We start from the raw sequence: 288,358 nt of genomic DNA, 5'->3' as shown, positions 1-288,358 counted from the left end.
ATACATCATCTGATCTGTTGATAGTACTAAAAATAATGTCTAATATTTACTTAGAAATTACCATTTTGCCAGACACTATGCTGAACAAGGGCTCATTTAATCTGTGCAACCATATGATGTGTGTATTTATTTTATAGATGGTGCCAGGAGATTAAGTAAATTGTCTGAGGTCATAATACTCTGAAATTGTAGAGTTGACTCAACCTAGCCCATCTGAGTAGGGCCCATATTTTGAACCACTTTATGCATGATGATTGCTTTAAAATTCATTGCTTCTTATAGTAATTCATTTCCAAATGTCTGCATCCCTGTGATGAATCCTTTTTCTATAATTTTGTTTGTCAGATTCTGTTGATCTTGTTTTATGTTTAACCTCTGAATACAAATATGTTTTATCAGAACTATTTACATTCCCCTTTATTGTAAAAGCCATCCTTCTTTGTTATTTTAAAGTTCTTTCAATGTAGCATTCAATGTATTTCTGAGCTGTCATGAATATTTTCTTGCATTTAGTGATTGATTCAATTTAAAGCTACAGAATTAAACTTGCTCTTAAGCAATGTTACTAGAAATATTTTTATTTCAACTCAAACCAATGCATACAGAAAGCAGTGCAGTTCTGCTATATATGAGAATGAAATTACTTTATGAAGCTGAGTGGATATATCTGTATTTTAGTAAACAAAATAACTAAGGACCAATATTTGTTAAAAAGAAGTTTCTAGTATTCATGTAAGATATCTCCACCCTTACTATATGCCACACTGTATTCTGTGAATATTTCTATATAAAATTGTTGAATTAATTCTGGCAGTATTATATTCCTTAAGAAAATTTTACTTATTATATAAAGGGATTCAAGACTTGTACATAAATTGGTATTTTAAAAAGTTTGTGCTAGTCTCTCAGTCATGTCCAATTCTCAAACTCCACAGACTCTAGCTCATCAGGCTCTTCTGTCCATGGAATCCTCCAGGCAAGAATACTGGGGTGGTTAGCCATTCCCTTCTCCAGGAGACAGAGATAGAACCTGGCTTTCCACCACTGCGGGCAGACTCTTTATCATCTGAGCCACTGTGTTTAAAAACATCAACAAGTATCTGTTGAATTAATATTGGCTTTAGACATTTTTGATTTAAAATAATTTTGATGTGTTACTCTTCATCATTTTATGTCACTAGTGACCCTTATTTGTTTTGTTTGTTTGTTTCATTTGGAAAGGAAAGTTTACTCTTTTTGAAAAACAATACACACATTTTATTTTGCAAAATGTGTTTGTAAATTTTTAAAGGATAGTATGATACAAAACACCAGTAAACAAGATGGTCTGATTTTAAATGATTTCATCTTTCTATGGAATAAGTAAGCTTATTTTCAAAAAATCTACTACAGTTGGTGTTAACTAGATGTGTTTGAAGAGAAAATACACATTATCCATATAGAGAAAGTTAATTTACACATTTTTTCAGTTAATAAATTTAAATATGAATATTCAAAACACTAGCCAGGATTTGTCTCCAGATAGGAAATGATATATTTAAATAATTATCATTGAAAAAAAATATATGTATATATTATATCATGCTATTATAACATAAACTCAAAAAGTTAAAAAAACTAAAATTATGGCATCTGGTCCCATTACTTCCTGGCAAAGAAAAGGGGGGAAAGTGGAAGCAGTGACACACTCTATTTTCTTGGGCTCCAAAATCACTGCAGATGGTGACTGCAGCCACAAAATTAAAGATGGTTGCTCCTTGGAAGAAAAGCTATGACAAAACTAGACAGTGTATTAAGAAGCAGAGATGTCACTTTGCCAATGAAGGGTCATATAGTCAAAGCTTCAAAGCTTTGGTTTTTCCCAATAGTCATATACAGGTGTGAGAGTTGGATCATAAAGAAGTCTTTGAGAGCTGAAGTATTGGCACTTTTGAATAATGGTGCTGGAGAAGACTTTTGTGAGTCCCTTGCACAGTAAGGATATCAAACCAGTCAATCCTAAAGGAAATCAGTCCTGAATATTCATTGGAAAGACTGATGCTGAAACTGAAGCCGTAATGCTTTGTCCACCAGATAGGAAGAGCCAACTCATCGAAAAAGATTATGATGCCATGGAAGATTGAAAGCAAAAGAAGAGGGCAGCAGAGGGTGAGATGGTTAGAGAGCATCACTGTCAATGTACATGAACTGAGCAAACTCCAGGAGACAGTGAAGGACAGGGAAGACTGGTACACTGCGTGTAAGGGGTTACAGAGTCAGAAAAGACTTAGGGACTAAACCACAACAACAAATCATGGCATAATTACACATGTAAAAGTTCAAGTGTTCATAAAAACATTGCATCATTTTGTGTTGTTTACAAAGTGAGTGCTATACGTTTCTAAGTAATCCCTGGCAACCTATACTTTATTGAAAAATGGCATTATTATCAAACGAGGTTTTAAAATTAGTTATTATAATATTTGAGCTTATTTAAGGAAATTTAAAGTTATATAATGAAATAAATTTCATCATTTTATAATTATTACAGCTTTATTCTAAAACTTTTTTAAAGGAAGAGCATATTTGTGATCACTAACAGTTTTTAAGTTAACAATTTATATTCAGATTTGTTTATACAAGTTAAACAGACATCTGTAGACTAGGGACTTGTGTTTCTATGTATTTGCTAGAAAACAACAGAGATTTTGTGTCAGGTTTTAAAATTTTTAGAGTTTAAATTACAATAGCAAGTTTTATATTTTCTTGGAAACAACATGAGTTTGGCATTTAAAGGAAAATTGATTTTCTTTCTAACAAATACATAGATTTCTTTTTTGCTAACCACAGGACACCATTCTTTTAGTCACCTTAAACAGCCTAATTTTCCTTGTTTATATGATTATACACATATCACATACCTGTGTGTACACAATGCAATGATAGAAACAATATGTATGCATATTTTATTAAGCTCATAATAAAACTGTCATTAAATATGGTTTTTAAAAGGCCTGTTATACACATTTGTTAGTTTGCTTTTAGAGACAATTTTTACATCAAGACATGGGTATGGGTATGTGTATGTACACCACTTATTTCTTAATAAACAAATGCTATGGTTAAATCAAAAAGTTAAAATTGTATGTTGTAAAACAGAGCCAAACAGATGTTCCAAAATATCCAGATGCTTGGTGTAATTAAAATGAAACATCTGGATTATTAGCAGTTTATTTTTTTTTTGAATTGAAGTGGCTGGAGGCTTTGAAATAATGCCATTACATTTTAAAATGGCATGATTTATCATTAGCAATATGAAAGCCTAAGACTTTTGTCCAGTTACAAGTTAATATGTGTTACAACAGAAGTGATATTCTGTGTACCTAGTACTCCCATATTCACTATCATTGTGCTTGATATCAGATTGCTTTCTTTTCACATTGTTTCTTTAAAATACCTCAATTTAGTCCTTAGATATAATTCAATTTAAGAATTTTTATTTTTTTAAACTAACTGTGCCAATTAAGCTGGGCTTCCCTAGTAGCTCAGCTGGTAAAGAATTCACCTGCAATGCAGGAGACCCTGATTCTATTCGTGGGTTGGGAAGATCTGCTGGAGATGGGATAGGCTACCCACTCCAGTGTTCTTGGACTTTCCTGGTGGCTCAGGTGGTAAAGAATGTGCCTGCAATGCAATAGACCTGGGTTTGATCCCTGGGTTGGGAAGATCCCCTGGAGGAGGGCATAGCAACCCACTCCAGTATTCTTGCCTGGAGAATCCCATGGACAGAGGAGCCTGGAGGCTACAGTCCACGGGGTCGCAGGGTCAGACACGACTGACAACAAAGCACAACAAAGCACATGTCAATTAAGCTACTTTAAAATGAAAACTATTTCTTGTAAATAGTTGAATATAAATCATTGTTTAGTACTGAATAAAAAACTAAAGTAGATACAGTTCATTCCAATACTTTAGAAAATTGATTTATGTTGACTTCTTGATTAAAACAGACAATTATACTTATGTATGTTTTTGGTTCATAATTTTAATGACTGACTCACTTAGTAAAATTTTGACTTTTAAAAAATAATGGTCATGTATAAATATGAGCTTAAAATGCATTAAATGCCTTCAAAAATGTACTTCTAATTACTTTTTGAATAACATTTGCATTCAATTTGATTAACTCTAAACTTCATGTGTTTATATTTGAGTGCCTACCCATGGTGATTAATAAAATGCCTAAATTTACTGAGGAGAATAATTAAAATTCAGAAGAGTAGATTCCTAATATAGAAAATTACAAAGTTCATGGTCTTTCTTTTAAAAGATTCATATTTACTTTCAATGTGCTGTGCAATAGTTATAATTTAAGCATCTCTAATTCTCTCAATGTATACACACACACACACACACACACACACATATATTTCAAAAAACACAATTTCATTTATTGTGTCCTCAGACAGTATATACTTAAATGCAATAAATAGAATAAATTCTGAGATAGATTAAATTACTCCTGATCATAATTCATTCCCACCTCCTGGCTCCTTAAGAAGACACTTGACTTCCGTTTAGCTGGGCTTTGGCTACAAGTTAGGTTGATTATTTGTCCTCCCGCTTGCCTACGGGCTCAGCCATATGACTTACTGTGACAAATGAGATGTGTGTTACATGCAGCTGTTTCTATTGTGCCTCTACCATCATGGAGAAACGGTTTCCCTTAGTAGGGGCTACTGCTCCTTGATCTGGGTGCAGAGTAAACACTGTTGCAATACACTGATACTAGCCTGCAGTGAAGAATCAGACAGGGTCCCTGGCTAGAAGCAGAGTCTCTAAATTGGGCTTCTTATATTAGCTAATCTAAAGTAGATCTCATTAGTAGACTCATTAATGAGTAGACTCATTAATATGAATTGTTATTTTTGAATATTGAATACCATTTAGTTTGGGATATCAGTGGTCCATTATTTTTTCTCCAGTAACTAATTGATACAGGATGACTTAATTGGTTTGCATATCTATAGATATCCATGATCTTGATGTTATTGCTGAATGGTTTTAGATATATGAATTAATGACATGTGAAGTGTGTGTGTGCTCAGTGATGTCTGACTCTTTGTGACCCCTTGGACTGTAGTCTAACAGGCTCCACTGTCCATGGAATTTTTCAGACAAGAATACTGGACTGGGTTGCCATCTCCTCCTGCAGGAGATCTTCCCAACCCAAAGATTGAACCCACATCTCCGGTGTCTTCTGCACTGGCAGGCAGATTCTTTACCATTGAGCCCCCTGGAAGCCCCAATGACAAGTTAGTTTCAGTTATTAATATGAGCCATATATTTACCTCCATATGCCCTGTCTTCTAAATCAATGTGAAACACATTTAACAATGTATGAGACAGAAGAGGAAGGATTTTATCAGCTATTTGTCCAGATGTCCATATAAAGAGAGACCATGATATAATTTGTGTGAAACTTTAAAATTTTGTAAAGCACTGTAGAATTTTTTTTAAAGTCTGTCATTTAATTATATAAAAGAGACCATGATGACCATTCTACATGTCAACATTTGCTTTCTAGTCTTATTAATAAAATATAAAATTTATGAAAACCAAGCCACATCTGCCACTTATTCTTTAAACTTTGGCTAAGTCTTTACCACTTATTCTTTAAACTTTGACTAAGAAAAAAAAAAAAAAAAGAAAACTTTGGCTAAGTATCAAATGGGAGAAGGATCTTGGGTGATAATTCAACTAGCCTATGTTAAAGACCTAACATAATAATCAAAGAGCCACATGATAGGCAGGGACTATGAAGAGTAAACTGGTTAATTGTAATTTGAAAACTTCTGGTCAATTCTTCAGTAGAATATATTAGCTGATAATTAGTCATGTAGTATCTTGTGGACTCTGTCTATACAGAGATTGTAATAGAACAAATTGTTATTGAACAAGTTTATTGACCATAGGAGATGTAGTTGGAAAACCTGTATCTCTATCCTCAAATAATTAAATAACTAAAGGTCTTCCTAAAAAGCAATACCCCAAACAATGCAAAAAGCTATCTCTCTAAGCTAAATAGAAGACATAGCGAAGTGGACAGTGAATTAGAGGAGGAAAATGGAATTGCTTAAACATGAAGGATACATCAAAGCTTCTAATCTCTTCTGATTTATCCTGAAGAGTTGCCCTGGAGCCCTGCTGATATACCCATTGTTTGAAAATATAACTGTTAATAGCAAACAAAGCATTCTTTCACTTTACCGGCAACATAGAAAAAGTAGAAGTAGAATGGTGATGAGAACAGGAGTCAAGTATATGGGCAGTTTTAAATATGAAAGAAAAAGAAGCTATTTTATTTTAGCATATACGTAAATATTAAGGGCTTCCCTCAGGGCTCAGTTAAATCATTCAAAAATGAAAATTAGACAGCTTTGCAATGATTGGTGTTAGGTTACTCCTCATATAATGTGTTTAACACACAGATGCCTTGCAACTAAAAAGCAAGGTAGAGGAATCAGAAGCTACTCTTCTAAAAAATGAATTAGTGTTATGTGGGAAAACATCATTCTTCTAAGACTGTGTCTGTGTATGAGTGTGTATTTATGGAATCTGTCATAATTCCAGGACAGGTGGCTAAGTCTGTTAAACATGAAGATATTGCCTGATTCAAAATTAAATCCTAGATATTTTAGCTTGTGGGGTCAGTATTTCTAGATGGGGCCCAGGATAGGAGCACAGGGGCTAGAAATAAACTCTTCTATAATCAACCCACCCATATTTAGATGTGAGCATGCTTTTATAAGAAGAGGAAACATATTCAAATGGGAATATGTATCCTGCTCTCCCATTTGCATTTCAATATCACTTTGACTTTGGATACAAATTTTAGTTCAGGACTTTATTACCAAGTGTGAAAAGTTCAAAGGTCTGTGTTTCTGTACTGGTTGTTTTTATATAGAGAGAGGCACCATACTGAATTATTCTAAAGAAGGCAGAGGTGAAAAACTGGACCAATGTTTTTTATAAAAAATAACATAAAGGGCATTTCTGTTTATATATATGTCAATTTGAGTATATTATTTTATATTTAGATCAAAATAGCCCTTCCAGCATATGAATAGAGGATTTACTTTCTCTGAGAAGCACTGCTATTCTTTAAGAGTATTGTGCACATGCGTTTTGTGTTTAAACAGGCAAGTGTATATGAACTTTGCACTTATGTATGTCTATGTTTAATTTTAAAATCCCTGCTGAATGACAACAAAGGTTAAGAACTTTTTTATCTTTATCTTACACTACACTCTAAAATAAAAGTCAAATGCCAGACTATGGACTGTCAAAGCCCTATTTTAGATGCACTCTAAAGTTTTCTGGGTTATTACATATGCCTCCTTTCTATTACCTTGGCTCTGTCAGTTCTTAATTTAGTTGGTCTGTCCTTTTGTGAGTAGCACAACAGCACTGTGCTTTTCTTTCTTGATTCCCTATTCCAGCCCACACCACTGTATGGAGATGATTCATTAAGCTTTTCTCAAATTTCCCAAATCAAACACAGAGCCTGAATGAGAAACCTTGGCATTTCCATATGGGTTAAGATCAATTAACAAGATTTTGCTTCTTTTGTTAGTAAAACTCAGAGCCTGATTAAAACCAAAATAAAAATAAAAGAGCATTTGGCAGTATAGATCCCTCAAAAGTATTGAAAGGCTATTTCTTCACTAAGGACAACACTGTTTCTAAATTAGTCATATATATCTTATTTAGGCATTGTGTCATTTCTGACTCTTTGCTACTCCATGGGATGCAGCATGCCAGGCTTCCCTCTGCTTCACCATCTCCCAGAGCTTGCTCAAACTCATGTCCATTGAGTTGGTGATGCCAAATGACTATCTTGTCCTCTGTCCTTCCCTTCTCCTCCTGCCTTCAATCTTTCCCAGCATTAGTGTCTTTTCTAATGAGTCAGCTCTTTGTATCAAGTGACCAAAGTATTGGAGTTTCAGCTTCAGCATCAGTCCTTCCAATGAATACTCAGGACTGATTTCCTTTAGGATTGACTTGTTTGATCTCCTTGCAGTCCAAGGGACTCTCAAGAGTCTTCTCCAACACCACAGCTTAAAAACATCAATTCTTTGACACTCAGCTTTCTTTACGGTCCAACTCTAACATCTATACATGACTACTGGAAAAACCATAGATTTGACTAGACAGACCTTTGTCAGCAAAGTAATGTCTCTGCTTTTTGTTGTGCTAAGTTTGTCATAGTTTTTCTTCCAAGGAGCAAGCATCTTTTAATTTCATGGCTGCAGTTATATATATATATATATAAAGTTATATATAATTCCTTGCTTTCTTTTATTTTTAAATTGAAGTTAAATTGACCTATGACATGATATGCTTCAAGTGTACAGCATTTTAATTCAACATCTGTTTACACTACAAAATGATCACCAACAGTAGTCTAATTACCTTTCACTACCATACAAATTGGAGCAGGAAATGGCAACCCACTCCAGTTTCCTGCCTGGAGGATCCCATGGACAGGGGAGCCTAGTAGGCTATAGTCCTCAGAGTCACCAAGAGTAGGACACAACTGAGTGACCAACAACAGCCATACAACTGGGGCTTCCCTGGTAGCTCAGCTAGTAAAGAATCCACCTGCAGTGTGGGAAGCCTAGGTTCAATCCCTAGGTTAGGAGAGCCTGGAAACCCGCTCTGGTATTCTTGCCTGAAGGATCCTCATGGAGAGAGGAGCCTGGCAGGCTATAGTCCATGGGGTCACAAAGAGTCAGAAACAAAGCACAACACAGCACCATACAATTGATCTGCTTCACCCTTTTCTTCTTAATAATATTTGACAATCTAACCAATGTAGTTTTTTAAATAGTTGAATAAGCCATTTTACTGATTGGATTTTAAAAATTTCCCCAAATCCTCCCATTTCTCATTTTGTAAAAGAAACATATTTATAAAAATCATCAGTATTTTGGATATTACTATGAAAATGCAGTGTGAATAACTCATTTCTGTAAATAATGTACATGTAGGATAACAGATGAAATATGAAAATCTATTGGGTACTACTACTTACCTGGTTCCAGCTCTCCTACCTCCTATTTCTCTTCATTCTGCTTCTCTCTTTATCCTGACCCTCAAATGTTTTGATAAAGAGGACTTCAGGTTTCAGTCACAATTACTTAACTATATTGATTATATTCCAGGAAAAGCAATATTTAAATACATGTGAGTGGCTATGTTTTAATAAGCAATCATTCATCAACCCTGATATTTGAAATTCAAATAATTTCCATGTGCCATTAAAAAGTAAGAACACCCTCTCTGCTGAAAATTTTCTTATTTTGCAGACCGTGCAAATATTGGCAGTGGGCTAGATTCAGCCTTCTCCTAATGGTTTGTTGATCTTCAACCTGGAAAAAAAAAGAAAAAAAAAAAAAACTCACTATGTAAACAGACACTTTCCCACATATGTATGCTTAGTCACTCAGTCCTGTCTGACTATTGTGACCCCAGGGAGTATAGTCTGCCAGGCTCCTCCCTTCATGGGATTCTCTGGGCAAGAATATACAGACACTTTCCCACATCCTCCACTAATTGATTCTTGTAGAGTACCTTGGACTCTCAACAGTGCTTTCCTACAGAATTTTTGGTGATGATGGGAATGTTTTATATCTGTTCTTATGATATGGTAGCCACTAGACATGTAAGTTAGTGGAGAAGATGGGATTCCAGTTGAGCTATTTCAAATCCTAAAAGATGATGCTGTGAAAGTGTTGCACTCAATATGCCAGCAAATTTGGAAAACTCAGCAATGGCCACAGAACTGGAAAAAGTCAGCTTTCATTCCAATCCCTAAGAAAGGCAATGCCAAAGAATGCTCACTACTGCACAATTGCACTCATCTCACACACTAGCAAAGTAATGCTCAAAGTTCTCCAAGCCAGGCTTCAACAGTACCTGAACTGTGAACTTCCAGAGATTCAAGCTGATTTTAGAAAAGGGAGAGGAACCAGAGATCAAATTGCCAACATCCACTGGATCATTAAAAAAGCAAGAGAGTTCCAGAAAAACATCTATTTCTGCTTCATTGACTACACCAAAGCCTTTGACTATGTGGATCACAATAAACTGTGGAAAATTCTGAAAGAGATGAGAATACCAGACCACCTGATCTGCCTCTTGAGAAATGTGTATGCAGGTCAGAAAGCAACAGTTAGAACTGAACATGGAACAACAGACTGGTTCCAAATAAGAAAAGGAGTACATTAAGGCTGTATATTGTCACCCTGCTTATTTAACTTACATGCAGAGGATATCATGAGAAACGCTGGGCTGGGTGAAGCACAAGCTGTAATCAAGATTGCCAGGAGAAATATCAATAACCTCAGATACGCAGATGACACCACCCTTATGGCAGAAAGTGAAGAAGAACTAAAGAGCTTCTTGATGAACGTAAAAGAGGAGAGTGAAAAAGTTGGCTTAAAGCTCAACATTCTGAAAACAATGATCATGGCATCTGGTCCCATCACTTCATGGCAAATTGATGGAGAAACAGTGGAAACAGTGGCAGACTTTATTTTTTTGGGCTCCAAAATCACTGCAGATGGTGACTGCAGCATGAAATTAAAAGATGCTTGCTCCTTGGAAGGAAAGTTATGACCAACCTAGACAGCACATTAAAAAACAGAGACATTACTTTGCTAACAAAGGTCCATCTATTTGAGGCTATGGTTTTCCCAGTAGTCATGTATGGATGTGAGATTTGGACTATAAAGAAAGCTGAGCACTGAAGAAATGATGCTTTTGAACTGTGGTATTGGAGAAGACTCTTGAGGGTCCTTTGGAGATCTCTCAAGGAGATCAAACCGTTCCATCCTAAAGGAAATCAGTCCTGAGTATTCATTGGAAGGAATGACGCTGAAGCTGAAACTCCAATACTTTGGCCAACTGATGGGAAGAACTGACTCATTTGAATGGACCCTGAGGCTGGGAAAGATTGAGGGTGGGAAGAGAAGGGGACAACAGAGGATGAGATGGTTGGATGGCATCACTGACTTGATGGAGGTGAGTTTTAGCAAACCTGGGAGTTGGTAATGGACAGGGAGGCCTGGCGTACTACAGTCCATGGGGTCCCAAGGAGTCAGACATGACTGAGAGACTGAACTGAACTGAGACTTATAAGGCTATTTAGCCCATAGGATGTGGTTAGTATCATAGAAAACTGAAGTTTCAATTTATCTAAAAGCAATTAACAAATTTAAACCATAGAAATAAAATGGGGTGAGGGGGAACTCGTGGCTAGTGATTTCTTTTTCAAACAGCACAGTTCTAACATCTTTCTGATATTCGGTTGTTTTGATCATGAGTACCTGAAAAGTTCTACACTTTCTAACAGTTGATGCTATTGCAGCTCTGTTATAAGTGATTTTTTTTATATTATTAGTAGAATATTAACATTTCATAACCTATTAAAAGTCAACATAGATAATTGTATTGAGTATTAAATATATACATAAATTCTGACATTTACATATATTATATAATTTTCACCAGATTATATGCACAAATAGCTTTTAAATATTTTTTGAATTAAGATATACTTGACACTAGCTTTAGGTATAGAAAATGATGCAAAATACACATATATTACAAAATAATCACCAGGATAACCCTTTGAAGAGCTACACTCTCAGCAACTTTCAAATATACAATGCAGTATTGTTAACTGTATAGTCACCATGCCGTATGCATCACTTCCCCAGGATTGTTTATGTTATAACTGGAAGTTTATATCTTTTGATCATTTCACATATTTTTACCTGCCTCTCTCTGACCTTTGAAAACTAAAAATATAGAAAATATCAATTACTAGTCAATTATTAAGTAAATATTCATTCATAAAAATATACAATGTATATCATAGTATTTTAGTATCTGTGAAATGATGTAGAATTTCACTACACCTTGATAATAAATGCAATAAATGAAAATAAAGCTATCATGTTAAATGAGTATTATGCTTAGAAAATTCCAAAAAGGAATTATTCAATTCATGCATTTATTCACAATTTATTCATTCCTTGATTCATCTAACAGATATCTATTTAGTGTCTACTATTTTTAAGAATGCTGTTAGAAATTGGCAATGTGGGGAAAAAGGACAGTCCTCACTTTAATTCTTAAATTACTCTAAGATAGAATACAGAAATATACAAACATACATACATATGAATATATAATTTAACAATATTATGGAGATTTTATCATACAAGTTATTCACAGAAGGTAATAAAGATATGGTCAGACTATGATAGAATTTTTTTGTTGTTATTGTTTATTTTTATTCAAATATTTTCTCCTTCCTGGATAACAGTGTGCAAAACAGCTTTCCAAATGAATTGGCCCTTTGACTATAACTTGAGAACCCTGTGCTAAATCAATAAATGTATATCTTGCTTAATCCACTGCTATTATTTTTTGATATGTTTATTAGGGGAACCTTAGCATATACTCTGTTAATAACCCATATAGTAAAGATACACATAGAAAAAGAGTAGGAAATGAGGTAAAAGACAGTTAAAAGATTTTAGGGAATAAAAGTAAACATGAGATAATATTTTAATAAGTCCACATAACAAATGCAGTAGGAGCATGTGTGTTAGAAATCTAGGGTTATTAAAAATGGACACACAGGTAGTTATCCCTGATTATGTTATTTGAATGAAAGATTTTCATCATTAAGTCAGTTAGTGTTTTAACAAGATTTATTATAAGACTACAGCTATAAATATTTGAACTTCTATGTAAGAGTTTGAAGTTGAGAAAGTCAAGGAACTGAATAAAATTAATGGTTCAAAACTAATACATAGGGACATTAAATCTTGTCAAGTGATGAAGAACCAAGGATGGAGAGTTAGACACTGAATGACATACCAGTTCTCAGGGATGTCGGAAAAAATTTATGTGACAGCAGGAAAATAGTATTTGTAAAAGCTCACTCCTTCTTCAAAATGTATCGTCTCTCATTTTAATCAAATGGTTCATGAATTGTTTCACAAGAACATTTCTCTGCTGAGGATGGTCTCAGAGGAAGCAGTCCTCCAAGGAACTTTATGTAGCACTCATGATAATTCTAAGGGGCTTCCCAGGTGGCACTAGTGGCAAAGAATCTGCTTGCCATGCTGGAGACAAGAGATGATGATGTGATTCCTATGTGGGGGAGAGCCCCTGGAGTATGAAATGGCAAGCCATTCCTGCCTTCTTGCCTAGATAACTCAAGTTTTTCCCTTTAGCAAAGAGTGGATGGCGCTATTTACAGAGAAAGAAAAGATAAATGGTAAAAATAGAATTGGGATCACTGTGTATCATAGGTTTTTTTGATTAGCCATACTGATTTTGAGATACTTTGGGAGTATTTAAATAAATGGGTCAATCATACAGTTAAACATATGATTTTAAGAAACAAACCAGGAAGCATGCAACTATAGGCAGAATGTGAGAAATTTTCCAAAAAAGAAAACAGAATAAATGATTATATGTTAGATGAAGCTTTAGCTATATCAACCAAATATAAGGTATGAGTTTTCCAGAATTTATTTGGATCTTGATTCAAATAACTCAATTTTTTTAAAGCAATGTCAATATATTTTTCAAAGTTGAAAATCAAATGGGTATTTGATAACATTAAAGAACTATTATCTATTTTGTTGATAATTTATTGTGTTTACATTTTTTAAATGTATGCTAGGAACAAATGTGAAAGTTATTATTTGCAAAAGAATGTGAGGTCTGTAATTTTTCATTTCAGTACTGTGAATAGAGAGAGGAAATGGAGTTGTAGAATATCAATAATTTTTGAAGATGTGTGATGGGTGCTGTAGGCTCATTATATTAGTCCCTCTACCTTTCTGTATATCTAAAATGTTTCTGGGTTTCCCAGGTGGTGCTAGTTGTGAAGACCCCACCTACGCAAGAGAGGTAAGAAATGAGGGTTGCATTCCCGGGTCAGGAAAACCCCTGGGGGAGGGCATGACAGCCCACTCTGTATTCTTGCCTGGAGAATCCCAAGGACAGAGGAGCCTGGTGGGGTACAGTCCATAAGGTTGCAAAGAGTCTGGACACAGCTGAAACAATTTAGCATACAACCACACACATAGTGACTTAGCACTCACACACACAAAATGTTTCTAATAAAATTAGAAATCTGTTAAATGTGTGAACAAATTTTTGAACAAATATTTTTAATAGTATCTTTAAATGGTTTTCAATTTCCCCAAGGTATATTTCTATTTTCTCATAAAATTATGTACCTCATTAACATATGAAATACTTAAAACTATTTAAACATGATACTTCTCTCTATTTAAACAATTTTCTATCACTACTATTGTTCCAGTAGGAATCTAACCACTAAAACTATTTTTCTGGATTTTTTTATTTTGTGATTGCAGGCATACCTCATTTTATTGCTCTTTGCTTTATTGCATTTTTTTCAGAGATTAATTTTTTTTTTTTTTTTTACAAATTGAAGGTTCATGCCAATCTTGCATCAAACAGGTCTATTGCTGTCATTTTTAAATTATATTTATTATGGTAATTTGTGATCTTTGATGTTACTCCTAAGACTCATTAAAGGCTCAGGTGTTTGTTAGCACTTTTAGCAATAAAGTATTTCTTAATTAAAGTATGTACATTATTTAGACATATTGCACACTTAGTAGACTTCAGTAGTGTAAACATTTTTTTTATATACACTAGGAAATAAAAATATTTGTGGGATTTGCTTTATTGTGATATTTGCTTTATTGCAGTCTGGAACCAGACCTACAATGTCTCAGAGGTGTATCTGTATATGATTGATTAAAACAATGTAGGAATAATTCAAAGTTAGATAAATAGCCATTGAACATAAAGGGGCTTTTAAAATTAATCTCTTAATGAGCTCAGATTGATTGTACTTTTCATAATTAAAGTACTTTGATTTGAATAAATTCCACACATTGCTCTAAGACAGTATTTACCATCAATTCTAAGTCACTATTCTGTTTCTATAGATCTAAAAGCTTAATAATTTTCTTCATATAGATAAAGACATGGAGAATAGCATTTAGATATTTGAATTACTTGTGAATTTTAAGCAAACAAACATAGTGTTCTTTTATGGTAAAGAATCTGCCTGCAATCAGGAGACCTGGGCTGGATCCCTGGGTTGCAAAGATCCCTGAGAAGGGAGAAGCTACCCACTCTAGTATTCTGGCCTGGAGAATTCCATGGACTGTATAGTCCATGGGGTAGCAAAGAGTTGGACACGACTGAGCGACTTTCACTTTCATCCTTTCATCATCATCATCACTTTACTACAACTTTTTTTTTGTCTTGTCAGCAGAAAAAGTTTATTCCTTTTAAGGACAACAAAACTATATCCAAGGCCTTAATCTAAAATGAATTATAAGGATCTCTTCATTGGTAATTGCTTTGATTTCCTCTTTAAATACATAGAAAACAAAGAGTTGAAATTTGACTTAAAAGGGCAATTGCTATGAGGTCTTTAGAACTATTTAATATTATATTAATATAAGCAATATCAATTTCAGTATATTTTGCTAAGTATCCTAGGGATGTTTTGGAGGGTTCTCTTTTTTTTATGTTTCCTGAATTCCAGAAACCGCAGGAATGTGACAGTTTCTATGAACAGAAAAGTAGGAATCTGCATCTTCTTAAAAGAACAGTCTCATGCAGATTGATTTTGAGAGAATAATACATACTTGAAGTTGGATATTAAAACTTCAAGTTTTAATAACTTCATGCCACACCCCTGATCTCCTCGAAAAGTTTTTATACAATCCAGGAGTCCTTTCTGTAGTTTGAAAACCACTTCTCTAAAGACAAGCATTCCACTCACTGCACCAGCACTAGAATTCCTTAACTCCAGGTTGTCTATCATCACTTAGATTCTATTCTGCACACTTAATATTCTATCCTAATTCTCTACATTTCCCATTCTCTAAGAATGTCTGTTGAGGACTATCTTTGACAAGTTGTCATTAGCAATGTCTCTTGATAAATCTCATCTGGTCTCTGAAGGGTCCCTTTACTATCTCCCCTAACAATTCCTTAAGGACGTGGTCTCCAGGGCAGGATTCTCAGTGGGAGCTGTTTATATTCTCTCACACTTCACCTGTGTCATGAGCTATGTTAAAGTAAGCTCTCTTTTATAACTACTTTAGCTTTCAAACAATGTCTCACTCTTCTGTTAAAGAGTCTTAACATTTTAAATCTTATAACAGCTGTTCATATCTATATCAACCTGCAATTCATTGCCTTACTTCAAGGTTTTATCTTAGCATGTGGCATACGTCAGGAAAATTGCCTCTGGAGTGAAAGTACTGGCTAGATTTTGCAAAAACCAGAAGCAATGCCATAGACTTTTCTTACAAGCAGCAGAGGTATTGGCACATTCAAATCCAACCTCCAACATGCTTTCTTTACTGAAATTGCCTCTCTGGCTTAAAATGGAATTAGTTACCAGTCATGCAACTTTCAGACTTCGCAGGTAACGCTAGTGATAAGGAACTCACCTGCCAATGCAGGATATGTAAGGGATATGTGTTCTATCCCCGAGTCTGGATTATTTCCTGGAGGAGGGCATGGCAACCCGCTCCAGTATTCTTGCCTGGAGAATCCCATGGACAGAGGAACCTGGCGGGTTATAGGCCATAGGGTCACAAAAAGCTGGACACAACTGAAGCAACTTAGCACGCGTACTTACATGCTACTTTCACAAATCAAGATCCACAGAAGGCTTCCTAGAGCTGATCAAGCTGACTTTGGCCGCCATATTGTTAGCAGTGGTCTTCTTGCTGGGCTGCCTGTAAGATCCACCTCTTAATCCAAAACACTGTTTATCCAAATATGTCTTAAGTCAATTTTGACTTGAGTTGTCTCAAAATTTTGATTTCTCCTCTTGGTGTGTGTGTGTGTGTGTGTGTTAATCACTTGGTCGGGTCCAACTCTTTGTGACCCCATGAACTGTAGCCAGCCAGGCTCCTCTGTCGGTGAGATTCTCCAGGCATTAATACCAGAATGAATTGCCATTCCTTTCTCCAGGTGATCTTCCTCACCCTGGGATTGAACCCAGGTCTTGTGAATTGCAAGCAGATTCTTTACCATCTGAGCCACCAGGGAAGCCCTTCTCCTCTAAATTTTCTTTCAAATATCTATAACCTGGTGTTAGTTACAAACTCTTAGTTATGAAATTTCTCTCACTTGTTTTGCTGTCTAGAATCCCTCCACCACTGAAAAGCTCACATAAAATACTAGTCTTTTATTTCATAGAATTATCTACAGCTGTCTGAGCTATTAACAATGATGATAGATATAACAAAAAAATTTCTTGTTCTTGGAAATATAAATAAATATTCCACCTAAAGAAGACTGCAGTCCATTGGGACAGTCCAAAAATTAAGATGTTACTTCAATTATGGCTTCCCTGGTGGCTCAGAGGGTAAAGCGTCTGCCTGCAATGCAGAAGACCGGGGTTTGATCCCTGGGTCAGGAAGCTCCCCTGGAGAAGGAAATGGTAACTCACTCCAGTGCTCTTGCCTGAAAAATCCCACGGACAGAGGAGCCTGCCAGGCTATAGTCCACGGGGTCACAAAGATTTGGACATGACTGAGCGACTTCACTTTTTTTTTTTTTTTTTCAATTGTGACAGGTTGTACTTACTACACTGGGGAAATATGAAAACATATAGCAAAGGAGTTTTACCTAGTTAAGGAATGAAATAGTACTAAACTCAATGTATAAATTTAGATCCAAAATATGAGTGAGCAAAAGATCAGAGGATGAAAGGGGTTGTTTCTAAGTAAAGAACAATATTATAAAGACTTTCTCAGTTGATTCAAAGTTGACAGCTTGGTTGTTCAGCAACCTCTAAAGAATTCTGTATCTTGGGAAAGCTAGTGGGAGAAATTTGTTTAAGAGATTTGTTTGGGAGATATTAAGTAGCTGCCATATATATAGTATAAAATTATTTCATAGTGTTCTTGAGAAAAAATCAGTTGAAGTAGCTAACAGAGCCATGGTCAAATGATTTCACTAATAATCATTCCTTCCCATGCTTTTAATATATAATCAATTTCATATATGTTATTTTTCCAAAGGAGAAAAATAAGCTATCACATAGAAATCATAGTCCATAATAGGATAATTAGATTAAAATAAGTTCTGAGCCATTCATATTATTCTATTGGGAGTTTTATTTTAATCATTAGCAATTTGGCATTCTTAAAAGATGATATTTTATCTCAAAGTTAAGGACATAGGCATCCAGAGGGGCGTCTATAAATAAAACACTAGGCAACATCAACACACTAATAAATAATTTAAGTATAAACTCTATTGACTACAATGTTAAAATCATTTGTTTTGACCATTATTTTTAAGAGTCTTAGTCTCTATTTGAAGATGAACAAGTAAGCATAATGTTGTAAAGACAAATTACAAAGTTTGAAAATTACTATAGCTCTAACTCTAGAATAGAAAAGCAGAAAATGCATTTAGTGAAGAGAAAATTAAACAAAAGAGACTTATCTTTCAAAACATAGGCAAAATTCAAATGCACAAGTGCAAAGAAATAGTCCTGAGTTATCAGAAACAAGATGAATAGAGAGGAAAAACTTCCATCAAAACACATTTTGAAGTGATATTCCTTTATTTGTAAGAAATTCTACAAAATTGGCAATTAGCAACTCTTGTTTATTGTGCAACTGCAATTCTATTTTAGTCTTGTTTGGAAGAAAGCCCAAAAGTAGAATTGCATAGTTAAGATCCTTTAAAAGAAGAGTAAGATATTTTGATAACCCTGAAAAAGCATATGTTATGCTTCAGATGACTGGATTAAATGGCTTTTTATTTAAAGCATTTATGGAAACAAAAATAAATGTTCCACAAAGTAACAAATAGCCAAAGGGCAGATGGAGGACTTCAGCATCTAGAGAAAGGACAGACAGGATTTATGTGTTGCAATTGGCATGGAACATTACCTTAAATTTTCAGATATAAACTCAATGTTTGCAAATGACTATAAGAGCATATTTAAATGAATAACAAGTAAATTAATGTATTTTACTGGCCTAAATGTATTTTTATCTTCCAGTGCATTTCAACATTTTCCTACGTTGAAAATCTACTAAGGTTATAAAATAAGTTAATATCAAATGTATGTGTTTTAAAGTGTTGAGGAAAAATGTTTTGTAGCTTTTATACATTCAGATAAATAGTCATATTTGTTCCCCAAATCCACCTTATTTATACTGCATTTAAATTTCTTATGTGTATTCACAATAAAAACAACAAAATAACCTGAAACCATAGAGTATTTATGTGACATTTTCTGATACTTTTTAGTTTTTTCCCAGATTCAATTTACCAGTTATCTCATACTTCAGTTAAAAATCATAGGTTTATTTCATGATGGCAATATTATAATATATATGTGGCTTCACTTTGCTTATACCCAAGAGCAAGAGGAAAATTTTTTTTGAGGAAATAGTTTTTAAAGCAACTGCACACATAAATATTTATCTAATATTATTTTGGGATATGTCCAGCTTTATTTCACATGTGGGGATATCTACTTATCAAGATGAGGTCATAAAAGTAGTGAATGTCCCTTTACTTTACAAAATCTATGTCATTCTTACTTCCCTCCTCCAGCAATTTTAATTTCTAATTTTGTATTTTTTTTTTTAGTATAGTATTTTAGTTTCAGCTTAATAGTAATTCATTCCCTTAAACTTTTGAAAAATCCCATAGCCTATGAAAAGTGGCAGCGGGGGCGGACGGGGACAACTAAAAGGAATCCTTTTTTGTCTCTCACTAGAAGAAAATAAATACTGTTAATTTTGGTAGATTTTTTTTTTTTTTTCCAATTTAGAAATACTTTGAACAAATGTTATATGAACAACTCCATGGTACTGTTCCAAGGGGAACTTGCCTCTAACATCACATCTTCATCAAGACATACAGCATTACCAACACCACATCCCTCCCTGATTCCCATTCTGATCATTATCACATCTGAGAATAACCAATATTCTGACTTCTAAACTTAAAAATTTTCTGTTTACTGACTTTATTTAAATGGGATCCTATTCCATGTTCATTTCTGTACCTGATGACTGGCCTATTTCACGATTACCCTTTTTTTTTAGGTTCACCTAGCTATTGTTTGCTATTTCAGGGTTCAGTTTTTTATTTGATTCCATGATATGAATTCACTGCAATTAATAAATATTAAAGTTGATTTTATATTTTCCCTTATGAATGATGTTTCCATTAATACACTTGTACATGTTTTTAGTAAACATGTACATACATATATTATATAAATAGGGAGATGAATCATGAGGTATATGTATATTCAGTTTTTTAGGATACTATCAAGTACAAGACATTTCCAAAATAGTTGTCCCAATTTACACCCTCACCTGCCATGTAAGAAGATTCCAGTTGTTTTATACCTCTACCAATACTGAATATTAAGTGTGTCTTTCAATTAAGAAATTTTGGTAGATCTGAGTATATCTATTTATATTTTAAGTCTATGTTTCCTGTTCTTTTTAAGGACACATTGTATAACTATGATTTATATTGGTATTTGTCCAGCACTATTTATTAAAAATGTCTTCCTTTACTCACTAACGTGTAAATTCATTTTGTCAAATCAAGTGTCCTTAAATATTTAGGTCTGTTATAAGCTTCACATATCATTCCTGTGGTCTGCAATCTTCTCTTATAGCAATATCACATTTTGCTTATTGAGCTTTATAGAAGCTATCCAACCAATGCACGTGAAATACAATATAGTTGGTCAATGTACAATAATTACCGGTGGAAATGATCAAATTTTAGGATTAGTAATTTAGATAAAACATTATAGTCACATCTATATTTTAATAATTACTAATTAGTAAATAAACCAAGAGAATAGTCAATTTTTGACAGAGTAATTCCCTGGAATGTGAGCAGATATACAAAAGTATCAGTTTAAGGATTATTTATGGGAGAGGACAAAAAAAATTTACAAGGTGATTTCCATCATACAACTTTCTTCCCCTTGGGTCTGCTCATCAATTAGTATAAAGAGATATTATTAATCAAGTTGTTCAAACTCATGTCTTCAGGTTTATATAGATTTAATATCTATGTTCCTCATTTTTTAAATTTATTTTTTAAAGATTTTTTGATAAAGACCATTTTTTAAAGGGGGCTTCCCTGGTGGTTCAGACTGTAAAGAATCTGCATGCAATGCAGGAAACCTCAGCTTGATCCCTGGGTCAGGAAGATCCCCTGGAGAAGACATGACAACCATTCCAATACTCATTCCTGGAGAATCCCACGGACAGAGGAGCCTGACAGGCTACAGGCCATAGAGTCGCACAGAGTTGGACAAAACTGAAGCAACTCAGCACAACACATGCATGTTTAAAGTATTTATTGAATTTGTTAAATATTGTTTCTGTTGCTTATGCTCTAGTTTTTTGGCAGTGAAGCAGGTGGAATCTTAGCTTCTAGACCAGGGATTGAGCCTGCATCCCCTGTATTGGAAGGCAAAGTCTTAACCACTACTCCCTAATTTATTTTTGAAATACCTTCCTCTTCTCTCTTACTTCTATCTTCCATGTCATGTTATGCTATTATAAATGAAGAAGAGGAAACTCAAACAGTTATCCAAAGTCAAGCAACGTCGTTGTTGTTCAGTTCCCCAGTTGTTTCCAGTTTTTGTCACCCCGTGGACTCCAGCACTGCGGGCCTCAGTGCCTCCCAAAGTTTGCCCGTTTATGTCCATTGCATTGGTGATGCCATCCAGCCATCTCATCCTTTGTTCCCCTCTTCTCCTTCTGCCCTCAATCTTTCCCAGAATCAGGGACTTTTCCAATGAGTCAGCTGTTTGTATCAGATAACCAAAATACTGGAGTTTCAACTTCAGCATGAGTCCTTCCAGTGAGTATTCAGGGTTGATTTCCTTAAGATTGACTTGTTTGATCTCCTTGCTGTCCAAGAAACTCTCAGGAGCCTTCTCCAGCACCACAGCTCAAAGGCATCAGATTCTTCAGTGCTCAGCCTTCTTTATGGTCCAACTCTCACGACTGCACGTGACCATTGGGAAGGTTATAGAGTGTATTGTGTGCCAAAAATAAAATGTAAATTTAAGCATGACTAACGATGAAAGAAGCAATCTACCTTATATTTCATAAAGGCCTGATTATGTTTATTACTTACTTATTAGATAAATAGTAGCACTATCTTTTAAAGCTTCCCAAGTGGTTCAGTGGTAAAGAATATGCCTACCAATGGAGGAGATGTGGGTTTGATCCCTGGATCATGAAGATCCCCTGGAGAAGAAAATGGCAACCCACTCCAGCATTCTTTCCTGGGAAATTTCATGGAGAGAGAAGCCTGTCAGGCTACAGTCATGGGATGGGAAAAAGTAAGACATGACTGAGTGACTGAGTACAATGAATAAATGAACATTGCATGTAGAACCAAAAATGCATACATTTAATATCTTTAATTCTCATTTTTAGAGGAGATTATGTCACATTTCATTTAACATGTTAGAACCATTGACATGAAATTCCTTTTATAGGGAATCTAACATTTTATAGCACCTGGAATATAAATGATACTTGCTAATAACATTGTACAAGTCATTATATTTATTCATTAAGTAATTTTAAATTGCTTTTCCTTTTATTCCTGTAAAACCAATTTACAAATTCATTTTATAAAAAGTTTCATAACTATAACGTCATTTTGCTCATATAATAAAGGTTAGTCATTGAAACATTATTTTACAATAAGGAAGTTGAGATTCAGAACCCTTGGAAGCAGTGTTCATCACTCTGTCTTGTCCGACTCTTTATGACTGCATGAACTGTAGCCCACCAGGTTCTTCCATCAATGGGATTCTCCAGGCAAGAATACTGGAGTGAGTTGCCATTTCCTTTTTCAGTGATTGAACCCAGGTCTCCCACATTGCAGGCAGATTCTTTACCATCTGAGCCACCAGGAAAACCCTCAGAGCTCTTAAGGTTCCATTTTTAATAACTGTTTCGGCACTAGAATTCCAATCATTAGATGTCCCTTCAGCTTTCTTGCTGCTGCTGCTGCTTCTGCTAAGTCGCTTCAGTCGTGTCCGACTCTGTGCGACCCCATATAGGGCAGCCCACCAGGCTCCCCTGTCTCTAGGCAAGAACACCGAAGTGGATTGCTATTTCCTTCTCCAATGCATGAAAGTGAAAAGTGAAAGTGAAGTCGCTCAGTCGTGCCCGACTCTTAAGGACCCCATGGACTGTAGCCTACCAGGCTTCTCCATCCATGGGATTTTCCAGGCAAGAGTATTGAAGTGGGGTGTCATTGCCTTCTCCGCTTCAGCTTTCTTGTCATCTGTATTTTTCTAGTAAATCCCTGCTACAGCTGATATCAATCAGAACTTAAAAAACTACCCAAGGAAAAGGAGAAAAACATTTCCTCTACCTCCCAGAACGTATACTTCAATATATTATTTCATAGTTTCATTGGTTCATACTTTCCTTTTAACTTCTAAAATGATCCAGGGGCAGTATTATAGGTAGATGTATTTTGAACTTTTTCAGAAACCGAGGGCTTTTTCTTTTCAGTTTTTTGATGATTTATATGGTTGCTTTGTTTTTATGCTATCAAAAATAAGGAAATAAATAAAAGACACCATAGTTATTATACGAAGAGCTGTGAAAGTGAAAGAGGAAAATTGCATTATATCTTTAGGTATGTGAATGCATCCCCTTGGAGTGTTTCTTGTTTTTAGTCAAGCAGGACAGGTCTCTTTTCCACTCTACTAATACTTTTTACCATTAGATTCTGTGGGGCATGAGTCATTACACTAATATCCATTTCCTTAAAAATCAAAAGCATAAGCAAACCTCAAGGGAAGATGCATTCTTATAAATCTAAAAATAATAATAATAAAGCATTTCTAGGATGTTTAACATACCAGAAGAAGGTGATATACCTGTCTAGTTAACTCAATTCTACTCCATATCTTCAGTTAGCATTTTCAAACTGTTGCTAAGTTTACGTTTTGCACCTGGATGTAAATCACACCGTTTTTCACCTGAACAGCTTCTTTTGGATGGCTTCCCAGATTGGAGCCATTTATACACAAAATTGCCTTTTTGGCAGGAGAAGTTCTAAGTGAAGCAAATAGTCTTGATTGGTCGGCGCATAAAACCCACAAATGTACAGTTAGGAAAAGAAGAGTTGGTACTGTAATTGTCCAGAAAGCAGTTTTTGGCACTTGCAAAAGGAAGTATTTTTGATTCTTCTATACTAAGAAGGAGATAAGATTGTAGTTTTCATTTGGTAAATGGAATAAATCCAACCCTTGTAATTTTCCATTCACTTTGAGATTTTTGTTGCCAAGTGCTGAGAGTGATACTCCAAATTGATTTGTATTCCTGCAGCTGAGCCTCACCAGGCTTTAGGAGCAAAACAAGTGCTAGCTGCCTCTATTTTGAATTTATGGATTTTTGAATATGCTGTAGTTTCTGTTTATTTGGGTAAGTGAAAAAGATTGTGCAAATGATTAGGCTACCAGTGAAGAGTGTTCACATATATTACAGATTGTCATTAACAGTAGTCTTCAAATTGCATGCATTTAAATGCTTGCTTGAAAGGTAGAGTCATACGCTCCAGAGCAGTTTGTGTGATCTCAACAGAACTCAGCTTCTTCATCCTTTATAACAAGCCAAAATATAGAAAATGCCTAATATGATATGTATGAGGGACAAATGAGGTGATACATAGAAAGGGTGAATACATTATCAAAAATGTTTGTTTCTGTTGGTGATCATAATAGTATTTGCTTGTTAAGATTAGAATTTTTATATTCACATAAATCTCTTGAAGTTAACATTATGAACATTTTACAGGTTTTATGCTATTTTAAAGACAATAAAAAATAGAATTCAGGAATATTTAGTGACTTCTTCCTTGTCAAGTAGAGGAATGAGACCCAAAATTATAAGTCCTTTTTTATCCATATGTGATTAAGTATAAGGATAAGCATTCAGAATTTCAGTGCTTGCTTTTTTTTTTTAAGGCATTCTTTTAAGACCTCACCATATCTTGATTTATTATTGTGAATATCATCTATCATGCTTTTGTCTTATTACATGACTGAAGATTGTATGCACTTGATACTTTGTATGTTGTACAAGTTTTATGCCATAAATTAGAATATATACTGAATATAATAGATGATATTAACTATTCACTTTTTTGCATAGAGACAAAGTGAGAAATTCACTTCCAAACCAAAAAAGTTGATGTCCTTATTTGAACTTGTTAGAATAATAGATAAAAGTGAGAAATTCTGGACAAATTTAAATTTATTGGTGCATTGGTAGTATGTGATACTGTAAAGAAAGGAAGCCCTCATACAGGAGAACATCAATAATAAGAATATATAATAAATAATAACAATAATACCAAAATTGGCTTTTCTCTATAAGCATATTTGTTACTTTTAATCTTAGAAGCAATTTAATAAGCAGCCTGAAAAGGGAAACATATTATCAGTGGAAAACTTATTTGAATCTATTTGAAAGATAATTTCTAGATACTATTTGTCCCACTAAAAATTTTGCTTGCTGAAAATGAGTTCCTTTTTAATGCTTTCTCGAATTCAATATGTGTCACTGATGACTCAGTTTGCTCTGCTTATTTACTTATTTGAGACATATTCAAGTATAGTCTCTATATATGTCACAATAAACAGAATTCTAGCCTAAATGGACTTGCAGTTTACTTGAGAAGACACCAATCATGATGGTTAATTTGGTGTGCTAATTTGACCAAGCTGAGGGATGCCCAAGTGACTGGTAAAAAATTATTTCTGAATGTATTAGTATGAATGTTTCTGGGAGAAATTAGCATTTGAAACAGTAGACTGATTTAATGCCAGTGGGCATCATCCAGTCTTTTGAGAGCCTGAATAGAATGCAGAAGACCAAATTATCTTCTTTAGTTTAGTATTTAATAAAAAATGGTAATCCATACATTCGAGAGGCTCAACAAACTAAGTAGAATGTATTCAAAGACATTCATTAATAGTCACATCATATTCAAACTGTTGAGAGACTTTCTTGAACCCATCAAGAGAAAAAAATGACTCTCCAGGTTCGACAGAGAAACAATAAGATTAATAGCGGTCCTCAGAAACTCTGAATTATTAAAATTCTTATACTTCTTGCCATCTGGTCTATACTAGATCTACACTTACATCAATGTATATTTATATGTCTATATCTATATCTATGTATATGCTGAGGATGTGTTATTAGTTCATAGTATTCATGCCTGGAGAATCCCCATGGACAGAGGAGCCTGGCAGAATACAGTCTATGGGGTCACAACGAGTCAGACATGAATGAGCGAATAAGCACAGCACAAAGCATGTGGACCATAATACACTGTTACTTAAGGAATTTCAGTCTTGATTTTTTTAGGAAAACCTCTTGATTTAAAATCTGTGTGCTGGGTGCTAATATAGCTAAACCATTCTTCTTTGCTGAATTTTACATGCTATATCATTTTCAGATTCTCTTTTCACCTTGTGTCTTATTTATTTATTTATTTGTATATTTATATTTTAATGTGTGCCCTGTAAACAGCATTGAATTGGGCCTTTTATTTTATCCAGTTTTTAAACTTTGTCTATTAACTGTGTACAGTGCTCACTCAGTCCTTTCTGACTCTTTGAGACCCTTTGGACTGTAACTTGCCAGGCTCCTCTGTCCATAGGATATTTCATGCAAGAATACTAGAATGGGTTGCCATTTCCTTTTTCAGGGGATCTTCCCAACTCAGGGATCAACTGGCCTCTCCCGAGTCTCCTGCATTGCAGGCAGATTCTTTACCCTCTAAACCATCAGTGAAGCCCTGTCTAGTAACTATAGTCTATATTTATTTTGATGCAATTATCATTATAATTCAGTCAGTTTAATTCAGTCACTTGATTGTGTCCAATTCTTTGCAAAGTCATGGACTGCAGCATGCCAGGCTCCCCTGTCCATCAACAGCTCCTGGACCTTGCTCATACTCATGTCCATCAGGTCCGTGATGCCATCCAATGATCTCATCCTCTGTCATCCCCTCTCCTCCTGCATTTAATCTTTCCCAGCATCAGGGTCTTTTCCAGTGAATCAGTTCTTCCCATCAGCTGGCCAAAGTACTGGAGTTTCAGCTTCAACATTAGTCCTTCCAATGAAAATTCAGGACTGATTTCCCTTAGGATTGACTAGTTTGATCTCCTTGCAGTCCAAGGGACTCTCAAGAGTCTTCTCCAACACCACAGTTCAAAACCAACCATTTTTCAGTGCTTATCTTTCTTTATGGGCCAACTCTCACATCCACAAATAACTACTGGGAAAACCATAGCTTTGACTAGATGGACCTTTGTTGGCAAAGTAATGTCTCTGCTTTTTAATAAGCTGTTTAGGTTTGTCATAGCTTTTCTTCCAAGGAGCAAGTGTCTTTTAATTTCATGGCTGCTGTCACCATTGGTAGTGATTTTGGAACCCAAAATAATACAGTCTGTCACTGTTTCCATTATTTCTCCATCTATTTGCCAATAAGTGATGGGACAGGATGCCATGATCTTAGTTTTGAATGTTGAGCTTTAAGCCAACTTTTTCACTCTCTTCTTTCACTTTCATCAAGAGGCTCTTTAGTTCTTCTTCAGTTTCTGCCATAAGGGTGGTGTCATCTGAATATTGAGGTTATTGATATTTCTCCTGGCAATCTTGATTCCAGCTTGTGCTTCACCCAGCCCAGTATTTCTCATGATGTACTCTGCATATTAGTTAAACAGAGTGACATTATACAACCTTAACGTACTCCTTTTCAAACATTATAATTAAAGTTCAACAATTTGCTATTGATTTTTTCCTTGCTGAATCAATAATTTATTAAGTTAATCCATCTGCCCTGACATTTTTGCATTAGTCAACAATTTTAATTTCTTCTTCTACCACTTTATTATCACTTAAGAGAGAAAAATTGCAAGTATATTTTCTCAGATGATAAAATTCATGGAGAGATGAAGTGTCATAAGATGTCCAAGTATATCTTCCAAAGCAGTTTTTGAATTTCTCTATGGTTAAAACACACAGTGATACAGAGTGTCACTTTCTACAAGTTTAATAGTTAGCTATTAGATATAATCTACTTTTCTGTACTACTTGAATTGCTTTATCTCTGTATATGGGAGTCAGAGAAGTGATTAAATAGATCAAATAATGAAGATAAAAATATTTAAAATTATGACTCATAAGAAAGCCATTTGCAATAATAATTATATAATAAGTGCACAAAGATTTTGACATTTGGCATTTTAAATTTTTAAACTGAACTTCACAACTAAGTTCTAATTCTAAATATAACATTGTATTTTACCATTGATGTACATTTTATTAATGTTCTAGTTAAATCCATAACTTTTACAGAAATTTCAGATCATCAAGGGAAATTTTTTTCTTCCCAAGGATACATTCAAGCAAACCTGGGCCTAGATTTCAAGTTGTCTATTGGCCTAAAATACGCTGCCTGTTGTTGTTTAGTTTCTAATTCACGTCAGACTCTCTTGGGACCCCATAGTCTGTAGCCTGCTAGGTTCCTCTACCAGTTTTCTAGAGGCATAAATCATTTATTGCTATAAATACATTGCATTTTCCTGCACATGAAATCTCAGACTCAGGACAAAATGGCTTTTTATTTCAATTCCATGAAGTTTGGGAAATAACTTTCTGGAAAAGCAAAAATTTTAAAATTCTGTTTCATAATTCTTCTTTTGATGAGGCAATTAATGTACATCATTTTTGTCTCTTTTAACAGTATACAAAAATTAGAATACATACTAATTTTAAAAATATGATAAAACAGTACAGCAAAAAAAAGTATGATGATCTGTTCCTCAGTTTTAATTATTAATACAGAACTTGAGGTATAAGTTCAGATTACTTCCTAGAATGTATGGGAAAGAAATTACATCACATCTCTAATAAAAATAAGAGATTATAAGATTCTCTCTCATTTTTTAAACTTAAATTTACTTAAGTAAAATGGAAATAAACTCTTCCAGGAATTCCATGGAGGAGGACATTTTAATTTCACATAATGTGGGCTTCCCTGATATCTCAGCTGGTAAAGAATCCACCTGCAATGCAGGAGACACCAGTTTGATTCCTGGTTTGGTAGGATCCCCTGGAGGAAGGCATGTATTCTTGCCTAGAGAATCCCCATGGAAAGAGGAGCTTGGCAGGCTAAAATCCGTGGGGTCACAAAGAATCAGACATGACATCAACAAAGGACAGCATAGCACAGCAAAATTGAAATGTATATTTGAGATAATATTGCATAAAATTCCATATAAAGTATTAAAATTATTGGTTTGTAATGAATATAATACTAAAATCAATTCATATGGTAGAAACTAGGCAAGAAAATTCACTGTGATTTTCATTGCTTTGGTGATTATACTTGACCAATCAATATCATTTAATTCTGCTGCTATGTCATCCTGAAATCTAGACATATCCATTCATAGTCATTGAACTTTTTATTATTACATATTTTGATACCATTTATACACTTTGATTATATTCTTCTTTCCTCTCTAGGAAAATAATTACATAACATCAGCACACAATTCCCTAAATGATTGCTTCTAAGTCGAAATATCTTTATTATATTTAAGAAAATTTTTACCTTGCGAACTTAAAAATTTCCATGATATATCTATATACAGTCAAATAATACTTCCAAATTTAGAAAAACTTTTTAATTTGATTATTAGATGTTGAATGAACAAATATGGAGTCCTCTATAGCAAAAATTAAAAATGTCATTTAGAAGTCTTCATTAGTTAAATCTGTCAAAAAATGAAATAAAAATTCCAGGCAATAATAAAATATCTATATTTAATTTATTTTATTTATTTTGCTTCTCTCCTCTCTTATTGAATCTGACTAATTTATTCTTCAGTTCTAAGTATACCTGTCTATTCTTTCCACTAATGATATCAAGCTAAATTTATGATGTCCCTTTTTCAAATTAAAGAAGAACAGATCTAAGCTTAATGCAATTATTAAGTTTGTTTTACGTCTACATACCTTCCAATTGCAAACTGTTATATATGGATATAGGCATAAATACAGATGTAAATGTAGACATAGATGGCAGTGTGGACTTCATTAAAAATTCATGCTAGGTAGGGATTTAGTAGTAGAAAAAAATAAAAATATAAATGGAATTTATTGAGCATTTATTTACAGTATCCATGAACTTTCTAAGAACTTTGTCTGCTTTCTTCATTTAATTCTCAAAATATTTCTGAGCTGTGGCTATTATTATTATTATTTTTCATAAGCGGTCTATGAGACTCTGAAGGTTTAAAGTGCCCAGGTTGTTTAGCTAGAAAGTGTTGGATCTAGGATTCAAGCATAATCCTGTTTTCATCATAGTTCTAGAACCCAAATGAAGCTTAAAATTTACCTGAGCCCTGAATCATTGAAAAATTATCACAAATCTCTCAGAATAAAAGTATTAATATATTGAATTTTCCCTATTGTTACCATCTTAAACACTTATTGAATAGATATTGCTTTATTTTTGAGAAGGAAATGCAACCCACTCCAGTATTCTTGCCTGGAGAATTCCATGGACAGAGGAGCCTGATGGGCTAGAGTCCATGGGGTCACAGAGAGTCAGACGTGGCTGAGTGACTAACGTCACCACCACATCATTGCTTTATTTTAAAGACAAGATAAAAAACTTTCTTATATGATTTTCAGACCTCAGAATATCAGAAGAAGCCAGTTAGGATATGAAATCTGTTAATTAAGTCCCAATACACTGAAAACAGGAGTGACTACTGATAACCTATCAGTGTGCGGATTTAGGAAAACTTCTCTAGTATAGTCTTGTATAAGAATTAATATTCATTCATATGAGATGACTTATCATGGGAGAATTAGATTACATTGAGTATATGTGTGTGTGTGTGTGTGTGTGTGTGTGTGTGTGTGCTCAGTTGTGGCTGACACTTTGCAACCCCATGGATCATAGCCTGCCAAGCTCCTCTGTTGATGGAATTTTCCAGACAAGAATACTGGAGTGGGCTTCGGTTTCCTACTCCAGGGGATCTTCCTGACCCAGGTATCAAACCTGCGTCTCTTATGTCTCCTGCATTAGCAGGTGGATTCTTTACCAATGTGTCACCTGGGAAGCCCATACTGAGTATACCTTGCATATAGATGAAGTAGGTAATATGTTTTAGTCTCATTAGAAATAAAGCTTGCATTAGGAAAATGAACATGGAGATACATAAAGGGGTAAGATTCAACTAAGAGCAGAAAAATAACTTATGAAGAACACCATATCCTTAACAAATGATATCAAGCCAATGTGGAATTATTTTTTGTGTGTGTGTTGTGCACAGAACAGGGGGTTAACAGGAGTTGGCAGGGGTTTAAACATTAAGACCTGATTTATATGAATTTTTGTATTCTGTATATATGTGTGTGTGTGTGTGTGTGTGTGTGTATATATGCAAATATATATGTTAAGGGGACTTCCCTGATGGCTCCGCTGGTAAAGAATCTGCCTGCAACGTGGAAGACATGGGTTCAATCCCTGGGTTGGGAAGATCCCCCAGAGAAGGGAATAGCTACCCACTCCAGTAATCTAGCCTGGAGAATTCCATGGACTGTATAGTCCACGGGGTCACAAAGAGTCAGACACGACTGTCTCACTCACTCATATGTTAAGGGCTTTCCAGGTGATACTAGTGGTAAAGAACCCATCTGACAATGCAGGAGACATAAGAGACACAAGTTCAATCCCTGGGTCAGGAAGATTCCCTGGAGGAGGACATAGCAACCCACTCCAGTATTCTTGCCTGGAGTGTCCCATGGACAGAGGAACCTGGTGGCTACAGTCCGTACAGTTGGTTGCTAAGAGTTGGACACAACTGAAGTGACTTAGCATGCACGCACATATGTTAAACCTGAAAACAACACTGTGAAGAATGAAAGGGTAAATATTCTTGTAATATTTGAAGTTTTATGAGAAAGTCATATATATTCATATAAGTTGTAATTTCAGAAGCAAAATTTGGGCTAAGAAGTAGCATAAATAGAATCATATAAGCAGATTTTTTTTTTCTAAAATCAAGCTATCCATCAAAATGGAATAAGGTGTCTCACAAATGAAGAAGCCCTCAAAAGTAGAATTCAAACACAAATTAAATAGACTATTATCAGTGATATTGTACAGAAATTTTAGGTGATCTCCAAAATGTGTATGTAAAGAATTGAATGATCTCTAAAAATGATTCTAGTTGTTTAACCTGTAATATTTTATAATTTATGTTCAGTGTCTTTACTGAGAAAAGAAAAGAAAACCTTTTATTTTACTCTAATAACAGCTTCTTTATTGCAAATACTGTTACATTGTCTATATGTGTATATATATGTGTGTGTATATGTATATATGTGTATATGTGTATATGTATGTGCAGTTTCTTGCCAAATTCTCTAGATATATTATAAGGACATTCAACCAAATAATAGAAAACTTTTAAACTCTGCCTTCTTGATTTTATAGATTTTTTAATATTCTCATCACTGTGATCATCCAAAGCACTTATATCTACTTTCTGTAGCAACAATTAATGTGATACACAGACACACACACACACACACAGGTGGAGCTACATACCTGCCTCATTCTGATGAATGACTTATCAATAGTTCACATTTGACTTTGAGAGAATTACATAAAAGAATTACCTGCTACTTACTGCAGAACATTTTTGTCCTTTCATTTCAAGATTAAACTGAAAACTACTTCACTTTAGGAACAATTTTATATCATGCTTTGGCACAACACCTCTAAGAATATATTACTATGAAGGAGGCAGAGAACTGATTAGCTTGATCCTCCTCGGGTTTCAGGCAAATATTCACATGAATCACTAGAGTTTTCTTGCCAAGAAACTCTTTTTTAGCCTGAATTTTCTAATTCCCTATTAAATATAATTATCTCGTTACTGAACTCAGGTTCACCTGCTCACCTCTCGAAAGCCAATACTCAACAGACAAGTGTTGGTTAGAAAAAAAAAAAAAAGGCTGCTGTATTCAGGAGATAAAAAACCTGGGGTGAAGGCAGACTTGTGTCCAAGAAAACCAACTCCAAAGATTCTGCTAGATAATAAATGTGTTTTTTTTTTTTTATTATTAAAGTATAGTTGGTGCCTCAGATGGTAAAGAATCTTCCTGCAATGTGCGAGACTTGGGTTTTATTTCTGTGTTGGGAAGATTCCCTGGAGAAGAGAATGGCAACCCACTCCAGTATTTTTGCCTGGAGAATTCCATGAACAGAGGAGCCTGGTGGACCACAGTCCGTGGAGTTGCAAAGAGTCAGACATGACTGAGAGACTAACTCTTTCACTTTTTACATTTCTAGTTGGTTTACAATGTTGTGTTGGTTTCAGGCGTATAGCAAAGTGATTTAGTCTATGTATTTATGTGTATATGGGTTTCTCTGGTGACTTAGTGGGTAAAGAATTCTCCTGCAATGCAGGAGACGCTGGTTCAATTCCTGGGTCGAGAAGATACCCTGGAGGAGCGCATGTCAACCCAATCCAATATTCTTGCCTAGAGACTTCCATGGACAGAGGGGCCTGGTTGGCTACAGTCCATAGAGTTGCAAACAGCCAGACACATTGGAGTGAATATTTTATGTATATATATATATAATTTATATATAAAATATATACTTTAATATATAATATAATATACAATTATTATATATAATAATTGTGTACAATTAATAAATATATGTTTAATATATAATAAATATTTTAAATATATATATTGTATTTATTTCTGTGAAATCATGAACCTCTGTAAAGGGAGAAAGGTGAAGTTAATCACAATTAGTCATTTGGGAGGGAATCAGGGTCTTCATTATTTTTCACTGTGTGAAGACTTTCTTGGGATTGGTTGATAGTGAGGTAGGATGGAAATAGTGGACATATTGGAAACAGTGAGAGAGTTTATTTTCTTGGGCTCCAAAATCATTGCAGATGGTGACTGCAGCCATGAAATTAAAAGACCCTTGCTCCTTGGAAGAAAAACTATGACGAACCTAGACAGCATATTAAAAAGCAGAGACATTACTTTGTCAATAAAGGTCCATCTAGTCAAGACTATGGTTTTTAAAGTAGTTGTGTATGGATGTGCAAGTTGGACTATAAAGAAAGCTGAGCACCAAAGAATTGATGCTTTTGAACTGTGGTGTTGGATAAGACTCTTGAGAGTCCCTTGGACTGCAAGGAGATCAAATTAGTCAATCCTGAAGGAAATCAGTCTGAATATTCATTGGAAGGACTCATGCTGAAGCTCAAACTCCAGTACTTTGGCCACCTAATGCAAAGAACTGACTCATTGGAAAAGACCCTGATGCTGGGAAAGATTGAAGGCAGGAGGAGAAGGGGGTGACAGAGGATGAGAAGGTAAGATGGCATCACCGACTCAATGATCATGAGTTTGAGCAGGCTCCGGGAGTTGGTGATGGACAGGGAAGCCTGGCGTGTTGCAGTCCATGGGGTCACAAGGAGTCGGACGTGGCTGAGAGACTGAAGTGAACTGAACTGAGGTAATAAGTTGATGCTCCAGAATTCCTGTGCTCAGCCTGAAGTTTCGATCCTTTAGCTAATTTCTTCAGAAAACTCAAGATATTGTTCTGTATATCCTTTATGAATGAACCAGAACCCTGCTTTCTTTTTCTGCACTACTCTTTTTTTTTTTTTTTTTTGCACTATTATTTCTTAATAGCTCTTCCTTTGTTTTGGCATTCAGTCACTTTTCTGATGAGCAACTGTTTGAATCTCCTTTTTGGTACTCAGCGGATATCAAGAAGCTTCAGACTCTTTCCTGCAAACAAGAAACAGGAAGTTTAGAAAGAATCCAACAATCATCCTCTGGAAGATATGGTGAACATTCCATTTGTTCTATGGTACATGAGTCTATTGGGAATTTACCTGGTATCATTGAATTCTGCTTTTCTCTAGGCATATTTGAGAGTACTTACAGAGAGGGAACATGGGGTTTCTATTTGACTAGAATTTATTTGAAATAGATGTCAGTATTTTTAGTTTTTCAAAACCGTTTATCTAGACTAAACCAGTTAAGCAGCACTCCCTGCCCACGCCCAGTACCATCAATGCCAATCCCAATTTGGGTCCTTGTGTGGTCAGAGGAGAAAACAATTTAATGTATCTCTTAAAGACACTTCAGAACTGTATTTTGAACTCTTATCAAATTGTACCAGGTCCAATCTGAGGTTCTTCTGAATAATATCCTTACCCTCAATTCTTCTTATCTAGGAAGATTCATATATTATGAGCAGCAGAGACTGTCGTGTGAATGAAGATGTTTATTAAGTTTCTCACAGCTGTGCATTTGCTTCTATCTTCCAATTAAAGTAGTGATTCCAAGAAAGGAACATTGCCAACCTGTGAAGAAGGATTCAGATTCAGCCTCAGGTAAAGTGTAGATAATATTTCTAGAGAAATTTTTAAGCTGTAATAAATCACACACATGTACATATGCAATACACAGGCTCAAGAACTATCTGCAATAATAGGTAAAATGTTCCCCCTCTATCTTTTTCCCTTTGGTGACTGATATCTGGAAAGTGAACTTTCCTAAAGCTGAAAGTGGTTAGCTTACAAGGAGGCTCCAAGAAAATCATCATGTCAGGAAACTTCTTTAAGGTATATTCCCACAAAGATCAGCACAGTACAAGTTGAGAGACATTTACAGAAAAAAAAAATTAATCTTATTTCTATTAACTGCCTTGTATTACCTAGGAATACTGATAACATTTGAAAAATAAAAAAGGTCATCATGTAACATAACATGAGCTCTGATTTGCTAAAGAAATACACAGATGTGAATTTTCATATGGACTTTTAAAATAATTTTTTAATGTAATACATTTCAGGCTTTGATCCAGGAATAACCTAGTCCCACATGTGGAACTTGACAATAATTAATATGCAAGCACCTGGAAAATTATCTGTTTTCAAAAAATTAATTTCTAGGCCCTGTAAATGAAAAGGTCTTTTGAAGCAGAAAATAGGGAAAGATTATGAGTGTGTGTCTATGTGTGTGTGTGTGTGTGTGTGTGCTTGCGCGCACACGCATCTCTGTTTAGAGAGGCTAGAAATTAATATATGTAATCATGAGGTACTACTTTATTCTCTAAACAGCTAATACAAGAAGATCTTGAACTAGAGATTGGCCTTTATTGAAAAAATATTTTAAAGACTCCAAACCACAGAATTTGAGTTAGCTCAAAGGAAGTTAAGAAGCAACTTTGAGTAACAAGGGAAAGATACATGGCAAGTTTTTGGAGAATGAGCAGGAAGTTTGCTGAGATGCTCAAGTCAGAGGTAATTAAGATATCTAATGCTTCATATGGGTTTTCCTGGTGGCTCAGACAGTAACAAATGTTTAATACAATTTTAAAATCATGATCTGGGAGCATTTGATTAAAACCTATTTTGTTGAATTCAAGTCTTCAAAATCATATCATAAACTTGACATTGCTCACTAATGTCATATTGTTTTTTCCATATAAATGATATAAGATTCAGATTTCTATACATAGATGGATCTTGTATAAGGAGGAAGCATATTTAACCAAAGGAAGTAGGACTTGAGAAGACTGGTCATTTTGTTTTTACATACAAATTTATAAAATTCTCTAGTTAATGTCTGACTCTATTACTTGTAAGCTCTGGTGTGATTATTGTGTGCTACTGTGTGCTATATCTGTCCAAACTAACTGCCCTCTCTATAAAATTCTGAAGTGTAGCCTTGTAACCTTTCCACCTGAGGGTGAGTGCTGTTCATTTGAATACAATTAGTGGTTTCTCTTCCTGTCCAATTCTCTTTACTATACACAGAATTCTATCAATAACTTTAAGTGATGAAAATGTTTTTTTTTAAATTCAAATCCCTTAAACAAAAAATGAAGATTAAATTCATTACATGTCTAATTTAATTAATATATCTTGAAGAAAGCTACTAACAAGAAAACAAATATCAATTTATTATATTTAAAAATAACTATTACATATGATATTGCTTATTGTACATGGTGACTATAGTGCTAATTCATAAAATTTTCTTTAAGTTGGCAGGATAAAATGCCAGCTGAAAAAATCGTGTGGTTGTCATAACGTGAATATTTTTAAAAAGTGCACACACATATTTATAACAGATCTAATCTATAACAGAAGCTCAATTATTTAAGATAACCTCCTTCTCTAAAAATTATGAATATCAAGTGGTACTCAGATTACCATATTTAAGTGAAACTTACAGATTTATAAGTACTGTTATAGCTTATATACTTATATCCTTTATATTTTCAGCTTATTTATTTAGGTTTCTAATAATGACCTGAAAAGAAATCAAATTTGGTTAGAAGGTGACTGATTTTTCACTAATTGCAGTCTTATTGCTATAATTTCACATTTTTTCTTTTTGTCCAGAAGATGCTGCTGCTGCTGCATAGATGCTGATCCAACTTTGACTAGTGCCGCTCTGTAGTCTCCCTGTCACATTCTCTTTGACTAAAAAAAGAGATTGATGTATTTTTTTTTCTTACTGATTTTGCTGTTCATTCCACCTTCTGATTACTGCAATCATGGGAAACAAGGTATCATAAAATGTGAAGGGTGTTCTAAGAAATCCATTTATGTTATCTGATCCAGGAGAGAAGCAAAAACGAAGATTGGATTAAGATGGGATCAGGCAGTGAAGATTTAGGAGTGGAAGGGTAAAGGTGATAATTGAGCATTTGCAAACACTACCAAAACCCAAAGAAACTATTTTAACTGAAAAGCTAGCACTCTACAGAATACACTGAAATAAAAGAGAATGGCATGTTCTAAGAAGGGGAAAAAAGAAAAGAAAAATAATGATTAGATTAGGAATAAATGAAATCAGATAACCAATTTTCCTATTTTTGTTTATTATGCTAAGGTATGGGAAAATTAAAAATATATATCTTTTTAGAAATCCACATTTTAGCTCAAGGAGCTACTGTGTCTGATGCTGCTCGTGTATATGTTCTGTCCTCCATCTTCCAATTACAAAATTAATTAACAAAAAAAAACTGGAGTGGAATTCTAAGAGTATAGCTCTGCTTTTGCTCTGTAAAGATAAAGGCATCTTTACAGCAATGCACTAGTTCATCTCCTGATCTCCTTGTTTATTTAATTGCTGACTACAGAAGACTGCACACACCCACACATATACATGTGAGGCTAGAATAGTATTTAACACAACATAGGTCAGGTTTTCAGGCTTTTTCTTGTTTTTTTAGATTTCTTTTTTTAATGTGGACCATTTTTTAAACGTCCTCATTGAATTTTTTACAATATTGCTTCTGTTGTTTATGTTCTGTTTTTTTTTTTTGGGGGGGGGAGGGACAGGAGGGCAATGAGGCATGTGGAAATATTGAAGGCAGGAGAAGGGGAAACAGGGGATGAGATGGCTGGGTGATATCACTGACTGGATGGACATGAATTTGAGCAAGCTCTGGGAGTTGGTGAGGGACAGGGAAGCCTGGCGTGCTGCAGTCCATGGGGTCACAAAGAGTTGGACACGACTGGGCAACTGAACTAAACTGAACTGAATGAGGTATGTGAGATGTTAGCTCCCCAACCGGGGATCAAACCCACACCCTCTGCATTGGAAGGTGAATTCTTAACCAATAGGCCACCAGGGAAGTCTCGCCATTCAGTTTTAATGCTGTTTTCCAGTAATGCAACTTTGTGGACCATCACAAAATTTAAGTCATATATTTAAGCTCTTTAGAAGTAGAAATGTTAGTGTGTACATTTTAGAGGTGAAATATTAGTAGTCATTTGTATGTAGACAGAATGATAACAACATTAATGATATAGGCAAGAGACATCTTTAGAACTACAGGTAACTTTGGATTCTAGACTATAAGAAGAGATTAATTCTTGGCAAAAGAATTAAAATTCCTCTTAGAGCAAAATAGTTGAAGAAAAATGGGAGGTTAGCAGGTAGAATTTCATATGGGGAGCTGAGAATATGAATTAAATACACACAAACAGATAACATTTTCTTGACAACGTTTGAGGCAGAATGTTGGCTCAAAACCATGAGAGTTCCAGGGTGAGATTTGAAACTGACTCTGGTAAATGGAGGGCAAGAAGAAACCAAAGAAAGAAACAGGCTGCTCCTGATTGATAGGCAGCAGTTTTAATAAACAAGGGAACTTACTTGAGAGACTTATCTAGGCTGCTGCAAAATGAGTCACTCTCCACTAATGCCCACCAGAATCTTAAGAATTTCTATAAAGGCCTTAACTGAGTTCAGTCACATATAAATGATCTCAAAAATACCTTCCTTTAAGGCTGCATCCTTGAAGTATGGAAACAATGGGCAGAATGTACATTTCAAAGACGAGGGTAATAAAGCTCCCATTGCCCAGGTCCACTTTGTGCTCTCCAACACAAGTTCATCTACTGTATGTGTAGAATGGAGAGAGAAGACCATGTGTGGGAATTGAGGAAAAGGGCAGAGATAAAAGAATCATTGCAGGATTTGACATATCAAATAACAGAAGGAGTAAGCAATACTTAATGTTTATCTGTGGTTTTTGGTCATGAATTTTAAATGAACTTAACATAAAAATAAGATTGTTTTAAACATGTATGAATGGGAGTATATTTCATAGCTGTAGCTAGATTTTTTTCTATATATATCATTACCAATACTTTTTTAAAAGCACACCAGTATCTTATCTATAGCAGACATTTAAAATATGACAATTTTCTATGGAGATATTTACTACTTATAAGTTGAGAAATTATTTTCTTTACCATTTTTAAAAGATGATTTAACTTATTGGACAAACTATGATGGCCTGTTTCAGTGCTTATCATGCAAATCTATATTATGTTTTGCATATAACCACGTGACAAATCTGCTTCCCCGGTGGCTCAGATGGTAAAGAATCTGCCTGCAATGCAGGAGACCCAGGTTCAATCCCTGTGTTGGCAAGATCCCCTGGAGAAGGGAATGGCTACCCACTCTAGCATTCTTGCCTGGATATTTCCATGGATAGAGGTGCCTGAGGACCTATAGTCCACAGGGTCCCAAAGAGTTGGACATGACTGAGCGACTAACACTTTCAGATGCCAAATATTCTTCAAATGCACTAGACATTTTACAAATTGAGGGCGGTTTAAGAATTGGTGTTGATTGAAGAATTCTGATACAGTAGCTTAAGTGAAGACACCACACTCGACACAGTATAAACAAGCAATGTCTTGGAATAGAGAGAAAAGAAAAAAAAAGGTAACCATAGAGAATTTGAAGGTGGCAACTTAAATTTGAAAATAAGATTTGTTGAAGAAAAGAAAATAGAAAGCAAAATTAATCTGAATAGATAGATAATGCTGTGAGCATGAGGAAGCAACATTTTATTGATGCAATGTTGAATTTAAAGAAAGAAGAAAAATGTTTATCTGAAAAATGCACGTACTTATGCTGCATAGATATGCTGTGAAATATACCAGTAGAAAAGAATTACTTGGACATTTTTCTACAAATACTGAGTGGCATTTTCCTAGAATCAAGGCTTTCATTGACTACCTAAAATAGTTCAATTTGTTTTAGTCAGTAATTTCCTGAAACCTAAACTTTAATGAAAATGTTAGTGTAAAACTACTTCAGTTACTTTCCACACAAAGGCAGTGTGTCTTAGCTTACTGTGGTTAAGCTAACAAGGACAGATGGGCTGGAGCTGAAACTAAACTTGAACAAATACATCTGTATAGCCTTATATAAGTTATTCTTCCATACATAAGATATCATTTTTTTTAGATATATGCTTCAGAAATATTTAAAGTTGGAGAAAATGTTCTTCAATAGAATATAGCTATAGTATTACTCAATTTTACCCTCTGCAAAAAAAAAATTAAATTAAAAGGGAGATAATGAATGGGCATCACTTTAATTCTGGTGGAAAGATTTAATGAGCTTAGAATATTGCCTAGCATATAATAAGTGATTAACAGTTAATAGTTATTTCATTTTAATTGTGGGATATTTTCTCTTTATTTGCGCCACATTCTAGCACTAAGTTTTAGTCTTCTATCTTACTTCTGTTGTAACTTTATCATACAAAAAACACTTTAGAGACAGGATGGGAAGATTCTTTGTACTGTAATTAGAAGGTCCTAGGAATTAACATTAACAACAATTAGGATGACTCCAAGTTGAAAAGGAGTAGATGCAATTTCCTAGAAATATAGATTTTGTTGATTTCATTAAACATATATTCCTCTTCTTTAAGAGTTTTTACTGGTTGCTTCATAGTTTTCACTTGATTTATAAAGCAAGATACTTATTTTATAAGATACTTATAAAATTATTTAAAAATATATTGCTTGAGAATTTTCCTGGAAATTCAGTTTTGTTCAAATATTTTATTATGGTTCTACTGGATACAAAATGCAGTTTTATTAATAACTATATATTTTAAATTAGGGAAATTATTAACACAAAATAGATTTTCTCAATTTTGATGATTTAAGGTAGGAAACTGTATTTTTTTTAACTTAAAATTCTGATTTGAACTTAGAAAATCAAGGTTAGATTCTATTATTGTTTATTACCATTATAAGTTCAGAAATGTAAAATAATATACAGACATACCTTTAAATGTGTTTAAATTGTATTATCAAATTATTTTGAATCTATAAAGTATAATTCAGTCTTAATTAATTTGCTATTCATTTAAAATATTTAGGTCCTTTTTATTGGTATTGTTAATTTAATAATGTGCATATGTATATATAAATATGATGCAATTCAGTATTTTAAAGACCACATTTCAGATTCAACAATGTGCAATATGAATCAGTGCAGCTTTAACATTAAACCATATTCTTAAAACTGCTGTGGGCCTAACTAAATAAAAGAAGGATTTTTTGCTATTTATAAACTATCTATCACAGTTGTCTAACTACAATTTACTGTTCAGTTGAATAGTGAAATAATATGATTTAGTATCACTTCTTAAGGGCAATGTGTGTTCCAGGTCGTGCTAGTGATAAAGAACCTACCTGCCAATGCAGGAGATATAAGAGACATGGTTGAATCCCAGGTTTGGGAAAACACCCAATCCAGGAAGACAGCAAGGCAATCCACTCCAGTATTCTTGCTTGGAGAATCCCATGGATAGAAGAGCCTGGCGCAGGCTGAAGTCCATAGGATTGCAAAGAGTTGGACCCAAGTGATGTGACTTAGCACCGTGCATTAGGTGAATGGGTTTTGCTGGCGGCTGAGCCATAAAGAATCCGCCTGCAACGCCGGAGACATAGAAGGCATGGGTTCAGTCCCTGGATAGGGAAGATTTTCTGGAGGAGAGCTTGGCAATCCATTCCAGTATTCTTGCCTGTAAAACTCTATGGACAGAGGAGCTTGGCAGCCGATATATAGTCCATAGATTTCTGAAGAATTGGACACAACTGAAGCAACTGAACATTATTTGCATTAAGGTGACTATTAGGAGTCAGAATGAGACTGTAATTCACATTTAGATTTTGCCAGTCATAAAAAAGGTCAAATACGAGTCTGTATTAGAAAATGAAAATATCCCATATTTGATAGTATAAAGGTTAAATTAACTGAAATAAATGAGTTCTTGTATCAGTTTTAAAGAAATATTTAGAATTTGGTTAAACTGGATGCTAAATAATTAGCATATATTTTGAAAAAATATAACAAAGTGGAAACCAAACATCAAACTGGAAAAAAAAAAAGCAGACATGCAAATTCTGTTAAATGGTGCTAATTTTCATGTATGTAGAATTTTTTTAAATGCTTGAAACACTGCCTGAAATTTAGGTGCATTTTGGTTTTTGTATTTTTCCTATGGGAAATAATTTTAATGTGAGTTAGTATTATGATTAAAATCCATACCCATGAAATGTAGCTGATGCTTTGGAAAGCTGTTCCCTGTATTTTAAGTTTCTATTAAATAGTAGATTAACATGATCAACTTCTGGTTGTAATGGTAAGTGCATAACAAATGTAAGACAAGCCAAAATCGATCTACAGCAACCCAAACAAAAGCACCATTCACCCTCACCATGTTTCATAAAGGACGAATATTTTGGATCCTAAGTTTTAAAAATTATATTATCTCACAGTAAAATACTGACTTTTCCCCAAACATGATATTGCCAACCTTGCAAGATCTACAGTATAAACATATGTAAAAAACAGCAAGGCATAAACAAAACTTATTTCAATATAGTGCATTATGTTGGATTCACTGATGCATTTTTGTTAATTTTGTAGCTATATAATATAGTACACTATAATTGAATTTGATATTAATTTTTAAAAACCCTAATCCAAGTTTGATGTCATATAGGGTTATTGGCAAAAATGGAAGCAGATTCAATGTGTAAAAATTTAATTATTTTGTGAATCAAAAAATTCTGAAAGCTAATATCTTCCTAGACTCTACTATTATCCTCTTTGCCTTGGGTGTTTTTCAGGGAAGTGTATAAACTTTAAAGTTTAATTCACCAACCAACCCCACAGAAAGTATATCATGTCTTTTAAAAAACTGACATTTTAAAAAAAATTTAACTGGGTTACTCTGAATGTGTGAGATTTGGCAGTCTTGCTATATTTAATGAATTACCAATATATAAAATCTGATGTAAAATACATTGAAAATTGTTTAAGAAATGTATACTATATAGAAAATATTTTGATAAATGTAATCAGAGTGTATGTCTTATATTTAGGATAAGAATGCAAATCTGAAAGGAATAATCTTACCTACATTTATCTTTACATTGCATTTTAAATAAATTTACTTAAATAACTTTTATTTCACAGTATCAGATGGAAAATATTTTATGAACTTTCATTTACTTTATTGGTAATATATTCTTATAGGAAAAAGTATTTACCATCTGGATAAATAGATACTCAATGTCTATTTGATTAGAGAGTTGCTGTCTGGATTGTAAAAATATATATTCTCTCTGAATAAGCAAATTCTCAGCATTGAAAATAGAAGAATAATATTCCATTGTAAATTTTATCTTGCTCTTTAGTCTTTCTCTATTCTGTACCTGAAATAATTTTCAAATCTTTGCCTACTTTTCTTGTAGTTCAAATGAGTGATTTCAAAGTATATTATTTGAAACATTTTTTCTTTAGTATGCTAAATAATTTTATTTGAACAAAGTCATCTTATGTTCATTAATTTTATTTTTTGTTGAGTTATAATTAGCAAACAATATTGTATTAGTTTCAGGTATACAGCATAATGATTTGATGTTTCTATACAGTGTATTTTGCATTTTGATCATTTTGAAATAATCACTGCAATAAGACCAATGACCATACAAGTTGTTACAGTATTATTAACTATACGCCCTAAGTGTGTATTACATCCCTGTGACTTACTTAGTTGGAAGTCTGTGCCTCTTAATCCCCTTCACCTATTTTGTTAGTGTCCCATTCTCTCTTCTTTGGCAAGCACCAGCTTGTTTTCTATATTTATGGATCTATTTTAGTTTAGTTTTGTTTGTTTAGTTATTTTAGATAGCACATACAAACAAAATTATATGGTATTTGTTTTTTCCTGACATTTCATTTGGCATAACACCCTACAATATAGTGAAGCCCGTAGGTGATGCCTTGAACTGTAATTTGAACCCCAAAACTGTACAGCAAGTGGCATAGAGAATACTTATAGTAATACAATATATGTTACAAAGTAAATCCACTAATATGTGTCAGTGACTCTTTCTAAACTTTATTACACTTAGGCTTTTTAATAGTTTCTTTTTACATTGAAAATGAAATGTGTGTAGATTGATAGCCGTAAAGAAATGGAGAAAAATAATCAAATGTCAGTAGTACCCCAATTTGGAGAAGGAAATGGCAATCCACTCCAGTATTCTTGCCTGGAGAATCCCATGAACAAAGGAGCCTGGTGGGCTACTGTTCAAGGGGTCACAAAGAGTCGGACACGACTGAGTGACTAAGCAGTGCCCTAATTATAACAACTGCTAGTAGATTTTCTCTTAGTACTACACCGATTATTCATTGTTTCACTTGTTTATATTGTACTTAATTTATAAATTATAGTGTTTGTAAGCATAAAGGAAGTATTATATTAAATGAGAAAATAAGAATTATAATAATTAAGGGAAAGTTAGTTCATGAAAATATATGTTATTCTGTTATGTATAATTAGTTGATTTATTCTATAAAATCAGCTATATAATTCTGCTAGGCAAAAAAAATAATTTAAAAACAAAGTCAGTAGCAATAATCACAATATGCAGTAGATAAAAAATAAATCTGGAGAAGTCCATCTTTTCATGGCATTGGGACTAGGGAATAAAATTCTCTTATAAAATCTAATAAAAATATAGAGAAGACAGTGATATCAATCTGATCTCCAAAATGGATCCCATATTAAATGTCACATAATTTATTTTTATAATTCTCAATATGACCTTATAGTCCAAGAAAAAAGAATACATAGAATATTTGATAGATAGCACAATGTACTTTTTTTCTTATATAATATTTCATTATTGTTCTGGTTCAGTCCAATAATATTATTTTACTAGTTTAAGTGTCAAAAATAGCTAAAAAATACCAAGTTGCATTTTTATGTTTTATTATTTTGACTATACCATACTAATTTCTGCTAATACTCGAGGTATTTAACCTTACTATAGATGTCAAACATGTTAAATATTTCCAAAGTACTTTTAAAAAAATCAGGGAAAAAAAAGGGGTGGGGGAATCAGGAGTGTTTTACCATTATAACTGTTTTTAATTCACATAATGATGCTGTTTGTACCCATACAATGATCTAACCCTTCCATGGGACAAAAACAAACACACAAAAAAACATACCCCTGAAATTCTTTTTTTTTTATTCTAATCTATGACATAAAGAACATAACAGAACCTTGTGACATATTTTACAAAATAAAATTTTAATCATTTCAGTGTTCAGGTGCATAAGGAACACAAAAACAATAAGCTGGAAAAGTGTCCTTCAAATGTATTTCATGGTACTTTTTAATTTTCTGATAGTCCTGTAGTTTTTCACTCAGAATGTTTTGTATTAATAGTAAGACACAACGGCTAGCACTTTTATGTGATATCAACTAAAAATTAATATTAATTTGGCATCAAGAGTAGAGGAATCATGGCTACAGGAGCAGTGACATCCTATATGGAGATCTGTAGTCTCCTGAAGACTTTTACACCAGATCGTGATCAAATGTTGGCATTTTCAAAGGTCATCCAGCTCCTCACTACTAGTCCATTACTGAATAACGGGCACTGCTGACAGTTAAACAGAGCTGCGAAATTAGCTAAGGCCCTAGAGAGACACCAAGCACTTGTGACAGAAATATTCTGCATGTATTTCGGAAAAAAATTCCTGGTACCTCCAGATTAGCTCTACATACCATTTTGGTCTCCTTAAAAGTTTCTTCTATAGGTTGTAGGATCAGTCATTATTTCTGGTTTGAGGAACTGACTTGAAATTTGTCCTTTAATGCTTTCTACAAATAACATTAAAAAAAAATCTCTTTACAAATGAACTGAATCCTGTGATAAGAGTATTAGACAGGGAAATATACTGATTCTTTGGAGAAGGAAATGGCAACCCACTCCAGTATTGCCGGGAAAATCCCATGGACAGAGGAGCCTGGCAGGCTACAGTCCAAAGGGTTGCAAAGAGTCAGATGCAACTGAGCATAACATAGCACTCTATTACATGGTATATGAGGGCAGAAATGTTTGTGTTTAATTCTGTGCTGTATCCCCAAGTGCCTAGAAAAACACCTCATTTAGAGGAAGAACTCACTAAGTATCAGGTGAAACAAATAATGGAAAATGAAAGGAAAAATGTGGTATTGGTTAATTTTTCAATAATAAAGTTACCTAGGAACCACAATAAACTTAGAAACAAATGTGGTTTGAAATAACATAATGAAAAAAAAAATACAAGCTATGGAGTTAGAAACACAGTTTCACATGCTTGTCTGTGACATCCAGCTGGAACATTATATAAATGTGCCACTTGATTAAGATTTTGATCTCTGGAGTAAAACTGTCTTGATCAGGATCCCAATTCCACCTCCTACTTGCTGAACAGTTACGTATAAGGTATTCTATTTCCAGGCTATAGCATTTTCAAATAAAAGATAAAAGTAGAAGAAACACTAATACTCAGCTCCTTGGGTTAATTTAGAAATTCCATGACATAATAGATTGAAAAAAAATTTGGCATCTGTAGTGAGTTGAACCATATCTCTCAAAAAATATGTTGAAGATCTAACTCTGAGTACCTTGTGAACATGACCTTGTTTGAAACAAGATCTTTGCAGACAGCTCGAGTTGAATCCATACTAGTTAGGGCGGGTATGGTCCTGCTTATACTTGGTTTTGGATTTCTGTCCTCCAGAATTCTGAGAAAGTAAATTTTTGTCATTTTAAGCCACTTAGTTTATGGTAACTTATTATGTTAGATCTAATATTTTAAAAACATAATCACTCCATATTTTGATTTCTTCAAGGACAAAAAAAAATGGGGCATAGTAATACCCAGCTTGCTAATATTTCTATCAGATTTTTTTTTTCAAAAGCACTTTAAATAATATATAGAATCAACCTGCAATACAGGAGACCAGGTTCAATTCCTAGGTTGGGAAGATTCCCCTGGAGAAGGGATAAGGTACCCATTCTAGTATTCTTGAGTTTCCCTGGTGGCTCAGATGGAAAGAATATGCCCGCAATGTGGGAGACCTGGGATCGATCTCTGGGTTGGGAAGATTTCCTGGAGGAGGGCATGGCAACCTCCTCTAGCAGTCTTGCCTGGAGAATCCCCATAGACAGAAGAGCCTGGCAGGCTATAGCCCATGGGGTCGCAGAGAGTGAGACATGCCTGAGCAACTAAGCGCAACACAGCCCAGAAAATAGATGATCAAATGTCCCTTCAAATTATTCCTGATAAATCATAAAAATACATTTTAGAAGTAGAGTTTTGGGGAGTATTTATTCATGTAAAATGAAGATAACTGGCTAGTTATAGGCATAGCATTGTGTTTTAATCGATGCTGTTGAATGTGCACTGTTTATTCACAACTCCCTTAATAAGCTTTACCTAATATTTCTCATTGATATCACTGGTACCAACACACTTGCACAAAATATTTCTCTTAACCTTGACATTTTTGAGAGTAATATTAGCATGGTAAATATTTCAGAGGGAAAACAATTTAAAGCAAATCAAAGCATTCAAAATTATGCAGACCACCCAAACTTTAAAGTAAAGCATGTAATTTATTTTCTTCTTTAGTTTTGATATCTAACAGGAAAAAAGCCCGCTGAATTAGAGAAGGCAATCCAGATAGATGGGCGTCCTGTTGGCCTCAGACAGCTCTGACATAAAACTCATCCCTGTTGTTGGCTTCAGGGAGGCATCTAATCACACCAGCATAATTTGTTTTCTGTAATTTTCTTCAGGATGCATGGAGTTGCCGGTGGGGTCACATTGCACAGTACACTAAATATGGCATTTCACTTGAAAAATCCCCTCTGTACTTATTTCTTGTCCAAGTTTGCTTATGGATCTTCTTCCTTCCTTCATATAATACTCAGATCTCTGGCTTTTCTTTCTTCTAGAAAGCTTCCACCTAGTTTTTAATTTCTATTCAATATCTCTTTGATTAACTAGGCCAATTTAGTCTGTTATTCTGTTGTCTCCATAAATGAATATTCACATTTAGCAAGAAAAATGTCTTATCTTTTCATATATTTGGTGAATTCTTTTTTAGAAATCTCTTTCTCTCTCCTATCTCTCCAGTCTCTCTAGTCTCCTCTCTCCTTTCCCTTCTTACCCAGAAAGTTTAGATTATTTTAAGAATGTCTTAACTTCCATGTTTAACCTTCACCTTTCTACATCTATTTAAATCTAAAAAAGTATTTTTACATTCTCTGTGCTCTAAATAAGGTATATTAGAAATGACAACAGGCTTAGATGATAATTTCTTACCACCTCTTTGAAATCAAAGATATATGATGTGTATTATCAGTCCCTTTCTCTGATCCCACATATCTCTACTTGTCCAAGAAATTAATAATTGTCAAGCATACTATAGTAAAAAATGCTAATATGTCTGATTTCTGTCTTGATATATGTATTTCCTACTACCTTAAAATAATTAGAGTTAAAATTCAGCACACATCTATAAAAGATCTGTTGTAATGGGTGTTGTAGAAAGAATCTGGAGATAGAAGGACAAGAGCCATCGGTGAGCTCACAAACTGAGACAGAACAGACACGTATATAGCTAAGCATCATATAAATGATAAATGTGCATTTAGATACATATTATTTAGCATTTTGATAAGGTTTTATATGTGTCAAGAGGGACAGTGAAGAGTCATCAAGAGAACTCAAGCCAAAATGCCATGTATTAAAACACTATTCCTCTACTCACTATTTGGTACTGGGTGACTTTCTTAACATCTTTGTGCTTCACTTTGTTTATTTATAAAAATGGAGTCCTGAATAGTTTTCATTTCATGGGAGGTTGTGAACAGTAAATGCTACCCATAAAACACTTTGATCTCTGTGGTATATTATAGGTATAAAATAAATGTGTGTTTGTTTCGGTTGATGCTGTTATTGTGATGATGATGATGATCATCATCATACTGATTATAATGAATGAAAAAAATACTTGAAATTTTAACCCTTCTAAAGTCTTTATTTTCTTCTTCTTCTTTTTTTTTTTTTTTTTGCTCTTCATGGAGTCCCTTCCCTATTATGAGACTATCAAAGAAGGAAGATGCCAACATTTATTAGAATTCTACCATGAAACAGAAACAGTATTTTTATAGGATATATATGTGTGTGTGCGTGTGTGTGTGTGTATGTATGCATTATTTATATGTATTATATATATCTGGGCTTCTCTGGCAGCTCAGATGGTGAAGAATTCGCCTGCAATGCTGGAGATCCCAGTTCAATTCCTGGGTCAGGAAGTTCCCCTGGAGAAGGGATAGGCTACCCACTCCAGTATTCTTGGGCTTCCCTGGTGGCTCAGATGGTAAAGAATCTGCCTGCAATGAGGGAGACCTGGGTGCAATCCCTGGGTTGGGAAGATCCTCTGGAGGAAGGCATGGCAACCCACTCCAGTATTCTTACCTGTCTATTTGATTAGCGATTTGCTGTCTGGATTGTAAAAATATATATTCTCTCTGAAAAAGCAAAACTCTCAGCATTGAAAATAGAAGAATAATATTCCATAGTAAATTTTATCTTGCTCTTTAGTCTTTCTCTACCTTTCTGTACCTGAAATGATTTTCAAATCTTTGTCTACTTTTCTTGTAGTTTAAATGAGTGATTTCAAAGTATATTATGTGAAACATTTTTCTTTAGTATGTTAAATAATTTTATTTGAACAAAGTAATCTTATGTTCATTAATTTTGTTTTTTGTTGAGTTATAATTAGCATACTATATTACATTATATATTGCAGTCCAAGGGACTCTCAAGAGTCTTCTCCAACACCACAGTTCAAAAGCATAAATTCTTGGGCACTCAGCCTTCTTTATGGTCCAGCTTTCACATCCATACATGACTACTGGAAAAACCATGGCTTTGACTATATGGATCTTTATCAGCAAAATAATGTCTCTGCTTTTTAGTTACATAAAATAAATGTTTCTGCCTGGTCCATCAGAGAGTATGTGATTTCAAAGCATCTGGAGTAAGTTTATTGACATCAATATTAGCATTTATGTAAGGAATTAAATCATTGAGCAGTAATGTGAGTGTACATAAAGACAGGTTTGATGCAATAAATCCTGGCAAGGTGAAGTTATAGCTAGAAAACTACTTAGTACATATTCAATGATGATTATAGTTATCAACCTAATCTGTGAGGACCAATAACAGCATAACTTGGTTTATAATAAATTATAGTTGATAACTGGCTAGATCCTTGGGTAAAATTTGTGGTTAGATAAGGTTCTTGAGCAAGTAAGTGCTTAAGTATGTTTAATTAAACATCATCTTTATTATTAACTTTGTGTCCAGAAATAAGGCTGCCTTTTGATGATGTTACTCACTTCTCTAGATGGTTGTCTTCCTAGATGTTCCTAGGACCATTCTTTATGTGGTCTGTACAAGGTTAACCAAATCCTGAAATATACACATTGAATTATAATGACCCCGGGTTTAGTTTGAGGGCTTTAGGTTTTCTTCCTAATGGTGTTCTAGTTAGTGACTTTCAAACAAGAATAAGGTTTTAAAAGAAGACAGGAATTTGTATATATGAGAGGAAATAATGAAAATGTAATAGTTTCTTACTTTCTTCCAAGTAAAATTGATCTCAATAATTAGATGAAATTCGGTTTGTTAAATCCAAATAAAGTCTTCATCTTTAACATGATTAGTTTAGTATACTTAAAAACATTAGTAAATGTTTTTACTAATTGAAGCTAGGACACCCAAGCTTCAAGCTAAACATTAGATATTTCTGATTAACTTTGCCTAAATAAGTAAATATGATCATTCATTACAAGACATCTATTCGATGTTAAGGTCTGTGGAGTAGATTCAGAAATAAAGCAAAGTAAAACATTTCCTAGGTTCTGTGATGCTTTTTAGCTACATTTTTTTTAAAATGCTGCTATCTGGATAAACATCTTATACAAGATTATATGTGAGATAAGAACTCTACCATGATCACCTCAAAATTAGGTTAGATTCTAGACACTTAAGTGTGAAGGACACTTTCAGGTGATGTTCCTTTCTAGTGAGAGATTCAGTATGGTTAGCAGACAAATTACAAGGAATCTGAATTTACAGTATAACTATTCTTCCATGTACCTTTCAATTCTAATATTTCCTTGTACTAATAATAATTACTTACATACTACTTTCCTCAAAACAGAGAGAAGGGGTAATTCATCACTAGATGTGACTTGGGATGAGCTTGATATAAACCTGTAATCATTCTTAATTTGTGAAATGACCATAATCAATTATCTCTGCTGTTGATATAGCCCCAGTGATCCCTTATTTTAGATTCATAGGACAAGAGCAAGAGGGGAGCATTTGTTTATGAGACTCTTAATGCTCAGGTGCTTCATATAAACTGTAGTACTCTTCCTCTCACTTATTCCTCAAATGATAAGAAAATTATGCCACATATGTTTCTCTTGAAAAATTGTGAGAAGTTGAAAAATACCTTAACACCCACTGCTTTCTGATGAAGATTGGTAGTATGGAATATTTAAATGGAAGGCAGAGATACCACCACCAACAAATTTTTCTCATCAGGATAAAAAATTTGAGGATTGAACACTTTTCTAGGGTTACATACTGGCTTTCAATATAGAAAATAAATCTCTCTGCTTAAAACTGAATGTAAAATGGGGAGGATGCCTGTGAAGGTCCAGGAGTTGGGTGTAAAAATGGATTATTAAATCAGTGAAAATGAAGAAGGACTGCCATCTGGAAATTCAGCTAGGATGACGAGACTGAAAAATGAATATAATTTGAAATTTATGAATACAAGTTATAAATACAATAACCTAGGGGATATTTCATATACCTCCAAATAATATATCTCAATATTAGGAGTAGATTTTCTAAAAGTGGTGATTATACAAACATCCATTAACTCTGGGACTAATCTCTGGCCAATCCTCACCCCCAACACACATCCATCTCCCTTAAAGTTTTCCTTCTTTTGGGTAATTATGTGACTGGAGAGAAAAACTATAATGACCCACTCCTCCAATGTGACTGAACTCAGAGTTTATTTTCCTACCACAAGTAAGTTTTATACTTTCTAAATTACACAGGTTCTTGATATAGTGGAGGCCTTGAAGACTGGATCAAAGTTTCTTCATGTGTGATTAGAAAGTTCATTCATCCAGACCTTGTGAAGGCTAATCTCACTCCTAATAGAACATTTTATTAGATTCTAAAAAAGTTATTCTCACCCCTAAATAACTTCAAAAATCTTGAGGAATCTTCCCCAGCAACAAAAGTGAAAAGTGAAAGTGTTTGTCCCTCAGTCGTGTCCAACTCTTTGTGTCCTCATGGACTGTAGCCCACCAGGCTCCTCTGTCCAAAGAATTCTCCAGGTAAGAATACTGGAGTGAGTAGCCATTTCCTTTCCCAAGGGATTTTCCTGACTCAGGAATCAAACCCAGGTCTCCTGCATTGCAGGCGGATTCATTATCATCTCAGCCATCAGGGAAGGATCTTTCCCAGCAGCAAATTCAGAATAAAATTTGGGGAATCCTAATGGCAACCCACTCCAGTATTCTTGCCTGGAAAATCCCATGGACTGAGGATCCTGGTAGGCTACAGTCCATGGGGTCGCAAAGAGTCGGACACAACTGAGCGACTTCACTTTACTATGTGTATCAATGGATTAATACAAAACCCCAGCACTCACTTATTTTGGATGGGATCAAAAAATGAGACAAATTCATGGCTCATGAATCCCATGTTGCAGGATACCTTTGATCTTTCAGTTCAGATTCTATAATAGAATTAGCACTAAAATTATATACATTATATATATATATATATTTTTTTTTTTTTCAAAAATAGCTAACTTTGTTCATTCCTGTGGATGCCAGATTTCAAGAAGAGGTTCAGTGAACTTAACCTCCTGGTATTCACATACTATACAGCCCTCTCTGAGCTGTATAATCAACACAATATGGAAATGACAGCATACGGTGTTCAAGGCTAGGTTATCAAAGAAATTGTTATTCCACCTTCTTTTTCCTTTAATATCTTGTACCAGATGCCTACTGCCTTTTGAGGACACTCAAGTGGCTGGAGAGGTTCATATGGTCAGGAACTTTGGCTTCTGTCAAGAGCCAGGACCAACTGATTAGACATGAGTGAGGAACCATCTTGGAAATAGGTCCTTCAATCAGAGTTTAGCCTTGTGATGACAGAACGGCAGTTTGAGCCAACTTCTTAACTACAACTTCATGAAAAATCCTGAACCAGGACAATCCAGCTCCTATGGACTGGGTTTTCTGACCCACAGAAACTATGTGAGATCAAATAACTGTGAGAAATAATAAGCGTATTGCATTAAGCCATCATACTCTGAAGTGATTTACTATGTAACAACAGGTTACTAAGAGAACTCTTTCCTTATGTTTCTTTTTTTCTATTTTTTACTTTACTTTTTTATTTGAATCCTAATCTTCCAGAATAAAATATGTTCTTGTAATTATTGATCTGGGTCAAGACACCCATATTAAATAATCCTTACATTTAAATGTGACATACTTAGTGAAATATCCATATTTCAGTCTCCATTAGGAATCTTTTCTTTTGCAGTTACAGTAGGGTTTCAACAGAAAAAAAAAAAAAGCTGAATATTGCATCCTGTGATTAATAGATGTTAGCTGAACAAGTTATCTTTTTGGTTCAGTTAGCTGCTATTCTTTCTTTTTATTTTCTGTTTGAAGCTATGACTCAATAATTTGCTTTTCTGCTTATAATATCAACAATGTTTGTTTTAAAGTAACAGCTATGAAGTATTCAATACATAATTTTACAAATAGCTACTGACTTTTTTCTTTGACTTTTACATTAAGCACTGACATTTCAGTTTTGACAGTTTATTTACCACATAATTAGAAAGAGTAAATTTCTCATTAAGACAAAGTGAAAAGAAAAATGTTGCTGGAAATTTCTCATGGAGAAAGGAATGTGATATAAAATAAACACATATATAACATAAAATTTAGTACATTAAATATTGTTGACATCTGATGTGAAATGTTGAGATCTTTTAAAAAATGAATTCACACTGTTCATTCAAACTCAGTGTTAAATTATTCTAAATCTGTGGTTTGTTTCTTCTTTAACTCTCAGTTCTATTCTAAATTCCAGATTGACATCAAGATATTAATTTTCTTAATAAATATTTTTATAAGTTTAGTTTTATTGCATGACTATTTTTTCAATTCATGCTTGGTATTGCTTTGTTAATATTATTACTATTTTATTATTAATTGTAGTGCTCTGTCACCTCAGTTTCTTGCCTGCTCACACTTTATAAGTAAGGAATTATCTCTACACCTGGTTGCATGTCCATTTCTCTTCCTATAGTGGAAAAGAATTTCAACAAATTGAATCAAAAATTAAATCATAAAACTGTTTTTTCACTTTTAAGTGTTTCCTAAATTTTCATTGCTTGCTTATATTTTCTTTTTCTGTTGAAAAATCTTTTGTGGGCTTTTTTTTTAATAGACTCTAAAGAAATAATTATCTCCCCTGGTGGCTCAGATGGTAAAGCATCTGCCTGCAGTGAGGGAGACCCAGGTTCGATCCCTGGGTTGGGAAGATCCCCTGGAGAAGGAAATGGCAACCCATTCCAATACTCTTGCCTGGAAAATTCCATGGACAGATGAGCCTGGTAGGCTACAGTCCATGGGGTCACAAAGAGTTGGACAAACTGAGCGACTTCACTTTCACTTTCAAAGAAATAATTAAGGGTGACTTTTTGAAGGAATTGTTATGACACAAATTAGCCTATTTTATTAATGCCAGTGTTCTCTATTGTTTTATATATCTCTCTATATGTGTATTCCAAAACTTTTCTGGAAGTAAATATTATATTTTGCTTCCTTAAAAATATATATTTTAATATCTTCTCTGATTATATCATTTTGTCACAGTGCATGTAGGGGTGTGTTTGTTTAACATGTTTGACATTTACCTCATTTGCTGAGTTATATGTTTTGCCAAGGAAAATTTTGTGAGAAAAGAAGCTTGAGAATTTAGATATTTTTTCTGTACTTTGTATCTGGCAAATATATCCGTTTCTTGTTGGATTTAAAGAAATAATTCTGGGGAAAGAAAATGATCAAATCTCCTTTAGACACCAAAATAATTAAAAGGCAAGAAAGTCCTGGAAGGTAGCTGTTACGTACTTTCCTATAAGTACCTTTTTTAGTAACAGTGAAAGCTTAATGATAAAGAAAATCAAGCTCAATTGTATCTAAATAATTTAATTGCAAGAACTTTTGCTTAAAATGAAAAAAAATTGAATTTAACTTGCATTTATGAATAATTAGTAAGGATGTCAGAATCATCAACAATAGTTAAAAGCATTCCATGGTTCCTGAATAATAATCACTGATAAGATGCTATTGTACTATACATTTAAAATTAAAATACATTGTTAGTCTCTCAGTTGCATCAGACTCTGTGACCCCATGGACTGTAGCCCACCAGGCTCCTCTGTCCACGGGAGTTCCCAGGCAAGAATAATGGAGTGGGTTGTCATTTTTGTTATTTCCTTCTCCAGGATATCTTCCCAAACCAGGGATCAAACCAAGGTCTCCTGCATTGCAGGCATATTCTCTACAGATGAGACTTTGTAGATGAAATTGGGGCTTCCCAGTGGTAAAGAATCCTCCTGCCAGTGCAGGAAATGCAGGTTCAGTCCCTGTGTTCAGAATATCCCCTGGAGGAGGAAGTGGCAACCCACTCCGGTACTCTCGTCTGACCTGGTGGGCTACAGTCCACAGGGTCGCAAAGAGTCAGACACGACTGACTATGCAGGGGCAGATGAGATTAATGGTACTGAGATGAGATTCCCCTGGATTTTCCAGGTGAGTAGAGTGTAATCACAAGGCTCCTTATAAAAGGAGCCTTATAAAATGTTAGAGTCAGAAAAGTATATGTGACTGGGGAAGCCAAGAAAGTTTTGAAGGTTGCAATACTGCTGGCTTTGAGAAGGAAGCAGAGTGACTTAAGGGGATCAAGGTAGCCTCTAGAAGCTAGGAAAGAATCTAGGAAAGAAGGCGCAATGCTTACTGCTGGCTTTGAGCAGGAAGCAGAGTGACTTAAGGAATCAAAGTAGCCTGTAGAAGCTAGGAAAGAATGGAAATGATAATCCATTCTTTGTCCCATTCATGTCCACTGATTCGATGGACATGAGTTTGAGCAGGTTCAGGGAGTTGGTAATGGAAAAGGGACAATCCATTTCCTTGTCCCCTAGAGACTAGAAGGAACCAGATCTTCTGACAACATGCTTTTATCCCCATGCTACTGATTCTGTACTTCTGACAACCAAAATTGTAAGATAATAATATCTTTGTGTTGTTTTAAACTATTAAATGTGTGGTGATTTGTTATAGCAGCAATGTTATATATATTATATATATATATGTTATATGTATTATATAGCATGTATAATGTTATATATTCTTGAGGTTTGTTATTTCTTGTTTGTTTTGGACAGTTTCTTTTTTTCTTATCACTATTTTCTCCTTTTATCATTCAATTAAAATATGTATTAATTATCAATTATTACTTTGTGCAAAGAATTGTGCTAATATTTTCTGCACTTCATCACAGTATCTTCTTTTCAATCATGAGATCTTACATATGAATGTGAATTTCCTCTTTTTTCTTTCTCTTACTTTAACCAGCAAAAATTTCTAACAATAGTTACTATATTTTAATCATTTATTAATTAGAAATAAGCATGCATATGTACATGCACTGATACATACTGATGGTTTCAACCGGAATCACCTCATAGTTAGCAAGATTTATCTGTGAAAATTGAGCATAATAATATTTCCTTGGCTCAAATATAATTCCCGACCTCCTTTCTCTGTTTCGCATCATATTCTAGCTTTTTGACCTAAAACCTATCACAGACATAGGGAATATTGCTTAGAAATCAAAATCATGTAGTGCCTTAGATTAACAGATCTGCATTTAAATCAGATTCTAACACCACTTGAAACAGTTGCTCATTGCATCTGATCATCAACTTTCCTATCTGTCTAAACATGGATCTGCAGGTAGATAGACATATGAAATGAATAATTTTCACTACAATAATATAATATAGATTTTAGGTTGTTCATTATACATAAGGCATTTATAATATTATCTATTTATTTAGCAATAAATTGATTGCTATTTTGTGTATGCAAAATAATGAAAAATAGTAGCATAGCACCTAATGAAAGCTGAAAACAAAATGATAGCCAGTAGCAATACTTTCAGTATTTTTACTACAGTGCTATTAAAAGTAATATACATGCATAGATTTGATTACTATTAGCATTCCTTTTAATATTGTCTAATAGAATGGTGATGAGAGTCAGCAGTCACATTCTCTCTTAAACTGTCTTCATTCTAGTAAGAAAACCTTTTTACACTCAGATTTGGATCCCCTGCCTGATATATTTTAAAATGTAAGATGATTCCTGAGTTTTGAAGGTTGACTCAAGGACAAAAGAAGGTCAAGTGTTTTGGGGAGTCCACACTCCAGCTTAGACTGCAAGGGATCAAATCAGTCAATCCTAAAGGAAATCCTAAAGGAATATGTCATATTCACTTACAGACAATGAATATTCAAGATTGATGCTGAAGCTGAAAACGTGACCAATATTTTGGTCACCTGATACAAAGAACTGACTCACTGGAAAAGACCCTGATGATGGGAAAGATTGAAAGCAGGAGAAGAAGGGGACAACAGAGGATGAGATGGTTGAATGGCATCGTGGACTTGATGGACATGAGATTGAGCAAGCTCCAGGAGTTGGTGATGGACAGGGAAGCCTGGCGTGCTTCAGTCCATGGGGTCTCGAGAGTCGGACATGACTGAGCTACGGAACTAACCGACACTCCAGCATTTTTCCAAAGCTTTTCATTATGCAAGACAGTGTCGATAATTCCAAACCACCTTGAAGATGTGTGTCTGTACATGCTAAGTTGCTTCAATCAGGTCCAACACTTTGTGATTCTGTGGACTGTAGTCTACCAGAATACTCTGTCTGTGGGTTTCTCCAGGCAAGAATACTAAAGTGGGTTGCCACGCTTTCCTCCAGGGGATCTTCCTGACCCAGGGATCAAACCCACAATTGTACATCTCCTGCATTAGTAGACACGTTCTTTACCATGAGCACCACCTGGGAAGCCACAGTCTTGAAGATCTTCCAGTGACTGAGAAGTGTTTCTATATTAACTTAAAATAATAATGTTTGGCAGTCATTGTACTTTCACGTGCTAAAGTCGTCAATAATGTCATGGTTTGTTTTTACATTTTGTTTGTTTGCTTTTTTGTTCTTCAAATTCTAAAAGCCAGGGAAGGCTTTTTCCTTCAGTTTTAGGTAACGGTTGAAACAGCTGGCTAGCCATATTTTAGTGAGTCATTGGTTCTCATGATTTGTCCTAAACATAGTAGGACTGTCTAAAAAAATTAAGAAGGAAAAGCTAAACTCAAGTTTATAGTGTAATGAAGCTGTGACGCTGTGAATATCATTTTTTAGAAATCTTGGAAGGCTGTTTAAGAAGTCAATTCCAATTGGGAAATATATCAACATTAGGATGAATATGCCACTTATTTTTGGTTTCACAGAATTACTAAGAGGAAGTTTCAGCTTATTTTTCTAGTTGTGGCAAAAATGTACCACATATCCATGCATATAAACTGCAAGATCATAAACAGTCACAGAATTTTGCAATGGTAGAAAGCAGATACTAGAAAAAATAGATTTTAAAGGTTATTTTAGATTACTTTACCATTCATTAATCAAGGTATAAGATAAAGCTATAAAAATGATAAAGTGTATTGTCATCAAAATCAGATTTATCTTTGTATCTGAATCTTTAGCATGCCTTTCTATAATTGTGTTTTTGTAGAAAGTTATTCTTAGCATTCAGGTAAAACTCAGTCCTAAATATATATGATGTCTTAAATATTAACTCAAATAATGTGGGAAGGTTTCATAAGTGCACAACCCCAAATCATCATGATAACTGAAAATTTCAAGACCTTTTACCTGCTAGGGTAATTTTAGGCTGAAATGATAGAATACTTCACTAAAAGTTTCTGAAAAGTGAATCTTATCCATGTGTTAATTTATTTATCTACTTACTTAACAATACTAATAAATTGAGGGGTAGTGGATTCCAAGGATATCAGTCAATAATTTTGGGAATTTTGTCAGCTTCTGTTATTTTTTGTCCTTTCCTTTAGATGATGAGCATGGCTTTTAATCTTTAGTGCTCCCAAAACAATGTCCACTAGGAGGAAGGCCAAGGCTGGTCACTCCTTTTTTCATCTTTTAGTCTATCAGACTTTTCAGGAGCTCCCAGCCTATTTCACTTCGTCTTTAGTCAGCTGGAAGTAGGCCTCCTGTCTGACTTCTAGCTGTAAGAGAGAAGAAGAATTTGGCCAGTAACTTGCATTTTCAACCTGCAGAGGGATGAGCTAGACACTGGTGCAAGGAAGATTCAGGTGGGAAATGTTGATGCTTAGGTAACCAAGGAAGTCTCCTATATGTTTGACTACAGAGGCCCCAAGAGAAAGATAAATCAGCTCAAGGTCTCAGATGCACACTTACAGAGGCTTATTTGAGGATTTGAGGATTTATAACTATATTATATATATGAAATCAATTATACACATATAAAAGGACACAAAAGAATAATTCTGCAAAAAAATGTAAGAAAATTGTATTGGCAATTTCATGAACAATTTATCAGTAACTTTCAATAGGAAAATGTTAAAAAAGAATATACTTTAAAATGTAGGTTTTTGTGAATCCAGTCAGTTTTAGCTATGCTATCTATTAGCTCTTTGATGTCAAACAAAAATGTCACTCTTTTGAGTTCTAATCTCTTCACATGTGATGAAGTTAATGATACTGTTATTAGAATATTAAAATGAAATAAGGTAAGTGAACACATAACACAGTTACTTTCCCTTAGAAAATCTTCTGGATATTTTGTTACTCCATCCTTCAGCCAGCCAGCTTAATTCTTAAAGAATCTTTATTAACAAGAACTCAGTAATCTGTACCTCACAATAATGTAGTTGATGACTTAAAATTTAGTTTGTTATATAAAAATGTGCTTGTTTAACAAAAAGGAGTCATAAAGTTTGAGGAAAAATATCTGAAGTATAAAATTCTCATTCATGTAAATCAACTGAATTAGTCATTTCCTGAAACATTATTCTTCATCAAAGCACATCTGTCAATATATAGTAAACAATATTCAGAAAATCTTACTTTTCTTGTGAAAAAGGGCAAACAATGAAAAAAAAATACAGTTACACCTTGGAAGGTTTATACTAACATACTAAGGCTATTGACCTACTATATTTTTAACTCAAGTTTGAGTTTTCTTTGGAGTATATAGTCATACTTAGTATGTTTATTGATTTAAATATTGGAAACCATTTAAAGTTTCAAGTGGTTAATTAGCATGAAGTTATTAACCAGAAAAATGACATTTATGGCAAACAAAACAAGGTAAGCAATCTGTAAACACAAGCACAAAGGAAAGAAAACAAAAGAATGCTAAATTTTTCTTGTATAGGAAGGATTATAAAAACCTGGGCAGTACCACAAAGTAGGCATGACTCTTGTTGTGTACTTTATGTTTATCAATGTTATTACTTTTTATTCACTTTGAATAATGATAAATACTTGCCGTCAATTTCCCCTAACTCTCAGGATGTGATGTATGTAATGTGGGTGACATATGGTCTAAGGTCAAATTCTGTTTCATAAATCAAGAGAGTATGCCTTTCAATGATGCTAAAGTTTAGATAAGTGCTTTGTCTTCTAGATTATCAGATCATAACTGCATATTAGGATAATATCTCCAAATAGCACTCCATTTCACTTATTTATTCAAAATAAATAGTATTTGTTTTTCTCCAACTCTCTTGTTCTAGTATGTAGAATATATATTTATAACTACCTGCCTACCTATCTATCTACATATATACATATATATATATATATATATATACACACACACATGTAGGTGGAAAGATGGATAAAAATATATTCCCACAGTAATTAATATCTTTATTTTATTCCATAGTATTTAATCTCTGCAGTAAAATTTTAAGCAAAGTTTAAAATACTTACTTATATTAGTCATCTACATAAGACCTGAACTGGTATGAAATATTTATAGTTTTCATTTATCCCTTTTAATGAATATTCATGTTTCATTGCATACCTATGTTTGGTTAGGGGATAATCAATATAGAGTATATATATCAAGTTAGAATTTTGAAATCTAAAATTTCTAATCTGAAACACATTTGGCCTCATGAGTTCCTAATTGTGTACTATGGATTAGAACCACCTAACATTCATAATACTTATTTTATTTTCAAATATAATTATTACTTTTGAATTTCTTGTGATTGATTATCTCATCTGGAGATGTCAGGGTAATAGGTTAATACCTTATTCTGAAAACAAATTACCCACGTCTTACAAATATAATGAGTGCAAGTATTAACCCTTCTTTGTAAATAGGAGGCTGAGAAATTAAAAGGTAAAATAACTCGTCTGATGTTGTACCACTAGGTCACTCCTGCATCAGTTCAGTACCTTCCCCAGTGATCATAATATTGCTTTCCTCACTGTCATCTCTCATCCTGTAGTATTCTGTTTAGACACAAATTCTTAATCTAAGAAATTAATTCACGCTGAGATGTTTGCAGGTGACAATGGCTTTTGAAAACACAAATTTCTTTTCAGAAGCTATTAGTTGTGTATAATATAGCAACATGACAAGCCTCATTGCCCATATTTTTAAAATGTGACTCCTTTCTTAACACTTACTGACATGAGCCCCAAATCCTATTTTTACACCTAGTGCAAATCTATATTTCAGGATGCTACAATTTCTATTTTAAAAAATAATTTGGGGATTAATTTATCAATTACTAATGAGTAATCTTATCTTTTTATATTTGTGTTAGTTTATTCAGTAATATTTCTAAACAGAAATATTTTCAACAAATTGAAGAACAATTAAGCTAAAAACAGTGGTGCAGCCATTGCAATCAGTGGTAAAAATAATACATGGGGAATATGATTATCACATTATTTATACAAATTTAAGAATCAAAGGGATTTTCTTGCTTACAATATCTCCTACATATTTAACTATGTTTCCTTTAAGTAATAAAAAAGATACTATATTTAAGTGACCTGTCAAATACACATGTATCTTATACACTGAGATCTCATAATTGATTAAAACTTTTTAACCTGAAAGCAAATTGTATAAATACTTCTACATTTATGGTTTATTGTGATGTTTTGCGTCAATAAATTTTTGGATTGCAGTTTATTCTTCTTTATGTTACAAACATAACTAAATAGTGTTTTTTTTATTTCAAATATAACTAAACACAGTTATACTAAATAATTTTAAACAGGTCTTTAAAAGCACATTTAAATAAGTTTTCACCATTACACCAAAAGATATTAAAACTTCAGACTTATAGGAGCCCACAGAGCAAACTAAAAATTAAATGGAAACAGGACTCACAGGGTTTCCCTGGTGGTTCAGATGGTAAAGAATCTGCCAGCCATGCAGGAGACCAGGCTTTATCCTTGGGTTGGGAAGATCCCCTGGAGAAGGGAATGGCTAACCATTCTAGTATTCTCGCCTGGAGAATCCCATGGACAGAGGAGCCTGGGGGGCTACAGTCCATGGAGACCCAAGCAGTCGGATATGACTGAGTGACTAACATTAAATTAATAAGAACTTAGAACCTTCTGGAGCCCACAGAGCAAATTCTGAGCTAAATGTAACTAGAACTCACCAAGAGGATCCAGGCTCACAGAAGCTCCAAGGGTCCACTATGCATCCTTTCTCATCAAGCTTGGCACTTGAAACTGGTTCCCACTGTTACACTGGGCTGTCCTTACTGGCCCCCATAGCCTGGCTGTTCTGACCCCTTCTGAAGCATGGAGGCTGCTGACTATACACTGTTTTGTGTTATTGCCTCTCAGTGTAGTGGGAGCAGAAGCCAAATCCTCCTCCTCATCTTGGACCACGAGCTGGCTCACTGGCATCATGGAAGTGCCAACCCTAGCCCTTTGGCAGCAGATTGTTAGAGAATCTGCATTTGATAAGGTTTATCAATTATCTTTAGCTACATAACAAATCACTCCAAAACTGCTAAAAAAAGTAAACATTTATGATCTTACATCATTTCTGAGGGTCAGGAAGCAGCCTCTCTGGGTGGCTTATCTCAATCCTTCCTAAGACGGCAGTAAGATTTGGCCAAGACTTGCCTGGGTCTGAAGGACCCACTCACAGCCTGGCTAGTTAATACTGCCGTGGCCAGAGGTGTCAGATCTTCATCACGGGGCCTCTTCACCCTATGGGACACCTCGAGTGTCCTTACAACACGGCAGCTGAGGACCCACAGCAAGTGATCCAAGAGAGCCAGGAGGAAGTCCCAGTGCTCCAGAGTCATCTGTGTTATTATACAGGTTGGCCTCACTAGGTCTGGGAGGGACAACCTGGGCCGTGAATACCAAGGGGCAGGCTCACTGGTGTCAACATGAGGCGCTGACCGTGCCCATTACAACTGGAGAAGCAGCAGTTTCTCCACAAGCTCACACTTCCAATGCGTGGAGACTAGGAAGGTTTCTGAGATGTGTTGGAGTTGGGGGCACGGGACCTCCTTTAGGGCAATGGGCTTCTTGCACCAGCCAGTCCTGGAAAGGCTTTGCTCATCCCCAGCGGCAGATGCACACATCGTGACCCACAACCTGCAGACTTGCAGGGCTACTTGAACAGCATGGTGGTTGGTGAGCACCACTGTCTTCCCGAGGAGTTGAGGAAACTTGCTCTCCCATAGGCATCTCATCCCTTCACATCCCTTCAGCCCTATTTCTGTTTGTTTTTTTTTTTACTGCTTTGGTGGGTGTGAAATGGATTTCCTAATTGTCATATGAATTTTCAAGGTTACTAATAAGACTTACTAGCCATTTAGATTTCCTTTCTGTGAAATGCCTATTTTCCTACTGCACTATTTCTTTCTTGACCATTGTCATCCTTTATCTATTTTGGGTATCAATCGTTTGCAGTTACATATGTAACAAACAAACAAACAAACAAAAAAAATGCTGAGTAAAACTATCAAATGCTGGGGGAGATGCAACTAGTAATTAGCTCCTCCACCATGAGCATTCAAATCCTGAAATATGATTATTTGGTCTCACTCAATAGCCATAGTCTTGAAGCAGATTTTTCTCTGTGAAAATTTAGTATTGGAATAAGGTATGACTCCTACTGCATAGCCAAGAACAGTCCCTTGGAGGATATTGCTCTACCATAGACAAAGATTTAAAACACCCTCTAAATTATGAAGATGTAAGGCAAATAGGCAGTTCTTGCCAGTGAAAATTTGTGTGTAGGTATAGGTATGTATATTTATTATTTAACATTTGCCTTTTCACTTTGTGCTGAGATGGTCCCATGGAAGAGGACCAAACCAGGCTCCATAGGGAAGACTTATTCCAGCACCTCAAGAGACTGGGGCTGAGTTCTTCTCCAGCATGGCCCACCTGGCCTGAGCTAAACCTCGGTGTGGGTGGGGGGGATCTCAGTATGTGAGTGTGATCAAAAAGAGAGGTGTCCTCAGAGTTCAGCGGGATGCTGCTGGGGTGATGGGAAGAGAAGAGTTGAATTAATGGGAGTATTGTAGAAACTATGAACAAATTTCCTGAGATCAGGATGTGCCAGACCACCTGTAAATCCATGTGGCAGAGACACAAGCCAAGGCATTAGCAGATTGGCCAGGCCTCTGGGTTTTCTCTCTCTCCCTGACTTCTTGAAGGTGGACCAATCTTCTTTGATCTGAGTTCCTAGCGTTCTTGCCCAAGTAGGGTGGTTAAGGAAGGCTTTTTAAAGTAAGGGAATTTCCTGTCACTGAGAGCAGATAGGTGCTTAAGCAAGAAAATGGATAAATAAAAGTGAGGTAATTGTATTTGTATTCCAGGCTAGTAACATGGATCATTTCAGATACACTATTGACAAAGATTTTTCTACCAACTGGGCCCTTTCCATTATAGCCTTTCTCTAAATTTCTTAAATGTATTCCCACAACACCTGCAGTTAAGCCCAATGTTTCTAAGGATATAAGAACAAGGCACACAGCCAATCTCTGAGGAAAATGGATCCAGAGAGCAATAATGAGAGCTTTGAGAATGAGAAATCTGAAAAAAAAAAAAAGAGGAAACATTGTGGTTTCATAGATTCAGATATTTCAGCAGGTAATCAATGTTCGGTGACTAAACAATTTTCAGAGTTAAATTATATTTTCTATCCTTAAGGATTATCCATAATAGTTAAATAATTGTAAATATATATGTATAAACATCATTAAGAAAATTATGACATTGGTTACACCTGTCCTTCTTTCTAGTAAAATTATTTTCCCATTGCATTATTAATGTATTTCTTATGCATTTCCATCATCTTTGTCATAGTTACTCCCCACTCTTTCAGAAAAAAAAAAAAATAAAACTTCATGTTTACAAATTGACATTTCTTGATAAAAGTATTTGTTTAAAAAGAATTCTGTTTTTTTTTTCCTTAGGCTGCTTTAATTTATAAAATGCACTAAATTTTTAAATAACTTCAAGTCACATGGAATATAAAGCATCATTAAAGAGCATACTTAAATAATTATTTGTTAATGATGATAATACATTTGCTTGTGGTTTTTTTTTTTTTTTTTGCTTGTTTACTTTTTTAACACAAAATGATTAAAGGATCCTGTATATTAAGTTTTAAAAAGTTAAAAAAAAAAAACAGTGTTTCCCTGGAGACTGGTTTTGAGACTTCACAGATTTTCCAGTTTACAAGTGTAGAGGATGTTATAAGTGATTCCCCAAATAAATGATCTAGTGAAGTTGTTATCAGGCAACCCTTCCAAGTCGATCCCTTACAAAGGTCCTCCTGTAGCTGAGCCAATAGAACAAGACTGAGTTTAGTTCAGAAGCAAAGGAAAGCTTCCGTTTTTAACCAGAGGATGAAGAAGTGTGACCTCAGGCTCCAAAGTCCTAACTACACCCAACAGGCTGTAGGGTGGCCCCTTTCCTAGGGCTTAGTCAGTGGAAAGGGAAGTGAGCAGAATTCAGTGGGGCTGGTGCAGCTGTGTTGTTCAGGCTCTGGAGAGCAGTGCCAGGCATAACGTGTCTGCACATGGCCCGCCGCCATCTTGAATTGAGTGTCCCAGAGCTGAGGTGACGGGCACAGCCATTTGGCACTAAGAACTCTGGCCTGAAGTGCCAGGAAAAGACCTCTGTAACCGGCACCCCATGAGCAAGTGAGAATGTTAAACACAAAGGAAAATAAAAAATATTAGGCTTTATTTTACTACCCAGATTCTATTTTTAGCTCCTAATAATTGTTAATGGGTTTGCTTGGGATAATGTTTCAGAGGGAGCAGTTTTCTCACAAAGAAAGTTTGGATTGCTGAAGAAGTTGGGTTGGTGTTAGTAAACCTGAATTTGGTCCACAAAAATACCAAGTAGCCTTTGCCCATTACAGTAACATTCTGAAAAGAGGAACCACATTTCCTGGGGTAGAAAAGGTGTTCCTCTCCACTAACTGAATTGTCTCAGTTGCCATTTAGTGACATTTGCTTTATCTTGAACAAAGGTTCCTCGGGTTTCTCTCCTACCTGCAAGTTACTGAATTTTAACTTCTCCCCAATCTAAGCAAGAACTGAAAGCTCATCTGGGGAACTGACAGACTGCAGAGAGATACTGTTTCCTTCAGGCTCCACTGATTATTTCCCCTTGCTTGCACAACTTTCTGCTATAAGCTTTTACTGATTTTTGTTGCCCGTTTGATAAAGAGTCTGTCTGCAATGCAGGAGACCCTGGGTCAATTCCTGGGTCAGGAAGATCCCCTGGAGAAGGAATAGGCTACCCACTCCAGTATTCTTGGACTTTCCTTGTGGCTCAGCTGGTAAAGAATCCACCTGAAATGCAGAGATCTGGGTTTGATCCCTGGATTGGGAAGATCCCCTGGAAAAAGTAAACGCTACCCACTCCAGTATTTCAGCCTGGACAATTCCATGGACTGTATAGTCCATGGGGTCTATACAAAGAGTTGGAAACGACTGAGTGACTTTCACTTTTCCTCACCACATAAAAGAAAAGTTCTTTTTTCATTTGATTTTGAGATACTTATATATTTCTGAGATCTTTTCTGAGAAAAGCATTTCCATATTTCTGTTCAAATTTATATGTATTTGACACTACTCTGTAACTTGAATTAGAAAACAAAAAGGGGCAGAATAAAAGCAAATGTTTATTCTGAGAAAAAACCCAAGCTCATTTCCACAGACATTTCCCTGTCCCTTATTTATGATACATCCTGCCCTGGGCTTAGAATGCTGGGCCAGGTGGAGAACTGCTTGGATTCCTCTCCATATTAGCAATTGAGTTAGGAACCATTTAACACTGAAAAGTTGTGGATAAGTCTTAGACAAAAATTTGATTTATTTTTCTTTTTGTTATTTTTACTGTGGTCTCCACCGTCTTGGATAAAAAGATAAAAAGCTGTTTCTATCTAACTATTGATCTTCCTAAGCAGAGGCATTGAAGAGGAACAAAAACAACTGCTAAAACAGAATAGTTTGTATCACATCTGAATATATTAATTTGTGAGGAAAGGGAGATTCATATCACTCTGGAGAGGGCTCAGCGGTTCACTCTGTGTCGTGTAGGTGCTTGATTTATGCAAAACATTTATTTGCAAACATGATAGGATCCGCAAAACATTTTTTGATTGGTTGCTAAAAGAAATCTAAAAATTTCTCTTTTGACTGATCATTTTTCATCATGACATTATTTGGGTGGGTATTAAACTGGTGGGTATTAAATAAGGGCTTCCTCTGTGACTCAGCTGGCAAAGAATCCACCTGAAATGTGGGAGACCTGGCTTCAGTCCCTGGGTTGGGAAGATCCCCTGGAGAAGGGAAAGGCTGCCCACTCCAGTATTCTGGCCCAGAGAATTCCATGGACTGTATGGTCCATGGGGTTGCAAAGAGTTGAACACAACTGAGCAACTTTCACACAAACTGGGGATCAATTCTTAACAAGCTGTGGAATGGCTGAAAAATTTTGCAGGCATAAAGACATGTAAAGATTTAAGTAGGGGATTCCTTTATAGAGGTCAACAATATGTTTATTAGATATTAATTTCTAATGCAGGAGGTGACAAATGTATTGGTATTAAATCTCCATCTCATAATGGTAGAATGTATGTTAGGAAAGTGTTATGTTATTAAAGCCCAGGAAACAATCATGTTTCCCGTGAAATCTTAAAAAGAAATGTATGTTTAGGATAGCATAGACCAATGAATAGAAGTCAAACAAACTTGAATTAAGGTCTTAAAGTTTTCCCAGGTCTTAAACTCAAACCCTCATCTTAATATTCAATTAGTTTGTTAAAGATGCTGTAACAAAGTACCACTAACTGGGTTGTTGTTCAGCGGCTAAGTCATGTCCTACTTTTTGTGACCTCACGGACTGCAGATCACCAGGCTTCCCTGTTCTTCACTATCTCCCAGGGCTTGCTCAAACTCATCTCCATTAAGTCAGTGATGCCATACAAACATCTCATTCTCTGTTGCCCCTTTCTCTTCCTGAACTCAATCTTTCCCAGCATCAGGATATTTTCCAATGAATCATCTATTTGCATCAGGTGGCAAAATTATTGGAGCTTCAGCTTCAGCCTGTCTAATAATTATTGAGCTGATTTCCTTCAGGATTGACTGCTTTGATATCCTTGTAGTCCAAGGAAGTCTCAAGAGTCTTTTCCAAAACCACAAGTTGAAAGTACAAATTCTCCAGGGCTTAACCTTCTGTATGGTCCAGCTCTCACATCCGTACATGACTACTGGAAAACCACAGCTTTGACTATATGTACCTTTGTTAGCATAGCAATGTCTCTGCTTTTTTGATATGCTGTCTAGGTTTGTCATAGCTTTTCTTTCAAGGAGCAAGTGTCCTTTAATCCTGTATCTGCAGTAAATGTCCACGATGATTTGGGAGCCCAAGAAAATAAAATCTGCCACTGTTTCCACTTTTACCCCATCTATTTGCCATGAAGTGATGGGACTGGGTATCATGATCTTAGTTTTTTGAATATTGAGTTTCAAGCCAGCTCTTTCATGCTCCTCTTTCACTCACCCTCATCAAGAGGCTCTTTACTTCATCTTTCCTTTCTTCCATTAGTGTGGTATCATCTGCATATCTGAGGTTGTTGATATGACTCCCTGAAAATAACTGGATAGATTAAGCAACAGATATTTACTGTTTCAAATTTGTAGAAGTTAGAATACAAAATCAAAGTGTTGATTTTCCTTTTTCCATATTCATTTCCTCCTGAGGAATGTGAAATACTGGGGGGAAATATAATTAAAAGCAAAATCCTATCCCTCCCCCCCCACAAAAAAAAAACCATATACGTTATTAGACAAAGAAAATATTTTTTATTATTTATTTATTTATTTATTTATTTATTTTTGGCTGTGCTTGGGTCTTGACTGTTCCTCTCTGGGCTTCCTCTAGTCGTAGTGAGTGGGGTCTGCTCTTTGTGTGACCATGCATGCGGACTTCTCACTGCGGTGGCTTCTCTTGTTGGAGAGGACAGACTCTAGAGCTCCAGTAGTTGTGATGCAGGGGCTTCATTGCTCTATCTCATGTGGCGTCTTCCCAGATCACGGATAGAGACCATGTCCCCTGCTAGCAGGTGATTACTATCCACCGCACCACCAGGGAAGTTCCTACTTTTACTACTGAACAAGCACTCCAATGCTTTGGCCACCTGATGGTAAGAGCTGACTCATTGGAAAAGACCCTGATGCTGAGAAAGATTGCAAGCAGGAGGATAAGGGGCCGACAGAGGATGAGATGGTTGGATGGCATCACTGACTCAATGGACATGGGTTTGGGTTGACTCTGGCAGTTGGTGATGGACAGGGAGGCCTGGCGTGCTGTGGTTCATGGGTTCGCAAAGAGTCAGACACGACTGAGAGACTGAACTGATACTGATACTGAAGCATTAAAGCACAATATGATGCTCTAACAGGCAATCCCCTCAGATGTTGCAAAGACAGAATTTTAAAAAAAAATCATTTGATATAATCAAGCAGAAATAACCCATTACATACATGTTCTCAAGGTGAGCAATAATTAGTCCTGAATTAAGAGTATTAACAGCACCATTTTTCACACATAGTTTATTTTAGGCTCATCTGGTACGATCAGGTGTTATCTAACTGGCGTTATGAAGACGAAAAACAAACTTCTCATATTTTTGCAACATGAGACAGCTTTGCAATTTAGAAAAAAGTATCCTTAGAGGTTAAGCTCCTACCTTACCAAAAAATCTGGGATGTTGCAGTACTACCTCTTTAGACGTACAGATTTCAGAGAGATGGCTCCCAGGTTCTAAAAAAGATATTCCTGGGTCATAGAGCTGACAAAAGGCTCATTTAGTTTCTAAAAAATATTTACAACATTTCAAAGAGGCAGTGAAAGAACTTATACTTGCAAGTTTTCTAAAGTAAATCATCTAAAAACAGGACAGTGGAGGAAAAGCCTCCATCCTTATTTATGAAGCAGAATTAAACTCTTATTTTTAATTTCTATTTGTTCTTACAGAGGGAGCATACTGCTCCAAGGCTCTGCCTGCTTTGCAGATGACTGACTATCATTTTTCTGTGTTTCTTCATAATCTTCCTTCATCATTGTCTGTTTTTATTTCCAAATTCCTGTTTTATTTTTTTTAATAAGGACAGCTGTCGTGTTGAATTAGAACCCAAACTAATAACCTTTTTTAAGTCAATCACTTTTGTAAAGATTCCATCTTTAAATAAGGCCACTCACTGAGCTCCTAGTTTAGGACACACACACACATATATATATACACACACACACAAATGTGGCTGCTCTTTAGTCATGAAGTTGTGTCTGACTCTTTTGTGACCCCATGGACTGTAGCCCACCAGCTTCCTCTGTTCCTGGGATTCCCCAGAGAAGAATACTGAAGTGGGTTTCCATTTCTTTCTCCAGGGAATCTTTCCTACCCAGGCAATGAACCTACATCTGCTACACTGGAAAGTGGATTCTTTACTGTCTGAGCCACCTGGGAAGCCTCTTTCTCTCTTATATATATATATACTTTTATATATAAGTATATATATATATATATATATATATATATATATATACTTATTTATTTAAGGAGAGGCAGAGTTAAATGCATAACAGCATCATACAACCACCTGCAAAGATAAGAGACTGAAGAATTAGCATTACACAAAGAGAAAGACACTGGTTGCTGGCTGGAAGTTCTGATCCAGCAGGAAAAGGATAATTCTGTAGCCCATTTCCTCAGCTATAGGAAGTACAGAAAGGTGAAAAGAGAGAGAAGGAAATAATTCCAGTGCTATTTACAGAAGAACTGTCACTTTTTGCATTCCTGCTTCAGGAAACGTGGAAGAAAAGAGGGGTTCTTGATCCTCCAGCTCAATTTTATCAATTAGTAAAAGTAGCTTAAATAGAGATAAAGTTTAGAATTTGCACCAAAAGCCTGGAAAGATCTGCAGCTCTTTCTGTAGTTTGTCTCTAAATTGCAGGCAAAAACATAATTGATGAAATGTAATTAAGAATCAATGCTCTTACCCCAGAGTCCTATGAAAACTATTCTGCCCTGAGGGCAAGTGACCACTTGTTAGGGACAAGTATATTATAATCTTCTAGTATATGTGCTGCCAAAGCGAGCACTATAATCTTCTAAGGAAAGGATATTTACTTATTGCAAGAGTATAAATCTCCTTGTTTGATAAAACATAAACAAGGAAATTTGCCTACTCTTTATCAACCATAAACCAAGAGTTCTGTGTTTTCATATTGATATGTTATGGAGATATGATATGATGTGAAGAAACATGAGAAACATCAATTAAATTTGCTATCCTATCTGCCAGTCCCTGGTGATTAAAAGAGTATCAGAATGGAATATTTTAAATCTATTGGAAGTACGGTTATATCACCTGAATTTTGAGCTAAGCCACGAATCATAGACCATTTGTATTAGATGCAGGGAGTGAGAATGGCGAATGGCCAGGTCTCCATTTCTTGCAGCCAATTCTTGCAAGAACAATGACAAATTGTCGCGTTAATTCCCTTCATATGATATCTGGAGTTTTCAGTAGCCAATGCTTTTATGTTGGCCCAAAATCTTGAGTAAAGTAATTCCCACTCAAGTCCTTATGGGAATGTCAAAATTGTGGATCAAATAAAGCTATGAATGCAAGGGAAAGACAAAGTAAACATAAGTAAAAATGAGGGTCAGGATAACAGATAAATTAGAGGAGAAAGAAGGATATGCAAGCACTACAAGGGTTGAGATATGAAAACCATGGATTAAGAGCAAAAACAAGCAGATGAAGAGCAAACCAAAACCATTCACAATAATTCCTAAAAGAAGTTATTTCAATCAAAGTTCAAATGGAAAGAAATGCATGTGCTTGAGATTTGTATTTATTTATTAAAAAAAACAATATTTCCCAATTACTACATTGTTTATGGACTAAATTTAAATAATCTGGAGTAGAACACTAAATAGCATTTTAGTTTGGATTAAATTAAGTGCATTAACATTATATACTAATTTTAATCATTGAAAAATACTTTTTAATCTAAATTCATCAACTATGAGGTCTCAGATATCTCACAAAAAGAATAGAATTAAAAATATTAATATATGCAATGTACAGTTTGATATGCTGTTGTATAGAATGTAACTCTTATATTAAAACAAACTGGCCTGCTCTGTTTTAGATTCTTTATTCTGGTATGTACTCCAGGTTTAAATGGTACAATATATGAGAAAGACATAAATTCAGAACAAAACAATTGACATCAAAGCATGACACAGTTCATTATATGATTAATTTTAACAAAATGGTGGATCAACAGAACTCAACAATCTGATACATACAGCGTACAAAAAATACATATAGTATACAAAAACATGTTGAATAATAGGTTACCTGATGATAGTGTTTCCAAGCATACAATTAAAACATAAACTCCATATAAATAATAATTAGCTATTTAAAAGAGTAAGTTCTTCATTAATTTCTTTGAATAGGTATCTGTGATTCATTATTACCTAGAGAAAGTGTGTCAGAGGGCAATTTTATTAAACAATACATGCTCTGGCTTTGTAATATGTGTTTGTAGGTAAACACATATATTCATGTATGGACACACATACATATAAATGTGTAATTTATATCTGGGTTGCTACATAAAATTAACTTTTCAAATTAAAAAATTATTTACTTTCTAAATAAATTAATATGTAGAAAGATGCAACATGTTTGAGCTTTAAATAGATGAGATGGTGATTTTTGTTGGCCTTCACTTCCCTGCAGAGAACTTTTTTTAATGGTCTCTGAGGAAAGATAATGATGCAGTATCCCTGAGTGAGTATCTCATCTTGAGAGAGCACAAGATTATAGTTTTTAAATGATAATGTGCTTGAATTAAATTTTGGCACAGTAATGAGTTTACACCATTCCACTCTTTGTCCTTGCTTCAGTCTCTGTTTTGAAAAGGAGGTATAAGGCTGTTAACAGCTAATATTGTCAGAGCAAATAATGGTAATAGAGACATCTTTTCTGAGGGATTTTGACAGAATCTGTACCATGGAAACAATCTCTCAGCAACAAAATCTAAATTGGGAAATAATCCCCAGGTCTACTTACCCTTTTTGCTTCTACTTTTGTGATTTTCTTTAAGCTCTTCTAATTCCCCCCATTAAAGAAACTCCAGGGATAAAAATCTATGACTACATTAATACGGTATTCTATTTGAATTAGAAAATCAAACTGCAGAATCAGGGCTTTGAATGTTCCCTTAGAAATAATCAAGAGTAGCACATTCATCTGAGATATAAGGAAACAAGTTCTAAGATGCCAGTGTGCATTGCCCAAGGCCAAGTAGCTAGTGACTGGCAGAGCTTCCAGGGAAATGCAATTGTCCCTATTCTTTAGGATAGACTATTGTACTTACGCTGTAACAAAAACAGAATAAAAATTGAAGGAGTTATCCATACAATTAGGGATGAAGTATATTTTACAAAACTTCTATTAATTTTTAGAAAGCTTGATTCTTTAAAATATTTCCTTTATGAAATGTTTCCATTAATACTATTTAAAATTCATGTGATTAGAAATGTGATACTTAATTTAATAAACTTTAATGTGTAGTAAATTGAGTTTTCAATATTACATTATATATGTTATTTCTTGTAAACCACAGCAGAATATATACATAAGGAATTATATATATATAAGGAAATTATATATAAGAATTATATATAAGGAAATAATTATCTTGTTCTCTATTGTTAAAGGAACTTGCTTTGAATTAGATGAAGACAATTTGAAAATTGAGCAATGATTTATGAGCAATCATTGGAATAAGTGTTTCCTCTTTAGACAGATATATCATTAACCTAAATATATTTTGTTATTTGATTTTAATTTGCTTTATTTATTTATTTTTATATAACATCTATTTTCTTATATGAGCAGCTGCCATCTGTTCAGACAAACAAAAAGTTTGCAGAATCCTCTTTTAGCTTGTGCAATTTTGCACAATTGATTTCAGAATTGCTTCTGGCACCTTGCTTCTGTAGAGAAAAAGGAAGGGAAAAAAAAAAGCATGTTTTTGTTAGTCTAAAACCGGAATGTTTCTAATAAGTCTATAATGGCTCTGTCTTTGGGAAGTTATTATATATTTTATGGAGCATTATTGCTCTACATAAGTGTAGCTGTGTACTTTTATTTAGCTATCCGCTCAGCACTATTTAATGGACGTTCTATGAGCTCCTTTTGAAGTAGACCCTACTAAAATAGGCTCTTCCCTGCTGGCTCAGACGGTAAAAAGCCTCTGCCTACATGCGGGAGACCCGGGTTCATCCCTGGGTTGGGAAGATCCCCTGGAGAAGGAAATGGCAACCCACTCCAGTCCTCTTGCCTGGAAAATCCCATGGATGGAGGAGCCTGATAGGCTACAGTCCATGGGGTCGCAAAGAGTCGGTCACGACTGAGCGACTTCATTCACTCACTCACACTACTAAAATAATTGTGAACAAAGCACGCAGGGCCTGCTGAAACTTGTGGAGTCCCTGTCTAATGGGATACACAGCAATCAAGCAGATATTCACAAAATACACAAATATATGTAAAAATACCGTAGCTCTGGTGAAACAGTACATGTAACACTGAATCCATATTAAAAAAAAAAAAAAAAAAGGGCTTTGAATGTAGCGCTAATAAAAACCCCGACTGCCAGGGCAGGAGATGTAAGGGACACGGGTTCCATCCCTGGATGGGGAAGATTCCCTGGAGAAGGGCATGGCAACCCACTCCGGTATTCTTGCCTGGAGAATCCCCATGGACAGAGGAGCCTGGTGGGCTACAGTCCGTACGGTCACAAAGAGTCAAACACATATGCAACTTTGAAATGATGCAAGAGGAGCAGTTTTTTCAGAGAGATCGGGGAAATCTTCTCTGGAGATGTGACTTTTATGTTAAATTGGAAAGAAAAATATAATTTGACAAAGTGGAATAATATGTGAGGCAAAGTTATCAGTGTCCCAGGTGATGGAGACAACAGCTAAGTGCCTTTGAACCGAAGCACGTCATATTTGCAAAAATGTAAAAAGGACAAAATGGCTTTTTGTCCTATATTTTTGTCCTAATATTTAGAGAGGATGGGGAGTGTATCTGAGTCAAAACTGGAAAGGCATCTAAGAGTCGGACCTTCTGTGTCATGTTAAATAATTTGAGAACAATGAGAATGCACTGATCTTTATATTTAATTTAATTTTGGGGGATATGGACTAACATAAATAAGATTTAAACTTTGTGTAACTATTCCTATATACAGAATAAATAAAATGGTTTGAAAGAGGCCAAGATACTTGGAGGCAAATTAAAAGGCTGTTGCAGAAATCCAAGCGAGATTGGGCAGTATTTTGGAAAAACAATGCAGTTTTGCATTTGGAAAAAAAAAAGGAGATGCATTTAAACAGTGTTTAAGGGTAAGCAAAATTGAGAGAATTGTGATGATGGATTGATTAAGGAATAATTCAGGAAAACATGATATTGTGGCTTCTGGCTTGTATCATTGTTGGATTCAGTTGTCATTTACTAAGACAGGAAGTGCTGGGAGATAATCATTTTTGATCGTAGAAAGATCGTGACTTATTTTGGTCTTGTTCAGTTTAATTTGTCTTTGAGTCAGCCAGGAAGTGATTCAAGCAGGCATGTGGATTGTAGGTCTATGGCTAAGAGTATTTTATGATAAAGAGTTTTATATATGGAAGCAGATTTAGCTAGAAGTAATTTTTAAAGTAATTTTGGCTGACAATATAGAACAGTTATTAAAACTGTGTTCGTCCCAACTAAATTTAATTCAATCACACTCTAAAATTCACTCTCAAATATGACTGTTATGAGAATGAGTAATATGTCCTCTATTCTGAAATTAGTGCTGATCTTTAAACTATTTAGGAACATATTTAAATTTCAAGTGAAGATCCCAATCTAATGGGGAACAAAACACAAGGTATCTGAATGAAATACTCCTATATACTTACATATTCAAATATAGGCCAAAATAAAGTCCCTCCCCCAAGAGAAGAATGTTTGATTGATTTGCTTTGTTAGTGAAGATTTAGGCTTGGGAAGCACCAAAGACATTTAAGTACTTCAAGTAGATTATTGAAGACACTTCTGCCGAAACCCTAGATATCTGTGACTATGTAAATAGTGCAATTTGGACTATTTCTTAGATATCACGCTGTGGGAACTGTCTGATATTTAAACTTATGATGAAGGCTTCAAATTGTATCTCTTAATCAATACTTCATCATTGTATGAAATATCATTTGTCCCTTTAATGAAACATATATTAAGATAATATTATGTGCAAAGCCCTGGGCATGCCGTGAACTGTAAGACAAGCGCTATAACCTTTGAATAACTTAGTCTATCAGAGTGAGACCAAGATAAAACTAATGTGCCAGAGAGTGTTACAGGAGGAGAGCAAAACTCAGTGTCAAACAACCCGAAAGAAAGGTAACCAAAAACAAAGAGTGGTAAATTCTACCTGGGGTCAATTCTACTCTACCAGTGCTTAGAGTCTTAAAAGGGTAAAATGGAGCGCATGCATGAGTGCGTGCCTGCATGCTAAGTCACTTCAGTCTTGTCCAACTCTTTGTGACCCCATGGACCATAGCCCACCAGGCTCCTCTGTCCATGGGATTCTCCTGGCAAGAATAATGAAGTGGGTTGCCATGCCCTCCTCCAGGGGATCTTCCTGGAGGGAATCCTCCTCCAGGGATTGAACCCACCTCTCCTACTTCTCTTACATTGACCAACAAGCAGGTTCTTTACTACTAGTCCCACCTGGGAAACCCCAAAAGAGAGTAAGTGGTCTTATTTTGGAAAGAATTAATTTAAGTACAGTTTATTGATTTCAGTGATGCGCTCTTAGATACCTATGTCACACCTTCTCTTCTCTCTTTTATCATTTAAGACTTTTGTTTCCTTGTTTCAACATAACTTTAGCTCTCTTCCAATGAAAAAATGGAAGCATTGAAAAGAAAATTTCTACCTGCACTTACTACCAAAACTATCAAATCTATCTGAATCTGTTCTCTGTCTTCCTTCTTATCACAATGGATCACTGTTTTCAGTCTTTCTTAAGGCAAAAATATCCACTTGTGGTTTTTCTCCCTTCCCTTTTTTATCATCACTTCAGAACTTATCTCTGCTTTCTATTTCCTCTATTAGTATGTTTTTGTCCTTTTGAATCATTTTCATCAACAGATGCCTGACTTTAATATCTCCCAACTTCAAGACTCTCCTTTGACTCTGAACCCCTTCCAATTAACATAAACTTTGTTGACTTGTCACTTAGAGTAAATGATTTAAACTTGATTTTTTTTTTAATTTTCTGGTTCAGTTTTCCCTTTCTTTTTCAAAAAACATTCATTCATGCTTCATTCCCCCATGAGTCCACTGACACAGCTCTTGAAATCATGAATAGACCCTGGATGTCAAATTCAATGGGCAATTTGAAAACTTCATCTTTCTCAACCATCAGCAGTGTTTGACAAACTGATCTTTATTTAGATAATCATATTCAGTCTCTACACTATTAAAATGTTCTATACACTGATGAGCTGCAAAGTCATATGTCCAGCCTAAAGTCTACTCCTTAACTCCATGAAAGTATGTCCTTATGTCTTAAAGACTTGTAGTTAGATGCCTAAAAAACACTTCAAGCTTAGTGTGCAAAAATGTAACTTTTCATCATCTCCCAATAAACTGATACCTTCTCTACAGTTTTCCAGTTTCAGGAAAATGACCCTTTTTATTTACTTGCACAGATCAAATCTGGCAAATCATCCTCAAGCCATCTCCATCATATTTCATACCAATACATCAATGGCATTGATGTCCACTGAAATGTGCACCTTGTCTGACCACTTCTTACCACCTTCACTGCAGCCATCCTTGTCTTTAACACCAAACTTGATTCTTTGAAAATACACTGCACAATTTTGTTCAAAATTTTCCAGGGTTTCCTAATGCTACTCAGACTAAAATCTAAATACCATGTGGCACTCTTTCAGCATGTATGGATCTGAGCCACGTCTATGCTTATAACCTTATCTCTTAACTCTTCCTCTTTCTCACTTTCATTTTGCCACACTGGATTTCTTGTTGTTTCAAAGATTCATACAAATTCCTGTCTTGGTGACTTTGCATTTGTTTTTCTCTCTTCCTGGGAAACATTCCTCTGGGATTTTCAAATACTTGTTTCCCTCTCGTTTTTTTTGTCTAGTGTCTGTCTGCTCAAATATTACCACATTAGGGGGACTTTTACTAATACCCTTGTATAAAATAATACACATTTACAAAAAAAAAATATTTTTCTTGCTTAATCTGATTTACATTCCTCATATAACTTAATCAACCTTCCATTACACTCTTTAATATCTATACATTTGTTTTTGTCTATTGATTAGAATAGAAGCTGCATCCACTAGAATATGACTACAGTAAAGTTGTTCATTTTTATTCATAGCTGTATTAATGATGCATAAATCTGAGTGTAGCACATATTAATCCCACACTATTTTCTAAAGAAACAATTGACTGAAAAAACAAATGGATGAATAATAAATGAAAGAAACGTTTCAGAGGTTATAGAAAACCCAAGTATGTCTAGAAATATGCAAACATTAAAATACGATTTCAGAATATAATTAAAATGTGTTTGCACAGGAACAAAGTAGCATGGGTAATCATTGTTTTTCCAGATAAGCAATCAATTACTGTTTTTCTATGTTCATTTATAAAACCTTAAAACTCAATTTTATTCAAGGTTTCTTGATATAAATTAATAGTTCTCAGTGTCTCTCATATGTTTAGCATGACATTGAGTAACTGGTATACAAAAATCAATGAAGACTAGATATCGTTGGCTAGGGAAAACCACCATCATACAAGTTTCTATATAGGAAAATAAGTCCTATGATGGGAGAGAGTAGCTTTAAAGTACACTTAATCATTTCACATGACATTTATTGTAGGCTTTGCAGATTTAGGCATTAGATAAACTATTTACTTAAATCAGCTTAAAAAAAAAAACACACACATTAAAATTTTTGATACCTTAAAGGGCACCCAATAAGTTCTAACACTGCCTCAATGGTCTTGTTTCTTCAAGTGGCATAGATTGCAAAAGTCTTTAGCTACAAATTTCAAAGCATAAGCCTATATCTTTAATCTTATCACCAAAAACTCAGTACAAGAGTCTTTTGTTTAATGCTTGTGACTACCTTTATCTAAAAACTGTGCACTACGGCATGCTGAGACATCTGCCAATGTAGATCTTAGGTTATGCTGGACCATTTAAATCTTCATGGGTGAATCATATAAAGTGAAAAGTAAACGTGTTCTTATTCCATTCCCTCCTTCCCTGAATCTAAGGATGTCTTTGATCTTTCTCAGGAGCTATAATTGGGACAATTTAGAATTAGTTGACCAGAAGTTTCATTGACAGGGGAGTAATTTTGTTTCCTGAAATTCTGATCATCCTTTTGTTATTTTGCAAAGCCTCATTTTTTTTTAATCCAAATATAATGAAAGGAGCCCTAAGGAAAATACATAGTGTTCCTACTGTGCAAAAAGGGATAAAGTAACCACTCCAAAATAAAGTTACAAAAGGATCACAGTACACATGAGAATATCTATTTTGCATTGGTAGTGTTACATGAAGTAAGATGAAGATACAAGAACAAAAGTTCACAATTAGTGACAGAAGCAAAATCTTCAAAGAGCAAAAAGAAAGCATGAAAATGAAAGAGCAAGGGAGATACAGTGTTTATAAATTTTCTCAGTAAGTGAAAGTTTAATGAAACTAATCGGTTTTACACACTGAATCATCTCAGGGAATTCTTTTGCTTACAAAGTATAGAGAAATAAGCAAAAGTCAGTCAAGGAAAGGACTACAATTAGAATGAAGATGGCTTAGAAAGAAGAAAGAAACTTCTAAAAATACGTCTCAAAAGAGAGAGTTTTACAAACTATCCAGGGAATGCCTTGAAAGAAAATCGAATATCTACACTTAGGCTATGATGGTTTTTTTTTTTTTTAATTTATGCAAAATATATAGTATTTAATGTAAAGACTTGATGCATTTGAACATACATTTAGCCTTAAACTAAGTTCTTCATACTACATTCTATATTGGGTAAATAATACAATATATTTTGGTTGACTTAAACTGGGAACTTATGTCAATTAAAATAAGATGAGCAAATAAATTTATGTTGTTATTTTTCTATTGTCCATGATCATCTGCATATCTGAGGTTATTGATATTTATTCTGACAATCTAGATTTAAGGTTGTGCTTCATTCAGCCTAGCGTTTCCCATGATGTACTCTGCATATAAGTTAAATAAGCACGGTGACAATATACAGCTTTGACATACTCCTTTCCCGATTTGGAACCAGTCTGTGGTTCCATGTTCAGTTCTAAATGTTGGTTCCTGACCTGCATACAGATTTCTCAATAGGCAGGTCAGGTGGTCTGGTATTCCCGTCTCTTTCAGAATTTTCCGCAGTTTATTGTGATCCACACAGTCAAAGACTTAGGCATAGTCAATGAAGCAGAAATAGATGTTTTTCTGGAACCCTCTTGTTTTTTCGATGATTCAGCGAATGCCATCAACTCGATCTCTGATTCCTCCATCTTTTCTAAAGCCAGCTTGAACATCTGGAAGTTCACAGGTCACATATTGTTGAAGCCTGACTTGTAGAATTTTGAGCATTGCTTTGCTAGCGTGTGAGATGAGTTGCAATTGTGCGGTAGTCTGAGCATTCTTTGGCATTGCCTTTCTTTGAGATTGGAATGAAAACTGACCTTTACCAGCCCCATGGCCACTGCTGACTTTTCCAAATTTGCTGGCATGTTGAGTGCAGCACTTTCACAGCATCATCTTTTAGGATTTGAAAGCACTCAACTGGCATTCCATCACCTCCACTAGCTTTGTTCCTGGTGATGCTTCCTAAAGCCCACTTGACTTTGATTTCCAGGATGTCTAGCTCTAGGTGAGTAGTGGTCACACCATCGTGGTTATCTGGGTCATGAAGATCTTTTTTGTACAGTCCTTCTATGTATTCTTGCCACCTCTTCTTAATATCTTCTGCTTCTGTTAGGTCCATACCATTTCTGTCCTTTATTGAGCCCATCTTTGCATGAAATGTTGCCTTGGTATCTCTAATTTTCTTGAAGAGTTCTCTAATCTTTCTCATTCTATTATTTTCCTCTATTTCTTTTCACTGATCACTGAGGTAGGGTTTCTTGTCTCTCCTTGCTATTCTTTGGAACTCTGCATTCAGGTGGATGCATCTTTCTTTTTCTCCATTTCTTTTTGCTTCTCTTCTTTTCACAGCTATTTGTAAGGCTGTGAAATGAATAGTTTTGAGTGTGTCTTTGCTTTTTTGAATTTATTTTTCTTGGGGATGGTCTTTCTTCCTGTCTCCTGTACAGTATCATGGGCCTCCACCCATAGTTCATCAGGCACTCTGTCTATCAGATCTAGTCCCTTAAATCTATTTCTTACTTCCACTGTATAATTTGATTTGATTTAGGTCATACCGGAATGGCCTAGTAGTTTTTCCTAATTTCTTCAATTTAAGTCTGAATTTGGCAATGTGGAGTTCATGATCTGAGCCACAGTCAGCTCCCAGTTTTGTTTTTGCTGACTGTATAGAGCTTCTCCATCTTTGACTGCAAAGAATAAAATCAATCTGATTTCAGTGTTGACCACCCAGTGATGTCCATGTGTGAAGTCTTCTCTTGTGTTGTTGGAAGAGGGTGTTTGCTATGACCAGTGCGTTCTCTTGGCAGAACTCTATTAGCCTTTGCCCAGCTTCATTCTGTACTTCAATGCCAAATTTGCCTGTTACTCCAATGCAGATGACACCACCCTTATGGCAGAAAGTGAAGAAGAACTAAAGAGCCTCTTGATGAGAGTGAAAGAGGAGAGTGAAAAAATTGGCTTAAAGCTCAACATTCAGAAAACAAAGAGCATGACATCTGGTCCCATCACTTCATGACAAATAGATGAAGAAACAGTGGAAACAGTGGCAAGCTTTATTTTTGGAGGCTCCAAAATCACTGAAGATGTTGGCTGCAGCCATGAAATTAAAAGATGCTTGCTCCTTGGAAGAAAAGTTATGACCAACCTAGACAGCATATTAAAAAGCAGAGACATTACTTTGCCAACAAAGGTCCTTCTAGTCAAGGCTATGGTTTTTCCAGTAGTCATGTATGGATGTGAGAGTTGGACTATAAAGAAAGCTGAGTGCCGAAGAATTGAAGCTTTTGAACTGTGGTGTTGGAGAAGACTCTTGAGAGTCCCTTGGACTGCAAGGAGATCCAACCAGTCCATCCTAAAGGAGATCAATCCTGGGTGTTCATTGGAAGGACTGGTGCTGAAGCTGAAACTCCAATATTTTGGCCACCTGTTGCAAAGAGCTGACTCATTTGAAAAGACCCTGATGCCGGGAAAATTTGAAGGTGGGAGAAGTAGGGGATGACAGTGGATGAGATGATTGGATGGCATCATTGACTCAATGGGCATGAGTCTGAGTAAACTCTGGGAGTTAGTGATGGACAGGGAGGCCTGGTGTGCTGCAGTCCATGGGCTCTCAAAGAGTCAGACATGAATGAATGACTGAACTGATCTGAACTGAACTGAATCGTCCATGGTTGTCATGGAATAAACCCTTATGATGAAAAACAACTTAGTTTCATTTTGGAGAATTTTTCAGCCCTGGAATTGTTGACTAATTAAATCAAGATGCATTTTCCTACTTTTTCCCATAAATCGTAATTTAGTAATTTTAAATGATTATTTCATGTGCACAGATTGTCAGAGAACCATCTGAAAAAGTGAAAGTGGAATTTTATTGTCAATTTAATGCAAGTGGTTTACTATGAACCTGACTCACATTTATAGTGTTAGTTGATATATCATATTGTCCTAAGAATTCAGAAGAAGAAACTCAGAATTTCAGGTGACAATATCAAAAGAAATATTACAGAGCCCCACATTTACTTCTGAGGCAGATATTGGTCTTAAATGATAATTATATTATGAAAGATGTTAATGGGTTAATGCAAAAAGGCTGATTTTACATGAGACTGGAAATGATTCTATTAAGCTGATAAATGCAGTAACTTCTGCATGCTTTGGGGAAAACTTTCTTTCAATTGAACTTGCAGAATCCTTTTGTCTTCTTAAATGAGTACACTGGAACCCTTCCTTCAATAAATAACCATAAAATCCTGTGAACCTCAAAGGATTATACTTTTGGCCCTCACTCTTTCTCTCTGAAGTGTAATGGGCCAATCATTTTGCCTTGGACTTCTGATAAACTCACCACATGGGAAAAGAGTAAATTTATTTGAATCAGATCTAGGAAAAATATGACTTTGGCTTTTAGTGTTCAGAGGCAAGTACATATCTCTTAGGTGTTGGAAAACAGTCTTGCCCTTACCATAACCTCTATATACTTTTTCTTCCTGTCGTATGATCTGACAGCAAAACTGAAATTGATTCAGTCCACAATCATATGCATATCCATTCAACATGATCATTTAAAGTTGTTTTGTTTGATGGTATATATCTAAAGAGAGAACAAATTGAATGAACATAGTCTGCTTTTTTCTTTATTACTTTAAGAATGTTTTAACAATTACTAGTTCTTGAGAAAATGTATTAGGACTACCCTCTCATGTGACTTATATTGAATTAATAAATTCAACAGTATTTAAATAGATATAGTCAAAGAAAGCCATAGTTTTTTTAATTAGTATATTAAATGTTGGTTGACATGTCCATTCTCAGCACTGAAATCTGGACCCTATAATGTGCTAGCATAGTGTGCATATCTTCATTGAATGTGCAGGTAATTCTTCCTACACTGACCACAGACTATTCATAATGGGTCTATGAATAGATATTTCATGAAATACGAAATGTTTGAGATGTTCTAGAATCAGCTATTTCAAAGTTTCATAATTTTCTCCAAAGTTTCCATTTCAGCACTTCCCATGTTATACTCAGTAGAAAACAGAAGCTGATAATAGATACTCATTCAAGTTCTTCTGAGAAACCGATCAGGATTGCTGAATTTGCATGAATTAGTTTCATTTTCTTTCTTTCTTTCTTTTTAATTAGTTTCATTTTCTCCTACCTTAAGAAACACTTTCAGATATGCTTGGAGCTCCATTGACTCTCATCTTCTCAGAATTCTCTCCCATCTCAGTTCTTTCCTATGTCTTCAGCTCTCAACTCTTACTTTTATTCTTGTTCTCTAAGAGTTTACTCTTCTCTAACATGTTAAACCAGAAATCCTACCAGAGGCATTGTGATATAAATAATGATGTGATATTAACCCCAAGTACAAATTGATAAATTGTCATAATTGTTGCACTAACAGTCCGACATGAGTCTGGATTCACTTGGATAGAAACCTCATGCCAAAACTTATGCAATAAACTTGCAAAGAAAAATTAATAGCAATGATTTTTCTGGAGACAAGTTTGTTGTGTTTTATCCAAAATTTCAGTATGAAAAGGCAAAAAGATAGGACACTAAAGGATGAACTTCCCAGGTTGGTAAGTACCCAATATGCTACTGGAGAACAGCGGCCCATGAAAAAGAAATGCAAAAAGGCAAAATGGTTGTCTGGCGAGGCCTTACAAATAACTGAGAAAAGAAGAGAAGCTAAAAGCAAAGGAGAAAAGGAAAGATATACCCATTTGAATACAGAGTTCCAAAGACTAGCAAGGAGAGATAAGAAAGACTTCCTCAGGGATCAATGCAAAGAAATAGAAGAAAATGATAGAATGGGAAAGACTAGAGATCTCTTCAAGAAAATTAGGGATACCAAGGCAACATTTCATGCAAAGATGGGCTCAATAAAGGACAGAAATGGTATGGACCTAACAGAAGCAGAAGACATTAAGAAGAGGTGGCAAGAATACACAGAAGAACTGTACAAAAAAGATCATCATGACCCAGATATTCACGATGGTGTGATCACTCACCTAGAGCCAAACATCCTGAAATGCAAAGTCAAGTGGGCTTTAGGAAGCATCACCAGGAACAAAGCTAGTGGAGGTGATGGAATTCCATTTGTGCTATTTCAAATCCTAAAAGATGATGCTGTGAAAGTGCTGAACTCAATATGCTATCAAATTTGGAAAACTCAGCAGTGGCCACAGGACTGGAAAAGGTCAATTTTCATTCCAATCCCAAAGAAAGGCAATACCAAAGAATGTTCAAACTACCACACAATTGCACTCATCTCACAGGCTAGTAAAGTAATGCTCAAAATTCTACATGTCAGGCTTCAACAGTATGTGAACTGTGAACTTCCAGATGTTCAAGCTGATTTTAGAAAAGGCAGAGGAACCAGAGATCAAATTACCATATCCGTTGGTTCATCAAAAAAGCAAGAGATTCCAGAAAAAATATCTACTTCCGCTTTATTGACTATGTCAAAGCCTTTGACTGTGTAAATTACAAGAAACTATGGAAAATTCTACAAGATATCGGAATACCACACCATCTTACCTGTCTCCTGAGAAATCTATATGCAGATAAGAAACAACATTTAGAACTGAACATGGAACAACAGACTGGTTCCAATTCAGGAAAGGAGTACATCAAAGCTGTATATTGTCACCGTGCTTATTTAACTTATATGCAGAGTACATCATATGAAATGCTGGGATGGATGAAGCACAAGCTGGAATCGAGATTGCCGGGAAGAAATATCAATAACCTCAGCTATGCAGATGACACCAACCTTATGGCAGAAAGAGAAGAAGAACTAAAAAGCCTCTTGATGAAAGTGAAAGAGGAGAATGAAAAATCTGGCTTAAAACTCAACATTAAGAAAACTAAGGTCATAGTATCTGGTCCCATCACTTCATGGCAAATACATGGGGAAACAATTGAAATAGTGACAGACTATTTTGGGGGGCTCCAAAAACACTGCAGATGGTGACTGCAGCCATGAAATTAAAAGATGCTTGTTCATTAGAAGAAAGGCTATGATCAACCTAAACAGCATATTAAAAAGTAGAGACATCATTTTGCCAACAAAGGTCTGTCTAGTTAAAGCTATGGTTTTTCCAGTAGTCATGTATGGATGTGAGAGTTGGACTATAAAAAAAGTTGAGTGCCAAAGACCTGATGCTTTTGAACTGTGGTGTTGGAAAAGACTCTTGAGAGTGCCTTGGACTGCAAGGAGATCCAACCTGTCAATCCTAAAGGGAATTAGTATTGAGTATTCATTGGATGGACTGATGTTGAAGCTGAAACTCCAATACTTTGGCCACCTGATGCGAAGAGCTGACTCATTGGAAAAGACCCTGATGCTGGTAAATTTGCAGGCAAGATGAGAAGGGGACAACAGATGGTGAGATGGTTGGATGGCATCACTGACTCATTCGACATGAGTTTGAGTAAACTTCGGAGCTGGTGATGGACAGGGAAGCCTGAAGTGCCGCAGTCCATGGGGTCACAAAGAGTTGGACACAGTTAAGTGACTGAACTGAACTAATCCAAAATTTCATCAAAAATATTTAGAAAAGAAGCAGGATGAAAAAGTCTGTTTTACAATGTAGGTCTAGATGGAAGGATTAAGTGAGACCTAAAGAAGAGATTGAGAGGTATCAATGAAGTTTCTTAGACATCGTGGTCTGAACTTTATTCAGAGAATAGCTATTATTTTGGCTACTGATTCACTAAAATCATTTGTCTTTCTCCCTAAGATTATATCTAGATGACAGTTGCCAACTTCCTTTACACGTGGCTGTTTGTTTACATTCTGGGCACTGCAATGTGGACAGGAGTTAGATAAAATACTTTCATGTCTTTCCTCCAAAGTCCGTCCTCTCTCTTTCTCTGTCTATCTCTGCTTCCTGGCCAAGTGCAAAGGCTGTTATAGCTGTAAAATAGAATGGCCTGATTTATTTCATTTAATGGCTGTATGGAAAATCACCTTCAGTATAACCACTTTGAACTGATGAGCATTAAATGAACTTCACTTGTTGAATTAAGCCATTGGGATATGAATGCTCTTTCTTCTTTATTTGTTAACAGGAGTAATTTTTGCCTAAGAATATCAGAGGGTATAAGATTTATCCAGATGAAATACTTTGATAAAGTTGTATTGGGGAAGCCTCCTGTTACATCTGGAAAACAAATATTTGTGGGCAAAGTCCCAAGTGTATGTATGTTTGTTTACATGTACCAGATGTGGACCACACAGAGAAAGAGCTTTTTATAGCAGTCTTCTCACCTCCACTTCTCTTAAGTTTTTATGATCCAGACCTGGAAAGTTTAGGACTACTAGCTACCCAGTGAAGGAGGAAATGAGAGATATGATGGTACTAAACTCTATAACAAATGATCAATTCACAACATCTTGCCTTGACCAGCTGAGAGTATTTGGTATTAAAATGAGTTCATAGTTTCAATAATTGTGAGGAATAGAATATTCTAAAAACCTATAGCTGAATTATTGTTGTTTAGCCATTAAGACATGTACAACTCTTTTGAGACCCCGTGGACTGTAGCCTGCCAGGCTCCTCTGTCCATGGAATTTCACAGGCAAGAATAATGGAGTGTGTTGCTATGCCATTCTCCAGGGGATCTTCCCAACCTAGAGACTGAACCCATGTCTCCCACATTGGCAAGTTAATTCTTTACCACTGAGCCACCAGGGAATTGTCACCATGTTTTCAATGTTTATTAACTTGTGGCAAATTTTTACAAGATAGAAATGGATCTCTTTATCATATAAAGTCTGAACTAGTATATTGATTTGTTATTTACACTTAAACATACATTTCTAATTTTCCTGCATTAAATCCAGTGGAAAAGGCAGAGTACCATTCCAGAAGCTAACCACAGGAATCCTGCTTACATTCTAATGGTTGGCATCAGTAATATGGCTACACTTACTGCAAGAAACACTGAAGTATGATAGTCGTTGTTCATGACCATTTGCTAAGCAAAAGATTACTACTTTGGAGGAAGACAGTAATAGATATTAGACAAAACCAGTAGTTACAACCATATTTCTCTACGTTAATTTTAAAGAAGCAATTGCATTTGTATTACATACCATGGGCCACCTTTCTTTAACATACCAACTAAATAAATAGAATAAAGATCCATTGTTTATCAATTCTCAAAATTTTATATGGAATATTCTGTCTTTTCTTTCTTTATCTTTCACATTTTGAATCATAGTAACATGGTTCTGGAGAAGGCAATGGCAACCCACTCCAGTACTCTTGCCTGGAGAAACCCAGGGACGGAGGAGCCTGGAGGGCTGCCGTCTATGGGGTCGCACAGTCGGACACAACTGAAGCAACTAAGCAGCAGCAGCAACATGGTTCTACTGACACTATTTCACTGATTTGTTGTTGTTGTTCAGTCACTAAGTCCTACTCTTTGTGACATGGACTGCAGTATGCCAGGCTTCCCTGTCTTTCACTATCTCCTGAGATTGCTCAATTTTGTGTCCACTGAATCAGTGATAGCATCCAACCATCTCATCCTCTGTTGCTCTTTTCTCCTCCTGCCTTCAATTTTTCCTAACATCAGGGTCTTTTCCAACGAGTCAATTCTTCATATCAGGTGGCCAAAGTATTGGAGCTTCAGCTTCAGCATCAGTCCTTCCAATGAATATTCATGCTTGATTTCTTTTAGGATTGACTGGTTTGATCTCCTTGCTATTCAAGAGACTCTCAAGAGTCTTCTTCAGCACCACAGTTTGAAAACATCAATTCTTCAGTACTCAGACATTTTTATGGTCCTACTCTCACATTTGTACATGACTACTAGAAAAACCATAGCTTTGACTATGTGGACCTTTGTCAGCAAAGTGATATCTCTGCTTTTTAATACACTGTCTAGGTTTGTCAGAGCTTTTATTCACACTCATAATAACAAAGCGAAATCTCTTGTTTCCAGCTCTTGTTCCTTATAATCTTCCTGTCTTATAGCTATACTGAGTATAGTTGTCAAGGTGACAAAGAGAAAATGAATATAAGCTAGGCATTTGTTCCTTGGTTGGTGTGTGTGTATGTGTGTGTGTCTGCATGTGTGCATGCTAGTGAGAGCGTGTGATGAGTAGGATGCTAAAGCTGGATTTCCAAAAAGAATTTACAAGTATGTGGCATTTCATATAAATTGTATGAGGATTGCAGTGTCACTGAGAATAATATTTAGTAAATGTCTGAAAGTTAAAATTGCTCCTAGTCTATATTTGGAGCATAATAAATAGATACTGTTAATTATACCCTTTTCTACAAACTGCAAAGAATTGAACTAAATTATTTAATAGCTATATTTCTTGGTCATAGTGAAGTGAGGCTATAACAGAGAGATACAACAATAATTTAGTTACTTAAAATATAGCAATATCTTTCTCTTTCATATTATAAATCAAGGTCAGTATTACAGTCAATTGATAGTGCTGCCTCACAAAGGCATGGCTCTTATTCTTTATGATCTCCAGCTCCATGAATTCTGGCTTGTATATGAGGCTAGAATATCTTCATAATATAAATGATAATATTTAACTTATTCAAGAAGGGTTTCCATCTTTAGATTCCATTTTTTTATTTATTCTTAGTGAAGCAGGCTTTGGGGTTGACCACAGCAAGCAGTTTAGAACCTATGCTAGCTAGCTGATAAGCTATCCCTGGGTAATTAAACAGTGGCTACATCTGCAAAATTTAGAGACAAACTTACTGGAGAATAATTCCAGCTTAATTATTTATTAACTGTGAGAACCAAAACAAATTATCTAATCTGTTTCTGCTTACTTTATACCAGAAATGCAGGTCCTAGCTCAATGATAGATTGAATCAATTAATAGATTTAAAACGCTGAGAAGAGTAGCAAAGCCATAATAAATACTCAATAAGTATTATTGACTACTGTCTACTAAAATAATAAGCACCTTGAAGTAGGGTAACAAATAAGGTAAGGTGTCATCTTTTTTGTTTACTATTCTATCTCCAATACCCAAAGTGCCTGGTATGGAGTAAGCATTAAAATATTTCTTGAGTTAGTAAGTTTTCAGGTATTCCACTAAAATATCTTGTATCACTTATACATTTGTGAGCACAAATAATTCAAAACTTAAAATATGATTTAATGTAATTGTTATAGCATAAAATGTATAATCTAACATAGTAGGATGAATTTAATTTGAATGCTGTATCTGCCATTTCTTAAAGTTTTATAATGTGTGAGTCTTATTTATCTTACTGAGAAAATAGGATTAACACAAGCACATCTCTCAAATGTTATCTGTAGGATCATATAATATGATATGCCTAAAGTGCTTAAGATGATGCTTCAAAAATGATGTAAACATTACTAGCAGTATTGTTACTAGTATCATTATTTACCATTGGGATCATCATTAGATGTGTAGGGGTTCTCTTTATGCTATAATTGCTATGTTAACATTCACTCAGCCTACTTTATACTTTTGTTGTTTTGTCTTTCATTAACTTTTAAAATGCTTGTTTCCTCAGTAGACATGTTTCATACCATTTTATATTCCATCTGCTCTCATTGGTATATGACTGCAATGAATGCCAACTGGTGATTCATCCTAGTGATTTAGAGAAACAATGTTCTTTAGATATAAAATCAAGTAAGTGTTTTGTCTGTGATCAATTGCTCATGTCTTACTTCCTTAAAAGTGACATTATTTAACAGGGCTGCCACTCAGTAACCTCTCAGAAATCTGGTCTCCTCCAAATATCCTCTTCATTTAAATGAATTATTTTTGTCATCATGTCTTAGAAGAGCAATACTTCTCTCAGGCTTTTGTTCACTGATCCTGTAAGCACAGTTGTGAGGAAGTTTTCATAGATCATTTTGCAGTTTTTATCTTTTTGTTGATTCTCTTGCTAACAAAGGATAAGTCAGTGAGTTTAACTTTGTTATTATTATTCAGTATATCCTTTTAGTGGAGACAAGCCTTTGGAAAGATCTGTGTCTGCCATCTAAGTTTCTCTCTACAAAATCACTTTGAATACCCTCTTAGTTTTACGAGATAAGGTTTTTCTAGTTTGTTCTACTCTTTGAGAACAAGGAACATTCATACCAAATATTTTCACTCAGGTAACAACAAACATATGTAAACTAATTCCAGGGTGTTGGTATGTACTGTGTGCTAAAGATAAGCAAATAAGGATTTTATCTGTGCTCTCCTGGAACCTCCACAATGTGCAATAGATGGCCATAGAAAAATAAAATGTAGCTGGTACATTCAAAGCTTATATGAAAAGAATTTAATTTATTAAATTTTTAAAACCAAAAGGAAATATATACATCTCACTTGGGATATGAATTCAGTTCAATTTTGAACTTCATGAATGTACCATATTTTTCTGTCTGTATTTTAAGACAGCCTATTACCAAGAAATAGGAGTTGTTTATTTTAGATATATAGGATCATTCTCTCACATATTCTACTGAAATGGTGCAATGATGAATAAAGTACTATATCGCACTAAATTGTCAAAATATAACATTTTTTGAGAATATATTAACTTCAGACTCTAGGAATATAGTAATCCTTACATTTGTTTTGCAAGTGTACTATTATCAATGTTATTTTTAGGTTTTTAGATGCCTCCAGGCTGTTCTCCATAGCGGCTATATCAATTTATATTCCCACCAACAGTTCAAGAGGGATCCCTTTCACCACACTCTCTCTAGCATTTATTGTTTGCAGATTTTATAATGATGGCTGTTCTGACAGGTGTGAGGTAATATCTCATTGTGGTTTTGATTTGCATTTACCTAATAATGGAAAATTCTCCATTCCAAGCTTCAACAGTACTTGGACTGAGAACTTCCAGATGTTCAAGCTGGATTTAGAAAAGGCGGAAGAACCAGAGAGGAAATTGCCAACATATATTGGATTATAGAAAAAGCAAGAGGATTCCAGGAAAATCATCTTCTTCTGCTTCACTGGCTATGCTAAAACCTTTGACTGGTTAGATCACAGCAAACTGTGGAAAACTCTTCAAGAGATGGGAATAAAAGACCACCTTACCCATCTCCTGAGAAACTGGTACGCAGTTCAAGAAGCAACAATTTGAACTGGGCATGAAACACCAGACTGGTTCCAAATAAGGAAAAGAGTATGTCAAGGATGTATATTGCCAACCTGCTTATTTAACTTACACGCAGAGATCACGCAAAATGCCGGGTTGGATGAAGTACAAGCCAGAATCAAGACTGCTGGGAGAAATATCAATGCAGATGACACCCCACCCTTATGACAGAAAGCAAAGTGGAACTAAATAGCATCTTGATGAAGGTGAAAAAGAGAATGAAAAAGCTGGCTTAAAACTCAACATTCAAAAAAGTAATATGATGGCATCTGGTCCCATCACTTCACAGCAAATAAAGGGGGAGACAATGGAAACAGTGACAGACTTTATTTTGAGGGGGCTCCAAGATCACTGCAGATGATGACTGCAGCCATGAAATTAAGGGACACTTGCTCCTTGGAAGAAAATCTATGACTAACCCAGACATCATATTAAAAAGCAGAGACATTACTTTGCTGACAAATGTCCATATAGTCAAAGCTGTGTTTTTCTAGTAGTCATGTATGGATGCAGAGGAGGCACTGGAGACCCACTCCAGTCCTCTTGCCTGGAAAATCCAATGGACGGAGGAGCCTGGTAGGCTGCAGTCCATGGGGTCGCTGAGAGTCGGACTCGACTGAGCGACTTCACTTTCACTTTTCACTTTCATGCATTGGAGAAGGAAATGGCAATCCACTCCAGTGTTCTTGCCTGGAAAATCCCAGGGACGGGGAAGCCTGGTGGACTGCCGTCTATGGGGTCGCACAGAGTCGGACACGACTGACGCGACTTAGCAGCAGCAGCATGTATGGATGTGAGATTTGAACCCTAAAGAAGGTTGAGTGCTGAAGAATTGATGCTTTTGAACTGTGGTGTTGGAGAAGACTCTTGAGAGTCCCTTGGACTGAAAGGAGATCAAACAAGACAATCATAAAAGGAAATCAACCCTGAATATTTATTGGAAGAACTGATGCTGAAGCTCCAATACTTTTGCTACCTGATGCAAAGAGCCAACTCATTAGAAAAGATCCTGATGCTGGGAAAGATTGAAGGTGGCAGGAGAAGGGGACAATAGAGGACGAGATGGTTTGATGGCACCACTGACTCAATGGACATGAATTTGAGCAAGCTCCTGGAGATGGTAAAGGACAGAGAAGCCCGGCATGCTGCAGTCTATGGGGTCACAAAGAGTTGAGCAACTGAACAACAATAATGGGCAAGCTTGAACATCATTTCCTGTGTTTGTTTGCCATTACATATATGCACTGTGTAAAATATAGATAGCTAGTGAGGAATCACTATCTATATGTACCTCTCCACTGTTTATACCATAGGGAGCTCAGCTCAGTTACTCTGTGATTACCTAAAGGGATGAGATAGGAGGGTAGAAGGGAGGCTCAAGAATGTGGGGCTATATGTATACATATAGCTGATTCACTTTGTTGTACAACAGAAAATAACACAATAAACAAAATGTTTTTGCTCTAACACTAAGATCTAACTCTTCTAAAATTACTTTTTTTTTTTTTGGTGTAGAATTTTTTTTTTTTTTAGAATTTTTTTTTTTTAAGTATAGAATAATTACTTAATCATAGTTGGAACTTTAGAGTGTTTTATAATGATAGGCTTCTATACATGTAGGATTTTTTTCTTAGATTTATTATTCAGAATGTTATTATAACTGATACAGAAGTTTGTAATGCCATCCCATACATATGGATATACACAGTTGCTCAGTCGTGTCCAACTTTTTGCAGCACTATGGACTGTAGCCCTCCATGGCTCTTTTGCCCATGAAATGTTCCAGGCAAGAATACTTGAGTGGGGTGCTATTTTTTATTCCAGGGACCTTCCTGACCCAGGGATCTAACCAGCATCTCTTGTGCCTCCTGCATTAACAGTGGATTCTTTACCACTAATGCCACCCGGGAAGCCCCTTTCCAAACATATAGAATTGGAAATAAACTGCCAACTTTATTACAAAAACTGAAAGCATAAGATTAATATGGATTGACTATTCCGGTAATATGGTTTTTCAAAAATAATTTGAAATTGTCTTCTCTTCAGATTATCATTTGATTTATAACTTATATGACAATTTCTTTTAAACTCACTGAAGCAAAGTACACTCCAGTAAGTAATTCGTTCAGGGATAGGAGATAATCTGCCTTGGGTTATGACAATGCTCAGCATGACTGGGTCCTTTGAAATGGGTTGACACATTCAGGTATTCAGCTTGTGAAGAACCTCCTTAGGAGATTCATGGGAGACATGTTTAAGCCAATGGACTGAGTGACCTGCTGACTGAACAGCTACTGGGTATGTATTGAACAAGTTTTAGGGTAAAGCATTATGTTAGAGTTTTCTGCCAGATGTTAGCGGAGAATTCTTATGGAACCCCCAAAGTTAGAATGAGCATAACTATCTCTTCCAAGGACTGAGCATGTTTATAGGGGCTGAATCTGCTCAATATTTGTGGGAAAGGGGTACAGTGCTTATATTTCTAGATACTTAGGTTCCTTTGAAAACCTGCTTTAACTTCTGCTAATTAATTTCAGTGGTGCTTTTCATCTCTAGGTTTCCAGGGCTGTCAGCATTACTTATTTTGCCAGTAATGATAATGTAAAATCTTTTGAAAGCAATGCAGAGAAGTGAATAAAACCATATACTCTGGACCCAGTATGTCTTTTGTTTGAATCCTCAATCTTATTCCTTTTAGCTCAGTGATTCTGAAAAAATAACTCCTGAGATCTGGTTTCCATAACTGAGGAGCAGGGATAATAATAATACCAATCCCATAATGTTTTCAAGAGGAATAATTGCATGCATATTCATAAAACAGCACAATGCCTGGCACATAAATTTATCCATGAAATATTGGTTTTTTGTTTAATGTTTTAAAAAGTATTTATTAATTTGGTTACGTCGGATCTTAGGTGTGGCATGGGGGATCTTTTGTTTTGTTGAGGTATGAGGACTTCTCTCTAGTTGTAGCATATGGGGCTTCACTTGTAAAACATGGGCTCTAGAGTGTGGGCGCCATAGTTGCGGTGCATGGGCTTAATTGCCCTGCATCTTGTGAGATTTTAGCTCCCTGACCAGGGATAGAACCTGTGGCCCCTACATTGGAAGGCAGATGTTTGACCATTGGACCACCAGAAAAGTCCCTAGAATTTTATCTTGACCTATAGATAGGGAGGAAAGGAAAAGATAGGCTAATGATAGGGCTTTAGCTATTTCTATTACATTTTATTTATTTAAAATACAAAAAGAGAGGTGAAGCAAATAAGTTCAAATATTAATTTATGGTTAATTTTTTTAAAATTTTATTGCTTTTCTAACGTTTTATCTTATATTGGAATATAGCCAGTTATTAGTTTATATGTATAGAGTGTCATTTATGTTAGATGGAACCTGTACAAAGGTTTCATTAGAGACCTTTTTTAATGTCTTTCAAGATAAATTTTCTCTGATCTGCTGTGTTGACCTGCTCTGTCTTGCAGGATGTTAAAATCTAGTAGTGTGTGACTGCATCATTGGTCCTTAATGTCTTTTAGCTTCTGAGGATTTAGCCAATGGAAAGCACCTGGAATAGCTAAGAGTAGAGAGATGCCAAAATATTGTTGCCCCTTTCCCCTTGATATAGGTGTGGTACTAGACAAATTTATCTACCCACAGGTACTGACTAGGAATGCTATTCTAAATTCTGTTCCTGTCACATTGCTTTTCTCCATATTCTCTTTTGGAAATGGTGGAAAGTCTTCTTATTGTCATTGGTCACTGGGGGCTTCATTCTCTCTCTTTTTGTTGTTTTTGTTTGTTTGTTTGTTTGTTTTTGTTTTTTTTAGATTTATTTCTTTTTTTCATTTATTTTTATTAGTTGGAGGCTAATTATTTTACAATATTGTAGTGGTTTTTACCATACATTGACATGAATCAGCCATGGATTTACATGTGTTCCCCATCCCGATTCCCCCTCCCGCCTCCCTCCCCATCCCATCCCTCTGGGTCTTCCCAGTGCACCAGCCGTAAGCACTTGTCTCATGCATCCAACCTGGGCTGGCGATCTGTTTCACCCTTGATAGTATACTTGTTTCAATGCTGTTCTCTCAGAACATCCCACCCTCATCTTCTCCAATAGAGTCTAAAAGTCTGTTCTGTACATCTGTGTCTCTTTTTCTGTTTTGCATATAGGGTTATTGTTACCATCTTTTTAAATTCCATATATATGCATTAGTATACTGTATTGGTCTTTATCTTTCTGGCTTACTTCACTCTGTATAATGGGCTCCAGTTTCATCCATCTCATTAGAACAGCAAGATCCTCTATGACCCACCTCCCAGAATATTGGAAATAAAAGCAAAAATAAACAAATGGGACGTAATGAAACTTAAAAGCTTTTGCACAACAAAGGAAACTATAAGCAAGGTGAAAAGACAGCCTTCAGAATGGGAGAAAATAATAGCAAACAAAGCAACAGACAAAGGATTAATCTCAAAAATATACAGGCAACTCCTGCAGCTCAATTCCAGAAAAATAAATGACCCAATCAAAAAATGGGCCAAAGAACTAAACAGGCATTTCTCCAAAGAAGACATACAGATGGCTAACAAACACATGAAAAGATGCTCAACGTCACTCATTATCAGAGAAATGCAAATTAAAACCACAGTGAGGTACCATTACATGCCAATCAGGATGGCTGCTATCCAAAAGTCTATAAGCAATAAATGCTGGAGAGGGTGTGGAGAAAAGGGAATTCCTCTTACGCTGTTGGTGGGAATGCAAACTAGTACAGCCACTATGGAGAACAGTGTGGAGATTCCTTAAAAAACTGGAAATAGAACTGCCATATGACCCAGCAATCCCACTTCTGGGCATACACACTGAGGAAACCAGATCTGAAAGAGACACGTGCACCCCAATGTTCATCACAGCACTGTTTATAATAGCTAGGACATGGAAGCAACCTAGATAGATTCCCATCAGCAGACGAATGGATAAGGAAGCTGTGGTACATATTCACCATGGAATATTACTCAGCCATTAAAAAGAATACATTTGAATCAGTTCTAATGAGGTGGATGAAACTGGAGCTCATTATACAGAGTGAAGTAAGCCAGAAAGATAAAGACCAATACAGTATACTAATGCATATATATGGAATTTAGAAAGATGGTAATGATAACCCTATATGCAAAACAGAAAAAGAGACACAGATGTACAGAACAGACTTTGGGACTCTGCAGGAGAAGGCGAGGGTGGGATGTTCTGAGAGAACAGCAATGAAACAAGTATACTATCAAGGATGAAACAGATCGCCAGCCCAGGTTGGATGCATGAGACAAGTGCTCAGGGCTGGTGCACTGGGAAGACCAGAGGGATCGGATAGGGAGGGAGGCGGGAGGGGGGATCGGGATGGGGAACATATGTAAATCCATGGCTGATTCATGTCAATGTATGGCAAAAACCACCACAATATTGTAAAGTAATTAGCCTCCAACTAATATAAATAAATGGGAAAAAAAAAAAAAGACAATCTGGCCTCCTTTGACTCCTTAATTGGATGCTTTCTCGGCTTCTGAATAAGTGATTTTTCTCTAGTGTTGTTTTCATCAAAGCAGAATAGAATAAATGGACCAGAAGACTTTTTAAGGAATGTCCAACATGTATCTCCTGATTTTGAATGGTGAGCAAAATTCTGGAGGCTCTTTCTACTACTGCTTATGTTTTTAAGGCTATGATACTGAAATAGCCCATGATGGTGGGATAAGAACAAAGTTTGGGATAACTATGCCTGTGGAAAAGATGGCAGCTGCATCTCAGCTTCTCAATCCCACTGCGTTCCCCACTTTCTTCATGGCCTTAAGAGGGCAAAGAAGGCTATCTCAGAACTTTTGAAATACCATATGAAGGAACACAGAAAGCACAGAGAATTTGCCTGAAGTGAAATGACTAATATCCCTAGAAATGGAGATCATTAGATTTGTAAGTATGAAGACAGTTGGCCAAGTCACTAGACAATTCTAACAGAATTTCCAGACAAGAAGATGATTTGAAGGTAAAATCTTTATGTTGTCTTGAGCTTTTTAATTCCTTTAGATGTGATATTAAAATTTTAATATTTAAAATTGTGTCAGTACAAAAAATGTGACCATCATTGTCTTAGTGGGAATAAATTTTGTATTAGACACAAAGTTTTGGAGGTATGAACCCTATTGTTATGTGCTTGCTTCTAAAACACATGTACATGATAAAGTCCATGTAAACATCTACATCTTGGTATAGTACAAATTTTACTATAACGGTCTTAGCAATAATTTTTGTAATGCTTATTTGTTTAAGTATTTGTTTTTATTTTCCCTTGAAAATTCATATGAGATGCTAATGTGAATATGATAAAATGCATAGTCTGATATATACATTCATATCAGATATATGTGTTTATAGTTTATCTCTTTGCCATTTAAAATTTTATAGTTGCTCCAAGGAAGTAAATTTCTAAGAAGTTTCATCAGGATTTTGATTCCAGAATATATTTTGCCCCCTTTTACTTGACAGAGTCATAATACATGCACAAGCATGTTCCTATTCATTACATACATTTTCAGAGCTGAAGATTTCTCCTTTGGCTATGTATATTACTGAGTAAGCTAATGATGATAGACACTTAACAAATACCAAAAAAAAAAAAAAAAAAGAAAAAGAAAAATACATAGTAAAAAACATAAATAAGAGAAGCAAGGTAAACCAGGGAAGGAGGCATGTTTTTTTCTTATTTACTGTTTCCTTGGCTACTTATTTCTTTCCTGTCAATACACACTGATAGGCTTTAGTTTCACAATGAACATTTGTCTAGGAAGGTGATGAATGCTGTAAGAGAAAATGGGAATGTTTATATGAGCATCAGTTCAGTTCAGTCGCTCTGTCCTGTCCAACTCTTTGCGACCCCATGGTCTGCAGCACGCCAGGCTTCCCTGTCCATCACCAACTCCCAGAGCTTGCTCAAACCCATGTCCATTGAGTTGGTGATGCCATCCAACCATCTCATCCTCTGCCAATCCCTTCTCCTCCTGCCCTCAATCTTTCCCAGCATCAGGGCCTTTTCAAATGAGTCAGTTCTTTTCATTAGGTGACCAAAGTATTGGAGTTTCAGCTTCAGCATACTATTACCTAAATTGTTGTCATCTAGGTTCTCTGTGGATTCGAACTTATTTTTCCGTTGATTTTATTTTAATCGGGATTTTACGTTAAAATTTAATGAGGTAATTTCCCTTTCCTCATAGTTGAAGCATAAGGATAAGCTTTCTCCCTTTTATCGCAAAACAGTACTCTAGTCTTAAAAAAAAATTCTGAAAATAATTAACTTTTGAGGTTAGCCACCTACATTTTAGCTTGGGGCTTTTCTTTTTGATCACTTACATTTACTTCTTTTCTTCTTGGAACCTCGAGTGAGTTTGCAAAAAGAGCTTTTCAGTCAAAGATGAGCAGAATTTTCTTGTAATTTTAAATTCACATCCTTCATCCCAATTCACATAGATGTTTTGCCACATATGCAGAAATATATCAACAATAGATGCCTAAAATTAAGTACACATTTGCTTTTCTTCTGAAATAGTATTTTGTTTATAGGCTTCTATTGCCTGATGATGTGCATATTTATTCTTAAAGGAAGATGAATAGACTATTTAGAGAATAAATAGAACATATTTTTGTTATGCTGCTGAAAATAGCAAATCACACTAATTAATTAATTTGTCATATATGAACTCACAGCAAGAAGTTTAGCTCTATTAGTTTCAACTGAATTAGAGTCAATTTTTAAATCAAAATTTTCAGGAATTCAGATCACTCTTCCATTTAACATAGATTTGCATTTAAATATCTTTCAACATTGTTTCTAAATTATTTGCTATTCAGTGAGAAAAACTAATGGTTATTGCATTAAAGTTTTAATGAATAAGGTTGAGAATACTTAATATAATTTTGGTGATAATAAGTATGAGTAGATTATTAACGAAAAATGCAGAATATGATTTTTCACTATTGCTCGAAGGTTAAAGAATTCATTTTACAGACCATGAAATGGCAATAAGTTCCCCACTATTTTATTAACTAATGCTTAGATCTGTATAATCAACTCAAATTTTCAGAGCATGTCTCTTTTCTTAGTGACACTAGACTGACATTTCCATCTGTTCATAAGGCTAATTCAATAAATAATACCCAGGTAAGAACTAGATCATATGATGATTAGTTCTTGATAAGATGCCTTTTTTCATTAAGCAAATACATCAACATCTCTGAAACTGGAACAAGTGTGAATCTCTTTGCTTCATTTTTTTTTAAATAAGTTAGATAGCTTATTAGCATGATGGCATCAATACAGGAAAACAAGGGGATATTTAAAGTAGTCTAAGCTTCACAAATAGCTGTTCCCCATTGATTGGACAGTTGTCTTTTAAAGTAAGCTTTTTCTTATGAATATTTAAATCTGAGTATACAGACACACTCAGATGATGTATGGGCACTCCTCTACATTTTCAAAATATTTCATTATATAGATGCCAATAATGACTTGGAATCAATATGTGAGCTTCTGTTTATTGAGCACAATATTATTTTAGCTTTACCCTTAGCAACATTTGGAACTTTCATCAAGGGAAAGCGGTCTCAGAACTTGAGAAATATTTGGATTTAGATAGATTTAAAACATGCTGGGGAATATGGGTGTAGGGGGTGCAGAAGGGAGGGCCATCAAGGGCTAGCCTGGCTTACCTCTGTGATTTAGATGACTACACATGGCAATAAAATAGATAAATAAAAACATATAATTTATCCAGCGACCAGAGAAAGAGGTATGTACCTAGTGTCAGCATTGCCCATTTCTCTTCTTTCATCCTAGTAGGAGGTGCTTAAGTTTCAGATTGCCCTCTTTAGAATTAGTATGGCTAAAGGCAGAAATGATGTAGAATAACCATTCCTGGAGTTGGATTTAATTGCTTCTAGGCCCCATATTTGTTTGCTCCACAGATTAACTCAGAGTGCTCTTTCAAATGTTTCAAAGCATCCTGTGGAAATTTAGAAGGTAAGGGCTCACTCTGACCTCAAATCCCTGTTCTTTCATTGTGTTTTCTCTGCCCAAATCCTGTGTAAGGAAACAGAACAAACTTCCCACTCTTACCTGCCTTCAAGTTCTTTTTAACAGAAGATTCAAAATAAACTATTTTAGTTTTTAAGGAAAAGTAGAACAGATATAAAACAATTCTATACACATTTCCATATTACTTATTGTCAAAGGCAAAGTAATAACAGAACATAACATACAACATTCTGCATGTTCTGATGGGAATTTCTCCCATCACATGTAATTTTCCCACCTGAGGAGAAGTGACCAGCAGAAATACTGTTCACATTTTTGCATCTTAGTTTTGCTCTCTGTGAGTTTTTGAACATTATCCTAGCATTTTTCTACCTTTAAATAACTAATGAAATATGTACTGACTTATTTAGTTATTTTTATAGAGATTATAATATAGTTATTTAATATTAAACATTTAAATGATGAAAGTTTCCATTGCTCCATCCAGCCTATTCTTGATGTTCAAGCCATTAAAGAATGATAATAAAGAACCAAGACTCACTATAATTGCAAAATAAATGTTTGCTATATATGCTCTACTGAACTGTTTATTTTATACTATAACAGACTATATATTTTTAATACTTTGCTTTAATATATTGCAGTTTTGTTCTACTTTGCTTTTGCAGATTTAGATGCCTTCAGTTTCAATATTATCATTTATCTAGAACTTCTCTGTGTAATTTTAGATACCTCCCATGTTGCAGACAAAACTTTTCAAAACCTTTAACAGACCACTTTGAATATATATGTGTATATATATATATATATGTATACACACACACACATATATATACACACACACATATATACACACACACACACACACACACATATACACATATAATGGAATATTACTCAGACATAAAAATGAATAAAATCTTCCCAACTGCAACAAATGGATGGACCTAGAGAGTATTAGGCTAAGTGAAATGTCAGACAGAGAAAGATAAATACTATAAAGTTTGACTTTTATGTGGAATCTAAAAAATGTAAAAACAAATGAATAAATATAACTTAACACAGAGTCATAGATACAGAGAGCAAAAAGGTCATTTGCCAGAGGGGAGGGGTTTGGCTTGGTGGGGAAAGACATAGTTGAGAGATAATGAAGTATAAGTTTCCAGTTGTAAAATAAATGAATTATCAGTATAAAATCTACAGTGTAGGGAATATAGTCAATAATTGCACAATATTTTCAATTGGTGATAGATAATAGACTTATCAAGGTGATCATTTTGAAATATTGAATCATTATTTTGTGTTATAGAAACTAATATACTGTTACAGGTCAATTATACTTCAAAAACAAAAAATCAAAGAGATCAGATTGTGATTATCAGAGGCAGGAGGTGGGAAATGTGGAATTGGATGGAAGTAGTCAAAAAGTACAAATTTCCAATTATAAGATAAATAAGTACTCCTGATACAATGTACAATACGATAAACATAATGAGCACTGATGTACATTACATTTAAGCGACCTTGCATGTGGCCAGAGCCAATGGGGAGTGAGGCGCAAGAGAGAAGTGACACCGATTTCTGGGGTCGCAAAGTGTGGGGCACAACTGAGTGACTGAACAACAGCCGCATTACACATAAAAATTAAGGGACTGAATTTTGAGAGTTCTCATATCAAAACAGTGTGTTTTTTTCCTATTTCTTTAATTTTGTATCTATACGAGATGACAGATGTTTACTAAACTTATTGTGGTAATCATTTCATAAAGTATGTAAGTCAAATCAGTATTCTGCACATCTTAAATGTATACAGTGCTGTATCTTAATTAATCTCAATAAAATTGGAAGAAAGTATAATGGAACTGTAATGTAGATACAATTAAGCAATGCCATCACTAGGTAGATATATTGGCCAAATCATTTTAAATGTGCTGAGGAGCAAGGAAAGCAAATGAACATGGCATGTGAGAATCAGGACTTAACTGTGAAGAATATATCCTGGACTGACCAGTTTGATCAGGAGAGAGGGTAGCTGGATATACTTAGTATACAGGACAATTAATCCACCCCAATGGAGTGGTTTAGTGACAGAAGGAAAGATTTCTTCAAGGACTAAAGTTGGTCCCCTACTTTTTGTGCTTAAACTATTAACACAGAGTTTGGAGTTAAACTGGCAATACAGACACACAGAAAACCAAGAAAAATAGCAAGGAAACTATAAATCACACCATACATCATTTTGAGTATATTGAAATAAATTACAGTGAAAACAGAAGCCACAATTTTGTGAAAGGATATTTAAAATATATATTATTTAAAACATCGCTATCAAAATTTTATATACACACACACACACACACACACACACACATATATATATACACATACATGTAAGAAAATAAAAATATCTAAAAGAAAACTGCTCTAGACCTGAACTGGCAATTTCTGAAATGAACTGTTAATAAACATGAACTCAAATAAACATTAGAGCAAGAATACTTAATTTCACTACTAAATTCTTCAAGAAAATCTAGAGGAAATAATTTAAAGTATCTTGAATTTTAAATGTTGGCAGTAATATGGTGATTTTTATTCATGTCTTCAACCTAAGTTAACTAGCAATAGCCCATCAAACAACAGCAACAAAGAGTGCTAATCAGATGTTGGTACTTTGCTATTTTGAAACTATAGATTTAAGTAATTTGTGTTTCTATTTCATATAAATTGCCTTCAAGTGATATTTCTTCTTCAAAAATGTTATTAGTAAATTTATACATGTTTAAGTCAGAAAATGTTTTCTTAGATTTAGTCAGTTACCTTCACCTTCACTCTACTACTGATGTGCCAGAAAATAGTCATCTGAGAACAGTATAGTGATTAGAAGACTGCAAAAATAATTAAAACAGAATAAAAGAAATATATTTACTCCTTCTTTGTGTTGGCTTCTGTTTTGATTGGCACATTTGGTACTGATGGTCTAAAATCTAGTAAAATCTCACTACCAATTTCTTTGATAAACAACAATCATTGCATGTAATCTTAGTTCATTGTGAAGTCTCTTAAAAGCAAAAGCAGAAAAATTATTGATTTTTTAAAATAATTTTTAAAAGGTCTTTTCAAATAGTGACTAATGATGATCAACTGAAATTCAGTAAACAGTACTTAGATTTAAAACTCTAGGCTATAATCATCATCATGTTGAAGGCATACTACACTGTTATAAATTTGAGTATAATCATTTTTGTTTACATTTGTTTTATTTTAATCTCCTATGCATTTATATTATTTTATGAAATTAGCTATCACATCTAAATACTGAGTCTGACATTCCCCATTTGTAAAATATTTGTTGCTTTTCAACAAAGAATAAGATACTAATCTAGACACATGGGATATTTTATTGAATGTAATATATGAAATTCCTCTGTTACCCAAAGATACCAGTCATTGCTGGAGGAGGTTATCAACAGGATGTGACTCCTGCTTGACCGGCACACCGGACTGAGAAATTGGAGGCTCTACATATACTCTCCACCCTTGGAAAGCACCTTCCGCTCACCATCCCACACCAAGATGCTGTCTTAAAAACACAGCTTTGAGAGAATAAGATATGTTGATACCATCTGGAGTGAACACATGACTAGACCCATGGAAATGTCTTAAGATTTTGGTGGGTGAGTGAGGAGATCTACTTATCTTACAACTGCAAAGGGAGATCTCATATGTAAGATCTCTTGGTTATTAAAACTGCCACCTATTAATCTGCAGTTGCCTGCCTCTTTCTTCAGTCTCTCCTTAGCCTACAAGCTATGAACCAAAAATAATTCTAGTGGAAATGAGCAGACAACAATTAGATGACAAACAAATTGTATATAAGGTTGTATGATAGTATTTGCTGAGAAAATGTTAACTTTAACATAAGTGTGGGAAGGAGAAATGGGTTAGAAGGACTGCAGTTTTAAATACTAATAGATTGTTTAATAAGGGCTCCCCTCATAGCTCAGTCAGTAAAGAATCTGCCTGCAATGCAGGAGATCCCGGTTCGAGACTGTTTAATATAGTCCTCATCTAGAAAGTGGCATCTGACCCAAGACTTAAAGGAAGTTACTCTTTAACATCATCAATATCTGGGGAAAGATTGTTCTAAAAGAGTGATCAGTCAGTTCAAAGGGAAAGAGCTTAGCATTTTTTAAGGCATAACAAGAAGCCCAGAATAACTAAAGTGACATAAATTAAGGAAATAGAGAAGAATAAGATCAAAGAGATAGCATGGTTCTCAAATGACATATCATTTGGGAGGACTGACTCTCACTTTGAAGAGCAGTTGATAAATTTTGAATCAAGAGATGAGATGCTCACACTTACCTAATTGAAACAAATAAGCAAAAATAAAAAGAAATGCAATCCATTTTGACATTCAAAGTAGATGGTAGGAGCAAAAACACTTAGAAGCATTTTGCAGTAGTCTAGGTAAAACTTTTGTTGTTGTTCAGTCGCTCAGTCCTGTCTGACTCTGGCGACCCCATGAACTGCAAGATGTCAGTCTTCCTTGTCCTTCACTATTTCCCAGAGTTCACTCAAACTCATGTGCATGCATTGAGTTTAAAGGTAAGCCTTTTATACCAGGATTATATCAGGAAGTGTGATGAAAAGTTATTATATTTTAAGTAAATTTGAAGGTATATTCAATAGGATTTTCTAAAATATTGAATATGAATGAGAGGAATGAAGGATCACTATAAGGTTTGGGCCTGGGCAAGTAGATGGATCAATTGCCATCAACCTATATAAAAGAGGTAGAGAATAGGACAGATTCAGGAGTTTAAACTATAAGTTAAAATCTGGATATATCTCACTTAATTAAATGCACAAGTGGAAATTTACAATAGCTTTATATATATACATATATATATACATATTTGGATTATAAAAGAAGAGGTAAAGATAAGTGGAAATTTGGAAATTTTCCATTTATATTTGTAATTATTGATACATCTGTATCAAGATAGAGATATGTATTTTATCCATAGATAAGAACATCAACATTTAAATAGAGGGGAAAAACATTCAGGCTTGGATTACTCCTAAATACAGAGTGGCTTGGATTACTCCTAAATACAGAGTTAGAAAGAAAGAAAAGAGTAGTGCATTAAGAAAAGAAAACCCAAAATAATGAAGAATCTTGGGAGCCAATTGTGGTACTTTATCAAGAATAAAGGGAATAATTGACTGGGACCATTTCAACCCTGGCTAAGGTAAGATGCTGTTACTTTTTATTTTTCTTATTTATTGGCTTTTTTGTTGTTAATGATATTTTCTTTACTAAGCTTGGTTTTTAAGCCATTGGAATCTATTTCCTTTGTCAGATAACAGGATTGAAAGTGAAAGCATTCAGATTGTGTTAAAGTTCTAACAGTGTAGGTGGGTTCCTCTCAATGAAAAATATTCAGATATGAATATAGACAGATATTATAGTTTCCTGAAAATTATTGAACATTAAAATAAAACAATGATCAAACTTTAAATTTGGAGAAATGGTTATTCAAATGGATTTTAATTTAATTTACCTCATGAGTGAGCAAAGTAATTAATTTATTTTGTTTGAAAAGTAAGCACACATTGTGTTAATTTTCTTCAAATATTACCAACTCCACCATCCAAGAGAATCAAGTAATGGAAACTAATATTATCTTGTTTAATGTGTGCATTTAGTGAAATCAAATTAACCAAATTCAATAGGGTAAATATTATCAATATTTTCTTGGATAAGATAGACAATTTTTTACCTGTCAGTTTGGAAATAATAAAAGCTGATCTGACTCCCAAAGGCACTGTAGGAATTTTAAGGATTACTGGAAAATTGTAGTAAGAATTAGTATTACACAGACCTGGTAATTTCTTTGATTGAATCTGATCCTCCAATTTATAGCAGACACAATCACATATCTATTTAAAATATGAAGTCTGTAGCTCTGTCCTTATAAAGACTCCAGTAATTTTTCAGTGATTTTCTGATCAAGGAAAGGCAGAACCCTAAAACTAAATTCATTATTTAATTGCTGAAAAATGTAGTCAAATTAACAATTATTTATAATCGAGCTTAAAAATTTAATATGTCTTTTCTATTATCATTCTGGTTTTCTCATAGCAATTATAGATCACAACTGAAGCTGGGTTTAGTGTGGTGTTTTTAGTATTTATAGCATGTAAAACCAGGCAGCGAATGTAACTGCCTATTCCCCTAGTTCTGATCTCACATAATCTCTTCTCTTTTAAGCAGACTTGACTCATACTGTAATTATGGCTCTCCTTGGAATGTGTTTGCTATTGTCACTTATCCCTCTAGTGATTATAGAATAAAGTGATTATAAGAGGCATTAGTAGATATCAAATTCATTTTTTCTGACTACCTTAAGCCACTCTATATAATCCTCCTCAAATATTTGTCTGATTTATCCTGGAAAGTCTCTAGCAATAGGGAAAGGAATTATTTTTAAGTGAAAACTAATACTCTCTGAACTAAAAGTTTTCTGTTTTCTGGACAATCCCAATGATAAGAAAATTCTCACCTATTTTTTAAGGACCCAGTATATTTTTGTTTTATTAGCATTAAATATTTAATATATGTTAGCTATTGGTGGTTAAGTTATTGAAATAGTATTTGTCTTTAACTATTTTCCAATATAGTAACATAATACAATGCATAAGAGTCTGTTTATAATTTGATAAGTGTTAGCTATTTCAAAAGACTTGGTAACAGACTAGTCAAAGCCAAACTTTTACATAAATTCTATCTAGAAATCACCCATGTCATGACATTTGCTCCAGAAGAAAGAAAAGGGTAATTCATGACATAGAAACTGGGTATCATGTAATCTCCTTGTGTAGCTTCTTTTAGTTTAGGTTTTATTCTCCAGGCTAAACTAGGGCAAGTTTTCTGAATTGCAGTCTTTCAAAATTTGCAAATGATTATTACACAATATTTTCCCTGTCTCTTTATTTCCCATGCCTTAGGGTATCTATATTCTGTTTTCTGGACAATCCCAATTATTAGCAAAATTTTACATTCCTTAAGTTTTCTTATCTACAATCTACATGTCACTCTTTTTTTTTTTAAGATTTCCTCAAATACAATGGCTTCCAATCTCCTTAACAAAATTATCAGCCAAAAAACTCCAATAATTTATTAATACATATTTAAATATTAACCATATGATTAATATATTCCATGAATTATCTAATCATAAAAAGGAAAGTCAGAACTATAATTTCTCATTCTGAGAAATATATTATTGTTGAAGGAAGGTTTAGATTTTTTTAGCATCAACACATTACTGACACATACTTTACTCTCAGATAAAATTCACTGGTTGATCCCATAGGAAAGAATTGTACAAAAATTTAGTTAATTATTCACAGATATATTTATAACATTTTATATTCCAAGTGTCTCACATCCTAATCAATGGGTAGACATCATTGGCTAGGTAAACACTTGTCCATATTTGAGAGCTTGAAGCAGAAAATCACAATCCGTACCAAAGTTTTTTATAGTCCCATGATATTCTAGTTCCAAATTGCATGCAATAATTTAGCTACTTTTTCCCTGAGTAAATCATGTTTTACTTTTAAAGATGTTTAAAAAATGTCAAAAGCAATATCAGAAGTACTAATAGGAATCAAATAAAATGAAATTTATTTTTATAAATACTATTTTATTTCATAAAAATACAAAAATATAAATATACATTTATAAAAATATGAATGAATTAACACAAAGACATTCTTCAACTAAATAAATATGGCAGTAATAGTCATTCCTATTTCTTTAGGGATATATTTTTTTATATTAATTTACAAAGCAGTTGCACAATGTTTCATTTAATAGTAAAGGTGACTGTAAGTCAGTTAAGAAAACATTATTTATAAAGTTCTTATATCTAAGAAAAGGCACAAAAAGCCTTTTATGTATATGTTATCGATTATTGATGTGATATACTTTCCTTCAGAGATTGTTAGGCAAAGAGGGTGAACTGGTTATTATTACTTTTTAAAATCTATGTCATTCATATTCATTCACAGAAACTTACTGATTAAGCAAACTCTTACTAAGACAACACCTACGTATTGTTTGTAATTTTAACTTTTTAAAAATTTCCTCCAAGGAAGAGAATGCAGGCCACTCCATCTAGTAGCAAAGAGAGTACTTCCACCGACATCCGTGAAGTCATACCATACTCAATCTCGGTCACTATCATCACCCCCATACATATCAGCAAGTTTTTTAAAACGAGGCCCCCAGTCGCTGAGGTAATCATAATCTTGGTTACAATCTGCTGTAAGAGATTCCAAAGAACTGAGGGAATCTGCTATGGAATCATTCCCTTCATAGGCATAAGTTGCCAGTGAATCATAAGGAGGTGCACTTGGGTCTGAGTCATTTTCTTTTAGTCTTCGATGGATAAAATCTTGTACGTCAATATTTTCCCACAGAGGTACAGTCCTCCTTATCTGAAAAATTGTTTCAGGCATTACATCCCTTCTAAGTTTACTATCTTCTCTTGCTTCTGGATTCCTTAAAGTGCCGATGTCAAAAGCTTGGGTATCTTCTTCCCCGCCACCTTCATCGTTATAGGTCACGATGTTGTCCCGGACATCGTCTTTTGAAATTATCAGAGGTTCCTTTTTTCTTTGCCTCTTCAATGCAGCAAAAAGCACAACTAAAACTATTAACAAAAAACAACAAAAAACAAATATAACAAAGAGACGGAGAGAAAATAGTGAGTTTCCATAATTCTGGTTTAAATACAGCACACTCCTATGTTTGTGACCTTGATGTGGTGAAAGAGGTGTTAAGTTCATTTGGATATAAAGACTAACTACCCTGTACAAATGCAGCATAATTTGGGCCAAAGACTGGATGTGCTATATTGATAAAAGAAAAGAAAAGAAAACAAAACAAAACAAAAAAAGCAGATAATACAGTCCCATTTATTTGCTTTTGAGACTCAATCTTCTATAGGGCTGAGGCATTGAAAAACTTTAATTATGACTAATGCATTTAGCCAACTGAGTATATAATATCTCACTTTTCCTCAATGCACATTTGTTTCAAAATATTAAAATTCTAAAACTACAATCATTATTATTACAAGAGAAATTGAGCACAAATTTTATGCTTTCTTAACGACTCAGGGGATATATGCAAAACATTCAAATTTATGCATATATACACATAAATGCCTTATATGCATATATGTGTAAATATGTGTCATGTGTATTGTATATACATATGTATACACACATTATAGATATGTATACACACATATATATCATGGTTTCATCCATTCCCATTATTGACCTGGTTTTGAAAGCCTGCTTAAAATCTGAAATATAGTTCTATATGCTACAATATTAAATTCAAACTTAAACTCATCCTTACCTTCTACTCATCTTACAAAAATTACCTTGCTTCTAAGGACTTTCTTGACTTACACAGTTGTATTCAAGCTTCGAGGCTGGTCCCTCTGCATACACTGGGAACCCTCCCCACATATGATATGCCTTCTTATTTCTTTTATACTAGTGAAATGTAAACTATTAGGCAAATATTTGACAACAAACATTTGCAAGATAAATACATTTATAAACTAAAAATTACATTTAAAAATGTAAGAAAGATTATGTGATTTCCAAAAAGGTATGTTTTCCATTGAGAATGGACCAAGTCCATAATTTTATGTATAAGAAAAGTTAAAATGATATAAAGAAAAATTTCCCAAGCATACTTATACATTGCTGGGGAGAAAAAAAAGCAAGTTTTCTCTTACTTTAGGAAAGTGAAAATATTTTGTTGGTATTACTGATGTTTCACTGAAAAATAAAAAAAGTGTTGGCTCAAATTCTATCATTAATTTTTTTCAGTCTTTGTTTTGAGATTACAAAAACTAATTTTCATTGAGACTGCACTTCACCATGGCCCTGATGCCCCTGTAACTACCATTAAGGCCTGTCCAATGCTATTGTTATATTGACCAAAACACTTTCCTCACCTTGTACTAATTAGTAGAAAGAAAACAAAAAAATCCTTAGAAATATCTTTACTAACCTGCACCAAGCAGGCTTTTGGTGCTGAGCTATATTCAGAGTCATGCTGGACGCATTATAAAAAACTATCCATTGAAAATGAGACATATCTTTACTCTCTCTTATTAAAGGATGAGTGTGTTAATTAAATTCAATATAGGTCTGAAATCCACCAAACTAGTGAGCCATGAATTAGAACAAGATGGTTCTTTCCAAGTTTAATATTCAATGAATTAATTTACATGTGTGTACTCAGTCGCTCCATCATGTCCAACTCTTTGCAACCCTATAGACTGTAGCCTACCGAGGTCCTCTGTCTGTGGGATTCTCCAGGCAAGAATATGGGAGTGGGTTGCCATGCCCTCCTCCGGGGGATCTTCCTGAGCTAGGGATTGAACCCACATCTCTTACATCTCCTGGGTTGGCAGATGGGTTCTTTACCACTAGCACAACCCGGGGAGTCCAAACTAATTTATAAATTCTCTATATGTCTAGCACAACAATGGTATAGTCAAATCGCTTCAAGGGTTTCTTAGCTAATATAAAGTTTATGCATTTTCACAAATGGCCCTTAGAATCTGCTCTGAGTATTTTCTCCTTTGCCAGGTCAAAATTATCTGCTTCTTTTCCCTCAACTGAGGTTATTAATCTGGGGTATGTGAATGCAATTCAGAGAAGCTAGGATAAGGAATATAAAAAAATGCCTCATTATTTTTACTAATTTGTAACCTGAATGTAGCACTTTCTGTCATAAATATCAGCATAAATTATAGGGATAGTAAGAGTATGGTGACTATCAAACCAATGGAAATCATAGATACTTTATATTTCATTATAGTTAGGACATGTCACGAACGATCATTAGGCTTGCACTAAAACAAAGCATATATAAGCACATTTTGCTTTCTGTTTTTTGTTCAATTTGGATATATATATATTTCCTTTTGTATTACATGTTTTATTTAATAAGTTTAAATTATTATTCTAATATGGTCCACAAGTTTCGTTTTCACTACCAAAGGTGTTCAAGGAACCAAAGGGGTTAAGAAGTCCTGCCCTAGGTTTTAACCCCTGCCTTGTGTCAAGGATATAAATGAAGAACTACATTTCTTCAAACTGTGAAAGGATAGGCCTAAAATATCATGGCCCTTGTTATATCCACCTTGCAGAGCCGATCTCCTAACTACAGAAATATAGCAACTATATGCAGTCATTAGTATAAAGGCTTAAAATAATAGCAAGAGTGCTTAAGAAAGTTTATAATAAAAACCTTATGAATTAGAACACATTCTGACTAAGATAATAAAAAATAATTCCATGTTTAGATAATAAATTGAAAGGTAAAATATATGAAATGTGTGCCCTCCATATTGCCCAGGTCAGAAAGATGGCAAACTTTTCTGAATAAAAGAGCCTTCTAGAATTTCTGCATAGAGATTTAGTTGAATAATGTTATGATATCTAAACTTATTTTGGCAGATGAATATTATTCCCTCATATGCATGCCTTTTTGTGTGTATGTATTGTATTAATACTGGAATTAAGGAAAAAACAAAATATACCTATTTCCATCTTGTTCTAAATTAGAGAAGTAGAACTATTTTAGCAAATAAAACAGCGTGATATCAGTAGCACTTTGCTGAAAGGGTAGGGTAAATTTAATCTCCATAGGGATACAACAATATTTTACAGAGGAGTTGAAATTTCTAACAGCACGTGGACATGCAGACTGCTGCTGCTGATGGTAGTATTGTGTAAGTTCAAAATCACCCTGATAAACTGTTTTTCTAAATAGTTGGACCATCATAACTGGGACAAATGTTTTCCCCTCACTTGAATCAGTTCCCTGCTGAAGTCCTGCAAGAATATCTGGCCAAAGGGACCACATCCAGATAGGTTGAAGGGATTTGCAGTGAAAAGGAGCCAACACATATGAGTACTGGAACATAAATTTGGCTAGCGCTCCTGCCCTAAGCATTCATTTTGGATGAGTATTTGATGGAAACAAGTTTTGGGGGAATGTTTTACAGTGGAACGACCATTTAATTGAATTAAATTATTGTCCTGTTAGGGCATACTCAAAGCATTTGCAACTGGAAGCATGACTTGATTTAGAAAATATTGCTGAAGTAGGTATGGTCACAGTGTCATAGTGATATTTTTAAAAATGAACTTAAGCATTTTCTTTGGTGGACTGAAACTACATATAACAAATATTATGAAAAAATGTCTATATTATTGTGACAACTTAAATGGGCTGGTTAATTCCATGTGTGAAACACATGGTAATATTAGGAATTTTATTTGTAAAATAGTCTTTTGAGGACAATGATTAGAAAGGTGAATTCTAACAAATAATAATCTGGGTTTGAATGATAGTTAGAACACTTTCTTAATGAGTGACTTTGTGTAAGTTATCTAACCTTCTGTAGAAGAATGAAAGTATTTACCTTAGTTGACATAAAAATTCAATCAATTATTAAATGAAGTACCATTTGAAATGTGACCATATTAGTTCACACTAAACACTATACATATATAAAATGTACTTTAAAATATCTGTATATATCACCAGCTATTATATCCTTGTTTTTTGGTCTCTTGTAAGCTAGACCTAGCCCCCATTAAAAATTCATTTTTTTTTTTAATCAGAAGAACATTTTTAATAACAAGCTCAAATTTTCCCTCTTTAGCTATAAAGGAGAGTGTTTTTCAGTACACAAGCACTGGGTAATGAAGAAGAGAATTCCTTGAATTGAATGAGTATATCACAGGGGCATATCATTCTGGGGCATGCTTACCAAGCAGTATGATGACGCAGAGGAGGATGGCAACGAGAGCTCCAGTGCTCAGGCCAGCAGAGAGGACCAAGGCTTCAGCACTGCAGGACTGCATGTTTCCTTGATTATCACAAGCACACACACGAATGGTGAGTGTGCCGGTGCTGCTTTGAATCGGATAATCATTGTCAAAAATTAAAATTGGCAGCAAATACGTGCTCATTTTGCTGCGGCTGTACCCGTCTTTTCGGGTCATGATTCCTGCTGTATTATCTGTTAACAAAAAAAAAAGTCAGATCAGTCTTTTAAATTCTGCCTCTTAATGTTTCATCATAATTGTCTTAAAAATGCTCTGTACCTTTATTGTCTACAATGGTGAAGTTTGGATTGAGGGGGAATTCTGGCACTGGTTCAAAAAAGAATTTGTGGCCTCGGGGAGGATCATCTTTGTCCATGACACTGACAGTCTGAATCAACTAAAACCAAAGAAAAATCAATTAAATAGAGCACAGAAAGCAACTCTTGTTATTACAAGACATTTAAAATCAGCGTTTGGGCTTTAAATATATCACTGAAACTAAACAAAAAAAAAATTCCATTTTGAGAAAATTTTCCAGCGTTTTTTATAGCTTTGTCTAATGTAACTTATTTAATGAAGAATAAAAAATGTCAATCAAGTCTCAGTTTGCAGAGCACCTCTATGAATCATTGTCTGCTTCCTGGTCACTATTGTATCCAAGAAAAGAAATCCAAAATTAGATCAAGTCAATATCTTTTGCCTTTTGACTTGTTAATATATACTCCCAGTCCATTTTATTATGAATTGGTCACCAACATCTTGCCTCCACTAGACAATGATTGTTTCAAAAGCAAAGAACATAACAGATGGATCTTTAAAAAAAAAAAAAAATGATTATCACAACCACTTCTAGAGATTAAGGAAACTATAAATATAGTTTTGGAAAAATGAGCAATATGCTATATAATACCAGAAAGCAGATTTTAAAGCTTTGGGGTGTCATAATTACAATGAGATTACATACTTTATTCAAAATGTTTGCTCTTCTTTTTAATGGTAGCTGCAAAATTTAGAAGAATCTACGAATAAAGCCTTCTAAAGTTTTGTAATACACTGTTGAATTTGAGAAATTATAGCACCTCTCAGCCATGCTCACTGTAGGTCAAAGGTGTGCCACAGTGGGAAGATGGAACAGCAAATGACAGGTTGGGCAGTGAAATGCTAGTGAGCATTTTATCGTGGATAAAATACAAAGCCACACATCGGGGGGCCTGTTTTCCAGTCCTGGGTCTGCCATCTGTGTGATTTGTAACCACAGTCATTTAATTACCATTACTTTCAAATTCTCTTCTACAAAAACAAATAGTTTCACCACTTCCAGGTATCACAGTCCAACATTCTGTGATGAAGAATTAGTAGAGTTCTGCAGTAGTTTAATGTATCCATCATTGTGGTTATTGTGTATTCTCTAAGTCCATACTAGGGGGCTCAGTGATAAAATACTACATTAGTATAAAAAGTGGACATAGTCAGCATTTTCCTAAAATTACTTTAGTGATGTCTGAAATATTGCTTTATATGATGACCTTGTAACTCTTGTACAATCTTTTTTATCTCACTAATATTATAGCTGGAAAAACAGACAAAATATAACTAATCTCAAACCAAAATGACCTAATTGAGCAACTGAAAGTGGCAAATGTAATCAGCAAGAAATTATTATGGTTTCCTTTATATTAACCCAGGTCAATTTTATTTTCTTACTTCATGTTTTATTTAATAATATGTTTTCATCCCATTTGTGATTATATATCACTACCAGTATAATTATGAATCCAGGTAGGAACTTTTATATATGTGATATCTATTATATACCTGGTATATAAATTAAAGCATATATTGTAATTTTCCTATTATGTAATCGATTATATAAAATATTCAAAAATTCACATTTTTACATGTGTTCCCCATCCCCTACAATATTGTAAAGTAATTAGCCTCCAACTAATAAAAATAAATGAAAAAATTCATATTTTTAAGATTATTGTGAGTTGTTTGGTATGGGAGATAAAGAAATGACAAGGTGAATTGACAATAGTTTTCATGAAAAAAACAAAGCCCAAGTAAATTAATGCAATGTCATTTGCCTTGGTGAAGAGGAAAAATTTTTTTAAGTTTATAACTTACCTGCCCAGGTTTTGCATTTTCACAAACAAATGTTTCATAGTACATGGCAAATTCTGGAGCGTGGTCATTTATATCAAGAATTCTGATGAAGACAGGAATGTGGCTACTTTGTTTTGAGTTATCTGCAGTGAGAACATGTGTAAGATTTTAGCCTCATTTACAGAGTAGCAGTGGTATTGTTTGCCCCATTTGTAACTTAGCAACACATCATTTCTAGGGTATTCACTTTTTGAATGGATTGCTGATGTATATCTGTTTTCTTACATGGCTCAAGTGAAAAGCATGATAGAATGAGGAGAATATAATTGAGAGTGAATATTATTTGTAAGATATGCTTTTCTTAGACTGATTATTTTATGATTAGATCATGTTTTATTCTACAGTAAGATGTAAAAGAAAGCCAAATTTAAAATGAATGAATATTTGGTAATCCTTAAAATAAGTTAAAAATCCAACACACTCTAAGTAATTTCTCTCAGTTCTAATAATAAAATCATCCCTCTCAAGAAAAAGTTTATTTAATGTTATTATTTTAAGACTTTGGTGAAAAATAATGTGCTCGGATGGATGTATTTCCAACTTACTTATTTCTGTAGCTGTGACGGTTATATTGTGCCAAGGAGTTGATTCCCTGTCTAGAGGCTTCAAAGTGAAAATAGAGCCATTTTCTGAGTGAATACTGAAAATCCGGTCCATGTCAGTATGCCGATCAACAGAATACCTAGCAGGAAAGAGACTCATCATTCCAGGCACTGTTTTAAGATTACAGCTCATCTACCATTTCATAAAGTTAGAGGCAATTCACACAATGGTCTGATAAAGGTGACAAGTAAAATACTGATGATTTTCTTGAATTTTTATTTAGTGTAATTTTCATTTAGACAATTTGATACATTTGACTGATTTCATTATTACTATTCTATGATTATGTGTACTTCAGAGTCATTATTGACATTTGTGAGTCCCTGTGGCAGCTTTTAAGTGAGCTTTTAATAGTCACTTGATTTATTTATCCTATCATAAACCTATTGCAGTACTTGAGACATATTAAACAGCCATATTAAATTTGATAGAATTAATTCCATTGGATAAATTGAAATTAAGTTGCAAATAACACATAAAAATGTGTGTCCACAGAGTACTTATAAGTGGATATGCAGAGGCTGTTGTAAAATACATGGGTCTTGAATGGTTCTCAGTTCAAGGATTATTTCACCTGAATCAAATGCCCTGCTCCATTCTCTCCCTTTAACTTATTTCAGATAAAAACTGAAATGACAAAGGACCACAGAATTACATGACTCTCTCTCATTAGGTATGTATGTAAGATGTCATCCTAAACTTTGTATTATTCAGTGACTGGCAAAATAATGCCCACTCTCCTCCAATGGATGTCTATCCCCTTATCCCTGGAAGCTGTATATGGTTTACTTTACATGGTAAAAGTAACTTTTCAGGTGTGATTAAGGTTAAAGACATTGAGATGGGAGATTAAACTTGGTTATTTGTGTGTGTTAGTCACTCAGTTCTGTCTGACATTTTGCAACCCCATGGATTGTAGCCTGCCAGGCTTCTCTGTCCATGGAATTATTCAGGCAAGTATATTGACGTGTATTGTCATTCCCTTCTCTAGAGGATCTTCCTGATCCAGGGATTGAACCCTGGTCTCCCGCATTGCAGGCAGATTCTTTACTGTTTGAGCTACAGATTAACCCTATGAACCCTTAAAAGTAGAAAAAGAAGGCAGAAAAGTAAAATTCTAGCTTACATGAAAATCCTTTAGTTACATCAGGCCATGTTAGACTGTACTAGTTGCCATTTTTGCATATTTTAAATTTCTGCTGTTGAATGTTTAATTGAGCCATGTAAGAACCTAAGTGCATCTCACATGTTAATGGGAATCTTGGTAGAACAGATTCTGATTCACAATATTCTGCAATTCTAACAAGCTTAGGTGGATCCAGGTTGTAAGTCCATTGACAAGGTTTTGTATAACAAGGTTATAGACCATGGGATAAATTGGTTAGTAAAAGGACAGCTAAGAGAACGACAATGGCAGAGAGCTAACAGACTAATCAGCATCAAGTGGCATCCTCATTTTTCTAGGTCTCTATTAAAGACACTTAGCAAAATGAACTCCCTTTTAATCTGGTGAGTTTGGGAATTAACAATTCCCATTATGATTCTGTAATATATCCATTGTTGGGCACTGACTTTGACAAAAATTAGTAATAGATATTTAGGTTTCTAAACATTGTGAAACATTGGCAATTTTTGACATATTGGATGAAAATGGATTTATGTAAAGGTTATGTTTTTATGTTTGGGTTATTGTAAAAAATACACATAACAGTCTACTTTTATAAGAAATATGCTTAACTTAAGGGATCCATTAGTAAACTCAGATTTCAAAAATAATTTTAACAGTATAGTGTGTGATGGTGCTTATGTAATTTATTTTCTGCTAAATTTTGTAAATTTATTATCTCAAATGCACAAATACAGTTCAAAATGAGTATTTGGACATGTGGAAATATACATAATGATGTATATATATCGGATTTCATCTTAAGATAGGAAAGCTAAAAGCTTTGTATACTTGTTCTCAGATTTCTTTCTGTACTTCACTTCCCAGATATGAAACCAGGTCAGTCACCTCCTTGTTATCCTTTGGACATGTTGTGCAATGGACAGTAGAGCTATATGGAAATGGTAGCATCCCATTATTTTTGCAAATGGAGTAGGAAATGGCAACCTATGCAAGTATTATTGCTTGAAAATTCCATGGACGTGCAGCCTGGTGGGCTGCAGTCTGTGTGTGGGTCGCAGAGTTGAACATGACTGAAGCAACTGAGGACATTTTTGCAATAATTATGATTGTAATTTTTCTGCACAGTTGTTATAAAAAGAATTTGGAGATTTTTTAAAAACCCAAGTTTGACATTTGGACCCTGTCCAAGAATACCTATCCTGTAAAACCTAGATACAAAAATAATTATATAAGTGCATTTTAGCATGTAATTGTGTGTGTGTGTGTGTGTGTGTGTGTGTATTATATATTTATATTTCCTAGAGACAAAAGTTATGCTAGGTTATAACTAAGAATTCATTGTCAGCAAGGGATCTGAGAGGATCTGAGATAGTTTTTCTTCTTCTTCTTTTTTTTTTTTTTAATAAACATCAATGTATTAAAATGAAGACTAAAAGTCATATGAAATTTTCTCTTTAATTTTTATTGCTCGCTGGTGGTTGTGGTTTAATTGCTAAGTCAGGTTCAACTCTTGTGACGCCATGGTCTGTAACCCACCAGGCTTTTCCATCCATGGGATTTCCCAGGCAAAAATACTGGAGTGAGTTGCCATTTCCTCCTCCAGGGGATCTTCCGGAGCCAGGGATCCAACTGGAGTCTCCTGCTTTGCAGGCAGATTCTTTACTGTTGAGCCATCAGGGAAGGTCTTTTATTGCTTAAGTAGTTTTAAAATGAGGCAAGATAGAGTGTTTTCTATTTCTAGGTTTCAATTTTCCTAAAATTGAATGTAGCCTGAGAGTTACTGGAATATTTAAAAAAAAAAAAATTTTTTTTCTCCTAAAATACTTGGACCAAATTTTACTTATCAATACAAACAATCCTAAAAGAAACACAAAGAAAGTAAGTAAAAGAGCACAACCCAATCACATCTATGTGTTGAATTAAATTCAGTTCATAATATTCACCTTTATATTTTTATCTCCATCACTGGAAAGTTCAGTAGCTAACCATAATCTGCTTGTTGCTGAATAGATTTCTGATTTCTTCCTATCATTTGCATCAGAGATCAAGAGGAAAATAAAAATTTCTTTGTTCCCATTAGTACTTGCCCTAGAGATTTGTGTGGGAGTTTCTGTGATTGTAGAATAATTAATAATTCTTACATTTCATAAATCTAGCTTTGACTTGGCATTTGTGTGGCATCAAAATAAGTCCATGTTTCTGGCTGCCCCACTTTTAGGTTCAACCTTGAAAGGTACTGTCTTCAAGTTAAGAATTCATGAAGAGGAATCACTTTGATGATTTATAAATAGTTCACTTTAATATTAACACTGCAAACTTCTGGGTGTGTATTTATAAGTTTGCCCCATTGCAAATTATGTCTTGCTATTTTTCAAAGCCCAGAGACAATTTTCATTTATTTAGCAACCAATGTTCTATTTTAAACACAGAATAGGATGTTCTGGTTTACCTCTTAATAATAAATACACCAGATTACAACAAATGACCAAGAGGAGGCTGATAAACACAATGCGAGACAAAACTGTCTCTATGCCTCAGCAGATTATTTAATAAAACAATTTTTTATTGATCTCCTTATACTGAATTTTTAATAATAAGTTTAAAAAATCATTGGTGTGATTTTTTGAATGAATAACTTATGCAGAAACAGGAGCTAATCATATAGGCAGCAAAAATAGCAAGGTCAAAAGGTCACAAGAAAGCTGAGACTGTGGAACCTAAGACCTGGTTCTAGCTTGTTTTCTGTGTTGCTGTTTGTGTGTTTGTTTGTTTGTTTTTCAAGTTCTACAATTAAGAATCAAACACATACATGTATATGCATGGCTGAGTCCCTTTGCTGTTCACCTTAACCTACCACAACATTATTAATTGGCTATATCCCAACATAAAATAAAAAGTTTAAAAATAAATAAATAAAATAGATAACCAATAAGGACCTATTTCACAGGGAATTCTGTTTATATTCTGTAATGATCTAAATGGGAAAATTTGAAAAAGAATCAATATATTTATAGGTATAAGAAAATGTGCTTCCCTGGTGGCTCAGACTATAAAGAATCCTCTTGCAATGCTGGAGACCTGGGTTCACCCCCTGGGTTGGGAAGATCTCCTAGAGGAGGGCATAGCAACCCTCTCCAGTATTCTTGCCTGAAGAATCCCCATGGACAGAAGAGTCTGGCAGGTGACAGTCCATGGGGTTACAAAGAGTCGGATAGGACTGAGTGACTGAGCACATCATCACTCTTCTGTCCACCTGAAACTAATACAACATGGTTAATCAGCTATACTCCAATGTAAAAAAAAAAAAAAAAAAAAAAAAGATTCTTAAAAATAAAAAAAGCAAACACATAGAAGATCTCTGTATTTTCACCTACTACAAAAATGTCAGTTAAATTACAGACACCAGAACAAATCAACAAATCAGGAATATGCAGAAATATGTCAGGGATAGCATTCCTTTCCCTTTTCTGTATCCCAGACATCTTCCACTAAGTGAATGGACTTAGGCTGCGAGTTTGTTCATCATTTTTTCAGCTACTGCTTTCCAGAAATGTGTCTTCCAGCTACAAATTGAAACCTTCCTTGAGAATGTGGCTATACTGCTTAAACAAATAATTCATAACATTTTCTGGAAATACCAGTGACATAATTTTGAAATTACCATTATCTTACTCTCTGTAATGAAATCAAACAAACATTATGAAAATACTAATATAGATGAAGGCACTTATTCCAGTTTATTATGGAATCATGTACTTTACTGTGACATAACTAAATTTCTCACCAGCAAGTTTGTTTTTCACTTCTCTGCATGACTGCTGTAGAACTGATTTCTTCTAAAATTTGTTGAATTTTAAATATGCTGGGCATAAAATAGGTGTGAAATGAGACAACATACTCTTTCAGAAACTGTAAAGCTATAATCAACCTTAAAACTTAGGAAATCCAGGATAACTAATGAGGTGACGCAAAGTTGACAACAACTGCTAATTGTAACCAGAATCTTATGTTGCAAGTGGAAGCTGTATTTCAGAAAATATGTTTCATGGACGGATTTACTGGTGGGTGAGAATTACTTCCCAAACTCTCCCTGGAAAATGCTTCTCCATGATGTTTATCGGCTCTGTCATCCTTCTAAATGATTCAGACAAACAAAAGAGTCAAATATTACAATGCTGTCTTCTGGTTGAATTAAGGATTATTTTTCACACTGTAATTGAATATATAAAGCTTTTTTTTTTAACATACATTTTTATGCTAGCAAGATGAGTTTAATATTATATTTTCAGGCACGGCCCAATATTTTATTAGATTTGGCAGTATAAATTTAGAAGCATAATTTCAAATTCATGTGTTCCCCCAATATTTTTCTTCCCTTTGTCACAATTCTTGAGATTTTACAGGTAAAACTACAGCTCATTGTTTTTTGAAGATGTTAAGTACCCTATAAAAGTAAATATTTCAGGTAGAGCTATGAATTTAAAAATGTATCAGCCACTTTTATGTATCATATAAAAGGTTGCAAGTTTTACTGCCAGTCTTTGACCAAGAATTTTTTCTCCTGAAATTGGATCATGTGGAAATTATCAGATATAATGTGTGAGATATAGATTCACACACTATGAGTCAGACACAACTGACTGACTTTCACTCCACTGCACATATATATATATATATGTATATAGAAAATAGAAGTTTATTAAGAAAGGTAATTATATTAGCAAATATTTACAGTTAGTAAAATACATAAATCCATAAATATTATAGTAGTTCTACTTAATAATAAATAATTAGGAGATGATAAGTTGTTTGAAAGATGAAATACTTGATGGAAGTAGAATAAATAGCACTGGTGTATCTACTGAGGCGATAATTATAGACATCTTATTTGCTGTAAAATTGTGCAATACATTTTTCTAAAATGAATGGCTATAATTATGTAATCTTGAAAACCTGAAAGCTTGAAAAGATATGAATGTTCTCACATATAAAATAACAGGGACTAGATTTACCACCTGTTTCCACACTAAAAGCCAGATGAAATATATGAAACAATTATTTTTGAAGTATTGGATACCAGGAGACAGAGAGTGTAATTCCCGGGGAAAGAGGAAAAAATGATGCAATCCTCAAAAGTGACTTTGCCCTGGGAGGGTCTCTAGGCAATAACACAGGAAGTGGGAGCCCAAGTGGAGCCTGTCAATCCCTTGAGTTCAAGAGATGATTCTGGGGGTCCAAGGAGACTAATGTGGGCTACAGTTTTCTGGGTAGAGAACTTCAGGGGATAGAACTTCACTGTGAACCACAAAAATATGAAGAGAATCCCACTCAACTCCAGCTGAGTACTGGTCAGAATACATAAGAGAACAAGTAAAATCTATGGCTTCCATAGATGTAACCAATTATAAGGTCCAGCAGGAGCAAAGTTGAATTGGCGTGTGTCTGGAAATAATTCTAGTTAAATAATTCTAGCCAAAATGGAAAATTCACCACTCATGGGGCTTTGTTGGACTACTCAGAAATGTCTTACCTGATTTATGGGGCAAAACCAGTTATAGACAAAGGGCTACTAAAGCAAAACCCAAAAGGTTTAAGCTATTTCAAGTAACTTAGCCACACATCTGAATACAGTTCAACCGTATTTATAAAAATATAAAGTGTCACACACTAAACACAGTATAAACACAATACTTTTTGTGCAATCAGAAATCACTGGTGAGTATGGAATGGGAAATGTGACTGCAAACAAAAATCTGTCAACTAAAACTAACCTGGATATTACACAGTTGACAGAATTAGCTGACAATGATATTTTAACAGTTATTTTAAATGCATTCTGAATATTTAACTTGGAGAAGGAAATGGCAACCCATCCCAATATTCTTGCCCAGAGAATCCTATGACAGAAGAGTCTGGTAGGCTATAGTCTGTACAATCGCAAAGAGAGGAAAGAATAAGGATATATATATGTGTGTGTGTGTGTGTGTGTGTGTGTGTGTAAATATATATATATATCCTTCATAAAGCTTCTAGAAAATAAACTACAGTCTGTGAGTTGAAAATCATCCTATGATGGAATTAAAGCAGGCTAGGTATTGCCAAAAAAAAACACATAGTAAACTTTAAAAGAAAAATGAATGGGAACTATTTAAAATGACTAAGGTGAGGGAGATTAAAAAATTAGAGCACCAGTGAGCTGTGTTGCACTTTCAAGAGACCTAACATAATTAAAATTAAATGATCTGAAAGAGAGGAATGTAGGGCAAAATTATTGAAGAAAGAGTGGTAGAAAAGTTTTCCAAGTTTGACAAAAGTCATAAACTCACAGATCCAAGAAGCTTAATAAATGTCAAGTACAAAATATATGAAGCATATTATAGAAATCACATCATAATCAAATTGCTTAAAGCTTTTAACAAAATTTCAATGCATCCTAAGGAACAACTAAGTTATTAAGACAAAAATAAACATAAAGACATTTCAAAATATTTACTTTAGATCTATAAAAAAGCAACAACTACCCTCAATCTAAATTTCTATACCCAGCAAGAAAAGAATGATGACATTAAAAAAGGAAATATTGAAGAATGCCAAATAAGGCACAGTATTAATCCAAACAAGGCAGAAAATAGGAATGATGAAACAAAGAAAAGATAGAGCAATTAGAAAACAATAGCAAACAAACATGAGGTATATAATAACTGAGATAATAAATACACCAGAAGAAATCAACAGATTATTTGATACAGAGGAATTGACCACAATCTGGAAGACAAAGTAGTGGAAATAATTGAAGATAAATAGCAAAAAGGGGGAAAAAAAAGATAAAAATAAAGAAGGAAAACTTGCAAGACTTCTAGTACAACATCAAGCACCATAAGATTCATATTTAGTGGTCCAGAAGAAGAGAAACAGAGAAACAGGAAGAGAGCATATTTGAAGACATGATAGCAGAAGAATGTCCTAACCTGAGAAAGGAAACAGGCATCCAGGCCAGGAAGTACAGAGTTCAAAACAGGATCAACCCAAAGAGGACCACACAAAAACATATTGTAATGAAATGAGAAAATTAAAGAGAGAATATTAAAAGCTGGAAGGGAAAAGCAACAAGTTATATATAAGGGAATGTCCATAGGCTGTCAGTCAACATTTCAACAGTTAATACACAGGACAGAAGAGAGTGACACACTAAATAAAATCCGAAAAATAAAATCCAAAGTTAGTAGAAGAAAATCCAAAGTTAGTAGAAGAAAAGCAGTTATAAGGATCAGAAATACATGAAATAGACACTAAAAAACAAGCAAACAAAGAAACAATAGGAAAGATCAACAAAACTAGGAATTAATTCTTTGTAAAAATAAACAAAACTGATATACTTTTAGCCAGAGTCATTGAGAAAAAAGAGAGTGGGACCAAATTAATAAAATTAGAAATGAAAAAAGAGAAGTTACAACCCACAACACAGTCCTCAATAAAACTAGAAGAAAAAAAAAATCCCTATTATGGACAATGGAAAGAAAAGACAAGGGAAAACTAAACCAAATTCTGAGGGACAAAAGCCATGGGTTGCTTCTTGTACAAGTTTGTCCTTGAGGCTCTGCTATGTACTACTGAATTCAGTCATATTAGTTTATGAATGTGAAATGTTGTTAATTATCTCTAAAAATCAGGCCTAGAAAGCAGAATTATATAGGTTAAAGAATTGGCTGTGCATTCAGATCAACAATAGTTTGAATCCTCAGCCTGCCAGTTATTTGTATAGGGTCCTTGGCAAAGCTCCTTAAACTCCTTGCATCTCTATCTCTATTTATTTTTAACAATACAGATGTACATGTCAATCCTGAACTCCCGATCTATCTCTCACCCTACTCCCCCTCGAGTAACCACAGATTTATTCTCTAAGTCTGTGAAATTCTCTGATGGCTCAGTAAGGAAAGAATCAATTGCAGTGCATGAGACACTGGAGAGGCAAGTTCGATCCCTGGGTTGGGAAGATCCCCTGGAGAAGGAAATGGCAACCCACTCCAGGATTCTTGGAGAATTCCATGAAAGGAGGAACCTGGCGGGATATAGTCCAAGGGGTTGCAGAGAGTTGGACATGACTTAGCGACTAACACACACACACACACACACATATGCATAACTGAATCACTTTGTTGTACACCTGAAATTAATACAACATTGTTAATCAACTATGCTCTAATATAAAATAGTTTATTTTAAAAATATAAGTGATAGCAATGTGCTTGCCTTATAATGTTGTGATGAGATTTAAATGATCTGATACTTTGGATAGTTCCCAGTTCATAGCAAGGGCACAATAAATAACAATTACTTTATAGAGGAAAAGATAGACAAAATATTTGAGTTTCATATCATGGATCTGATGCCACCATTTGAGTAGAAAAGCACTTTGTTGCTTATCACTTGATTCAATGAAAAGATTAAAACCAAAAAAAAAAAAGATTAAAACCTTTGTGTAGAAAGGGGTGTTAAAATGATTAAACTAAATAAAATCCTGATGCTATCTGAATAAATAAACAAATATCCTTGGCAACATGGAAAATTAGCTTGCCTTTCTCAAGTTAATCAACATTCACTGAATTCCTATATGCAAGATATACCAAATGAATGAGACAAGATTATTAAGAGGCTGTCTCCTTTATACTGGGGAATGCTCAGTAGTAGGGCAATAAACTGTTCTTAATCTAAAAGAGTCAATATCCTGTCACTTGTCTAAAACTTTCTAACAGTGGGTATTGTTAACTGACAAAAGGTAAAATCAATGACTTTATTGAAAACATAAATGTGGAATTTTAAGCATAAACATTTGGCATCACAAATACTAGGTCTAAACGAAGGCACAGCCAACACTGACTACTATGTTTTTGGAAACTGCAAAATCTATCAAGAATAGATGTTTACGGAGCATTTATAGCTATTGGTATCTACAGTCCCTTATGCATTTCTATATACATGGTAAATTATTTCTATTTCAATACTACAAAGAACACAAAAACACTCTGAACTTCCTTTTGTTACTTAAAAAAATAAATTCACATATAAGAGATGCCAAAGCCAATCAGCCACACTCAATTTCAATAAAAAGTAAATAAACATAATTTTGGATGTAAACCTGCTGGAGCATACGTGTAGACCATCGGAAAACTAGATTACTTATTTCATTTTAAGAGTTTTATACAACATGATAGTGCAAAATTAATAGTCTTTTTGTATGATGATATAAAAGTATCAAATAATCTTTCATTCATTGGTATTATGTTTTTAAATTAATGTTGAACAATGTACAAATATATGATTTGAACCTGAACATTTACTTAAGAAAGAAAGTTACATAAATTCTCTTCTAATTAACCTAAAACTAGCCAAAAGGTTCAAGCTAAACTCTGAGTACTAAGTACAGATTAAAACTTCATGAATTGTTTATTTTAAAAATATATTAATTAACCAACAAATTAAGCTTAGTGTATATTTAGTGCAAAAAATATTGCTTTGTAAATTAACATGAATAGTTATTACATCTTAAGCTAAATTTAATGCCTATATATTTAGTGTTGCTCTCATTGATTTTCTATGTATGATATATGACATGAATTGTAGGAAATTTGGGCATTCCCAAAACATATTAATTATTTAGTTTCCTTAATTAGTATTAAATTTTTAAAATTATATGAAATACAGTTCATTTTACAATGTGGTTTTAGTTTCTGGTATAAAGCAAAATAGTTCAGTTTATACTACATGTAAATATATATATTTTTCTTACACATTCCCATCCATTATAGGTTATTACAAGATATTGAGAACAGTTGCCTATGCTACATGGTAAGTACTTGTTGGGTAGAAAATTAAATCTTAAGCAAAATATAATTTTAGATATTTTATTATAGTAGTCACACATTAACAAACAGTATAGCATTTGCTCCTTTAGTCTTCTTTGTCTTCATCAGCATACCTGCCCATCTTCATCCACCCATCCTATTTATCAATTTATATCACAATTACATTTATATTCTCCTTAAGCATAATTTGAGCTTCCCTGGTGGTTCAGATGGTAAAATATCCACCTGCAATGTGGGAGACCTGGGTTCGATCACTGGGTTGGGAAGATTCCTGGAGACGGGAACGGCTACCCACTCCAGTATATATATTCCTAGAGAATTCCATGAAGAGAGGAGCTTGGCAGGCTATACGCTCCACGAGATTGCAAAGAGTCGGACATGACCGAGCAAGTTTCACTATACTTCACTTCAGCATAATTTATGGCACATTTGAAAGCTTTGGAATGGTTAATATAATCTTCAAACTTTGAGAAAGTATTACACTATTATGCACAAGTAATACTAATTTTAATAGTTTCACTGTTCTCAAGTATCACTACTGTCTTTATCAATCCTGTGTGTTATTAATAGAATATAGTTGATAATTTGTTTCCCAAAAATTTTTATGTAAAATATGCCTAGGGACTAATTTCAAAGTTATTTCATCAATTTTCCAGGTATCTCTTAATAACTTTTCTGGAAGAACATTTTATTTAGATCTCTTATTATTTGAACTATGATTTATCTAAGAAGGACAGTGGGATAAGAATTACTTCAATACCTAATGGATTAAAACATGGACACAGTAACCAGATAGCTTGAACCTCAAACCAGCTTTTCCACTGACTAATTTTTTGGCATGTTATTTAAATGCTCAGTGCTATAGTCTTATCATCTGCAGAAAGATAAAATAATAGGAGCTGCTTTGTTAAGTGATGTGTGTGTTTAGTTGATCAGTCATGTTCGACTCTTTGCGACCCCATGGACTGTAGACAGCCAGGCTTCTCTCTCCATGGAGATTCTCCAGGCAGGAATACTGGAGTGGGTTGCCATGCCTTTCTCCAGGGGATCTTCTCAACCCAGGGATGGAACCCAGGTCTCCTGCATTGCAGGCAGATTCTTTACCACCTGAGCCACCAGGGAAGCCCAAAGTGTGATGAATCAAAGGAATCAGTATATCCAGAGCACTTAAAAGGCAGTACAGCCAAGAGCCTTTGTTATGGAAGCATTTGGTCTTATTACTGTACTTGATCACGTATTGTGTTTTTTTTTCACACAACTTGTAAATAGTGAGTGATTGTTATATATCTTCAAACTTAGGTTTTCTCAAAACACTTACTTTATTAAATTGTTCATGGCATCTGGGTCATATGCTGTCACCTGTCCAATGATGCTGCCTTCCTTTACATCTTCATCTACTTCTATCAAATAGAAGACTTTACTGAACACAGGAGGCTCATCTACATCTTCCACAGATATTTTAACCACAGCTGTGTCCTTGAAAGGTCCCAAGTGTAAGAATCGTGGATCAGGGTGAGTGTTACTTGCATCCACTTTTAAAGTGTACAGCATCTTGTTTTCAAAATCTAAATTCTGAAGTGAAATGAAGTAACAAAAATTAGTACAACATAGCAGACATAACAAGCAGAGACAATATCAAAATATAATAAACACCCTCCAGTAGTTCCAGTAATTTTGGTTAAAAAAATTTCCCAATTCTTGCTTCATGAGTATATCAAATAAGTTAGTACTTTCTCGTGGTTTTTTTTTTTTTGCCTTACATGTTTATAAAGAGTAGTTGAATGTAACAGTATAACATTAATACTGATTTGCACTTATTAATGCATTTTACATTTTGGTCGTCATGGGTAAATGAAATATCTAATAAATACATAGGTTATTTATTTATTACTATATTATGTATTATTATTTTAAAGTTATAAAAGTTTGAAATCAGCAGAAATATAAAGTTGAGATTTATCAGGCTATTCATATAAGTTGCTTCCTTAAGTCCTACAGTTCTAAAACTTGTGTTTTAAAAAGAAAAAAATCAATAATCTGAATGCTGTGGAAAACAAGAATTGAATTGAATCAAACCAATAAAATTTGTGTGATGTAATGTAGTCAATATTTAGCTGGATTATACTATGTAACATTTTATAATGTTCTCCTTCACCGCGTTAAAAATTAAGTATCTTCCACCCTCATCTATTTTAATAGGCATCACACATAGAAATTTAAATATCTGGAAATGTACATGAAGTAATAGCATTGTTGCTATTGTTCAGTCACTAAGTCCTGTGTCTCTTTGTGACCCCATGGAATGCAACACACCAGGCTTCTCTGTCCTTCACTGTCTCCCGGAGTTCACTCAAATTCATGCCCACTGAGTCAGTGATACTATCTAACCATCTCATCCTCTGCTGCCCCTTTCTCCTTTTGCCTTCAATCTTCCCCAGAATCAAGGTCTTTTCCAATGAGCCAGCTCTTCACGCCAGGTGGCCAGAGTATTGCCATGGCAAAATAATGTCATGGAGAAATATAAAAATGACTTTTGAGATTACTTGATCCTAGTTTTTTTCTTTTGCTTTGTTTTTTTTTTTTTTTTGATCCTAGTTTTACTTGTTGTTTACTCTAAGCACAAGCTGTTGAAGTTTTATAGCAATTTTAAGTGTCAGTGATAAAGATGCTTAACTCACTTGAAGAGAAATCACAGCTATTCCCATTTATATGAAGGACAGAAGCATGTAAAGATGGAAGAAATAAATCCTAAGCTTTCTTACCTAAAAAGCAAAAATAAACCATAAAGTGCTCAATGAAAAAATGAAGACAGCAAGAAGAAACCTGTTTGACAGTTATAATCCCTTCCTGTGTATCCTTGTCAGTGATGACATCGAACACGTCTGCTCCATCTCCTTCAGCAATGCTGTATTCCACCTCAGCATTTTCCCCCATGTCAGGGTCATTGGCTTTTATCCTTCCAAGAGGAGTTCCAAGAGGTACAGACTCAGGAGAATGAAATTGATACGTACCTGAAAATTAAATCAAAGCTGTTTCATCTTTAGATAACAAAAACTTTCATTTCCTCTGCTTTTTTTACTTAAATTAATTTTAAGTTAGGAGAATTTTTCATCATATTGAATTGTAAGCTGTCAAAAATTACAGATTTATTAAGTTGGGAAAATAATTTATAAAGGCAGAACTCTCTCATTTTATAAATGAGAAATTTGTGTTCCAGAAAGATTAAGTGGATATCTCAAGGTTATTTAGATAATAGATGGTAGTCCTGATGTTAGAATCCAGAACTTTTTGACTTAAGAGGGCAGGAAAGCAGTTGTTTACTGCTTGTTTGAAGTGTTCAGTATCATCATTACACATTATTCATGTGATAAATTATTTAGAACATACATTTATTCTTATATTCTAACTCAGGAATAGAAAAAAAAATAAATCTTTGCATGACAAGTTCTTTCTTTCTTTCTTTTCTTTTTTGCTTGTTAATGTCTTTTATTGGGATATGAATGTTTCTGTCTCCTGAAATTTTTACATTGTGCTGTCCCCAAAAGCATTTAAGTTTGTGAGGGTTTATTCAAGAGATAATTGGAAAATATCACAATAAATATTAATGAAAGTTAGAAATGTTTTTAAACATTTAATATGTGTTGATGTCTATATAAGGCCAAAGGCTTCTACGTTAATTCATTTAATTCTAACATTCATCCTTATAGAATGAAGGCAGGTATATTGTCCTCAGAGATAAGGCTCAAGGAAATCACCCTGTAAAATTGGGAAATGCAGAAGGCAAAACTAAGTCTATCTGACTTCAAAGTCTGTTCTCTTTCCAATTTGCTTGGTTCTTAAGAAGAGAGACTTCTAAATCTAGCTACCCTGAATTTGAATTCTCATCACTGGGCAAGTTAGTTAAATTCTTTAACCCTTAATTTCCACATCTATAAAATCGAGATGATGATAGCAATTAACTCGTATGTTTGTTGAGTAGATTACATGAAATTATGTCTTTAAGATGCTTAGTTCATTTCTGAGTGCAAGATCCTTTCTGCTATTACTATTACAGTTCCAAGCCTTCTGCTAAAATTATATTATATCAGAGAATTATAGAGCAGCAAGTCATTTGAGAATTCATCACATCATACCCTTTCAGTTTATATTTAAGGAAACTGAATTCAAATTTTAGGTTTATGTTAATTAAGCTTATTATTCATATTCTCAGGGATGTTTATTTTTTAACATTTATCATATGTATATGTCCACCATCCAGAGCTGTATCATCAAGTATTCAAATTTGATTAGCTTGAAAAAATGCTTTATTGCATTGGAATCAATGTCAGAAATTGAATTGTAAGGGTCCTTAGTAGAACATTTCAAGAAAGGGCCCCTTATGTCTTTATTTGCTGCAAACTGGAAATATTTGCAGCAGGGAATCAGAATCTATATTTATAGGGCCTCATGGCTTGCAAAGAATCCATGGTTTAACATGCATACCTAAAAATGGCTACAACTGAAAGGCTATAGACTGGTGTAATTATTCACAAGTAGGTAACAGATACCAGAGATTTTTTAACATAGCTCAGATGTCATCACAACCAAGGTATTCCATAAGGCTATGGGTGAATAAAACAGAAAAATGTGGCCGATTAAACTAACTTGCATTTATTTTAATATAGTACTTGATTTCAGAAATATTAAAGCATCAACAAACCTGTTTTAGAATTGACTAAATAAGGAATTATAGTTTTTATGTACAAACAAGAGAACTGAGGCAAGACAAGTGACAGACATGGATTTGAAACCAAGTGGTCAGTCTTGAGAGTCCATACACATAACCAGGGAAAAGATAATCAAAAGAACTAGATGATCATAGGAAATGTTGGGAAAGCTAGGCTGGAAAATTTTATAACTCTTCAAAAAGTAGAAGAGGATAATTAAAGTTGCCAAAAAAAACCTTTCCTTGTTGTCTCCATTAACTACTCAATGATAAAAATGATCACAGTCACTTTGAAGTAATGCAGTGTTCACTGCTCTGTCGTGTCCGACTCTTTGCAACCTATGGACGGTAGACCACCAGGCTCCTCTGTCTATGAGATTTCCCAGACAAGAATATTGGAGTGGGTTGCCATTTCCTCCTCTAGGGGGTCTCCCAACCCAGGGATTGAACCTGCCTCTCCTGTGTCTCTTGCATTGCAGGTCGATTCTTCACTTTAATATGAGGGAAATTGTGACATTCTGTTGAAGGAGGGTTTGTGGATCCATCTGTATCCATAAACTAGGAGCAAAAACATTTAACTGTTGACAGTGTATTTGAGGAACTTTCCGCATGGTATCACTGAAACCTCTCTTACTCTGGGGAAATCGAGGAGGGTTGTTGTTGACGTCTGTCAGAGTGATGTTGACTGTGGTGGTCCCAGAAAGTCCTCCCATCTGGCCTCCCATGTCTTTGGCTTGTATAACCACTTGGTACTGCTCTCTGTTTTCTCTGCTCATGTCTGGTAATGCAGTTTTTATTATACCTTTTGGAAAAAGTAGACACATATTTTGCAATTCAATCATCGTGTTTTAATATTAAGCCATGCAAGATCCATTTTACAGAAATTAATCAGAACATGCAGATGATAACATGTCAGTGGACCTAGATAAGTCTTCCAATCCATAATCAATTTAACATTAGTCACAGAAGAGACAAAAGTTCTTCCATGGGCAATTGTTTAGGAAACAGATTTTGCTAAATCAATTTAATTATCATTTTGATTAAAAAAAACTAACTTGAGTCAAAAACTTTATCAGCTTGTTTAATATTGATGATTGTCACATTTTTTAGGTTTTGGTAATTTCTAAGATACATAATGTGTTCAATCTCTGTGAAATTCTATATTTTGCATCATAAATTTAAACTCATTAATATTAGTCTCAATGGCTAAGGATTCAAATCTTTTTAAATAATAGGAAATCTGCTTATATTTCCATGGAGTAAGTATTAGGAATAAATAAAAACACAATACTTAATAGATTGATTTTAAGTATGTAAAAATCTAAAAATGAACTGTGCATCCAGATGTATTACATAATGAGAAAGTAAATGTTATTACCTGATTCTGGGTCTACTGAAAAATATGGCTGTCCTTGCAATATGCTATAGACCACTTTGGCACTATTTCCATAGTTGGCGTCATCTGCGTCTGTTGCAGTCACTTGTATAACAGATGTACCTACATGAATTCCCACCCAAAGATAAACACTTTAATACTTGGAAATTTGAAGCCATGTTTATGAAAACATATTACTGGGAATATGGTATGTTAGACCATGGTATATTTTTCAAGAAATCTGTTTAAATTATGCTGCTAAAATCACTCATCTTTTAATTTTTTAAAATTTTAATATTCCTGAATAATATTGTTATTGAGCTATCTATACAACCAAAAGTAAAATTTATCATAAAGGTGACTATGCACTAATTGGTTGAAAGTATTGTGACAACAACCAATTTTCACTAAATACAGTGCTCATGCAATTCTCAGTTAATACATTTATTGCTAACTGGAAGTGTGGATTCAAAGATAAATCCAACAATGAAAGCACTCTTGCTGCTTTCATTCTAATAAATTAACTATATATGGTAAATTTAATGAAAATAAAGGGGCCCTATTTTCATGAAGAAAGAAACAAAAGACGTAAAATTGCCAACATTTTTGGTATGCAAGATTTATATGTGTATTGTGTCTGTGCTTCTTTTTAAAATGCAGTTAACATTGTCATATATAATCACACCTATTGATATGCTTTTGTATTATTTTCTACACTTGTGTAAATCAGTAGATATATCCTTCCAGATTTAAGAAAGTGTATAATTGTCTTATATACAACACTATAATTTACCATTACTCTCGGTTAAATTTTATTTTGTAAAAATTCAATTGTTTTCTCTTAACTTCATCACATATCATTATTTTTAAAAGATAAAAGAACTTTAAAGGAGCTAATTTCAGGAGCTAAATACAATGTAATATATTGATGGACTTTTTCTATAATTCTAGAACTCTATAAAGGTTCAAGGCATGATTCTAAAATTACCATCAAATAAATCCTACATGTATTCCTTGAGAAAAATGAATTTGTAGAGCATTTTCTAGTATATTACATGCAATTTTTCAAACTGTTGACTCTGATTCTTACATAGATTTTGAAAGCCTTTAGAAAAAGTGAGTTCCATATTGGCTCTGTCACCTACTTTAATACCCCACATACATTACACAGGCAGAGCTTGTGTAATGAGTTGTAGAGAATGTTTCTCAAAATTTGTGTGTATGTGCAGATTATAGAAACTAATATATTGCACATTAAGATTATACTAACAACTTTATTTTTCATCAATATATCTGAATACATGAATATAGCAAGTATTTTATGTTTTCTCAAAACTAATTAACATGAGAACTTGATCTCTTCCTCTTAAAGCCTCTGTTTTCCTCAGCTGCAATGGAATTTGTATACCTTGTGAGAGGACACATTGTAACTCACTCAGTCCTAGGTGTATTATTTTATCACTTAAAAAGCATCAACTTATATCTGAGCTAGACCAAAGCAGAAATCTTTAAAGTGATTTCCACCCACAATAATATTCAAAAGTTCAATTATAGATGTTTTCTGATTTATGTTTATTTTTATATAATCTTTTGTTGCATATATGTTAGATTATTGTTTTCATACTTGAGGATTATTTGAAATATGAATTATTAACATAACCAAGATGCTAAATTCAAATTTTTAATGCATTGATTTCATAAATTTCTTCTGTTGCTAGATTCATTTTATTTTGACTATGGCTATAATTTCGTAGTAAGTAAAAACACACCTCTATACTTTTGTGACACTTTTATTATTTTTTGTTGTTAAGTTTGGTTCTGATTATTTGTTCTTTATCATGGGTATGTGATCTTTGAATCTACCCAAAACTATTTAACCTAAAAGCATTAAATAAATTAAATAATGGAAATCAATGTGGTTAAAATGCCACAAAAGCCCATATAAAATATTGTTTCCTTTCTCAGAATCATGGCAATAATTAGAATGTTGTTAAACACTAATGAACACTAATAGCATATCACTAATACATTATTTATACTAGAAAAATGAACAAATGAGAAATATGTAGGGTTCTGAACTTTAGGGAAAGGTCAGTTTTTTTTTTTTTTTGGTTTGCTTTCTGTTTGCATAAATGTAAGAATATTTTGCAATTCATATTATTTAGTGATAAAATTACATAGAAAGTTGTTTATGTGCTTTTGTCCTAATTTTATAAATATTTGTTTATAAAAGACTAAAAGGGACTACATTGATTTTTATAGCCCTGTAAATTTTTGCAGCTATATGTTTCATTTATTCTCAAATAATTTAAAATAAATATTTACTTTTATATTAAACAAATATTAAGTAAAATGTAGTGAAACCTGAATGACAAATTCATGTCATTTGTTACTTGTAGGTTTTGTCCTGTGTGATGTTTCTTGTACGTTTTGTCCTGTATGATGTAAAATCTCCCAAGGCAAGGGCTTTTGTCTACTTTTGTTCAACATTTTATCTCTAAAGCCCAACAGAGTTCCCAGTACAAAGTCATAACAAGATCTAACATTTACAAAATGCTTAACGTAGACTAGGCAGAGTTCTCAGTGCTTGATTTATGTTATTATTTTATCCTCATGATAAACATGGGATATAGACCTTGGGGCATATCGAAGTTGATCATCATCACATAGCTAGTAGGTGATAGGATGGGATTTGAGCTAGCCAGTCTGAAGAAACTTCATCCTAAACACTGCACTAAATGGCCTGTCTGGTCATATAATTGACCATATCATTGAATCTACTGGCAATGTACCTCTAACATAGAGCCTAGATTAGGACATGAAGCATTCATTGATGAGTTAATTGTGTGATCTGTGAAAAACTACCGATACACTCTTTGTTGGGGGCGATGGTGTGGGAGGTAAACTGGATAAGTTTTTGAGGGACGAGTTGGGGAAATACCCAGTCAATGAGAAACCTCCAAAATTATGCAGTAGGAATTTGCCTTGATGGAGATGAATGCATGCAAATATAGAAAGTTGATAGATAATCTTCAACCAAAGTATAATGGTTACAAAAAATGGAAAACATAAAGTATAGGAATCTGCTACAAATATCTAAATCAAAGTGTATCCCATTTTCCTTCACCATATAGCCTCATATATTACCCTGATTAGCTGTTCTGATAAGAAGTTGCTAATGTGTTTCAGATTTCAAGAGTTAATTGGAATCATTTGAATTTAGCTATTAACAAAAAGTTTTGTGCATATATGTTAGATTAATAATTGTTTTCATATTTGAGGATTATTTGAAATATGAATTATTAATCATAACAAAGATGCTAAATTCAAATTGCTAATTCATTGATTTCATAAAATTTCTTTTGTCACCAGATTCGTTTTATTTTGAGACACATGATTCTGAGAACAAAAGTGAAATATGGCTTATGATTTTGACAGAAAGAAGAAGCAGAGGGAAAAAGCATGCAGAGGATTATGTGAGAGAAAAAAAGACAAATGTATTAATAAAAACAAATAATACCATAGAAGGGAACACTTTAAAGGAGAACATTGGACTGCAACATTGGAAAGAAAGATAAAATGAGAAAAAAGAATTTATAGATAATCTTCAATCTTTATTATCTTAGACTTAATTTACCAAAAAAGTTAAAAGTAGATTTTCAATTATTGGGTTTAAATTAAAATCACTAATATAGTGAAAATAAGCTTAAAATTAATAATAAGTTTATAATTAAATAATTGTGAATTACTTCATTTAGAGAGAAGATATTCTTTTTTATGTGATTATATTTAGGCTTTAGCTGTTAACATATGGGCTACACATAACCTGACAAAGTTTCTAAGTATCACCCTTTATATTTCTCTGTAAATGATAATTTTTACAGGTAAAAGCGGAGAAAATCACATCTAAAGCCTATAATGAATTAATCTTTTTTTTCCTTTAAATTAGGTAGAAGAATTGCAAAAAATCACAATAAATATATACATATATACAAGAAATATATATATACATATATAGATAAATAGACCTAAATTCTTATTGTAAAATGCAGTTTCCCCTTTCCTTATACTTATATAGATTTAATGTTTTTATAAATTTGAATTAAAACAATAAGAAAAAATTCACTTTCAAAGAGTCACTAAGAATCTAACAAAATTAGAAGTTTTCCAAAGTACATTTTGCATAATAATCATAACTATTTTATAGTAGAGAAAAATTGTAAAGTATTACAATTATCCAGCTATCTCTTTATTTCATTAACTTTTTTTTTCCTTTTTAAAGATAGTATAGTAACAATTTGTCTCTGTATTTTTTTGAGCAAATCAGTTTAATTCTTTTAGACTCATTTTTACTTATTTATTAAGAGTGGTAATTAAACCAAGTATCTTCCACATATACATATGATGTTTATAATGTGCACATTTCTGTTTAAAAATAGATACACATACAAAATCTATGAGTGGGGCAAGGAAGAATCAATTAGTGCAATAATGTCAATATTAGTAATAAAGAATAATAATTATCCTCTATAAAGGGGCAGGGTTCCCTGGTTAGCTCAAATGGTAAAGAATCTTCCTAAAGCAGGGAACCTGGGCTCCATCCCTGGGTTGGGAACATCCCCTGGAGAAGGGCATGGCAACCCACTCCAGTATTCTTGTCTGGAGAATTCCATGGACAGAGGAGCCTGGCGGGCTACAGTCCACGGAGTCACAAGGAATCCGACATGACTGAATGACTAACGCTACTTCTCTCTCTATAAATGGGATCAAGATTCACCTGTAGTTCTTAAATCTTTGCTTATCATTACCAAAATCTGCAACTGGAGCCACACAGCCACCACCTATACACTTCTCGGTTTTGTTGTTATTGTAGACATGCAGGTAATGCTATTGGCAGTGACCCAAATTCTCATATTTAAGGTTTACAATAATTAGAAATTGTGCTGCCCATAATTTAAAGCTTATATAAATGAAATACATATTGCTTTACATGAAAGGCTTTTTGGACAAGATAATCTGCAAGCCTTCTCCTATGTATAAACTTATATATTCTATATTTTAATATAGGTTTGAACAAGTGAAAGTTTTGTGAAAAATAAAACAGAGAAGCACTTAGTCTAGTTCTGATCTTATCACACACTTGATAAATTTTAATAGAATCTAGATGATATTAGTTTTTCAATGAGAAAGACTATCTTTGAATTTGGTAGATTATAAAACCATATTGAGTAGAAGATAATATCCTATTAAATAATATAAAATAATATAGGAGAAAATACAGGTTGAGTTTAAATATAAAGAGTCTCTGATAAGTAAATATTCTGTTTTTAAAGATGAATTAATAGTTTGGAAATTTAAAAAGTCATTTGGTGTTAAGTCAATTATCCAAATTTATTACATTCAAACACCTCTATCATATCAATTATACTTTTTACTTCTATGAAAGTGAAAGTGTTTGTTGTTCAGTCATGTCCAACTCTTTGCAACCCCATGGACTAGAGCCTGCTAGACTCCTCTGTCCATGGAATTCTCTAAGCAAGAATACAGGAGTGGGTTGCCAGGCCCGTCTCCAGATGTTCCTGACCCAGGGATCAAATCTGGGTCTCCTGCATTGCAGATTCTTCACTGTCTGAGCCACTAGGGAATATACAGCCATTGAAATGGCACTCAGGTTCAGTGTATTTTTGCTTGAAATGAAAGGAATAGTGTCAGCAGTTTTAGACAGCTTTGCTTGCATGATTTTGCATAATTGCATATCTTATAGGTATATCAAATCTTTCTGGAGAAAGACAAGACATGAACATTTTTGTACCATTGGGGCTTCCCTGGTGGCTCAGACAGTAAAGAATTTGTCTGCAATGCAGGAGACCCAAGTTTGGTCCCTTGGTGGGGAAGATCCCCTGGAGAAGGGAATGCAACCCACTCCAGTATTATTGCCTGGAGAATTCCATGGACAGAGGAGTCTGATGGGCTGCAGCCCATGGGGTTGCAAAGAGTCAGATCAACTGAGCAACTAACAGTTTCACTTTTTGTATTATTATGTGTCAAAACATCTGACAAAATAACATACATACAAGAAAAAAAAAAGTTTTACAATTGTTGAAGGGTATTAATCAGAAAACCAAACTGTAGAGTGTACATCAATAGGAAACTGAAATGGAAAACATAATTTTATATGTATCTTTATCTCAAATATAAGCCTACAAAGAGACATGCTGCATATCTACATTAACCCACTGGTCAACTTTTATGGACCAACGCAGTACTTTCCATGTAACCGAACCAAGCTAACAGATATATAAAAATCTTAAAGGAAAATACAACCACTCATATTTCATCCTAGGCTTTATGATTTCACAGGACTCCTTTCTAATTTGACTAATGCTTTTCATATTATTGGAATGAATACCTGAAAAGGCAGATTTTTCCCCTCCTCAGGTGAGATTTCATCTCAGTTTAGAAAAAAATAAAAACTTCTTTACAAACTTTTGTTATTCTAGCTAGATGACACACATAATTAAAAAATATTTAACATCAATCACTCAGCAAAGGTATACATAAGTTTGTTTTCCTTCTTTTGTTTTAGACTGACCTAGGTATTAATTACAACAATGTCAAAATTATATACTTGATTTTGAAATAGTATTCAATTAAATATCAAAGTTTGAAAATCAATTGCATGTTTTTCAGTGTTTTTATTAGAAATATAATTTGAGTCATCTTGTACTATCTCATTAACAAATCTAACCTTTCATATAACTATAGCTAAATGTAATGACCTTTACAGATAAAAATATTGCATAATAACAAAAGGCATTTAAAATTATGGGAAGCCTTAAAGAATGAAATGATTAGTTTCAGTTTTTAGACTAATCATTCTGTGTGGAATATAGCTAAAATAACATGAAAAAGAATTAGAATATTGTTGATATGCTGCCAGGTTATTTGATCTCAATTCAGTTACTTAATCTTTCTGAATCCAGGGTTCCTAATTAACAGGATGGGGATTTAAAGTTCTATTTCTCATGCCTATCACATGAAGATGTTTCAATGATCAAATGAGACTATCAAAAGAAATTTGTCAAATGCAAGCATTTGTTGTTATTATGCAAAATAATGCAAGCAAAACTTTCTAAAACTGCTGACACTATTCTTTTCATTTCAGGCAAAAATACATTGAATCTGAGTGCCATTTGAATGGCAGTTGAGTAGAGGTAAAAACTTGGTTGAAATTCAATGGAATAATTGTTCTCAGTAATCATCTTAAATATCAGTTACAAAATAGCAGAAACTGTTAAGAAACACAACTGAAAATCATTAGAAGTGAGTTAGCTAACACTAATTAGTAGTTTCAGTTATAGCTCTTATCTTGAAAAAGATCACATCTCATAACTGTATGTCCATAATAACTACCTTAGCAAAAAATAAAATAAAAACCTTAATTTACATGAATTAGCATATACCTACCGACTCCAGACATTTCAGGAACACTGGCAGTGTACAATTCTTTTGTGAATTTTGGTTCATTGTCATTGATATCATGAATTTTAATTATAAATTCAGATTCAGGCTCCACCTGCCGCCCGGTCTTTCTGTCTATAGCCTTGGCACGAAGAACGTAAAGGGACTTTTCTTCTCTGTCTAGTTTCTTTGCCGCATGAATATCTCCTGTGTTTTCATCTATGACGAATAGACTGCCAGCCCCATCTCCTGTTAATATGTATTTTAAATTTCCATCTCCTTTATCTTGGTCAGTGTGAAGCTTCAGGGAGGTAGAAAGGAAGAGTCTATAAATATATGCATTGTTATTACAGAAAAAATAATTTTGGCAAATATCAATTTATCTCCACATAACATCACTAGAACAATGATTGAGGTCGTTATCTTAATTTTCACTGTGGAGAGATTAAACATTTTAATTTTATCATTCTCAAAAACACATATATATATATTAATTTGAAATAAAGTAAAATATATTTTCAAAACACAGTGCTCACACAATATTTTTGAATAGAATACTACCAAGATTTAAATGTCTGACACATTAACAAGAAAAGAATCTATTAGTCTAGATCTTAAGTGTAAAATATTAATATACTCTTGATTACACTTAAAATCACTGAACTCAAAGAGATAATGTGAGGAATTTCAAACCTTATTATGATAAGTTTAGGCTATATGCCATAATTTTAAATGATTTTACTTCTCTCAGTATAATATTGCTTGCAGATACACAGGCTCTGTCATCAAAGACCGACCAGAGATAGAATATTAAACTTAATCTCACAGATTTTTCTCTATATGACTTTAGAAGAGTACTCTTTCTACCAGAATGTTCTCATTTTTTGGGGAATTGAGAAATTTTATGGACATTTGAAATTTCAAGGGATATAAAACTCACAGGACTTTTCCATTGGCCATTTAAATAATCTTATGCATCTTCATTCTATTCATTCCCATCTTAAAAGTAAACTTCTTAGTATAGACGGTTTTTCATCAAGTGTTTAAAACAGACACATGAACCATGTATCAATATTTACAGAAACTTTCAGTTGGAAAAATTCCCAATGGTTTTGCAAAAGTGAAAGCGTTAGTCTCTCTATCGGGTCCGACTCTGAGAGTCCAAGGACTGCGACCCCAAAGCCTGTCAGGCTTTTCTGTCCATGGGATTCTCCAGGCAAGGATACCAGAGTGGGTAGCCATTCCCTTCTCCAGAGGGTCTTCTGGACCCAGGCATCACACCCAGGTGACCTACCTGCATTACAGGTAGATTCTTTACCATCTGAGCCACAAGGGAAACCATGGTTTTTCAAATCTAAAACTATTCTGTACCTTGAGTCATTTCCAGCCTATCCCCTGCTCTATTGTCTTCCATCATTTACTTTGCAATTCCCAGTACATTCTGATTCCACCTATCTTTGGTATCTTATTCCATCTTTGAACTATTTGAGCACTTGAATCTATTTTTTATGGTAACAAAAATTACAGACTTGGGATTCATGCTTTACCCCTTCTTTACTTTTAAGCCCAATATTAAAATAAATATATGCAGACTTTTCTCCTCTGAAATATCTCCCCGCCTAGTCATCTGTCTCCATCTCTGTGGCTAGCACCCTGCACTGGTCTTATCTGGACCAATGCAGCAGTCTTTGGATTGATGACTACTTCCCTCTCCTTCTACTGCACACAATTTTCTGTACTAAAGAAGCTGATTTTTCTACATCACAAGTGTAGTCATACTACTTTGTAGCAAAAAAGTCTCCAGCCAGGTACAGTACATAAGAAATATGAATCTAAAATCTTAGAAATCTGGCTTAGTCTAATGCAAATTTCTGTCATATTAGGCAAATTTTGTGTGTGTATGTGTGTGTGTGTTTAGTCTAAGGCACTTCTATTAAAAGGGGATAATATTCTTTTTTAATAATCTTTACTTTTATTGTTATTCTATTTGCTTGGACTCTGTAGCCTTATTTATGCATTAATCAGAATCTTGTCCTCATCTCCAGATGTGCTCCTGTCACCTTCACCCACTTTGCTATACACTCGATACATATCAATTGCTTTGTTTTGCCTTGTTTTGTTTTCTTCATTTCTCAGAAGGCTTGTTCCAGCTTTTATACCTCATGCCTGCAGATGTTTCTCTCACCCTTTAACACCCTTCCTCTTCTCTGCATTTTCCCCTAATTAAATGTTTATCAAATTTCATTTACAATTTTTATTCTTAGGGATGCTTTCCTTAACTCTCTATTGTAGAGAGTCAAGTCTAGACTGTTAAGACACTTTGCGCTTAGTCACTCAGTCGTGTCCAACTCTTTGCAACCCCATGGGTTATAGCCCACCATTCTTCTGTCCATGGGGATTCTCCAGGCAAGAAACTAGAGTGAGTTGCCACGCCCTCCTACAGGGGATCGTCCCAACCCAGGGATCGAACCCAGGTCTCCTGCATTGCAGGTAGATTCCTTACTGTCTGAGCCACAAGGGAAGCCCAATACATATTTATACACAGCAAAAAACAAACTTGAGATATTGGTCAATTATCAATATTGTCAAATATATTCTCAGGCTGAAACAAAGGTAATCCAGGGATAATGCTACAATTTACTGAAAATTGTGGAATATTAAATATAGTAGTGTAAATATTGTGCATTATGTCAGGGACACCATCCCATGTTTATATTATGGAAATTATTAATAAGTAGCCAAAACAAAAAGCAGAAACAGGTTTGTAGCATCAAATTTCAGTAGAAATTTTATATATGTATATACAAATGAAAATTAATTTTGATTTTTCTAAATCCTTCCCACTATTTTCATTACATTTAACATAATTAGAATAATACTATAATAAATATTATATTATACCTTTATTTTTTGCATTTAATAAATGTTTAACATTCTGTTGTGGTTATTAAATTATGTAGGAAAATGAACCTGTATCTATCACACTGAATTATACATGAATCTACATCTTAGACTCAATCATTTATGGAAACAATTTACTCTTCAAAGATTTTCTACTCATTCAAAATATTTTGAAGTCTAGAAAAACATTTATGTAGGATAGAAACTATCCTTTTTGTTTTCTGAATGATACTATATTCAATTTTTAAATTTTCAAGGAAAATTCTGTATTATAATATCACATTGTTTGGACTAAGGGTGATGACCAAAGGGAAATTAAAATATTCATGGAAATACAAAACTTTCAGAATAAGTATTTTGTCTGAAAATATTAAATTTTAGTTACAAAATAAATCCTTTCAATAAAACAATAATATTATTTTAGACATTCATATATTGAAACCATTACATTCAATGAAGTAGTACATCATTGAAATAATTTTATTATTCAATCCCTACCTGTTCTAAACCCTGTTCCAATATTTCATAATATTTCTTATTCTCTTAATTTAAAATTCCACTTTAAAAGAGTTGTTTTACACAAAATCAAACACATTTTAATGGCTTTAATTCACAATTTCATTTTAAAAGTGAAAGTTCTTAAAAGTTATACTCTGGTAAAATATAACAGAAACAAAAGCCACTATCTTAAAATACTAATTTTTGCTTCATGTACATATTAATTTTGAATTATATATTTAGAATTGATAGATATCAATAGTAAAATTTATTCTACCATAGCTTAAATATAAATAACTGATAAAAATAAACTTCAAAATTAGCATTTTTAGGATCATGACAAAATAGAAATCTTAAAAATATTGTTTATATATTATAAAGCAAAGCCAACATAAAATGCCTTACGAAATGAGTACCAAATGTAATTATTTTCTCCAGGCATCAACAAACCAAGTAGTCTTCATTTCCTCATCATACTTTTCTTCCTTCTTCTAGACTTGAATAAATACATTGAAAGCAAAATAAATTATGGATAAATATCTCAAATGTTATTGTTTTCCAAGAGTATCATTTTTAGTTTTGCTCTGCTACAATGTTTTTTACTTTCAAAAATTTGAAAAAATTAAACATGCACATGCAAAATAGGCTAAAATTTTAAACTGATAATTAACTTTGTAAATCAATTTATATATTTGGTTTAACATAATTCTGAATGTATCTATGGGGATACTTCTGGAAGACATTAGCAACTCAATCTGTAAACAGACTGACGTAGACTATCCTTTCCTCATCTAAGGTGGTGTCTTCATCTAAGGCTAAATAAAGGGCAATTACTCTTTCTGTCTATTGTCTTCTATTCAGATTGTAAGTTACACAATTGATTCTGGTTTTCAAGTATTTGGACTTGGACTTAAACCAGTACATCAACATTCTTAAATCTCCAGTTTGCCAACTGCAAATCTTAGGACTTTTCAGGCTCCATAATCATGGTAGCCAATTTTTACATATGTACATTTCTTTAACAATATAATAATAATACATATTGGTCTATAATAATATAACATATATATGTTATATATATATATATTATATATTTCCAGAGAAAATTAATGTTTTGTATATTTATAATATATATACATTATGCATATATAAATTATATTTTATGTAAATAAAATCTGTATTTGTCTAGGTTTTCCAGAGGAAAATAAAGGGAGGAAAATCATCTTAAGGGAGATTGGAATGTTAGAGTAACTTTGTTATTTAACATCTACTCACCCACACTGACACGGTACAGAAAACATATCTTTCATCACTGTTGTGGGATACAAACCTATGAGGGCGCCCAGTCATCCTTGAAGAGCTTTGTTATCACTGTTTTCTGTGATACAATGGACCTGCTATCTCTGAACTGGGAAACCTAAGTGTAATGGAAGTAATTGGATCCCAGAGTGACAGAGGTTAAGCGCACTCACTTAGCAAAAGATAGGGGGCAGGATTATCATAGTGGTCAGCTGAGTTAAACAGAATAGTCTGAATCACATAGATCTATGGCATTGGCTAACTGATTACTGTGTTCCTAAAAGTGGATAGGAGGGCTACTAAATTCATAGTTAACCTATAAAAGCCAAAAAGTTCAAGGTAAGAGAGCAAAACACCAGCATGAATCTTAAAAACAGAATCAATCATTTCCCAGGCTTGAGCCAATTTACAGACCCAGAATCCCTTGAATAAAAAGGATGCCAAGTTTTCTTGAGGATGGACCCCAGTATACACCAAACATCTCTTATTCTTTCTCCAAGTCTTCCCGAAAAACACTATGCTTTTTTTTTTTTTAGGAGAACTATGCACTGGGGAAAAGGAAATAATTAAACAGTTTGGTATTACTAGACATTGAACTGACATCAACTCCAGGAGAAGCAAAGTATTAGTGTGATCTGCCAACCTGAATAGAGGAGGACAAAAGTCAGGTGATCAATGGAGTTTTACCTGCAGTTCATCTCATACTGCACCCCGTGTGTCCCCAAACCCACCCTGTGGTAAATAACACACTGTCACTTCTGACCCATCCTACAACCAAAAAAATAGCACAATGGGTTAGTGGGCCTCTTCAGATTTTGGAGGCAGCGTATTCCTCATTTGGGTGTTTTCTCCAAATCCATTTACCAAGTCACCTGAAAAACTATTGGCTTTGACTGTAATAGGTCTGGTCTGGTGTGCAAGCTACTCCATCACTTTGGCCATATTAACCCTATAGAGCCAGAAGTTCTTAAAGTAGCAGTGGCAGGTAGAGATTTTGGTTGGAGCCTGTGATAGGTGAATTGCTTTACAGACACTCCTGATTTTGGAACAAGGCCCTGCCTTGTTCCTCTGTGGATAACTAGTCTCCTTTTGAGAAAAACCTCTTGGCTTACTATGGAGGCTTACAAATGAATTTCTTAACCCATGGGGTACCAAGTGACCACGCAGTCTGAAATGCTCTTCACGAATTGTGTGTTGTCTAACCTATTGAGGCATAAAGTCGAGTGTGAACGAAAGCACTCTATCCTCAAATGGAACTGGTTCATATGTGGTCAGGCCTGGACATGCCCCCAAAAACCCAAGTTAAGGGACAGAAAGAAGTGACCCAAACGCCCTTGGTCCCCACTTCTGCTACACTGACTTCTCTACCCAGCCTGCATTGATAGCCTCATGAGAAGTTCCCTCTTCAGGTGACAGAAGAAGAAAAGTCTTGGGTCTGGTTTAAAAAGTGTTCTTCATGATTTTCAGGCGTCACTGAAAGTTGGACTATAACACTACAATCATTTTCTGAGACATCCTTGTAGGACAGTGTTGAAAAGAAATACTCCCAGTGGACAGAGCTTCAAGCAGTGTGTATGTGTGTGTGTGTGTGTGTGTGTGTGTGTACATATATATAACCTATATAACATGTTATATATCTTCTGTTTCTCTGAAGAACTCAGAATAATACAACATTTGGAAGCAAAAGTTTGCAAAATCAAAGCAAATTCACCTCTAATCACTTTTCCTTTAAAAATTAAAAGTAAAGATCTTTTAATTGTTTGCTCATTTATTTTTGTTGAAAGTGCTTTTAAATACAAAAGTAGGCCATATTGCCCAACTCGTATAAAAAATCCTTATACATCCTTAAAATTATATTTGGAATTTTCTAACATTCTGCTCATACTTTAGTGAGGAAAGCCAAAGAGCTCTTCCTGAGAGTTGCTAAAAAATAATCATTGATAACAATTACAATATATCTCTGATGTTTTAATAATGTTAAAATACATTTTCAAAAATAGTAAATCGTGCATCAGTCTTAACAGTGTCTTTTTGCATATTTATTTAATATAAAACAACTTTTTATCTTTAAATTTACTTATATTAGGTAATGCCTTCATGACTTTATGTTAATATCCAGTTTTATAGTAAATAAAACCTAAAGAGAAAGCCACTGATATGCAATATATTTACACCATAAAGATTTCTAGCTTAAGCTAAATTACATTTGTTTGACTTACACTCTCATAGTAAGCAAGTAAAAATCTGGACAAAATATATGAAATTTCTGATTATAAGAACTGAAGAGCAGAGGGGAAGTAACAGAATAAGATATATATTCACTCTAGCATTTGTTTGGGAATAGCTTTATTTTAGGGATGTATAGCCTGTGTACAGAGATTAGTGATTCCGCAGAGAAAACAGAGATCAGAATCCAGGGCTGCTATTGTGGCATGAATTTCCTGGAGAGGGTACCAAGAGGAGAGAACCAGAGAACCACAGAAGGGCCTAACCAAGGTAACTTTGTAAGATTTCTGCTAAAATTTATAGTAGAATCTTATACTGTACATATACAGGGAGGCAGGCCCAGCAAAAGACACTCCTAGGGATCTAAGATTTTAACAGATAATGTCAGCCACTGCGAAGAGTGGGAACAGATAGGAGTTTTGACACAACCAGAAAGATTCATCTTAAGTGAGCATCTTGGGCATTAAGACTTGAGAAAACCCATGCCTCAGGAGAAAAGAATGTGTTCTATGAGTAAAAAAGTACATCCTAAGAAAAATAAGACTAACACAGACCCATTCAAATAGTTTCTAGAATCAAAACTTGACAAGACACTGTATCATCTATAATACCCACAATATAGAAATTTAAATGAATTAGTACAGTAAAAGGAAAATTATATACACACATATATATGTAATATTACATAGATAGATAGATAGATAGTGGCTTCCCAATTGGCTCAGCAGTAAAGAATCCACTGCCAAGCAGGAGAGGCAGATTTAGTCCCTGGGTCCGGAAGATCCCCAGAAGAAAGAAATGGCAATCCACTCTAATATTGTTATCTGGGAACTCCCGTGGACAGAGGATCCTGGTGGGCTATGATCCATGGGGTGGCAAAGAGTCAGACACGACTGAGGAGATGAGCAACAACAAAATCAGGAGAAAAATATTATATATGCATAACACATATATATGTGTGTCTGTTTGTATCTCCATCTCAATGGAAGCAAACAACTCAGATACGTGAACTAACAAAAGTATATGTACTTAGAGAACCAATTAATATATATGTAGTTAAAAAGAGAGGAAAAAGTATGGCAGAGAATAATTTTTAAAAGAGATAATGGTGATCATTCTCCAAGTTAGTGATGGGCATTGGGCCATATGTCCAATTTCAGTGAATTTCAATGAAAATAATTACAAAAAATGTAAATGGGGGCACACCAAGGTTAATCCATGAAAACCAAGTTTTAGAGAATAAATTCATGTTTCTTAATTTTTATGATATCCTCTTTTAGTTATTGAGGAGTGTATTATTAATTTGCAAATGTTTTAATGTTTTCTTATTATTTTTATCACTTTTAAACTGACTTTACTGTGAACAAAGAGATCTTTAAAGCATCCAAAAAATAAACGTATGCTCAGGGAAACAATCCTGCAATAAAGACAGCTGGATTCACATTAGAATTAGTGAAATGCGAAATTGTTGAGTAAAATAACCTTCCAAAATGAAGAAATAATAACATTTTAGCGAAAAATACTCAGAGAATTCACTAAAATAGGCCTTTCATTTAAAAAAATACTAAGTGGATATCTTTAGGATAGAAATAATACTAGGTTGAATCCTTGGAAAGGGAAAAACAGTTGGTAAATACGAGACGCTAGACATATTCCTTAAAAACAATTGATTGTTTAAATCTAGGATAATAGCAATGTCTTATGGAATTTATACAATACAGTAAAAGTAAATTATATAGAAATAACCTATATAGTGTGTAAAAGGTAACTGGAATTGCACTTTTACAAAGTTATAATGTTTTGTAATAAGGGCATCATATTCTAGTTGGATATAAATTAAGGATGGATACTTATCTTTATCTTTGTAATTGTTCTATAATCCTTAGCACAACCACTAAATAATATAAGAAGATAAAGCTGAAAATATCATAGTGAAATTTAAACTATAGGGGAGAAAGAAGGGGAAAGAGAGACAGGAACACTTTCATAAACAAGGAGTTAAAAAAAAGAAGTAGAATAAATAAAATACAAATAGATCAGTACATATTAGCAGACTAAAACTTCAAGTAATAAAGAGATTATGAGAATCCACTAAAAAATGCTTAACTACTCATACATTCCAACAGTCATGATTTCAATGCAACAGTACAAATACATTTGAAGTAAAGAAATAAAAACATAGGAAATAATAATTGTAGGGATATATGTGGGGATATATTAATACCAAACAAAATAAACTTTGAGAGATGATAAACAGGAATATTTTATAATGATAAAAGGAGAATTATCTTAAAAAGATGTAACAAAAATTATTGTGCATGGAACTAAAATAAATTTTAAAACTACACGAAGGTGAAAGTCACTCAGTCATATCTGACCCTTTGTGACTCCATAGACTATACAGTCCATGGAATTGTCCAAGCCAGAATACTGGAGTGGGTAGCCATGCCCTTCTCCAAGGGATCGTCCCAACCCAGAGATCGAAACCAGGTCTTCTGCACTGCAGGAGGATTCTTTACCAGCTGAGACACCAAAAGAGTTCAAAATACATGAAGTGCATTTCATAAAATTTAAAAAAGTAGTAGACAAATTGAAATCGCAGTTGAATTTTATTATGGGAATGATCAGGTTTTATTTCTTCTATATATAATTGAAATTATGATATTTTAGAATAGATGAGCCTATTGAGTCATTATGCTGTCCACATATAATTAAAACATCAAATATTGATTTAGGCACAAAGAATAGGTAGGTTCACTTAATGCTGTACACTCATATTAATACAGAAAGTTCCCTACATACAAACAAGTTCCATTCAGAGTATGTTATTAAGTCCTTCAAGGAGGTGAAGCATGACTCCCACCCTTTAAATGTTGATAGAACATAGTGGCTTTCTCCCAAGAACACACTAAGGAAAGGGAAAAAATAGAGTATCTTTACAGAGGAGATACTGGACAAACACTGTCAACTAAGTTAACACTGACAGTAATACATCATTTTGAAAGTAATACCCTTGACATGATGTGATGAAATGACACTTTACCCCTCTTTATCCCTGTGGTCTTCTTCCCCAAAACATAGTCTTAGTATAATCGTGAAAATGAGCATCAAATAAATCCTATTAGAGGGACATATTACTAAAGACATAACATGGACTCCTCAAATCTTTGGAGGTAATAAAAAATTAAGAGAGTCTGAGAAACAATCACACAATATAGAGAATTCTAAGGAATATGAGGACTAAATGCAGTGGAAAACAGATAAAAGATATTAGGTGAAAAGTAAGGGGCTGCAAATAAAATGTAGACTTTAGTCAATAATAATTGACTAAATTATAATAATTGTCAATATTGGTTCATTAATTGTAGGAACTATGCTATTGGTGCTTTTGAACTGTGGTGTTGGAGAAGACTCTTGAGAGTCCCTTGGACTGTGAGGAGATCCAACCAGTCCTTCCTAAAGGAGATCAGTCCTGGGTGTTCATTGGAAGGATTGATGTTGAAGCTGAAATTTCAAAACTTTGGCCACCTCATGCGAAGAGTTAACTCATTGGAAAAGACCCTGATGCTGGGAGGGATTGAGGGCAGGAGGAGAAGGGGACGACAGAGGATGAGATGGCTGGATGGCACCACCGACTCGATGGACATGAGTTTGAGTAGACTCCGGGAGTTGGTGATGGACAGGAAGGCCGGGTGTGCTGCGATTCATGGAGTCACAAAGAGTCGGACACGACTGAGCAACTGAACTGAACTGAACTGAACTGAGGCTATTGGAGTGTAAGAGGTTAATGAAAGAGAAACTGGGTGTAAGGTATTTGGGAACTAACTGCAGTATCTTTGTATTTTTCCCGTAATTTAAAGACATATTCTAAAAATATTACAGGAAGTCTCCTACATATGAACCTTCAAGTTGTGAACTTTCAAAGATGAGAACCATTCATTCTATCCATGTCAAGCATGAGTGAAATTGTAGCTTGTCCTCCATCTCCTATTGCTGATGATCCTTCAGCTCTACAATCTCTCAACTGCTTTCCCTCCTCCTGTCAGTAACTCTTCTTGCCTGTTCATTGGAAGTCAGCCCTTGTTTGCCAGCTATTTACTGGAGAAGGAAATGGTAACCCACTCCAGTACCCTTGCCTGGAAAATCCCATGGACGGAGGAGCCTGGTAGGCCATAGCCCATGGGGTCACAAAGAGCTGGACATGACTGAGCGACTTTGCTTGCTTATTGTACTTTACAAAGTACTGTACTGTAGGATTAAAAAATGTTTTATTTATCTTTGTGTTTCTTGTGTATTATAAACTTGCATTGTACAGTACTATGAAAGAAAGGGGCTTCCCAGATGGCTCAGTGGTAAAGAATCCTCTTGCCAATGCAGAAGGCACCAGAGATGCTGGTTCAGTTCCTGGGTTAGGAAGATCCCCTGCAGGAGGAAATGGCAACATGCTCCGGTATTCTTGCCTGGAGAACTCTATAGACAGAGAAGTCTGGAAGTCTACAGTCAGTGGGGTCGCAAAGAGTTGGACATGACTGAGCGACTGAGCAGGCATGCATGCACTATGAAACTAGCTGCATCTATATACAGTTTATTCTGATATATATACTTGGAGTCATGAAATTAAAAGACGCTTTCTCCTTGGAAGAAAACCTAGACAACATAGGTAGCATATTAAAAAGCAGAGACATTACTTTTCTGACAAAGATCTGTCTACTCAAAGCTATGGTTTTTCCAGTAGTTATGTACATATGTGAGGGCTGAACCATACAGAAGGCTGAGTGCCAAAGAATTGATGCTTTTGAACTGTGGTGTTGGAGAAGACTCTTGAGAGTCCCTTGGGCTGCAAGGAGATCAAACCTGTCAATCCTAAAGGAAATCAATCTTGAATATTCATTGGAGGGACTGATACTGAAGTTGAAACTCCAGTACTTTGACCACCTAATGTGAAGAACTGACTCACTGAAAAAGATCCTAATGCTGGGAAAGATTGACAGCAAGAGGAGAAGAGGATGACAGAGGATGAGTTGCTTGAATGGCATCACAAACTCGATGGACATGAGTTTGAGGAAGCTCCGGTAGTTGGTGATGGACACGGAAGCCTGGCGTGCTGCAGTCCATGGGGTCGCAAAAAATTGGACATGACTGAGAGGCTGAACTATACTTAGATATTTTAAATACAAATTTTAGTACTTAAAGAACAGAAAAACAATAGTAAAGATATAAAACAAACATTTGGATAGTGTTATTTAACAAATCAATACCAATAATATTTTCCTAGCACAAAATCTAACATGTGCATAATACACATTTTTTTTTCAAGTACACATAGGATATTCATCACATTTTGCTATGTACTAATGTGATGAGCTGGAATTAGCCAAACTCCCACAGCCTGTTTATGTATAATCTGTATTATATGTTTCCTCCCCCTTCTCTGTATACTGTGGGCTTGCAAGGTGGTGCTAGTGGTAAAGAATGCAGGAGACATGAGAGACTAGAGTTCAGTCCCTCGCTTGGAAATTTCCCCTGGAGTAGGAAATGGTATCCTGCTATAGCATTCTTGTCTGGAAAATTCTATGGACAGAGGAGTCTAGCAGGCTACAGTTTATGGGGCCAAAAAGAGTTGTAATAAGTATTTTTAATAAAAAACTGACAACTAGATTTAAAATAAACAAACATGAGTGCAAAAAACATAGAATAATCTAGACAATTCTGAAAACAAAAGCAAAGAGAACTTACATTACTATATTGCAAGATTTCCTACATAACTGTGATAATGAAGCCAGTGAGACATTAGAAAGACTAGTAAGAACTATAGAAAGTGTGGAAGTAAACTCACAGATATAATCATTTGAATTTAGTAAAAGGTGTCAATGCAATTTCATTGTGAGTGTATTCTCAATACATCCTACTATAGCAACTTGGTTATCAGTATTTTTTTAAAAATAAGAAACTCCATCCATAGATCACATCATCCATAATAATTAATTTGAGATTAAAGACATTAAAGAACTATACAAAAAAGCTCTTAATGACCCAGATAACCACAATGGTATGATTACTCACCTAGAGCCAGACATCTTAGAGTGCAAAGTAAAGTGAGCCCTAGGAAGCAACACTACAAATAAAGCTACTGGAGGCAATGGAATTCCAACTGAGCTATTACAAATTTTAAAAGTCGATGCTGTTAAAGTGTGTGCTCAATATGCCAACAAAGTTGGAAAACTCAGTAGTGTACACAGGACGGGAAAAGATCAGTTTTCATTTCAGTCCCAAAGAAGAGGAATGCTAAAGAATTCTCAAACTATTGCACAACTGAACTCATTTCACAAGCTAGCAAGGTAATGCTCAAAATATCCCACACTAGGCTTCAGTACAGTACAGTCAGTTCAGTCACTTTGTCATGTCTGACTCTTTGCGACCCCATGAACTGCAGCATGCCAGGTTTCCCTGTCCATCACCAACTCCCGGAGTTTACAAAAAATAATGTCCTTAGGTCAGTGATGCCATGTAACCATCTCATCCTCTGACATCCCATTCTCCTCATGCCTTCAATCTTTCCTAACATCAGGGTCTTTTCAAATGAGTCATTTCTTTGCATTAGGTGGCCAAAGTATTGGAGTTTCAGCTCCAGCATCAGACCTTCCAATGAATAGTCAGAACTGATTTCCTTTAGGATTGACTGGTTGGATCGCCTTGCTGTCCAAGAGATTCTCAAGGGTCTTCTCCAACATCACAGTTCAAAAGCATCAGTTCTTCAGCGCTCAGCTGTCCTTATAGTCCAACTCTCACATCCATACATGACTACTGGAAAAGCCATAGCTTTGACAAGATGGACCTTTGTTGGCAAAGTAATGTCTCTGCTTTTTAATATACTGTCTAGGTTGGTCATAACTTTTCTTCCAAGGAGAAAGCATCTTTTCATTTCATGGTTGCAGTCATCATCTGCAGTGATTTTTGGAGCCCAAAAAATAAAGTCAGCCACTGTTTCCACTGTTTCCCCAACTATTTGCCATGAAGTGATGGGACCAGAAGCCATGATCTCTGTTTTCTGAATGATGAGTTTTAAGCTAACTTTTTCACTCTCCTTTTTAACTTTCACATATCGGCTCTTTAGTTCTTCGCTTTCTGCCATAAGGGTGGTATCATCTGCACATCTGAGGTTATTGATCTTTCTCCCAGAAATCTTGATTACAGCTTGTTTCATCTAGTTCAGTGTTTCTCATGATGTACTCTGCATAATAAGTTAAATAAGTAGGGTGACAGTATACAGCCTTGGCATGCTCCTTTCCCAATTTGGAACCAGTCTGTTGTTCTATGTCCAGTTCTAACTGTTGCTTCTTGACCTGCAGATAGATTTCTCAAGAGGCAGATCAGGTGGTCTGGTATTCCCATCTCTTGAAGAATTTTCCACCGTTTGTTGTGATCCACACAGTCAAAGGCTTTGGCATAGTCAATAAAGCAGAAATAGATATTTTTCTGGAACTTTCTTGCTTTTTTTAATGATCCAACAGATATTGGCCATTTGATCTCTGGTTCCTCTGGCTTTTCTAAATCCAGCTTGAACATCTGAAAGTACACTGTTCACACACTCTTGAAGCCTGACTGGGAGAATTTTGAGCATTACTTTGCTAGTGTGTGAGATGAGTGCAATTGTGCAATAGTTTGAGCATTCTTTGGCATTGCATTTCTTTGGGATTAGAATGAAAACTGACCTTTTCCAGTCCTGTGGCCACTGCTGAGTTTTCCAAATATGCTGGCATATTGAGTGCAGCACTTTCATAGCATTATCGTCTAGGATTTGAAATAGCTCAACTGGAATTCCATCACCTCCAAAAGCTTTGTTCATTGTGATGCTTCCTAAAGCCCACTTGACTTTGCATTCCAGGATGTTTGACTCTAGGTGAGTATCACACCATCATGATTATCTGGGTTGTGAAGATTTTTTTTGTACAGTTCTAGTCAAGTCAAGTCTAGTTCCGTCTAGTCAAGGCTATCGTTTTCCCAGTAGTCATGTATGGACATGAGAGTTGGAGCATAAATAAGGCTGAGCACCAAAGACTTGATGTGGTGTTGAACTGTGGTGTTGGAGAAGACTCCTGAGTGTTCCTTGGATAACAAGGAGATTAAACCAGTAAATCCTGAAGGAAATCAATCCTAAATATTCATTGGAGGGACTGATGCTGAAGCTGAAGCTCCAATACTTTGGCCACCTGATAATAAGAGTTGACTCGGACATAAGTTTGAGCAGTCTCCAGAAAATGGGGAAGGACAGGGAAGTCTGGCTTGCTGCACCGCATAGGGTCACAAAGAGTTGGACATGACTGTGCACTGAACAACACAGAGCCGAATGAGATAAATGGAACAAAAAAAGCATATTGGAAAAAGAAACCATGGCTTTATGACACAAGGTAGGCAAATATTTCTTTTAAAGAACCAATAGGCATTACCAGTAAAGAAAATAAAACAATAATTTTGATTTAGTAGAAGCTAACCTTCAGTCATCAAAAGACAATGTAATCTGATGTTATATGGTTATGTGCATATACATTAACTACTGTTTTGTTTTCTTGGAGAACTGACCTTTTTTATCATTGAATATTGTTCCTATTTATTCCTGATAAGAATATTGATCTGATATTTGCTTTGTGAAATTGATATAGATAGTTCAAAGTTTGGTTACTACTTGCTTGGAATATCCATATCTCTTCACTTTAACCTTTCTGTATACTTACATTTAAAATGAGTTCATTTTAGACAGCATCTAGTGAAGTTTTGTATTTATTAACCATTCTCTACCCGGTATATTTAAGTCATTCAAACTTAGAAGTTTTATTGATATAATTTGTTTAATATATGCCATATTTGCAATTATTTTTATTCATGTCCTGGTTCTTTGTTTCTTTTCTTATCTGTTAAATCTTTTTCTGCCCTTCTTTGTTATATTGAATATTTTCTATATTATATTTTCTCTCAACTCTGGAAAAATATATTATAATCCTTTAAAAAAGAGAGATAAAGAAAGTTTAAGTTCATATTACACAGTGAAAGGAGCTAGTCTGAAAAGATTACACACAGTATAATTTAAATATTTTATTCTGTAAAAAGGAAAATCTTTATTTTTTTTTTAAGGCAAAACTTTAGAAATTAAAATATATCAGAGGTGCCAGGGTCTCGGGGAAGTAAGGGATGAATTGTGGAAGCATGTAGGATTTTCAAATTCCACTACTTTGTATGTCAAGGGGCTTCCCAGGTGGTTCTAGTGGTAAAAAAAACCTGCCTGCCAATGCAAGAGACATAAGAGATGTGGGTTCCATTTCTGGGTCAGGAAGATCCCCTGGAGGAGGGCATGGCAACCCACTCCAGTATTCTTGCCAGGAGAATCCTATAGACAGAGGCACCTGGCAGGCTACAGTCCGTGGGGTCACAAAGAGTCAGACACAACTCCAGCGACTTAGCAAGCACAACACACACTCTGTAAGACACAGCAATGGTCGATCCAAGACATTTTCCACCTGTCAAAACCCATAGAACTGTATGGTACAAAGAGTTAACTAATCTAAACTATGGGCTTTAGTTATATGCAATGTTACAATATTTGACATCAATTTTAACAAATGTGTGACACTATTGCATGATGATAATAATAGGATAAGCTATATGGAGTGAATGGAGAGGGGAACTCTTCTTTTTGATCCATTTTCAGTAAACACAAAACTACTTTAAAAAATATTTTTTTAATTAAAAACAAAACAACAAATACAAAGTCATAAAAAAATCAATGTAAAGAAAATAAAAATCAAGCTATAGACTGGAATAAAGTATTTGCAGGATTATGTACATTAGGAAGGATCCCATCTCTATAAAATGAAATACTAGAAATCAATAAACAAAAAGACAAAGAATCCAACCAATACAAAATGGATAAAAGGACAACAGGCATTTCGTAAGAGTAGTTGCTTGAACAGTCAATTAAACATAAAAACATTCTCAAAAATGTTATTCTTTATCAAAATGCTTCAGTCTTGAACACTTAATACTAAAATATTCCAGAACATCTGAAATTGAAAGCTAAATTGACAAAGATAGGCTATGCAAAACATTATCCATATTGAAGGGTAACTTATTTTATCAGTCTGATAAACTGATTTTGCAGCTTTTAACAAAGTCAATTACCTACTTATCCAAAGACAGTATATGCACTCCTTGATATGTACCTGTGTATGATAATGTGCACTTAAACATTTATTTAACATTTTTATATTGTATTGTTCATATTTATTTTATTTTATCAAATTGTTCAAAGATATTTTATTCAAAATAATCTGATCATTAATAGGAGAATTGATAAATTTTGTATATCCATAAAATTGAACATCACTCAGCATTTAACTGATGCTGATGCATTCAGAAACATGTATAAATTGCAAATACAGTACAGTGACTAAAAAAGGTCAAATATGCAAATGAAACATACAAATGAATATCCTGTATGAATGCATTTATATAAAATTCAAACATAGGCAAAACTTATTTATGGTGATAATAAATCAAAGTATCAGTAGGTTGATTGGAAAGATCAAAGTGGTACTTTCAGAAATGATAAGAATTCTATACTTTGTTCTGAGAAGTGGTCACAAATGTATGTGTGTTTGTGTTTGTGTGTGAGAGTACATGTAAACATATGACATCACCAAGCTGTTAAGAATAGATAGTTGTTCTTCTCATGTCAAACAGTTTTCTTTTCATTTTATGTAAAGTGTGACTTAAAATCACTATAAAATGGTGTTCTTTAAACAAAACTGATAGAAAACAGAAAGTCAAGAAGGCAATGGAATGCTAGGGCAGTGCTCTAGGTAGATTTATGTGCAGTGCTTAGTCATTCAGTCGTGTCTGACTCTTTGCGGTGCCATGGACTGCAGCACACCAGGCTTCTCTGTCCATGGGGATTATCTGGGCAAGAATACTGGAGTCCTCCAGGGGATCTTCCCAACCCAGGGATTGAACCTAGGGTTCCCACATTGCAGGTGAATTCTTTACCAACTGAGCCACCAGGGAAGTCCAGTTAGATTTATAGAGCTAGTTATTTGGATTTACGAAATGAAAGGACATGTCAGGACTCAGTCAATCCCTGATAGGTTAAGAGATAACAAATTCCTGTAACGCCCTTCAAAATGTCTCATATGTCCAGAACTTCATCCAGTATCAACCAAAAAGAAAGTGATTGAACATGGCTGTGACTGAAGTGTCCATGAATGAAGACTCATAGCTCATACCACACAACCTCTACTGGTAGCCTTAAGGGTTACAAATATGAGTTATGCCAGGCCTGACACCAGCTATTGTTTCAGTTTTGCTAATTATGTAACAGACATACATCAGAGAATACAAGTCAAGAATTAGAACAGCAATTTTCTATCAATGTGGCCAATATGGGTGCATTTCTTCTCTTCAAGCTACACAATTTTTACACTGTTATTACTATACTGAAAGAGTCAGGGAGACATTTTATGAATCTATCAAAATACATATAACATGCAGAGATTTTCTCTAATCAATTGGCAATAGGAAGACTTGTTATTAAAAACAGGTGGCTAAAAAGACTATGGTTTGTCTTAATCAGTCAAATGAACATGTCCAAACTTTGAGTATGAGAAGAAGTAATGCAAGATCCTCACTGAAATTGTTTGTAGAAGCTAGGGGTAGGGATTGAAGAATAGGGACATGCAATTATAAAACACTCCATCTTTCCATCTAATAAAAAATTTTCTTCCATTTCAGCTTCTCCAGTGATGCCAAACCCATTTTAAAATGTTCAATGTCTAAAGAATGTCTAAGATCTGATTTTGATGTTATTGAATTAAGCACATATTTCTAAAGGTATTTTGGGATCAGTCATAATATCAACTCTTGTGACCCAATTATGACTTACATATGAATGCAGTTCTATTACTAAGTAGCAGGGCTTGGCCTATATTCTCTACTTTTCAGATCCCTCATCTGCCTAGAGGCAAGGATGGGAGTAGACAAGTGTTAATAAGACTGCTTTTGTTACCAGCTCTATAGGTCCATAACAAAAACAACACCAAGTTGTGGATGGGACTGGTGATAGAAGCAAGGTTCGATGCTGTAAAGAGCAATATTGCATAGGAACCTGGAATGTTAGGTCCATGAATCAAGGCAAACTGGAAGTGGTCAAACAGGAGATGACAAGAGTGACCATCGACATTCTAGGAATCAGTGAACTAAAATGGACTGGAATGGGTGAATTTAACTCAGATGACCATTATATCTACTACTGTGGGTAGGAATCCCTTAGAAGAAATGGAGTAGCCATCATAGTCAACAAAAGAGTCCAAAATGCAGTACTTGGATACAATCTCAAAAACGACAGAATGATCTCTGTTCGTTTTCAAGGCAAACCATTCAATATCATGGTAATCCAAGTCTGTGCCCCGACCAGTAACTCTGAAGAAGCTGAACAGCTCTATGAAGACCTACAAGACCTTGTAGAATTAACATCCAAAAAAGATGTCCTTTTCATTATAGGGGACTGGGATGCAAAAGTAGCAAGTGAAGAAACACCTGGAGTAACAGGCAAATTTGGTCTTGGAGTACAGAGTGAAGCAGGGTAAAGGCTAATATAGTTGTGCCAAGAGAATGCACTGGTCATAGCAAACACCCTCTTCCAAAAATACAAGAGAAGACTCTACACATGGACATCACCAGATGGTTGACACCGAAATCAGATTGATTATATTTTTGTAGCCAAAGATGGAGAAGCTCTATACAGTCAGCAAAAACAAGACTGGGAGCTGACTGTGGTTCAGATCATGAACTCCTCATTGCCAAATTCAGACTAAAATTGAAGAAAGTAGGGAAAACCACTGGACCATTCAGGTATGACCTAAATCAAATCCCTTATGACTATACAGTGGAAGTGAGAAATAGATTTAAAGGACTAGATCTGATACACAGAGTGCTTGATGAACTATGGATGGAGGTTCATGACATTGTACAGGAGAGAGGAATCAAGACCATCTCCAAGAAAAAGAAATGCAAATAAGCAAAATGGCTGTCTGAGGAGGCCTTACAAATAGCTGTGAAAAGAAAGGAAGTGAAAAGCAAATGAGAAAAGAAAAGAAAAACCCATTTGAATGTAGACTTCCAAAGAATAGCAAGGAAAGATAAGGAAGCCTTCCTCAGGGGTCGATGCAAAGAAATAGTGGAAAACAATAGAATGGGAAAGACTAGAGATCTATTCAAGAAAATTAGAGATAACAAGGGAACATTTTATGCACAGATGGGCTCAATAAAGGACAGAAATTGTATGAACCTAACAGAAGAAGAAGATATTAAGAAGAAGTGGCAAGAATACACAGAAGAATTGTACAAAAAAGATCTTCACCACTCAGATAATCACGATGGTGTGATCACTCATCTAGAGCCAGCCATCCTGGAATGTGAAGTTAAGTGGGCCTTAGGACGCATCACTAGGAACAAATTAGTGGAAGTGATGGAATTCCAGTTGAGCTATTTCAAATCCTGAAAGATGATGCTGTGAAAGTGCTGCACTCAATATGCCAGCAAATTTGGAAAACTCAGCAGTGGCCACAGGACTGGAAAAGGCCAGTTTTTATTCCAATCCAAAAGAAAGGCAATGCCAAGAATGCTCAGACTACCACACAATTGCACTCATCTCACATGCTAGTAACGTAATGCTCAAAATTCTCCAAGCCAGGCTTCAGCAATACGTGAACCATGAATTTCCAGATGTTCAAGCTGGATTTAGAAAAGGCAGAGGAGCCAGAGATCAAATTTCCAACAACTGCCGGATCATCAAAAAAGCAAGAGAGTTCCAGAAAAACATCTATTTCTTCTTTAATTACTATGCCAAAGCCTTTGACTGTGTGAATCACAATAAACTGTGGAAAATCAAGAGATGGGAATACCAGACCACCTAACCTGCCTCTTGAGAAACCTGTATGCAGGTTTAGAACTGGACATGGAACAACAGAATGGTTCCAAATAGGAAAGGAGTATGTCAAGGCTGTATGTTGACTCCCTACATATTTACCTTATATGCAGAGTACATCATGAGAAACCCTGGGCTTGAGGAAGCACAAGCTTGAATCAAGATCACTGGGAGAAATATCAATAACCTCAGATAGGCAGATGACACCACCCTTATGGCAGAAAGTTAAGAAGAACTGAAGAGCCTCTTGATGAAAGTGAAAGAGGAGAGTGAAAAAATTGGCTTAAAGCTCAACATTCAGAAAACGAAGATGGCATCTGGTCCCATCACTTCATGGCAAATAGATGGGGAAACAGCAGAAACAGTGGCTGACTTTGTTTCTCTGGGCTCCAAAATCACTGCAGATGGTGATTGCAGCCACGAAATTGAAAGACACTTAACTCCTTGGAAGGAAAGTTAGGACTAACCTAGACAGCATATTAAAAAGCAGAGACATTACTTTGCCAACAAAGGTCTGTCTAGTCAAGACTATGGTTTTTCCAGTGGCCTTGTATGGATGTGAGAGTTGGATTATAAAGAAAGCTGAGCACCAAGGAATTGAGGCTTTAGAACTGTGGTGCTGGAGAAGACTCTTGAGAGTCCCTTGGATGGCAAGGAGATCCAACCAGTCCATCCTCAAGGAGATCAGTCCTGGGTGTTCATTGGAAGGAGTGATGCTGAAGCTGAAACTCCAATACTTTGGCCACCTGATACGAGGAGCTGACTCATTGGAAAAGATCCTTATGCTGGGAAATATTGAGGGCAGAAGAAGGCGATGACAGAGGATGAGATGGTTGGATGTCATCACCAACTCAATGGACATGGGTTTGGGTGGACACCAGGAGTTGGTGATGGACAGGGAGGCCTGGCGTGCTGCAGTTCATGGGTTCGCAAAGAGTCGTACACAACTGAGCAACTGAACTGAATTGAACTGATATGTCCATAAGGAAACCTACTAAGCTTAAAAAATAATTTTTAGGTGGAAAGAAAAGTTATAAGTATAAGCAGAAGACATAATAAATGAAAAAGTTTGGCCATTAAAGGACTATAATACTAGAGAGTTATGCAAGTATGCAGTATCCAAATAAGCATCTCAGCACAGGGGAGTAATACTCTTAGTTATTCCCCTCCTGTCTAATGATGACCAAAGACAAAGGACTTATTATCCCCACAGAAGAAAGACTGAACTACTGTTCATTCCTTCATGGTAACATCATATGTGGTGACTTGATAAGCACCAGCCTCATTGTTTCAACTATTATGTGAGTATGTTGGGATCTTGTTTGGAAAGTCTCAGTAGGATTGAAATATGGCACTAGAATGTTGTCAGGATGATGAAAAAGTCTTTTTTAACACGAATAAATGCTATAGAAAAGCTATTTTCCATGAGACCAGGAATGACAGGAAATTGGCCTTAAGAGAAAACAAAGCTCTAATTATATGGATTAATTTAATAATAACTTTAGCAAAGCTGCCCACAGTGGTGGCAGAGGGCTTATTCATTACAAGCATAGGGGATCAGATGCAATCCCTGATGGGTTTAAAGGCCAGTGACAGTGTGGCTTAGAGAACCAAGCAAAGGAAGTCCAATTGTGTAAATGCTATATTAAACTTAAGGGAATAGTGGTTCATCAGAGAGAAGTGTGATCTTTACCACTGTTTTCTAATAGCCTGAAAATCACAACTAAAATAATTGCAAGATTCAATTCATTGGGTTTGAATAAACAGAGGAGCAAAACTGTGCCATCCCTATTAGGTATATATAGATAAACTGTGTAAAACACTGATACATGGACACTAGTGTCCAAAACATCTCCCTATTATTGTTGGGGCACCGTTAAGTTCACAAACCAAGTGTATCCCAGAATTCACACCATAATGTTCTTCAGTTACCATCTCATCAGTCAAACCATATAGTACATGGGGAAACTACAACATTAATCTCTATGACAAAGCTATACAAAGAACAAATGCTTCAAAAATAGGTTTATAGAATTAAATTAAAACCAGACTTGTGTAAATGATAATTCTTCAGAATGAGAAAAGATTTTTATGATCTTAATTGAAGCCACCCCCTAACAAAGGTCTGTGAAGACTTTGTCCAGAAAAGGAAGTAAAGTTGGCCCTCAAAAATTAAACATTGAATAAAGGCTTACATCAGCATATATAAAAAAGGTCAAATGATTGTGGTCACTGGAGGATAAGAGTAATTGCACTGACAAAAAATGTTAAAACAACTCTAAAAACATGATGTTTAACAAGTTTTGCAAAGGAAATTCCTATTTAATATAAGTTAAGAAATCTCATTCATTGTCATCATGTTAGTAAGATTAGTCTTTGTAGAAAATATAACACAAAATGTAAGACAGAAAATGAAACTGTGTCTATAAAACATACAGTATGAAGATAATGATGGAGGACAGATGACTAACAAATAGTTCACCTATAAAATGTTCTCCTTAATGAAGAGAAACTCCTTAGAATGAAAGAAGATGATCTAATCTCATTGCAAACATGCTAAGAATAGATATCCTTAAAACAAAATAATGGGGTTTAATATGAGGAGAATACTTACCTTTAAAATGCTGTACTAGACTATACCTGGTTTAGGGTTGCCTTTGATATTAAAGAATCTATGAATAATGAAACATACTCTCTGGGAAATATCATGTAAGCTATATAAGTATAAAATGGAAATGCTTCATAACCTAATTACACCATGTTTTATAAAGCAAGTGACTGTCCTTTTTACCTTGATCTATTCTTCAGAAGTGGGCTTGAGAGGCATCCTTTAGGGATCTTGGAATCTTCACTAAGTGCCCTTCCCCTTTCCCTCTGTATTTTAGCATAGACTGTATGGTGTCCTTAAAACCATCAGTAAAGCTTACTTACTGGTGGTCAAAATCTCTGATCTGACAATTCCCTATCTTAGCTCAGAAAGACAGTCATTTGTCATTTCTTTTCTTTTTTTTTTTTAGTTCTCCAGACTAACTCTTTATCTGTAAGCCATTTGTCATTTCTTAATCAGTGACATCCCAAGGCTATTCTCACAGATTCCATTTTTTATTGATCCAAATGTGCCTACAAAACTTTCATCTTCAATGCATAGGTTCAATTAAAAAAAAAAAAACGAAGAAAACAATTTGCCTTAAGACTAATGTTCAGGGAATTAACCCCAAATGTGTCCATTTCTTAAGGAATGAACAGTTTAAGGAAATAATAATTAAAGTTGAACAGTAAGGCTGTTTTCAAAATAATAAACTAAAATAAATTATGTAATTAGGAAGTGTGCTATATAATTGATATTCTATGCAGTATCAGAATAAAACACACTGCCTGCAGTAGATTCTTCACATTAACTTCAGTATAACCTCAGTGTTTATAGAAGCTTTTATAATTCTGCTACACATTTCCTCATTTTTATTGAAAGACATTAAAGTTCATACTCAGTAATATATCAAACATTCTTCCTTAGAAAACCTAATGAGATAGTAATCTGACACATATAGGCATTATATAATTTTGATTCTGTTATTACAGATTGAATTTAAAAATTTGACTATCATTCTATTAAATTTTTTCTCTATTATACTTCAAAAATATTTTTAAAAGAAAACTTAGGCACCAGTGCACTGCAAGTGTGCTCATAAAGCATTTTCTTTTAGACATTGCCATGGATACTACCTGAAAGAATTTGTCGTTATAATAGTAGTGCCCATATCCCTGTCTTCTATTTATATTTTCTCCCTAAGTAGTTTACCTATTTGAATGTCTTTACATACCAATTTATGCGAATGATATCACATGTGATATCTCCACGCTAATTTTTCCACTGTCTTTTCAAACCTAGCATTGAAATGACTGCCTTTCATACCCACCAGGGTGACAAATAGGCCATTTAAAACTTTATATGGCCCCATAGGAATTTTGTGTTTCTCTCTGAGCCATTTCCTCCTCATCCCCTCACTTTGCCTTTTCCAGGAGACTCCATTGTGGTCAATAGTGCAACGGATCATGACAAAGGTATTTCCTCTCTTTTTCTCTTCCACTGCATTCAATCTGCCTTCGTCTTATGGTGACATTTTTTATGTTTTTGTTTTTTTTTTTTTTTCTGTTAACATCTTAGTTCTGACCACTGCTGTTGATCATCTGTAGTATATCAGTGAACCCCTAATCAGTCTTTTTGAATCTATTTAGAACCCATGTTCCACACAACAACCAGACCAATTCTTTTCAAAATAGAAACAGTTATGTGAAAATCGCTTGGTTAAAGCACATTCATGTCTTTTCATCTTTTGATTGTGCTAAATTACACACATACACACACACACACACACATAAAAACAAAAGGTTACCATGGCTTTCAAGAACCCATATGGCCTTGCCTCTTTCTATCTCTCCAGATTTATCCAGGCATTATTTTCCTCCTTGATCACTGTAACCATACTGTCTTTCTATATTCACCATGGATCTCAATGTAATTGAGCACAACCCCTTCAATTTGGAGTGACAGATGAATTACTGTGTCCAAGGTCATGCTAACATTTTACTGCAGAATGTTATTTAATCCACAATTTATTGACTCTTCATCATTGTTCACTCCTCTTACAAGTATGTAAATTTCAATTAACAGCAACACTTTTTATGACTTCCTTCATTTCTGATTAATTAACAATTCTGAACATTAATTCTCACCCTAACTAGATTTAGAGAAATTTAGAGCTGAGAAGTTTAGAGCTTTTGTCTTTTTGGTAACTACCTAATTTTTCCCATTCTTGGAAAATTAAATCACCACTCTTTGGATCTTAAAATCCCACCTCCTGAGGTGAAGGTAGATAATTATAATGTTATAAAGAATAATGAGTGACAATTTTTAAATTATAATAACTTAAGCAAAGGTTCATAAAATCAAATGCTGACTGTATTATGTATGTCATTATAAACTTCAAATTAAATAACAACTTACAATGGGCTGTTAGAACATTACCATAACAAAGTGTTAAACAGTTGTTATGGCTTCCCATGTGGTGCTAGTGGTAAAGAATCTAACTGTCAATGCAGGAGACACAAGAGATGTGAGTTTGATCCCTGGGTTGGGAAGATCCCCTGCAGTAGGAAATGGCAACCCACTCCACTATCCTTTCCTGGAGAACCCCATGGACAGTGTTGCCTCATTTGCTACAGTCCATAAGGTCTCACAGTCAGATACAATTGGAGGGACTTAGCATGTATGCAAATAGTCATTGTATACTAAAACCAAACATCAGTAGTCTATCATTCAACTATTCTGTTCTGTTGCTGCTGTAACCATTTACCATAGTCTTAATGACCTGAAGTAACACAAATTAATTATCTTCCAATTCTTACAGTTCTCTTAGTCAAAAGTCTAAAAGGTCTAACTAGGTTAAAATCAAGATTCCATCAGGGCTGCATTCCTTCCTGGAAGATATAAGGGAGAATCCATTTTCTTGAGTTTTTAAATTTCTTTTGCCTGCCTGATTCCTTGGCTTACAAGCTTTTCCTTCATCTTCAAAACTAGCAATGGCAAGTCAAATTATTTTCACATGGTATCTCTCTGAACTTTCTTTTGTAGTTGCATCTCTCTCTTTCTTTCCTTCCCTCTCCCTCTGACCATCAGAAGGATTCAAATTTTCTTTTGCCATACTGTACAAAAATCACAGATTCTCGGTATTAGAATATAGGCATATTTGGGACCATCATTCTGCTTATCATGTATTTTCAGGTACAGTTTATTACACTAATTATTCTACTGTATCATATACATATATATAATAGTATATACCTACTTTATAAATATCTACTATATTATATCCTACTATATTAGTAAATATCCTATTTATATATCATACACTAAGCTACACTAAGCATCAGTAGAGTGTAGTGGTTAAAAATATGTATCTGAGAGACAGACAGACTGGACCCAAATCCTAGGTCTGCAAATTGGTATTGTGTGACCTTAGCAAGTGACTTAACATCTGCATCTCCATGAAATCATCCTAATACCAGCAATCATTTTTAAAATTGAGAAATAAATTCATTAAAATGTAGGAAAAACTTAGAAAAGTTCCTAGACCATGGTTAGTGCTCAATGAATATTAAACATAATCATAGGCATAATTCAATGAAGTTGTCCTTCCCTGTCCTTTTTTTAATTTATCTGAAGACATTTAATTAACTTTTTATTCTTAATGCATAGTCTTAATATGTCCTTAAAATACTATAGTGGGATAAATTGAGTAATTTCTGTACATCTGATTCTTAAATTTCATTAATTTGTCCTTCAAAAATGTCCCTTTATTTAATTGAATTTTAATATAACTTTTACATATATTTAGTGGATTTTGATATCATATATAAAATATTAAAAGGAGTAAACTTCTCTTTGAAATTTGTAATCAGGTTTGCTGTAGGAGTGATACTGAGAACATTTTATATAGTATTAATGAGAAATTTTTACATATAATATAAATGAGAAATGGTTCTTTTAAATTTTTAAATAATTGTTATCAAAATATTTATAACGCTGTGTCCATCTCTGTGGTACAGCAAAGTGAACTGGTTACACACATATAGATGTTCTTCTTTAATATGTTTTGTACATTTTTATTATGATTTATCACAGGATATTGAATAGAGTTCCCTGTGTTATACAGTAGGACCTTGTTTATCCATCCTGTTTGCATCTGCTAATCCCAAACTCCCAGTCCTTCCCTCCTCCACCTGCCTCCCCATTGGCAACTACAGCCTGTTCTCTATGTCTGTGAATCTGTTACTGTTTGAAAAAATGGTCTTAAAAGCATGTTGGGAATAATAAAGTCAACTTATTTTTGCTGTCAAATTGATAGTCCCATAAATATTTGAAATTACCTAAATATATTTTGTCTTTGAATGGCAAATTTAATGCACAAATACAGGCATGCTGCAGATTTCATGCTATACAAATTTATGCTTTCTCTACTTCAAATTAATTAATACATTCTGACACCTCTTATATTCTAAACAAAATACATTATTTTACATGTAGATTCTATTTAAAGATTATCTCAAAGTCATTTGGCTTCCCTAGTGATTCAGTTGGTAAAGAATCTGCCTGAAATGCAGGAGACCTGGGCTCGATCCCTGGGTTAGGAAGATCACCTGGAGAAGGAGATGGCAACCCCCTTCAGTATTCTTGCCTGGAGAGTTCCATGGACAGAGAGGCTGGCAGGCATGGGTAGTCCATGGAAGGGCAAATAGGACATGACTGCTAGCTTAGACTGAGAGACTAACTTTCTTTTCACATTTCAAAGTCATTGAGACATTGAGTTTAAAAAGATAGATTACAGAAGCAATTTTAGTTTCCCATTCTTTCTCACAAGCCAAATGAAATATGAAAAAAAAAAAATACTCAAGTGAATGAATTTAAAGTAATATTGAGAACAAAGATGAATGCATTAGTTAATTCTACCCAAGTCCTAGAGCAGAGCAAATAAGTGAGATTTACTAACATGATTCTGTAAGAAAAAGAGACCTAAGCTCAGATAAACAAAAAGAATACTCTAGTGAGGAATGGAGAAGCTTGTTTAATTTTTGTTTCATATATATATATGAAACTAAATATATACACTAAACCCTGAGATTAACAGAAAAGTGAAAATAAGAAGGTTGAATATTGAAGAACTTAATCAAATAATATTTTAGGCAATGGTATCTTTGATTGGTTGATTTTTGTTACCCTTCTTCCCTAACCAACATGGAGGAAAGAGGCAGTTTACCTTTAGAATGAAACAAGAGATTGAAATAAGGCTTTCTAAAAAAATCAGAAATATATCTTACACTAGTCTCCCTTGTTTATTTAAGGAAACAATGATCTCCTTGTTTGCCCTTATGATTCCCACAAGTACCTCATGAGATAAAGCCTGTTATTCTGTAGAGATCTTTCATATGCACAGAGGGAAAGATCACCTACAAATTCAGGAATAGTGGCTATAATAATAGACATGGATATGAACAGACAAAAATGCTAATGATAGGTTTGAAGAAAACTGGTGACTTAAAAGTAAGCAAATAAAGATTAGAAAACTGTATCCAGGAGATACTGTATCAGTACAGTTAAAACAAATTTACTTTTTAAAAATCTAAATTGTATGTTTATTACATTCAGAACTTACATATACCCTAGTAGAATATTTTACAATGAAAGTAGGACAATTAGAAATCCAGAAGTTATCTATTTAATAAGAACCTATGCAAAAATATTAATGAGTGACTGGACAAAAGTATGGGCAAAATAACATGGTGCCAAAAATTAACTCAAGATAGATCAATGGCCTGAGTTTAAGAACTAAAAATATAAAACTCTTAGAAGAAAACATAGAAGTAAATCTCCATTACATTGGATTTGATTGTGGATTCTTATATATGACATCCTTACAAGCAACAAAAGACTTAGATAAATTGAATGTCATAGGTAAATAAAAATAAACAAACAAAAGCTATTGTGCACCAAGACATATCAGAAAAGTAAAATAAGTAACCTACATAATAGGAGCTTATATTTTTCAAAACATATATTTGAGAGGTGTCCAGTATTCAGACTATGTAAAAAATTCTTATAACTTAACACCAAAGGATGATACAATTAAAAATTGGGTAAAAGACTTGAATAACTTTTTTAATCAAAGATTATATATGAAAGACCAACAAAACATGAAAAGGTTTTTGTAACATCCATAAATTAAAAGTATAATTACCATATGCCCAGAATTTTCACTCCTAATGGTATATCCTCCCAAACTGAAAACATGTATTGAAAAAAATATGTGTATCTAAATGTTCTTAGCAGCCCTATTCACAATAGCAAAAAGTGGAACCACATTAATTACTGGATGAATGGATAAACAAGATGGGGTATATTCATGTAATGGAATGTCACTCAATTATAAAAAGAAATTAAAAACTGATCTCATCTACAGTGTGGCTGAACCTCAGAAATATTATTCCAAATTAAAGGAGACAGGAATAAAAGATGACATTGTATAGATTCCATTTATATGAGGTATCCAGAACAGGTTAGTGGTTGACAGGGCTGGAGGTGTGGGACTAGGTAGTGACTGCTTTGTGAATATAGGGTTTATATGGAGGGTAATAAAATGTTTTGAAACTAAATAGGAGTTATGGTTGCACACTGAAGATGAAATAAATTCCATTGAATTATATACTTCAAAATGATTGATTTTTATATTCACAATATTTCCAAAATATTTTAAAAGTGATAAGGTGATGAAACATAAGAATTAGGATCTTTTGACTTATGATTTTCTTTCTCCTCTGCTATCATTAAACTTTATACCACTACATAAAGAAAAGGTATCCTAAATGCTTCCAGTGAGGAGATCATCTTCCCAGGTATGCAGGTATGTTCTCATCAACAACTTTGGACACTAAAAGATAAAGGAGTGATTGATGCTGCTCATGTTCAAGTTGAAGTTATTTTGAAAATAAATTCTATACTTAGTAAAGTTATTAGTTAAACATGAGGATAAAATCAAGATAATTCATTCATGGACACAGAGTTTACCTTCCATATGTCATTATAAAACAACTAAAAAGTGTAGACATCACATTAGACTTTCCAATTGATAATACAGTTATGTCACTGGAGGCTTTACATTGAGAATAATATTGATGCATTTTTGTCAGCATAAAGAAGACAGCCAATTACTTTAAAAAAAAAAAAGTAAAAGTTTCTGGAGAGTATTAGTAGTTCAATTAGGATATAGACTGAAACTAAAAGGTAGTTTTAATCTTTAATTAAAGACTTTAATGACTAGTAGATATTAAGAGGGGCTTCCCTGATAGGTCAGTTGGTAGAGAATACGCCTGCAATGCAGGAGACCCTGGTTCAATTCCTGGGTAGGGAAATTTTAAAAGAAGAAAATTCATATGATCTTGAAACTTTAAAGTTTATTCATTTGTTCTTTAGGTGATATACATTTTCAAACATACAGCTCCAGCTTTAAACTGGGTATCTGCTGGTATCTTCTGATCTTTTAAATTTTAGATAAAACTTCACTGACCCCTTTTAATGTCTTCTGGAAATGCAAAGTCCTCTCCATTTAACTGAACACTTATCAAAGATGTCTATATTCTGTCGCTTTAATTCTTCCCCTCTTGTGTGTCTTCCAGATAACCCCATTTATAAATAACACTTTGAAGTAAAAAAAAAAAAAAAGAGAGAGAGAGAGAGAAAATTAAATAAGAAAAAAATTTAATCCACTTAATTTCAACCCAAGCTAACTAATGAGCTAACCAATATAACTGAAACAGAAAACCAAATTCTGTTTACGGGGCTGAATAACGAACTGCACAAACTTGCAAACACTCACACAGGGAAAGTTTATTTTAGAGGACAGAGATACAAAACTCTGCATAGACACTGAGAGGGGGTGAAATACCTGCAAAGGCAGGAATAAAAGCAGTTTATATCTTTATTAGAACTGATCTCTTCATTTTTATTTGGCTCAGAGCCCCATATACGTAATTTCTGACCAAGCAGTTAAATATCACCACATCCAGTTTGTTGTTTTTATGGCTTCTTTGGGTTCCCAGTTTCTTAGTTTCTCCAGACATTGAGCGCCAGCCCTCAACCCTTTCTCAAGACCCCAGACCATTATTTAGGGGCCAGATGGATGTTGAAGAGTTAACGATCCATCTGGAGTTTTCCTCCTTGATAAGTTGGACGGCAGTTAATGATTGCTTTGTCCTGGATCTGAATGTTTTATGATCCTCCAGACCAGCAAGGCATTCCTCTGAATGCCTAGATTGGAGCAACAAGTATAGCTTCAGGCTAATGGAGCAAAATGCTTATGTGAGAAAATGAGGTGAAATTAAAAAAAAGAAAAAAAGAACTGAGGCCTCCAACCTTACACTGACTGCTTAATAACTCTACCTCATAACTACTAACAAATCCATACATAATTTTAACTCTATTGTAGAAGATTATATTTATTGCATGGAAGACCTAGCACTGAGTCACTTTGACCACTATACAGAAATTTAGTACTATGTGTTCATTATCTTAGAGTTCCTTTTGCTACCAAATGTAAGCTTTTGTTATGAACTTTTATTGACCTTTCATCCAAGCGGTTAGTCTTCTGTCACTAGTAATCTCCTCACCTCTGTGCTCTTCTGTTCTATTCACCAAAAGGAGCAAAAAACTCCCAAACTTTTCTATTTCTAAAGCTTTTACTCCATATCTAATCTGTTTAACTTTTTTTTTAAAGAAGAATTATTTTCTTAATATAAAGAACCCTCAAAAAAGCTAAGTCAATATGTTTCTACAAAAAAAATCTGTTCTTTTTAAACAAGTTAATCTGCAGTGATTCATGAGAGCATAAAAGTAAAAATTTACCCATGTTATTATTTACAAATATGATTACTCTGAGCTATATATATATGTAAGTACTGAATAAGAATTGATGATAACTCACTAAATCATATTAGAATTGATCATTTACAACTATCAGTAATAATATAATCTACAGCATTTTGACTTTTGTCCTTTTAAAGAAATAGTGCTTATTTTGCCTAGAGGAAAACATAGAGCATACAATAGAACTCAAATAATTTAAATCCCTTTGTAGGATAGCAGCTAATTGAGCTTCTGGCTCCATCCCCTCTTCAAAATATATAGAGAAAATAAGGCTAAGTGCAATGGCATTGAATGTCTTTTCTGTCTTTTCTGGTTTGTAGTGACAGCAACTATTCATTGCTGATATTTGAGCCCAAACAGAGCATTACAGACTAATTATTACTTATAGATTGCTACAAAGATGTGACATTAACACCAAATCAATCATCAGTCAATCATTCAATCAATAGCAACCGTTAGCCTTATTACAAATGTTTCTGAAATAGAGAAACCGAGGAACTTTTACTTTATTCTTGTATATATTATCCTAGACAGATGGATAAAAATGCAAGTTGAACTTTACCATGTATCATTTGATCATTACTGCAGGTTGGTAATTACTCCTTTTAAAAATGATACAGTATTCCACTGGACATTATGAAGTGATCCCTAGAAATCACTGGAATATATGTGTGTATATATATATATATATATATATATATATGCATATATATATTCTACGTACTGTTTTAGACATTAGGAACCCAACAATGAAATACATGAATGAAAATGCCTACTGAAAGGAACTTATATACTAGTAAAGATAAATCGTGAAACAGTGAATGATACTCAAGTATGTATTCTAAACTACATCCAGCCTTTTAAATATCTATATTATTTCTTATATTCTTCTTTTATTTTTTCACTACATGCAAACTATAGAACTACTGTGCATCAGCAGCTGTGCAATACATTATATATGCAGAGATAAAGGCATAAATATTAATTTAATGGATTTACATTTTAGTGTAATGTGAAACATGCAAACAAAGGAAATATAAAATGCTGTTATTGAAGTATATATGGAAATATGTTGAGAGAAGAGAGGAAGGATTTGAGGAAAACTTTTCTGGAATTGGGGATATATGAAGTAATCATGAAATGTGAATACGTGTTATATCCAGTTGATGGAAAACAAAAGAGATGGGAGATATTACAGGACACTTAAAAAAGAACCAACCATTTACAAAATGCTGGAGGTATAAGCATAATCTGATCTGAAGACAATAAGGACTTTGGTGTGATTAGGCAGCCCAGCCTTTGGCAGGGGAAGCACCTAGAATTTAAAAAGAGTGATGGGGTCAAGTCTGGACAGGATCTCATGTCAGGCAAAATTGTATACATGTTAGTACTTTTTCTTACTATGAAATGAACATGTGATGATGATAAAGAATTAAGATAACCTGAAAATATAAAAACAAAGTGGACATAAAGATAACATCTGTCCTCACCTTATTGACATGAAATATAGTCTAATATATCAAAGGTATAAATATTCAATATTAACTGGAGCTGTCTGTCCTCTTAAAACTTCATCTCCCACACTTTTCTTTTTCTTTTACTAAATAATTTATCTCAGATAGCTTCTCGTATAATTTAAAGTAGTTCCATATACTCATTATACATTGTGGGGAAATTGTTCATTCTTGTGTATAAGCAACATTCAGTGAATGGATGTTCAGCTTGTTTTTGTTGTCATTGGCTATTATATACAGTGAGATATATTAAATGCCCATGTGAATATATCTTCAAATATTTCTGAGGTTGTATCTAATGGGTACATTTCTGGTGGGGGAATCACAGCATCAACTATTAACTACTACTTTGTCTTTTGCTATTTTTGGATACTGATGGCTGAAATACACTTCAAATCCCTTGCCAGGTCTCAACCTTTGTCATCTCTACAAGGCTCACTGGAGAACTATATTTAATAGTTGTTTTGATATTATTTTTATTATTGTCAGTGAAGTGAATCTGTTCTTATGTTAATTGAACAGAAAACATTTTTGGATGATGATCATTTAAAATTTTTGAAATTACAGTGTGACAAATTAGAGCAAGGAAGTAAGCAAAAGCAGAGATTCCAATAAAGTGGGTTGTGAAAAACGTTTAGCTTTTTCCCTTGGGTATGTGCTTCTGATATCAATGTCACTGGACCATATGAATTCTGTAAACATTCATTGTAAACCTTAGATGTCATAGAGCATAGTGCTAGAACTAACAGATATCAATGCATAATTGTAGAGTTTAATTACATTGTGTTAATACTTGAAAATTCAAAATTTCCTTTGCCTGATATATATGTTTCTTATTTATTTTAATTAACTTTTTCCTGGTTTATTGGCATATTATAACACATATTTCCTGTTTTACTGACATCAAGAATCTTAGATTTACATTTTTCTTGTCTTCTATTGATGGGTGGGATACAAATTTATATACATATATATGTATGTGAAGACTAAATACATATATATCTTTTTCAAGATGAGTCATAGTCTCAAACTTTCTTCATCACAAAACCCATTTTAAAATTTAAGCATTTCTAATAACACTTTGAATTTTTAAATTAAAATGAATGTTTAAAATATAGTTAGTAAATCTTGAATTTTTAATATTTTAAGAAATGTCAGGTTTTTGCTTCAAAAGAAATGTCACAAAATTAAGCAGTCACTGAGTTTTTATTTATATGTATAATTGGAATTGTAGTTACTGACCTTAAATTACTATTACTGTTCTTTCTAATCAATTAAACTTTTTCAAGTAGTCAGATGAGTAAGCAACCATAAGGGACATTATTTTATTGTAAAGAATAAGCCTTATAGATTTATTTATAGTTCTTTTTTTAACAAATTACCAAACCTTAGAAATATATGAGAAAACAAACTCACCACACACACACACACATACACAATATACATGACATATGTGGTTTCACATGTCATGTAAATGATTTTTCCAATATTGTATTGCTTGGATATTTATGACTAAGCTTCATTGTTCAAGTTATACCATATTTACTTGGCTTGTTAGCTTAAAATAAACAGAAAATAACTAAATCATTGCAACAACTCCAAAGCAGTATGACAGAATAATTGAGTACACTTTGAAGCTTTTTCATTAGTAAACTTCATTTTATGCATTCACTGAGTTTTTCCATATATTTACATAGAATAAGCCTTATTTACTTGAGAAAAGACTCACTTTTGCAAATTTGACTTTGTCTTGTATACCTGTATACATATAAATAAGATGATTTTTCTCATAAATGTTGCAAGTCCTACAGTAATTCAAATGTCTACTGTGAATATAATAAGAATGGTCCTGGGCTCTTCACATATAATTCAAATTGAATACCAACATAAACTTTTCATTTCTTCTAAATTTTCTGATCCATAGCGAGGAAAAGAATGTTACCAAGTAAAAACCTCAAAAAATGCTTCTGACATAGGAGAGGCCATTCTTATCACAATTCACACATTTCAGCTACCTTTTATTCTATGAAATTCCTTGTGGCATAAATGCAAACTCTGCTTCTTTTCAGGTTTATGCAAAGCTAAAAAGAGAGTCTCTATTTCTAGCCTTGACTGGAAAGTCAAAAAAGAGAATGTGTACTCTATGATTCCAGCATTATTCACCATAAAAATGGTCAAGATGAAGCACATAACCAGGAGTGAAATGACATGAGAGAAAATTAGGATTCATTCATCAGTCATATTATATCTCATAGAATACAAGTGAAGGTTATAGCCTTGAACACATCATTTTAAAGAGGCAATTTTTATACTCGGGGGAGTGCTAACTACAGTAATGTATTATCACTCTCACTATTTTATTCTGACTTTAGAGAAATACTTGTTTAGAAGGAACAACTTGAAATAGTATTATCCATTGTACTCTCAGTGCATAAAATTGATTAAATATAAAAAGCCATAAGTCAGAAAGAAAGGAGTTTAGATTGAATCATTGTCTTATATCATATTATTTGTATATGTCTCTAAATTCAACCGCATGCTTAAAATGCACTTTAACAACAGAATTCACTTTAGATTATTTGCTTACAAAGTTTAATATCCTTACAAAGAAAGCTGTTCTTATTTCTCTAAGATGTGTGTGTGTTCATGTGTACTATACTAGGATCATTGACATTGAAAATTATTTTTTTAACAATCTGCACACAAATACATACACACAGAGAGAAATACAATTGTTCTATGATTTAAAAAAACTATAAAATATACAGTAATATCAAAGGGAAAACAGTAACCTCTACATGGCAGATGGGTAAATGGATCATAAAGAGTAATATCAAATATAGACCGTTTAAATTGAACAAAACGATAAGCAGGGAATAGAATGGAGAGTATAAATAAATTGTGGAGGGATGGGTATTAAATGGAAAAATAAACAAAGAGTGATTATGCCATGAATAATAGTGAATATTGGGCTCCCTAGTGGCTCAGTGGTAAAGAATTCACCAGCTAATGCAGGAAACAATCCCTGGATTGGGAAGATCCCCTGAAGAAGGAAATGGCAACCCACTCCAGTGTTCTTGCCTGGGAAATCCCATGGACAGAAGAGCCTGGCAGGCAACAGTCCATGGGATTGCAAAAAAGTTAAAGTTGATTTAGCAACTAAACAACAACACAATAGTGAATATTCAACTGTTAAGAGCTTTCAAATAATGATAATCTCAACATGTGAGCATTTTTCCTAAGTAAGAACCATTTAAAAAGTTTTGGAGAGGATAACATTGTGACTCATAATTTAGAAAAGGTACTCTAATTAGGTATAGAAAAGTAAATTGTTAGGGGAAAAAAAATAGAGGGAGTAATAGGACTTGTTAGGAATTTAATAGCATAAGAAAGCTGACTAGAGACTTTGAGAGACTGAAGATTGACAGAAGCAACACATATGTCACCACACCTATGAATTTGGAAGACAAATCAATAGAACCAATCAATCACACAAGAGGAATAAAAAGAGGAGACATCAATGATAAACTGAATGCATTGATGTTCCTTGAATATATTTTGTATCCCTTTTCTACTGTATGCTTTTCAGTGTTCATGTGAAGAAAAAATATTAAAAGAATTCTTGTCAGGACTTGCAGCACACGGCCAAACACTTAAAAATTTCTTCTGGTATGGCACTTGTGACTCAGGTTGCAGGCAAGAGGGAAATACTAAGGAATGAGAACACTGAGTCTTATTCTTAGGACTGCTAACTGCAGCAAAGTAATAGTAAGTTTATATTTTTTTTTATCTAACTTTGAAATGATGCCTGATCATGAGATGGGGCTTTAAGATCATTTACTCAATGTGCTCTCTATATTAACTTTATTTCATGATTTCAGGTAATGGTTCAAGAAATTGGAACTCCTAAGTAACCTAAGTTAATGTGGAAGAACCTTTAGATATCTGATTGTATAAATATATCATTTACTTTTGTATTTTAGCTTGTAGTCACTTTTATAACATCTATTTTAGTTTTTACTCTTTTACTTAAAAAGTTCCTTGAAGATTAGCAGCGCAAGGCATATACAGTTCCTTTCATATATATGCAAGGCACATATATATATCAACTGTATTGATATACAGTTGAGACAATTTAAACTCATCAAAAGCATATGATTATAGAACAATAACTATTAATTTCTACTTCTTTCATGACCAAAGTTTTACAAATGACTGTAACAAGTTTCACTGATCTGAGTGTCTCTCTACCTAATATACCTTCAATAACATGTGTTAATAAATATTTTTTTTGTGAACATTTTTAATTGTGATCTGATTTTCTGTTTTAACATGTTTAACATGAATGAATTTAAGGTTAAAACAGTGTTTATAATGGATCTTTACTTTTTAAATTATGTTGAAAATTAACACAATAACAGGTAATGTTTATATTATTTAATGTGGCTCGATGTTAACTATCTTGCAAAATATATTTTAAAACTTATTTCTCTCCTCTTTTGCTCCATTTTGTTAAAATCATGTTTGATGTTAAGAAAAGGCCATCTTTAATGAGCAAAATAATGATTTATGTACCTATGAAAATGAATAAGTAAAAAGGCATGGCATGTGATTTATTTTTCCTTTTGCAAAACTCCATTAATGCCATTCAGTGGGTTTAGAAGCTATTCACCTGTTCAGTTTTAGCTCTATCTTGTGGTTAATCAGTGTAGTGATTATAACAGTTGATGATAACATTACAGTCCAGTGCTCAAAAACCTAGATTACTATCAACATGGAACTGAGTTCTAATATATACCAGACACTGCATTAGGGGGAAAGAATCTATATTTTCAAGGAATAAATTAACCTGAATAGATAAAATGGAACTATTATTACAAAATGCAGTAAAACAAAGTGGTAGTATTTAAGTTTATTTTACATAACTGTAACATACACCGTGGAAGAGTAAATAGTTCAAAAGATACAGGCTAACTCTTGAAACCTGACGTTTGCCCTCATGCTCTCGTTGATGTACTGGTAGATTGAATGCAGCTGTTCAAAACTTCCCTGGAAAGAAAGGTCATTTATAACTTTTTCTTGTCGGGTACTTGATATGTGAATGGAAAAGCAGAAATGTGACTCTAAAATAGACTTGCTGGTCCAGACAAGATGTGAATAGAAAACATTTGCAAATGGTCACAAGAAATTTCCTTTCAAAGGTCTGAATTCTTTTCCAGGAAGAAAACAGTGAACCATCATGTTTCTTAACATGTCAGAGAATGCTAAAATACCAAGGACTGTATTGTTTAAAGTGATGTATCACAGTAAGAAACTGATTCACACTAACACTTATGATGTAAAACATTCTGACAGTCCTACCTAATATAATCAACCATTAAAAAGAAATAATAAGTATACATTTGGGAAAAAGAGTTTACTTTGACTTAGAACATTTGAAACATTTTTAAGTCTTACAATATTGTAATAAGACTTCAGTCAAAGATGGAGAAGCTCTATACACTCAGCAAAAACAAGACAGGGAGCTTACCGTAGCTCAGATCATGAACTCTTTATTACCAATTCAGACTTAAATTGAAGAAAGTAGGGAAAACCACTGGACCATTCAGGGATGACCTATATCAAATCCCTTATAACTATACAGTGGAAGTGAGAAATAGATTTAAGGGACTAGGTTTGATAGACAGAGTGCCTGATGAACTATGGAAGGAGGTTCGTGACATTGTACAGGAGACAGGGAACAAGACCATCCCCAAGAAAAAGAAATGAAACAAAGCAAAATGGCTGTCTGAGGAGGCCTTGCAAACAGCTGTGAAAAAAGGGAAGGGAAAAGCAAAGGGAAAAAGGAAAGATATACCCATTTGAATGTGGACTTCCAAAGAATAGCAAGGAGAGATAAGAAAGCCTTCCTCAGCGATCAATGCAAAGAAATAGAGGAAAACAGTAGAATGGGAAATACTAGAGATCTTTTCAAGAAAACTAGAGATACCAAGGGAACATTTTATGCAAAGATGGGCTCAATAAAGGACAGAAATGGTATGGACCTAAAAGAAGCAGAAGATATTAAGAGGTGGCAAGAATACACGGAAGAACTATACAAAAAAGATTTTCACAACCCAGATAGTCACGAAGGTGTGATCACTCACCTAAAGCCAGACATCCTGGAATGTGAAGTCAAATGGGCATTAGGAAACATCACTATGAACAAAGCTAGTGGAGGCGATGGAATTCCAGTTGAGCTATTTCAAATCCTGAAAGATGATGCTGTGAAAGTGCTGCACTCAATATGCCAGAAAATTTGGAAAATTCAGCAGTGTCCACAGGACTGGAAAAGGTCAGTTTTCTTTCCAATCACAAAGAAAGGCAATGCCAAAGAATACTCAAACTACCACACAATTGCACTCATCTCACATACTAGTAAAGTAATGCTCAAAATTCTCCAAGCCAGGCTTCAGCACTACGTGAACCGTGAACTTCCAGATGTTCAACTGGTTTTAGAAAAGGCCGAGGAACCAGAGATCAAATTGCCAACATCAGCTGGATCATCAAAAAAGCAAGAGAGTTCCAGGAAAAATATCTATTTCTTCTTTATTGACTATGCCAAAGCCTTTGACTATGTGGATCACAACAAACTGTGGAAAATTCTTCAAGAGATGGGAATACCAGACCACCTGACCTTTCTCTTGAGAAACCTGTATGCAGGTCAGGAAGCAACAGTTAGAACTGGACATGGAACAACAAACTGGTTCCAAATAGGAAAAGGAGTATGTCAAGGCTGTATATTGTCACCCTGCTTATTTAACTTATATACAGAGTACATCATGAGAAACGCTGAGCTGGAGGAAGCACAAGCTGGAATCAAGATTGCCAGGAGAAATATCAATAACCTCAGAAATGCAGATGACACCACCCTTATGGCAGAAAGTGAAGAGGAACTAAAAAGCCTCTTGATGAAAGTGAAAGAGGAGAGTGAAAAAGTTGGCTTAAAGCTTAACATTCAGAAAACTAAGATCATGGCATCTGGTCCCATCACTTCATGGCAAATAGATGGGGAAAGAGTGGAAACAGTGACTGACTTTGTTTTTCTGGTCTCCAAGATCACTACAGATGGTGATTGTAGCCATTAAATTAAGAAATGCTTACTCCTTGGAAGGAAAGTTATGACCATCCTAGACAGCATATTAAAAAGCAGAGACATTACTTTACCAAAAAAGGTCTGTCTAGTCAAGGCTATGGTTTTTCCAGTGGTCATGTATGGATGTGAGAGTTGGACTATAAAGAAAGCTTAGTGCCAAAGAATTGATGCTCTTGAACTGTGGTGTTGGAGAAGACTCTTGAGAGTCTCTTGGAATGCGAAGAAATCCAACCAGTCCATCCTAAAGGAGATCAGTCCTGGGTGTACATTGGAAGGACTGATGTTGAAGCTGAAACTCCAATACTTTGGCCACCTGATGTGAACAGCTGACTCATTGGAAAAGACCCTGATGCTGGAAAGTTGAAGGCAGGAAGAGTAGGGGATGACAAAGATGAGATGGTTGGCTGGCATCACTGACTCAATGGACATGGGTTTGGGTGAACTCCAGGAGTTGGTGATGGGCAGGGAAGCCTGGTGTGCTGCAGTTCATGGGGTCACAGAACTGGACACAACTGAGTGACTGAACTGAACTGAACTGGTTCATGAAACAAGCATAGTCACATCATGAAGCATTTTTTCAAAATCAATCTTGATATTCAGAGTTTTATCCTCACAGGTAGCTGCACTGTAATATATCTGCTGAGAATAATTATGAATGTATGACCCCAACAGATGTACAAACTGACAAAACTGCTTGATGACACAAACCACCAATCAAAAGAGGTGGTATTGCAAAGCCTCTGACTCAGAGTTAAATTTTTGTGGCCTAAACCACCACATTATTACCAGACTTTTCCTCTGAGGGTACTTTCCAGTGATAGAGTTAGGAATATTTAATTAGACCCCAGCCAGGAAGAAGTAATATCACTGGGCGGAGGATACGGTGGTTGGAGTTTGGGTTTGCCAGAGTAGACAGAAACCAGAGGGCACAATCTTAAGGAGGAGACAGTAACAGAAAACGGAGCCCTCAAGTCTCTGTTAACATCTCTAAGTTGATGTCTAAACTTCACATGAACAATACCTGACTTTCATAAACAGTAGAAAATGTCAGCAAGAAGGCTAAGGAGTTGTGGATTTCGCCAGTAGGAAGTGGAAGAGTTCAATATTGCCAAGTTATTTTGGGTTTGCAACTACATCAAACCTCCTATAGAGCTCAAGAAGAGACAAATCCCAGAAATAATGAGAAACTGAAATGGTTCAGCCATACTATAAAGCAAATTGAGAGATAAAACAAAAACAACTAGGGTGAAATATTGATAACCGGTAAATCTTGCTGAATGATATATAGTTCTTTGTACAATTTGACTGACCTTCCAAATGTTTGAAATTAATTAAAAATAAAGATAAAAGAAATGTACAGGAGTATTGACTGGATGATATTTGATTTTTATATTATTAATTAATCTTCTAACTTCTAAGCACATTGTACTTCTCCATTTTGGTCTCCTTTAATATTTCTAACTTTCATAGTTCAACATAAATTCATGAGAGTTACAGCTTGTTCATATCACTTGGAATTTTCTGTCTTTTTACTCTTGGTTGTTCTGGTATTTGAGTAGTTTAAATCTACATATCCATAATGTTTATTAATTTGGTAGAACAGGACATAAAATGTGACTGTTAATTTTAAAATTTGATTAAAACAAAACCACTGGTTTAAGAAAACCAGTTACTCTCAAACAAGATTAATAAAACACATATATGTATCAAAGTAAGATACTTGCAAAGATAAACTGTTAAGAGTCAATGATACAGACAGAACTTTAAAGGCAAGCAGAGAAAAATACTAATTATATAAGGGCAACAATGATAAGAATAATGACTGACTTCTTATTGAAAGAAATAGAATCCACAGTGTAATGCAGCAAAAATTTAAAGTGCTGAAAGGAAAACAAACAAACAAACAACAACCAAAAAAAAACCTCTCAGATCAGTTGATATTTCAATATTCAATGAAAATTTTTTTTTTCAAAAATAAAAGTGAAATAATAATATTTTCAGATTAAAAAGAGCTAAAAAAATTTGCTTCCAGCAAACTCACACTAGAAGTAATGCTAAAGCAAGTTTTTGGTTTGAAGGGAAATGATAACATACAGAAATTAAGGTCTACACAAGAAAATAAAAAGCATGGCTAGAAATGGTAATCACTTAATATAACATGATTTTTTAAAACTCTTTTGCTTTTAAACAGGTAATAAAATGCCTAAATAAGAAATGATAGCAATGTATGAAGCAATTTAAAATACATACAGGAGGAAAATATATAACAAAATTAAAACTAAAGTCCTACAGGTATGAGAGATTATAATGTTGTAAGATTACTATTTTAATTGTAAACATGTTGTAAGCAATTATAAAATATAAAATATTGATTCCATTTACAGTATAATTTATAAGGTAATAATTATTTTGGAGTAAAAGTGATTCTAAAGTATATTTCTTTGAAATTTTCTCTGCTCTTTTTGTGATATATAGTGCCAATCTCTCAGGACCCAGATTAATAAACACTCAATGAAAATCTATTGAGATAGAACCTGAATATTAATTTGAGTAAATATATGATGTCAAACACTTTGAGAAAATAAAAAGAAAATCTAACACAAATTCAAAGTCCAAAGGTCACATATTGTGTATAGGAAATAAGCTAGTAAACCAAAATAATTAAAATTCTCCTATCAATACAGTTTTGATGGATGACTTCATAACTTTGACAGTAGATTCTAGCTGGGGAGAATGAAGATGGGCTTAATGTAGGAGGAAGCACTTGACGTAGGCCTTAAAGGAAAAGAGAAAAGATGAGATTATGGGAAAAATGTTAGATACTTCCTGGAAAAGGGCCTATGAAATGATCAGATAGAGGTCAAGTATTTTGAAAAGGAAAGTTTTCCCTTTGCCTGGAGTTTAGGCTACGTAATTATGGGAACATAGAACAAAAGCAGAAATACACAATGACATTGAACACTGAATTCTACTTAAGTAAATTTAGGTTATTCTTCCATAGACATTTTATCTAAGAGATTGATATCATTCAAGAAACTAAGGGGAGTCTTATAACACAGGGAGCTGACTTGGTGCTCTTTGATGACTTAGATGGATGGGAAGGGGTGAAGGTTGGGAGGTCCAACAGGGAGGGAAGGGATATGTGTATACAAATGGCTGATTCACTTTGTTATACAGAAGAAGCTAAGACAACATTATAAAGCAACTATAAAAAAGAAAGAAATAGTGTGCAACATATTTCTGAGAATTAAAAATTAAATAAAGTCAAGTGAAAAGTCTATTTACTGTGGTGATACAGTGGTACAGGGCTGTGGTGTTACGGTACAGGTGGTGACGGGATTGGTAGTAAGAAGGAAATGATAGGACTCTGTTGTAAAAGTAGATTTGTATAGAATTCAGTATGAAATAAGCCTTTGTAGACTCTCCTGAGCACCTCGCCTTAATGCTTAATATTTTTCTCATATGTCCTTAGTTTTAAACAACGAACCTATAAAGAGCATTTTGGGATACAATGTGCCCATAAATCAGATGCAGCTGCTACCTGGACTGCACCATAAGTAATGACATTCTAACACCTTTATAAAGATCATTTATTTAGATTCAGAAAAACACTATAATGTTCTATAACCATTTATCAAATAGCCTTCAGAAAATTTCAGTTTTTATTTCTGTCTCTGTACAAATCATACCGCCATATCCTACCTAAAAGCCTAAGAGAAAATCGCCTATCCAAGAACATTATTTTATATTTTCTTGGGGGAAATATTCATATATAGTGAACACATCAACCTATAAAAGTGCAAGAGAGAGAGTTATTCCACCACCTGATACTTAATCAAATGTAAATCAGACTCCTAATCATTTGACAATCGGTACTTCTGTTTTGCTTCATTTTTGTTAACACCTACATTAATACTATCCAGCTGCAACCAAGAGTTTCATGAATGTTAAAGCTCTTTTCTAGTTTATAATTTTATGATTACATTTTGGATGATTTCAGCTATGGAATAGTACATGTTTTTGAATTAAAATGATAAATAATTGGCAGATATTCTGTAAAAAAGATAACTTGAATTTAGATGGTGACTATTAATAGGCAGTTCAACAATTGCCCTGAGCAAAGTAAGCATAAATATTACATATCTTTGAATTAAAATATATTTGTCAATTAAGTTGATATATTAAAATTATTTTATGGATATTAAAATTTCCTTCAAAAATAATAATTGCTATATCTGTAAATTTGTCTCTTCATGCAATAAATGTTTTAACAGCCAAACATTAAAATAATAAAATTAAATTCTGCTAATTAAGTATAGACATATGATCAATTGATTATTAATCCATAAGTACAAATTTTTCAAGATCTAAACCTAATGTATAAAAAATCAATTGTGTATGAAGTTTCTCTATAAGAATAGTAGGAGCCTTTGCTATACTTCTTAAATTTGCTTTAATTATTCTCTTGAGCAATATTAGTACTGCCCAAGTAATTCAATCACACATCTATTCACATTACTGGGAAATTACATGGCTTTGTTATGACTTTGTAATCTCCAAGAATAAGAACCAAAGGTTTCCCTCGTTGCAGAAAACAGAGTCAGTAAACCTCAGCTTGCATTACTGTGAAAACAAAAATGCTTTTAATTTCAACATTTTTTACTTTTCTCTTGTATTACAAAGACCTGAAATGACATAAGAAAATATTCTACAATATTTCCTTATAAAAATATCCTCACAATTCACCCCTTAGTCCTCCACTACACCCTGACATTGAAAACAAAATGATCATCCCAGAATGTGCTCCACTCATGATGAATTTGTACACTAGTTCAACAGGGATTCACATCCCATGATGTATATAAAAACATCACAGCATGGAATTTTCAGCATTTCATAGTGGTGGTCTAATTTCACCCCATTAAACTAGCTTTTATTTAGGGGTGTGTGTCTGCGTGTTTCTTGCTGTATGCAATCCCAACCCTTGGATTTATCCTCATGAAATTTTAAAGTTTTTTATTAGCACTTCCTAGCTACAGACTCATCTCCCTTCCTCCACAATCCTAGGAAACAACAGGAATTTGGAGTTTAAAAATCTTAATGATTGGGGCATTCAACCCATTTACATTTAAGGTAATTATTGATAGGTATGGTCCCGTTGCCATTTACTTTGTTGTTTTGGGTTCACGTTTATACAACCTTTCTGTGTTTCCTGTATATTATCTAGGGTGAAACAGATCATCAGCCCAGGTTGGATGCATGAGACAAGTGCTCGGGCCTGGTGCACTGGGAAGACCCAGAAGAATTGGGTGGAGAGGGAGGTGGGAGGGGGGAACGGGATGGGGAATACATGTAAATCCATGGCTGATTCGTGTCAATGTATGACAAAAACCACTACAATACTGTAAAGTAATTAGCCTCCAACTAATAAAAATAAATGAAAAAAAAAAAATCTTAATGACATTTTAGGACTTCCCTGGTGGCTCAGACGGTAAAGTGTCTGTCTACAATGCAGGGGACTTGGGTTCAATCCCTGGGTCCGGAAGATTCCCTGGAGAAGGAAATGGCAACCCACTCTAGTACTCTTGCCTAGAAAATCCCATGGATGGAGAAGCCTGGTGTCCATGGGGTCGCAAAGAGCTGGACACAACTGAGCGACTTTCACTGATGACATTTTAATTTAGCCTAACAAGAATCCGAAGTTTGGGTAAGTTAGCTGACTTATAACTTTTGCACTGTTATTGAACCTTGTAAGCTTCATGTTTAGTGTGTGTACACTTGTATATTTATGAAATTTCATGGCTGCCACTTTGTTTGTTCTAAGACTAATTCAGTTTGTTCTAAGACTAATTTAAATTCAGGATTAAACCCTAGATTTTACAACCAAGGATCAGATACACTTCTAACTTTCTACAATTTTATATCAGCTATACATTAATATAGCTTGTCACATTCTGTGATACCTAGCTTCTGAAAAATAAGAAAAAAAAAAAAAAACCTTTGAAAATTTCTTCCCGTTAGAAGCTCCTATTCTTTCCCAATCTTGATGCATGGTAAATATAGTAGGTCTTCACTCAAGGTATTGCCACTGCAATGGATTCTTGAAGATTAAGTTTAAGTTCACCCAAGGCAACCAGAGCAAGGTGGTCAAAAAGACAGTATGTGTTGTGTTCAAAAGATTAATTTGTCATCATAACTCAAGTGTTTGACCAAGTTCAAGGTTGAGAGCTGAGCTTTATTTTCCCAAGCTGTATATGCAAGTGAGCAATAAAGTCAAATGCCAGGAGAGCAGATTAGGAGAGAATTTACAGAGCCTTAAGAGTTTAATAGGGCTTTCTGGGTGGCTCAGGTGGTAAAGAATCTGCCTGCGATGCAGGAGACCTAGGTTCAATCCTTTGGTGGGGAAGGTCCCCCTGGAGAAGGAACTGGCAACCCACTCCAATATTCTTGCCTGGAAAATCCCAGGGGCAGAGGAGCCTGGTTCCCTACAGTCCATGGGGTCGCAAAGAGTTGGACCCAACTGAGTGACTTACAGAACAGAAAACCTTAACAAATGCTAAGAAGTAGTTGAAATCACATTTTTATAATGAACTAAATAGGTGGTGACAGCATATCTAAGACAAGGTCTTCTTACAAAAGAGATAAAGTATTTTTTTTCCAAAAAGTGTTTTATTTTGTTGAAGTTTTTCTTTCATATGAGTATTGTTTCCATTGGTTATATAAAAATATTTGACACATAGTTTTGGTTTGAATATCCTCATGTGAAAAATTCTGCTATTTTAATGTGTTTTCTATTTTGGGTTCATGATCTTGTTGAAACTTGTCCATGATCAAAGTGAGTTTACTTTCCCAAGATAAGGGATAAAATATTTTATGAAAAACAATTTAATAAAAGCAGCACCCACTTCACTATTTTTTAACAGATCATAGAACTAACTAAAAATGAATAAGGAGCAAGAAGATCTAAAGCATAATGTATATTTTTAAATGTCAGTGCAGTAATGGTGATCAGTTAATCAATGTGCAATCAATATTTAGAAAGAAATATTTCTGTTTATGGCTAAAAATAAGTGCTTGTAGAGGAGCCTTGGTTACCTTAAGATTACTAGTATCTCTTTTTATCTGTATCTATTCTTCTGTATCTGTGAATCTCCAAGGATAAATCCCTTTGTGCAAGGCCCCATGAACTGAATGTGTCCTTTACACATTGCCTTAGGAAAAGAATCATAAGGCAATTTCAAGTCCTTAGACACAAACATTTGTCAGTTGAACTTGTAATATCCTGATGTGAGTTATTAAATATAGTGTGAAAAGTGATATTAAATGAGGGATTTTGGAGGGTGCAATGTGGCTAACCTAAGGCAAAATAAGAGAGAAAAAAGAATCAGGAAGTGAAATGCATGGAGCAAAATGAGTATGACTTATGGAACCAGAGGAGGGAGACATCAAAAGAAAAGGAAATAATAGGTTTCTGATAACAGAAGTTGCATTTGAAAAAAATATATTCTGTCACACAAGGAGAGTAAAGAATTAACCAAGATTTTGTCTATTTCACCAATATTTCTGATCTAATAGCAATAAGCATAACTTTTGTGATATTGGGTACTTTTCACGTTTTCATTTTTGTCTGATTCTATCCTATTTGCCCAAGTTGCCAGTGAGTCAAACAATATTTATACCATTAGAGTCACTTCTAGTGTCTTGTGCCAACAATAAAAAATAAATAAATACATAACTAATGGGAAATGTTAGTATTAATAATTATTTAATTTGTTTTATGCGCAGAATTTGAAACTACCTCAGCACTGGGCATAAACGGGATAATTCACAGTGAAAAAAAGGAGTTAGTGTATGTGTGGAATAGAATGAATGTGATTGGTAAGAGGACAATAGATAATTAGAAAATTCTGGATGGCAGAAATAATATGTCACCTATTTCAAGATACAGCAGAAAGAGGAGAGAGGCAATAACTCTATTTCGTCAAAACTGGGTACAAGAAGGGAGCTATGTATTCCCTGATGCCATTTGATCCTGATTGTTAATGAGTAAGTTTTCACTTGATGCAACTGGAATGGAATTAAGTCTGTCTAAGGGTACTGTCTTTTTTCTAGTTTTTTTTTTTTTTTCTTTTCTTTTCTTCTTCCCTCTGCTTTAAATCCTTCGGTCTGGATTATAGGCAAGATATAGTTCATTTTGACTGGTTAGGAGACAGAGGCATCTAGAAGTATTCAAATTACTTGTTTTTCATATACAGCATACTATTCTTAATAACAATAAATTATTCATCAGCAGAGACTAATATATTTTAGCAACTATTGTATATTACAATTGCAGCTGCTTCACCTTATATAATGCATTAAATTATTTTTACTCATGGCTTAATTTTCAAAGAATTTAAAAAAAAATCTTTTAGATACATGCACATAAAATTATATCATATCTAGCTGATCAATAGTGAATTAAGTCCACAAATTGTTTATTCTTTGAGGCTTACTATGAATACTGATTTAATCTAACTACCTGAATAAATCACATTCCCCACATTATCCTACTGAATGAATTGACAACATGATACCTCTGCATATTGCCATTAGTCAAATACTTTAAAATAATTAGTGACATGGAAAACTGATGTAAAAAATAACTATCACTTTCAACTTCTAGACTTACCATACAAAAACTCTTACCTTGCCTACGTATTGTGTGTCTGTACCTGTATACTCTTCCAACAAGAAGAACTGATTCCACATCCAGCCACGCTTGGTGCGATGTAGCATTTTACCATCATCTTGTGTCAGACCCAGTATTCTTTCACTTGGTAAATCACTGTTACCTTTTTCTTGAAATGGGAGAGCATCAGTTGTATGATACATATAGGTCCAGATGAATAGTGATAGGCAATGATAAGTCCTCATTATTTGTGGCTTCCGCAGGAAAACAAATTCAATGTACTGTCTTTTTCCCTGAAAAGTAGTAGGAGAAAAATAGTTTATTAGGTTGTGTTTCTTTTTCATATAACCTGTAAACTGCAAAACTTTTCTGAATATTATTTAGATGTCGTAAATAATATATTATTGACATATTTTTGATGTATATCAATGGATTATCATTAAAAACTTATATCAATAGTAAAGGAGAAATATATAGGAAAAATAAACAGAAAACAGCTGACTTACTGTTACTGTATTATGACATGTAAATTTGAATATATTAATATTTTTAAATATTCATTATTTTGAAAAAGAGTAAGCTCTATAATACACAAAAGATCATATCAAGTTCCTAAAGTCCTCAAGACCAATGAAAGTAGAATATTTACCAATATATAAATATATATGAACAAGAACACTATTTTCTGTCCACAGTCTACCAAATTTCATAAGCTCTTTCTCCTCTTCCACCTCTTTCTTTCCTTTCCCTTCTGTTTTTCTTCTTTAACATATTGAGATGTTGCCTCAAGGCAAACTAAATGACACCAAATATACTTTGGATTGTGTCTTCAGTTACTTAGCACTGTAAGGTTGATCCTTTACAATCAATAACTTTTTTTCCCAAATATCAGTTGAGTAAGCGAGGAGAATGTGCTCTCCTCCTGTTCAGGAACATTTTGATATTAAAAAAAAAAACATATTTATTTCAAATAATAATAATAACAAAAAGGAAAACACAAAATTAGTATTGCAAAATTAGATAGGCAGTTCTACCTATGAGATAATTTGATCCAGAATTGTTAAATGTTTTGGTATTTCAAAATTAATTTTATCTATTAGTACTTTGCTTTAATTTGAAACATATATAATCTAGAACATTTGAGATGTTGTTGCTGATTATAATGATTTGATAAGCAAGAACAACCCATCTCAAACTAGTACGGGCAAAAATAAATAAATAATTCATTACATTATAAAATCAAATTAAGTGTGGAAAGGAGAGGATGAAAGGAATAGAGAAGCAACTGGGCCCTTCCTGCTCATGAAAACTGAGAATTAGAGCCTTGGGTACTGGAGTTCTTTTTTTTTTTCCTTCTCTTTCTCTCTCACTTTTCTCTGGCTTCGACCTAAGCCTTCTCAACCTGATGAAATCTGCAAATACATGAGTTTAAGATTCAACATCTTCCAATGGAGAAAGCAACTGATAGCCTTTCCTATTTTGAGTTTAAAAAACAAAAAAATCCTAGTAATGGACTCTAATTTACCTGGCCTAAGCCAAATGTCCAGTACTAGACTATGTACCTGTGGATTTAGTTGCAGTTATCAAGTCATAAAAGTCATATATAACCCTCAAGCTTGGCTTATCCCTTATTATCTGAGACTTCTGGATACTTAGCTGCATCACAAGGTCTCAACTACTTCTGTTATAAAAGCAGAAAAATCAGTACCTGTCTCATAAAGTATTTATTTTATTTTGAACATTTATCACAATGTCATAGCTATTTGTAATACAAAGATTACATTTTATAGTAGCATATACCTATGAGAACACTGAGGTGTGAAGAATTAACTAATTTGACAAAATTCATACAGATAGTACATGTTGGAGCTAGTTTTTAGATTCTCAGGTTTAAACTTATTTTTACATAATATAATACACGTAGCTTATATTAAATCAGCACAGTGCTAGCATACAATTCCCCAGCATGTTAGTGTTTTCATTATCAATCAATGAGGTTTGCTCCCAATGTATACCAATATAACAAAGAATGGATACTTGCTATGGTCCAGACCCATTGGCTTGTCCACCTGTATGTACTCTAATTTCCATACCTATTATTATTTTTTTTTAAAGTTCTTACTTAACAAAATACACATATGTAACCACAAATCTACACACTCTTCCAGAATGAGAGAAATCAAAGTCATGTTATTGTTTTTAACTCTGAAAGCATGGGTGGTGATAATTATTATTGATGGGAGAAATTTTCACTTATTGAGGTATGAGAAAGTCATTCTGGCTTATACATGATTTAAGTTGAGCTTTATGCTAAATAAAAAAGCCTACCTGTGGTATATTGAACATGCATTGTAAATCTGTTTTAACCATTTAAGAAGAGAGTACATTTGAAAACCAAAACAGAGTAATTGCAGTTTAGTCATCCAAAATGGACAGTTTCAGACATGTTCCTGCATCACTGAGAACCTGAATCTCCTGATTCAGATTCAACACCACCAGCCGTTCTCAAATTAACATCCCTTAGCAGCAGCAGCATTGTGGTTTCAAGGTCTTCCCTTTTAACTCTGCAACCATTTTGGACACCAACTTATCCTTGCTTAACAAGCATCCTTACCTCTTGCAGTTCCAGTCCTAGTTCTTGATGAGCAGTTTATGTAATTTTTAACGCATAAAGGTTTTTATCTTTATCAGTCGTCCCCATTTTGTAGTCCAGCAAAACACAATTCAAATTCTTGATTCAGTGTCTCTGGAGCTCTTGTGCTCCATTTGGCTCAGAGAAGACCCTTTGATTGTTTTCATAATAGATTGTTTATTACTTCCATCAACAACCTCATTATAGATTGTTCATTGATCATTCCTGTTGACTTTACATAACTAGTAGTAATCTCGTAAACTACTGGAAACTGGTAAATTTAACCACAACCATTAAAACTGTGAAATAAATTTCAGAACAGTACAACAGCAAATAATACTTGCAAAACATTTAATGAAAAGTATCTAATGGCCAATAGTTTAGACTATGCCCCACATTTTATTTATTAGGGATGAAAGTGAAAGTGAAGTCACTTAGTCATGTCCAACTCTTTGCGACCCCATGGACTGTAGCCTACCAGGCTCCTCCACATGGGATTTTCCAGGCAAGAATACTGGAGTGGGTTGCCATTTCCTTCTCCAGGAGATCTTCCTGACCCAGGGATTGAACCTCAGTCTCCTGCATTGTAGGCAGACACTTTACTGTCTGAGGCACCAGGGAAGTTCTTTATCAGGGATAGTATGGTAGAAAATGAGCAGTCAGAGAATCTCAAGAATAGCTGTTAACTCACTTTGATAAATAATCACACTTCCTTAGTAGACTACACTGGGTAACCTTGTTTCTTCCCACTGAGAGATTTCCATGAGAAATTGAAGAGTGCTCTTCATTTCCTGTCATTTGTTCTGTGATACCTATTTTAGGTAGAATGTAAGTCTTTAAGCTGAAAAGTTCAGCAGTATTAGACGGAGCCAAAGACAGGCAGAGGCCAGAATCCCATAGGTCTCTATAATCTATCATAAGACATTTGCTTTCATTTCAGTGCAAAATGGAAAGCTCTTGGAAGGCTTTACATGCCATGCTTAGAAAAGACCAATTTGGCTACGGATTGGGAAACAGGTTAGAGGATAGGAAAGGATTCAGGGAGACAGTTAAAGTATATCACTGTAATCCAGAAAGTGATGATGATGGCTCACAGAGAAGTGGTTTGAAGTGGACACCGAATCTCTGCTCAGATTTCCTTTGATTCTTTAATATGGCCACATACACACACTTCATGCACTGCAATTTTTGTATGCTTTGCTTCTAATGGCCTGCACCTGCTACTCTCTTTGAAGGACTTCCCTTGGTTACTGGAGCCACTTTGCCCACAGGCACAGGGAGACTAAAGTGCCTGCAAGTTTACAACTGTCTTTCATGGAATCCCTGAGCCACTGTTTAACAGGTGCAGAAATATTAAAAACCAATATGTTATTTGCATCCCGCAGCTCCCCTAAAGAATCATGCTGAGCCTGGACTGACTGAAATAACACTCACTTAGACTCTTTTTCTCGTCTTGTTTTCCCACTCTCTCCCACACTTCCTGACCTGGAAGCAATCTGTTAACCAATCACTTGCACCCAAATCCTTCCCTGTTTCTGGGGAACCAGACCTAAGACCGGAATAAACTCTTCACAATCAATATTCAAAAGAGAATGTTGATTGCATTGATTTAGTTCAGTTCAGTTGCTCAGTCGCAGCCAACTTGTTGCGACCCCAAGGGCTGGAGCACACCAGGTTTCTCTGTCCATCATCAACTCCCAGAACCTGCTTAAACTCATGTCCATCAAGTCGGTGATGCCATCCAACCATCTCATCCTCTCATCCCCTTCTCCTCCTGTTTTCAATCTTTCCCAGCATCAGGGTCTTTTCCAATGAGTCAGTTTTTCATATCAGGTGGCCAAAGTATTAGAGTTTTAGCTTCAGCATCAGTCCTTGTATCAATTATAAAGTATTAAATAAAGGAGGAATAAATTATAATACTAGATTATTAGTTTGTGAACTAGGCAAATGATTGAGCAAAATCTTGAGCCACTTTTGAGTGTCATTTATATCAGGAGGGGAGAAGATTCATTAGAAAAACTGTTTCATTTTTCTCCTTGTTCTTGGTCAAAACGAAACCTTTTTTTTTTTTTTTTTTTTTTTTTTTACTGCTACTACTAACATTTCAGCATAATAATAAGAAGCAAAGTTATTCACTGGTCTACTGACTTTATATAGTTTAATTTATCAGTTTATGGCATCCTTTTAAACAAGTCTTCTATAACTCCTCATAGTTTTCATATTGTAAGGAAACTGAGGCACAGAGAGTTTAACTGGCTGCACAAGTTCACATAAATAGCAACAGAAAGACTAAAAACTAAAGCCAGGCATTCACTTGCAGTTGGGCTCTACTGCTCCAGAAATAGACTACTAACATCTGTGATGCTGGCAACTTACATTTATTCCAACTTGCCTTCTGTGTAGTAGGCACTGTGCTAAGTCTTTTTTCAAACACAGTTTCTATATTCTCCTCATAACCATATTACAAGGAAAGTATGACCATACTAGAAAGAGGGGTAAACTGGAACTGAAGTAACTTGCTAATATCACAGAAAGTCAGGAATCTGTGGGAAAGCGGAAGGGCCTAGGATTTGAATTCTGTTGGCCTGATATCAGTGTTCCTGGTATTAATTGTACTGTTGTAAAGAAATATTGCTTCACATGCAACTTATCTGAAGGCCTCCTTTATGACCTTTAAACGCTTGCATAAATCAAGGTTTTGCCTTACTTACACTCTGACCCTGAACAATGTTACCTGGTTCATCCATAGTCAACACCTTCTCATTATTTTCAATTTCTATGTCATATTCTGCTTTCTTTCAAAATCTTCCAAAATAACCTTTTCAAAAATAGCTTAGCCAACTTCAGTCTCTATTGATTTCTTTCATACTATCCATTTATTTCTTTCATATAATTTACAATGATTTTAATTATATATTTCATTTAGTAGATTATATGTTTATTGACAGTTTCCTCTAGTTATAATGGATGGTTGTGGGATATTTTGTGCCCTGCATGAAAAAATTATTGATATACCATAGGCACTTAATAAGTATTTGTAAAATTAACTGATTAGTTGATTCATGCCTAAATTGGATAATCCTCATTTGAGCCAGGGATCAAATATGAGATTGATGATATCTGATTGTGTAAGTATCTAATAAAGATACAGAAAGAGATTAACTGGGAGGAAATGTGCTTTTTAAAAGAGTTCTAGGGGAAAAAACATCTTAAAAAAGAGTTTCAGTGTTTTTTCTAACAAGTAAAACTCATGCTGCAGTGAAGTAAGACTGATATTCATAAAAGTTTGCATAACATGGGATTAAGTATGAACTTCACACAGTGACTGGTATAAATTATAGACTGAACAGTGAAGCCCTTTTATTAAATATCTCCTTTATTTTCCTCATGATTCTAAGCGTAATTCATTCACCTTTAGGAAAAATTATTGTACCCCCTTGTGTGGCCAATTTAACACCTGTACATTCCTCAACTCTTGAACAATAGTGCACATCATAAAGGGTTCTATTGTATTTGTTTTTAAATTTAGCAAGCTCTTATCCCATAGGGTTTATTAAAAATTCTTCATATCCTTTATTTATTCAATAGCAACAAGCTGGTTACTAAATTTTCTATGGTTAATTATCTCTATCAGCCTAAAATGCTCTGCATTTTAATCACATTTTTGTTGATAAATAAAAAACATCAGATGTATTGTGAAGTACCATATTTTAAGGTTGGTTTAATCTTGATTTTGTAATCAAGAAATTCACTAAATGTTGTTAACTTTAAAAACTGAAAATTATTTTATTATCATTCTCTTGTTCTCTTAATTATGTTTCAATTGCATTTGAGAAAAATGACTGTTGGCTATTTGTGAACCAAGAAAAAATGTAAATTACTATAATTAAGTAGGATGTTCATAATATAAAACTACCAACCAGACTTGAATTATGTCATTATTTCTTATCCTTAACTCAGACAAAGTATTTTCAAATTTCCAACCATATTTTTCAGGCAGAGTTTCTGAGATAAAATGTACACACAAAACAAGTGTATATGATTGATTTTAGTACCTTATTTTAAGATTTGTAGTCAACAATCTACTTCCACACACATTAACATATTTATCTAAAGGAAAACAAGAAACAACAAATAAACCTCTGGGTTATGGTCGTATATTTTGATTCCTTTTCCAGATGAGATATATAAGGTTTGGAGAGAGAAAGAAAACTATTAATATTTCTGATTACCCAGTTACTCTGTGGATTTGGCAAATGGTATACATATGTTGTTTTCTGCTTGGCTAGTGATCTTTCCAACACACTATTGTAGTTTATTATACTGTTTGGTGAGATAAGTCTAACAGTTTAGCTAGTTAAATGATGCATATACAAAGAATCAATACTATGAATGTGAATAGACACCAAAATTACAAGTCTTGTAAGTCTTTTAATCAAGGATCTGTTGAATATTTAGGAACATATGTTTTAACATATCTATTTTTCATGGTAATTGATACTTCTCATATTTACTAAATAAATACACATATACATATGAAATTTATCATTTTGTTATATTTATTTAATATATATATTTTTTCTAAAATAACACTGATTCTTTCTCAATAATTTCATGTTCAGTTATTGGCATCTTGACATTTGGGATTCTATCTTTATCTAATTAAATCTGGTAAACCTATTTCAAAACAAAACCAGAAATTAATGAAAGAAATAGGAACTTCCAGCTTTCTATAATCAAACTTTAACAGTTATCACCACTAAACTAAGCCTTAAAAATTCAGCTTTAGGTCTTCTCTAGAAAACAGAGTATAAACTGGGGTCTGAAGGAAGTTCTACAACAGGTTTTGACAATAAACTATCAAAATAACAATGATAACATTATATTAAATACATAACAGGATATAAATATGTACATATAGAATTATAAAATCTGAAGACATGTAAACAATCTATTGGCAGAATCTAAGAGAAATACTCTGTAAGAATAGTGTTCTAGATTAAAAAATAAATAATAATGGATGACTCTCTATGATTTCTGGAAAACACATCAACTTTCAAACAAAAGGAGATGGGCAAGCAAATTTTTCCCCAATATCAGTACCCTGCTGCTGCTGCTGCTAAGTCACTTCAGTCGTGTCCAACTCTGTGCCCTAAATGGGACCAAAAAGATCGAAACTTATATGTGAACTTCTATTACACAGATGCCCCTTTTGTAGTTGGCCAAGATACTACTGTATCTGTTCAGTTGAGGTTCCCCCCTATAATATAACAAGATAAAGAAAAAAGGGACATGTTAGGGGGTGTTATTTTGGACATATTTTAATTGGGGGATCTGCCTTACAAGTGAATCATCTTAGTCAGGGTCAGAGATGGAAAAACTGTTAAGAGATATGTTCATAACCTGTTTAAGAATGTTGGCTACTAAGGTATTACTGGAATTTTCTATCACAAAGAGGGACAATTTTTGCTTCTGTGTTCTTAAACACTCGAAACTGGACGAAAATACTTTCAAGTTGGTGTGGCAAAATGACATACCATGCAGCGTAAAATTGGACTATACTAAGCCTAAGGGAAATGCACACCATTTAATCAGCATAAGCACATACAACACTTTCATCTGAGGGAAGAATAAAAATCAAAGCACAACAGTGGTCTATGAAAATGCAGGAAATCAGATGAAGAGAAGGCTTTCCATAGGAAAGAATAATTATACTCATATAGAAGTTAAAAGTCGCCAAACTCAACACTTCTCACAACCTGAGAGCCACTTGTTTTTCTCTTCTTACCCTTTAAATTTCTGCTGTTACATTTTCAATTCGCCAATAAAGAATGAGAAGCCCTAGGCCCTCACTCTCCCTAGTAGTAAAAGCAGAACTCCAGAACTATGCACTGGCTAGCTGACTTATTCTTGCTCTCTCTATTTCTGCATATGTGTGTGTGTGTATCTTTTTCTCCCTCAACTCCTCCTCCCCACCAGGAAATAGGTATGTGTGCTCAGGTGTCCCATGTGCTTCCCAGGAGTTGTGAGAATAAACCTTTGGGCTTTTTTTTTTTTTCAAAGTTTTTTGATTTTTTGGTGCTGAGAGTGTTTTGCAATCATAATAAGAACTGTAAGGGATGATCTAGCCATGACATTGCTTATCAGTAGGCTCAGACTGGCACAAAATGTAGGTGAATGGGTAAGCAAAATGGGATATACCTATATAGTATTATTCAGGGGCAAAAAGAAATGAGCTATCAAGTCACTCACACAAAACTGAGAAAACAGATGCCTTGTGATAAGTGAAATGTTAAAATGCAGTGCTCAAGTTTGAAAATACTGAATCATTAAAACTGAATGACAGTCTGGAAAAAGCAAAACTACAGACACAATAGAAAAACCAGAGGTTGCGGTGGTTTGGGAGGAAGATAATAAGGATGAACAGGTGTACAAAGGGGGACTTTTGAACAGTGAATTCTGTATGATACTACAACAGTGGCCTATATGACATTATACATTTGTCAAAACCCATGCAACTTTACTCAAAGAATTAGCTTTAATTTATGCACTTGAAAAAATCATTTAGGAATTGAAAACTGCAAAGGTTGAATCCAAGAAGGAATGCAGGCTACTACAAGAGAATCTAACATTAAAATTATATGAAACCACTTGAGTGAAGGGTGGCGAGGGGGGAGAAAGGTGCTGCTCTAAACAACTTTGGGAATGAGTCACTAAGACTAAATGGAAAGAAACTGAACATATGCATTGCCTTCTAGCCAATAAAGTTGTTTCTTCTAAGGATATAGTTTACGAATTATGCAACTCTACGTATATACCAAAATTGAACAATTAAGTAATTGGATGGCAGATATTGGAAGTCACATTTCTCACTGCTATTGTGAGAATTTACAGATAAGCAAGGGAATGAATCCCTTGGACTTCAAGGAGATCAAACCAGTCAATTCAAAAGGATATCAACCCTGAATATTCATCAGAAGAACTGATACTGAAGCTCTAATACTTTGGCCATGTGATGGGAAGAACCGACTAACTAGAAAAGATCCTGATGCTGGGAAAGATAGATGGCAAAAGGAGGAGGGGGAGGCAGAGGATGAGATAGTTAGATAGCATCACCAACTCAATGGATGTGAATTTGAGCAAACTCATGGAGATAGTGAAAGACAGAGGATACCGGTGTGCTATAGTCCATGGGATCACAAAGAGTCAGACATGACTTAGTGACTGAACAATAAAGGAAATGAGGACAGCATGATCCATGTGGTAACAGATTAGAAATGGAGACATCAGTGAAAACTTATGTACTTTAATGTAAAGACAGATGCTTATATGTTGAAATATTTATAGATATGGGTTACACATATGAAGTACATGTATATGTAGCCCTTACTTTATTAGTTGAGATGGCCTGCCAGCAATATTATCCAGTACCAATGAACTCACCTAGTACACTGGTATTAGTTTCTAATACAACTTTCCAAATTAAAGGAACTGGGGATTCATGGAGAAATGTCTGATTGTAGGACTAGTGCAGGAAACATACAAAATAAGTCAGTAGCATTTTGTAGTGCCAGTAAGTGAGTAGTAGTGTTAGTTGCTTAGTCCTGTCGTACTTTTCGTGACCCCATGGACTGTAACCCTGCCAGACTCTTCTGCGCATGGGTTTCTCCAGACAAGAATACTGGAGTGGGTAGTTATTCCCTTCTCCAGGGGATCTTCCTGACCCAGGAACTGAGCCTGAGTCTCCCACATTGCAAGTAGATTCTTTACTGTCTGAGCCACCAAGGAAGCCAGAAAGTGAAGCAGTGCTTAAAATAACACACACACACATGTGTGTGTATATGCTCATGCACACACACACACACACACACACACACACACACACCTGAAACATTCAATTCAGTCACTCAGTTGTGTCTGACTCTTTGTGACCCCATGGACCGCATGCAGCATGCCAGGCTTCTTGTCCATCACCAACTCAAACTCATGTCCTTTGAGTCGGTGATGCCATCCAACCACCTTATCCTCTGTCGTCCCCTTCTCTTCCTGCCTTTTCCCAGCATCAGGGTCTTTTCCAATGAGTCAATTATTCGCATCAGGTGGCCAAAGTATTGGAATTTCAGCTTCAGCATCAGTCCTTCTGATGAATATTCAGGACTGATTTCCTTTAGGATTGACTGGTTTAATCTCCTTGCAGTCCAAGGGACTCTCAGGAGTCTTCTCCAACAACACAGTTCAAACATTGCACCATCCTCAATCAATTCCTTTAACCCTACCCACGTCATTTTTTGGGGCTTCCTTAGAGGCTCAGTGGTAAAAAATTTGCCCGCCACGCAGGAGATGGAGGTTCCATCCCTGGGTTGAGAATATCCTCTGGAGAAGGATATGGCTACCCATTTCAGTATTTTTGCCTGGGAAATCCCTTGGACAGAGGAGCCTAGAAGGCGATAGTCCATGGGGTCCACAAAACCAGACATGACTTAGCAACTAAGCAAAAGCAACAACAAACACCCTTTTAACTCCTTCACAATCATTCGGTATGCTGTTTCCTGAAAATATGCTGACAGAAACACTGGGGAAAAGGTGAAAATGAGCTAATTGTCTAAGACTACAACTTACATGTAATATGAGATCATACATGAAGTCATCAAAAAATCACTTAGTAATTCTTTCACCAACTACGTACAAAATGCCTACTCTTTTTCTAGGCATTTTTCTAGGTGAACAGAACTGCAGATTCCTTAAGGAGTTTCATTTCAGTTCAGTTCATTTGCTTAGTCATTTTGGAATGTTTGCGACCCCACGAACTGCAGCCTGCCAGGCTTCCCTGTCCATCACCAACTCTCGGAGCTTGTTCAAACTCATGTCCATCAAGTTAGTGATGCCATCCAACTATTTCATTCTCTGTTGTCCCCTTCTCCTCCTGCCTTCAATCTTTCCCAGCATCAGGGTCTTTCCCAATGAGTCAGTTCTTCTCATCAGGTAGGGTTTATATTCTAAGGAGTTTATAATCTAAGAATGTGTTCTACATATATAACATGAGAAAATGTGCTTATGACACATATCTGAAGAGGTAACTGAGATTACAAGTGATTTATTGAATAATATTTAATCTATCAGGAAAATGAAATAAAATTCTATATTTCAAATTTTTAATCAGTGGAGAAGGGTATAAATACATTTTCTACTCGTGGTTTCATATTAGCTTCCAGCGTCAAAAATGAACATCAGAACGTGACAGATGCAAGTTAATAAGTGTCTCACATGCACCAGCCTACACTAAGTATTTCTCATTTAAGAAAGAACACAGTGTTAAAAAGTGTCCATGCTTAAAACTGTATTTGATTTTACACAGCTTTTCTCCCAAAGTAGCTCTAGAAAGCAGCAGTTCACACCAAACTGCTGCCCAGCTTATGTGTTAGGGTAGAGCAGGAGATTCCAGGATCAAGTGGGTGGTGGGATATGCTTGGAAGTACAGAGGAGTGGAGGGAAAATTAAGTAGTTATGGAAGAACAAATTACAAAACAAATATGCAAGCACTTATACTAATTACCATGTACATATACAGATGGGAAGTTAATAGTTTAATAAAAAAAATATGTATTATGGATTTTAAGGGCTTCCCTGGTAAAGGAATCTTTACCAGGTAAAGATTCAGACGGTAAAGGATCTGCCTGCAATCTCGGAGACCTAGGTTCGATCCCTGGGTAGGGAAGATCAAATGGAGGAGGGCATGACAACCCACTCCAGTATTCTTGCCTGGAGAATCCCCATGGACAGAGGAGCCTGGTAAGCTAGAGACCATGAAGTTTCAAAGATTCGGACATGACTGAAGTGACTTAATACACATACATGGATTTTAAACAGGAATTTTAACTTCTTTCATGAATCTATCAATCTAATGGCAATATTTTATTGCATGAATTAAGAAATAAGATGTGTAGTATTAAAATAGAGATCAATTTTATTAAAATACAGCTATCAATCTATTTTTAAAAACTGATTGTAATAAAATAGGGCTTCCTCAGTGGTGCTAGTGGTAAAGAATCTGCCTGCCATTGCAGGAGACACAGGTTCAATCCCTGTGTCAGGAAGATCCATTGGAGTAGCTAATGGCAACCAACTCCAGTATTCTTGCCTGGAAAATTCCATGAACAGGGGAGCCTGGCAGGTTACAGTCCATGGGGGTAGCAAAGAGTCAGACACAACTGAGCACATGCACCCACACATATGATAAAATAATGCACATGCTTCTTAAGTAATGCAATAAATAATAAGACCTAGCAGCAGATATGATTGGTTCCAAAATTTACAAAGAAAAAGTGAACAAACACGATATTTAGAATGTTATTTTATTTCTATTAATGATAAAGTCACAGATACCTCTAAAACTTCTGTAGATTGATACCTATAAACACAAATTTGGGATATGTTATACTTCAGTATGCAAAGAGATCCAACCAGTCCATCCTAAAGGAGATTGGTCTTGGGTGTTCATTGGAAGGACTGATGCTGAAGCCGAAGCCAATACTTTGGCCACCTCACGCGAAGAGTTGACTCATTGGAAAAGACCTTGATGCTGGGAGGGATTGGGTCCAGGAGGAGAAGTGGACGACAGAAGATGAGATGGCTGGATGGCATCACTGACTCAATGGACATAAGTTTAAGTAAACTCCGGGAGTTTGTGATGAACAGGGAGGCCTGGCGTGCTGCGATTCATGGGGTTGCAAAGAGCTGGACACGACTAAGTGACTGAACTGAACTGAACTGAAACTTCAGTAAGAAATTAGTATGGATATTAATGTAATGTTTCCCAGTTTAAATGTATGGACTCCATATTTTAAAGTAACAAGAACTTAAAATTTGAAAAAAAATATATTTACATTGACATTATCGATGTAGTCAGAAGAGTGGAATAAACAGCAATTGTGAAGAGGGATATGGGTTAATATCCTGAGTTTGTAACTTTTTATAAGCATAGGGGAATTTATTAACTAGTCTTTATTTTCATCATATCTATAATAGGAATCATAAGTCTATCTTAAAAGAAGGTATAATGATTAAATAAAATCATGTGCATAAAGAGAGCTTGAAATATGGTTGATCTGTGTTAATTAAACTCTTTCTTTCACTCAAACTGACCTATTGATTAGGTCATTATATAATTATATTACATTAATGTGCAATAAAACATTATGCATTTGTCTAGAAAACTTTAAATGAGAGGTTTGAGAGGGTCATTGTAAACTATCACATTAACTATTTTACAGGCATAAGCACATCCACGGTTTACTATAAGTGCTAATCTGGAATCTTATGAAAGAACTAAATGAAAGAACTTAAAGCAATACAGTGGGATATGAATATAGAGGCTGAGCAAGGGAAGGGAAGTGACATTCCAGGTTGGTCTTATTAAGAAAGCATTATTTGAGTAAATATTTGAAGGAAGGGGAAACATCCAATTAGATATGTAGGAGGTGTTCTTTCAATTATATGCATACACGTGCATGCTAAGCCGCTTCAGTCGTATCCGAGTCTTTGCGACCTATGGACTGTAGCTTGCCAGGATCCTCTGTCCATGGGATTCTTCAGGCAAGAATACCAGAGTGGGTTGCCATTTCATACTCCAGGGGATCTTTCTGATTCAGGATGAAATCCACATCCCTTATGTTTCCTGTATTGACAGGCAGGTTCTTTACCACTAGAGCCACTTGGGAAGCCCAGTTATAGAAATAGCCAAATCAAAGATCCTAAAGCAATTTTGCTGTTTCTCAGTCACTCAGTCATGTCTGACTTTTTGTGACCCCGTGTACTACAGCACCCAGGCTTACCCATCTTTCACTATCTCCCAGAGTTTGCTCAAACTCATGCCCATTTAGTCAATGATGCCATCCAACAATCTCATCCTCTGTCAGCCCCTTCTCCTCCTGCCCTCAATCTTTCCCAGCATCAGGGTCTTTTCCAATGAGTTGGCAATAGCATGGCTGGTTTGTTTCAGCTGTGTCTATCTGAGAGAAAGAAGTGGGGAGATTGTAGAAGAAGAGGACAGAGAAACTGAAAGTGGGCGGAGGAAGGTTCTTGTAACCCAGAGAGGAAAGCATATGAAGGAGGAGGTGATGACATCAAGCTAAGTGATCAAAAATATGGGGACTAGAAGCTGCCCATTGAATAGAAACCACAGTCTTCACTATACAATTAATATTTTGCAATGCTTTTATTAGTAAATGCAGATTATAGTTTACCTGGGTTATTCAAATGGTCTCTAAATATGAAAAAAATTCAAGTGGTCTAGCTTTTAAGTACTAGAAGGTGCTACAATTTTTCTTACTGATGAATATATTTGCAAATGTCCTAATATCTGCTGTAATTTTATTTATCTATAGAGTCAACCTTGAAAACTGTTCAAATGTTAAAACTTAGGTTATAACAGGTCATTATTTGAGGACATGACTTCTGAAGCACAAATTTCTGGTTTCAAGTCCTAGCTAGGCAGTCCTGAATAGTTCCCTAGTTGCCTTAGTGCAAAAGTTGTATAATCATTTTTTTAGTGTTTTGTGTTACACTAGTTGATACTAATTAGTTGATATTAAATGGAATAGCTCCTCACTGCTAGCTTGAATGCACTAGTTAATACAATGATAATCTTATAGTAAAATAATAATATGTACCTCATATACACACAGCATGTTTATAATCGGTCAGTTAGTGAAGGTTGTTCTACTTCAACTTTATCAGAATTTCAGGCTGAAGGAGACCTGCTCCAATCTCTGATTTCACTTTTGCCAAGGTAGGAAAAAAGTAACTTTGGCATTCAGTTTCTGAAAATCTTCACATAGTATTGATACACATCAATTTCACTTACTTATCATTGATAAGTTTGAATCAGCCATTTTCACACAAAATATTACTTCTCTTTTATGAAAGAGCATCAAAAGGTTGCATCTTTTTCTCAACCTGCCAGTACTCCATTCATGCCATCTCCTTTTCCTGCCAACAAACTGGCATTGAAAAGTGAAAGTTGCTCAGTTGTGTCCGACTCTTTGAGACCCCCATTAGTCCGTGGAATTCTCTTGGCCAGAATACTAGAATGGGTAGTCCTTCCCTTCTCCAGGGGATTTCCCAACCCAGGGATTGAACCCAGGTCTCCCGCATTGCAGGCAGATTCTTTACCAGCTGAGCCACAAGGGAAGCAATAGCTCTCTGAATTTATCTGTTTTTATAGTACTTGGCTGACACAGCCTTAGTGACAAGTACACCCTACTGATACTCTGTTTTTCCACATTTCCACTCAGGCTACAAGCTCACTGGGCCCAGAATCTACCTTCCAAGTTATCACAGGTGATAGTTTTGCCAAATATTACAACCCTGTATGAAAAGAATTTCTGCATTTTGAGACTCTGACAAGACTTTCTTGACTGCTGAATGGCCAGGCTTTAAATCAGTGTTACAAATTGCTTGGGTTGTTGTTGTTGGGACAGCATATGAGCTCTAGCAAATATTTATTAACCAGTCACGTTGTTCCATGGTGGCTTGGAGGCAAATGCTTATTCTTGCTCAAGATATACAACACTGTGGTTTTCCTGGGAGGCTGTAATAAACCTTGTCACCAGGAACCCAAGGCAAAGGACGTCCCATCTCCATGCCCCCAGGTTTACCAAGAGAAGGAAGAAGGATCATGGAGTCTCTCAAGCTGGCCCCTAGGCTGTCCACACAGAAGAGGGACACTCACTTACACTCATATTTTAATGTGCAAAACAAATGCCATGGTTATGTTTAAATTCAGAGGTTATGAAGGAGGACAGTCTAACAATGTATTTGGAAGAAAGAAATCCAGAAATATTTGGTCAACAGTCTGGACGATTGCTTATGAGAGTGCTTGTTACATGTTGAATTTTGTTCACCAAAAAGATATATTCAAGTCTTCAACCCTGGCACCTATGGATGTGAATTTATTTGGAAATCGGATCTGTAAAGATGTAACCAAATTAAGATGAAGTCATTCTGAATTAATGTGGGCCTTAATCCAACATGACTGGATTATGAGAAGAGAAGAGACTAATGCAGAGAAAAAAGGGCCATGGAAAGGCAGATATAAATACTGGATTTGTGCTGCCACACGACAGCCTACCAGAAGCTGGAAGAGATAAAGAAGACTGCTCCACTAGAGTCTATGGAGAGAGTAGAGACCTACAAATACCCTGACTTCAGATAGCTAAGTTCCATAATTGTAAAATAATAAATAATAAATTTCAGTTTTTTTTAAACCATCCTGTTTACTGTGCTTTGTTACAACAGCCCTAGGAAACTAACACAGTGCTAACTAAATATTAATATTTATTACCAATTTGTAAGATTTTCTTCACTGTAACTGGTAAAGTTAAGAGATTTCTTTTCAATGCTTCAATATCAATGAGTACATAATATTCAGTGAAGGGAGTTAACATAAAGCATTTTTAGGACCATAAATTGGAATTATTTCAGAAAGCTACGTTCCCTACTAGTTAGCAGAGTGTAACTTTAGATAAGACACTAACTTCTTTCTACATCTTAGTTTCTTAATTTGTAAAACTTAATACTCATGAACTTGTTGCTAATTCTCATAAAAAGCTTAGAAAAAGCTCAATTAAGTTTAGCTATCTTTAAATTACATATGACTCTCTTTTTTCAGACTGTTATTCAAAACCAGAACAGGCTTTTCCTGTCTTTATATTAAATGATCTTGCACAGAGCAGAGGAGAAGATTAGAAGTATACGTTGAGGGATTAAATACTTTAATCAACTTAAAATGCTTAATATTTATATATTGAATTACCTAGAGTATATTTTAATTTCTTTTATATTTCAAACTGAAAATATAGTGTGATATTATGGAAGAAAACTATATGAGGTACTCTGATGTCATTAAAATATAAAATCATATATGAAACATGGCAAATTGCATTTAAGCAATTTTTATTAGAATTATTATTTTATGAACATATACACAAGCTCTTTTTTCAGCCCATATGAATGAAAATACCAGAAAAATTTCACTTATATTCTTGAAATGTACTATGAATTAATCTCTATCAGATCAACAAAAAAGATTTCTTGGCACTGATGCCAATTTAAATGTTACTATAGCAATCACTATGGTAATGTTTTCAATTAGTGTTCACAGTCACAGCATAACATGAGTCTAATGTACCACTTGGCAGGTTCATAACGGATCTACAGATTATTTAATTTTACCAGTCAATAAAATCTAAACAGGCCAAAAAAAAAAAAAAAAAGAAAAAAGCATTAATCACGTACCATCCCTAATTTTTAAATTTCAAATACTCACTAAACTTTACAAATAATCTAGTGTAAAAATACATTAGCATTGTTCCCTTCCAAACCACCTATTCAAACACAATAAATTTACAAAGAAATTGCTTCATATGTCATTAACAGACACTGATATTAAAAATCCAGTGTTTATTTCATCAGGAAAGTTCATCTGAAAATAAACTCGCATATGATAAGTAAGTCATTATTATGAAATCTTATGGAGGGAAGGAAAATGAAGATAATTATGTTATTTATTATTGTTATATCTAGCATTTATGAAGCACATCTTATACCCCAGGCACTGTTCTAAGTGCCTCACAGTTTTGGTAATGTGTCTGTTCAGTTCACAAACAGCTCATTATCCCAATTCTAGTCCACTGGGGCTGTGTTGCACTGCCATCTTGAAGTTCTTTTTAGCTATTTAGCCACTGAAGTTTGAGTGGATGTGATCTCTGTTCTTTCTGGAATAAAATGTATGAACTGCTAAATAATCCTGCTATTATGTTTTTCCCTTTGCCATACCAAATAGCAGGACTTCCCACTAGGACCCAAAATGAAGACCACAGGAGCTCCCTGACATCCCCACTAGATACTGTAAACAGGGGGAGAAAAAAATTAAAATTTTTGTTTAAGTTCCCTGTACACCTTAGCCCTTTAGGACTGATGAATCTATCTTAAATCACATAACAGTCTCAAAACCTGCTTGATGAAGTGCTATATTATTCCTATTTTACACACACAAAAAATGAAAGTTTAGAGTGTTTAAATAAATTGCCCAGATAAACATCCATTAGGTGATAAGGGAGAAAATTAAAATCAGCTCAGAGAGCTGACAGCTGGTATCTGCTCTGGCAACTAAGAAAAGGTTGTGGTTTCTTCTGCTGAGCACAAAAAATTTAACAGAATACCATCACTAGATGAGCTCCCTCTATGAATAAACAAGATAAAATTCTTGGGCACTAGGCACCCTCAAAATGACCAAATAGCTTCCTCTCTTAGTTACTATGTCTTTATCAAAAACAACTTCAAACTGTTTTCCCAAGTACCATATAGAAAGTAACATACATGTACAGAATTGCCTCAATTTCCTGGTATTACCTAAACTAGTGCTGATCCCTGCTTTTATAAACACATTCCAAATGCCCCAGCATACCCCCAAACTCTACGACAGACTTAACTCCTTCTGCCCAAAATATCTCCAATTTCCCCATGATGGCAGTATACCTTGTTGCAGGAAGTTAATATGCCAAATTTTGACTAAAACTGTGCTCCTGGCTGTCCTTTAGGCATTGGACTTTTCAGTGAGAATCGAGATTCATACCTGGGAAGTCTGGTTTTATTGTCCACCACACAACAACTATGCGGTAATTGAAACAAAGAGGTATGAATTTTGAGAATCAATGAGGTTACTGAGGTTAGTTCGTTTCTTAACATAATTCCATGATAGATAGTTTTTACTTTGAATAAATCAAAGGGTAAGGTTAAAACAATATCATTGTCAAAGAACTGTTCAAACTGTCAAAGAAGAGTGTAGTAAAACTGACACAAATATGACATTTTGGAGTATGTGTGTATGAGTGCGTGTGTGTGTGTATACACACATATGAATTTATAAGGAAGGTTGTTAAAGAATAGACTCAGTTCTTACCTCAGTGCCCAACCTCAAGGGCAGAGGGCTGAATAAATTATACTCTCAGCTCATGGACTGTAATTATTATCAGATCATACAAGGACCTTTTCTTGTTTCTTGATTTATTTTTATTTTATTCCCATCTGCCATTCTTACCTCCTCCAGTTTTCTTAAGGATTTTTCAATAAATAATATACTGGGAATCAAAGTGTTTTATAATAAAATTAATTATCCTCATCATGTACCCTTGAGATTAGTGTAGAATCATGGTTTGATTTGGAGGAAGAATAATGGACCAAGAATTCAAGTAACTCAATGCACTGAGTCTGTACATTAAGGAATGGGATGTTAGGGAACAACTAACTATAACAGACAACTTCAACATGTTATCTTTCACTCTACACATATTGCACACAATTGGATCTCATTTTTAAGGCACTGTAACATTAAAAATACTAAAAATTTAGTTAGAGATGCTGCACAGCCAATGAGGTTAATAAAGCTTTGAAATATTTCTTAATCCACTGAATCCCAAGCAGAGAATATTTACTATTTTCAGTTTAAATTATCATTCATGCTATGTCACTTCAGTTTCACTATTAATCTTTATTAGGATATATTTTCTTTGCTATAAGAGAAACTCCAAGAAGTAAAAATAGGTCAGAAATAACTTCTAAAGTCAGGTTTTATTGAGCTTCTTATTCTTCCGGCTATGGATCCTTCTCTGTAGGAAACTTGTTTAAGTAAGCTATATGATAAAATCAATTTATTTAAAATTTTTTCTCTGTATATTTGCCAAAGGAATATATGCCTACTGCTTAAATAGCATCATTAAGTGTCAGAGATATGAAATAGTAAATGTAATATATTCGGTTCAGTTCAGTCATTTAGTCATGTACAACTCTTTGCAACCCCATGGACTCCAGCATGCCAGGCCTCGCTGTCTATCATCAATTCCCGGAGTTTACCCAAACTCATGTCCATTGAGTCGGTGATGCCATCCAACTATCTCATCCTCTGTCCTCCCCTTCTCCATCTGCCTTCAATCTTTTCCAGCATAAGGGTCTTTTCAAAAGAGTCAGTTCTTCTCATCAGGTGGCCAAAGTATTGGAGTTTCAGCTTCAGCATCAGTCCTTTCAATGAATATTCAGGACCGATATCCTTTAGGATGGACTGGTTGGATCTCCTTGCAGTCCAAGGGACTCTCAAGAGTCTTCTCCAATATATTAACTAAAGTCAAAATGCCCTCAAATGTTTACCTCTTAGGAAGATACCTATTACTAGATATAAATTCTAATATATGCTCTGGTTTCTTGAGCATTAATAGTGATTCTCAGAATTAATTCATGTTTCCATTGCATAATATTGTAACCACATACTCTGTCAAATACTTAACCCAGCTGTCTTTTTTAATAGAATTCTGCTTATTAAGCATATGAGAATCACCTGTGCCAACACTGCAACTCAGAACATCCAGTATATCATTATTTCCTGATAATAACTTAGAGAACAACTACTTCTAGTCCATGATTTCATCATCTTAATCTAATGAGACACCATCATCATATCATCATCAGAACTAACGTAAGTACATAAATAGGAGGATTGAATAAAGTCAAACTCAATGTGCACTAACATATCTTTGATTAGTGAGATAGTCTATCCTTTTAATTTCTACATATTTTACAGGTTTTGAACAGTTTATTACTTTCCTTAATTGTAACCATCTTTAGATACTGGAACATTTCAATAAATCTATAGCAGACAGTACTGGTATTTGATTAGCCACTATTCATAAACTTTATCTAGGATTTTCCAGAACACTGATGGAATATGAGGTATGGGTTTTGACCATGCACTCAAAACTCATTTCTATTAATACAACACAGATCTGAAATCAATAGACTAGTAGATAGAGGTAAGGGATGCAGTTGAGAAGAACTGTCATTCAATGAAAAAAAATATATATATATATACTTATCACAAAATGCTACTGTGTGTACACAGGTAGAGGATATGTACACAAAAAGGTTAAACATTGTGCACTTTAGAGTCTGCCATCATTTCAGAAAAGGAATTCATTTGGCCAATAAACTTAAAACACATATGATATTTGTTTTATAAGAATGCTTATCTAAGGTTAGCTATTTGTGAACTTTGAGTTTTTCAATGGTTGTGGTAAAAAATCTGAGGATTTGATTCTATCCATTGTAGGAAAAAATTTTAGAATGCTTGGCCACATAATTTTCCCCTGAGTTGTTTTTAGGTTGCTAAGTCATATCCCATTCTTTGCTACCCTATGGACTGGGGCATGCTAGGGCTCCCTGTCCATCACTATCTCCCAGAGTTTGCTCAAACTCATATTGATTGAGTCAGTGATACTATCTAACAATCTCATCCTCTGGCATTCCCTTCTCCTTTTGCCTTCATCATTCCCAGCATCACTACAAAGCTAGTGGAGGTGATGGAATTCCAGTTGAGTTATTTCAAATTAGAAGATGATGCTGTGAAAGTGCTGCACTCAATATGCCAGCAAATTTGGAAAACTCAGCAGTGGCCACAGGACTGGAAAAGGTCAGTTTTCATTCCAATCCAAAAGAAAGGCAATGCCAAAGAATGCTCAAACTACTGCACAATTGCACTCATCTCACATGCTAGTAAAGTAATTCTCAAAATTCTCCAAGCCAGGCTTCAACAGTACATGAATAGTGAACTTGCAGATGTTAAAGCTGGTTTTAGAAAAGGCGGAGGAACCAGAAAGCAAATTGCCGACATCCATTGGATCATCAAAAACGCAAGAGAGTTCCAGAAAAACATCTATTTCTGCTTTATTGACTATGCCAAAGCCTTGACTGTGTAGATCACAATAAATTGTGGAAAATCCTGAAAGAGATGGGAATACCAGACCACCTGACCTGTCTCTTGAGAAACCTGTATGCAGGTCAGTAAGCAACAGTTAGAACTGGACATGGAAGAACAGACTGGTTCCAAACAGGAAAAGGAGAACGTCAAGGCTGTATATTGTCACCCTGCTTATTTAACTTATATACAGAGTACATCATGAGAAACGCTGAGCTGGATGAAGCACAAGCTGGAATCAAGATTTCTGGGAGAAACATCAATAACCTCAGATATGCAGATGACACCAGACTTATGGCAGAAAGGGAAGAAGAACTAAAGAGTCTCTTGATGAAAGTGAAAGAAGAGCATGAAAAAGTTGGCTTAAAGCTTAACATTCAGAAAACTAAGATCATGGCAGCTGGTCTGATCACTTCATGGCAAATAGATGGGGAGACAGTGGAAACAGTGTCAGACTTTATTTTTTTGGGCTCCAAAATCACTGCAGATGGTGACTGCAACCATGAAGTTAAAAGACGTCTACTCCGTGGAAGAAAAGTTATGACCAACCTGGACAGCATATTAAAAAGCAGAGACATTATTTTGCCAACAATGGTTCATCTAATCAAGGCCATGGTTTTTCCAGTAGTCTTGTATGGATGTGAGAGTTGGACTACAAAGAAAGCTGAGCGCTGAAGAATTGATGCTCTTGAACTGTGGTGTTGGAGAAGACTCTTGAGAGTCCCTTGGGCTGCAAGGAGATCCAACCAGTCCATCCTAAAAGGAAATCAGTCCTGAGTGTTCATTGGAATGACTGATGTTGAAGCTGAAACTCCAATACTTTGGCCACCTGCTGTGAAGAACTGACTCATTTGAAAAGACTGTTATGCTGGAAAGATTGAAGGCGGGAGGAGAAGAGGATAACAGAGGATGAGGTGGTTGGATGGCACTACCGACTCAATGGACAGGAGTTTGATGAAGCTCTGGCAGTTGATGATGGACAGGGAGGCCTGGCGTGCTGCAGTCCATGGGGTTGCAGAGTCAGACAAGACTGAGCTGACCTGAACTTCTCAGCATCACGGTCTTTTCCAATGAGTTGGCTTTTCACACCATGAGGCCAGATTCCTGGACCTTCAACGTCAGCATCAGCCCTTCCATTGAATATTCAGGGTTGATTTCCTTTAGGGTTGACTGGTTTGATCTCCTTGCTGTCTAAGAGTCTTCTCCAGCACCATAATTCAGAAGTATCAATTCTTTGGCACTCAGTCTTTTTTATGGTCCATATATCACATCCATACATGACTTCTGGAAAAATACATAGCCTTGACTATACAGACCTTTGTTAGCAAAGTGATGCTGACCTCACTGTCTAGGTTTGTCATAGTTTTCCTTCCAAGAAGCAAGCATTTTTTTTTTTGTTTGTTTGTTTTAATTTCATGGCTGCGGTCACCATCCCCAGTGACTTTGGAGCCCAAGAAAATAAAATCTGTCACTGTTTCCTATTTTTTCCCTTCAATTTGCCTTAAAGTGATGAAACCAGATGCCATGATCTTTGTTTCTGAAAGTTGAATTCTCAGCCAGTTTTCTTTTTTTTTATTGAAGGAAAATTCCTTTACAGAATTGTGTTGTCTTCTGTCACATCTCAACATGAATCTGCCAAGTGTGTGGCTTAGTTGCTCAGTCATGCCCAACTCTTTGTAACCCATCGACTCTAGCCCACCAGGCTCCTTTTTCCATGGGTATTCTCCAGGCAAGGATACTGGAGTGGGTTGCCATGCCCTCCTCCAGGTGAATTAGCCATAGGTATACATATATACCCTCCCTTTTGAAACTCTCTCCCATCTCCTTCCCCATTCCATTCCTCTAGGTTGATTCAGAGCCCCTGTTTGAGTTTCCTGAGCCATACCACAAATTCCCATTGGCTATCTATTTTGCATACTGTAATGTAAGTTTCCACGTTATTCTTTCCATAAAACTCACCCTCTCTTCCCCTCTCCCTATGTCCATAAGTCTATTCTCTATGTCTGTTTCTCCACTGTTGCCCTGTAAATAAATTCTTCAGCACCATTTTTCTAGATTCTGTATATGTGCATTAGAATACAATATTTATCTTTCTTTTTCTGACTTACTTCACTCTGTATAATAGTTTCTAGTTTCATCCACCTCATTAGAAATCTCCATACCACGATCCATAGTGGCTGCATCAATTTACATTCCCACCAATATGGTAAGACCATTCCCTTTTCTCCTACCCTCTCCAGCATTTATTTTTTGTAGACTTTTTGTTTCTGGCCATTCTGACGGGTGTCATCCTAGTTTTGATTTGCATTTCTCTAGTAATGAGCAATGTTGAGCATATTTTCATGTGTTTGTTAGCCATCTGTATATCTTATTTGGATAAATGTCTGTTTATGTCTTTTGCCCACTTTTTGATTGGGTTTGTTTTTCTAGCATTGAGTTATATGAGCTGCTTGTATATTTTGGAAATTAATCCTTTGTCAGTTGTTTCATTTGCTATTGTTTTCTTCCATTCTGAGGGTCTTTTCACCTTGCCTATAGTTTCCTTTGCTGTGCAAAAGCTTTTAAGTTTAATCAGGTCCCACTTGTTTACTTTTGTTTTTATTTCCTTTACTCTATAGGAGGTGGGTCATAGAGGATCTTGCTTCGATTTATGTCACTGAGTATCCTGCCTATGTTTTCCTCTAAGAGTTTTATAGTTTCTGGTCTTACATTTAGGTCTTTAATCCATTTGAGTTTATCTTTGTGTATGGTGTTAGGAAGTGTTCTGATTTCATTCTTTTACATGTAGCTGTCCACTTTTCCCAGCACCATTTATTGAAGAGGCTGCCTTTGTCCTATTGTATATTCTTGCCTCCTTTGTCAAAAATAAGGTACCCATAGGTGCACGGGTTTATTTCTGGGCTTTGTATCTTGTTCCATTGGTCTACATTTTTTGTTTTTGTGCCAGTACTACACTGTCTTGATGACTGTAGCTTGTAGTGTAACCTGGAGTCAGAAAAGTTGATTCTTCCAGCTCCATTCTTCTTTCTCAAGACTGCTTTGGCTACTCGGAGTCTTTTGTGTTTCCATATGAATTATGAATTTTTATTTTTAGTTCTGTAAAAAATTCCATTGGTAATTTTATAAGGATTGCATTGAATCTGTAGATTGTGTTTTGTAATAGATTCATTTTCACAATATTGATTTTTCCTAGTCAGGAACATGGAATATCTCTCCATCTGTTCATGTCGTCTTTGATTTCTTTCATTAGTGTCTTATAATTTTCTGTGTACAGTTCTTTTGTCTCCTTAGGTAAGTTTATTCCTAGATATATAAATGTTCTTGTTTCAATGGTGAATGGGATTGATTCCTTAATTTCTCTTTCTGTTTTTCCATTGTTAGTATATAGAAATGCAAGTGATTTCTATGTATTGATTTTGTATCCCACACTTTGCTAAATTCATTGATTAGCTCTAATAATTTTCTGATACTATCTTTAGGGTTTTCTACATACAGTATCATGTCATCCGAAAACAGTGAGAGCTTTACTTCTTTTCTGATCTGGATTCCTTTTATTTCTTTTCTGATTGCTGTAGGTAGGACTTCCAGACTATGTTGATTAATAGTGGCAAAGTGAACACACTTGTCTTGTTCCTGATCTTAGGAGAAATGCTTTCAGTTTTCCACCATTGAGAATGTTTGCTGTAGGTTTATCATATATGGCCTTTATTATGTTGGTCTAGGTTCCTTCTATGCCCATTTTTTGAAGAGTTTTAATCTTAAATGGGTACTGGATTTTGTCAAAGGCTTTTTCTGCATCTATTGAGAGTATAATATGGTTTTTAATCTTTCTCTTTTTTTCCATTTATTTTTATTAGTTGGAGGCTAATTACTTTACAATATTGTAGTGGTTTTTGCCATACATTGACATGAATCAGCCATGGGTTTACATGTATTCCCCATCCCGATCCCCCCTCCCACCTCCCTCCCCAACCCATCCCTCTGGGTCTTCCCAGTGCACCAGCCCCGAGCACTTGTCTCATGCATACAACCTGGGCTGGTGATCTGTTTCACTCTTGATAATATACATGTTTCGATGCTGTTCTCTCAAAACATCCCACCCTCGCTTTCTCCCACAGAGTCCAAAAGTCTGTTCTGTACATCTGTGTCTCTTTTTCTGTTTTGGATATAGGGTTATCGTTACCATCTTTCTAAATTCTAAATTCTACCATCTTTCTAAATATATATGTGTTAGTGTACTGTATTGGTCTTTATCTTTCTGGCTTACTTCACGCTATATAACGGGCTCCAGTTTCATCTATTTCATTAGAACTGATTCAAATGAATTCTTTTTAATGGCTGAGTAATATTCCATGGTGTATATGTACCACAGCTTTCTTATCCATTTGTCTGCTGATGGACATCTAGTTTGCTTCCATGTCCTGGCTATTATAAACAGTGCTGCGATGATCATTGGGGTGCATGTGTCTCTTTCAGATCTGGTTTCCTCGGTGTGTATGCCCAGCAGTGGGATTGCTGAGTCATATGACAGGTCTATTTCCAGTTTTTTAAGAAATCTCCACACTGTTCTCCATAGCGGCTGTACTAGTTTGCATTACCACCAACAGTGTAAGAGGGTTCCCTTTTCTCCACACCCTCTCCAGCATTTATTGCTTGTAGACTTTTGGATAGCAGCCATCCTGACTGACGTGTAATGGTACCTTATTGTGGTTTTGATTTGCATTTCTCTGATAATGAGTGATGTTGAGCATCTTTTCATGTGTTTGTTAGCCATCTGTATGTCTTCTTTGGAGAAATGCCTGTTTAGTTCTTTGGCCCATTTTTTTGATTGGGTCATTTATTTTTCAATTTATTAATATGGTGTATCACATTGATTGATTTGCGTATATTGAAGAATCCTTGCTTCCCTGAAATAAATCCATCTTGATCACGATTCATGAGCTTTTTGACATGTTGCTGGATTCTGTTTGCCAAAATTTTGTTGAGGAATTTTTCACCTGTGTTCATCAGTGACACTGGCCTGTAGTTCTCTTTTTTGTGTGTTGTCTTTGTCTGATTTTGGTATCAGGGTGATGGTGGCCTCATAGAATGAGTTTGGAAGTGTTCCTTCCTCTGAAATTTTTGGAAAGAGTTTTAGAAGGATGGGCATTACCTCTTCTCTAAATGTTTGATAGTATTCTCCTGTGAAGTCATCTGGCCCTGGGCTTTTGTTTTTTGGGAGATTTTTTTTTTATCATAGCTTCAATTTCAGTGCTTGTAGTTAGGTTGTTCATAATTTCTATTTCTTCCTGGTTCAGTCTTGGAAGACTGATCTTTTCTAAGAATCTGTCCATTTCTTCCAGGTAATCTGTTTTATTGATATATAGTTGTTTATAATAGTCTCTTATAATCTTTTTTATTTCTGTGTTGTCTGTTGTAAACTTTCCTTTTTCATTTCTAATTTTTTTGATTTGATTCTTCTCTCTTTTTTTCTTGATGAGTCTGGCTAAAGGTTTGTCAGTTTTGTTTATCATCTCAAAGAACCAGCTTTTAGTTTACTATTGTTCATTTCTTTTTCATTTATTTTTGCTCAGATCTTTATGATTTCTTTCCTTCTACTAATTTTGGGGGTTTTGTTCTTCTTTTTTCAGTTGTTTTAGGTGTATAGTTAGGTTGTCTATTTGATGTTTTTCTTATTTCTTGAGGTAGGATTGTATTACTATAAACTTCCCTCTTCCTGCCACAATCTCCTCCCTTACATCCCCTCAATCCATCTCGCTGCAGTCAACAGCAGCCCTTATCTTGGGACGTCTCCAGAATCCCTAAACTCCAGCATCCAGCTGTTGCGCCTTCCAGGGTAGGTGTTCCTATCCAAGGTATGTATGGCTGTGGCAAGGACTGTCTGATTCTCATTCCATTTAGGCTGCCACAGATCAGCTGTGTCACATTCAGCTTTAAATGTTTTTCCTCATAACTCAGCCAATCGCCCTGATGTGGGGATCTGACCCCTGCTTCAGTTCTCGGACCTGCTGAGGGCAGGTCCATTCCCTCTAACACTCTTGTTTTTCCCCTAGTTCCTTTGAATCCTACCAGTTTGCATGGTTCTATATATTCTTTTCCATTGGTCAGGTACTCCTGTCCGCTCTCAGTTGGTGTTCTGCGTGTGCTTCTGTGTCTGAAGGTGTATTCCTGATGTATCCATGGAGAGAGATCCACATCCGCCTACTCCTCCGCCATCCTGTTCTCCTCTAAGCCAGTTTTTTACTCTCCTGTTTCAACCTCATCAAGAGGCTCTTTAGTACCTCTTCACTTTCTGCCATTAGAGTGGTATCATCTGCATATCTGAGATTGTTGATATTTCTCTTTGCATTCTGAAATCCAAGAGTAACTTAAATCCAATGTGGAAATCACTCATGAAGTAAAATTCTATTTTTTTCTTTTCAATGAGCTGTCATAAATGCTTTTAAGAACCTAAAGCTTAGGATATGCTAACTTTTTATTTATGGAGTTTTGGTGAAATTAAAAGAAAATTAAGGAAGCATAAAGTTACAAAAACACATCATACCTTAATCCATAGAGAAGAGAGACATATTTTTATTCATTGGAATTAATCCCTGATCGTTTTCCAAAGGGCTGTATGAAGATCATTCGGAGTTTCAGTGCCAGAGTATTATCAAGTTCTGTCATTAATTTCTTCTCTTTGTCTCCTCTTCTTCAACATGATAAGCTTCAACTTAATAAATATAGGAACTCATTATTTATAAACTGTTATTATCTTCTTTCTATTCCTTATTCTTTGATTTCTGACATACATGTGTCAAAGTGCTTTTCTTAAAATATTTTTCTGCCAAATATTACTTTTATCATAATAAACACATTCTTTTTAGGTATATTTCATCAAGACTCATAAAGGAATACATATGAAAAACTATTATGAGTCTCTTATACAGAAACAAATTGGGCCTCAGAAGGATCAAATCACTCCTCTAAGACTGGAGTTAGAGCAAGACTGGGTTGGAATATGAAACTGTATGGTATCATTGCCAAGCACATGTTTGTAAATAAACTCTCATTTACTTGTTTAGACCAGCCTCTGGTGCTGCCACCTAGATCAGGTTCAAATCCTTCTGCCTAATTTTCAATTCCATTAGTAACCCGTGCTACCATTTTAATCTCAGAGCCAACTATTTCTAACACATATGTTCTTCCTCTTATGATATGTTGTGACAGAGATTATACTGTCTTTGGTTTTTATAATAAAGGCTGATATTGGTTCTAATAAGGCCAAAAGACATAATTCTAATTTTTATTCATTTTTTAAAAGAAACAGTTTAAGATTCATTTTTTTTCTAAAAATTATTTGAACCAATTCTTATGTTACAAATGTCATAAACAAGGATAACCAAAAAAAAAAAAAAAAATGGAAAGCTAATCAAAGTGATTTGGGTTTCTGTTTATTTACAGGAGGAGATAAAGGAATTTGGCTTTCACATACTATATACAGAAGGTTTCTCAAATTTATACAATCTTCACTTAACCACATAGTAAGCATAAACATTTAAGTACTTTTATATATACCCCAAATTAGGAGGGAAAACAGTGTAAAATACTTTTGATCTTTGGATAGCGATTAGTGACAAAATATCATTGACAAAGTTAATAGTATTATTTTTTAGATTATCTCATTCAAAGATGTGATTTGTCCTAATGCACAGAAAGCCTTATAAGTCATGTAAATAAAGGTTAAATGATAGCCTTGTGATTTCTAATAAGAAACTCCAAATGCTCATGTGTACTCCTTAATAATGTAATTTTCAAAAATACTGGCATCTCTGAGATAATATTAGAGTAAATTATATTGTTGTTGTTGTTTAGGTGCTAAGTCATGCCCAACTCTTCTGTGAACCCATGGACTGTAGCCCAGGAGGAGCCTCTGTCCATGGGATTTTCCAGGCAAGAATAATGAAGTGGGATGCCACTTCTGCCTCCAGGACATCTTCCCAACTCAGGGATCGGACCCAAGTTTCCTGCATCTCCTGCATTGGCTGGCAGGTTCTTTACCACTGAGTCACCAGGGAAGCCCAAATTATTTCATTTTTTTCCTTTAAACTCTTTCTATAGTCTGAGAAGAATTGAGGATTTGGGGGTCACAAATGACAATTATTGTCAAGGTAATACCTGTTGGTTAGTCAGCAGGCTGAGAGCAAAGGAAGAAGAATTCTTAGAGTCAAGTTCTGAGAAATTGCAGGGACTATTTTGATGCATCAGTGAACTGCAGGACTTCCCAGGGGGCTCAGCAATAAAGATTCTACCTACAATGCAGATGTGAGTTCAATGCCTGAGTTGGGTAGATCATCTGGAGAAGGAAATGTCAGCCACGCCAGTCTTCTTGCCTGGAGAATCCCATGTATAGAGGAGCCTGGCGGGCTATAGTCCTTGTGGTCGTAAAAGAGTCTAATTCAACTTAGTGACTAAACAACAACAGTGAAGTGCTTCGTTGGAATATGAAACTGTATGGTATCATTGCCAAGCACATTTTTCTTCCCTGATGTCTTTTGTTCCTTAACATAATCTTTGTTCTTCTATCTTTCACTGAGTGTGTGTGTGTGCTCAGTCGCTTTGCGACTCTATGGACTGCAGCCTGTGAGGCTCCTCTGTCCAAGGAATTCTCCAGGCAAGAATACTGGAGTGGGTTGCCATGCCCTCCTCCAGGGGATCTTCCTGACCCAGAGACCGAACTCATGGCTCCTGCATTGCAGGTGGATTCTTTACTGTGAGCTACCTGGGAAGCCCATCCTTCCCTAAAGGGTGTTACATTATCATCATTGATATTATTATTAGTTACTATTATGTCCTAGAATTAGTAGGGCTGAGAGAAAACAGCAGAGGCCTATTGGGGCTGAGCATTGGTCAGCTGAGAAACTTGAAGAGGGATCCTAAGTATGTACTAATAGGTGAAACTCAGAACTTGGAAATAGTCTCAGAAATTTTAAGGAAATATTTAGAGGGATGGACTCAGTTTGGTGTAATCATGAAAACTGGAACTAGGATTAAGTATAGGTTATGAAAGAAAGCCACAAATATGAAGACTGGAAAAATGAGGCTAGAAACTATAGATGAGAATACAGATGAGAACATAGATTTGGAGACACAAGTATTGATAGATATTAGGAAACACGTATAAGTGATATATATGTTCATGTTTTATTTGGAGAAATCATATTTTAAAACCTAAACAATTAAGTAAATACTATTTTTTAAATGATGTGTTGTAAAACTGTGTCAAAATATATCTTTAACTTTAAAATGAAGTGTCCAATAAGTTAGCATTTACCTATGTAAAAATAGTCCAGAAATATATTTGATTATTTTTATTATAAAAGTAATTTAGATGTTTCATTTTATGCAGGAACAATGAAATAAGTACTGTTTCAAATATAAAATGACAGTAGAAATGAAAGCCTATTAGAGCATTTTCTTGTAATTTTCATATTGCAATCTGGGCCAACCATAAGAGGGCGCTAAAGTATTGTGCTACGTAGCTTGGTTTTATAAATGGATAAATTTCACATAGGAATTGAAGACATGTGTTTAGATGTAAATTTAACTAGGTCTGATATTGACAAATTAACATTGCTATATTATGCAAACTCTCAAAAATTGAGTCTTATAAAGAGAGAAATTACATAATCTTCAAGTAACTTGAATCACATGATTTTTGTCTATATCTGTATAAGTAGGGCCAATAACATGGAGGTTGTTTTCATCTACATGAATACAATTAAAATAAAACAAAATATGATGGATTTAAAAAAGGACATCAAGAGTATATATTTTACATAACCAGTGATATCTTTGGCAAAGAGATCTTGTATACTAATGATATGTGAACTTTATCCGGCACAGCTACTATCCATTTTCCCCATAGACTAGGGCAAGATACCATTATTAATAAAGGTTCATTGCCAAAGAAAAATAGAGCCTGTAGTTCCTTATTACAAAATGTTACTTTACAGTGGGATTAATTTAGTGTACAGTTTAATTTCCTTCTCCAAAACATCATAAAGAAATCTCTAAGTCCAGTAGGAAATCACAGAGATGAAATAATTTACCTATAAATAATTAATTTTCATGTAAATAGATTGTTAAAGCAAAATGTTTAATTGACTATCAAATACTTGTACTGTTATGCTTCCTCAAGACATTACATTGAAACAGAGGGTGTTGCTCCTTTGCGATTTGGGAGAACTTATCTTACACATTTATGCTATTACTACTCTGATAGCACAATAAATAAAACATAGTTAAGGGTAACAAATTCTTCTAGGTTTAAACGAGGGATCTAACATCTGAAATGCCTGACATATTTTTCGACATAAACCAATGACATGATGATATCCAAGGATAGAATTATTGAAAGATATGAATATTTAAGTCTAGAAGAAATAACTGACCTATATTTCTTTTTTTAAATCTAGTCATTTACAAATTGAGTGTATTTTTAGGAATTCACTTGATATTAGAATTACATATTCTTTAAATGAATCTAATTGTTATCTTTGAAACTGGGAAACTGACATACTTTCTTTTTCACAAAGATTGAGCTGTTGCGTTAGCAAACTGTTCCATTTCAAGGAATCTTTGCTACAATACAGAAATAATAAAAATAATAATAATAATAATAAAATACACACACACACACACACACACACACAAGTGCTGTGCTGTGCTTAGTCACTTAGCTGTGTCCAATTCTTTGGGACCCCACGGACTGTAGCCTGCCCTGCTCTGCTCCTCTGTCCATGGTGAGCTCACCAGGCTCCTCGGTCCATGGGGATTCTCCAGGCAAGAATACTGGAGTGGGTTGCCATGCCCTCCTCCAGGGGATCTTCCCAACCCAGTGACTGAAACTAGATCTCCCACACTGCAGGCAGATTCTTTACCATCTGAGCCACCAAGGAAGCCCAAGGATACTGGAGTGGGTAGCCTATCCCATCTCAAGGGGATCTTCCTGACCTAGGAATCAAACTGGGGTCTGCTGCATTGCAGGTGGATTCTTTACCAGCTGAGCTATCAGGGAAGTCCATATATAAAAATACATAAATAGTGTTAAATAATTTTATAACTACAGAAACATGCATATAAGTTCAATCAAATGAGTAGATTACACTATTTCGGTTATCTGAACAAAAAACAAGATAATTTCTTTAGAAAGCTATGTATTTCTACATACATAGCTTATACAATAAACTACGTATCACTTATTGTATACAATAAGCTATATATAAATACAAATACAATACAATAGTTGTGAATGTGCTTGAAAAATACAATAGTTGTGAATGTGCTTGAAGAAACACAGAATGTTTGGTGCTGTAAACATGATAAATTAATACATTTCTGAATATTTGTGACAATAATAAAATTCAAACTCATATTTTTAAAGCAAATAAAGTCTGATATCAACGTGGGAAACTTAGGCAATATGGAGAATATCAATTGAACACAAGCTATTGCTCTAATACTAGAGTGAGCATCAACACAGAGGGATTCACATCTCAGGAAAGGCCTTCAAAAGGACCGTGTATAAGCACATAGTGACCAGGTCTTTGGGTACTTTCAAACTGTTTTATTTCCATTGTTCTGTTTTTTATTTCCCCACAAGATGGAAGCTTGTTAGCGAAATAATAGAATGTTAAATATTAATATAACTGTTTTCACAAATTTAATTGACTTCAGAACTGAAAAAGCCCTTTCTGTTCTGATGGAGATAGAAGTCTTCTTATCTCCATCAATCATTTTCAAAATGAAGACATTTCAAAGTGGTAAATGAATACAGAGCCCCTATCTCCAGTCTTTTTAGCCCCATCTCTTTTTCTTTTTACTAAACTAGATTGCAATGTAATTCCATCACATAAAATTTTAGAAATAGTCAACCCCACTTTCATTCTTGCAGACAGCAGAGACAATTGGCATAAGGCTATTGTTCCTTCTCTATATGCAGAGTTGATTAGTTTTATCCTACTCTTTCTGTAGGATTTATAGAGAAAGTCAGGCCCAACTACAGTGGTCAAATAAATGGCAGTCATTATTTATGTCTGGCTATTCATCCTTACTAATATGCCATATTTTACATGTAAAGGGTATGAATCAAAACTGATTTTTGAAAAATATAATGATTTACATTGATCAGTCATCCTCAATCACATAACTTATCCTTGGAGACCTAGATTCTTTCCTTAGTTTTCTTGTCTAGGATCAGTTTAAGCAAGTTTTTCAGGGTCTTGGTATCCTTACCTAAATGTCTGTTAGATTCCTTCTTACTGTTATAGTCCCTGGTTACATTGAATCAATCTTTTCTTTTTTTTTTTTCAATCTTTTCTTAATTTAAAATCTTCCTTCCAAGAGAAAGATCACATTTTATAGCATAAACTTTTTTTTATTTAAAAATAGCATTAAAAATCTTTATGACAACTTGGCCCTATTTTTACTAATAATGAAAACTGGACAAGTGTTTTTCTAAGATCAATGTATTTTTCACGCATTTTCAAACATATTTTTCATCTTCTGATAATTGGAAGTTTTTTTAGTGCTCTGTGTATTTTCAAAGTGTGATTGCTTACATAATTTTAAACATTTCTTCAATGTTTCCAATATGTTCTTATTGTTACTCCTACTCTCTGCTTTCATGATTGATGGTATGGTATTTTTAAAAGTCAGTGAAGATTTCTTTTGAAAAAATATGTTGCCTAATCAAGTAAAACCCTAGCACAGGGCAAAAACATCTTTTCAGTCAATTATTTGGAGGTACAATTATATTTCATTTTCTGCCTTATTTTAAAAGTTTAGGGCTTGCCTCTACCTCCTCCCCCCGACACCGTCCACGGTGAGGCGTGCAGATCAGGAAGCAGTTCCATTCCTTCCGCCTGCCACCCTGCAAACCTCCGGGACTGGAATGAGCGCTTGCCACCAGCAGTCTAGACCCGTTTAGGAGCCGGTTGTCGGGGGAAACGGGCTCAATGACCTTCAAAGATGTGGCTGTGAACTTCACCCAAGAGGTGACACCGCACAGAGGCAGCTCTACAGAGATGTGATCCTGGAGACCTGTGGTCACCTGGCCTGTTTTGGGCGACTGGACATCAAACCAAAGACTCGACCCCTCGGCAGAACAACCTTGCTAAAAGGACGTTTCAGGAAGTGAACAGAGCACACCTGGCGAGCAGCGGTTCCCGACTCTCCGATCTCAGAGAAGACTGGATGGCCCATAGAATAGAGGTGCCAGGCAAGCAAGGAGGGTGAACATTGCAACAAGTTGCAGCTGCCCAGAGAAAGATGCCTTTCCCATTGGATTCTGGGAATATCCCAAAATGAGGGCCATCTCTAACCCTGGCCAGAAGATCGTGCCATCACAGGGAGATTCCACAAGAAAACATAACCCAAGATGTAACCCAGACATCTTGAAACAAATTCTCCTCTTACACAGTAATCAAAAAATCTTTACAAACAACGAAGATGACCGAGTCAAGTGGCAGGAAATGTCATGGATTCCACATGCGAGAACTCAGACAGAGCTGAAATCAAAGGCACGGATGGATCATCAGAACGACCTGCTTCAATGCAGGCTGAAATGTACATGGGCATGAGCATTCACAAATACTGTCCACGTGGGAAAGCCTTAGGGGAAGACATCTCCCTTAGGACAGGAGGGATGCCCCTGAAAAAGAAACCTTGTCATTCTCATCAGTGTGAAAACACCTTCCTAAATAACTCTCCCTGCCGGGCAGACGCAACCCTACAAAGCAGAGACAAATAATGAGAATAATCAAAATGGGAAGACATTTGTCCCTGTTCCGAGTTCTGATTGGCACAGGAGAACTTCGATGGGAGGGAAAACTATAAGTGCAGGGACTGTAGGAAGGCCTTCGTGTATCAATCGTCCCTTAAGAAACACATGGAAATTCACACAGGAGAGAAGCCCTACACATGTGAGAATTGTGGGAAAACCTTCACATATATCTTACACCTTAATAAACATATGAGAAATCATAACCTGAAGACCTCTGAATGTCCGGAATGTGGGAAAAGCTTCAACAAGTCCTCAAAGCTTAAGGAACATATTAGGATTCACATTGGAGAGAAACCCTATAAATGTAAGGAATGTGGGACAAGCTACACTAATTCTTCAAGTCTTAAAACCCACCTGAAGAGGGTCTGCGGATGAAAGGAATGGGGAGAAGCCTTCATTCATTTTCTCAAAGTACTGAGTGCAGAAGGAGGACGTGGTGGAAGGGAGCTCAGTGAATGAACAAAGATGGAAACGTCTTCTCCGAACTCTCAGATCTTACAGAAATGTGACATTTCACACTTTTATTTTTTTAGGGGGAATATGGGGAAGCCCTCAGTGTCTCAAATGTACAGTTCCTGTAAAGACACACTGCAGGACTTCCCTGGCAGTCCAGTGGGTAAGACACCACCCTCCCACTGCGGAGGTTTGATCCCTGGTGGGGCAGCTAAGATCCCACATGCCATGTAGCAGGGCCAAAAGAGTAAAAAATAAAACTCACACTGCCGAGGCATCATATGGGATTAAGGAATGTGGGCACACCTTACATACTCATCCCTCACTTTACACATGTGACCAAACCCTGGAGAGAGACCCTCTCATCAGTAATAGATTTGAGAAAGCCTTTATTTCCCTCTCTTCACACGCAGGGCACAAATGAGTCTTAAGCTCAGTCGTGTCTGACTCTGCGACCCCCATTGACTGTAGCCCGCCAGGCTCCTCTGTCCACGGAATTATCCAGGCAAGAGTACTGGAATAGGTTGTCATTTCCTTCTCGAGGGGATCTTCCCAACCCGGGGATCCGACCTGCGTCTCCTGCGTTGCGGGCAGATTCTTTGCCCGGTGGGCCACCAGGAAAGCCCCTAATAGTAGGAGAGAAACAGGGTAGATGTTCTGTTCTGATCACTAGCATTATCCATGTCTCTTCCTTCCATTGGAATCAAAATTCTGTATTTGCCACCATTTCTAATAAAATCCCACAAGAATGCTGACTACCCCACTGCGGATCCTTTCAGCTCTGCCACATTAGTTTTGAGCTGTAGGAGCTTCATAACATTTCACCGATGCATCACTGCACCCGTGTGAATTACTGTTTGAGCTACGTTTAATTTAAACTCAGGTTTGCTGTGCTTCGTGATGCCATTTCTGTCCATTGATTTGACTGCATTATGGTCAGAGTATGTCATCTTTGTGGTACTGATAGGAGATACTTGTCTTGACTTTCATTTTGGTCTCATGATGGGACCAGTTCTGTCATTGCTTGACCACATTCTTCTCATCTTCTTTACTGAAGGGACATAGATTTGTTTTTCCAGAGTTAGCACAGTTGGACTTTTTTTTGGTGGGGGGAGCAGGGGAGCGCCACATAGCATGTTAGGTTTTAGTTCCCTGACCAGGAGTCGAACCCACGCCCCCTTCAGTGGAGGCATGAGTCTTGACCATGGGACCACCAGGGAAGTCTCTCTGGAGTGTTTTTAAATGCATTTCTCGGGACTTTCCTGGTGGTCCCGTGGTTGGGACCGCGCTTCCGCTGCAAGGTTCCTCGTCAGGGAACTAAGATCGCACATGCCATGCAGCAAAAAAAAGAAAAGAAAAGAAAAGAAATGCCTTTCTCAGATTTTCTCATATCTGATGGTGAATGGAGCTTATTGCCAGTAAGGAGGGAGGTGGTTTGGATTCCTGGAGGGCTGTTGGAAAGGACAGAATGTTCTTTACTCTCTCTCAACCAAGTCCCCTGTTCTTTCCTTTGTTTCGCTCTGGAAATGGGATGATATTCCCTGAGTTAGCTCATGCAACTTGAGGATCATTGAAATGAAGGTCATAGTCGCAGTAACACGACCCTCAAATATAAATACACAATTTCTCACTCTTGTATTTGAATGGCATATTTGGGGATTTTCATGGCTGCAGTAGATTTCATGTCTAAATTTATTCCATAAAGCAAAGCCCTAATTTGGTTAAGAAGCATTTCAGGGGAGTTTTGTTGTTTGTTTGGTTGTTTTTAAGTAGAAGCTATTATTTACTTTTATTTCGTTTTTGGCCTTGCCACACATGTTGCGGGATCTTGGTTCCCCAATCAGGGATTGAACTCCTGGCCCGGAACATCCCCGGCGATTCAGCTGGAGGACTCTGCGCTTCCAATTCAAGGGGCATGGGTTCCATCCCTGGCCTGGTTGGGGGGCTCAGATCCCACATGCTGTAGCCAAAAAACCCTCCAGGCCCCCTGCAGTGGAAGTGCAGAGTCTTAACCACTGGACTGCTGGGCAATTCTGGGGGAGGTTTTATAACTCAGAGTTAGAATGATAAAGTAAGTATGTGGCCAATTTTTTGTAATTCCTCGTGTGATTCAAGATGCTGTGCATTTCTTCAGTATTGGGTGGGCTAGACAGTATTTGAATGGTCAAGCTTCTTAAGAGTGTTTTAGACTGTCTTACTAATGACATTTTTACTCACTGAGCAAGTTCATAATAAAATATCTGGGGCTTCCCCGGTGGTTCAGTGGTTGAGAGTTGGCCTGCAAATGCAGGAGATGTAGGTTCAATCCCTGATCCTGGAGGATCCCACATGCCATGGAATGACTGAGCCCGTGTACCCCAACTACTGAGCTTGTGTTCTAGAGCCCAGGAGCTGCAACTACGGAAACCCCAGTGCCCTGGGGTCCACGCTGCACAACAAGAAAAGTCACTTCAGTGAGAAGCCCGTGTGCCACAAGTAGGGAAAAGCCCTCACAGCAACAAAGACCCACCACAGCCAAAAATTAAAAAAAAAAAATTTTCAAAAATTAAAATAAAATAATGCTACTCTAAACATAGATTCTCAAAGTCTTGCAGTTTTGTCCATTCTTGTTTAATGTATTTGGAAATGTGTTATGAAATACATGAGAAGTTGGGCATTTTCTTTATTAAAGGTGAGTTTTCTTTCTAAAAAAAAAATAAATAAAAGTCTAGACAGGAAAAGTCCTGAAACATGTACAGGATTTTATAACTACATTTTTCCAAATACAAGGGTAAAATTCTCTAAAAACAGTATTAGAAACTGATGGTTTGAGTATTTTGTGAATATAACAAGAATAGTTAGCAAAATTAATATTTATTAAATGGCTACTATATAAGCACTTTTGAGGCAGGAGGTAGATGGCGACCCAGGGTGAAACACTGGGAGATTTGTCCCCTGTGGAACAATACACCAAGATAAGAATAGCAGGAAAATTGAGGGAGGAGCCTGGGTCCTGCCCAGATAGAAGAGACCACATATTTCTCATTCTGAGTCCGAAGATCTTCCTGACTACACAGGAGCAGAAAGGCTCCTTGGGGTTGAAAAGGGGAGTGATGTCAATTGATGACACTACCCATAGACCTCTTTGGTAGAATCCATCTTGACTAGGTGATATGTACACACACATGGGAGGATCCTGAGATATACCAAATATGGACTCTGAACCAAGAAAGTCAGAATTATTGGTCAGAAAATGTGGAAGAAATACCCCCATAAAAGTAATTCAGGCCACCACAAGGGAAGACTCAGCAACTCTCTCTGAACCCATTTGTGTGTCTGCCCACCCATATGTATATCCACATGTACTGGACTTTTTTTCCTTGTAATAAATACTTGACTTTTTTCACTGCTTTCTATCTTTGTGGGAATTCTTTTCTGCAAAGCTGAAAGGCCAAGACCCTTATGGGGTCCAGTGACTAGGATTTGGTGCTCTCACTGCTGAGACCTGACCTCAGTCCCTGGATGGGAACCCAAGCCCTGCTTCGAGCCACTGCAAGCCAAGGCCACCAGAGATCACTTTGATGTATGTATTACCACAATCCCTCTTGCAATAATTTTAATGATTCAATTGTCCACATTTTCAACTAAGGAAATTTAATTTTAGGAAGATAAAATAAGTTTCCTGAGACCACACTGGAGGCAAGAGATAAAGCTGGTGTTTCTGGCTTAAGAATCTAAGCTTTTAACCATTGCAGTTAGCACTTAAGTAAATAGGATTTGTTCCCTACTCTGTAGCTCAAAAGAATGGCAGCCAGATTTGCACTGGGAAAAGGAGAAGGAGGAATATAGGAAATATAAAGTTAGCAACAAATCAAAAGTTATAAATAACACACCTTCCAATATGGTATATGAATCAGTTTCATAATTAAGCAATGTAGAACTTATGGAATGAATTATTTAGCAAAGCACAATTCACCCAAAATACTTAGGCCATTGTGTTTCTTTACTGAAAACATCCAATAACTTTTTATGATATAATCTTAAAACTCTAAACTGGGTATGTTTTCATTTTTGTTTTATAACTGCAAATGAGATTTTAGCCAAAATCAACACAATTGTGAAAGATAAGCATATTTTCTACATGTCATTTGGATTAAGAATCTTGTCATTATAATTGTATATTTTGCACAAATGGTGTAGTCTTATACATGTACATTGAGTACTGTGCTGACAGGTGCTTTTAAAGAAGGGTGTCCAACCAGTCCTTGATGAGGTCAAAGGTCAATCTCTCCACAAATACATTGTATATCAGGGATCCAAGAGAATATGACTAGGATCAACTATACCAGACCACCTTACCTGCCCCCTGAGAAACCTATATGCAGGTCAGGAAGCAACAGTTGGTACCAGACACGGAACAATGGACTAGTTCAAAATTGACAAAGCAGTACGTCAAGGCTGTATATTGTCACCTTGCTTATTTAACTTCTATGTAGAGTACACTATGTGAAATGCCAGACTGGATGAAGCACAAGCTGGAATCACTATTGCTGGGAGAAATATCAACCTCAGAAATGCAGATGACACCACCCTTATGGCAGAAAGTGAAGAGGAAGTGAAGAGCTTCTTGATGAAGGTAAAAGAGGAGAGTGAAAAAGATAGCTTAAAACTCAACATTCAAAGATCATGGCATCTGGTCCCATAACTACAAGGCAAATAGATGGGGAAAAAGTGGAAACAGTGACAGATTTTATTTTCTTGGGCTTCAAATCACTGCAGATGGTGACTATAGTCATGAAATTAAAAAATGCTTGCTTCTTGGAAGAAAAGCTATGGCATACATAGACAGCGTACTAAAAAGTAGAGACATCACTTTTCCAACAAAGGTCTAGACATCTAGTGAAAGTTATGATTTTTCAAGTAGTCATGTACAGATATGAGAGTTGGACCGTAAAGAAGGCTGAGCACCAAAGAATTGTAGCTTTGAACTTTGGTGCTGGAGAAGACTTCAGACTCCCTTGGACAGCAAGATCAAACCAGTCAATCCTAAAGGAAATCAACCTTGAACATTCATTAAAAGGACTGATGCTGAAGCTCCAATATTTGGCCAGTTGATGTGAAGAGCTGACTCACTGGAAAAGACCCTAATGCTGGGAAACATTGAGTGCAGGAGGAGAAGGAGATGACAGAGGATGAGATAATTGGATGGCATCACCGACTCAATGGCCGTGAGTTTGAGCAAACTTCAGGAGATGGTGAAGGACAGGGAAGCCTAGTGTGCAGCAATCCATGGGGTCAAAATACTGAGCACCAACTAAAAGATTGTCTAGGGTCCTGGAACAAGAAATACGAGAGTAATACAATTATCTCTGAAATTTTAACCACAGATCATCAAAAAAGAGGAAATGAGTAACAAAAGAGAAACTGTAAATATGCCAGAATATAAAGGTAAGCACGACATAATAAACTGATGAAAGTGGAACGTGTAGGACAGCAGATCCTCAGAAGTGGAGAAAAAATCCAGTCACATAATTAGACTCTTTCTTTTGGAAACTCTAGAGAAGTATGAAAATTATGTTCAAAATAATCACACAGATAGCAATGAATCAACATTTGGAGATATTCAAGGCAATTCTAGAACATACCCTGCTGCCCTTAGTGCCTTCAAGAAGAATAGAATTTTCCTCAACATTTAGGAAAAAAGAGGATCAAACCTATTATGGAGTTCATTTTTCCCCTTTGGAGAATTGTAAGACTAACTGTCCCTTATTATAGATAAAGAAATATACAGAGATATGTACAGATATAAATGTGCTCATTATAATAAGATACTCTTTCCTGCCTTAGATTCAGTCGATCTTCAACTTATAACCAGGAGAAAAAAGAGAAATAAACATTTTGGGCACTAAGAGTTAATATTTATATATTCTATAGTAGTCTGAAATTCCTACCATTATATAAATAGTAACATCTAATAAAAGTCTAGCTTTGTATACATACAAAGATGACTATTATATCAGAACCATTTGTTTCATGAAGCAAGAAAAATGTGAGAATGTACATTGTTACCAATAGGTGAAAAATGGGAAATGCCCAGTTCATATCTTTATTATGAAGTTTATAAGCATATAAGTATACATAATATAACAATCTAATTTTTATAAATTAAAGCATTTATAATCAGAATATTATAAAAAATAGCAAAATTTATCAACATACCAGAACTTTAGAACTTGCCATTCTTTCTGCCTAAAATGACATTTTTTTATATTACCATCCAGAACCATTTTAAATATCACCTCAAAGAAAAGCTCCTAACTACACTGATAAGTTCCACCCCTTCCCCCTCAGTACCTCTCTATTCCACTGCCTATTTCCTTCGCATTCATCAGTACCATGTTTATCTAATTTATTATTTATATTACTCCCCAAGAAAGTACAATCTGATGACTGGAAACACTTTGTATCATGTTTACTGCAATAACCTTAGCACTCAGAAAAGTGCTATCTGCATAGTAAATATTAAATAAATATAACTAATAGTTTCTATATTTTATGAATATTAACTCCATTTTACATGGATTACAAATAAACCATCAAATCAGTAACATTAATCACAAAGATAGCTTACAAGTTAATTTTAGTGAATATCACAAGCTTGCAATCATTATTACCATTTTTAACTATATTTTTCAAATCATAGTAAAATTCTTATACAAGTAAACCATCTTTATAAACTCTATGCACTTTAAGGTCAAGAATGTCATTCACTTTATTGTTATTAATGTAATTCAAAGAATAAAAGGTAGAAGACCATAAAAACGATAGAAAAGGAAAATTAAATACCTGGCTAAAATATGTGATGATATGAGTTACTATGAAATGTTATTACCAATGATTTAAAAGACTTTCATAACTCATTCACATCGTCAAGGTCCATGTGTAATGTACTCATCCTAACTTGAAGCAATAAACTTTATAGTATTCAATCTATGACTGTACATATCCTATCTTACTTTAAATATGGTATAAATTTATACCACATAATTTTTCAAAATGTAAAATATTGTCATTGTATGCTATGTCAACTTAAGAAATCACGTGATAAACATGCATATTTATATTGATAATGTTGTATGTGACTTTCAGATTTACCTTATCTAGTTCCAAAAACAATGAAAGTAGTCATCAAATTAAGCTAGGTCACTCTTATGCTTCTCTACATGGAAAGTTTCAATACACTTTACCTAGATGTAATGAACCTGAGCAATAACATTCTTAATAATAATAACAGTGGTTGTTATAGTATCAGTAGTGTCTCTTCATAATATACTATAATGTAGGTATTGCTAATATCTTTACCCAGGAAGTTCCAAGAGCCCTGACTCATTAAAAATCTTTCTCATCCTCATACATGAAGTGTATAGTAAAACTACTCTTATATGTATGATTCCAGGACTTTGCTTGCCCATATGACCATAAAATATTACCTATCTAAACTTCCTGCTCATTGCATTTTACAATATATGAGAAAATTTGTACCCGGAAAAGAAGATAACTTACCAACAAGACAGAACCTGTAAATGGAGCTGGGAAGAGATTGTATATTTACTTATACTATCAGTCAAGTGCATTTTTGCTATTGTTTTGATAAACTTGTATGTTAACTACAAGTATTTTAACTTATAAACTGTTAAGCAGTCCACATCTTTGAGGTCAATATAAAAACTCCATAAATATCATGAAAGCTTTGGTCTTTCTTCCATGGAACTCACACCAAATCATAAATATTTTTATAAGGTTTCCAGGATAGTTTTGATCATTTGAAATGTATACTTTGGGCCCTTTAAGGCTGTGAACATACTTTTAAGATTCATAATATAGCAGAAAAATTTAAAATATATAGACCAATTGCTGAAGACTCAGATCCAAGGCTGAGAAGTACTGATGTATTTCTAGATATGATGAAGGGTGGGTTAGGGGTAAGGGAGAAAGGGTTACTGAGATATATTCTTAATTTACAAGATTATAGTTTGTGGAATATATCATTAATTAAACATACTAGAGAACAGACCAAGATTGGGATTGACATATATACACACTAATATGCATAATGTAGATAGCTAATGAGAACCTAGTGTGAAGCACAGGGAACTCTTCTTAATGCCCTGAAAAGAAAGTGAAAAAAGAAAAGAAAGTGAAAGTGAAAGTCACTCAGTTATGTCCAACTCTTTGTGACCCCCATGGACTATACAGTCCTTGCAATTCTCCAGGACAGAATACTGGAATGGCTAGCCTTTCCCTTCTCCAGGGATATTCCCAATCCAGGGATACTTAATGCCCTATGATGACTTAAATAGAAAGGAAATCCAAAAAAAGAAGCGTATATGTAAAAAAAAAAAATTATTAAACATACTGTTGGGTAGGTGAGCAAGTAAAATTTCTTATCTTATTGGAGAAAAGAGATATGAAAGTTTTCATAAGAAGACTGGTTGAAGGGCAAGACAGTAAAAGATCAATGCAAGATATGAGTAGTATTTTATCTCTTAAGATTTGGTATTTTGCCTTGTAACACAGAATTACAAATCATAAAGACATTTTTTTCTATGTATGTCTTTTGAAAGCAGTGAAGAAGAATAGAAAAATGGTATTAGCTTAACTTGGAAAGTAGCTTGTAAGTTATAGTCCAACTTATTGTATGCTCCCTATTTCATATTAGGATTATTGATTTCAATTTTGGGATAATATCAAAGAGTTCAATTTGCACAGGGCAACTGGAATGGTATAGCAGTCTATAAAATGTTACTTATTTTAAAACTGAAGTAACAAGGTCTGTTCACACTGAAAGGAAAGTATAGGCTGGACAATGTTTTTTTAATGCTTTTCTTTTAATACTATTACATAATGGTGAAATAAAAATTAATACCAAGGAAAACTAAGAAAAAATAAAGAGAGACAGTAAAGATAAATGTTGCCACTTATGGCAAGAGGAGATTCTCTAACAACTGAAGCTGTTTGGAAATAAAAGTGATTTTCATGCGATGGTCTTCCCAGCACATGTCCCACAATAGCATAGAGCCTTAGAAGTGAAGCGGATCTTCAGTGATGAATAAATTCAAAGCTAAGAAAATGAAATAATCAGCCAATGGATAAATTAATTTCTACAACTAATCAGATCTTGTTCTCTTGATAGTGAGCTTAAAAGAACATAAAGGATGCATATAGGATTCTGAACAGACTTCTCAATAAACCTGCACATATTTAGAACAACACATTCTGCTATTGATGTTACGAGAAGCACTGCTTCTACCAGTGTCAGCGAACTGTAAGATGGGCTGTCATTTCCACTAAATGAAAATGGGACACAATCAGCTTCTTAATGTGAACAGTTCATAAGTATCAGTTTTGGGATTCTTGAGCAGTCAGCATGAAAATACTTTTGCTAATCTGTCTCCTCACACATACACCTTATGTATATTAACTATATAAAAAACAGCCTTACCAGTTTCAAGTCCTGATTTTTCTTAATGGTTCTCCAAAATCTTCATGCAGCTGAATGCAAGTCAGGGCTACATTGCCGGACCTGTAGTCAAACCCACTAGTCAGTAGTACCATTTCTCTTTGTTCCACTTATCTCGTCTTAATGAATTGTGACCTCGGTAATATTCAGCTCCCCAAAACGCCCATCCCCTGAAGAAGGAACTGGCAACCCACTCCAGTATTCTTGCCTGGAAAATCCCATGGACAAACGAGCCTGGCGGGTTATAGTCCCTGGGATCACAAGAGTCAGACATGACTTAGCGACTAAACCACCACCGTAAGGCCCATTTCCAGTTAATTAGAAGGTAAAGTTGGGAGAAGTGGAATGGAGCAGAAGTGTTTCCATCAATAAAATTGCCCGTTGAATATACTGACCAATTTTTATTACCGTCACATCTAAGGATCTCCTCGAGTTAGACTACTTTTCTGTTACAGTTCACTGAATCATCTTCCTGAAAAGCAAGCCAAATTAAGAATGAAAAAGCACTTGTAGTTAAATATATTCTGTCTTGGAATTAGAGAAGGTGTAGGGGTAGGAGAAACTGAAGGTGTAGGGGTAGGTGGAAGGAGCAAAGCAGTAAACAGGAAACAGAAATAGCAGAAAACTAAAACTTCAATGAAGGTAAGAAAGCTAAAGTAGTTAAAAGCAGCAAGAGAAATAAATTATCACAGGTCATTGCATCAGAAAAAAAAAATCTGCCTTCTATGAATCAGTACAGATTTACATTCAATTTGGTAGAAATCATTGGGAAACAGACAACTCAAATGAAATCTATTTTAGCCACCAAACAATTCAGAATTCAAACAGAAGTGAAAGGTTAAAAGAAGATGGATGTGGATCATTTTTTTGCCTCAGAGATAATAGTCATAGTTAAAGGAGAGATATATTTAACATTTTCAGCACAATACATGTCACCAAGCATATTAGAAAATTAATGCATTATATATAGTTAAATACTTATATACTTGCTCAGTGGCTAAGTCATGTCTAACTCTTTGTGACCCCCCCATGGAAGGCAGCATGCCAGCTTTCCCTGTCTTTCAGTATCTCCCGGAGTCCTCTCAAACTTATGTCGATGGAGTCAGTGACGCCATCCAACCATCTCATCCTCTGTCACCCCTTCATTTGATGTATCTTATCAGTGAATTTATTATTGAGAACATTTTAATCACATGTTAAAGACAAAAAGTTCTTTACATAATCTTAACATACGCTTACTTTCCTATATATTAAATAGGTTAAAAAGCTACTTTTAGTGGGAATTCCCTGGTGGTCCAGTATTATTGCCTGGGGAAACCCATGGACAAAAGAGCCTGGCAGGCTACAGTCCATGGGGTCACAAAGAGTTGGACATGACTGAGCGACTGAGAATGTATCCACCGGTGACCAGTGGTTTCACTGTGTGCTTTCATTGCCAAGGGCAAGCCGTGTGGCATGACCAAGAAAAAAAAAATCTACTTTTAGTAAAATGATTACTTAATACTTAAAATTTTTCTCATCTTGGGGATAAAGATTAATTTCATATGGGTTCCATTGACATAAGTCAAAATACTGGATGAAAAGTAATAAAAACATTAAATGATTACATTTAGAAAAATGATATAGAGCTGTAATTTTAATAAAATGTGTATCACTGATAGTTTATAAAACATCTTATTTATAGAATGTCATTGCATTGTAAGACTATATATAGAATTCTATAGTTACTTGTTTTCTAAAATCTGTTGTCAAATCCATATTTTATATGAAAATATTAGTTATAAATATGTAAAGATATGTTTGTCAAAACCCACCATCTAAATTAAATTTTCATTCTGGGGTAGAATTTACTCAACATTCTTTCCATTTGGGTTGTTTACCTACATTTTCTTAGAGTTTTAGACGAGTGCAACTTAATGTGTGTGTTAGTCGCTCACTCGTGCCCAACTCTGCAATCCCATGGACTGCAGCCCATCAGGCTTCTCTATCCATGGGATTTTCTAGGCAAGGATACTGGAGTGGTTTGCCATTTCCTTCTCCAGGGGATCTTCCCTACCCAGGGATCGAACCCGGGTCTCCTGCACTGCAGACAGACTCTTTACCAACCGAGCTACCAGGGAAACCTGCAATTTAATAATATGGTCTTTGAAGTATAATGCGAGACATACACAACTGACATATTTATCCTGAAGTAAAATTTTATTCCTCCCTGAAAATGCTTAAAGCTCAATTTCAATGTAAAACTTCAATAAACACAGTTTAGTCTTGAGTGAAATGGAGAGGAATCTTTATGCCTGTGTTTAAATAAAGAGTTACAATGACTCCAAAGATAATCCTTCATTTGTCAGCAGCAAAGCACAAGAAGGTTTGGGGAGACATCAGACCCTCATGATAGCATCATTATTATTGTGTATCTCTGCTACTGAGTCTGCCATTGAATCTCACTACTTTTTTAGTCTCCATTCTGTCATTTGGTCTCCATAAGTTTCAGTATTCATCTTTGGGCATTTTTAATTATAAACTCAAGTAGTTTCCTGATACATATTTAGTTTAAAAAACTCTGTTAGAACAATTGCCCACTTAGTTTTCTGAAATCAATTTTCTAAATTTCCAAAATTGAAACCTTCTTATTTGAATAAAACAATCTTCCATATTTACCTACTGAAAGCAAAATTTAACATAGGTCTCAAGTCCAAAGTAGTGAGCTTGAGACACATGATGCACACACACACACACACATGTATATATATATATATATATATACACACACACACAATATATATAGACATTTAAATATATAGATATAGATAGCATTGATTAAAAAAATCCTCATTTTAAAGAGCTAAAATAACTATAATATTAAAAATTTGAAGCTTATTATTGTTATTAACTATTTGTATTTCAATAGAACTCCTTATTCCAAACTGACTAAAGTTAATTTTAACTATAAAAAAATTATTTCTTCCCGATATGATAACATTCTTCATTGTTAATGACTGTATCAGGAAACTTAATTCTAAGCTAAACATATAAGAAAGATGATTTTCATATGTGTTATTATAATCATATTAATTATTTAGTCTTTGGAAGAGTTAAGTATTAGCAGAAATACAAACCTGAATCTTATCTAATACTCTTGTAATCAAAAAAGCATAACTGAATTGATAATATATATAAAATGTCACATCATCTAGATAAACTGACAAGATTTAGGGGAGAATGAAAAGTATTGCTTTTATTCTAGTAGTTAAACCTATTTCAACCCTGCTCATTACATGCATAGTTAATTTGTAGTATGCTAAGTTATAAAATTAACCTGGAAGGACTGGAAGTAATACACATATTTATCCTTCACTGATTTATTAAATTATTGTATATAAGTTATATGACATAAAGCAATGGTATTTAATTTCAGTATCATATTTTTATTATAAAGAAAATTTGGATAAGCAAATAGTTAATTTACTCAATAATATAAGAAATATAAAATGGCTATTGACACCCTCAACTATGGAAAATGACAAAATAAATCATTTAAAATTTCATCATATATGACATGCTAGTTCTATATTTTAAATAAATAATAAAGATCTTATTTTCCAATAAAAATAATCTGTTTTAACCAATTTGGCTTTAGATAGCATTAAAATTCCTACTTTATTTTCTACCCACCATATGATTGGGTAAACAGATTATAATTTTATGAAGTCTTCAAGAATTGTGCACGTTAAATGGAAGGTGATTATTTCTAGTTATGGTTTTAAAAAATGTAAGGGCAACTCTCCCTATCTAAAAAAGTCAGCCATAATACATGAACTTTGTGTTTAAACTTTTCCAATGTTAAAACATAGTTTTAACTCCTATTTCATCATTTGTTCATAATATCCATGATTGCCAATAAAATAGATTTTTACTGTTTAATATTACACCATTCTACTAATTTAAAGGCTATAATAATTTGTACATTGAAACAATTGATCATGTTATTCCTTTCTATTTTTTCCATTATTTATTTTTGGGTACACACAAACACATACACACAGATCTACCTATAGATACAGATACAGAAATACATACAGATGGAGATGCATAGATAAATATATAAAGATATAGACAGATAACCCTCGAAGAGGGCATGGCAACCCACTCCAGTATTCCTGCATAGAGAGTCCTCATGGACGAAGGGGCCTGGCAGGTTATAGTCCATGGGGTACCAGAAAGTCAGACATGACTGAGCGACCAAACACAGTACACAGCATAGATAGATATTACTTTGTAATTTGACCTGTAAATGTTCACCAGTGTTTCATCTGTGGCTTAATTACCATTACAGTGAAAAGAGATTTGAATTGTGGCATGTTTATAACACATAGGTGTTAATATTTTGAAAAAATATCTCAAGCAATTATATTAAATCAGTTCAATAACCTGTTTTGCTAGAAAAAAATAGATGATAAAGAAATTATTTGTCTGAAGGAAAACACCCTTTGAAAACTTGTAGTATTGAGGGCCTAGTTCATAAAAGCACTATATTTCACATGATATCTCTTATCACAGGAAGAGAATTACTGGTGTTTATTTTCTTAGATTACACATTGCTATGCATTGCTGTCATTCTTATTACACTTCCTTTCTGTAAATATTGTTTCTTGTTTTTTATGAATTTCCTAAGATCTTGTTTCAGTAAATATGAGGAAAATATGAATATTCATTGGATACTCTATTAATAATACATAAAGTGTAGTGATTTTGACATATTCCAATATAAATTCTATCAGGTGTATCTACTTCTTACACATTCATCTTTAAACTCAAGAATCAAATAACAACTACTAGTCACTGCTATCTCCATTCTTTCCAAAATGTTAATCTCAGACAGTGATATAAGGAGTAGGTTTTTTAATTAATGCTTACAAAACAATCATATGCTCTGGTGTTTCATTGATTAATCAGAAAGACCAATAATTATCTTGCTCATGAATAGAAATATAGAATATGAGTACAACCATTCCTCCTGCAATTGATTTATAATTTAGCAAAGTGATTGAATAGGGAAAAAAAGGAAAACCTTGAATGTCACTTTAAGAAAATATTCAGTTCTTCTCCCTTCTCCTTGTCTCCACCTTTTCTCTTAAAAATAAATTGTTGTTCAGTCCTTAAGTTGTGTCCAACTCTTTGTGACCCCATGGACTGTAGCATAAAGACTATGTATTATACACACACACACACACCACGGCAACAATAACCTCATGAGATTTCCATTTGCTCTTCATAAGTAGTAAAATCCATTATTATGACTTTTATGCTTTGGGAGGTGTCTTGATAGTGTTAATATAAAATGTCTTGGTTAGGCTCCAGAGATCCTTCTTTTACTCAGGCACTTTGCATTCTTAATGTGGCTACAAGACCATCTCTCAGCAGTGCTAAATTTAGGGACAAGTACATTAACATATTAGGACTGCTATGAAAATGTATAAGAGTGCTATAAAGATACTCTCCTCACTGTGCATTCCTTTCCTTATTTTATTGATGAGGATAATGGTAGTTCCAGGCAGAGGAATTTGAAGTGACTCATAAGAAAAAAAATAATAAACTTTTTCAGGATGTTTAAAACAATCTAGTATTTTCAGCTAGTCACTGTGTGTGTGTGTGTGTGTGTGTGTGTGTATCCCTGATATGATTCTCATGCTCAGCTTTCACATAATGTTCCCAAGTAATGATATATTTTCACAAAGTGTTGACAATTTTCATAAATAATTTGACATCCTTGGTTATATAATCTGATTTTCCTAAACCTTAGTTTTCCTGTGCAACATCAGAGTTGGAGGTGGTTAAAACCGCTTTTCTAAAGTTCTAGGATTTTATGTTAACACCTAAATAAGAGGATAAGATGTCATAGACATTAAGAGGTTTGAGGTGGGTATATTTTAAGACACAGCTCATTTTGAAAACAGATATGCAAGCTACAAAGGAAATGATTTCTTTACCTTAAGAAATGTCTTATTCTACAGTAAAAATAATTTATTCATAAATTTACATTAGGTAAAAACAAAGCTAAGACCAATACCCTTTGGTACCATTTAGAATGTTTTCTTCTTTCTTAAGAAAACATAAGGAGATAAATTAGCAAGTAAAATGCCTAAGAACCTTCCTAGAGCTTCTATAATAGAATAGAATAATATATTATAATATATTTTGTATGAATATATATTATAAGATACTTATATATGTGTCCTTGAAGTCAGAGGTGCAAATATTTAAAATATCACATTGGACATTTTTAAAGTATCATACTCTGTTTTTTAAAAACATTAGATTTATTTATACTTTATATTTAAAATAAAGAGTATAACAAACTAATGATCTAGTTTATTGAAGCATTTGTATTAACACTAAACAATTATCCATCTAGTCTGTTCACTTTCATAGAGAACAAGTTACAGCCAATGTTTATTCATGACACACATGCATGTTTTTTAATTAACACAGCTTAATTTATATTTTCTTGCATACAATATATTGCCATATTACTCACATATTTTATGTTATGTAATTTTAAGCATTGTCCAAAGCATTCTGATTAACTGTCCCTCCAGATTGTGCAAAGATTGTAGGGAATGCATGTCTGCCTTAGATCACTACTGATGTCTATAAAGAGGTAACTCAGCAGAATAAAAATCTCAGATGAAGTTTTTTTTTTTTTTTTTTGCATTTGGGGCATGTACCGAAGAAGGGACTTTAAACTGACTAAACTTTGTGTGTATGAGGGTCACAGTAAAATAACAAATACCCAATGAAATCTTTTTACACAAGGTGACATTCAGAAGAGCTTCTCATCTAACATGTAATTCATCAAGTAGAGCAACATAACATTTAAAGACATAATTTCAAAGCTAACTTTGATACCATAATCTTTTATACATAGGCTGTGGTACAAGACATTTTTATTCCAATTATACAACAAATACAATATTGGTGGTATAATTATGTGAACCATATCAAAATTGTTCTTAAACTCTAAATAGTATAAGGGGAAAATCATTTTTCTATCCTAGAAAGTAATATGATCTTAAATGATTTGCTTTTTCAGTCCTAACAAACCTTTCTGACTTAAAGTTAGTGAATTCTTTCTAAATTGATACTACTAATCTGCTTCCTCTGAAGCATTTTTCTATTCATTATTTCCAGAATTAGATTTGCTCATATCATGAGCTTTATCTTACACTTTCTCATGTTTCAAAACAAATACAGAGATGACAGCATTTCAACACCTCAGCATATATCTATTAAGTGAATACAATTATTTTGTTCACTTCATTTTAGAAAACTTCAGTTGAATCCATAATATGTTTGACGACAAGACCACACATACATGCTGCTCGTGTTGAGTCCCATTTCTCTGCTGCTATGTGCTGGAATAGCATGTTATTTCATTTTCTTTATTTTTCAAAAAACATCTACTGTTCAATCCTGTATTAACAAGTTTTGTAGTTACACAAATGATGTCTACCCTTGACATAGCACTGATTAGGTAATGAAGCAGTGTCTCAGTCTGAAAATAAGATCCATCCTCTACTGAATGCTAGAGGTTTTTAAATTGTACTTTTTTTGCCAAGTTAAGAACACTGAATGATCAAGTTCATTCTTAGTTAATGGCTGAAGATGGGCAACATTCTATTTCCATAGACAAGTAGAGAGCCACATGAAGATTTCCTCCTGTCATGCAAAAGTTACCACCTTAGGCAGTTACAAAAATCACTCATTTTTTATGCTACAGATTTCAAAGACCTTGTTAAAAAATCTTGATTATTAATCTCTTAGATATACAACACAATATTATATTACAAGTCTCCCAGAAAAGACTTCCAAAAGTTGATAATACAAATAAATGTGAACTTTACTACAGGTGATCACTGTTCCTTTGTGCACTTTTATCATTTAAAATAGATTCTGAGAACATACACTGTTAACAGTATCTAAATGTACTATAGAATATTGATAACCTTTTAGTTAAAATTCATCATGGCTTTTTAGAGATTAGCGTGCTTGAAAATATAATTGATGTGAAGGGCTATATTGAGCATGCAAGGTAAAAAAAAAAAAAGCTCCATTAAGTCACTGCATTTTCCATATCACTTCAAATAAAACACACCAATTTTGCCTTTGAAACTCCCTCCTGTGGTTTTCATCCAGTCTTTATTACATTAAGATACATTTGCCCATAATAATGGAGAACAATTATAGCCAACAGATGTACCCATTCAGAATGTTGACCTGAGTGAGAACCACAAATATGTGAAGAAACCTCCTTCACCAGGTAAAGTGATTACTATTATCCTGGCATCCTATGTTTATCTATATATGTGGTATTTTTATTATTTCTATGCCATTTCAATATTAAAAATAAATCACTTTTTAAGACATGATCAAGATGGTTTTATTTTTGACAGTTCTGACTCAAATTATGTAAGCAAAAGTTATGAGAAAAACAGGAGTCTATTTCAAATTAATCTAATAATAGTACACACAAACAAAATTAATATGTTTCAAAGCCACCCAAATCAACATGATGTGAAGTTTAGTTTTATTTTTTTAATAAAGCTCCATATGCAAATTTGAGCACTATAAAAAGAGCCTTGGTGGTATCAGTTTTGTAAAAGTAAAATAAGAAGCAAACATCGCAAGTTTTTTCCCTGAGTATTTTAATATCTTATCCAAATACTAAAAAATGGACTCTTACCTGCTTTCAAATGTTGAGAGAGAATGAAAGAGCAAAATATAGCAACTTGGAGAAAAGCACTATTTGTATGACTACATTACAAGAAAGCAAAAATTAAATAGCTTAGAATGTCAAGCAAAGTAAATGACATTTACCTTGTTCCGCAATGAAATTGAGTTTAGCCCTGCTCAGCGCTGACGATCCCGGCGTTGCTTCTCTCTCATTCCTTCTCTTCTCTTTTTATAGTATCTTCTCAGCTGAATCTTCCTGAGTCTCAATGTGCCTTCCTGTTACAGCGAGCATCACTTTTAACTCAGACAGGCAGGAAGCTGAAGCCGAAGGAACTCTCTATCTGATTGGTTTCCATTCAGCGTTTCTGATTAATAAGAGACGTCCCTCACATAGGAAGATATTGCCGCTGATGGCGCTGCAGGGCTCCAGGTTTGGGCTGGGAACTAAAGACTCTTTAGGCACGGCGATTTGCAGGCGAATGAAGTGGGAGGGCTCAAAGAGGGCTTTGTCAAAGACTCCCGTTAGAGAAAACAACCCAGTGTTTTCCGTCTCCGTTAATCAGCTCTGCTTAATATGTTTGCAGTGGGGAGAGAAAGGTCACAGCATGTCTGTAACCTGTAAATCATCTGCAGCAAATATATATCACATGGACAGTGTGGATACTCATAAGGAATTTTGTGTATAGTCCCCGCAGAATTCATGACTACCTGTTTCAATTTCAAAGTTTAAGAAAAGGAAGAGAAAGAATCTAAATTCTATTTATCAGTGATCATGAATTTTTATCTGTGTCTCCGAGTTTATAGACTAAACTAATCTTTCATTAACAATAATTTTAAGACATCTAATACCTTAACCTGATTTTTTCAGTAAAGAGAATGATTTTAAACATGATCTCAGATTTCTATAACATTTTGCTTATTAGTTGATAATGCAATTGATGTATTTTCTACCTTTCTTGGAAATGTCCACATATAATTGTGACCATAGCAACATCATAAAAACTAAATATTCCACCTGTTAGATTTGCTGCTATATATTGTACAACTATTAGAGAGGGTAAACTGTAACAGAATCAAATCTTGTTTCAGAAGAGAAGTTTCTTTAGTACTTCTGGAAATGGTACAATAAGAGAAATATTGATTTGTAGATAAATCCTTCTGAAAAGAAGTTCTAGTAATAGTTGTATGAAATGCATAGTGGGAATATGGCTCACTTTATAACGGCTCGTTAAATCACAGTAAGTAAATAGCATAAGTGCCAAAAATATCAATATTCTATTTGATGCTTCAAAGGAATACTGACAATAGAAAATAAAAATAAAATTGCCACTTCTTCCCCCCCAGTGGTGAAGCTTATCCATGAAGTGCAGATAATAGAGCTGCCTATCTGAGGTATTGTTATTTATGTGCATTATAGAAATTCCTTTCTTAAAAGGGAAAACAAATACTTAGAAAATACAGTTCCAGTTGTCCCAAAATAAAATGTGACATAGCTAATGCATGATAATTTAATTAGTAGTACACAATTTTTAAATATTTGTGAATTTAAAGTGTAGGAAATGGATACCCTCCAGCCCCCAACCAAGAGATGGTTAGATAGCATCACCTACTCAGTGGACATGAATTTGAGCAAACTCGCCTGGAGATAGTGGAGGACAGAGGCGCCTGGAGTGTTACAGTCCATGGGGTTGCAAGGAGTCTGATGTCCTAGCGACAGATGGACAACAACAAAAAGTGATTTAGCTTATCTACAAATGAAGGAAGTGAAAGAAGAAATAGAGCATATTGTCCAAGACTGGATAGATCCAAGTGGTTAAGAACAGCTTAGTGAATTTTTCACAGAGGCTAAGAGAGTTTTCTCGAGGCAAAGACACTTAATATAAAATTCACATTCTCCTTTATATTCATTTTTTCCAGGTCTCCTTGTTCCTTTAAATAAACATATTATAGAAGTCTCTCTGTTAATGCTGATAAAGTAATGCTTGTAAAGTGGGAAAAAGGAACCAAACAAAATATTTTATCATAGTTTAAGGTGAATGTTCACAAATAAAAGCTTTAAATCCCTAAAGTCACATGCATTTCATTTCCCACTGAAACCCAACTGTAGGGAAAGGCTGTTTTGTGTGAAATTCAAAATCCAACAAAACATTCTGTTGCCTGATTTGAAGTTATTTTTACTACTTCTAGAGGTGGGAGATTGGAACTTGCCAACTAAAAAAATGGTTACTATCTTACTGTCTCAGAAATCCTCTACCTTTCTATCCTTTGTCACAGTGATTTGGAGCATTTGAAAACAGGAGGCCTAAACCTTGGGATTACTGAAAATTACTTTATATTATGTGTATAGCTATCTTTAAGTTTTCAAATATAAGTAGCATTCTGCATCATACAAAACAGCTTTTGATACTTAGTATAGGGTTTATAAATATTTAGCAAAAAGGTTTGCACAAAACTATTAATCATCATCATTATTAACAGTAGTAGGAGTATATTTGATTTCTAGTAAATATAAAATGTTATTTGAATTATTCTTTTCAATATTACTTTAGCTCAAATTAATTTTTCTTAATTATTTGAAACTTTAAAAGTACTACTTTATTGCAAAAAAAAAAAAAAGTTCTGTGTTTTGTTTTGTTTTTTCCCTTAGTCTTTGAAAATACTGTGTTTTTTTCATACCTGGGGACTCATCTATATAACATGATTCAAAGCAATTGGCTTACTCCTGTATGATATTGTGATATATAATAAGAAATATATACATATTGACTCTTCATCCTGGTTTCTGGCACAGAGCTCCTTAAAATCATTGGAATTCCCTAAATAGTAAGATACAAAAGTACCTCTCCTTAGGTTAGTGAGGTGACTACCAAACTACACCTAAGGATGGGGGCTGGATCACAGAAGAACTGATGCCAAAAGCTGTTTCTGTTCACCAGTGCCAAACCGAACTTCAGAAACAGAGTTTTGAGTGAAGTAGAAAAGAATAGCTTTATTGGTGTGCCAGGCAAAGAGGGGCACAGTGGACTTCTGCCCTCATAAAGTCCCAAGCCAGGGGGATTTGGTGAGAACTTTCATGGCAATGCTTTACGTAGAGGGATGCTGAAAAGATTGGCACGTCCCAGGTGTCTCAGTGGTTAAGAATCTGCTGCCTCTGCAAAAGCCACAGGAGACAAGGGTTTGATCCCTGGGTCAGAAAGATGCCCTGAAGGAGGAAATGACAACCCATTTCAGTATTCTTGCTGGGATATTCCCATAAACGGAGGAGCCTGGTGGGCTACAGTTCATGTGGTTGCAAAGAATTGGACACGGTTGAATTGACCGAGCATGCACAATCTTCTCAATGAGTTTTTCTGGTTACTTTAAGGCAATGTGCGTGGAGGATGGTGTCTTTCTCTGGTATGAAGAATGTTGACCTCTTTGTTGTGGTTCAGTCACTCTTTGCGACCCCATAGACCTCAGCACACCAGGCTTCTCTGTCCTTCAACATCTCCTGGAGCTTGCTCAAACTCATGTCCATTAAGTCAGTTATAGTATCCAACCACCTCATCCTCTGTTGCTCCTTTCTCCTTCTGCCCTCAATTTTTCCCAGCATCATGGTCTTCTCCAATGAGTTGACTCTTCACAACAGTGGCCAAGTTATTGAAGCTTCAGCTTCAGCATTGGAAGCATCACATTCCAATGAAAATACAGGGCTGAATTCCTTTAGGATTGACGGGTTTGATCTCCTTGCTGTCCAAAGGACTCTCAGGAGTCTTCTCCAGCACACAGTATGAAAGCTTCAATTCTTCAGTGCTCAGCCTTCTTTATGGTCCAATTCTCAAAGAGGTTGACCCCTTAAAAGAGCTTAATTACATTGGTATGTGTATCCTTTGAGGTTGTGCCAGGACCCTGCCTCAAAACAGCACTCTTTGTTTCCTGGCTTGTTCTTCCATAGCTTTTGCCTTACTCTCCCTTCATGAATTAGCAGCTACTTGAGTCTATCCTTTGGAACTCAAAGAAGGTCATTAAGGCTAGAGTCAAGAAACAGGGGACAGAAAGATTTCCATGCTTAGGGACCCCAGAGGGTCCTGCCTGAGCTCAGAACATGTGATTATAGGGGTTGAAGATTTTAGTCCCACTCCCTTGATTTAGGAAGGGGAGGGAAGTTGGAGATTGACTCAATGGCCAGTGTCTGATGATTTAATCAATTATACCTGTGTAACGAAGCCTCCAAAGAATTAATGCTTTGGAACTGTGGTATTGGAGAAGACTCTTGAGATTCCCTTGGATGCAAGGAGATCCAACCAGTCCATCCTAAAGGAGATCAGTCCTGAGTGTTCATTGGAAGGACTGATGTTGAAGCTGAAACTCCAATACTTTGGCCACCTAATGCAAAGAGTTGACTTATTTGAAAAGACCCTGATGCTGGGAAATATTGAAGGTGGGAGGAGAAGGGGATGACAGAGGATGAAATGGTTGGATGGCATCACCGACTCAATGGACATAAACTCCAGGAGTTGGTGATGGACAGGGAGGCCTGGTGTGCTGCAGTCCATGGGGTCGCAAAGAGTCGAACATGAATGAGAGACTGAACTGAACTGAACTGAATGAAACCTCCACAGGAAAACCAAAAAGACCAGATTTGGAGAGCATCCAGATGGTATAAAAGTGGAAATTTGAGGAGAGTGGTGTTCTTGGCTATCGCATGGAAGCTCCAAACCTTTTCCCCATACCATGCCCTATGTATCTCTTTCACCTGGCTATTCCTGAGATTGATGTTTTTGTTGAGAAAGACATTGAAAAAGTTAAGTAGTCACTCTGCTAGTTTATCTTGCACTGAAGTAGAAAAACCTTTTTAAAGAAGAAGAATTAATGAATAAAATAACCTTGATACTCAAGTGAATTTTTTAAAATACAATTTGTCCTACATCATTTAATTAGGACCATAAAGGCATGGATATTGCACTGAGACAACAGTAAGAGGCTTTCTGCACTATGACACCACACATAGGACTATCCTGGGATTTAAGACCACTAGCTGGGAAAGAATTATTTCCTCTTTCTCAGCTCAAAAGGCTTTGCACAAGAGCTTTTGTGTACCACTATCATATGTATATCTCCAATCTCCCATGAAGATTATACTCAGGAATGAAGCAAAAGTTATAAGCTATTCTTTTCCCCTAAACAACCTACTACAGTAACCCCATTATTGCCCACATTCCTACTTAAATCAGGCCCTCTCCAGGGCTTCTCAGGTGGCTCAGTGGTAAAGAGCCCACCTGAAATGCAGGAGACACAAGAGATAAGGCTTCAATCCCTGAATCAGGAAGGAGGAAATGAAAACCCACTCCAATATTCTTGCCTGAAAAATTCCGTAAACAGAAGAGACTGGACAGCTACAGTTCATGGGATCGCAAAGAGAAAGACACAACTGATCATGCATGCATGAAAACAAGAGTTGAAGCTTCTCTAATCATCTACCATCATCATGATTTTTATCACTCTGTGATTTGAGGTATCCCCAAATCTCATCAGAGTTCCCTTGTTCCAAATATGCCCACTGGCAGATCTGTTTGACATTAGGAAATCCTTTGTATTCTCAGAGTTTTCTTTGAACATTACTTTCAGTTCCCTGTTTTAACTCAAACCATGCTATTGTCTGAAGATTCTTTTCCATTTCATGTTTCTCACTTGAGAAATGGTGTCATTCCCATAGCCTGGAGTTCCACAGGTCTCCAGTTGGGATCAGTGATCTCCTAGCTTGTCATTGTTAAGGCCATTTTTCCTTACTGTTCTATCCATTCTTGCCATAGATTTCATCATACCTAATTCTCCTTGTTGAAATCATTTTATTAATGGCCAGATGATTAATCCTCATGCATTGAAACTGAGTACTTGGTTGGCTGCTGCTTCTGCTACTGCAGCTGCTTCTTACTATTACTACTTTTCTTCTTCTTCTTACTATTAGTTTTAACCACCAACATCATCATTTTTTTTAAGTATGCTGCTGCCTAGTCCCTTCAGTCATGTCCAACACTATGGGACTCCATGGACTGTAACCCGTCAGGCACCTCTGTCCATGGGGATTCTCCAGGCGAGAATACTGGAGTGGGGTAGCCTATCCCTTCTCCAGGGAATCTTCCCCACCCAGGAATCAAACCAGGGTCTCCTGCATTGCAGGCAGATTCATTACCAGCGGAGAAACTTTTTGAACTATAGTTGACTTAAAATATTGTATTTGTTCCTGGTGTATAGCAAGGTAATTCAGTATTTTTACAGATTTTACTCCATTAAAAGCTATTATGAGATCATGGCTAGGATTCTTGTTGCCATACAGTATATACTTGCTGCTTGTCTGTTTTATACATATGGCTTATATCTGTTAATCCCATATCCCTCATTTCCACCCCCTTTTCCCCTTGCCTTTCACGACCAGTAGTTTTATACTGTGAATCTGTCTCCGTTTTGCATATTCATTCATTTGTGTTTTATTTTAGATTCCACATATAAGTGATATCATGCAGTATTTGTCTTTCTCTTTGGCCACCTGATGCAAAGAGCTGACTCATTTGAAAAGACCCTGATGCTGGGAAAGATTGAAGGCAGGAGGAGAAGGGGATGACAGAGGATGAGATGGTTGGATGGCATCACTGACTCAATGGACATGAGTTTGTTTAAACTCCGGGAGTTGGTGATAGAGAGGGAGGCCTGGTGTGCTGCAGTTCATGGGGTTGCAAAGAGTTGGACATGACTGAGCAATTGAACTGATCTGACTTATTTCACTAAATATAGTTTTCTCTGAATCTATCCACATTGCTGAAAATGGCAGAATTTCAATGTTTGTGGCTGAGTAATATTTCATTATATATATAAAACATCTTTTTTTATCCATTCATGTATTGATGGGCATTTGGGTTACTTTCTTAACTCAGCTATTGTAAGCAAGGATGATATGAACATTCAGAACTTCCCTGGTATCTCAGATGGTAAAGAATCTGCCTGCATCTTTTCAAATTAATGTTGTTTTTTTTTTTTTTTCCAGCTGTATACTCAGATATATAAATGCTAGACTATATGGTAGTTCTACTTTTTAGTTTTTGGAGGAGTTTCCATATTGTTTTCCATAATGGCTGCACCAATTTACCTTTCCCCCAACAATGCGTAAGGGTTCCTTTGTCTCCACATTCTCTCCAGCATTTGCTATTTTTAGGCTTCTTGATGACAGTCATTCTGACAGCTGTGATGTAATATCTTGTTGTTTTGATTTTCATTGTTCTAATGATTAGTGATATTGAATATCTTTTCATGTGCCTGCTAGCCATCTGCATTTCTTATTTGGGAAAAAAATGTGTATTCAGGTGTTCTGCCCATTTTTAATCAGATTTTTTTTTAAATATTGAGTTGTATGAGCTGTTTCTATATTTGGAAATTAACTTCTCTGTCATATAATTTTAAAAAATTTCCGCCATTTTGCAAATATTTTCTCCTGTTTCATAAGTCATCTTTTGGGTTTTGCTTTGTAATACTTTAAGTTTAATTAAGTCTCATTTATTTATTTTTGCTATTAGATTTTGTTTTATGAAACAGGTAAAAAATATTTGTATGACTTATGTCAGTGAATGTCCTGCCTATGTTTTCTTCTAAGAGTTTTATAGTTTCAGGTCTTACTTTTATGTCTTTAATCCATGGGGGGCTTGTTTTTGTATATGATGTGAGAAATATTCTAATCTCATTGTTTCACAGAATTAGAACAAATAATCTTAAAATTCATATGAAACCACGAAAGATCCTGAATTGCCAAATCAATCTTGAGAAAAAGAACAAAGTGGAATTATTACCTTCACAGGTCTCAAACTATACTACAAAGGCGCAGTAATCAAAACAGCATGATATTGGCACAAAAAAGGACACACAGATCAATAGAACAGAAAAGAGAGTCTGGAGATAAATCCACACACATATGGGCAATTAATCCATGACAAAGGTGGAAAGAATATACAATGGTGAAATGACACTCTCTTCATCAATTGCCATCATTTTTAATAAACTCAGCAATCACTTAGATTCTCCACACAACACACTGACTCCTCCTTGCTTTGATTTTCCTATTTTGATTCCTCCCTGAATCTTGTGACCATCATTCTAATTCTCCTTGTGATCTCTCCCCCATTGACCTCACAACTTCTTTCAATGTTTGTCACCCCTTTGTGATCTTACTTCTCAGCTCACTCAGGTTTAATCCCAGGGCCCATCATCAAAATTATTTCTTTGCATATGCTCTTGTTCTACTCTTGATTCATAACTGCATGTACTCTGCCTGCTCTAGTGAGCAATAAGCAATACTTTTCTAAATTATTGGGAAAAAAAGATATAAAAGAGAGTAGGTTTACTATCACGTTTGTGGCAATGAAACATGAACCATGGACAGACTCTGGGATCTTGGATTGAAGCATATACCAAATAATGCAGCAGAAGTAGAATTCCGGATTCATTATTCATAGTTTTTCTTTGTTTTTCATCAGTTTGAAGAACTTCAACATTTTCCAGTCTTTATGTAGATGATGAAAACAGGAAGTTCTCAGAATCCTTGAAGTCTTTGAATATTCATAAACCATGCAGAACATGGATGACTTATATGAGTTCTTTACTATTTTTTAAAAAATTCTGCTGATATTTATAATTGTCACCTGAATATCACTGTTATTATTATTGCAACTGCTACTGCTATCACTCATAATGATACAACTGATTATCATAATAGCAATGACTGACTTATTGCATATTTTCATTAATAACTACAAGTATTTTACAAATATCTCAAATTTAGAAGGTGAATGTTGATTTCACTTGATATAATACAAGGATACTAACAGTCAATGAAATTGTCAAAATTTACTTAGCTAGGCAGTTGATAGAATCAGGAGTAGAAATCAGTTCTATTTAAATTTAATGCCCATTCTGTTAAGCACTATACAGTCTCCTTCAACTGCTCATTGGCAATGAAATGCATCACGACTCTAGGCACTGATAGCCAAACATAGCTGTAATATCGTGTATCCTTTGGAAAGATTTTTCATCCACAAAATTTCTATACAGCATAGAACTATACCTAAAATGTAAATTCTTACTATACGTATTTTATGATATATAACATAGGAAATGTGTATCTACGTTTACAATAAGTTTTAGTAAGGAATTAGGTTAAAAGAGCACACCAATTTATAAATGATTTATAAGTATTAAGCATATTTTAAAGCTTTTTTTCTCTTTTTCTGGCTCATGAGTAAATCTTTGGAAATACTTAGAAATGCTCATCCAGATTATGTTAGTCAGATAAGTATTCTGAAAATAATGTGTTATAACAAAAATTCCTTTGACACCTACATTAAAGATATATTTTAAAAATCCCTAGAGTTTTACTCATCATTGTATCTCTTTAGCACATGAAATAAAACTAGTTAGCCAGTAAATGCACTTTATTTGTTTCAAACAAAATGAAAATTTAGTAAAAAATATTGTTATTTATTTTCTTCTTTACTTAAAATAGTGTTGGTATAATAGTGGGTAAATAAGCATCGTATGCTTATTCTAAAAGTTAAACAGAGATCATTCAATAACACTCAAATAAAAGAAAATTTCTAGCGTTATCTTTTAGCATGTAACTTAAGTCATCAACACATTTAATTTTAAAAAAATGAGATTATATCCTGTATATTATTTTCATCATGGAAACTTTAAATTTCTTTATACTTCTCCTTTTCCCCTTATTTTTCTTCCTCTCTGTCCTTCTTTTCTTTTCCAACCCTTTCTTTCAATGTAGGTACTAACATTAAGAGCCTCTTATATAATTTTCTGTACCTTCTGTAATCAAATTTAAAAATCTGTCTATTCATCTTTTAATCTGTATGTCTTTTATCTGTGCATCTATGTCTCTATCACCTATGTATCAGTTGCTCTACCTATTAGTGTTTTAATTAAAAATAGACCACATATTTTATTACCATCTTGGAATCCTGCTTTGCCACTTAGTATATTGTGGAACATCTCTAGAAGCCAATTGATGAGCCATGACGTGTGGGGCCACCCAAGACAGATGGGTCATGGTGGAGAGTTCTGGCGAAACGTGGTCCACTGGAGAAGGGAATGGCAAAACATCTCAGTATTCTTGCCTTGAGAACCCGAAGAACAGTGTGGAAAGGCAAAAAGATAGGACACTGAAAGATGAACTCCCCAGGTTGGTAGGTGCCCAATATGCTACTGGAGATCAGTAGAGAAATAACTCCAGAAAGAATGCAGAGATGGAGCCAAAGCAACAATACCACCCAGTTGTGGATGTGACCAGTGATGGATGTAAAGTCCAATGCTGTAAAGAGCAATATTGCATAGGAACTTGAAATGTTAGGTCCATGAATCAAGGCGAATTGGAAGTGGTCAAACAGGAGATGGCAGGAGTGAACGTTGACATTTTAGGAATCAGCAAACTAAAATGAACTGGAATGGGTGAATTTAACTCAGATGACCATTATATCTACTCCTGTGGGCAGGAATCCCTAAGAAGAAATTGAGTAGCCATCACAGTCAACAAAAGAGTCTGAAATGCAGTACTTGGATGCAGTCTCAAAAATGACAGAATGATCTCTGTTTGTTTCCAAAGCAAACCATTTAATATCACAGTAATCTAGGTCTAAGCCCCAATCACTAATGCTGAAGAAGCTGAAGTTCAATGGTTCTTTGAAGACCAAGAAAACTTCCAGAACTAAATGCAAAAAAAAAGATGTATTTTCATTTCATTATAGAGGATTGGAATGTAAAAGTAGGAACTCAAGAAATACATGAGTAGCAGGCAAATTTGGCTTTGGACTACAGAATGAAGCAGGGCAAAGGCTAGTTTTGCCAAGAGAACACACTGGTCACAGCAAACATCTTCCTTCAACAACACAAGAGAAGACTACACATGGACATCATCAGATGGTCAATACCAAAATCAGATTGATTATAGTCTTTACAGCCAAAGATGAAGAAGCTCTATACCACCAACAAAAACAAGGCCAGGAGCTGACTGTGGCTCAGATCATGAACTCCTTATTGCCAAATTCAGACTTAAATTGAAGAAAATAGGGAAAACCACTAGACCATTCATGTATGACCTAAATCAAATCCCTTATGACTATACAGTGGAAGTGAGAAATAGATACAAGGGATTAGATCTGATAGACAGAGTGCCTGAAGAACCATGGACAGAATTTGTGACATTGTAAAGGAGGCAGCGACCAAGATCACCCCAAGATAAAGGAATGCAATAAGGCAAAATGGTTGTCTGAGGACGCCTTACAAAGAGCTGTGAAAAGAGGAGAAGTGAAAGGCTAAGGAGAAACAAAAAGATATACCCATTTGGATGCAGAAGTCCAAAGAATAGCAAGGTGAGATAAGAAAGCCTTCCTCAGTGGTCAGTGCAAAGAAATAGAGGAAAACAATATAATGGGGAAGACTAGAGATCTCTTCAAGAAAACTAGAGATACCAAGGGAATATTTCATGCAAAGATGAGCACAATAAAGGACAGAAATTGTATGGACCTAACAGAACCAGTAGATATTAAGAAGAGGTGGCAAGAATACACAGAAGAACTATACAGAAAAGGTGTTCACGACCCAGATATTCAGGATGGTGTGATCACTCACCTGGAGCCAGACTTCCTGGAATGTGAAGTCTAGCGGGCCTTAAGAAGTACCACTATGATCAAAACTAGTGGAGGTGATGGAATTCCAGTTGAGCTATTTCAAATCGTAAGAGATAATGCTGTAAAAGTGCTGCACTCAAAATTCTAGCAAATTTGGAAAACTCAGCAGTGGCCACGGGACTGGAAAAGGTCAGTTTTCATTCCAATCCCAAAGAAAGGCAATGCCAAAGAATGCTCAAACTACCATTCGATTGCACTCATCTCACACGCTAGCAAAGTAATGCTCAAAATTCTCCAAGCCAGGCTTCAATATTACGTGAATTGTGAACTTCCATATGTTCAAGCTGGATTTAGAAAAGCCAGAGGAACCTGAGATCAAATTGGCATCATCTGTTTGATCATCAGAAAGGCAAGAGAGTTCCAGAAAAAAAATATATACTTCTGCTTCATTGACTATGCCAAAGCCTTTGACTGTGTGGATCACAACAAACTGTGTAAAATTCTTCAAGATATGGGAATACCAGACCACCCAACCTGCCTCCTGAGAAATCTGTTTGCAGGTCAGAAAAGCAACAGTTAGAACTGGATGTGGAACAACAGACTGGTTCCAAATTGGGAAAGGAGTACACCAAGGCTGTATATTTTAACCCTGCTTATTTATCTTATATGCAGAGTACATCAGGAGAAATGCTGGGCTGGATGAAGCACAAGCTGAAATCAAAATTGCTGGGAGCAATATCAATAAATTCAGATATGGAGATTACACCATCCTTATGACAAAAAGTGAAGACGAACTAAAGAGCCACTTGATGAAAGTGAAAGAAGACAGTGAAAAGTTAGCTTAAAACTCAACATTAAGAAAACTAAGATCATGACATCCAGTCTGATCACTTCATGGCAAATAGATGGGGAAATAATGGAAACAGTGACAGACTTTCTTTTCTTGAGCTCAAAAATCACTGGAGATGGTGACAGCTGCCAAGAAATTAAAAGACACTTTCTTCTTGGAAGAGCAGATATGACCAACCCAGATAGCATATTATAAAGCAGAGACATTACTTTGCCAACAAAGGCCCATCTTGTCAAAGTTATGACTTTTCCAGTAGTCATGTGTGGATGTGAGAGTTGGACTATAAAGAAAGCAGAGTGCTGAAGAATTGATGCTTTTGAACTGTGGTGTTGGAGAAGACTCTTGAGAGTCCCTTGGACTGCAAGGAGATCCAACCAATCCATCCTAAAGGAAATCAGTCCTGAATATTCATTGGAAGGACTGATGCTGAAGCTGAAACTCCAATATTTTGGCCACCTGATGTGAAGACCTGACCTATTGGAATATACCCTGATGCTGGGAAAGATTGAAGGCAAGAGGAGGAGGGGATGATGGAGAATGAGATTGTTGGATGATGTCACTGACTCAGTGAACATGAGTCTGAGAAAAACCCGGGAGTTGGTGACGGACAGGGAGGCCTGGCATGCTGCAGTCCATGGGATAGCAGAGTTGGACATGACTGAGTGACTGAACTATGCTGAACTGAACTTATTGTTTCAAAGGTTGCTAAATATTTTATGTAATATTTATGAATTTTTAAAAGTTTACATTTATATTAATTTTTTTCAAATGCAATTTTTGAATTTGCCTTGCTTAGTGAAACAGTACAGCCACTTGTTTTCAAGTTTCTTTTATTTATTTATTTTTGACTATGCTGAGATCTTAGTTCTCAGGCCAATGATTGAAGTCATTCCCCTGCACTGGCAGCTCAGACACCTAACCTTTGGACTGCCAGGGAATTCCCTGTTTTTAAATTTTTGAATTTTAGTGACTACACTCTTCTTTTCTGCTATTTTCTTCATTGGGATATATTTCATTTAGATATCAGGAAGGAAGCTTATGTATCTGTGTTCACTCCTCATAGTAATGCAGGCTCTATGTTTAGGTTTTAGTCTATTGATTTATAAAAGAACAAAATATAATGGCATTTGCTCTTCCAAACTTGAAAAGAAAAATATGAATTGAGAAAGTTTGATATTGAAAAGCCTGGTATTAACAGCTTAGTTACTAAAAGCAGGGATTCTTAAATCAAAGAAATTTTTTATAAACAGTATCTCAAAGCTTCAAAAGAGGAGGCTGCCCATACAAATAACAGAAGCTGTAGAGAATTGAGAGAAGAAAAATGTTTCCTCAAAAATTAATCTAATAGCTATTCTATGTGTGTCACATGTTTTCATTTCTTTAATAGCAATTTCTAATTGGTGGTTCATAAGGATACTTCCATCCATGCCGTTAATATAAATGTCTTGCATACCTTTCAGCTGCTAAAGTCTTTTTTACCTTTATTCCCAAGTCTTTTAAAGATAAATGTAACTTGTATTATCATTCTTTTATATTTTTAGTTTTAAGTTTTACATATTCTTAAATTTATTTAACATTTGCAAACTTTTATATTATGTATTTTACAATGTGTATGATATATCAACATATTCTGAAACATTTTACAATCATAGTAAACATAACATATGTTGTACAAAAATTATAGTTAACATATTATAAGATGATATACATATATCTTAAATGCACAGCCAAGAAAGGATTGAAAGGTCTGGGCTGAACAGTGACTTTAACATCATCTCCATAAATAAGCAAACCTTTAAAGAATACAGTACTTTGCTAGAAGCACAAAACACCAGAGCAGAAAGTTTGAATTTCTTAAGACATGATGGGGATAATTTATACCCTGCAAAGTGGAGGTGACCTTGAGTTTTCTTTTAAACCAATAAAATGGAAAGACTTTTGACTCTTATCTCCTGCCTGTTAGCATATAAAACTGGTTGGAGTAACTAGAATAGTGGTGCTTGACCCTGTTCATGCATGAACATCACCTGAGGATAGGTTTCTCATCCTAAGATTCTGACTTAGTTGTTCTAGGCTGAATATAGCCCAGATCCTGGCAGTTCCCTTGGCTTCCCTGATGATTCCAACTTCCCCACCACAGGCTTGGGAGCTGATCTGAGAATGAGCTTGCAGATTCACTCCTTGGTTAAGTTCAGGAGAGGGTCTAAGCATTTGATGTCTAGAGGGCTCCAAAGACTCTAGGTTCCACTGCTTCCAACAAGATACACAGTGCTCATGGTAGATGTAATTTTTCATACTTCCTTAATGAACTCCTTATTGTTCATTTGTTTTAAATACTTTGCATATACCATTCCTTCTGCCAGGGAATTCTTACCACTCTCAGCATTTTTTTTTTTTTTTAATCTTTTAAAAGAGTTTAAATGTCATCTCTTCTGTGAGAGTGTCCCTCATGCAAAGGTAATGATTCACCACTCCTCTTTAGATATCACCAATGGGTAAATGTTTTTTTCTGTCTCTCAGGGGGAAACAGACCCTGTTCCCTCTATCAGAGAGCAAGTTCCTTGGAGGCTAAAATCTAGTCTTATTTAGACATTGTGGCATTAAAACCACATACATTATTACATGCCTGGCACATAGTAAAGCTCATAAAAAATGGTTGTCACTCAGCTGTGTCCAACTCTTTGTGATCCCATGGGGTGTTGCCTGCCAGGCTCCTTTCTCCATAGGATTTCCCAGGCAAGAATACTGGAATGGGTAGTCATTCCCTTCTGCAGGGGATCTTCCCAACCCAGGGATCAAACCCAGGTCTCCTGCATTGCAGGAAGATTCTTTACCATCTGAGCCACAAAACTCATAAAAGGGGCCCTCTAATTTTTAAATTGGCCAATTGATTAATATATAAGACATCATTTTTTTTTCTAAAAGAAAGATCTGTCTTCAATCATCACATCATCTGTAAAATATAGCTAACTTATCTATACAGCATAATTTAACAGATAAAGCTAGAATAACAGACATGTATTTATTAAAAATACACATTTAAAGGTAGTGTAATATTAGTCAAGCTTTGGTTTTATAGTTTCAACTATTATGTATGAAGATTAATATCAGTAACTATATATTAACTTCTGGTCTTTAAATGAAAAATGCACTCAGAAATTTAAAAAAAAAATTATACTTACACTTTGTTTTGCTCTTAGTATAATTGATGTTATTCTTTAATGACAGTTTGAAAACTGACCATGTTGGTTACTGCACTAGATACCTTCTAAATTTACCTCATCTGATCTTCTTTTCTTGTGTGTGTGTGCTAAGTCACTTCAGTCGTATCTGACTCTTTGGAACCCTATGGACTGTACCAGGCTTCTCTGTCCATGGGATTCTCCAGGCAAGAATACTGGACTGGGTGGCCATTTCCCTCTCCAGCAGATCTTCCAGACCCAGGGATGGAAACCGTGGTTCTTACATCTCCTGCATTGGCAGGTGGATTCTTTAGCACTAGCGCCAAATGGGAAGCGCCACCTGAATTTTAGAAATGGTCAAATGTAAAAACCAAATCACACAGCTCATAGGTAGCTCAGCTGTGCTTGAACCCAGATCTGTTTTACTCTACTTTTTTTATTTTTAGTGCACTGGACCCAAGAACATCAGATGACATATTCTGAGTGCATTTATCAGGCTTCATTCACCTTTTGAGAGAATGGGTTTGATAATTTAGATAATAATTCTGTGTTTTCCTGTGTGAATCTGAGAGAGTTACCCAACCTCTTACAGCCTCAGTTTTCATACAAGAAAGGAAGAAATAATCAGAGGAACTCTGTGAAGGCCCCGTGAGGCAATAGCATTGCTATAGAGAACTGCTTTAAGTGACTGATGTCAAATTTGTAATTTTGACTTTTAGGATGGACAGAAATACACCTACAGGGACATGGCCCTGGTCCAGTTCAAGCATTCTTCTTGTCCCAGTGGCCTACTTATATCATCCTATTTGACACTGGCTATTTCTCTACTTTGGCTACTGGGTCAAGACTAAACATCTGGTTTTGCATCATTTCACTGACAGCTGAAGTCTCAGGTGCCTGGTGTTTTTACTTTGGGATTCCAGAATAACATTGAGAGCTAACATTGGCTAAGCCTATTCATGGAATATTAACTCAGTTATGCCAAGTGTGGAAAAGACAAGATGATGGGGAGAAATTCACTCTTGCATGTAGAGGAGAATGCAACACTGTTAAAGAGAAAAGCTAAAGGAGAAAATGCAAATGATATTTACTGAACCTTTGAAAAATGCAACATGAGAGCACATGTCCTAACCAGTAGCAAAGCACAGTAACAAAAAATGGTGTAATAATGTCACTAGTATTAGATTTGTGCTTTATGTAACATACATTGTTAGAGTAGGGCTTGATTCTGCTGGGTACGTCAGTTTCATATATAATTAATTACATTTAACGTGTGTATGTGTTTAAAACAATTTGAGTTATCTTTTTACAAATCTTGTGTGGCAATCTTTGTGTTCTAAAGTAAATGTTTAGGGACTTCCCTGGAGGCCCAGTGTTTAAGAATCCATTTTACAATGCAAGGGACACAGATTCCATCCCTGGTCAGGGAACTGTCCCACATGCAGCGGAGCAACTAGGCCCATTTGTGCTTCAACTACTGAAGTCCAGGGTCTCTGGAGTCCAAGCATCAGAACTGGTGAGTCAGCAAGTCACAACTAGAGAGCCCTGAGCTCACTAACAAAACATCCTGCATGATGCAACAAAGATCCCACATGCTGCAAATAAGACCTGATGCAGCCAAACAGATCAGTAAAGTGAATGTTTAGATAATTCATGTAGAGCTAATATAGTTGAGTTAAAATCTACCATATTGCTCTTTGTTTTCTGCTTGTCATTTTCTCCTTTATTCGACTTCCCTGCCATTCTTTATATTGTGCTGTCTGTAGCTTTCCAAGGTGTACAGTGGTAAGGAGTCCACCTGTCGATGTAGGGGATGCAGGTCTGCTCTCTGGGTCAGGAAGATCCCCTCGAGGACAAAATGGCAACCCACTCCAACATTCACGCCTGGAAAATTCCATGGACACAGGAGTCCAGCTGGCTACAGTCCATGAGGTTGCAAAAGCTATTCTTCATATTAAGTACTTGAAAAAATTTTCATTTATCTCATGTTCCATTTTCTACTAGCTCTTTCATTATACTGTTTGTTATGATCTCCCACTGGTTATCTTTGAAACTGAAAATGCAGTTTTAACATATTAAAGACAACAGTATATATTTTTATTTCCAGAGACAGTAGATTCATATTTTTAAAACATATAAAACAATTGAAAAATAATTAAATATAATAACCTCTTGCACTGTGCCTACATTTTGTGCAATTGTTACCTATTCTACATTTTTTATAAAGCACAAGTATTTAATATTGCTTCACACATGAATAGAATTTTATATTTACTCAAGTATTTACCATTTCTAGTATTGCTTATTCCTTAGATTTATCTGTTTCTATCTGAGATATAACATTTCCCATAGCGGATGTATACTTGAAAATAAATCTCAGCTTTTGTTTTTCTAAGACTATTTTTATTTCATCTTTATTTTTGAAGGATATTTTTGTTTTTTATAGAATTCTTTGTTAACCATTCTATCTTATTTTATTATTTTTCTTTGCCTCCTGCTGAGACAAAGTTTCTGTTGAGAAGTTGGTTGTTTTTGTTTTTGTTTTTTTTCCATTTATTTTTATTAGTTGGAGGCTAATTACTTTACAATACTGTAGTGGTTTTTGCCATACTTTCTTATTATTAATCATGAAAGATAATATTTCTTTATCTCTGGGTAATTTTAAAATTTATTCTTTCCATTTCATTCTCTGAGATTTGGTGATGTTTGTCTTAGGTGTCATTTTTTCTGTGTTTGTATGGTTATTTATTCACTCTCTTAAACACGTGTTTTGATATCCACTTTTATATTTGAAAAATTATTTTTTGTTATTTCTTTTAAAAATTGCTTCTATTCCATTCTCCCACTTTCTACTTATTCTAGGACCTCAATCACATACATGTTATTTTTGTATCATATGCTGCATTTCTCTTATATGCACTCTCTTTTTCAATTTTTTCTCTGTGTTTCAGAAAGGATATATTCCCTTGAATAGTCTTCTAGTTTCTAATCCTGTTTTTTCGTTTGCTAATATCAACCTGGTGTTAACTTATTAAACCATTTTGTCAACTATTTTCTCTATTTAAAAAGCTAATCCTCACTATTTTGATGCTTGAGCTTGTTTCAACATTCGCATTATTTTCAAGTGTATTTCTGTTGACTGTTTCACCTCCTGAATATCACTTGATTGTTTTATCTCCTAATGTGTCTAGTTATTTTTATTGTGTACTGAACATTGTGGATAATAAGTCCTGAGAATTGGGATTATACTGTCTTCTTCTTAAGGGTATCGATATTTGTTCTGATAAGCAGTCTTATCCCCATGGAGCTCCTTGATCCTGTTGAAACTTGATTTTAGGCCCATTAGAGCAAATTTATTTCTGTTTGATCCTGTTCCTACTGTATTTCAGAGCTTCAGCTGAATACTCAAATTCTTCACTGTTATGTCCATTCTGACTGAGTTAATATACAAATATACTTCAGCACTATGAACTCTCTGATTTTTCTATTTGACCCTAAGTCTGCCGGCATTTGCTCTGTCCTAGGTAGCCAAAGTTTTCTAATGAATGTCTATAGTCATGGGTACCAGCAGAATTTTTGTATACATTTTGAAGAAAACTTGCATGTAGTTTTTTCCTGTCTTGGGTTCTTTCTTCAAAACTTTGTTTCCATGTCTACTTTAGTGCCCAATCTCTGTTTCATCTGCATAGCAATATAACTACTTTCTTTGCACATTCCACTTTTCTGAACACCTTTGGAAAACATGCCCCGGAAAAAAGCTAAGATAAATGTGGAGCTCACTTTTAATGCTTTCCTTATTTCAAGTATCATAGCCCTGAATTGGCTATTGTCCTAGAGAAAAATTGGTGTCTCAATTAAATTAACCTCAGGTAGGGAAGAGGTGATTCACAGATCTGTGACTGTTATCTTTTTATTTTTTTCCACATATGCCTTATGTGAATCTTTATGGTATAAAAATCTCATCTCTTGCACACATGCCTGAATCTAAGCCATGCGCTCTTATTTCCAGGTAGCTGAATATGGCAGTTTATTTTTTACTTCCTTATGTTGGTTGGTTTCTTTGTCTAGAAAGCTTCCAATTCAATTTAGTCTCTCTCTCCCTGCCCATGCTACCTTCAGGCTCAATCTACCTAAAGAAAACATACTCAACTCTTGAAACACAGTTCAAATATCACCTTTTCTTTGAACTCTTCCCCTCCAAGTTCAAGCAGAGTTAAGAGCTTCTTGCTATATTTTTCAAAAGTCACTGAACATAATGTATGTTATGTTTAATATATCACATACTGAGCTATATGCTTTTGAAGCAGAACGTATTTTTCTCAATTGTTCGTATTTCTCTCTCTTCAACTGTAACATGTACATGGAAATGAAGGTAATTAATACTTGTTAGGTAAAGAAGAAATGGCCATGTGAATAAAATGTGCAATAATACATTTGATTTCATAAGCAATATTGATATGATATGCTTAGTGCATTAGGTAAAATATCTCTGATTATTCTAACCACATTCCAAGTAAGATTAAAACAAATGACTGAGGAAGAAGTTTCCATAATTGGTAGTCATGAGTTTAGTAACCAGGAGTCTGTTTCTCTGAATCTAGACTTCATATTCTTTCCAGTAACCAAAGCTATTAATTCTTCATTTGAATGGAGATTTTTGCAAAATTATTATTTTAAAATACACAGATGATATACAGCAATAAGAAATAAGAGAAAACCTTTTAATTCTGTTTTTTAATCCTTATTAATAGGATTAAAATAAATATAATCTCTCAATTCACATCTGCAGACATATACATACATTTGTACATTTTTAGAAATTATGCATTACTAGTTTCTTAAAATATAACTCAAAATCTCAAGAAAGAAACATAACACTTTAAAAATATGTAATATATTCAGAATTGCCCACATTAGGAATCACATATGTAAAATATGTTTGTATAATTTGAAGTAGTAAACTTCTAATTTACCATTAAAAATTTATAGTACTGTAAACTATACAACTAAGTGATGTCTTATAAATCTTTATTAGCATGTACACATAATTTGAACCAAAATTTTCTCTGAAAGCTAAGCATGGATGATTTATATATACAAGTATAAAGTAATTATTTCATTTGAATAGCAATTTATACCATCTAGGTAAAGTCATTCTTTTGTTAATCACTAATTTAGAAGCAGAAAAGACACTTGTGGCAATGTATTTAATCATTACAACAGTGAGACAAATTTAGGCAGAATTATACATCTCTACTTTTCCATTACTGTGAAAGTGGAATTAGGCTCCTCACTGATATTACGTTAGATGATAGACTTAAGTTTTCTGTTTCAAACAGATTTTATCAATCACAATTAATAAATCAAACAGTTTCCAGTTTTAGAACCCTGAGACTTTTCTCTTGCCATTATATAATATTGCTTATTAAGCCAAAAATGCAGAAATGCATTTTATAAGTGATTGTCTAAATTAAAATACCAAACACACTGAGACCACACTTTCTATTACATCTATTTTTCAAGTATTTGAACACAGTTTCTAATTTCTTTGTGCAGAAGTATCACTGTCTTTCTCTCTCTTTTCCTTCTTTCTATTGTTTACCTTCTTCTTCACTCAGGTTGATTTCTAGTTTGGGACACATTATTGGTAAATAGCAACTAATCATGAAATCACTGCAACTATGGTGGCAGTTTAATTTCTACGTGCAAATGAAGAGTTTTTCTAATTCCTTATGTATACCAATTTTTGTACTACAGTACAAAATGTCACAAAATTATGTTATTCCAATACTTTGGCCACCTGATATGAAGAACTGACTCATTGGAAAAGACCCTGATGCTGGGAAAGATTGAAGGCAGGAAGAGAAGAGAGCAACAGAGGACGAGATGGTTGGATGGCATCACTGACTCAATGGACATGAGTTTGAGCAAGCTCTGGGAGTTGGTGATGGACAGGGAAGCCTGGCATGCTGCAGTCCATGGGGTCACAAAGAGTCAGACATGACTGAATGGCTGAACTGAACTGAATCAACTATTTGGAAACTAGGAAACTAAAAAACTAGAAAAAAAATTTTTTTTTTATCTTACATTCTCTATAATCTTACTGAAAGGCCGCAATCTATGTAGAATGCTATAGAAACAGCTTCTAGGATATAGATAAAGAATAAAACTACAATGAAAATTAGTACACATGAAAAGATGAGGTTGTATTAGTCCTATTTAGTTCTTGAAATAGCAAAATACCAAAGAGAAATATCTGCATATCTGCCTAGCTGCAGGCTGTCTTGCCCCCAAACAAACAGGAATGTCTTTTCTTCTATATTGTACTATTTCTTTCCAAAATTGTATGTGACTGACCATTAAATCAGATCAATTTATGTATGACTATTCCTTTCCATTGTCTTAAAGGAAACAAGCATTAAACAGTGAGCTACCAAAAAATGTTGTTAGTTTGAGGTTCCTTGTAGCAAAAATGAATAATGTGCATCGGTATGCTAAAAGCCTGTCAGCAATTATTATACACTTAACTTTGTCATGACTATTATAATTCAACTGAAAAACAGTTGAAATTTAATGTTCTAATGCTGTAAATTAAAAGTAAATTAGAGAACCTAGGAAATGTTTCTCTCATTCTAGATCAAGTAAATTCTCAAAGTGGAATTTAAATGCAAATTTAGACTGTGAACTTCTACATTTATTGAGATCTCTAACTTTCCAAAGATTTTTTAGACAATTATATTGAATGATCTGGTAATGCTTTAAGTACTAAAGGTAAAAAAGGTGTTATTTTTTTAAACTTATGGCTAAAATACATTTTATAAAATGATTCACATAAGTTTTGATTCCACAAAGATCTATTTTTTTGAATATATAATTGTTGTCTACCCAAGAAATTTAGAAGGAAAACATTCTAAAAATCTTTATAATTTATTAAAGTGAATAATAAATTCACTCTATCTCTTCTTTCCTTTGATATTTTTTGCAATTTTTTCTCTTTTCACTTCACATGTGGATAATAAAAATGATCCCAAAAAACAGACTGATGGGTTTTTAAAGGTTGAACATGTTAAACGTTGACTATGTTTATAGCTACATATTTGAATGGGAAAGGAAGAAGCTTGTTTGTTCCCCTTAATTAAATTCTATATTTAAATGGAGGTTCTACGATCCATATAGTCAAAGCTATGGCTTTTCCAGTAATCATGTATGAGTGTGAGAGTTGGGCCATAAAGAAGGTTGAGTGCCAAAGAATCACTGCTTTTGAACTGTGGTGCTGGAGAAGACTCTTGAAAGTCCTTTGGACTGAGGGAGATCAAACCAGTCAATCCTAAAGGAAATCAGTCCTGAATATTCACTGGAAGGACTGATGTTGAAGCTCCAATACTTTGGCCCCTGATGTGAAGAGCTGACTTATTAGGAAAGACCCTTATGCTGGGAAAGATTGGACGCAAGAGGAGAAGGAGATGACAGAGGATAAGATGGTTGGATGGCATCATGAATTCAATGGACGTGAGTTTGAGCAAGCTCTGAGAGTTGGTGATGGATGGGGAAGCCTGGCATCCTGCAGTCCGTGGGCTCGCAAAGAGTTGGACATTACTGAGCAATTAAATTGAACTGAAATACCTTCATTAAGAATTCCATGAGTATGTTTTATTCACACTCCTGTTTTGCTTATATGTTTTAAGATTTTTTTAAAATACTCATTTATTTATTTGGCTGGGTCAGGTCTTAGTTGCAACACACAGGACCTTGGTTGAGGCACGTGGGTTGTTTCATTACTGTGTGTGGGCTTCTATTTGTGGCATGTGGGTGCCAGAGCTCGTGGGCTTAATTGCCCCATGGTATGTAGGATCTTAGTAATTCTCTGATTAGGGATCAAACAGGCCTCGCCTGCACTGGAAGGCAATTCTTACCCACTGTTCCACCAGTAAAGTCCCTAGATTTTTCTTAAGTATGATCATGGCATTGATTTGTTAAGAGACTTCTATCAGCCTTTCCTTATCTTGGCTCCTGAAAGCACCAGTTTGAGTACTTTGGTAGCTATCTCTTGTTCTCTCTCTTTTTTTTTCTCCCTTGATATTTTTTCAATTGTCTCTCTTCACCTATCCTTCTTCCTCTCTTCCCCACTCCTCTGGTCTCTTCCCTCTCTTCTCTCATATGTAATTTTGCAACGTGCTTTTGTATTTAGTTGTGATGGCTGGACATGGATGGGTGGCTTTACAATTCCATTGAATGGATAAAGAAAATGTCAACTATTTCTCCCTGATGAACATCTAATTTCTATTTTATATTCTCCCACTACAGCTTATCAAGGTACATACCTACTGTCATCATGTTTGTTGGAATTCTAAAAGCAGGTTTGATGTATAAAGATTGTTTACACTGCCAAATATTTTCTCAAAAGTTTGTCACAATTTACATTCCCACCATGCATGACTAAATTGCTTTCCAACACCATTGCTGGTACTAGAAATTGCCATGTGTGAGTACGTGTGTGCGTGTGTGGATGTGTATCTGATCAGCCATTCTGCTCTGCCTCCTAATATTAGGATGCAAACTTCATGCATGATTAAGAAATTTTAAAACAGAAAAATCAGAAGTTTGGACCTTAAAACTGGACACACCTCACTTGCCATAACCCTAAGCAATATTTAGACTGTAGTTACTGTATTCAAAGGGCTGTTTTTATTTATCTATAGCTAGTTGAAAGACAGCACCCAGTTGGCACAGCGGTAAAGAATCTGCCTGCCAATGCAGGAGATGCACGAGACATGGGTTCAATCCCTGGGTCAGGAAGATCTTCTGGAGGAGGAAATGGCACCCCACTCCAATATTCTTGCAGGATAATCCTGTGGACAGAGGAGCTTGGTGAGCTACAGCCCATAGGGTCTCAAAGAGACAAATGTAACTGAATACACAATAGAAAGAAACCAAGTGAATCCTTAATTACACATCTCATTAACAGAAAAACAGTGGATTCCCTTTTTTCATAGCTTTAAGTTGGCTTCTTTACTTATCTCCTTGATTTATTGCTTATAGTTAGTAAACTGATTTTCCTATGATATGCGTTATCAAGATATTAAGCTAATTTAGTTAAAGATAGATTTTTCCCAGAGTTTTGACCAAGACAGCCCCATGAAATCTGTAGATATGTACACTTTATCACATGACTGTGAGCTGGCCCTTTGGATCGATGGGTTCCAATCTGCAGATATAGATACAGAGCACAAACTTTACCAAGTCGTTATATAAGAGACACAGATTTTATAGAACATCCACAGATTTTCATGTTAGGGATGGTGTTCTGGAACCAATGATGTCAATACCAAGGGATAACTGTACACTGAAAATGTGTTATCATCAGTCAAGTACCACTGTAAATTACTTAGAGCCTAATCCCACTGGGGAAGTCAAGGAAACAATGAAACACCTACATAGGTGTTATCCTGCTGAAAGGGAGTGAGCTCCAGTATACCTCTCTGTCCTCCTTCAGTCTTTGGCTGAGCTCTGCTCCTGAGGAATGAGTGTACCTCCCACAGTGTTTCCAGGCTGTTGAATGTGTAACCAAGTGTTCTCAGAGAAAGCATTCAGACCAGCGGTAGAAAGTTTGATAGATGTTCAAGGAAGATGTAGCAGTAGTGATTAGACCTGGTGACTGAGAATTAATAAATACCTTACATGCCTTATTTAGAAGCAGCTATGAAAAAGAGTGAGAAATATGACCCATGAAATAAAAAACTAGTAAAGTTTCTATGCTTCTAGTGGTCTATGTTGAGTTTCAGATTCTGTCTACTTTTTTAAATTTAGTTTTCAGTACTAAATGATAACTCCCTATTTGTCACTTAAAAAACTGGCATCACTAACCAAGCAAATAAACTCAGCAAGAATTATTAGACTTTTCCACTCTATTAAATTAGTATTTCATTTCTTTATTCAAAAAGTGTAATGAACTTATTTTACGCTGGGAACTGAGCTAAAATCTGAAGATACAAAAATGAATAAGACCTCCTTTGTCCTCAAGAAGATCATGCTCTAATATATAAACCAGTGAGAAAACAAAACTAGCACATGTGCTTTGTACAAGATCAATGATAAGCAGAAAAATTATCATGTGAAATAAACAACCTGTCACTGAATTCATGAACCAAATAATAAATTACCCATTGAATAGAGAATCAAATCAGATAATGCATCTGACTAAAGTAATTATTTGCCTATTCCTGGCATATAGAGTAAAACTAAATTCTCCATATAAGCCTTCAGGAAAACACGTAATCTGCTTCCTTCCTCTGTTTATATTTTTTATCTAGTATTCTTAACCTTCCTAGGTATAAGGAACTCACGTCCCAATGCAGGAGACATAAGAGTCACAGTTTCAATCCCTGGGTCAGAAAGATACCCTGGAGGAGGAAATGGCAATCCACTCTAGTATTCTTGCTTGGAGAATCCCCTTGAGGGAGGAGCCTGGCGGGCTATAGTCCATAGAGCCACAAAGAATCAGACACAGCCGAAGCCACTTAGTATGCATGCACATTCCTAACCTGCCCTAGTCTCTTCTCAGTTTCTAGAACCAAGAAGAGTAGTTGTCCATTTTCTTTTTATATGGTTAGAATTTTCTTTTCCTATAGCTAAGGGGAAACATAACCAAAAAGTTCAACTGATTTTTTTCATAGAAAGATGGAAGTTCTTGTGAAAGATATAAGATATAAGATATCATATCATAGAAAGATATAAGATCTTATCTTATCAGGAAAACCTGAAAGAACTTTTTGGCCCACCCAATAGCTATGCTTGATTTATCTACATAATTTATTCCTCAAATTAAATTTCATTATCAAAGAACTTATTTTTCTAACCACTCAATAATACTTATAAAAATATTGGAGTTGTCTAGTTATTACTATTGTACATTGATTGACACTATTCAGGGGAACACTAGAAATTGAAGGTGGTAAACAAACAATATGTTTCAATGTTTTTTGAGAGTGGAGGACACTTTTGCAGATTAATTCTAGTAGGCCCTTATCTTTTGTAGGAAGAGGACACCAGGGATGACATTTGATGTTCAGAATTTGACAGTTATAACTTCAGACTTTCAAAGATTGATTTGTCATCCCAGACAGCCTGTTATGATAAAGTCAGAGCCTTGATAGAGAAAACATGAGACACTTAAATACGAGTTGGAAACATCTGGATGGATCTCAATAGAACTATGACTCTCATGATTCCTCTGAACCATTAGATTCTGAAGAAGAAATGCATCCTTTGCTAATAAGAAGTAGCACTTCCCCCATGTAGAAATATACTGCCAAGGGAGATCTCTTGTACACAAGACAAGAGTTACTCTCACCCTCCTTCCTATCTTGCAGGCCTGTAACTAATATTGAGGCAAAGATGTGCAAGCTGGAAATATTCTGGGACTAATGAGGGAAAGACAAGATTACATATCAAACTAGCTAGCAAGCGGGTAGCACCAGCTGGATTGAATTTTGAGAATGTTGACCCATGGATTTAGTACGTAAAACTAAATGTGCAAGAGTTCATTGATTTGGGAACACTCTTTTGATATAGAAGATTTAACTCCCTAGCAGTGAAAGTTATAGTTGCTCAGTCATGTCTGACTCTTTATAACCCCATGGACTGTAGCCTGCCAGACTCCTGTGTCCATGGAATTCTACAGGCAAGAATACTGAAGTGGGTAGACATTCCCTTCTCCAGGGGATCTTTCTGACCCAGTATTGAACCCAGGTCTCTTGCATTGCAGGCAGATTCTTTACTCTTTGAGCCACCAGGGAAGCCAATTTCCTAGCAGAGACCCCAGCAAATAGGGTAAACTCACTACTGGAAAAGCTCTGAGAAGTCTGGAGGAAGCAATGACCTATACTGAATGAAGCTGAAATGCTTGAGTTCTCATCTCAGATGAAGGAGAAAATGGCCCAGGGATATAAGCTTGCAGGAATGGACACATTACATAGGGTCAGAGGTAACAATGGAAGATTTTGTTTCACTGGAAGGCTCAGAGAAATGACCACTTACTAAGACCACCGGGATTATGCTGGCAAGAGGATACCAGCTTGACTAAGAAGTTTGGTGTTGGGTCTCTGCTGCTGGCCAGGGTTGAGTTTGAGAGATATAGTTTCTTGGCTCATCAATAGCAAAGGGGATTTTTAAGTTCTAAAGCAACGGAATCCAGACTGTAGGCTGCCAGGCGTCAGAGGGCTTTGGTTACTTTAACAGCCTTGGAGGAGCAACCAAATAGCTTAAGGAGTTCAGCTCCAGATCATACTTCTCTATGTGATCAATCAGCCTAACTATAGACAATTGAAAAAGCTCTACCTTGTAAGTCTCACAGGGGAAGATGCCCTTCCCATAGCAGATTTGATACACAGCTAATGCACTGCAAACATTTTTCATCAATGTCTCTGGCAGCCCAGACACCTCTTGCTTATTCTGCTTTGTAAGCCTAATATTATTGAAGCAATTGAGCAAAGTGACATTCTTTGGGAGGTCCAGACAAGCCAAACTCTAAAGAGTCACGGGTCCTTCCCCAGAATGTCACAGATTAGCACCAATGTTAGCCTAAAGAACACAAGGCTGATGATCTCCATCATATCTGCATTTAACCCACCAGCCGGGTTACAATGGCAACCAGATGAATCTTGGAGAATGACTGCAGACTACAACAAGCTACAAGAGTTTGCAGTCCTGATCTCAGATCCATGCTGAATTTAATATCATTGCTAATGTCAACTAAAAGGGCTTAAAGTCTATGACATATTCTATTGATTTGGCAAATATTCTCTTTCTATTCCAACCAATGGAAAGGATCAAAAATAGCTTGCATTCATGGAGTAGTCAACAATGCTCCTTTACTGTTTTGCTCTATAGCTATGAAACTCTCCAGTTTTCCTTTAGAAATGATCTGGCTTGTCTGGGCCTCCCAAAGAATATCGCTTTGCTCAATTACTTCTATAATATTAGGCTTACAAAGCAGAATGAACAAGAGGTGTCTGGGCTACCAGAGGCATTGATGAAAAAGGTGTGCTTCAGAGATGAGACAAACCTGAGAAAGTTTCACAAGCCTTCACTTCTGTAAAAGTAAAAGAGAAATTTTTACTTCAAAGTAAAAGAGAAATAGTTCCTGGCATCTTGCATCCTCTAATACAAAGGTAGCGTGACATTTATTGGTTCTCTTGGTTTGTAAAACCAGGACATTTCATAACTAGTAATTCAGCCTTGATTCACAATCTAGGTGGCATGAAAGATCGAGAAAGACGAAAAGATAGTAGGTTCAGGCTATGACCCCATCGGCCTTGTTGTTTTTAACATTCAACCTGGCTGAGCCCTTAATGGGATTGTCAGTAATAAGAAACATTGCAATGTGGAGTTTATGAAAAAACTTGGGGAGAATTGTTAACACAGGTTCTTGAAAATCTGGAGCAAGGCATTGGTACCTGCATCAGAGGATCATATGTTTCTTGAGAAAGTTCCTGGATACTACTGTAGGTAGCACAGATTTCTGCTTACCAAAACTGAGCTGGCTATTGCCACAGTGATGACAAATTTACCAGTAAAATAGACTAATGCCAGGCTCCAAGTTGGGCCGGGGGCCCAATCTGACAAGAAAAGCTAACTATTTCAGGTGTGGATGTATCCTTCTGTCATGAAGATCCTCAAACAGCACCCATCTAGGGACATATTGGATATCTGACCCATAGACATGGAATTCCACACAATATGTGACTTAAATAGCAGACATATTTCACAGCAAAGGAACTCCTACACCATCCAGAAGTAGATGGCTTCAGAATAGCATACTATAGGAGTGATGAGGCACCAGCTTGGAGGTAGTACTTTGTGAGGTTGGGATGCCATTCTCTAGGATGTAGCATATTCACAGCATCAGAAGCATTTGAATGGAGCAGTGTTCCTAACTGGAAAGAATCCATGGGAGCATGCCTAGATCTACATCCTCCGCAGGAAATGCCCTCACAACTGAATCTGTTGGGAGTACTGATTTCTGAATATGTCTGCCCGAAATAGGACTCCCCTGATGGAACATCTTTGCTTTTGAATTTTCCATTGTGCTGGCTCAGACGGTCTCAGAGCTTTATTGAAATGAGAGTTCTTTCAATATTTCAGTAGTCATCAGCTATATTTCAAAGGTCAAAACTGACTGACTACTGTGCATTCATGCTAAGTCGCTTCAGTCATGTCCGACTCTGTGCGACCCTATGGACAGCAGCCCACCAGGCTCCTCTGTCCACGGGATTCTCTAGGCAAGAATGCTAGAGTGGGTTGCCATTTCCTTCTCCAGACCAGCTACTGTACTAGACCAGAAAGTTCTATAGGAACTGTGCTGATAGAGAAGTGTTGAAATAATCAGTAATGATCAATCAATATAGAAAGAACCTTTCAAAGAACATACTCAAAATACTAAAAATTATAAAAATTTTACATAGCAGACAAAGTTATATTTAACTAAATCAAAGAAAATCACAATGAATTCAGATTGTTCAATGAAAAAATATTTAAATGAAAAGAAAAATGCCCTGTGTTCTTAACAATGTAGAATCATCAATATTTAACAGCATCAATATTTGATAACACTGCTCAGTTAGCATATGCAATACCTCGTGTCTTTTCATCTACTCTTTTAATTGTGTATTTTCTCTCTCTTTCACTGATATTCATTTCTACTTTTTCTACCTAAATACCTGCTACTTATTTTACAGGCTTTACAATTCCATCTATCCCTTCTCCAGCTGATCTTCCCAACCCAGGAATCGAACCAGGGTCTCATGCATTGCAGGTGGATTCTTTACAAGCCGAACTACAGGAAAGCCTACAACCCCATCAGCAATGTAATTTTGAGTAAGATGATAAAGACCTCTAAGCTTCAGCTCTTATGTTGATAAAGTGTAGGTAATATTAACCCTTGTGATATTTTGAGGATCTAAGTTAAATTATAATCATTTTTCACTGGATACATTCTTTATGAAGAACTAAAGTGTAGACTCCCATGAAATATTTCAATGCAGAGTACAAGGAAAGCTAAATTTTGAGGCAACTAGAGTCATTTTTTGGACTTGCCTTAAAGGAAAACTTAACCTTTCTAGTGTTACTTATTGGGGGATAGGAATGCCGAGAGAAAGGAAAAGTATGACGACAATTTTTAAGCCACGCACTCTGAAGCAAAAGCAGCACATGCCAATAGAAATGTCCTATAAATTGCTTGAGAGATAGGAAATTAGGCCTCATGTATAATAAGGTTAGGGCCAGTTGGATGGAGGCCACAGTAGTGAATATTGGGCAGTCATAATTTGGGGTTGTGAATCAGTAAGAAATTTTGTGTTAAAACACAATTAAAATCAAGTTTAATAGACTATATCAACTTTTTGTTTTTTTCTTGTGAATAGTTCTGGCTCTTGTTCATCAGTAATATAAGGTATAAATAAAGTCTTTATTTACCATGGGTATAAATATGCTACTATGGAAACAAATTCATAAAACATAATGACTAATATTAGATGGGAAACAATAGCTCACTGTACTTGAGGAATTTACTTAAAATAGTGGATTGCTATTGATATTAATGAAATCCACTAAGATGTTTGCTTGGATATTCAATAGGCATTGAATATTCAGTGGGCATTGAATATTAAATGGCCCTTGCAGAGAATTTGGCCCGATAATATTTATCATCAATCAGCTGTATTGCTTTCTCATGAGCAAAAATGACACCAATAAATATGGCAATTTTATAATACACAGAGGATAGTGTATTAATTTTTAAATACTCTTGGGTTTTTTTAAGCTCCATGATTATTCTTATATTTAATAATATAAGGATTAAATATTTGATAGTGTGAATTTTAAGAGTGAAACTTGGTATGCTAAGAAAAATTTCCAATTCCTAACTAAGACATAATTTATTAAAATTAATTTCATTAAAAGTAAAATTCCCACATAATTTTTATAAACTGGTCTTTCTCATATATATCTAAGTTAGTAAATAAAAACAATTATAGCCCATAAATATAAATTTTCCTGGGGAAAAACAAAACTCTTCTAGATCATTTCCTATTTCTGATTTTCTATACCAGTATGCCTCTTGGATCCCACAGGAACAAAATCCCTCTTTCAATTGCATTCTCAATGTGCTAAAGAACACTTTTTTTCCCATGTGATTTGTTAATGGGATGTTAACAGTGAATAATAATAAAGGTTTGCATATTCTGATTAGAATAAAGAATATCAGCAGGCTAGAATAAAATATGAATATTAATACTAAAATTGAATACTAAAATAGCCTCTAATTTACACAAATAAATGTGCTTCTAAATAACTTCATGAAGACATTTTGAAATGCTAAATTAAAATCTGAAATAAACTGAATTTTCTGAAGAAACTTCTAACTTACACAATAAAATTTAATGAAAATGTCAGCATTGTACCTTATGTTTGGCTGAGTGTATCTACTTCAGAGGCATGAAAAACTTGTTTATATAATATGCATCTTAACTAAATGCATTTTTCCATTACAAATCTTACATAGAGTCATCAATATTAAACACAGAATTTAGGGTTATCTGATGGGAATAGTGGGTTTCACAGGTGACTCAGTGCCTCCTGCCAAGCGGAGACTCAGGTTCCATAGCTGAGTCAGAAGATCCCCTGGAGAATGAAATGGCAACCCACTCCAGTAGTCTTGACTGGGAAATCCCATGGACAAAGGAGCCGGTGGGCTATAGTCCATGGAGCTGCAAAGAGTTGGGCATGACTTAGCAACTAAACCACAATCACAATGGGAATAGTATTAATTTTTTTCCTTCTTATCTTATAGACTCATCAAATTGTATAAACTATTATCAATAGATGTGGATGATAGCATGTATCATTCATAGAGTGACATGCCATAATATTCTCACTGAAGGATGTACGTCAATCATTAGTTTCATAGAACCAGAATCCTTATAATGAAGTTTACACTTTGCTAGCAATACGATATACACTACTAAATTATCATTTCTCTGAACTAAAATATTAATAAATATTTCCAATGAAAAAAACATTATTGCATTTATCTCTTCACCATACACTTATTAAGTCCATAGTATGTGCCAAGAGCTTTGTTTGGTACCAGTTACAAGGTAGTAGACAAAACAGATATGGTTCCTTTGCTACAGATGTTATTGCTGGTGAGGAAGCCATACTCTGAATCAGATATTAAACTTACTGTGGTCATTGGACCAATCTGGCCCAGCCCCTGGTTCTTCCATAAAAATATATTGTAACGCATCCAATCTATAATTCATTTGTATTTTAACTAAGGCTGTTTCACTTGAAAAAGCAAAGTTGAATAGTTGAAACAAAGAGCATATTATTCACAAGCCCATAATATATACTGACTCTTTACTAAAAAATCTTTGCTAATATTTACTCTAGAATATAAAATATATCTGAAAAACAAGTCTTAGTCTATATTTTATTAAATTAAAAAAACTCTTTCCCAATAAAATATAAAGAAGAAAAAAGTCAAAGACTTGACACTACCCAACTTTAAAACTTATATAAAGCTAAATAGTCAACATAGCGTGGTATTGGCAAAAGAATAGGAAAATAGATCAATGGAACACAACAGAGAGCCCAGAAATAGACCCACATAAACACAGTCAGCTGATCTTTGAAAAAAAGAAAATGCAATACAATGGAAAAAAGTCTTTTCAACAAATGGTGCTTGGACAACTGGACATCCACATGCACAAAAGTGAATCTAAACACAGACATTACATCCTTCACAAATATTAACTCAAAATGGATCACAGACCTAAATATGAAGTAAAAAAATTAAAATACTATTAAAAGATAGCATAGGCTAAATCCTAGGCAACCTTGGAAATGATGATATTTCAAATACACATCAAAGGCATATACCAAGAGAAAAAAATTAATAAGCTCAACTTCATTAAATTTCAATTTTTTACTCTGTAATAGCAATTGTCAAAAGAATGACAGCAAGCCATAGACTAGAAAAAACATTTTCAAAAGATGTACCTAATGAAGGGGACTGATAACCAAAGTATTCAAAGAACTCATAAAATTCAACAATACCAAAAGGAACAATCCAATCAAAATATGGAAGACACCATTTTAAAGAGATATGCAGATGGAAAATAAACATATGAAAAGATACTCAAGATCAGAAGTCATTTAGGAATTGCATATCGAAACGACAATGAAATAGCACTACATACCTGTAAAGATGACAAAAGTCCAAAACACTGGGCAGTTTCAAATTCTGGAAAGGGTATGGAGTTACAAAAACTCTCATTTATTTTTGGTGAAAATACAAAATGGTATAGCCATTTAGGAAGATATTTTGGCAATTTCTTAGTTAAATATGTTCTTATCTGTACATGCATGCATGAGTGCTATGATATTTCAGTTATGTCCGACTCTTTCCGACTCGTATGATCCGTCAATTGTACTTCTTGTTATTTATCCATAAGAGCTGAAAACTCATGTCTCTTAAAAAATTTCCACATGTACGCTTACAGCAGCTTTACTCATAATTTCCAAACCTTGGAAACAAACACGATGTCCTTAAATAGATGAATACACAAATAAACTTTGGTAAATGCAGATAATGAAATATTACTCTGTACTAAAATAAATATAATATCAAGAAATGAAAAGACATGGGAGAATCTTAAATGAGTATTACTAAGTGAAAGAAGTCAATTTGAAAAGGCTACATGCTGTACAATTTCAACTATATGACAGTCTGGGTAAAGCAAACCAATGGGAATAATAGAAAGATTAATGATTGCTGGGAAGTGTCAGGAAGAAATGAATAGGCATTGTGCAAAGTAAATTGTATGGGGTTCCCTGGTAGCTCGGGCTTCCCAGCTGGCCTAGCTGGTAAAGAATCTGCCTTCAATGCGGGAGACCTGGGTTAGATCCCTGGGTTGGGAAGATCCCCTGAAGAAGGGAAAGGCTACCCACTCCAGTATTCTGGCCTGGAGAATCCCATGGACTGTATAGTCCATGGGGGTGCAAAGAGTCGAACATGACTGAGCTACTTTTTCTTTCTCTCTCTCTTTCCTAGTGGCTCAGATAGTAAAGAATCTGCCTGCAATGCAGGAGACCTGGGTTCAATCCCCAGGCTGATAAGACCCCCTGGAGGAGGGCATGGCAACCCACTCCAGTATTCTTGCCTGGAGAATCCCCATGGACAGAGGAACCTGGAGGGCCACAGTTCATGGGGTTGAAAGTGTCAGACATGGCTGAGCAACTAACCACAGCACAGCACAGCGCATGACACTATAATGGTGGCTACACATCATTATATATTTGTCAAAACCTACAGAATGTGCAATACCAAGAGTGAACTCTGATGTAAATTAAGGGATTTGAGTAATAATTTTTTTAATTGGAGAAAAAAGTAGACCCAGGTAACAAGAATTACTTTGTATAAAAAGAGAATGTCTTTAATATTTGTTGAATTATTAATAGTATACTACCAATACACTTGTAAAAATAAAAGCATTTATTTCTATTCATTTGACAACTGACAGATATCATTTTAAGCAAAAGCTATCTATCACAATGTATATCAGACTTCCAAAATAGATATGCATAGCCCCAAACAAAAACAAAACAGACAAAAAAAAATCAGTATCAAAAACACTTTTCAATATAAACTATTAACATGCTTATCTTCATTTTGAAAATATGATGTATTTCCCTTTCCTATGCATTTACCTTTTATTGGGCTGATATTCACATTATTTATAATAATTCTCACTTACTGACAGTTCATTATCAACATCTATTTTGATTTGACCAAGTTCATTGGAAGGACTGATGCTGAAGCTGAAACTCCAATACTTTGGCCACCTCATGCAAAGAGTTGACTCATTGGAAAAGACCCTGATTCTGGGAGGGATTGGGGGCAGGAGGAGAAGGGGATGACAGAGGATGAGATGGCTGGATGGCATCACCGACTCGATGGACATGAGTTTGAGTAAACTCCGGGAGTTGGTGATGGACAGGGAGGCCTGGCGTGCTGCGATTCATGGGGTCGCAAAGAGTCAGACACGAATGAGTGACTGAACTGAATATCTTGCCAGTCACAAAACTTTTAGTATAACCCTATTTCATGGTGACTTATTAGTTATTAGTTAAGTTATTGTAAAAACTGATTTAATATTGGAAGTAAAAATATCTTCTCCATTTGAAGAAAGGAACATAAGTTGGTAAAAAGCAAACACTTCTCTGATAGATCTTCATGACTGAATAAGGAAGTGATTTCTCTGGACTAGTCAATTATAATCTCATTAAATTTAGAAAATTATATCATATAGTCATCATAACAATTACACTATATCCTTATGATAGAAGGAAATGGCAACCTACTCCAGTATCCTAGCCTGGAGAATCCAATGGACGGAGGAGCCTGGTGGACTACAGTCCATTGGGTCTCAAGAGTCGGACAGGACTTAGCAGCGAAGCACCACCAGCATTATTTTACTTTTAGTGATCAAGAAATAAAATAGCGGGACTAGATTACTTGAAAAAAAAAAGTTATTTGCTAGTGCTTGTAGTTAGAACTAAATATGTTACTCCGAGTCTCATAGTTCAAAAATCTCTATGCTCTTGACCACACTATTAACACTCTTTTACACTAATTGGAAATTATCTTAATGATCCAATCATTGGAAAACTATTCTTCAAGCCAGAATTTTTTTGTAATATGTATAACAAATTTCTAAGAATATACTATTATATTTTCCTCATTTAGATACAGCCTGAGAATTAAAATATCCATCTACTAGAGTTCTCAATAAATGTATCATTTGCAGGTGAATGCTACATTCTGGAAGATGTGAATATTCCAGAAGGACTTTGATTAATTTCTCATTTCCTTAAATTTAAATTCTTGTATTATATCTTGAAATAATAGGAATAGAGGTAGTTAGATAGGACTATATCTAAAAATCTAACAATTCAAAAAACACATAATCATATATAACGTGTTCATTGAAGAAGTCTTCTTAGCTTATATGTGACAGATTTCTTTTCTTGGAGTCTTTTGAACTATCATATAAAGTCCCTAAATCTTAGAATCAACTTTTGTCTAAAAGTAGCAGAATAAGAATGATAATAATGTGACCCCCAGAGAGTTGTCACCATCACTACACTCTACTGATTATACTTTTCACTGAACTACAGAATAAATTCAATTTTCCAATTTTCAGAATGACAAGCTATATTCTCTTTTAAAAAGATGATGAGTTTATACAATGGAAAGTCATTTTCTTGTTTTTTTCCTAAAGGAACTCTTTAGAGACACTTCAAGAATATTAATATACAGAAAAATGACTAGTAGCACGATTTATATGTCACCACTTTTGCTTCACACTCCTAGATCTGATGATATTAACACTGACCCCTCCACTTCAACATCCTGGGGATTGGGTTCCCTATGTTTATTTAACAGAGAAAATTCTGAAACCAATGTGTAATTTTTCACTGAAAATGTGAATCCAAACAAATAAAATGAATAAAAATGACTATCAGAAAGATTTCTACCCTGGAAAATTCCTTTGACACAAATCTAAATAGAAACTCTGTTCATAATTTCTAAAGGAAGAGCAATTTAAAACATATACTACTCTAGTAACAGTAATCTCTTCATGTTTCATATATTCATTGTACAACCCCCATGGAAACTATGCCCTTACCCTGTGTTTAATGTTATTAGTTTCTGAAACATTAAATTATGCCTATCAATATTTTTATTGCTATTATTTCTAAAAGACAATAGTAGGTTATCTCATTTGATTGACACAGGAAAGTTATCCAGAATTATGTCTTTTAATAATTCTATTAAACAAATGAATAAATGATTATTTTCAAAATGCTTTAGAAATTCAATCCATCAAGTTACTTAATTTTAAAGAAACACTTTAAAGAAACATTTTAAAGAAACACTGTTCCTTTGTTTATAAAACACTAACAATTTTTCATTATATATGTGGAGTCACTCAAAAACTAGGAAGTAGTAGGAACACTTAATTTAGCTACAGATTTCCTTAAATGAGCTAAGAAGGATCCCTATAGTGCTTACTGTCTTAAGTATTTTATGTAGACATATTAGATGATCACATCAGCTGTATTACATAGGAGCTATTATTGGCTTATATTTCTAGTTGATAATTTTTTACACAGAAGTTAGCATTTTTTCAAGATCATACAGCTTGTAAGTGGCAGAACAGGGATTTGAACTCAGGGGTCTATCCCCATAATAAACCTTTTCCACCACTATATATTACTGCCTCGCTCCAAATACCACAAAAACCATTGCTGAAGAGATATACCATGCATTTCCCAACCAGAAGTTTAAAGTGCACTTCTCAAAGCCAGTGCGGGGGGGAGGGGGAGGGAACAAACTTATTCAATGTCTCATTATCAAACATTTATTGAGCAATTACTGTATGGTAGGAATGTGCCAAAGACATAGCAGTGAACAAGGTGATCTCTTCCATCCTCAGAGATCTTAGGTTTGAGAGATGCATTCTCTGTTTTCATGTTTATCCAAACCATTATCCAAAGTGAAGTATTCTATCTGCCACCACCAGAGCCGGAGAGAAAAATTTGACACAGTGATATTTTTAAAAAATCACCATCTACAATGATAGAATCACAACCATGACAAAATTTACAAACTAATAAATGAGTATGCCTTGAATGTGAAAGATACATAACAATTCAAGGTTACAATGAAACTCAAATACTGTTTAGCATTCTTTGTATAGATGAAATATTTTCTCTTTTTCAATTATATTTGCTCTATCAAATACAGAGCAAAAAATATTAAGAAGAAACTGAACATCAGGGATAATATATCTCTGCTTATACTGAACATTTTTCTCTGTGAGGAAATCTTTAAACATTAAGGAAAATCTTCTTCTTTTTTTTTTTTTTTTTAAGAAAAGCTTCTTTTATTCATGATATGTGTGCTTAATTTTTAAGTTCCTAAGACCTTCTTTCTTTATAAATATAAGTAAAACAGTGAGTATGTTGTTTTGTTGTTGTTGTTGTTGTTGAGTCTCTAAGTCATATCTGACTCTTCATAGTCCCATGAACTGCAGCATATTAGGCTTCCTTCACTGTCCTTCACTAAACCCTGGAGTTTGCTCAAATTCATGACTGTTGAGTCATTGATGCTCTCTTGTCATCTCATCCTTTGCCAGCCTCTTCTCCTTTAGCCTTCAGTCTTTCCTAGCATCAGGGTCTTTATCTATGAGTCAGCTCTCCACAGCAGGTGGCCAAAGTATTGGAGCTTCAGCATTAGTCCTTCCAAAGAATATTCAGGGTTGATCTCCTTTAGGATTGACTGGTTTGATCTCCTTGCAGTCCAAGGGACTCTCCAGAGTCTTCTCCAACACCACAGTTGGGAAGCATCAGTTCTTCAATGCTCAGCTTTCTTTGTGGACCAACTCTCATATCTATGCATGACCACTGGAAAAATCATAGCTTTGACTATACAAACTTTTGTCAGCAAAGTGATGTCTCTGCTTTTTAATATGCTACCTAGGCTTGTCAAAGCTTTCCTTCCAAGGAGCAGATTGTTATGTATCTTAATTTTATGGCTACAGTCATCATCTGCAGAGATTATGGAGCCCAAAAAAATAAAGTCTGACACATGTTCTACTTTTCCCCTTAATATCTGCTGTGAAGTGATGGGAACAGATGCCATGATTTTAGTTTTCTAAATGTTGAGCTTCAAGTCAGCTTTTTCACTCTACTCTTTCATCCTCACCAAAAGGTCCTTTAATTCCTCTTCACTCTACCATTTGAATGGTATAATCTGCATATTTGAGGTTGGTGATATTTCCCCCAGCAATTTTGATTCCAGTCTGTGATTCATCCAACCTGGCATTTCACATGATGTACCCTACATATAAGTTAAATAAGCAGGGTGATAATATACAGCCTTGACGCACTCTCCCAATTTTGAACCAGTCAGTTTTCCATGCCCAGTTCTAACTGTTGCTTTTTGATCCACATACAGGTTTCTCAGGAGACAGGTATGATGATCTGGTACTCCCATCTCTTTAAGAATTTTCCACAGTTTGTTATTTCTCTACCATTAAAGGCTTTAGCATAGTCCATGAAGCAGAAGTGGAGGTTTTCCTGGAATTTCCTTGCTTTCTCCATGATCCAGTGTATGTTGGCAATTTGACCTCTGGTTCCTCTGCCTCTCCAAAATCCAGCTTGGATATCTGGAAGTTTTCAGTTCATGTTCTGCTGAAGCCTAACCTGAAGAATTGTGTTAGACATGGGTGAAGATTTCTATTTTTATCACATTGATATATAGTTCAGTAAAGAATCTCCCCGAACAGAATTATATTGCCATCTTTAGAGAGTATAAAATGACTTTCTATGTGAATTTTTTGTGGGTCCTCTATTTTGTTCTATTTATTCTATTTTTATTTCTACCCTTATGTTGATGCCACATTCTCTTAATTATAGTGGCTTTTCAGTAAATCTTGAAATCAGATGGATTTGGTCCTCCCCCTTTGTTCTTAATTTTTCATTTTCCCCCCTAGAATCTTAAACTTAACCTTAGTTATCTGTTTTCTTTTAATTGTTGTACTATGTTGATTTTTATCCTGTGACCTTGCTAATTAGATTTTTATTCTAATTTGGAGACTTCTTAGGCTACTCACATAAACATTTAA

General features: G+C 34.9%; 1 protein-coding gene across 2 annotated transcripts; it reads right to left on the bottom strand.

Moving 5' to 3' along the window:
* Window positions 1-110,830: 110,830 nt before the first annotated feature.
* On the bottom strand, window positions 110,831-248,290 carry CDH9 (cadherin 9). Of its 2 annotated transcripts, XM_043887366.1 has the most exons (12): window positions 248,062-248,290; window positions 192,995-193,270; window positions 143,295-143,589; window positions 135,831-135,950; window positions 135,087-135,254; window positions 132,571-132,758; window positions 131,066-131,319; window positions 118,698-118,834; window positions 118,114-118,235; window positions 116,266-116,383; window positions 115,929-116,180; window positions 110,831-111,767 (listed from the first exon to the last, which is right to left on the bottom strand). In XM_043887366.1, exons 2-12 carry the CDS (start codon window positions 193,220-193,222, stop codon window positions 111,280-111,282), a joined length of 2,370 nt encoding a protein of 789 aa, XP_043743301.1. In that variant the 5' UTR covers window positions 193,223-193,270; window positions 248,062-248,290; the 3' UTR covers window positions 110,831-111,279. The 2 variants fall into 2 exon arrangements, with proteins under 2 accessions (XP_043743301.1, XP_043743303.1); XM_043887368.1 differs by lacking the exons at window positions 132,571-132,758; window positions 135,087-135,254; window positions 143,295-143,589; window positions 192,995-193,270; window positions 248,062-248,290 and having other exon boundaries at window positions 135,831-135,891.
* Between the last annotated feature and the right edge of the window lie 40,068 nt (window positions 248,291-288,358).

Source organism: Cervus elaphus, chromosome 25, assembly GCF_910594005.1.
Source record: "Cervus elaphus chromosome 25, mCerEla1.1, whole genome shotgun sequence".
NCBI lineage: Eukaryota > Metazoa > Chordata > Mammalia > Artiodactyla > Cervidae > Cervus > Cervus elaphus.
This window is presented reverse-complemented; position numbering and strand designations above follow the sequence as displayed.

Bases quoted from the DNA above. Each gene is read 5' to 3' on its own strand.
- CDH9 (XM_043887366.1), bottom strand. From the start codon at position 193,222: ATGAGGACTTATCATTGCCTATCACTATTCATCTGGACCTATATGTAT. The intron at 118,835-131,065 runs GTAAGTGTTTTG...CTTTCCTGCTAG, and splicing joins GCCATGAACAATTTAATAAA to GTATTCTGTTGATCGGCATA. The intron at 116,181-116,265 runs GTACAGAGCATT...TTTTGTTAACAG, and splicing joins CACCATTGTAGACAATAAAG to ATAATACAGCAGGAATCATG.